General features: G+C 41.4%; 1 protein-coding gene, 1 long non-coding RNA gene and 1 other non-coding gene across 12 annotated transcripts; 2 read left to right on the top strand and 1 right to left on the bottom strand.

Moving 5' to 3' along the window:
• Nucleotides 1-18,770: 18,770 nt before the first annotated feature.
• Zeb1 (zinc finger E-box binding homeobox 1) lies at nucleotides 18,771-191,294 on the bottom strand. Of its 5 annotated transcripts, XM_076939634.1 has the most exons (9): nucleotides 191,183-191,275; nucleotides 139,217-139,353; nucleotides 73,431-73,628; nucleotides 38,970-39,131; nucleotides 35,442-35,644; nucleotides 33,481-33,586; nucleotides 26,295-28,105; nucleotides 23,140-23,320; nucleotides 18,771-21,263 (listed from the first exon to the last, which is right to left on the bottom strand). In XM_076939634.1, exons 5-9 carry the CDS (start codon nucleotides 35,469-35,471, stop codon nucleotides 20,635-20,637), a joined length of 2,757 nt encoding a protein of 918 aa, XP_076795749.1. In that variant the 5' UTR covers nucleotides 35,472-35,644; nucleotides 38,970-39,131; nucleotides 73,431-73,628; nucleotides 139,217-139,353; nucleotides 191,183-191,275; the 3' UTR covers nucleotides 18,771-20,634. The 5 variants fall into 5 exon arrangements, with proteins under 5 accessions (XP_076795749.1, XP_034365888.1, XP_076795747.1 ...); XM_034509997.2 differs by lacking the exon at nucleotides 139,217-139,353 and having other exon boundaries at nucleotides 191,183-191,294; XM_076939632.1 differs by lacking the exons at nucleotides 139,217-139,353; nucleotides 191,183-191,275 and adding an exon at nucleotides 190,461-190,602.
• On the top strand, nucleotides 79,929-80,035 carry LOC117714479 (U6 spliceosomal RNA). The gene has a single exon (XR_004607553.1). It is a non-coding gene; the product is annotated as a U6 spliceosomal RNA (small nuclear RNA).
• LOC117713933 (uncharacterized) lies at nucleotides 190,784-254,192 on the top strand. Of its 6 annotated transcripts, XR_013112330.1 has the most exons (9): nucleotides 190,784-191,002; nucleotides 196,259-196,466; nucleotides 197,063-197,298; nucleotides 199,481-204,353; nucleotides 205,940-206,066; nucleotides 219,031-219,265; nucleotides 219,989-220,531; nucleotides 220,966-221,067; nucleotides 222,112-224,750. It is a non-coding gene; the product is annotated as an uncharacterized LOC117713933 (long non-coding RNA). The 6 variants fall into 6 exon arrangements; XR_013112332.1 differs by lacking the exons at nucleotides 196,259-196,466; nucleotides 197,063-197,298; nucleotides 199,481-204,353 and adding exons at nucleotides 246,867-249,641; nucleotides 249,825-254,192 and having other exon boundaries at nucleotides 222,112-222,284; XR_013112331.1 differs by lacking the exon at nucleotides 199,481-204,353.
• Nucleotides 254,193-260,662: the final 6,470 nt, after the last annotated feature.

Here is a 260,662-nt window from a genome sequence, read left to right as displayed (position 1 = left end):
GCCAGACCAGTGGCTCTCTCTTCCTGCTCTTGCCTATCTGGCTGTAGAAGTCTTAACTACTTCTTCAGCACCATGCCTGCCTGTCTGCTGCCATGCTTCCCACCATGATGCTAACAGACTGAACCTCTGAAACTGTAAGCCAGCCCCTGTGAAATGCTTTCCGTTATAAGAGCTGGCATGGTCATGGTGTCTCTCTTCACAGCATTAGAGCACTGATTCAGACAGTGACCTGTCACTTGGCCACAGAGCAATTGGAAGAATGTGGTCAGAAACCCCACTGTGTATGGAACCATCTGTCCTGTGAGAGGGGGCAGCAAGCAGAGTGGCCACACTTTTCTTCATTTTTTTCCCTACCCTTTAGATTTTAAGCTGTAGAATGCTTATAACAAAATTCAAGTATAGCAAATGCAAAGTTACAGCAGGACAAACTCCATGCGTTGGGGGAACGAATGTTAATATTCAATGTGCATTCTTTTATATATTCCTTGAGTCATTAAAAATGTACAAACACTTCTGTCTCTCTGTCCACTTTGAGTTGTATCATTAGGGAATGAAACTGGGCTGCACACAATATTTTCTCTTTGTTAGCAGAATGCTATGAACTCCCTATATGGGATCCTGTGCCTCTTATTTTTCATTTTAATAACTGAATACTATTTTTTGACACAATGTTTTTCTATGTAGTCCAGGCCTTTCAGTCCCTCTGCCTCAGTCTCCCGTGTTCTGAAATTATAGGCAAGTGCTATCACACCCAGACTATTGATTCCACAATATCTCATAGTATAGATGTTATCTAATAGACACATTGTATTGTCTTCTGTTGTGCTCCAGCGGTGCAAATGAACACATCTGCATGGGTTCCTCTCTTTTTCTTTTCTTGTCACCTAAACACTGTTGCAATAAAACCTCAGTACATCATGAAGTGTTTCTATGGGGCACTAAATTAAGAAGTATGAACAATTTAGATTGCAGTGCATGGAACGTGGGAAAAGGCCTTCATCAGTTGCAAATGGCTGTGGATTTGACATACCTCTTTGCTCTTAGAAGGAATGGGAAAGGTGAGGCTGTGTGTCTGGGAGACCATGAAGTTTCCAGGAACACTTTGCCTGGATCAGTGGAAGGAAGCCTCTCTCTTGTCCTCTCTGCTCACAGAGACGGAAACTGTGAGGTCACCTCCCCAGGCTGCCTAGAAGCAGATGAAGTCACAGTGCTCCACACAGGCAGCTCTGCCCTGGGGAATGGAGACTAATGTTGGGGAGGAGCTTTGCATCTTGTGGAGGGACTGGAACTCTTTGCTCTTGTGTGGGAGGGCCGGGGTGGAGGCAGCTCTTGTCCTGGCCAGCCCGCCAGTAGATGAAACACAGCTGTAGTTTCTACCTCTCTCATGAATGCTAGCTCTGCAGAGTCCAGACAAAGAATTGAGGCTTAGGACCTTGTGATCCCATCCATGTTCACTGGTGAAGACTGGGGCAATGTCCAGGGACAGGGACTCCATTCTCTGTTCCCACTATTCACACATGACCAGCATCTCCAGGCTCTAGGGCTTGAAGTGTCCTTTTCTTCTTCCAGGTGGCAGCCTGGTGAAGCCTGCAGGGTGGCCACTGAGACTGGCTACCTGTGTGTATGTCAGTGAGGCACAGATATCCTGGGGACTAGGGCAGAGGCCAGAGCGGGTCCTCTCCCTTCTCCCTTCTCCCTTTCCTTGATTCTGCTCTGGTTGCCTGTGTATCTGCATCCTCGAGGCAGGGTGGGAACTGGTGTGTCCTAAGCATTTGGGTTTCCTCTGCTCTTCTCAGTCCTGGCCTTGCTTACAATGGAGGGGGGAGCTGAACTTCCTGCCAAGCAGGGCCCAGCACTCAACCTCTATAACTCTTTCTCAGTAGGAGAGGGAGTGTTTTACTTAAGGCTTCTATTGCTATGATAAAACACCACAACCAAAAGCAACTTGGGAAGGAAAGGTATTTCATCTTTACAGCTTATACAGTCGACCATCCAGGGGAGTCAGGGCAGGGACTCGGGCAGATCAGAAACCTGGAAGCAGGAGCTGATGCAGAGGCCATGGAGGCGTGCTTCTTGTCTTGCTCCTGCTCACACTACTTACTTATAGCACCCAAAGCCTAGGGATGTGCTGCTGTGAGCTGGGCCCTCCCACACAAATTGTCAATCAAGAAAATGCACCACGTAAATAAAATATCCAATTAAAAAAAAAAGGAAAAAAAAGAGAAAGTACCACCTAGGTTTATCTTAAATATGAATATGTTAAATGTTGACATGAACTTTAAACTAAAATGTATTTAGTATTATTTTCCTTTCATCATTTAAAAACTAAATTATTGTATCAGCTTAATTGTAAGTCAGCAAAAACTAGCATGTTTGCATCCAACATAGTATTTAGCACAATATGTTGTCAATAAAATATTTGTTAATATGAAAGAAATTATGTTTGATAACATATGATCTGAAATTTTCTGAGAATAAAGAAATCTGTCAGCATTTAAAAAAAGAAAGGAAGGAAGGAAGGAAGGAAGGAAGGAAGGAAGAGAGAGAGAGAGAGAGAAAGAAAGAAAGAAAGAAAGAAAGAAAGGAAGGAAGGAAGGAAGGAAAATGTACCGTAAGGTTAAGGGCCATAGGGAAACCTAGTGAGGGCATTTTCTCAACTGTTTCCTCTTCCAAAATGACTCGTTTGTATGAAGGTGACATAAGCACGGCCAGTGTGTGGTACAGCGCTGCAGAAAGCAGGACTTAATGCTTCAATGCCGGAGTGCTCAGCCTGGGGGAGGAGAGGATGGCATACAAAGTCAGATGACCCAGACAACTGTGACCCCTTCACAATTCATTTCCTGCCTCTGGATTTCTGAGATTCTTCTCCCCAGGCTTCCCCATGGGAAGATGCTACCACCCATTCCAGTCAGACTGTGTCTGTGACCTACATCAATATGTGGACCTCTGTCCAAGCCAGCAAAGAAAAACAAGAGAGTTTTTGTTTTGTTGTTGTTGTTTTTTAATGCAGAGACTCTTAATTCCAATCAACTGATTTTTGATACTTGCAGGTGTAACCTGTTTTTTCCCTCACTTGGGGAAAGTGCTAACCTCCCCCCCCCCCTCCCCTCAGGTATATCTAGACCAGTGGTTCTCAGCCTTCCTAACACTGGGACCCTTTAATACACTTCCTCATGCTGTGATGATCCCAGCCATAAAATTATTTCTTTGCCACTTCATAACTATAATTTTGCTACTGTTATGAATCATAATGTAAGTATTTGTTTTCTGATGGAAAGGGTCAGTCTACCCAAAAGGATCACAACCCAAAGTCTGGAAACCACTGATCTAATTTGCTTAGCAACTCAGGGAAAGATTGCATCTAAGAGTATTTCTGAATCTCAGAAAGGAGGGCAAGCCACCGAGCAGGCTAGCCCCAAATGTTCCAGGGCAGGCTCAGCCACACAGGCCTCTTCTCCTCAGACTTCAGGCTCTGAGGAGCAGAGACTATCTTACTTCCCGGAGAATCCCCAGCACCTCTGCAGAGAGAACTTGCTAGATAAACATTACTGTACAAGTGCAGAGAAACTATGGGCTCACAGGCCGGCCATGGCCAGGAATGACTGTGCTCACAAACACAGTACTTTCAGCTATAATTTATTAAAGTACTGGAAATAGAACTCTGGGCCCTCTACCAGTGAGCTACATGCCTGGTCGGTCACTTCCTGTGCAATTCCCGGTAGGAACCGACCGAAGCACTGTGCAGCCAGCATAGCACCAGGGTACTAGCTCAGGGCTCACCCTCTGCCTTCCTGGGGCCGAGCCTTGCCTAATCGGGGAAGCTGGGGTTGTACCAAGCATTGGCAACGATCGTGGCCTGCAAAGGCCTCCTGTGTGGTGAGGCAGCAGGCTGGGAGCCCTGAACCCTGGATGTTCTCTGGGGCTCTTTATTCTTTCATTCCTGCTCTGCTTTAGTGATTTATATCCACAGGCCCTAGTAACAGTTGCCAAGATAAACAAACGGTAGTGGAAGTGGGAGCTCACCTTTTCCGGTGTGGGGGGTGGTCTTCAGGGAGATATGTTAGCCCCAGCAGGTTGGCCACCTGGGTGGGTAGAGGGCCTCAGAGGGTCTGGATTGCTGTACACTAGGGATCTGAGCAGGCCATTTGTTATCTATAATTAAATTGAGCTAATTTCATTCTGTGACACAGAGCCAGAGTCTCAGAGAAAAAAAGATCTTATCCCATGTCTCATAAATGTCATCTTGGTGCCCCTACAGGGGATAAAAGGACATTTTGATCGGTTCCTGGTACCCTAAGTGGATTGGAACCTGATCCCACAGCCTTACAGCCAATCTGATGCCCAGGCCACTAGGAGTCAACCCACATGAAATGTTACATTTATATAATCAGCCCACAGACAGACAGGAAGGTGCTTTTTCTGGATAAATCTAAGAACTAAGGGAGGGAGGCCGACCAATCAGTGCAGTGTAGCCTCTGGGGCCCCAGGGCAGTCGCTGAGCTCAGCCCAGCTGTAGCCATTCGTCTTTCCAGGTTTGCCCCGTGGGGAAATGACAGAGATGCAGAGAAAAACCCCAGGCAGCCAAGTTCCCCTTTCACCGCTGTCCTAGAGCGGTTCTGAGAAAGCAGGCAGCCCTCGGGACTGGAAAAAAGACAGCAAACAGAAGAATGACCTCAGAGTTCTTAAGATAAAGATTTGAGACAAACCAAATGCTGGCCTCCGAGAGTTCAAAATCTGGACAAACTCAGCCATGTCTCTAGAAGGGTTATGAGGAAAAAGGCATATGACAACAAGCCCAAGAGGGCGGGTCTCCTTCAGGGCACTAAGAATTTTCTGGACCTTTCCACCCTCCAAGTCCTTGGCAGGGATCCTCAACCTACCTTCTTCCCTTGCCTCAGCCTTGACACCTCTGGAAACTCTCTCCACCTGAAACAACACGCTGTCCAACTGAGGAAACAGCCACCTGGGACAGGGTCTCCTGCTAGGCCCAGTAGTGTTTGCCTGAAGAGCAGCCTGGTCGGAGGGGCTGATGGTAGAGGCTCCATCCTTTCTCAGCAGCCTGGCCACAGCACCGACCTAACTGCCTTGATGTTTCGCTTTCTTACCCTCCAGCCATGACTCCATCTTCTTTTATTCAGGGCAGGGGATATGGAGTGGGGGAGACTCTGGAAGGTTTCACAGGGCCCCTGAGGTCCTTTGCAACAATGGCCAGTTACCACATGCTGGCTTCTGGGCCTACTGCCATAGATTCGGATCCTAGCAGGGTCAGAGCCCGGCTTTCCACTCCATCTTTGGGAGGTACCTGAACTTTATGCATGCGACCACATGATCACACAGACCCCTTTGTGACCCCACATGATCACGTAGACACATCACTCACTGGAAGACGATGCACCCCAGCTCTTTCCTCTCCAATGTTGTGTCAGCCCAGGCCCAACCCACTCACTCTCTGCCAGATTCCTCAGCCTTCATTCCACCAAAGCACCACTGGGCTTGCTCGGGGCCAGCAAGGAGAGGAGTTGGTTTATGTGTGTTGTGCTCTGTGGTCATCTTCATGCACTCCCTCATTTCCTCACACAGTTTCTCATCTACCCTACTGAGACCATGGCATTGGAAGTCAAGGTCTGGGATGCTCAGGCACACGCTGAAGGTCACATGACTCTTCCCTTTTGGGATCAGGCCCCTCCTCATCCTTTCCCTCCCTGAGCACCAACTTCTTACACTCTTTTTGGTCCCTTAATATTCAAGGACCAAACCCTACCTCAGCTAGTTTTGGTCTTGGCCAACCTTAGATGGTCTGAGGCAGGCACAGTATGCCTGGGAGCTCCGTCCTCAGTCAGACTGGAGGTGTGAGCAATGGCAGCAGGTTCTTCAGAGTCTAGTCTGGCTAAAGAAGAGGCCTTTGCTTAAAGGGATTCATTGCACAGTGAGCTCAACCTTAGATTCTCTAAAATCTTCCTGTGTACCCATGGCAAACTGGAGACTTACTGCAGCCCTGTGGTGACTCAGCAGTGACCTCATTTAAAGTGCTGGCAGCTTTTTATGCCAGTGTTTGGTGGCCCTGATGCCCAGGGAGTTAATCAAGCCTCACAAAGAGTCTGGAGATGAGGTTTGAATCCTGTGGGCTCCTTCACTGAAGGAAGGTTTTTAAAAACATGAGCCCAGGACCATGCTGCCACTCTGAAGGCGACTCTGCAGAACTTTCTTGGAGTGGTCTCTATTGTGGCTGCTCACAGCTCAAGATGAAAGGAAGGTGCTTCATCTACAAGTCAGATCCTGACAGTAGCTGCTCCTTATGGCTTGAGGTGCATTTTGTTCAATCCTAAGGGGCTGTCACTCATGCATCACGGTGGGCAGGGGAGGTCTGACCTATTAGTAAAGGCTTGCTCATCTGTGGGCATGGGTGAGACTGGGTTTATGCTTCTGTGTCCTGACCCTGATGAGAGCTAGCAATCTAAAGGCATGTGGTGTTTCCTGAGAGCGTTCAGAACGAGCATCTGAGTAGGGTCTGGTGGGAGAGAAGCAACTGGACAATGAGGGGTGGGACTAGGTTCCAGGAAGTAAAGACCTTTTAGCAAAGGAAAGGGCAGGTAGGACAGGATCTGCTGACTGCAGGCTGCAGAGCATGTGGTGGACAAACATGAAGTCAGCAGGAGTATTTGCCAGGATTTGAGGGTCTGTGCTGAAACTAAGGCCACCAGGAACTCCCGAGCCATTCCAGCCAGGCAGCGACACACCCAGGATCCATTGTCTGACACACAGGATCCCCAGTAGATCTTGCTGAGTGGCAGACTTTGAAAGAAAATGGCAAGTTTCCTCTATACTAGAGCTGGGGTTCCAGAACAGAGACACATCCCCAGGACAAGCTGATATATTGTTCTTTTTTTTTTTTTTAATATATATATATTTTATTTACATTTAAGATGCCATCCCCTTTCCACATTTCCCCTCCCTAGAACACCCCTGTCCCATGCCCCCCCTTTCCTTTTTGCTTTTATACGATTTTTTTTAAATGTTAATCAAAGGATTTATAAGTTTGGTAATGCTCAATCAGAAGCGTAACCCTGATATATTGTTCTTTTTGGTTAGATTCTCTGGTGTAGAGGACTGGCATCCTGCTAGGAGGCTATTTGGTAATGGATACTGTAAAACCGATTCAGAGCATGTTAGTGTCACACCACAACAACCCTGGGATCCATGGTCTTAGGTCTCATGTCATGGTCAAAGACTCCTTTGGGTCTAGAGTCTCATGCTGATTTTTGGAATCAGGAGAGAAACTGAAGCTAAGGCCAGATCCTAAGGGAGGTTCTGTCTTCACTTTCTGGAGGCTTCACAGTATGCACAGAAGAGTTTTTATGAGAGCAGAGCGAAGAATCTTAGGCCCCCATCCATCTTAGCTTCTATAGGCTATGCTCGGCTTTTAGTGTCTCTCCTCAGGGGCAGTGGTGTGTGTGTGTGTGTGTGTGTGTGTGTGTGTGTGTGTGTGTGATGACAGGATGACATCCAGGCCCTCCACAACTGCCTTGCTACTTGTCCAGTGTGTGTGTGATGACAGGATGACATCCAGGCCCTCCACTACTGCCTTGCTACTTGTCCAGTGTGTATTTATGTTGGCTAGGTTTTTCCAGCTTGGTACAACTAGAGACATGAGAAAAGGAGTAGTGCCGTCTCTGAGTGGGTGGTCCTGGGGTGTATAAGGTGGGCTGAGTAGGCCAGGAAGAGCAAGCTAGTAAACAGTGTTCCTCCATGGCCTCTGCTTCAGTTCCTGTCTTTATGTTCCTGCCCTGACTTCCCTTCATGATAGACAGTAAGCTAGAAGAACCCCAAGTTGTTTTTGGTTATCATTACAATAGAAGAAGGTAAGACTAGGAGAGAAGTAGGTACCCAGATCCTGGGGTATTTCTGTGACAGACCCCACCTTGTTGTTTTGAGAAGGATTGGAGGAGGTTGGAGTTTGGGGGTAGAAACACACTGAATGTCCAGAGCTTAATTTGATGTTGTGGAAAATTGGAAGATGATTCTACAGGGGCTGTTAGTTGAATTAAGAATCTGTGATTTCTAGTGAGCTACAGCTGAAGAATCAACTGTGATTGACAAGAAACCAAAACCACTGAAGTGAAACCTTTGCTTTACTGGGACAATTGATGATGGTTAACTGAAACTGAGAAATCAGCTGTGATTAACTAGAGACCAGCATCACTGAGGTGAAATCTTCTGGGAAGTGTTTCCTCAGGGTCAGCAGACAGTAGCTTTGGTCCAAAGGGGACCAAGGTTGCATCTTATGCTGGAAGCCAAATTGGTAATGTGTGAGCATCTCCTTTGTGGTGATAGTTTTGGCACCATAGAAGCTGCAGAATTTAAAGGAGTTACAGAGAGAAGTTGAAGTTTGATACCATGTGGAAGAGTTGGAGTTTCTGAAGAGCCCAAGAGAGGCCATCGTGTGTGCTGCAGATGGCATAGCCCAAGAAGTGAAGCTGCCCAAGGCCTCTGGAGTCCTTAAATAAGACTAAGTTCCAGACGTTGGGCACTGAGTTACTTACACTGTTCCGGTTTGGTTTGGTTTTGATCTGATTTTACCTGTGACCTTGTTCTTCCATTTTGAAATAAAAAAGTATTTAACTTATTTTGGATTTTACAGAAACCCACAGTTAAGAGACTTTAGTTATTTTAATGAGACTTTGAACTATTAAAGTGTTAGAATTTTTAAAAGACTGTGGGACTCTTAAAGTTATAATGTTTTATGTTGTGATCTTGGGGACAAACAAGAAAGGTTTATTATTTAATAGTGATGTGTTTATTTATTAAGACAAATTAGCTTTTGTCAACTTGTTACAAACAAGTCACCTGAGAAGAGGGAACCTCAATTGAGTAGTTTGCTTCATCACAGTGGCTGGTGGGCGTGTCTGGTGGGGGCGTGTCTGTGGGGCGTGTCTGTGGTGCATTATCTTGATTGATGATTGGTGAGAGCTCAGGCCACTGTGTGCAGTGCCATCTCTGGACAAGTGGTCTTAGGCTGTATAAAAAGCAAGCTGAGCAGACTCTGGGAAGCAAGGCAGTAAGCAGCATCCTTCCATGGCTATTTTATTCACTTCCTACCTTGAGTTCCTGTCCTGACTTCCCTTCACGATGGACTGCCAATTGCAACATTTAAGCCATTTTCTCTCTAAGATGTTGTCAGTCATGATATTTATCACAGAGATAGAAAGGAAACTAAGCCCCCATGAAGGAAGTAAGATGTCTCCAGGAAAATGTCTCAGTATCTTCAACCCAGGGCCATGGGGTGCTCTGAAAGTTGGGTATTTTTCTGTAGAAACCGAGCTTTTCCTAGTGGAAACTTGGCGCTTGGGTCAGTGTACAAAACTTCGACTGATCTTCTATGTGGCTGTATATAGTGTAGGTTCTCCTCCAGTGCTCAGCTCTGCTTCCCCGTGAGTGGGCCAGGCACTGGTAACTGTCAGGAGCAGAAAGCTTGGCCAACAACAGAAGTGGGGGGAGAAGGGAGGGAGGGAGGAAGAGTGGGAGGGAGGGAAGGAGGGAGGGAGGGAGAGAGAGAGAGAGAGAGAGAGAGAGAGAGAGAGAGAGAGGAAAGGTACAGAAGGAAGGAGTTAAAGGGAGCAGGAATGAGGGAAGACATATATTCACAGCAGTTTTTAGGGATCAAATTCACGAGGGCCAGAAATTCAAGACAAGAAATCATTCCACAGAGAGTGCAGGGCCATCAGGTCTCAAATCTGCTAGAGATTGTTAGTACACCAGGATTCTGTGCCCCTTTGAGCCTGGCTCTTCTCACCCTCTTTCTTTCAAGTTTGCTTCATTTAAGCTTTTTTTTCTTGTTGATGATTTTTCTTTTTCTGCAGCTGAACCATGTTTCCCTTTTCACCACTGAACTGGTGAACTTTGGTGGTTGGGTTGTTTCCAGCTTGGAATAGACATGTTGAAAACATTTGCACTGACTGGGTTTTGAGTTAAGAGGTTTTCACTTCACTTGGGCAGATGCTTAGGTGTGAAACTCTGAGATTCAGAGGCAAGCATATATTTAACTCTTTAAGGCGCCACCATTTTCTGAGGGCGTCTTGTGCAGTGTATGGAGGGCTGTAAGAGTTTGGCTGTGTCCTGCTCAGTCCCTGTCCCCTCCATTTTGGCAAGTACTCAGTGATGTTTGCCTGCCTCTGGCTTTAATTTGCCACTTTCTTCTCGACTGATGATGCTGAGTGAGTTTGTATTTCTGTTTCTTCTTTGATGAAATGTCATCATAAGTATATTGTTCATTCTTAAAATTGGGTGGGTTGTTTGTGAATTTTGAGAATATTAAGATATATTCTCTGCACAAGTTATTTATTAGATATATGGTTTACAAATATTTTCTTTTTGTGATTTTTTAAAAAAATTATGTCTTCATACAATTATGTGTGTGCTGTATATGTCTGCTCAGCTGTATGTATAGAAACCAGGAATACATGTCGAGCCTCTTCCTGTAAGCTCTCAGTCTTATTTTTTTGAGACAGTGTCTCTCACTGAATCTGGAGCTCAGTGACTGGTGGCCTGGCTGGCCAGTACGTCCCTGGGATCTGCCTGTGCCCACCCTTTGTGCTGTGGTCCCAAGTGCACATCACCACATTGAGCTTTTCTGTAGGTGCTAGACAGCCAAATTCATGTCTTCATGCTTGTACACCAAGAACGTCCTCCGCTGAGCCATCTCCTTAGCCTTTTCTTGGTGTCTTTTGAAGATCAAATTTTTACATTTTTAATGAACTCCAATTTATAGTGCTATTCGTTTGTGTGTGTGTGTCTGTGTGTGTGTGTTTTGTTTTGCATTATACCTAGGAAAGTTTGGTGTATTCCAAGGTCTCAAAATTTTTTTGTTTGTTTTTAATTTTTCTAGGAAGTTCATAGTTTTTAGTTTAAAGAAGGTCTTGGTGATCTTGAAGATGCAAAACTCATTCACAGTCCTTAAGAACCGGTGGATAAAAGGTTTCCAGTCCCTTGATCTCTTGATGATAAGGTAAGTCTACATTTGGCAAGCATCATGAGGCAATGCTGTGTCTGGGCTGCAAGCTCAAGCTGAGAGGAGGCCGGATGTCAGGCAACTTGTAGCCCATGGAGTAAATGGCTTGCTGAGATGCCATTAAAATACAAGATACAAAAATCAGTGTGATAGCACCCACCTGGAATCTCAATACTCAGGAGCCTGAGGCAGGAGGGTTACAAGTTCCAGGCCAGCCTGGGTTGCAAGGTGAGACCAAGAACCTCTGTAATATGCGCAGAGTGACTCATCAGCACTTTGTTGTTCAGCTCGGACCGGGAGGAATTCATTCTCGCAGGAAGTGTTTATTATTACTCCTGCAGGTCGCCTCTGGCTCCGGCTCCGGCTCCGGCTCCGGCTCCGGCTCCGGCTCCGGCTCCGGCTCCGGCTCCGGCTCCGGCTCCGGCTCCGGCTCCGGCTCCGGCTCCGGCTCCGGCTCCGGCTCCGGCTCCGGCTCCGGCTCCGGCTCCGGCTCCGGCTCTGGCTCCATTAATTTTGTGTATGATTTATACTGAATATGTGTGTGCTTTTGGACTCAAAGAGGCTTGGTATGTAAAAAATGAGTAATATCTATGTTTTCAGGTTTCTAGTGCCATTCTATTATACATCTTTGTAAAATATATATTACGTACATTTCTGGTTTTCTTTCTTCTTAACACTGTTATTCAGACTTCTTGTCACTTAGCAGTGATCTATTTTGTAGACTTTAATGCCACAGAGTTTGGTAGTATGCACTCCAAGTGACCAGTTTACTTTTGTGGTATCAAATGCTGGGTTTCTGATGTTCCTGACATTGCAAACGATGCTGTCAGCTGTGGAAGAGAGGAAGACACTGTGGGAATTTTCTGGGCTGAGGACCCAGGGGTAGGCTGCTGGGGCAGTAAGCAGGGTGGTCCTCACATCCCCATGTAAACTCACCTCCCTGTACCCTCATCTACCCTGTCACCTTTTCAAATGTGGGAGGCATCCGGGGCAGCTGAGGCAGAGTGGCTGTATGACTCTTGTTAGTTTCTCAACAGTACACTACCCATGCCCTCGGCTGCACCCTGACTTCCCCACAGCCTCCCCCTGCATCCTGTTACTTGGACTCTTTCCAGGGCCTCCTCACATGCAGATCAGTGAGCATCCCTTTTTCCTCAACACTGGGTTTACTCACTGACACTTACTCTCAGGCTTCCCTGCCACAGCTGTGCTTGCAAACTGGGGAGAGGGAAGGATCATCAAAGCCAGCAGCCCCCGAATGTCAGAACACAGAAGAAACAAGATGTGCCCATCCTAAGAGTCTACAAGAGTCACAGAGCAAAACAACCTGGGGCACTGGGAAACTTCCTGTAAGTCACCTGTTCCCTTGTCTTAGTCGAGCAATTCCTAACTGTATCTGGCCACTGATTTCCCCCCTGACTGCACCCAGTAACTGCAGGGAAAACTTGAAAGCACTCTCCCCTGCAGCACTCACATCCCTCTTCTCCATCCTTTTCATCCATTTGTTCACTCACTACATAATTGTTGGCCACCTACAAGATGTAACAAAGGGAAATACAATCCAACTCCAACACTTGAGCACTGAGAGATGTTTCAAGTCCATCTGTGAATCTCAACAGTAAGAGCATTCATTATACTTCCTCCCATTGCATTATCAGGGAGGGACCCATGTGGCACCAAGAAGGCTCAGGGGAGGGAAGGCACATTCATTCAAGGGATGTGTCTATGGGACATCCCAGGAGGAACAGGAACAAACACATGTGTACATACATGCACATACCTTAAGGCTATATAATTCTAGAGCCTCTCCTTTCCAATTGTCTAGCATGGTGCCATAGGTTCTGCGTCATACTGTCAGCTAGATTAAGGGTTTTAGTTAGTGAAAGATAACCACTAAGCACAAATTGTGCTAACTTAAAACAGCACAAGTGCCATCATTTGTTTTCACTGGGAATGTTCATTACCTATAATGATCCACACAGGATTTCTAAATGAGTTTGTACTGATGGCCCTGAACACTTTCTAGTTACTTCTTTTGAAGAGTGGAAAGCAGTAGCTTCATTAGGTCGAACTGGATTTCACACTATTATCCCTAAAATTGACTGAAGTCTTAGGGGAAGCATTTTATAAAATAACCCGGTTTCTAAAATCCTGTTTTAGTTCATAGCCATCCCAGACACAGAGAAAGCAGACTGTGTGTGCCAGGGCAGCCTGGAGCAACCCAAGAGCAGGCTTAGAAACTTAGAACTTAGAGCTGTTCACTCTAGAAGATGGTTCTAGAACTTGGCTCTGGGCTGGGATGGCTGCAGGAAGTGCAGGGCACGAGTTAGCTGTCCATGCTGGTCTGGAGTATGACAGTCCAGTGTCTTTAGGTCGTCTCTGGAGTGGAGATATGACTGAGTTGCCTACCCACTGGGCAGATCAGATCTGCAATCTGTGCCAAAGCCAAGGTCTGGGTTTCAGCAACAGGATAACATTTCCTGGATATCTAGATGAAAGAAAATGTAGCTTGTAGCCAGCCTAGAACACAGCTAAATAGAAAATATTGCTTTCTTTTCCCACCTTCTAAGGCTGAATGAAAAGGATTACTAATTTCATGACAGAAATTGTGTTCTGAGCAAAAGCAATTCCATCAACCCCTCACACAGCTAGGCTCTGTGATGCTGTGTTCAGATACAAAGTCTGCTTTGAGTTTGCTCCCAGTTAATGGGGGAAATGAGTTTTGTGAAGCTGACATCCCAAACACAATCTAGTCTCCAGTGCACTACTGTTATTCTGACAAACGGCACTCATTCCTACAGTTGAAATATTAAGCGCTGATCTTAAGTTACCTTAGCTTAAAAATATCTAAGGGCAGGCGGAGAGTGCCTATTTTAGTCAAAATCAAGCCTCATGAAAGTATTCTCATAAGGCTTTCAGCAATGATGTATTTCAAATGGATACTGAGTTATGCTGCAACTAAATGAGACAGTCATCATGGAAGCCAGTATTAAGTTGAAATGTTTTTTTTTTTTTCCCAAGGATTAATTTTAGTATAATTGATTTCTTTCCTTTCAAACAGATGGTTTGGGGTAGAATATCCACTGGTGCTTGCACACAGGAGCGGCTGCATCCTTTATGTGAGGTACAGTTTCCCTTGTGTCTGTGGTCCTTACCTGTTTGAGAGCCTTATTGAGTTACTGTTATTTGCTTATGCCAAGACTCGCCCAGTTCAAACTTAGAATAGTTCAGGGGCTTGGAAATGCACAGTCCCTGCATCCTGCTCTACCCACTCCAATTTCCATCATCTTCCTTCACATTGTGCTTTCTACTGAGTGGAGCCCACTGCCATGGGTGGACTTGCTCACTCCATCAGGGGCAACAGACATTTGGGCTAAGTCCAGACAGGCTATCCTGACTGCTATGGCATCCTAATACATACAATTCTCCAGGAAGACCTGTGTTCTCATTTATCTTGGCTAGGTCTCACAGAGTGGGGCTGGACTTCTTTAGATAGTAATTTTCCAAGGGGACAATGACATTTTAAATTCCTACCAGCCACATGCAAGTAGTGTGGCTGCCTTAGACCCTGGCTGACATTTGGTGTTACTAAGTCTCCAAAGGTTCAGGGATTTTGTTGGGTGTACAGTGTAGCATATTGTGGTTAGCCTAACCTTATTTACTTTAGTGTTTACAACATAGTGGTGTTGCGATTCTCCTCTCTACTTAGCGCACACGCTAACACACACACACACACACACACACACACACACACACACACACAGGTTATTGTGTGGATGTGTTTTGGCTTCTTATGAGTATACAGAATATACATGTATTTTCTGCAAGTATCTTATCCCAGTTTTATTTTTAGTTTTCTTAATGTCATTTAAGGGCAAACATTTTAAATTTTGGTAAATTCTCCCATCAATGCTTTTATTATTATTTTTATCTAGGATTATCTGCCTAATATACTCAGCTTTCTCACTAACATCTATCAATTTCTGCACATGCTGTGAGGAGCACATTTGTTTCTAAATTACTGTGTGTGTGTTTTAATAGTAGCTTGGTTGGCCTCAAACTCATGTTCCTCATTTCTCAGCCTCCTGGGTGCTGGGATTACAGGAGTAGACCGCAGAGCACACGGCCTAGCATCACAGTTGAATAATACCTTGTCACTGTATTGTCTTGGCACCTCTGACAAAAACCAGTTGACAGTGTGTATGGATGTTGACTACTGATTTTATATTCTTTCATCTATGGCTAGTCTCACACTCAGTAAACTGTTTTGACCACTGTGGCATTATAAAACTACACATTCCAACACCTCCAAGGTGGTTCCTTTCAAAATTTTCTTAAAGTCCTTCGTTATTTCACAAAACTTCAATGTAGTTGACATTTTGATTAGAACAGCACTTCATCAGTAGTTATGTCATTGTGTCGGTAGTCATGTCATTGTGTCAAGTCATGTCATTGTGTCAATAGTCATGTCATTGTGTCGGTAGTCATGTCATTGTGTCAACAGTTATGTCATTGTGTTGGTAGTCATGTCATTGTGTCAGTCTGTCATGTGATTGTGTCAATAGTCATGTCATTGTGTCAGTAGTCATGTGATTGTTTCAGTAGTCTCATGTCATTGTGTCAATAGTTACATTGGTAAAACTGTTTTCTTAACACTTTTTTGTTTGATTCATGAACATGGAATTTCATTTTCTTTGCATTTTTAATTTATTTCAGTAATATTTCAGAGCTTTCAGTGCACAGGTTTTGTCTGCATCTTCTTAAAGTATCACCAAATATTTTCATTTTTAATGGAACCGCGTCTATGTGTAAATCCCCACATCTAGAATTATTTAGTACAAAGTGACTGAATTCCCATAGCTTCTTGCCTTTCCTTTCCAAATTCCTTGTTTCCTCTGTAGACAACTAGGTTGTCTGTCCATAGGGGCAAACCCAGCCTGATGTTTAGCCAGTGTAAGAGTGGCATTCTGGTCTCGCTCCTCATCTGGAGGAAGATGTGGGCCTTTCACACTGGTGTTTTACTTGTAGAGGTCTTGCAAATGTCAATTATTACAGAGATCATTTCCTATTTTTAGACTGCTAGTAATTTCTGACTTGTAGAAGGTTTTATTGATTTATTGACTGTTTCTCTTGTACTTACTGAGATAATCACAGAATCTCTAAACATTCTCAATCATACTGTTAGTAGGAGTGACACTACTTGGTTTTTGGGGATGCTCCATGAATCTTGAAGTTCTAGGGAAAATCACACCTACCCACAATGTATTTTTCTTTTGATAAGGTATTCAAAGTAATGTTCTAATATTCAGTTGAAGGTCTTTTTTTTTTAAAATCTATTTTCTTGAGGAATTTAAGTATGTAGCTCTTGTATTGAAATGCCCTTGTTGATCTGAGCTTCACAGGCAATTGGAGAGGGAGATGATTTGTGTAGAATTGGTACAACCTTTCAAATATATGAAAAAAAAATTCACCAGTAGCATCACCTGCTGTGAATTCTCTTTTGTAGGAAGATTTTTAGCAATCAATTTTATTTCTTTGATAGCATTTAGGTTATTTCTGCATGAGCTTTGGTAATTAGGGCCTTCCAAGTGATGTGCCACTTTCCTGTCAGAAACATGGACATGCAGTTATTCCTTCTGTATCTTACTCTGTAGGGTCTGCAGACTGCCTCCACTTTTGTTTCTCTCAAGATTGGCAATTTATGTCTCTTCTATCTATCTTGGACTGTGTGGCTAGAAATCTACCTTTTCAGAGGTTAAGTTGATTTACATGGCCTTTTATGTCACTGTTTTCTCTTTTCCTTATTATTGGCTTTCTCCTGCTTCATGTTTAACTGGTACAGTTTGAGGTGGAGACTTGGGTGAGTCCTTTGTTTTCTCCTGTTGTCAGCATTTAACACCAAAGTTCTGACATAAGATGCCATCATTTGTGAATCATCTTTTCCATCAGGAACAACTTGATATAGCTTTGTAATAATTTAGGTGATTTAAAAAATGTATTTATTACTGATCCATGGTTTATATACATTTTTATGATTAGTATATGTGCATACATAAATATCATGCAAATGCTGGTCAGAGGATAGTATTAAGAGTTGATCTTCTCCTTCTACTGTGGGTTCTGGGGTTCTGGGGTGCATGGGATGGAACTCAGGTCAACAGGCATTCTAGGTAAGTACTTTTTACCACTGAAGTAGTTAGATGAAACTGGTTTCCATCTCAAATGTGAGAATTCCGTTATGCCCTATGTTTTTTTTCCCTGTGAGTGTTCCAAGAGTTATTGGGGGTAAATGTGTGTTCTGGGTAGATTTGTCTTCACTGAGCAGAGGTGCTTCTGTAGGTCTGAAGTTCTGTCAGAGACGGTCTTAATACATGGTTGCCCTAAATTAGCCTCCCAATGATCTCAGGTGGAATCAAGGATTAGATTCCTATGAGTTTAGCCCCTTTCTCAGTCCCTCCTGGAGGCTGTCTTTTAAGTTTGTACTGGAAACTGAGAACAATCCCATGTCTCTACCTTCCTCTGCCAGGATGCATGCTGTTCTCGGGGTATTTTCTATTCCTCTTGTCTAGGGCTGAGCCTGTTTCCATGTGGCCAGAAGAATCCACCTCAACATGAAATGTGATGCAGGCTGGGCAAAGGCATGAACAGCCTGTGTACAGAGCCCCACTCTACTTCCTGCTCATGTGGTCACAGTCATTTGGCTTTTCCAGGTAGTTTTAAGGCTCTGTGAAACATAATCTTGATAAAGGAAGCAAGGCAGATGCCTCTCAGGACACCAATGCTGCTCTTTTCTAGTGTGAGGGAGCAGGGAGAAGACCTGCTCCCTGATGGGGTTAGTTTCCTCATTAGCCCTCTAGGTGAGGCACTGTCTTCTTGGAGATTTACTTTCATGACTAGTGCACACCCCCTAAGAATGGTACGTTAGCATCTAGGAACCTTCACAGTACATTTTTTTTTTTTTTTTATGGGATAGTTGGTGTTAGAGACAGGAAATTAGGCAGCCTGCTGACAGTGGATTCAGGGTAAGGAAGGGCTGTGACATGGGAAGACGGGGATCACATAAGATCATAGAAATGTGGGGCCCTGGCATAGGACATGTGTCCTAACATCAAGTTACTCTGTCAGAACCAGGTCTATCAAGTTTATTTGAGGTAGTCCCACCCTCAGTTTCCAATGCCTGTACCACGTAGCATAAACTTGAACACCAGAAAGACACCTAGAAATAAGCTCTCCACACATCACAACAGAGCAGCTTCAAAGGCAGCCATTTATTACATCTCCTATGTTGAGTGCCTATGAGACCCAAACAAGACCACTGGCAAATTATGGGAATCATTTACTGTAAGCTCTGCAAATGTGAAGTTTCTGTGTTCATTCAATGAACGTTTGTTAGAGGCAGTTTGTAGGCAGTGGGCACATGAGGGTGACTGTGACATGAGGAGGGCCATCAGTGACAGTCCATGAGCTGAATGAGAAGGGTTCAAAGAGTACAGCGTGCAAGCAAAAAGCATCTAAGCTTGGGCATCCCTGAAGTTCCCTAAGGGTAAGGTCCCTGTGCTGTGGGTTTTGGAAGAAGGGACAACCTGTGCAGAGGGCTTCCCCAGGCCTATTTCCCCACAGGAAAAGGCATTCTTCATGCTAAGTGTCTCAAATACTTAGTGTCAACAAACTCAGCTCAAGATGAATGAAGCTCTAGGATGTAAGGCCCATTTCATAGACAATTTCCCAAAGGAAATTTGACAATGATTCCAAGAACGACAGCAGGTCAGGCTTGTTGATGCGTTTATTGTGAGCTGGGGAGTCTGGTAAAAAACTAGAAAATGACCATGGTGTAACAAGGAACTTAAAAGGAAGAGTCGGATTGGTAGCTTACATACATGGATACAGGAACAAATTGGCACAACATGTTAAACATTGTTCCCAACAGTGTTTACAGAAGGCAATTCTAATTTGGCTTGCTAAGGGAATGAGTTATGGCTGGGCTAACTCTTAACAGAAGACTGCAGAGCAGCATGCTATGAGTCACACACAGTGAGTTTCAAAGTGTAAGAGTTTCATATTAAAAACTGGGTAAAGGGAGAATGACTTGATTGTAGTTGTAAAACTAATACATTCCCATTTAAACTCTGTTCTACAGTCCGAGGCGAGTATAAATGTTAACAGAACACTGTTAAATCAAATCTCAATGCACGAGAACCAATTGCATCTCTACTTTAAATCTTATCAACTTTCCAAAATTTCATACTAAAATATATTATTGTATTAATACAAACTACAGTATTATACACTACACTGTGTAATAAATAAAGAAATATAAAAATAAGACACATAAATATAAAAGTTTTCTAAAACTAAAAGTACGTGTCAGTAAGAAGGGTATTAATACTGCCAGGCTTGAAGACGTACAGTACAAAAATGTTGCACAGATCTATAAACTAAAAGAAAGAAAATAATACTGGTAGGTAAAAATCAGCTGCTGTTGTTCGTCACCTGGGTCCGTAATAACTAACATTTGGAAACGGCTGTGAGCCAAAAACCAATGGCTTATCCATGTCTGACACGCAAGTACATGGACTAAGTAGTTTGGAGACTTTCCCTTTTATTTCTGTAGAGATTTCTGAAAGTCAATCAATGTAAAATGAATACTGAGGAACACAAGTGTGAAATGTCCCAGTGCTTCAGCTTCTCTGAGTCAGTGGTTTTGAGTTTTATTTGGGAATTTTGACACAACAAACAAATCAACAAATGCTAGTTATTGTAGGCCACACACTGAGTGAAGGCTGTTACAGCCTTGAAATACTGAGAATGGCACTTACAGCACACAGGTCTTGCTTAAGGCCAAAGGGACACAGCGCTTCCTATAGATCCTTCATGGTTGCTAATGTACGCAAACAATCACGAACACTGATTCTGCCGCCTTTGCCGTCCTCGACACATCAACACTGGTCGTCCCTGCAGTCAGGACTCAACGACAACCTTTGAACTCCATTTAAAATCACACGAGTAAGAAACTCCAGCTCTTCTCTCGCTGCTTCCTTAAGGCTAGCAATGCACATTAGATGGCAACATGGCATCTAACGTCACAGAGGTCCTACGTCCTGACTGACTGGGTAGCAGCAGGTAGCCAGCACGGTTTGAACTGCTTTCTACTGCTCTGTGAAGGAATTCTGTAGTGCAGAAGTTCTCACATTTTAAAAAAAACATAATAAAATACTGAAGCGGATTTAGCATATGTTTACCAATAAAAAATTATAAAATTTCTCCCATTGTACAGCTTAAGAATGAACCAACATAAGAGTGATAATACTGCTAGCCATGCCAGATGCCCATCCAGCTTCCTGTAACCTGCTAAGAAACCTTTGTTTTCTGAGTCATTAAAGTTCTCTAATCTGCTTCATGTTACAAACTTGTTCCTAACTTTGAAAACTGCATGAAAAATTACTAGGTTTGAGGTTCAGGCACACCCGGATTTTTTTTTTTTTTTTTTTTTTTTAGTATTTTGTTTTTTCAGTTCTGACATTACACAGTAGTGAGCAGGAACCATAGCACAGGAGCCATGTTTCCATGAAAAGCGTGGGTAATATAGAGCAAATTTCATTACCAAGTAGAATTTCCTTTTAGAAGAACTTCTAAGCTTCATTTGTCTTCTCTTCAGACAGTTGCTCGCTCTCGCTCTCACTCTCGCTGGCCTTCTGCTCTAAGCCACCTGCCTGCTGGGCAGCTCCATCCTCCACTGAACCATCAGTCTTAGCTGCTGCCTCATGCTCAGCTTCCTCTACCTCCTCTTCCTCTTCTTCCTCTTCTTCCTCTTCCTCCTCTTCCTCCTCCTCCCCCTGTGGGTTCTCACATTCCTTTTCTTCCTGCAATTCTTCCATCTCTTTATCCTCCTCTTCCTCCTCCTCCTTTTCACTGTCTTCATCCTCTTCCCTTGTCAAACTTTCTCTCTCGTCCGAGTCAGCCTGTGAGGGAGATGCCTGGGCACCAACATGCTCTGTCGTCAGGACTTCTGGCAGGACTTCCGGCAGGACTTCCGGCCCAGCGTCTTCCTGCTCCATGGTGTCTCTGTCTTCAGCTCCTCTCTTGCAGTAGGAGTAGCGGTGATTCATGTGCTGAGAGTAGGAGCCCGAGTGTGAGAAGCGCTTGCCACACTTGTCACATTGATAGGGCTTTTCCCCAGAGTGCAGGCGCATGTGCTCGATCAAATGATGCTTGTGTTTAAATGCCTTTCTACAGATTCCACACTCATGAGGCCTCTTACCTGCAAGGCAAGAGTGCAGCTATGAGATAGAATAAGGGCACAAGTAAACAGAGTGCGTGAAGGGACGTTCAGAATGTCAAAGGGGAGGGTTACAGTTCCATGCTCAAGAAACTGGTACTGAAATTGTACTTATGATAATATTATGGTTCATCTTTTCTATGTGAAAACTCAAGGCTACACATTGCTTTGCAGATGAGGCCAGTGCTAATTTTATAAGGCTGAAATGCTAAAAATCCATACATCAAGACCACACGGCAGGCTGTTTACAAGCGAGGCTCCCATGAGCCATGGTGATAATCTCAGAGAGAGGGGGTTTCCATAGCATTTTGATGTCTCACAGGTCTTTCTACTTAAGAGCAAATTCAAAAAAATGTAGAGTCTATGCACAAGTGCCCCACAGGGTGATCCTGGCCCTGGGGAGTGGGTGTGGCCTGAGCAACCCTGCAGACACACAGAATGACAGCTGATATACTCAGGACTGGCTAGTACCAACTAGAGTGCCGTGACATTTCTTTTTACAGCTAGGATGTCATTTTAATTGGGATATTACTAGTATTTAACTCTTTTTAAAGAATTAGGAGATGTTCTAACTTTTGACTACAAGGTGAGTGCCACGGGCCCAAGCTTTTGTTAGAGAGGTATAGCTCTCAACCCCAGCAGCTACCTGTGTCCCACTGCAGTGACAATGGACACTTCTCTGTATGCCTTCTTACCAGAGAATGAGTTGCCATGGTTCTCAAGAGGCTGAAGGTATGTAGGTGGATACTGCAGCTGCAGGTAAGTTGGTTGGTAAGGACCAGGGAAAAGATCCTGGGAATTAGTTACAATGAAACCAGCCTTTCATCTAGCCATCTTGTTGGAGACAAACTGGTTGGCTATGCAGTTCTTAGCAGCTAGGAGCCTGGTGCTAAACTATTGGAATTCTGGAGTTGTCTGAAAGCTATTCAGGCTTGAGGTCAGTCATGGAGGGAGTTGTCAGGCCACAGGGGTTGGCGTGTACTTCCTATCTGGACTTCCCAAGCCGCAGAGACACACAGACCTAGAATAGACCAGCATGGCTTTGGAGAGAGAGAATTGTGAGGGGCAGGTCAGCAAGCATCTTCTGTAAAAGCCCTCACTAGTGAAGCATCTTGGGACCGGCTGGCCTTTGTGCCTGCTGCAACCATTCAAATCTATCATTGGTATGAGTAGAAAAACAGCTTTCGGCAACAGGCAAGTGAGGGATGACTGGGCAGAATAAAACATCATCTAGGATGCCCAAAGTTTGATTTTTATCTTTAAAAAAAAACCCTTTTCAATCACAAAATATGTAAAAGTCTATTCTTGGCTCACAAGATCAGAGATACGTGGAGCCTTGCTTGGTCTGCAAGACGTTGTTTGTCAGTCCTAGATCAGCCTAAGGTGTGTGTATTTTAGGGAGAATTATAGAATCTTAGGGCTCAAGTGATCTTAAAATCAAATTCAGTTTCTTATGTAGAAGTTCTTTCTAAAAAAGCAAAGGTCTTTCTTTTTAAAACCTTTAGGTGACAGGAGGCAAGCCTTGCACCAAGACAGCTGGTGCTCACCAACAGCTGCTTCTGAAGCTGGGTCTTCTTCCTGTCACTTAGCCACTGCCCCACCTGTGTGCAGCAGAGCCTGAGATGCAGGGAATCAACGTGCATGTGCAGAACAAGCACTCTGTCAGCATAGAAACCAAGGCATTAAAGGTGAATGGAGGTCTAGGCAGCAGAAACAGCCAGACCAGTGCTCCCCAGTAGGAGTATGTGAGGAGTGGAGACCAAGGAGCAGAGCTGAGGACCTCAGATGCTACGGGCATGTTTCCTGTGCACTGGGCCACAGGCACCTTCAGAACCTCATGCCCGTGTCTCCCACGCACCTGTGTGCTCATATTTGTGTCTTAACAGTGAGCTGCTCTTTTGAAATATCTTGTCACACAGGTCACAAGCATACATTCCATTCTCTGTCTTCCGAGTTTTCTTTTTGGGTGGTGTGGAGTCAGAGTCATTCTGATCCTCCACAGTGGAGACTCCTTCTGAGCTAGTGTCTTGTCTTTCATCCTAAGTGGGGGGGGAAAAAAAAGATTAAATGTCAAAAAAAAAAAAAAAAAGTTCACAACAGATAGGGTTAGTGAGACGGCTCAGCAGACAAAGCCACTTGCCACACAGACAGATGACCAGAGTTGGATCCCTGGGGTCCACATGGTGGAAGGTGAGAACTGACTTCCACGAGTTGTGCTCTGACCTCCATGTGTGAGGACTACCATGTGACGCACCCACTGCCAATAAATAAATAAATGTAGGAAAATGAGAAGATGCACCAGATGCACAAGAGAGAAAGTTCATGTTAGATCTGAAGCCTACCACCAGAGTCCAGAGAGCACACACCACAGTGACTGCAGACAGCTCCCAGGGCACTAACACACCACAGTGACCGCAGACAGGCTCCCAGGGTACTAACACATCACAGTGACAGCAGACAGGCTCCCAGGGGACTAGCACACTACAGTGACTACAGACAGCTTCCATGGCACTAGCACACAGTACACACAGGCCCAGAGAGACACAAGTGAGGCTGGGAATAACATAGAAAAGTGTACAGTGAAAACATTCTCCAACTGTACCAGAAAGAGAGGCCACCAGAAGAAATCCAATCAGATGGGCAGCCGCCACATTTACTTTGTTCTGGCAAATTGTGATTTTATAGTGGTTTTGCAGAAAGGTTTAATCAAAGAGCTTGATAACTCATCACTCAATTCCAATTCATCATTTACTATATTTTTCATAAAAATCCCAAGTTTCACTAAGTAAAAATTAAGACACAGTTTAGATAATGTCTTTAAACTGTGTCCTCCATCCTAGAGGCCTTTGTGCCAGCTCCCTGGTCTGATGAAGGGGGGTTTACTTTGGTCTACACTTTCCCTGGTCTGAGGAGGAAAAGTGTGAGAGGGACTGAGAGTTTTAAACAGGAGTAGCTGTCTGTAAAAAAGAACACTTACAATTGTCATAGAATACACAAGACATGACACAGCACCTCAAGATGGTCTTAGGGAAGTCACTTTAGGGGAATGCACTTTTCTCAATGGAATAATCCTCTTTGGATTACTCAATGGAGGGCCTCTTGTAGACTTAGGTCAGCTCTGACCTTCACGGCTTTCCTAGAGTCTCCTAGAGTTCTGCCACTAAACCCTCTGTTTTTCTGAAAGCTAGATATGACTAGCAGAGCCTCTCATTTGTTTTTCACTAGAGCCAGTGCAGAAGTGACTCTACATCATAGCTCTTTGATATAGTCAAACAGTCACGCAACATGGTAAAAGCTCTATTTTCTTTAAATTCAAATGTATCAAGGGCTGGGAAGATGGCAGATAGTGGGGACTCACTGGTCAGCCAGTCTAGATAAAATGGAGGGCTCCAGGTTCAGGGAGAGACCCTGGTCCCAAAATATAAGTGATTAGGAAGACAGTCACTGTCAATCTCTGGGTGAACACACCTGTACATACACAAGTATACATTACACACATACACACGCACGCATGCACGAGTGTATACACACACACACACACACACACACACACACACACACACACACACACTCACTAGAGCCAAGTGCAGAAGTGACTCTACATCATAGCTCTTTAATATAGTCAAACAGTCACGCGACATGGTAAAAGCTCTATTTTCTTTAAATTCAAATGTATCAAGGGCTGGGAAGATGGCAGATAGTGGGGACTCACTGGTCAGCCAGTCTAGATAAAATGGAGGGCTCCAGGTTCAGGGAGAGACCCTGGTCCCAAAATATGAGTGATTAGGAAGACAGTCACTGTCAATCTCTGGGTGAACACACCTGTACATACACAAGTATACATTACACACATGCACACACACGCATGCACGAGTGTATACACACACACACACACACACACACACACACACACACACACACACACACTCACTAGAGCCAAGTGCAGAAGTGACTCTACATCATAGCTCTTTAATATAGTCAAACAGTCACGCGACATGGTAAAAGCTCTATTTTCTTTAAATTCAAATGTATCAAGGGCTGGGAAGATGGCAGATAGTGGGGACTCACTGGTCAGCCAGTCTAGATAAAATGGTAGGCTCCAGGTTCAGGGAGAGACCCTGGTCCCAAAATATGAGTGATTAGGAAGACAGTCACTGTCAATCTCTGGGTGAACACACCTGTACATACACAAGTATACATTACACACATGCACACACACGCATGCACGAGTGTACACACACACACACACACACACACACACACACACACCAGAAATCTAGTGTTCCGGGGAGACTCACGAGTGGCAGTCTTGAAGGGTCACAAGAGGCAGCAGGGTAAAGGTGAGCAGGACACAGAGTAACTGCGGCTGTGCCTGCAGTAAGATCAAACAGCCATCCTGGCATTTGATTCATTAAATAAAAAAAAAGCTGATGAAAAAGTGGTGACATCAAGCCTAGTGTTATGGGAAGATTCTGGACAGACAGCGAGAACCACAGCAACAGAGCAGAGTTCTACCAAGAACCAAACAAAGCCAGGCAGGTGCACTCCTGGGCCACAGCCACACCCCAGGAGTACCCACAACAAACACTCCATTTGAGTTCCAGAATACTCTGTCTAATCAAAGGTTAACCTCCTAACTCCTAACAAAGGAGTTGGCACACAAAGCACCAGCAAACCCTTTCTTAGCTTTATGGTGAATGGGAACATGATTGTTTACTAGTGATCATGAGCAAAGGAGAAGCTCACCCATCTGAGAATTTGACTAGGAAACCAGAAGTCTAATTATCGAGTATCACAACTTTTCTCTTAAGCTTCTAAGTTCTAGCAGGTCTCCAGCTGAGTACATGCACTGGTTTTCAGAGAATGGTTGATGCCTCTAACTCAGATTAGTAGCAAGGGAAGGTATCCTGCCACACAAGGGAAGCAAGCCGGTAAGTTTCTCTTACACAGGCAGCTAACAATCTGGTTGACTCTACAGAGATGGAAATGTCTTCACTAGGAAAAGTTACTAACCTGGCTTCCATTTGGCTGGATCACCTTCACTGGTGGCTCCTGCACGGCAGGGCTGACTGTAGCTGAGTATGTATATGCCACTTGAGGAATCAGAATAGTCTGCTTGTTGGCGGCAAGTGCCCGTAAGCACGGAACACTGTTCTGGTCGGCAATGGCCACGATTGTGGGTAACTGGGCAGTGACTGTAGGAATAGCAATGTTTATGGGGTTGGCACTTGGTGGGACTACATTTACAACTGGTTCTGAGTCTGTAACACAGCTGTCCTTTTGTGGCTCCTTTTTTGCACAAGACAAGTTCAAGGGCTCTTCCTGGACAGAATAAACACTGTTCTGGTAAACGCTACTGACCATCGACCTTTCCAGTAACTCTCCCTGTTGCTTTGGTAGTGAGAGATCAAGAGGTTCTACTTGGGGCTCCTCCTGGGCACCCTCTGCCACACAAGAGTAACCCTGCGGGTTCCTGGCTGAGGAAAGGTTTAGAGGGGAAGGGGATGATGTGCAGCTTCTGGAACCGTTCATGGCTGATCCTACTGGTAAAATCGGAGAGCCGGTCACCTTGAGAGCACTCTGTTCATGTGTGCTGTCTTCCTGGGGCTCATTTCCGTCCGCGGTTTGAGGCTGCTCGTCGGTTTTTGCAGGGATGTTTACTGACCCCGTTCCTGGAGAAGTTGGTTCAGGAGACTGCCCCGGAATCTGTCCAGCTTGCATCTTTTCAAACCACTTTTTAACTACATCCAGCGGTAGGTTCACAGAATCGGCAATCTTTGAGAGCTCTTCTGTGCTCGGCTGCGCGTTCAGAGCATAGTAGGCTTTTAAGAGTGACAGAAGGTTCTTTAAAGGTGGCTGACTGGGAGACAAGTCTCCATTTCCAGCTGATGAAGCAGAGGACTCTGGCTTCTCGGTGGCCAGGGCAGGGGGTGCAGGCTGAGCAGGGTGCTCTGGGTTATAGTGCTTTAGTTCTGGAAGTGCATTGAGGTCCCCTGGGCAATCCTCACACAGAAGGCAAGTGCTATCGTCCCCGGCCCCGGCCCCATCAAAGCTTTTGTCCTTCTCAGATTTGACAGTAAGATCTTCTGGTAATTTCTCACTTTTGCAGCTGTTTGTAGGGGCTGGGTTTTCTTTCTTTAAATTCTGGGGAACAACCTGAAGCTGGCTGGGCTGCTCAAGACTGTAGTTGATGATAATTTTGGTTGTTCCATCCTGGTCAACTAAAGGAAGACTGATGGCAGAGATGACAGAATGGCCACCCTGCTGGATGGACGAAGCACTCACTGCTTCTTGCTCTTTGGATGCAAGACTGGCTTGATTATTCTCCAAAACTTGTCGTATTACATTACCATCTACAGCCACTTTAAGTACATTCTGAATGTCACTTAAGTTGATACTTATGGGAGATACCAAACCAACTGTTGGCAGAACAACAGCTTGCACCACACCCTGAGGAGAACTGGTTGCCTGCAATTGGCCACCACCGCTAAAAACCCCATTTTGTAAAGGGGTTGAACAGTTGATTCCTGAAGCAACCACTATGGGTTTGAACTCATAATCCACAGGTTCAGTTTTGATTTGGTTTACAGAAAGCGGTTCTTGAAGGGGTTTATTCTCTATCTTCTGCCGTATCTGTGGCCGTGTGGGACTGCCTGGTGATGTTGAAAGAGATGGTGAGGAACACTGAGATGTCTTGAGTCCTGACCTGGGCCTACCATTCACAGGCACCAAGCTAATACACTTCTTACTGCTTATGTGCGAGCTATAGGAGCCGGAATGGGAAAAGCGCTTCTTGCAGTTTGGGCATTCATATGGCTTCTCTCCTAAACAACAACAAAACAGCACCACGGAGTCAGTACACTTTCACAGGCCTACAAGAGAAATAGCAATTTACAAAAAGCAAGACTCCTCTCTATGCCCATGACATTATTTTATTTACAGTTATCATTTCAAGTTCCAAAGCTACAAAGTGTTGGGAGCACATGGAGAACTGCGCTCTGGACGGCGTGTGAGCCCAACAGGGACCCTCCTCACCACACCACTGCATTCCGCTGTGTGCTTGTACTTCCAATAATGCTCAAATATCCAAAGAACTAGTCTACTCTTGAGTAACTCTTCCTTATCCCAAACTGTGTAATGTTAAATTTCCACTCAAGCATCTATAGAAATTAATTACTGTTAGAGGCAAGAAAAACAAATGTAATCTCCTCTTAGACTTACAAGCATGCATGCCTTTGATTGATAAAATTCCCATGTCTGTAATGGCTCCATTTGAAAAGTGCTTCTTCCCTTGTGGGGAGGAAACCTTAGTTGGAGGTGTCTGTAACCCCAACTTTCCCCAGTGACCAGGCTCTTGGAAGAACTTAACTTCTCACACTAGTGGGCATGGTAAAACTTCATGTTTATGTTCAGATTGCATTTGGTTACATCTAACATTTGTGTGAACTGGCAGGAAAATCAGGGTAAAGCCAGAGAAGCCCCTGCTGATAGGGGCCTCCCCAGAAAGGCTGATGACTCAGGAGGACACAAGGTGTTTGCTCTCCTTGGCCCTCAGTCTCTGGAATAAACTTCTGTAAGGCAATATTGTTGCACGAGCTTGATTTTAAAGTTTTGATTCTAACTCAGTCATGGTTACAGGCTATCAGCTCTAGTGAGGTAGGATGCTCTGGGTCTCACTAGCCATTATCTCTGACATCTGTGTGGGTCACACCTCTGAAGACTGGTGGCTCCTTAGGATGTGTGATGATTCTGATCTTTCCAGTGAGTATTACCGCAGAACGCTTTTCTTTCTTTCAAGAGCTAAATAAACAAAAGCACCACCAAGGCAGGCGGCTGCTGCTGCTGCTGCTGCTGCTGCCGCTGCTGCTGCTGCTTGTGGGGTCAAGACCCTGAGGCTGAGGGAAGGTGAGCCCTGTCTTTCTCAGCAGTGTGGTTATTTGAGGGACCAGATATTAGAATTTCTGGGGATCTAAGATGCCTCCCCTAGAGCTCCTCCAGTAGAGTGTATTTGCACACTTGATTATTAGTCAATGCTTAGACTGTTTAGCACAGGCAGGTGCTCCCGCAGGACTCCTGGGGAAGACAGCCAGGCTCTGTCCCACAGACGGCAGGCAGGCAGATTCTAGCTTCATCATGTACCTCTTCCTTAATCTCTCCAATCCGTGGTGCTCTGACATGTGAGTACAGACACTTTCTCACCGGTGTTTTGGAAGGTCATGAGAGTTATAACAAAACTTTTAGTAGGCTGCCTACAAACTGCAACATTTTCTTGAAAAGGCAATTCCACCAATGGACAGGCTGAGGGTTGAGCCAGGGGTGCTGTCGTTCATGCCCAAGCCTTTTCCTGCCCTCCCTTCTGATACCACACCCAGCAAGCCTAACTGTTTTTACAAGCAGGCCTCCAGAATGACCACACACTTCCCTGCAGACTGACAGTCAGCATCGTCCTGAGCTTTCTCAGGTCAGGGTTTCAGACTCTGTCCTGTTTATTTTCCTGCCTCTGCATGCACTCCATGTCATCAGGAGTTTGCAGACAGGCTGTCTGGAATAGAATTCAGTGCTCTCAGGCCATCAGATGTACACCAGACCAGTGTACACCAGTGTACAGCGGTCATAGGGTAACGGGTGTATGCCAGTGCAGCTCTGTTTAACAAGAGGTCTGTTCTACCTAGATCAGTTCATCACTGTTAATGACTAGAAGCTTTAATGAGTCACAGGAGAGTTTTCCTTCTAGACAGACAGGAAGGCAAGCATGTATACCGCAGTGGTCAAGGCCATGGCTTGGTGTTGGATGCTGCTATCACAGCTCAGGTATGTCATGAACTAGCCAAGTAGCTTTGGAGAAGATAATTAAGCATTGTGAGCCTATGTGTCTTTGTCAGAAAGGGTGTGTGTGTGTGTGTGTGTGTGTGTGTGTGTGTGTGTGTGTGTGTGACACAATCTACATTATGGGGTTGAGACCTACAGAAGTAATGTCAGCATATCATTTCTTATTACACAGAATCACCCTGATAACTTCATCACTGTGAGAAAGCACATAGATAGAATAGATTATTCTAAGCCAAATCTACTGTACTGGTTTCTAACTTCAAAGCATGCCCTTTTACTTTGGTTATGGTACCAGCTTAGCCTGGAGTTTTGTCTGAAAGTGGCACTACTAAGCCAGAGGTAAACTCAGGGTTTTCAAGGATTTAAGTGGGGGGTGGTCAGATCTTACTAGAGAACTTCCAGGCCACAGTGCTGAGTCTACAGAATGAGTATGGCAGCACCTTGTACCCTGGGCAGGCACGCTTGTGTCTTCCCTGAGTGGAGACATGAGAGTGTACAGAGCACAGCTTAGCTCCTAACACGGCCTAGCATCCCATCAGTGTGCATGAGCTGCCCGGGGCTCAGAGCTACAGCTTTGTGACGATGAGAACAGAGTGACGATCTAGGACACTTGGGACTCTGAACCTCAACAAAATGCAAAAGCTAAAGAAGGAAAACTAAGAAAAAGATCACTACAAATGTTCTCTGAAGCATGAAAAAGATCACTACAAATGTTCTCTGAAGCATGCACAGCTCAGTGGTTTCTGAGCACCACGAAGAGTGGGAGCTTCTCAAGCCACCTGAAGAAAGAAGGTCAGGTTTTTTTTTTTTTTTTCTTTTATACGTTTCAAGCAAATCTCATCTGAAATTTTGTAAACTGTAAAGAAAATGGGTCCAGTGAGATGACTCAGTGGGTAAAGGTTCTTCCAAGCTTGAAACACAGGTAGTGGAAGAAGAGCTCCAATCCCCGCAAGCTCTGCTCTGACCTTCACAGGTGTACAGTGCACACACATGCACATGCATATATATGTACAAATGTGTGTCACACACACAGAGAACATCTCTGACCTTCACAGGTGCACAGTGTGCACACATGCACGTGCATATGTATGTACAAATGTGTGTCACACACACAGAGAACATCTCTGACCTTCACAGGTGCACAGTGTGCACACATGCACGTGCATATGTATGTACAAATGTGTGTCACACACACAGAGAACATCTCTGACCTTCACAGGTGCACAGTGTGCACACATGCACGTGCATATGTATGTACAAATGTGTGTCACACACACAGAGAACATCTCTGACCTTCACAGGTGCACAGTGCACACATGCACGTGCATATGTATGCACAAATGTGTGTCATACACACACAGAGAACATCTCTGACCTTCACAGGTGCACAGTGCACACATGCACGTGCATATGTATGCACAAATGTGTGTCATACACACACAGAGAACATCTCTGACCTTCACAGGTGCACAGTGCACACATGCACGTGCATATGTATGCACAAATGTGTGTCATACACACAGTGAGAACATTTTTTTAAAATAAAGAAAAATGTCACAGCAATAGCTAGATGCAACGGTTTCTCAAATGCTTAGTCTCAACTTCTGTAACATCTCTTGGAGAAAGCAGGGCAGGAGTCTGGCGGGGTGAAGCCAGGCTTTGGCTGGCACGTGGAGAAGCCCTACCTGAAACTCTTCCATTGGCATAAAACAGATTTTCAAATAGCTGCACACTTGAGCTATATCCAAGTGGCCACCCAGGGGAAATACATTTTCTAGATCACACTCGGGTAAAATATCGGTAGCCTCTACTGAAGAATCTGATTAAAACATAGAAACCCTGCTAAGTTTTCTTATAGTGTTTCAAGTAATTCTTATGATGTAAGAAATCATATTTTGTTCTTTAAATTTTTTTAAAGTTATTTATTTTTATGTATACTGGTGTTTTCCTTATATGTATGCCTGTATGGGTGTTGGATATCCTGGAATGCGTTCCAGACAGTTGTAAACTACATATGGGTGCTGGGAATTGAACCTGGGTCCCCTGAAAGACCAGCCAGTGCTCCTAACCTCTGAGCCATCTGTCCAGCTCTCATAATTTGTTCTTTATGATGCTTTAAGGAGCGTTTTCCATGGAATAAGTTATCAGGAAGGGTAGTCCTAGTTTTACTCAGTATTTCTGAATTTATATTAGTTACTGGGTTAAATGTATTCATGCTTCATATTAGAGAAGTTGAAGAATAAGCTTGTGCCCCCTGAACTGGCCTCATCTGGTGTCTACAGATAAGTGTCCACACACTGTCTTCTCGTCATGAAAATTCACTTCCTGACTGAGATGGCTTCTGATCACCAGGCAGAATTTCTCCATTAAGTGTCAATGTTTTGTTTCAAGACAGTATTTGATCTTTGGAATAAGCTACACATTCCAATTTTGTACCATTAGGAGAGCTGAAAAATGCTGGGATAAACCTACAGCATATATCTTGATCCAAGTTTTTCTTATTTTTGTTGAACAGTATACTGTGTAGGCTGTAAGAGATAAGCTCTAATTTCCAGAAACATAAATAAATAAATAAATAAATGAAAATAGATCAAAGTTTTTTTTTTTTTTTTTTTTTTTTTTTTTTAAGAATCCTGGATCGAGCACTTTCAAGGAACAGCTTTGATGTATTTATCACTGAGGGTTGATTCAATGATTGATTCAGTAAAACTTCCAGAAATGCAGTTCCAAAAGACACCAAGTGGCCAGCACTCACAGAGCCACCGGGCAACACCAGTGCTTCCTAATGGGTGTGTGTGTGACACACCCATTAGGAAGTCAGAGGTCAACAACAGCCAGCACCAAGCTCTCAATCCCTTGGCCGATAGCTTTGTCACTAAAATTACTTAAATCATAAAGAATGTATCAGATTTTAATCAAAAGACTAGACTTTACAGTGTGATATGGGATTGCTAAGTTTTCATTATACATTTTTGTCATTAAATCTAGAAAGCAATGTAAAACTAGTGTGGAATAGGAAGGTGACAATTCTGGGAAATGCACTTTTTTTTTTTTTTTTTTTTGAATTCTCATTTATGCTACAACTCTGTTCTTTCCTTGTGCTACCTTGGCTGGCTGAGTTCACACCCTGAGTTTAAGTTCCTTCCCTTTCCTTTCTTTTCTCATGTAAAGCTATCTTTACTTACGTTCTATTCAGATAGAAAAATGGAGTTTTCTTTATTATATACTTTAGAGATTAGACACGAATAAAATATCATTTAAATGAAAAAGCATCAGGAACTTCTGACACACATGGAACCTGCGATGACAGATTTATCATCAGCAGAGATGTCCTGGTGGCCCAGGGCACAGAAGAAAAATGTGTACTTACCACTGTGAATCCGTAAGTGCTCTTTCAGGTGGTGTTTGTACTTGAAGGCTTTCCCACATTCAGTGCACTTGAATTTACGGTTACCCCCAGACTGTGTCACATGTCTCTGCAAGAAAAAATTGGCATTTTATGTCTGACATTCCAGGTGAACTGGATGTTTGTCTGTTACAGGTCTGCCACTGTAGCAGTCATAAATAGAGGACACTTAGCGAGAGCAGAAGCAGAGACACACATTTTATTAGATCTAGGACGGTCTTGTCTGCACCCTAGATTACAGAAGAAGAAGGCAAGCGCTCTAAAGCACTCTGTTAGTTACTAGGGCGAGGACCCACCGCAGTAAGATGGAGAGCTCTTGTACGTTTCTTGTTTCTAAACCATACTTCAGTTGTGTCAGTTGTGTGTGCTCCCTGCTGTTAGGACTTTGCGCTACTGCTTCTTGTGTCCTTACAACCAGGAAAGGGTCTGACATATAACAGAAGTGGAGATACGTGTCGAGCACATCCCTTTGTAAGACATGGAAATGCTCACCCCTTAGCACAGTATAATTTCTAAAGGCCTGGGAGACCACCATTCCATAATGGTTTCTGAGACCTCTCCTTACTCCACCCCCAAGACCTGTCATCCACCTTCCTTACTCCGCCCCACAGCTCCTTTCAGTTCACATCCATGAGGAAAATCATCACAAAAGTGGCCATCACGGTCACTGTGGATTTTAAGAGTTTGTTTTTATGGTATTGCCTCAGCTTTGACATCTGTCTGTTCTTTGACAGGAGTCCTCACTGAGGCAGGAGGGAGGCAGCAGGTGTAGGGTGGGCCTACTTTCAAAAGTCATGTGGGCCTCTCTGTCCCTTAGCCTGCACCAGCCTCTAAAGCAGACGGTGCTCGATGGCACTGTCCCCGGACAGCCTCCTCAGCAAGCTCACGTCCCTGGGAGCTCCTCTCAGGCTAGCGTCTCGCTTTGTTTCCGATTACTTCCCATTCTTGATGGTCTCTAGGACTAACCCATTAGCTTACTGCTGCTGAAAGCCCTGGGCTGCCCCTAGTCCACATTCCCTGTTACCTCTTATTATTGCATTTTGTGAGTGACATCAAAGTCCTGAGCAAACAGGTTGACTGTCTCTTCCTTTTCTGTTGATGTTTTCTAGGAGTTGTCCAGCACTTAGCAAAGGCACTAACTCTCTGTGGGATAAGTGGCCTGCATTAGGCACCTATACAAAGTCCTCACACATTCATCAGGTTATGCTCCTACCCCTGTGACATAAGAAGATGGACACTGCTGACACCCGGGTCTATGCCACAACATCCTTTGAAATGGTTACTTGATTGCTAAAGTCAGTGTCAAATGCATATTAGCTTGCTTGCTGGTAGCTGACAGTCACCAATCAGGACATTATAAAAAAGAAGAATTACTAAAGTTCCTTTAATTTTAATTTTAAATACAAAGCCACCAGTTTAGATGTTACTTACAGTTGAAATAGTCAGTTTATACTTTTACAGAAGGAGCACGGTGATACAGAATTAGAATAAGTCATCAAAGTTGAATCTTCAGGCTAAAAGTTCTCAAACTTAAAGCTTTTGAGGAGGCAGCTCCCCTTACTACTGTAGATAACCACAATAGGTTTTACTAAGTGAACTCTCTGAAAATTAAAAAATTAAAGCTTTTCCCCAATTTTGTTAGAGCTGAAGGGGAAGTGGTTTAACAGTCAATATTTATCTTCCTATACAGACCATGTTAATAGAATATACCCCAGAGCCCACAGACTCTGAGGGATACTTGTTATGGTTTATGCAAGACAATTAAGTTAGGATGGCAAGGCTCACAAGGAAGAGAGCCACCCTCTCATGTCTGTAAGACTGTAGACCCGGCAGCATCCCTGAGTACCCACGTGTCCACCCTCCCGAGGCTCCACCTCCATGTCTGCCCAGCCTGGGAAGGGCAGCCTCCTGCTTCTTTCACTTACTTGCTCTCTTCCTGACTTATGTGATGTCATATGACGTTCAAGCTGGGTTCTGTATGCAAAGGTGTAACTGCACAGGGAGCAGCTGAAGTTGTCCTCGTTCTTCTCATGGCGGTACTTAATGTGTTCTTTCAAAGAGGTAAAGCGCTTGTAGCCTCGATCACAATACGGGCAGGTGAGCAACTGGGAAAATGCATCTGGTGTTCCTGTGGAGAGCAGAGACACTGTGACTGAAAGCATCCAAGGAATATGGTTGCTCACCACTGAATCCCTGGGCCACATGCAAGGGCAGTGCTGCTCTCTTTACACCTGCCTCCAAAGATGAAGTGTGGATGTCACGTCCATGTATGCATGAGAAAATATGACAATAAATACAGGTTAAGTAGCTTAAACACAGTAAGTAAATGATTAATTCGGCATTCAATCATGGCTCTAATCCTCCCATCTCTGAACCATAATTCTTCCCTTCTTTTGTGTGGTTAGCTGGAGAACACAAGTAACTTAGGATCAAGTTACAGCAACAAGTGTACAGCCTGTATGGGGCCCACACAGCTGCACAACTGTGACAATTCCATAGCTTGCTTGGCACTCACTCTTCTCACTGGAAGTTGCTGCCACAAGTGAGTAGTTTCCAAGTGCCCCATAGTCAGGCGTGGCCACATGACTGAGTTCACACCACAAAGCGGGAGGTACATCCGGGAAGTGTAGGAACAGCATGACTGAGAATCCTAACAGGAGTATTTTGCCACTTTATACTACTTCGAGCAGTTTCCCACATTTTATTTATTTTTCAAATAAATTAGTTCATAAGTGATATTTTACTGTAAATATACTTCCTACTTTAAAGTCTTCTTAGAAAATTGGTGATGTACGGTACTTTGGTAACACTTTGGCTGCTTCATCATAGGCACATAGTGCTGTCCTGGAGTTCAAGTCCATACGAACTAACATCTCACTTAAAGACCAGCCTGCAGGTGAGGGATTGAAAACCTGAACTTTAAATGACTAGTCAGGCATGTTGAGATATTTGCAAATCTGTGAGTGAAATCAAACAGCCAGAGCTCCAAATTTCATTTTGGCATCATTAGCTACGACCTCGCAAGCACACTTGATACAGAGAGTTTGGTCATCCTCACACAGACTCTCTTTTTTGGAGCTAGCTATATGTTATGCTTTGCACAGGATGGCGGGACACCAGCAATCTGAACCTTTCCCTTGCCAGAATACCCATCACGCCTTATGGAGTTTATGCGGCTATAGTGCAAGAGGCCGGGTCTGATCTGGCTGTGCACAAGCATGGTCATATCGTGTGGCTCTATTAACCAAACTGCTCTGACCCCAGAGCCAGAGAGCCGTGTGTTCACTGCTTGCAGTGGCTTGTTTTCATGATTAATTCTTGCAGCCAAGAAGCAAACTGTTAATGAGCCGGGAAAATGACAGGCTGGTCATGATATCTGAACAGAAAGTTAGTTTCATAAATCAGTACATTGGATTCTCTTAAATATGAGGTATGAATTTATTCTTTTAGGTCATTCGCAAAAACCAATAAAAAGTAAATGTGAATTTGTTTTCAGAATCATAGAATGAGGAGTTGGGGTGGGTTATTCAAAGCCATGGATGTATGAAAAAGCCTTACTAATTTATAAAAATGTAAGTTAAAAGAGGACTCTAAGTGAAAGTAGCACGCCTGGGTGGTCAATGCTCCCTCAGAAGGCATGCACATTAAATGAGCCATTGTGCTTGGTGCCGATGCACTATTGGTCAGGAAGACCTCAGGAGCTCCCTAGAACACAGGCTACGGCATTATTCTTGGTTGCGGTAAGACCCTAATCCTGAAGAGTCTATACACTTTTGTTTGAAGACATAGAGAAATTAATCTCAAACTATCTGGGAAACTTCCTGCTGGCTACCTTTTACACTACTGGAAGGTACTATGTGGGTCATTAGGGAGGGAAAGGTGTCAATCAACTTACCCCAGGTAGAACCTACTGTTAGGCTATTGACCTGCAGGCTGCATTTTGATGTTAATTTCTGCTCTCCTAAGAGGGGCTGTGGACAAAGAGTGAGTCATGTACTCAGGTGACTTCTTGTGAAACCAATCCTCTATGAATAAAGCAGCCAATCACTGAGCAGGTAGGAGGGATTTCCAGGCTGGATGGGGGAAGAGAGGAAGAGGAGGAGAGAGGGGGCCTTTTTGGATGGGGGTGAGCACATGGACAAGATGTAGTGGTAGAGTCTCCCGGATATCATGGTGGAGCTGCAAGGATCTCCCACTGGAAGATTAGATTTAATAAGGTTTACAAGATTAGGTTTTAGTTGTTGTGTCCAGAGATTGAGCTACTATTGTTCCTAAACTCTGTGTGGTGTTTTTCTTCTCGTGGCGACACAACTGAGTTGGAGAGAGAAAGGTATGGCAGCAAAGCCTGGGTTTGCCTGATGTGTCCCACAAAGGCTGTGGGGGTTTGAAGAACAGAAATGGCGTGGTAGTGACCCACCAGTGGGAACTTAAGAGAGCTGGGTGGTGAGATTCTGGAGCTCTGGAGCTCCAGTCGGTGTTGAGCACTGGAGGGGGAATTTGGATGGCGGCTAAGCCGGGAGCGAGCCAAGTGCCTCTTTGCTAATACCTCCCATAACATGGCATAACTGCTTTGGGATAAGCAATAGCTTTTTGAGGCCTGTTGTGTCTAATTCATGTCTCATTCTGTTAACGTGGTCCAAGGCCTACGGCTGTGGAGGTCCTAGGTGCTAGGTGGGAACCTGTTCCCGCTGTCTTGCTAAATGGTCATACTGTTAAGCTGTCTTCTAAATATTTCTGTTTATTAGGACTCTACCAGCTGAGTTACAGCTCAGTACTCTATTTTCTTTCTTCATAACACCTTTTCTCAATTTCCTCCAAAAAGTTCAAAGCTGATTGTTTGAATATTAAGCTCCATCTATCAACTCACCTGAGAACCCTGAAAAATTAATGTCGTGTTTAAGAAAGTAAAACTCCACAAATCCTTGAAAATTTCAAGTACCTTCTCAGTAGGATGTGACAAGGACTTACTTAAAGGAACATCTGCATGTGATTTGCATTTGATCACTGTTCTTGAGGGGAGTTTGGCAGCCAATTTCTGTTTACGAGGTCTGAACATTTTTCCCTTTCACTGGGAATTCATCCTGGACTAAAGCAGATCCTGAGAAACAACTGTGCTCAAGTTTGTGTGATTTCAGCCAGCCTACCATCTTTTACTTGCTAAAATAATAACAAGGAACAAAGCAAAACAATCAAAGGCCAAACTCATCCTCACTTCTGCCAGCAGCTGCCATCTCAGTGGAAGGTGACCCAGGCCCTGAAGATGCACCTGGCTTGTCACTCTATCTGTGAGTAGCTAACAAATCCATGCTGTACTGATTCTCCTCATGAATGCCATGACAAGGATCTGCTTCTCGTAAGTGTTCCCTTTAGTAGAAATATGCTCCCATAATAGAGTAATAGGAACAGCAATCTTTTACCCTGAGAGCGAGGACCACGTGATAGGCTGTACTCACCGTTTTCGTCATGGCCGCTGGCATCTGGCGTGCCCTGCCGCTGGTCATCCTCGGGCGCTTCGGGGTAGATGACAGCGGTGTCCTGCTGCTGCAGGAACTCTTCCACATTGGGATCATGGTTTTGCTCATTTTCTGCATCTGAGTCGCAGTCATCATCTTTTACTGAGAGAAACACATTCTCTATAAAAAGCTATTTTACCACCGAATTGTTTATCAAGTTTTTCTAAGTAAGAATTCATTTATCTTGATAGAACATATAATCCTTCTTGAATCTGTAAAATGTCCTTTCCTAGTAACTGACTGAGACTGGACCCTGCTAACTCAGACGCTGTCATCTTCTTGATTGAAGGGTGATAAAGTGGCCTTTCTACCTCTTCTGCATAGTAGAACTGACCTTTGTAGGGTGGATCCTGGCCTAAGACGTGAGAACCAATGGTACAGTAGAGCCGTCACTAACGTTTTAGCTTTTTAATCCAGCTGATATGCAGTCACTTAACTTTTCTTGTACACTGGGAATAGTATCATTTAGTCCATGCCAGTCAGCAGCCATTGCTCAGTCTCTCCTGTCCTGAATTGTATTCTTCACTCCTGTTGGTCCCTATGAGATTGGAGTCTTAGTCTAGAGGTACACGGGGATTCTTTGCTGAGGGAAGCCTAACACTTGTGGGTCCAGTTCCTCAATGTCACCTGTGTGTGTTCTCAGTATCTGATGTGCTTTTATTTCACGGGATTCTTTGGGTCCACTCTCTTATACGAAAACGGAAAAAAGGGCACATGCCTTCTCTGTTCATTATTTTACGGAGGTACTCTCTAGGTGCCAAAGGAGAAAGTACAAAATTAACCAACGTGACATAAAAACAAAGCATGTCTCCCAGGCTTCCCTCTTTCTGTGAATTTCTGTGAGGCGTGAAACATGTGACTTGAAGTATGTGGGGTCTAACCTGAAGGCTGAAACCAACTATGTAACAGTACAGATGGAGGAAGTGGGAGACATTTTCTTGTGATGTCCTCATGAACCATACCCCTGACCACAAGCCAGGAGGTAGTGGCTAGAGGGGACAATGCACTGTCAAACATCATTAGGGCATCGCTAGCTGGGATTTCTGAAGAGCTAAGGGAGTTCATGGCAGTGGCACCGAGTCTTGTGCAGTACACATCTAGTACACTCATGAGGGGAATTTAGCTTTTATGGTTTTTTTTTGTTTGTTTGTTTGTTTTTTTGTTTTTTTGTTTTTTTATTTTTTTGGTTTTTTGAGACAGGGTTTCTCTGTGTAGTCCTGGCTGCCCTGGAACTCACTCTGTAGACCAGGCTGGCCTTGAACTCAGAAATCCGCCTGCCTCTACCTCCCAAGTGCTGGGATTAAAGGCGTGAGCCACCACCGCCCGGCTTTTAGCTTTTATGTTATCTTACAGATTATATATAGTTAGGTTTGCCAAGATAGTTACACCCATTTTTTCAAATAGTTGTGAAAATTTCAATTTATAGATCTTTATTTTATAAAGTGGTTATCCAAGTAACAAAACTACATATATAGCATGTGCGTGTGTGAACGTGCGTGCGCACACACACACACACACACACACACACACACACACACACACTCAACAGAATTACTCAGTCCATACCTTACACTTCAAGAGGGTCTGTATGGTCTAGTAGTAGTACACTGAGTCTATAGCCACTCACCTGGTGACAGAGGTCTTTATGACTTAGAAAAGGGATATCAATCGTTTACATAATTTTAATCTTGGCTCCTTGATCCATTAATCTACACAAAATATATTTATTATACACCTTTAACTTATAATTTATTTTTTATACATTTTCAATTAAAGACTTTTTCATAAATCCCTTAATATGTGTACAGACACAATTTGGGCTGAGGGACTTACTGGAGACTGCCTCTACAGACTGAATGTGTCATCCACGATTGGCTTTGCTAAGTTAGGCTACTAAGAAGAAATTTCCTAGAACTTGGGTGAAATAAAGTATTGATCAAAGTATAGTACATGCAGAAAGGCAAAAGTATTATTAAATGTACAGGCAAACTTCTGAAATGAATTATATTTCAATTTCACCAACCAAAAATGTCCTCTATGTCAATAGCAAGAAACGGGCTCAAAATGGGCCCCGCAGCCTGTTGGGGATAAGAACTAGTCAGGTCTTCTGGTGTCACAGAAAGTTAGTGAGCAGTTCTAATACAGGACACAGATTCAGTTGTTAGTTTGTGATAAAATATTAAAATAACTTGTTAGCAAATAAATGTATCTTATGATGGTGCACTCTCTAGAAGCTGCATAAAAAATTAACACAGTTCAAACAAACAAACAAATAAACAACCCACCAGAGTTATTTCACCTTATTTGAGAATAAGGTGATCTGGTACTCAACACATCTGGAAACACAGTATGGCAAATAACATCACAGGTGTGGTGGTGCATGACTGATTCCACCAGAAGGAGGCTGAGGCAGGAGGATTATCATGAGTTTTAGGCTACCTTAGGCACCCAAGTGAGACCCTCTTTCAAAAACCCCAAGAAACATAAACGGACAGGTGTGAAGAGGTGGGAGAGAGGGGAGGGGAGGGAGGAAGAGGGCAAGGACTGCAGGGACTCCTCAGGCCAAAGAGGGAGGGGCCATGCTAATCCCAGCTCAGCACTGAACCCAGCCTGCACCAGGGATCAAGGCACTCTAATGTTACCAGAAAGTAACATTAACTATTACATCAAGTAACTACGACTGTTTCATCTGTTTTATTCTCATTTATAGTAATATTTTTTCCCTTTGCGTTTCCCTTAGGTGAGATGGAACTCAGTACTGGTAGTCAAGGTACAGAATTATAGGACTCTGGGCACAGATTAAAGATACCAGACATTAAAAGGTTTATCTAGCCCTCAGAATGAAGCTTTCAGAATTTATTTAGAGGCATGTCTAATACATTTGTCTTGTGATCAACCCTTAACTAGTGATGAGTAAACAATAAGTCTACTTTTAGCTTTAATGTTTTTCTTGCAGTTGAAATTAAAGAGAAATTTCAACTTTACCTGTGTATGTATTTATATATGCACATAGCCCCAAATATAACCCATTGTTTTTATGAGGTGACTTGTGTGCGTGTTTTCAGGGCTGACCATTTGTCATAGAACAACCAGTGCATATTTCCTCATGCGCTGTTATGTTAGCACACAACTTCATTCAGTACACAGAAGTCAAGGATGCTACAAACTACTTAGGCTTTAATATAAAATCCAAAATCCGAAACGCTCATTAGTAAGTTTGGAATCTATAAAACCTGGATGGCATCTAAGTCAAGGCTGCTCTGAGGACTCAGTGTTGTGCCTGGCACATGGGGCATGTCGTTACTGTGTGTGAGGACGCAGTGTTGTGCCTGGCACATGGGGCATGTCATTACTGTGTGTGAGCTATTCTTGTTAAGGCAGCACTCACCAGATGAACATCCTAACTCTACAGTTGACATCCTTCTCAATAAAAACTTGACAATTAAGATGCAACAGCTTTCCCAAAGCCTTATGGGAAAGCATCCCTGCTAGCATAGGTGACTTGACATTAGGTGTCCGTATGACACTTGAGGCTGCTCACACCAAATTTTCCCTGTGTTCATGGATTTACCATGCTTGATTTCAGGCTGACATGAGCATTTGGTGTTTATCCATCTATTTCAAGTGTTTAAAGTGTACATGATAAAAAGGCCAATTTTGAAGCAAATTTCCCATGAGTCTGTATGTAAATGTTAGAGTGATGGACAAACTCCTCCGCATTCAGTGATAATTTCGTTTTCCCTTAGGTGAGTCAGAACTCAGCACTGGTTGTCAGGGTGCAGAATTACAGAACTATCAACACAAACTGAAGGGAACAGATATTAAACACAAAAACTAAAAAATTTAGTTCTGAGTATAAAGCTTTTTCCTCTGCAGAAACCTTTGCCTTCTATTTTTGAAGCTCTGTGAATGATTACCTATCTAAACATCAAGGAGATGCTTGGCTAATAGTTCTCTTAATATATAAACAGCTAAAGGAAGTCAGATGTAGAAGGGACCTGAGATCATTCTGAATGGATTACAGTGCACTCTGCACAGTGCCTCTGTCATGTAACTTTCTTTCTGTTCACTATGTAGCCCTGGCTGGCCTTGAATTGTCTTTGGAGATCTAGTGCTGGGATTAAAGTACCCCACCATGCCTGTCATCAGGCTACCTGTTCTACAGCGACACTCCGTTTAAGTCCCCAGAGCTCCACTGCCACCCTTCCCCTTAGACCCGCATTCACTGGAATGTATTACAAGTTTACTCACTCCTGACTCTACTCATGTTTCTGGGAGACCCTGTACACAAGATGGAAGGAGACCCTGTACACAAGATGGAAGAAGACCCTGTACACAAGATGGAAGAAGACCCTGTACACAAGACGGAAGGAACAGCAAGGCCCATTTTGGAGCCTCTAGGGCTGCAGTTTTTAATTCACGGATCACAACCTCTTTGGGGCAAATGACCCTTTCACAGCGGTTATCTGATACCATCAGAAAACATAGATATTTATATTATGATTCATAATAATATCAAATTACAGTTATGAAGTAGCAACAAAAATAATTTTATAGTTTGGGGTCACCACAGCATGAAGAACTGTATTAAAGGGTTGCAGTGTTAGGAAGGTTGAGAGCCACTGTAGAGGGACCTTCTTTTAGCCAGAGGGGCCTGGCATTTTGGCAGCTACTCTGGCTAACACTCTGCTTTCTACCCATGATTTTTTGAGGGGAGGAAATCTACATGTTAGTATTTCAAACTGAAAGAATTGTTTACAGTGAAGAACAAACTGTAAGACAAAGCATCGTGAGTGTCAGCTATGGATGTATGGTTTGATAGAGTATTAGAAGACAGAATGACCTAACTCTGGTGGAATAGTATTAATCAGTCACCAAAGTTATCATTAAAGGCAATATACAGCCTTTTTTCGTGTTCACTAGCATTAATGTTTTACTCAAAACAAAGGCTTTAAATATTTCATATTACATTATTATTTTAATAATACTAAATGTCAAGTTTAATTATCCTATATAATCTTTAGGATTGCATGACAAATATTTGACAAAAAGCATACCTGAATATATTATTCATGCAAGTTACACATGGTCAAGGTGAGGGACAAACAAAAGCAGCTATTGGCACAACTCACCCACCGGATACTGCATCACTAATTAATTACTTGGAATTCAAAGATTTACTTTCTGTGTGAGGGAAATGACAACTGCGGAGTGATCATGGAAGAACACAGGAAGAACTCCTGTGCCAGTCACTTCCAAGCCAAATATGCATTTCAAAGTCAACAAACCTTAACACACACACACACACACACACACACACACACACACACACACACACACGAGATAAAAATGAGAAACTTGAAATAACATATTAGGAATATCAACCTTGAGGCTGAGATTACATTTCATGTGTGTGTATGAAATTTTGTGGAAAGTACATATTAATATTTAGTTCATTGGTTTGGTTTGCATCCTAATGGTCCTGCCTAGCTTACAGGCCATGGGGAAATGTTTGATGCTAACACGTGTAAGAGATGATTGAAGGTTCCCACTCTTTTGCTTCTTAATTCTGGTCTGAATCCATTACATTGGGATGGCCCAAGTCTTAGGAATAAGTACTCTTGGCCCCCTAAGAACAAGTCTCCTTGCTTACTGAAACTGATTTTCATTTTCGTCCGCACTCAAGAGTTCGCAAGACTCTTGTTTTCTGTGACATGCTCACTCAACTCATCAACATTCACAATTGCCATCTATCTTGTAGACCACCCAAGACAATGCTTATTTTCTGTCTTCTGCTTTCTGTGGACATATAACTCAAAGCACAACAGCTGCTAACAAGTTGGTTCAAGGTGGTCACAAGTTCTGCACTTTTCTAACCAATTAAAAACATCACAAACGTTTCAAGTGTCACCTGAAGACTTTAGAGTATTCATACATTATACTCATCACATGTATAGAATGGAAAATCTGTATCATATAAACCTGTAATTTTATATTACATTTAAATAATACTACCATCCAGTTTTTCTGTGGTGTCTTGTATGCTGAAAGTCTTAACCATTTAAGGAGGGCAAGAAAAAAGATGAGGAAATACACTAAATTCAGGATGCACAAATGCAAAAGCTAATGTCACAAAAGACCTCCATCAAAGGCACGTAGTGAGCCTACCCATGCATCCCATACCACCTCCCTGAGCTTCTGGCCCCAGGACTCCTTGCCCTTCCTTCTCTGACCAAAGCAAAGAACATGGGAAGGCAGATGCACATTCACAAATATTTTCACTTAAAATATGAAAAGGAAACCAAATTCAGATTATAGTTATTTTTAATTTTTTCTTTTAAAAATGGACAGTGTGCTTTCTTTAAAAAAATAAAATTAGTCAGATTCCTCTGTCATGATATCTCAAACAAAAATCAGGCCAGTTTCAGATATAATTCTGAAAATATACTTGTTTTAGAATTACAGGTTTAGTACACTTTACCTAGACTGCTCTTGTCCCAGAGATCATTTAAATTTTAGAATTTTCAATACTGATGTAAATAAATGAGATAGCTTTGGGACAGAACCAAATCTAAATATGAAAAGTTTGTTCCATATACACCTATACACAGGACCCTAAGACAATTTATACAATATTCTTAGAGGACAGTTGTGCTGTGACCAGCTCTGAGACCGGCTGAGCTTCCTTAGTGGTAGTCTGTCATCACACAGTCCGTTTCAGATTTTGCATTTCTTCCATGGGGAATGCTCTACACTGGGAGGCTGGGAGGCTCAGGAGAATAGCTTTACTTATAGGTGGGCCCAGTAGTAGAAGGAATAGTAGAGATTCCTTCATTTCTTTTCCAGACCACAAATGTCTGGGCTCTAAGCACTGTGAGATGCTTTACAAACTCCTGTCTATTAATCTCAGCAGCCATTGTATAAGTTAAAAAGCAAAGCAAATGATCCTGGTCAAACTAATGCCTTGCTAGACACACAGGAACTTGGGAGCAGAGCTGAATGTAGGCTGGCTGTCACACTCTGCGAGAAGCAGGACAGAGCCACACCCTGTTCTCTCTCTCTCTCTCTCTCTCTCTCTCTCTCTCACACACACACACACACACACACACACACACACACACACACACGCACACACACACGCGCACACACAGACACGCACACGCACACACACACGCGTGCACACACACACACACACACACACACACGCATACAAAGAGCACTACAGCTTTTCCTTTTACTCTGTTCAATATCATATCGACTGACAAATTATAATAAATAGAGATTTGTTTTTCTCACATGCCACCTCTGTATTCAGAGTGAGCCAATTATAATATCTGATGTGGAATAGAGTCAATATGAAGATATTATAAATGTCTACATTGGGGCAGGAAGAAATTCTGCTTCCTATATTCAAGTTCATGTTAATTATAATAATTTAGGAATGTGCATTCAGATACAGAGTTAAACGGTGAACTACTTTTTAATTGGAACAGAGTATGTATCCTAATTATAATCAGAATATTCACTAAATTATATTAAACAGCAGTTATTTGTACCCCAATCAAATTCCCCTGAAGATGTCAGTCAAAAATCCGGATTTTGATTTCTCTTGAGGTTGACTGTTGAGAGAAGGTGCAGTGTCTGCACCCTTGGGTGCCCGTGAGAACACTCCCCTAAGCCTGGGGGTTGCATGGCAGGTGGGGCGCCTGTGAGAACATCCCTCTAAGCCTTGGGGCTGTATGCCAGGCAGGTCTCAGCAGTCCTTTCTTCTCCGAGTCTGTCCTCTCCTCTGCACACTGTAGCCTTGGTCTTGACCCCATAGCAATCCTCCTGCTTCAGCCTTGTGAGTGTTGGTATTATAGGTGTGGCTCACTATGCATGGCCAGCAGATTTTCTTTATTAACCTTTACACTAGTACTTAAAAATAATCATTATATAAAAAGCAATTACAATATATTCACTTTTCAAGTAAATATGGAAATGCTGTCTGAAGTAGATGATTATGAGAAAGAGTTCTTCATTTGTACTTGCTGCTGGCAAAATGACAATTAGGATTTATAGAATCAAAGTATAGGCATCATGTTTGTTAGTCTGTAAACCACCAAGTATCCTTCCCTCCTTCCTTCTTTTTCTTGGCTTTCTTCCTCTTTTAATGTACCTACTTCAAACATTAGGATAATATACCAACTCTGTAATTAAAAAAATGGTCATAGTTACTTTATTGTACTTCTGTTCTTTGTTTTTCTTCAACTGAAAAGCAAAACAGTTACTACTTGCTAATATGAACATTAATGTTAATGCTAATATTAGCTTTTGAATATTACTGACTTTTCTATTTTTAGTTATTACATTAATTAAAGTCTATTTGCAATTCAATTAGGTAATTTCTTCATTTATTCTCCTTCATTGCTACTTGGTGTGAAAACCTAGGCTCTTTCAATGATTATTTCAAATCCTTTAGGGCCTAGTTCCAGAGTTTTACTTCTTATTACTCATGGTTTTATTCCTGGCACTTCATTTAAAGTGTTTATTTTTACCAGACAAGAGTAACAGAGTCACCATGTTTGGGTGTGAATGCATATATGCACATGTGTGAGTGGAAGCCAGAGGTCTACATGGGTGTGTCTTCCTCCATCCCTCCCTTGTTTTGTTTTAAAGACAAACCTTTTTTTTTTTTTTTTTTTTTTTTTTTTTGAGACAGGGTCTTTCACAGAATCTGAGCTCCTTGTTTACCTATACTGACTCCCAGGGAGCTGCAGGGATCTTCTTGTCTCTGCCTTCTCAGTGGTGGGATTCCAGGTGCATACTTTTTTATTTTTTTTCAAACCTGGGTTCTGGGCATCCAAGCTCAGGACATCAGGCTTGGAGGCAGGCACTTTACTGACTCTGCCATCTCCCTGCCAGGAACAGGTGCCCTATGGTACTTCATATCCGCTTAGTTTGGTGTTCTCCCACAACTCTCTGTCTCCCTTCCAACTCCCTCCCGCACCATGTATTTCACCCTCTACTATATTTCATATGTGGGCTATTACCTCCTCCCTTCATGGCTTCTCCTAGTTCCTGGGTCTGTATGACAGAAAGCATGTGAAATCTGTCTTTCTGAATAGGGCGTGCGTATCTTAATATGGTGTTTAGTACCCATTTCCTGAAAACTCCATTTTCTTTATGGATGAATGTGTACATATACCATATTTTTATTTTCCATTTAATCTGTTGAAGGACATCTAGGCTGACTCCATTTCTTTGCTTATTGTGACAGTGCATGCTGGCTTACAGTGTGAGTTTACAGTGCATGCTGGTTTACAGTGTGAGTTTACAGTGCATGCTGGTTTACAGTGTGAGTTTACAGTGCATGCTGGTTTACAGTGTGAGTTTACAGTGCATGCTGGTTTACAGTGTGAGTTTACAGTGCATGCTGGCTTACAGTGTGAGTTTACAGTGCATGCTGGCTTACAGTGTGAGTTTACAGTGCATGCTGGCTTACAGTGTGAGTTTACAGTGCATGCTGGCTTACAGTGTGAGTTTACAGTGCATGCTGGTTTACAGTGTGAGTTTACAGTGCATGCTGGTTTACAGTGTGAGTTTACAGTGCATGCTGGCTTACAGTGTGAGTTTACAGTGCATGCTGGCTTACAGTGTGAGTTTACAGTGCATGCTGGCTTACAGTGTGAGTTTACAGTGCATGCTGGCTTACAGTGTGAGTTTACAGTGCATGCTGGCTTACAGTGTGAGTTTACGGTATATGCTGGCTTACAGTGTGAGCTGACAGTGCAGTGCTGGCTAACAGTGAGCATTAATTGTTGACTGCAGAAGAGATTCCCAGCAATATTCTCTTTCCTGTTTTCTGCAGGCTTAGCCCAAGGGCAGACTCACAGGGACAGCAATGGAAAATGTGGTCACCAGTCACCATCCTGGGAGACACATGAGAATTCTCCCTGGGATTCTCACTGGGATAACAAGAGGAATGAGACAATGAAATCTATTTGCATATGGATTTTTTTTAGAAGACAACAATGTTCTTACCTTATGACTGGTTAACCTAAATGTTTGTAAAGTAATGTGATGGGCTGGGGATTTGGCTCAGAGGTACAATCTCTGCTTAATAAACAAAAGGACAAGAAGAGGAAGAGGAGGAAAGGGAACTAGAGAGTATTCCTGAGGCCTTTTATCCAAATTCCAAAGTGAATAAATAATCAAGAGAAACTTCTTAGATTAAGATTTTTCAACTCACTCTGTAGACCAGGCTGGCTTCGAACTCAGAAATCCGCCTGCCTCTGCCTCCCAAGTGCTGGGATTAAAGGTGTGCACCACTACTGCCCAGCAATCAAGAAGTTTTTATTTCATGAATTTATTTATGTCATTCCTGAAATGATGGCAAAAATGAACCAGTTAGTGATGGCCAAGGACTAGTGATGCCGTGGAGAGGAGTGGGGGAGGGGTGGGTGGCTAAAGAGCCTGAGGAGCCTTGACATGGAAGTCAGAGCTCGGTGCCCTGACTGTGAATGCAAGTGTCAGTATTTTAGTTGTGATCTCAATTATAATTTTGCAGGATTGGGAGAAACCCATGTAAAGGGCACTCAGAGTCTCTCTGAATTTTTATAAATTTATAACTTTGTGAAATTTCTACAAATATGTGATTACATCAAAATTAAAGTTCATTACAATAGGTAAAAAATATTGGAAATTTAGAGCCAAAGAGGGAATACTTGCTATTTTAGCCATAAGATAATTCCTGGTAAGGAAAACAAAGATGGCAAACAGTTCATTTAAAAATCTAAAAGGTTTGCTTGTGAATAGATGGCAGAACTTGTCAAAGTCAGAAGTCACTATTTAGTACATGTGCTGAACTCTAAAAGTCACATTCTAAGGTTCATACGCATCTGTCTGTAATCATTTTAGATTGTTCATGGAAACTTTTACAGCCATCTCTGAGGGGCAGTGAAGGACCGGCATCAGCTTTTCCATGCCTAGTCCCAACAATACTGACCTGCTGAGGAAAACCCATGGAGAAAGCAAATGCCAGCAAATTCCTGAACTCAAACTTAAAAGCGTTGAAACTTTAATTGAGAATAATATACTGCTCCCTGTACTTTTCCAGGCTACTCTTCTTTCTGTACTTTGTATCTTCTAGCTTCTAAGAGTATGCCAATTTATATAATATGCCAATAATACGTACAGGTTGAAAACGCATAATTTAAAACTGCAAAAGTAAGTTTTGGCTGTTAGGGCATTTTGGGCTTTACGGTTTGGCTTAGATACGCCCACCTTCTTCCTTTTATACTAGTATGTCAAGACCTGAAGAAGTGACAGATATGAAACACTTGATATGGATACTCAAGCTGTGTAACCCACTGGAAAAGCCTCAGCAACTGTAGTTCATGATGTCCATGAGGACCTGCTAACAGGGACACAGAGGAAATACAAAGCAAGGTTCAACTGGGATGAAGAAGGCACAAACTAGTCCATGTTTCCTGTCACATGTTGCTGCTGACAGCTGGGAGACTGACAGAGCAGGCAGCTGTGGATGCTGGGAGGTTAAGCCCAGCAGGCATTCTGGAGATGACACCAAAGCATCACGGTCTGAGTCCTTTTGCACTGGCACCCCCAGCAACTGTGGTAGCCTATGGCTTGGCTGAGATGCTCCAGTTTAGTTTTATGGACCAAAAAGGGGCTGAAAGAAGAAAAAAAAATATCAATTTCTCTTTCAGGTTCTTTTGTTCGAGCCCTGCAGTGGTTTCTAGGTAGAGACAATGATGCTGGTGGTCAAGGCACCTGCAAACTGGCAGTAAGGGGAGCTGCTGCCGGACTGAACAGCAGGAGTCCTCTGCATTTTCCCCTAAGTACAGCTGCAGGACTGTAGCAGCCGAGGAGTAAGTAAAGTCCCAAACCTTTGATTTGATGACTGACAAGGGGAATTTCCAGGGAACCACAAATTCTGGTGCGTTGCTGACAATGGAAATGCTCAGGAAAGTGACCTGTTAAGGTTGTTAGCCAGCTCCTGGCTCTCTACCCAAACTGTTCATGTCTGAATCTGACCACAGAGCTGACGCACAAACAGTGCAGGTCACTCTCCACATTCCACACTGACACTGGGTGGTAGGCACAGGACAGATCCAAATAGGACTGTGACTCATTAGAAAACCAGAGCCTCAGAAAACAGCTCTTTGCTTACAGCCTACATACAACTGGGTATACTGCCTGCTAAATCCCAAGTCTAAAAATATAAAATAAAATTTAAAAAAGACCAGAAATCTCACCCTACTGCAAAAGCTCAGGAAGCTGAGGATTCAGTCCAGAATTATCTGGAGTATGACAAACCAGCAATATCTCAACCTTCAAGGGAAACTACAGTAGTGATGCAGAGGCTGGGATCTCACTTACACATTTTAAGGCACCGAGTATGAAAATGCTTTAAAAAAAATAAGGAATTCTTTTGTAGGAGATCGATGGAGACAGAGTTCAGTGGACAGAAGATTTGAACTAAGAACTGTTTGGAAAGGCTAAATGGAAGGCTTTAGAGTTAGCTGTCTTTAGTAAAGAAAATAGTGAATCAAAACAATTATCATAGCCATGGAAGAATTGCAGAAATTCATGCCACCATCGAGTGTTTGAAAGATGTGGTTCCCACCACATCTCCCTTTAACTCTCCTATCTGGTCAGTGCAGGCCACAGATGGATTGTGGAGAATGACAGGTGACTATTGAAAACTCAGTCAGGTAGTGACTCTGGTTGCAGCTGCTGTGCCAGATGTGGTGTCTTAAGAAAATTAACACATCTTCTGGCACACAGCTATTGATCTAGCCACTACCTTCTTAGTACGTGTCCATAAGGACCACCAGAAGCAATTTGCTCACTAGGCAAGGCCAGCAGTATAACTACAGTTTTACCTCAAGGATATATTAACTCTCTTGCCTATGTTTTCACTTAGGATCTTCGTTGTCTGTCTCCTCTCACAAGCATCACATTGGTGCACTGCTTTGATAACATAATGCTGACTGGACCAGGTGAGCAGGAGGTAGCAACCACTTTGGACTCATTGGTAACACATATGTGTATCAGAGGATAGGAAATAAATCCAACCAAAATTCAAGGAGTGTCTACCTCAGTGAAGTGCTTAGGAGTCCAGTGGTGTGGGCCTGCAGAGATACTCCTTCCGAAGTGAAGGATAAGTTATTTTGCCTGGCCCCTCCTACCACCAAGAAGGAAGGAAGCACAGTATTTTGTGGTCTATTTGGATCCTGTGGACAGATCTCTCCAAACAGGCAAAGGACACGAAGAACTTGTATCCCTGGTGACTGCTCATCAAAAGGTGACCGCAGCTGAGAAGAAGTACAGAATTGAGTAGATAGGATGGCCTGTTCCGTGGACAATCAGCCTCTGTCCCCAGCCGTCCCTGTCACTGCCCAATGGGCACATGAACGAAGTGGCCATGGTGGCAGAGACAGGGGTTACTGAGTCTTGGGCTCAACAACATGGACTTCCACTCACCAAGGCTGACCTGGCTACAGAGCTGCTGAATGCTAGATCTACCAACAGCAGAGACCAGCACTGAGCCCCAGTTATGGCACTATCGCCCAGGGTGGTGACAGAATGGCTATACTGAACCATGTCCTCTGTGGGAAAGACAATGCTTTGTCCTTGAGAAGATACTTATTCTGGGTTATGGGTTTGTCTTTCCTGCATGTAATGCTTCTGCCAAAACCATCATCTGTGGGCTTACAGAATGCCTTATCTGCTGTCATGGTATTCCACACAGTATTGCTTCTGACCAAGGAACTCATTTCACAGCCAGAGAAGTGTGACAGGGGATCATGGAATCCACTGTCTTACCATGTTCCCCACCATGTGAAGCAGCTGGCCTGATAGAAAGATGGAATGGTCTTTTGAAGACACAGTTACAGTGCCATTAGGTGGCAACAGCCTGAAGGGCTGGAATAGGGTTCTTGAGAAGGAGGTATGTGCTTTCAATCAGCATCTAATATATGGTACAGTTTGTCCCATAGCCAGAATTCGAGTGTCTTGGAATCAAGGGGTGAAAGAGGGAATAGCTCCATTCACTATAGCCCCTGGTGACCCACTAGGAAAGGTTTTTGTTCCTGTGACCCTAAGTTCTGCTGGCCTGGAAGTTTTGGTTCCAGAGTGGGATGTGGTCCTGCCAGAAGCCACACAAACATTCCCTTGAACTGGAAGCTCAGACTCCCCCCTGGTCATTTTGGGATTCTGATGCCCTTAAACCTATAGGCTAAAAAAGGAATAACAGTGTGAGGAGGGTTATTGATACAGATTAACAAAGGGAGGAAACTGGATTGTGTCTCCATAATGGAGGTAGAAAAGATTATGTCTGGAGTGCAGGAGATCCCTTAGGGTACCATACCATGTCCTGTGATTAAAGTCAATGGGAATCTGCAACAGCCTAATCCAAGCAGGATGACAAAGGCAAAGGCCCATCAGGAATGAAGGTATGGGTCATTCCAGGAAAGAGCCAAGACCTGCTGAGGTGCTTGCAGAGGGAGGAAGAAATGCAGAATGGGTAGTACAGGAAGGTAGTTATAAACACCTGCTAAGGCCATGTGACCAGTTGTAGAAATGAGGACAATAACTGCCATGAGTGTTTGTCATACTTTATTAAGAATGTGTTTGTACAGATATTCATGTTTTCTTTCCTCAATTTCTTTTTCATGTGATATAACAATTAAAAGAATATCAATGGCTATCATATTTAAGATTGAGATACTAAAAGAATGTCCCTTAAGGGACATTGCCACCTAGTCTAAGTTTATAAATGCATTTGTAATTGTATGAGGGACAGTTATATCATGGTAGGTGTAATTATGACCTGCTCAAATGTATAATGCATTTTTGAGTGTATGTGGGATAGTTATATCATGTTTAGGTTATTATTATTATTATCTGGTTATTGTTTTCATTTAGAAATTAATCATGTGATGGCTATTCTTGGTTGTCAACTTCACTATGTATGGAATTAAGGAATGAGGGATTTTTGCTTAATTAAAAAGATTCACTTCTAATTTGGATCTTTAAGGTAGGAAGACATGCTTTTAATCCAGATCTATTCTGGGCCACACCTTCTGCTGGAATCCTATAGAAGGACATGGAAGAAGGAATCTTTTGTTCTTTGCCTGCTTGCCCTCACCTTTCTCATAAATCCATTCCTTCACTGGCTTTAGAGCCTACTTTCTTCAGGACTCCAGCTTATGCTGAAGACCAATTGAAACATCCAGCCTTGTGGATTGAGCAACTACACGATTCTTGGACTTTCTATTTACAGCCAGCCATTGCTGGACTAGCTAGTCTGCAGCCTGCACCTGCAAGTAATTCCAATAGGTCTCCCTCTCACACACACATACATGTACATGCACACACACACACACACACACACACACCACACGTATAAATAAATATGCATATTTACATAGGTCATCTGCCATGTGGCTACACAGCCAGTATGAAAAAGCTAGCCTGAACTACATTAGGAATAGGGACTGGAAAGGTAGCTCAATCAGTGAGAATCTCTAGGACCCACCCATGTAAAACATTGGTCAGTGCTGTAATGCATGCCTGCAACCCCAGCACTAGAGGGAACAGGAGCAGGACAGGATCCCTGGAGCTTCCTGAGTAGCTAGTGAGCAAAGAGCCGAGCCCCAGATTCCAGGAGACTCTAAAAACAAAGGATGGAGCATGACAGAAGCAGCAGAGCCTCTCCATGTGCATGCACACCCTTGCATAAACATACATACATCATACCGTTGACACACACAAACATCAGGAAGAACAGCTGGAACATAAACATGGCAGTGCCAACAAGATTTCTGTATTCCTTTGGAGTGGTATAAACACTAAACAGAATTGAAGCAGGATGTAAAGAGTAAGGTTTGTCTAGTCTAAAAATCTCACCCTGGCTGGGTTAGCCAGAACACAAAAATGCAGCTATTCAAAATTATCAAGCTAATGCTAAAATTTATGTAAAGCAATTCAATCAAAACTAAAATAAAGTACAATATTAAATAGACTAAAATTATCAAAAAGAAGGTATAGAAGTAGAACAGAAAAGTGAAAAAACAGAAAATAATAAAATGGTAAAATCCTAAATCCAAACATCAAAAGTTGTGCTGATAGACACTCTAAATAAGGTATTACGATACATACCTTCTTAGACTACACGGAAAAACAACATATCAAACACCCAAGTCCCACTCCACCTGCTAGCTACAAAAACTATATCCTAAACCTAACAATAAGGGCAGATGAGGTTAGAAGGATGGAAACTGTATTACACAAGCATCAAACCAAAGAAAGCTGGAGTGACTTTGTTAACATCAGACACAGTAGTGTGTGGCGCTAAGGACATCACAGAACAACAGAGAAACACCACACGACAACACTCAATCTAGCGGGAAAATGTAACATGCGCAGGACACAAGGAGGGAAATCACATGGACAGAACAGAGACAGGCCCACAGCACCGGAAGGAACTCCTCTCACTAACAACTGATAACTGAGTAGATGAAAAATCAGCAAGAATAAAGAGGGGGCCACTGTGATGTAAAGCCAGCTCTGGCTGGAAACGAATAGAATCCCCACTCAGTAACACAGGCACACTCCTACTAGTGCATACCTGACTCGTTCATGAAGATACAAAATATTCAAGGTCATTAGGAGGGAGGGAAGAATAAGGTGCTTGCCATTCTAACATGAGAATCTGAGTTTAACCCTAGCAGCCACATAAAAAGCTGGTCATGATTACATGTGACTGTGACCCCAGTCCTCAGGAGGCAAAAGGGGGGGTCCCTGGAATTTTTGGTTTAGTCATACTAGCAAATTGACAGGCTCCAAGTTCAATGAGACAAAACATAAGGCAGAGAAACTAAGAAAGGCACCTGATGATGACTCCAGGTTGCTCATATATACAAACACATCTCTATGACCACAGTGAGTTAAACTAGACACCAGCATCAGAAAGTTGCCATGCAGATTTGTGGAAACAGAGATAAGTACACTTTAAAGACTCCATGGGTCAAAAGGAAACATTTTTAAATTTCAAAAATTTTGAGATGACCTTAAATTGGTACTTATAGGGACAATTATAACATTAAATGCTGTTATTTTAAGAAACAAACAAACAATACTAAGCTTCTGTCTTACATAAATAGAAAAAGAGAATTAGCCAGGATCAGGCAAAAGGAAACACCGAAGACTATAAATTAATAAAATTCAAAGTATAAAACTGTAGATCAATTCTTGATAAAGATCAACACAGTGGATTGACAAGCACCCAGTGAGTGTGAGTGTGTGTGAGTGTGAGTGTGTGTGAGTGTGAGTGTGTGTGTGAGTGTGAGTGTGTGTGTGTGTAACAGTGGTTCTGGGCCAAGAAAACCTCTAAAGTGCCCTAAAAAATGGAACTGAAAGCATACACTCCTAAAACACCCCAATGAAGTCAGTCACCTGAAAATTCCTATAATTATTTTAAAAATTAATTTTGTCTCCCATCTAGCAAGACCCTGACACTAGCCCTAGCACGGTAGAAGAGTTAAATTTTTAGAACATTCCTCCAACAAAACTCCATGGTAAGATTATCCTACTAGCAAACTTTATCATACATTTCAAGAAAATACATCAAATTTAACTTTCATTTTGCAGATAAAATTTTTGTAAGAAACATTTTATAACCCATTCTAGGATCCCACTATTATTCTGATACCAAAAGCCATGTAACTGGTCAAAACGAAAGCCACAAACCATTATCCTTACTAAACACAGACTCAAAAGATTCCACAGATTATTGCTTGTAAATTCAATAAGGTAGAAAATTACTAAATTGGGTTTTCCAGGGAATCAGGGTTGTTTCAATATTTGAACACTCATTAAAATACCACCTAACATCCCAATGTGCTAAAGACACCAAACCTCATAATTTTAACTAACAATGAAAAAAAATCACTACTTATGATGTAATCTCTCAGCAAAATAGAAATTTTAGCAATCAAGACAGCTTTGGAAACTAAAAAAAAAAAAAGCAGAGGAATGCCATTCCCAATTTGAGAGCATCTTTTAAACTACAGGAATCAGGTTTGTGCAGTGCTGACGAGACCAACAGAACTGAGCACAGTGCAGGAATAGTTCCACCCAAATAAAGATGATTAATTACTGACAAAACAAAGCCAGTTTAATACAGAAAGTCAGTCTTTCCAACAAAGTGTTGAAACAACCAGACATCTATATCAAACACAAAATGACCCATGACTTCACATCTTAAAAATCTTAACTAAATGAGCCCTTATATGACACCACAAACATGGTCTATAAAAAGAAAAACTTAGTGATTCAGCCTCAACAGTTAAAACATTTGTCCTGGGAAAGATCAGGCCAAGGGAATGAGAAGACAAGAGGAGGGCTGGAGAGTATTCTAAGGGCCAGGGTGCTGCTCGGGGCAGCATGGTGCTTGTGTCGCAGGTGCTGAGACCCTGGTCAATCCCCAGCATCAGAAAGGCATGTATTTACAACTGCTTATCTGTAATTTAGATGCATTTACAACTCAAATCTGTAATAAAACAACTCAGGACATACACAAAGAACAGCAGATGGTTCACTGAGGACAGACAGATATAAGGAAACACCAAGCATGTTCAACTTTGCAGCTATTAAGGAAATACAAGTCAAAGCACACTCATCATGAATACACACATTTAAGGACAGATAAAAATAAAACTACTGCAGGGCCAGGGCTATCAGTCAGTGACTGAGCCCGACTGAGCATGTGCAAGAGCACAGAAAACAGCAACAGCACAGACAACAGCAAAACCAAACAGCAGAGCACTGCAGAGAAACTGCTCCTTTATCTGTGAGATTGCACAGCCACTCTGCTCAACAGTCTGCCAGCATCTTACAATAGCAAGCAAAGCTAGTATATGCTGCAACAAGCCTACCTCTGGACATTTATTCTACAGAACCGGAAGTGTGTTCTTAGCCTCCTGAGTCCTGCACATTAGTGTTCAGAGGCTTTACACAGTTCTACAAAGTAGACCCAATTCATGTGTCCTTAACATGCAACAAGATGGATGCATCTGGCACATCATATATTGTAATATTATTCAAAAGAAGGGATAACACATGATGCTTAGTCAAAGATGCCCAATGCCAAATAGTTTCACATTAGACTGTTCCATTTTTATGACATCCCTCAAAGAGAGAAACTATAGTAGCTAGAGTCTGGACCATGACAGCCATCATGTGAGTGGGATATTTAACTAGAGATGAGCCACACTTCTGAATTTTACTGATGCAACTTTGTCCTGACTCTGTGTGTGCTAAAGTGCACAGGGCTGTACATCAACATTAAAAAAAAATTAGATTCATTTTTTAAATGATTCTTGGGTTAGTGTTTAGAAAAACAAGAAAAATTCAATTTTCTAATTATAGGTTCTTATTCTATAAATGGAAATGCCAAATTATAGTGTCTAATTTTAAAAAATCAGTTTCTTGACACCAATTGATAGTTATATTCTGCAGGAGATCTTATTTATAAAAAAAAGTGAAATCAAACTTGTGTTCACATGTGTGATCTTAGCACTCTGGGAGACTGAGGTAGGAGGATGGCTGCCATGTTTGAGGCCAGCCAGAGCTATATGGTCAGTTCAGGGAGACTGGGTTGTATAATGAGACTCTGTTTCAAAAACATTAACCAAACAACCAGTAAATGGAGTGGAACCCAGAAATCCTGTGGGTACTTTTAGAGTAAGAAATGAGGAGGCCATAGGTAAGAGTGGAAGCCAGCAGGAAGAAACACTGCCTACCTAAATGACTAGTACTACATATATAACGCACCAACACGTGCAGGTGATCAATTTCTACCTCTAGTTAAGGAAAGCCATCAGGAGGCTCAAATCTAATTGCTATGAAACTAGGGCATTGCCTACTAGAGTTGTCTAGGGTCTGAATGAGAGTACATATGAAATGCTCAGCCCAATGCCCAGCAGACAGCCGCTTCTCAGTAAGTTACGGCTGCTGTAATGGATCTTAAGAAGACACAGTAATTGTTTGGAGACTATTACCCTCACTACATGTAGAATTTGGAGATCATAGTCTGAAACATTGTGACCTCAAATTAATTCATTTAATTCTAATAGCAGGGTCAAGTGGACTGACAGTTACAGGAATGACTTAACTAACTCTTCCATTCTCATGCTCATTATTTGAGAGCTTACAGTGAACCTGAAATTCTTCTAGGTGCTAGAACCTGAAATTGCAAAGACTTTATCATTAACCTCAAGGAACAGCTTAAAGGAGAGAGTATTGTTAAATGAAAGAGACACACAGTTATTATTACAGGTGCTGTAGCAGGATGTCATTGGACTGCATGACATTACTTAATTACTTTTTTATTGCTATTTAAGTTGTCCCAAAGGGTTCACTTAACAGCCACTGGCATCTGCTATGGTAGCAACGGTGAGTAACTTCAGCAAAGCTCTGCTCATTCCCAGCCATCCATGTTTTCACACTGTTTCCTTACTGTGAGCTGAAAGACTTAGGATAAACTGCCTACCTACCTACAAGCAGCTTAACATTAAAAAAAAAAAAAAAACAACCCACAGATTAGTTAAATAAAATACCAGATGTCCCAAATCACATGAATGTCCTATGGCTGTGCAGAGGTTAACAGCGTAACCTCTAAATTCAGGACAGCTGGCTTCAGGTCCTGCTCATGCAAGAGTGAAGTGGAAGAGTCCGATTTTGTATCAGTTCCTTCATCTATAAGGCAGGGATCTCATGTCTCACTATATGAGAGTCAGACAGTTTAGACACTGGCACATAGAACGCAAGGCACACAATAACTACACTGCAGTTACTAACACCAGGCTGTGATGTGTAGACTGTATGTGTGTAATCTACACAACAATGCCTTCCCAACAATGTCTGCATTCTGATTCTCCAAGTGCACAGAACTCCTAAGTGACGGAAGAGATGTGTAGATGTGACTACGGTTATGGACCTTAAGATACGGACATTTTCCTGGATTATGTGCAAGGTTGGTTACTCGTTGTGAGCAGTGGAAGAGGGGACAAAAGAGTGGAAAGTGCAGTGGCAGCAGGAATGTGCTACGTGAGAGGAACTTGACTTGTTCTGCTGGCTCTAAAGATGGACAGAAGGGTTATGATTGTTAATTGTCCAGTTAACAGAATCCGAGCTCTCCTGGGAGATAAGCATCGGGGCATGCCCATGGGGGATTATCTTGATTGCTTTAATTGGAGTGGGAAAAGCTGTCCACTCTGGGCAGTACCAATCCTGGCTGGGATCCTGGACTGTATGTGCTCCTGACTATGGATGTGATGTGACTAGCTGCTCCAGGCTCCTGACACCTTGGCTCCCAGCTCTGATGGGATGGATGGATGCACCTTCAACTCTGAGCCAGAATAAACTCTTTCTCCACTAAGTAGCTTTTGTCAGAGTATTTTATCACAGCAACAGGAAAAGAATCTATGGCATAGGTCATAAACCAAGGAATGCAAGTACTCTCTGGAGGTCAGAGTAGGCCGGAGCCAGAAAGGAAATAAAGTCCCTTTACAACCAAAAGGAGGGCATTTCTGCCAACATCTCAGGAGAGAGAAAAAAGAAAGGTCCTCACCATGAACTTCCAGAGGATGTACATGTAGGTCTTATCCTACTGAGACTGTAATGGCTTAAGGTAACTGACTTGTTTAGTTTAACCCATCAAACGTGTGGTGATTTGTCCTGGCAGCATAGAAAATACACAATGATTAAACAGTTAGAGCCGGGAGACAGGGACGAGGAGGAGAACAACTCTGTGTTTGCTACCTACAGGGAAGGGTTCGCCTTGTTTCCGTTTTGCTGCTTTAGTTTTTCCAGACATGGAATTTGAAAACCAGTGACCAGTGGTTCTTGGAGGCCGCGGAAAACGCAGAGTGGTACTGGACGTGGTAACTGCTCTGAAGACGTTTCTTTATGGATGGGCAATGATGGATGATCCAACCACCTACCCAGTGCTAGCTCCCTTTATGAAAGGCATATTTAATGTGTATATTTCCTGTTGGATTTAGAAGAAAAAGAAGATAGAATGCTTTGGTACTACAGAGACTTGGCTTGACTCTTGGTCTTCCAATTAGTTAATGATAAGAGTTATCATGCAGACCTATTGTAAGAACAGAACGAATAATGTACAGAGCCAAGTGACTGATGACACAGCTACTCAGAACTAACTGGATGTCTACCTCACAGCCTTCCCAGTCCCTCAATGTTTCAGGTAAATAACATGTTTCTTAAAATCCAGCCAGACCTGACACAAAAGTAAGAAAAGCTTGATTTACATTGACCCCCAATTTCAAGTCTTCAGAGGCCACTCTAAATGTGGAAGCCGATCAGGAAGAGTCAAAGGCCGCAGGTCTGAGGACAACTGATCCCCAACAGGTTATATATACTATATAAGCTGAATTGCTAGTTATCAACATTCTTCTATCCTATTAACAGTTTATTTAAAAAGTTTAAAATGTAACTTTTGTCAGAGAAACAGAACCTAAGAAAAATCATTTTATGCTTTATTTTGAGCAGCATGTTTAAAGGGCTTTAGTTAGAAACCTTTTAAGGATTTTGTCTACTCTTTAATCAGCTTCCTGTCATCAGAGCATGCACTAACAAGTACTATAGAAAATATGACATTACCATACCACTGCCTAAACTACAGGCTTCTGGGACTTTTATAGGCTTTCCCATTACCTTTTGTTTCCTGGTTCAGAAACCACTTTAGTATCTTACGTTGCATTCAGATGTCCTGTTCACAATCTACTCCAATATCCTATAACTCAACCTTTTAGACCTTGACAAGCTAGTTCAAGACTTTGTGCTATGATTCTGACACTTCTGGAGAACACTGGACACTTATTTGTAGCTAGATCCGCTTGAACCTCTCTAATGTGTAGATTGATGTTTCACATTCTAAGAGTGGGCTCCTGGGAAGCAGTGCTGTGCCCTGGTTGTTCCCTGTATCCTGCAGATGGTGTGTCCCCTGCATCCTGTGAGTGGGATATCACTGCATCCCATGGGTGGCGTGTTCCCTGCATCCAACGAGTGGGGTGTCCCTGCATCCCACGGGTGGTGTGTCCCCTGCATCCCGCGGGTGGTGTGTCCCCTGCATCCCGCGGGTGGTGTGTCCCCTGCATCCCGTGGGTGGTGTGTCCCCTGTATCCTGTGGGTGGTGTGTCCCTGCATCCCACAGGTGGCATGTCCCTGAATCCCATGGGTGGCATGTCTTCCTCTCAACACTGCTGATCCTAAGAGCTTGGTTACCTGGCTGGCTAAGATGCCTGACAGCTTTCTTCAAACTGCTTGTGATGGGTTTCTTTATAATTAATTAGTAATGAAGAAATAGAAGTTCTTTTAGACATAAAAATACCTTTTTCTTACTAAAATTTTTCCCAGTTTACCCCATTTTGATTCCTGATTGAATTATAACCATGGTATCTGCCTATTCCTTTACTTAATATGTAATTAGAATTCTACCATAAAAAGCTGTGTGTTTCTCCCATTTTATTTAGTGTTTCTATCCACATGGATGCATTCATATTTCCAGTATTATTATTTTCCTGTAAATACTGCTCTAGCTCAGGTTTTGGAAGTTCCTTCATACTGATCCAAGTTCCTTTGATAAGCCTATTTATCATCTTCCAAATGATACCACTGCATTTTCAGCAGAGCTGCAAAAAAAAAAAAAAAAAAAAAAAAAAAAAAAAGAAGAGTGATGTCTACATATACCTCTGCTGAGTCTTATTTTATTCTCATGGTCAGTTCTAACATGTATTAACATGTATTCTGGAGCATAAGTTCATACTGATGATAATTATGATTCCAGCTGACCATAGGCTTCATGCCATCCTTTTCACTAAGAATTTGGACCACATTAAAGTTCATTATGGACAGGTATAATTAATTTTAAGGTTATATTATTTGTTTGAAGACTGGAAGTCATCAGAAAGCTCTTCCTCCATGAGATACAGTACCAGGGAGGGCAAACAGAGTCTTCATAAATGAGGACCATTCAGCTCCAGGCTCTCTCAGTGTTGGCTATATTTGTTCCACACAGTAGCTCTTACAACTGTGTCCAGTGAAGTCTTATTATTATGGATCATAAGAACAGGGTGTTAAACAGTTCTTCATGATAAAGAGGTTTTTGTAGCTTGGACCATGTAGTAAATGGAAATACCTACAGTTTTAAGAAACTTCTTATAGAAAACTCTTATGGTCACTATCGTGAGACATTTTAAAATATTAAGAACTGACCATGAGGATAAAACTGTTTTACATCATTAGGTTGGATTTTATATTGTTTTTACACTAAAAGCACAAGTATCTTGAAGTTAAGGTGTGTGCATTCAAAGAGGCCTGACTGACACTGCATCAGTCTTGGGCAGACACAAGGTACTGCAAGATGAATATGTATATATAGGGCTACTGCCATATCACACTTTCTTTCCCATGGTAAAATGTAAAGACAAGAGCATTTCATTGCCTTGACACTGTGTTTATTTTCAATAATGAGCATGTCACAGTTAATTATAATAAAATCTTTCCTACAATCAGTCCTTGAGCTTTCCTGCAATGGAGACTGTGTTCTGATAGAATAGTCTCTTAATGGCCGTGAGTTAGAATTTCAGTAGTATATTCCACTTCCTAGGGTATGCTGGGCCTCAGCCTCACATCCGTTCCTATCAGTCTGATGTGCAAGTCTCTTGCACAGGCGACTGTCACTGACCATTCCCATGCGGGTTTCTGTTTCATGTAACATTTTCATGTAGCTAACTGGCATAGAGAGCATGGCCTCCTGTCCGGGAGTGCTGAAGTGTCTTCCCTTCACTGGCCCTTGCATCAACAAGAAATTAGAAATCCAGAAAATTTCACTGAGCAACTGGCTTTCTCCAGTTCCTGTGGACACTTCTGCATCTTCTTTACTGATCTCTTTACAATGATCTCTTTACACCTCAGTGTGTTTACATCATGTCCTCTTGAAGTTAGGGTGACCTGAGACCTGCTGTAAGTGAAGAACACTCAGACAGTGCAACAGGCAGCTCTGATCAATGCTTGCTCGGCAGGTTGGATGCTACTGTGTAAAGCTAGCTCCTTTTGTGGTGACTCAAATTCTGTTGATGTTTCAGAAACAGGGTGATTAGATCAGCCGCGTCCAAACTGACAGACTAACATTTCAAATTTCAGTCATAAGAATAATTTTACAGACACCCTCCTTCCCCGTCAATTCAAGGATAGGACTCTTAATGCATCTGAAGCCTCACTGCCTAAAGTTTATTTAGTAATAACCAACTGAATGAATCACAAGATGTGACCAGCCTTGTATTTAGAATTAGGGAGGCTTTGTTAAGGATTATCCAGTGCTATGTTGAGAAGTCTGGGCTGCCCTGGGTCAGTGGGTGGTGCTCACATCTGCTCTGTACCTCTATCACACGGATGCCAGAACTCTTGTCAAGGCAGAGCAGGTCCTGTAATAAGCGGTGTCCACACTGCCATGGGTTAGGCTGCCATTGCCTGGCACTGACACTGATATTCCATGTAGCCACACTGTCTGTCACAGGGATTCTGAACTGTATTTTAATGTGTTTTTGGCTTTCAGTTGGGCAAGGCTATCTAAAGCATGGCGGAATCCACACAAATCTTTAATTTTTGAAATTAAGTGAGGTAATGTATATAAAGCCCAGCAACTTTATATACATTAGAAATACAATTTATTATGTAACTGGGGAATTACTTTGTTTCTAGAAATTTTAAATAATTTTTCAGTGCTTGAGAATATTATCTATAACATGGTGCACACTAACAGTGGGTCAATAATAGTTATCTAGGATGAATGTAAACTCTCTCTACATCCTGTGACTTAAGTATCAATTGACTGTAAGATTGTGTTGAATATGTATTTTTAGGTAGCTTATGTCTACAAATAAAAAATTATTGATAATCTTTCTCTAGGCTGCCTTTGCTAATTTCATGTATCCATATTTGCAGTATGTTTGCTTCAGTCTTAATGCATAACTGAGGAAAGTGCAGGAAGAGCATGTGCAACTGTACAGCTGTCCACACCTCTCCCTTCCGATCTCCTTCATCGTCTTTCTTATCTCGGTGTTAGTCAAGGTTCTCAGATGACGATTTATTAGAGTGGCTGACAGGCTATGGCCCAGCTAGTCCAACCAAGGCTGTCCACTAACAAAAAGTTCAAGAATCCAGTAGTTGTTCAGTTCCTGAGGCTGGATGTCTCAGCTGGTCTTCAGTATATGCCGAAGTCCTAAAGTACGCTCTAATGCTAGTGAAGGAATTGGCTCTCCATTGAGAGTGAGAACAGGCAGGCAGAGAGCAAACTCTTCTTTCTTCCATGTCTTCTAGATAGGCTGCCATCAGGGGTGGTAAAGATTAAAGGTAAATCTTCCCAAAAGATCTGGATTAAAAGTGTTTCTTCTTGCTTCAAATGATTTAATTAAGGAAAAAAGTCTCTCATAGGAGTATTCAGCTGTTTGGGTTTTTAGTTAATTCCAGATGCAGTCAAGTTGACAAGAAGAATAGCCACCACAATCTTCAGGCATCTTCATGTACTTTATGTAGAGGAGGTTCCTTTATCTGAAAATGCCCTTAGCTCCTAAGTTACTTTCTCTGGACCTAGAGCCCTAAGCTAACAGTTATCAGTATTTAAGAAGTGAGCAACACCCTGCTGGCCTCCAGAATGGCTTCTAAGAGGCAGCTGTCACTCAGTGTGGGCTCTCTCTACAGCCACAGTCCCAAGTATCTGTCTCTGACACTGTTCCTGTCTTGAGTTTTTAAGTTTGACTTTGATGTTTTGTGGTATAGGCTTCTCTGGGCTTATTCTATTCAGGGTACAGCTTTGTATCTTTTGCCAAATATTAGAACATACGAGCCATTTCTTTGAACATTTTCCCAGTCCTGCCCTCTTTTCTCCTCTTTTGCTGGAGAGCTGACGCCATTAAGATCAAATCCAAAGGCACACAGATGCTCTCTCTGCTCCTTCTCTCTGCTTTCCAGAAAGCTGGGCTATTTGTCCGACCTACAGTTGCATCTGTTTCCTGCTCTTCCTTCAGCTACTTTTTCTTGTGTTCCGATGGCCGTATTTTCAATTATAACCCTCCATTTAGTGTTTCTTTCTATCCTCCCTGCTTTGACTGGGTGGGGCTGTCGGGGTTTGGTTTCTAGCCATGTTCTCAACTGTTGATTGTTATTATGCTGGCTTTAAATTCTTGGTCACAAAGTCTAACACCAGCACCGCTAAGTTCTGGGTGTCTACTGCTTTTCTATTCAGATTCAAAGTTCCTCCTCAATGCTCACAAGTCATTTTTAAGGGAAACATGGATGCCTTCAGTTTTAAGGAGACAGAGAGCAGTTCTTATTTAAGTAAGCAGCAGAGCAGCAAAGGAAAATGCCTTCCAGAACCCTCGCTCAGCATCTGTTCCCTGCCGGGAAGACAGTGGCTTAGAAAGGGGCTTATCCTTACTGCAAAGCAGGGATGAAGTCAGGCTTTTCTGCCCTAGGCCGCACACCCTGGGCAGGAAGGCTTCATTCCTGTCTCCAAGAGGCTTCTACTAAAAGCTTGTTTGAGTGAATGCTCTTGTCATCTTGACTCTCCAGGAGGCTCCTCTGCCCTACTCAGCAGGATGGTGGAAAGCCTCATAGCCACTTGCTCTTGCCTCCCACAGTGTGGGCGGGGATTGAGAGGCCTGTCTTCACTGAGAATAGAAGACAGAGCTTCCTACTGAGGCAACTGTAGCTTTCTCTGTGGTATTTAGCTACAGTTGAACAATTACTGTCTACCATTTGCTGTATCCCGAAGCTGTTGCTTTCCTGAGTGTAGGCTGAGGACAGTTTGAGCCATTGCCTTATGTGCACACCTGCTGAGGTTTTGGATGCTGGCTTCCCTAGAACATAGTCTCATCTGGGAGAAAGAAACAGTGAACAGAGAACCCAGTGACTCTGCTGCCCTGTCATCATCTGGCTTCCTTTGTCTGTAACACATGTATGCACGCACGCACGCACACACAAATGTAAACACACATGCACACAGACACTAGTCCTTAGTAGGAGGAACAGGGAAAACATCTATTCCATTCTTCTAGATGCAGAGATCTCTATAGTTTTTTTTTTTTAATAAAGTTGATAAGGCATTTAATAATTATCTTACTTTACTAGGTCTGAGGTATTTTATGAATGGGCTAAAATATTTAATATTTTTAAGTGGCTGCATTCTATTCATGTTTTAAGGAAAGATAAACACTGCCCAGGAAGCTTGTAGATAGCTCATATTGTGTAAGTGTGTTACAAGAGTCACACAGAATATCACATAATTAAAGATGAATACAGCAATTTAAACAATGTCCAAACAATGTTATATAAAAATGACAAAGAGCTAAAGCTTTCAAAATGAAAAGCAAAGAAAGGCAATGTATTTTTCTTGAGGTCAATGAAAGTCAGAATTTCAAAGGAAACTGTCCTAAGGTATTGACTGTAGATGCTTTTTGAGCACATAGTGTGTACTGGGTATCAGTGGAGAGATACGGCTCTCAGTACATCGTAGTTCCTACCTTTCACAAGTTGTTTAGTGGAACAGATGATCAATAATCCAGTCCCAAAGCAGCTATGGACACTGGCAGGTGGTGCATGTCCACTGGTCGAGGGTGTTCAGGTTTAAGAGTAAGTGACAGAAAAGGAAAAGGAGGTGTTGCCGGCAGAGGGAGCAGGACATGGGAGGGTCAGGGGAAAAGAAGGAAGGTCAAGAGTGCTACAAGGTCCAGTTGGGAGGGGCTGCTGAGAGGTGCTGGCCTTTGCACTCAAATCCACAGACAACCAGGAACTGCAGGGTGAGTTCTGATCTCTTCTAGGAAGATACCCAAGTCTAGGGCAACAAGGCCCCACACAAAGCAAGGCTCTCCTGTTTTTCGGTTTCAGCCACATTCGTAGTTGTTAAGGCATTTTTACCACAGGGCTCCATCACTGTCATTTTAGTGTAGGTGTCTTTGATTTCTGAGTGGCTATGATCTTTTTGGAACAGTGAGAACTGATAAACAGGAAAATGTCATCCACTATATATGTCTACTTCTGACCTCATTCTGTAAATGTAAAAAACATTGCATTTCCACCCAGATAATTTTTCAGAGGATAATTAATAACAAATACAAGCAATTAAACAAAGAATAAAGATACCAAACCAAAAAAAAAAAAAAAAAAACAAACCAAAAAACAAACCAAAAACACCAAACCATCCCTCACCCCCTCCAAAATCCCCTAATTACCAGCAGCCAAGGCCATGTTAATAACAAATAGGAAATTAATAATAACCTGGTCTCATATCCATTTTTGATAACATTATTCCAGTATGGGTGGGAAAACTGGTTAACTCTGGTATAACTGGGTATTTAACATGATTTTCTATTACATTTATTTTTGAAGACACAGGTGAATCACGAAATAGTTGAATGAATGTATTAAAAGGTAGTGCCAGGGCCGGGCCGGGCCGGGAACTCAGTGTAGAAACTGGCCCTCCTGCATGGTGCTGCGGGTTCAGTTCCCATCACTGTCAAACGCAGCACTCCCAATGCCTAGCAACTGCCAACCTGACACAGCTTCACAAAAAGCAGTCTGTAGAAGAAAGCTAGAGCCAGGCCCCAGCTCTGTCCTTGGTCTCATTCAGCAAATATGCTGGAAGCCATGAGGGAGCTGGTCATGGCAAATGACAGGCTCAGGAAAGCACAGAGACAAAGGTGACAAGCTAAGGTGGTACAGAAGCAAACAGTGTGCAATTACGGGGACCTGGATTCAGACCTTCAGCTCCTACTACATATGAGCTGGATGCCGTGGCAGATCTGCATCTAATCCTTGCACTCGACGAGCAAGGAGAAGCGAGCAGACTGGAAGGTCCCTTGCTCCCCGGTCTGCCAGCCCAACCCACCAGCAAACTCTAGCTTTGGTGAGACCCTGTCCCAAATGATAGGGTGGGGAGAGTAAAGGAAGATACCAGATACCCATTTCTGTCTTCCACATGCATACTACACACTTGTGTGAGTATCTGCACATACATGTGCACAGATGCATGATCATATACATGAAAAACAAAAGAACAAAGTGATGTAACTTTGATTTCAACCGGATTGAGGGTTATAAAACCCAGCACTCATTTCCTTCAAATGTCAGTCACAGATGGGGACGGGCTCATCTCAAGCTTCTGTCTCTGACAGATGATCTCATCTTTCAAAACTTCCCATGAGTAAGTGCTCACCCTGAAAACCCACTGGGAACTCTGCATTCTTGCTCTCTCTATTCCCCCCTCCTGACTGAACTATGGCTCATGCTCCGTCTCTATGCTGCTGCCTTCTTTCCCACTTTCAGACAAGTGAAAGCACTATCCTATCTGTTTTCCCACACTTCCCTCTGCAAATAAAAACAAAAGTGCTCCTAATGGTTTTAAGATCTGTGCGTGTTATGGCATGTCATTACCACTCAGGCTTTACTGCCTTTAATCTCTTTCTGCATCTTAGCCTCTGGCTGTTCCTTTCACAAGAGGCCAAAGATTACAGTGATACCCCAAGGCTATCATGCATTGCTGATATGAAGTCACAGAAAGATACTTCACTATATGCTATTCCCCAAACTCCACATCCCTGGTTTATAAGAAAAATTAGACTTGAACTGAGGACTCTCTATAAGACACTTGATGAGTTCTACTCAACGCTGACAGTTATGGGAGGAAAGGGATGACTGAGATGCTTTTCTACAACAGAGAAGATGAAGGGACACACAAACTATATGCAAGGTGACACATAGAAGGAGCCTGGGAACATCAGTAAAACTCCGTCTAGAGGTAAGTGAAGCTCTTCTGTTTCATGAGTGTGATGGTCCTCTAGCACCCCTCTCCTGAAGTCTGTAATTTTCAATTAGTCATGCACACCTATTCTTCCTGATATATGGGAAATACTGTAAACCAATTTACTAGTGGTTTTGTTTTGCAATATTGGGCACCAGGCAAGTCCCCTAGCATTATGCCCAGCACTTACGATATTGTATTCAGATAACTTGGAAGATGACTTTACTCACCACTCATTAGAATATCTATTTGTCTATAGACTCATTAGGTGTACAACTGTATTGTTGTAAAGGACAGCTTCTCCCTCTCAGATCTCCACTTCTCCTGATCAACTTTCTAGTCTTCTGCAGTGGGAACACCTCCGCCAACGGCTGACTGAGTAATGACAACAGACATCTTTAAGTTGTTTCTGGTCACAGAGATGTGCTCTTGTCAGTAAGGAAGTGCTCACTCTTCCCACGCTGCTTACTTTTATGAAATCCAGTAAATTTTACTAAATGTATTTCTTTTTCTTGAGATAGTATTTCAATATATACACATACCATTTTTTCTCATTTTGAACATTTGTAGAATTATTCAATTTTTATGCACATTTGCACATTTTATTTTATAGCTAATATTTAGTCTGGGATTTTGGCATCTGTATTTGGACTGAGTATTTTATTTGGTTCTAGATATGGTAGTATGTGTAATAAAGTGAGTGACTGTCATTCTCATACTCCATGTCAAAAAACTTGCCTAAGACTAGAATGTTTATGACCCTGGATGTTTAGTAGAACTCATTGATGCTACGTCCATCAGTGACACTACAGGTTCCTTGCAGGAAGCACATACTAATGTATAGAAAACCTTACTGTTATTTGAGACTGTACACTTTAATGCACACACAGGCTCATGTCAGGATGTTTGTATCAAAATATAGAACAGTTTAACATTGTCCCATGTCCTCAATGCTAGTCAACTGTTATCATACTCTCTCCCAGGTCCTCATAGCAACAGTTTGTTATTAAAAGGTTTCCCTATTAGAAATGTGAAATTCAATCATTACAAACTGTAACTTTGGAAACAGACTTCCCTTCAGTCCAACGCTCTTGAGATCTGTCTACTATGCTGCCTGTGCCAACAGTTTGACCTTTATCACAGTGTAATGTTCTGGGTCACACAGCAGTTTCCTTACCTTCCACCTGGGAAGGACGGTGGGCTTCTGATATTTCATTTAGATGTCACCTTGACTTTCTGTGGAAGATGTGTTGATATGTTGCTGAGCACTGTGGGGTGGTTCCCTCGGCTGGCCGATTTTCTACCTAATGATACAGCCCTGTTGAGAGCTCCATGTTGGAGGCCTATGTGTTGCTGTTTCTTCCTTCAGGTCTATTCTTCCATTGAGATATTTGTTAATGTATTTCCAAAGTTTTAAAAATACTTTATTTATTTAGTGAGTGTGCATCTGCACATGTGCCACAGTTTGTGTGGAAATTAGAAGACAACTTCTGGAGTTGGTCTCTTATGTCCTCTGGCTTGATCTTAGGGTCAGGCCATCTTGCTGATCATGCCAGCATATTTTTGCAAATGTGTTCTATCATTAAGTGGTGACTCTGTCTGTGGTGACAGTGTCTCATTCACATTCTCTAGTTCTCAGCACCACTCTTTGAACCTGTGTCCTCAGAGCTCAGGGGAGTCTTTCGTAGATGAAATAAAAAGTCAGTATAGTTACCCTGATTATAGTTGAAGCACATGGAATCACAGATAAATGATGTGGTTCCCTTGACCACTTCTGTGGCTCCTTTGTTCCTGCTGTCTGTTGTTTGGTGTTTTCATCCTGACAGTATTTTCAGTTTTTTGTTTTATATATCATATAATTTTTTTCTTTGTGAGTAACATATTTCTTACAGTGTTTGGGGAAATTTTTATTTCTTTGTTTGTAAAGGATAGCTTTGCTGGGTATAGTATCTTCGTTGGTAGTGCTTCCCTTTCAGCACCTGCGGTATATTATCACATTTTATTCTTGCCTTTTAAAAAAGTTTCTGCTTAGAAATTTTACAAGTATTTTCCATTATGTGTAATGAATCATTTTTCTTTTGGAGCCTTCAGCATTCTTGTGTTTGGCTTCTGTTTTGACAGCTAGGTCTCTTGGCACTGTGCTCTGTTCACTGAGGGCCAAATGCAGAGGCTGTGTGTATTCTTCCCTGTCTTGAATTATACCTGGGCTGTATTTGGATAAGTCATCAGCTCTGAAAAACTCTTGGCTTTTCCTGCTTCAGATGTTACTGTTGCATATTCTCTAATTACCCAGAATTCACAAATATATCAGACTACAGTGTCTCCTAACCTGTTCCATATACATCTGTTTAAATTTCACTTTGTGTGTAATTTTCTCTACCTTATGTATTCTTTAGCTCTGTTTAACTTGCTGTTAAATTCATTTTGGGTATTTACCACTTAATTATTGTAATTTTGGAAATTATATTATTTTTTAACATACTTCATTTACTAAATTTGATTTTAGATAATTTTGCACATGTATATAATACACACACACACACACACACACACACACACACACACACACCCCAACTCTTTAACCTTCCTATTAATCTCCCCTCCTACTCATAAATCCCTCTTTCACATTTCTGTCTATTCATTCTATTCTGTGGCCACTGGTGGCTAACTGTATGGTCATAGGTTTGGAGCTAATAATTTATTTTATTGGTAGTTAATTTCCAAATTGTTTTTTCTTTAAATAAGACAGAACATTTTATAATCAGAATACTATGAGTTAGATTTTGCTTCTTTTCTTTGTTTGTTGTTGTTATTGTTGTTGTTCTTTCTGGTGTTCCTGACTGCTTACTAAATTACTGGGAGATTTCTGTAGCATTGGGATGAAGGGTGTACTTAATAGCTACAGATGCTTGTAATATACTTTAAATTCAAACATGGCTTAAGATACTTTAGGTTACATCATAGCAATGTGAACTGGGGCTTGAATGCATGCACAGGAGTGAGCATGAAAGCCACTTGAGAGTCCTTCACTTCCCGGATGCCTAGCCTACCCAACTTTAATTTGCTAACTTTGGTGGGCACACAGACAGTTCAGGTGCTTGTTGTCAGTTCATGGTTATACTAAATACACCCATATAATACATGTTTATTTCAGATGTTTGCATATGGGATTATTTTATTATATTATCATTTATTACTTTATAAATCTATCATTAATTTGCATATTCCAATATGAAATTAAAGGTGACACAAGCATATGACAATATGCTTCAACAATATGAGGCAAGCTCAGCCAGGTTTAGAAACTTCTATTAAACTCCATGTATTTTAGGTACTCTGCAAACTGTCAAAACGACATTATTCTGATTCAAAATTTACTTTAAAAATAAGTAAGACATCTAATATTGGCTAATATACAAGTAAGTTTACTGTTTATTTGAAACTTTTACCCAATTTGTCTTTCATTTAATACACAGTACAGAGAAGAAGACTTGATAAGGAGCTCCACTCACCGTCGTCTTGCCAGCAGCTCTTGGCCCCGCCCCCCCTGTCACTGCCTCCTGGTAACACTGTCTGGTCTGCTGGCAGCTCGTCGTCTGGTACACCTTCACAGTCAGCCGCATCTGTGATACTTTCTTCTTCCACAATATGGAGTTTGTCTTCATCATCGGAATCTGAATTTGCTTCTACCACAGTATTATAATTTGTAACTGCAATACAAAGGAATGGATAGTTAACATACAAATTAACTTAAAAACAGATGTAATATTTATAAGACCATGACTGGTAAGCAACTCACTTGGTAACACATCTAGATCCAGATGGTCACAGTGACAAATATCAGTGTCTACACTTATTGAAAACTCACATAATGTACAAATGCTTTGCAAATACTAATGCATTTAATTCTTACAATAAAAAAAAAAAAACAAGCGTATAACACAGAGCTCTCCAGCTATTGCTTATATTCCAATTATACATGTAAGAAAGCCGGAAGAGAGAAGGTAATGTCTCTGGCATGCAGCCAGACAGTCACGGAGCCAGGACTGGGAACCCAACGGTTTATCCATGTTCTGTGCTCTTAAATTATGTTACACATACTCTTCGTCTGTACTGAGCTCAGTGTGAACAATGGTGCCATGGACAATTCAGCTTCAAGTCTTTACAGGGGCTATCTTTCCTAATAACAATACGTCATCACCAAAGTTATTCCAAGAAAAGGACTGCTAAACTGCATATTAATCCCACAGTGACTTTGGAAAGTATCAACTAATTTGGTCAAATTTGTATGTTATAAAATAGCTAATGAATTTTAATGAACTTAATAACAGAATTATGAACAGTTGTTTTGGACAGTTTCCATACTTTGTAGAGCCTGTGAGATATAGCTGACAATGAGACATTTTAAACAATCTAGTACAAGTGAGGTTTTCCTTTGAAGTATACAAGAATCATGCTGGTGGTATGGTTGGTACCTAACAGGGTCAAGTCACTGAAAGACCTTGTTTCAACTATTTGCACAAAGATCAATATTTGCTACATTTGAGAGGAAGGGAAGAAAAGATGCTCAGTCCATAATTCTTCTGAATTACTGCTCATTATTGAAGAATTGACTCTCAGCAAGCCAGCGGTAGCGCAGCGGCTTAGGCATCGGCCTGCAGAGGTCGAGCCTGCGCCCTTTGCTTTCTAGTTCGAATCCCGCTTTCCCAATGTGACTCTGCCGGAGTCGCATGGGAAAAAAAAAAAAAAAAAAAAAAGAATTGACTCTCAGTCAGCTAGCCATTATTAAGAGAGAGTAACCACCCAAATGCTTAGATGACAGGCAGCCATAACTCTCTCCCCACATAAGCACATGTGCACACTTGTGGTTGTGTGCCCCACACACCATTACCCAACTATCCAGATGTACACACATCACTGATAACATGAAGATAAAACTGAAAGTGTAGGTAAGGGATTAAAAGTGAGAGAAAATTAGCAAAACCCTGAGAATTGCTTTGTAGGCTGTGGGAAGACCGGGTGTTCACAAAGTACTTAAGGTACCCTGCACTTATATCAGGGATTTTTCACATTGTGAGTACAAAGAGATAATTGTTATGTTAATATTTTAGCATAAATACATTCATCTACATCTTTTCCTAAGAGCAAATTTTTTCTCATTATAAAATGCATGTTCATCTTATTAAAACCAAAATAAGGAAAAGCACCCATTTCCCCTCAACATACATTATAAATGTTAAAAAAAAAAGCCAAGTATATTGCTTCAATGCACTAGGCAAACATGATACTGATTGTTATCACATTCTTTATCCTAGTCAACCATAATAAAGATCTTATATTGCTTGTGCCTGATATCTAGTATAAAAAATACACACAGCATCATATTCTACTGTTTGGCCACTTTATAGTGTGTGGTTGAGAATTTTCCATGTATATGTACCTAAAAACTCAATAATCCCCGGATGCTGGCCAGACAGCATTCCATTATGCAGGTACAGTTTTCCCCCTAGTTTTTGAGCAAATTTGTTTCCAGTGGCTAACATCAAAATGATGCTTCTTTGCTGATATGGTTTGGCTATGAGCCATCCCCCAAAGGCTTGTGTGCTGAAAGGCTGGCCATTGGTGGCATTCATGTGAAGCTCTGGATATGGCTGGAGGGGGTGGGTCATTCCTGATGTCTCCTTGTGCTCTTGGCTTCCTGTACACCAGGAAGGGTAGAACACTGCAGCAGCTCCTGCTGCTGGACTGTTTGCCTAGATCCACAAGGCCAACCTGCGACCGAGTGTTCTACTGAGTCAAGCGCTTTCCTCCTTACTTGTTTTTTTCAGGGATGTGGCCAAAGTGATAGGAAAGCACGAGGCACATGGGCCCTCTCTGTGACAGACTTATCACGGTTTATGGGGCAGCAGTAAACTGCTTGGCAGACAGTGTTTATATGTCCTTCTTCAAAGTGACTTCAATATATCAATAAGAAAAAGTTCTCTTTAGTACAGATGAAATATGGGAGAACTCTGTGGGAGGCCAAAGCATATAGCTAGGCCAGACTCTACACTACATCCAACTTTAGACAAGCAGGGTGAACAGCATGGGAAGGTGGAACCGTGATTCTCACAACTGGCCCTCACGATGGGCCCCTGTCCAACAGCAGGTGCAGCCACGTATGTGCATGTGCAGACGGGGGCTTTGCCAATGACAAACATGCTGTTAACGTTCAGTTTGACTTTCAAGGCTTCTCTATCAGTAACCTTCACCATGCTTGTTAAGAGGCATTTCATAGCTAGTTAACCAGTTCTCAATTCCAATAATCCTTGGCTACTCTGGAGAGCTGGGCTGACTGCAGAGTTCTCACTATGCTTGTGCACAAGGAGAACAAACACACTGACAACTCCATTTCCTCCTACTTGTTGAAGTACTAGCACGTTTTGGGGGATTCCAAATTGGCCATTGGGCCACCGTGGTGCTATTCTTACTTTTGATGCCGTTGATGAAGTAGCACCGTACTTTAGCATTGTCGTAATTAGTGCTGTTAGCTACGGGTGGTTTGGCCAACTTTTGTTTATATATTTGATGCATTATAAACAGAGTGCTTTACATTTAGAAGTTTTCTCTAAATTTGGCTTTAGGGCATTATATTTTAACATTCGTTTTCATAGCTTGCATTTTGCAGACTCCCTTTTGACCTATACTGCAGGGTGTTCCAGAGATCATCTATCACTTTTTATGGCTTTCCTGTTCCCCATTATGATCTGCCATTGTGATATGAAAGATAAGCTGAATAGGCAAAACATGAAAACAACATACATGTAAAATCACAGAGCATATTTTGATATATAGCATAAAACTGGAGAAACACCTAAATCTTTTGTCTCAGGCACGCAGGCAAGAGAAATCAAGTTTTCCCATTTTCTGGATCTGTCCTTTTGGAGCGTGGGGGCTTGTATAGACCATTTCCTTAAAGTACCCCTGAAGGACACAGACTACCACAGGCCTCATCAGAGTCCAGAGACCAAAGGGAGAGGCCAGCATTTCAGTCTTCTGCACATTGAATCTCAAAATCTTTGATTAAAGCAACAGACAGCTTGGTGAAAGGAGCATTTCTTTTATACCTCTGTGTGACATATAAGCTAAGGAGTCACTTACAGCCTCACTTCATGAACTGCGTTAAATGCAGGGTCTCAAAAGATCTGGTAGCAGTAAAGGGTTCTGAACCAGAGCAACCACCAATGTGCTTTACAGTAGAATGCAGAGTGAGTCCGAGGTGCTATGGGAGGTACGTGCACAGGCCGCAGCATGGCCCTCACCACAGCGTCGGTCCTGGCATATAACAGCAGGCACGCACTGCACCTGAAGAACCTCAGCTCAACTCTGGGACTGATGAGCATGCAGACCAGTGTGTTACTGTATCACACAGACCAGTGTGTTACTGTATCACACAGACCAGTGTGTTACTGTATCACACAGACCAGTGTGTTGCTGTATCACACAGACCAGTGTGTTGCTGTATCACACAGACCAGTGTGTTGCTGTATCACACAGACCAGTGTTGCTGTATCACACAGACCAGTGTGTTGCTGTATCACACAGACCAGTGTGTTGCTGTATCACACAGACCAGTGTGTTGCTGTATCACACAGACCAGTGTGTTACTGTATCACACAGACCAGTGTGTTACTGTATCACACAGACCAGTGTGTTACTGTATCACACAGACCAGTGTGTTAGCTGTATCACACAGACTAGTGTGTTACTGTATCACACAGACGAGTGTGTTGCTGTATCACACAGACCAGTGTGTTAGCTGTATCACACAGACCAGTGTGTTACTGTATCACACAGGCTAGTGTGTTAGCTGTATCACACAGACCAGTGTGTTACTGTATCACACAGACCAGTGTGTTAGCTGTATCACACAGACCAGTGTGTTACTGTATCACACAGGCTAGTGTGTTAGCTGTATCACACAGACCAGTGTGTTACTGTATCACACAGACCAGTGTGTTAGCTGTATCACACAGACCAGTGTGTTAGCTGTATCACACAGACCAGTGTGTTACTGTATCACACAGGCCAGTGTGTTAGCTGTATCACACAGACCAGTGTGTTAGCTGTATCACACAGACTAGTGTGTTGCTGTATCACACAGACTAGTGTGTTACTATATCACACAGACGAGTGTGTTAGCTGTATCACACGGACTAGTGTTTTAGCTGTATCACACAGACCAGTGTGTTACTGTATCACACAGACCAGTGTGTTACTGTATCACACAGACCAGTGTGTTACTGTATCACACAGACCAGTGTGTTAGCTGTATCACACAGACTAGTGTGTTACTGTATCACACAGACGAGTGTGTTGCTGTATCACACAGACCAGTGTGTTACTGTATCACACAGACCAGTGTGTTACTGTATCACACAGACCAGTGTGTTACTGTATCACACAGACCAGTGTGTTAGCTGTATCACACAGACCAGTGTGTTAGCTGTATCACACAGACCAGTGTGTTACTGTATCACACAGGCTAGTGTGTTAGCTGTATCACACAGACCAGTGTGTTAGCTGTATCACACAGACTAGTGTGTTACTGTATCACACAGACTAGTGTGTTACTATATCACACAGACTAGTGTGTTAGCTGTATCACACGGACTAGTGTTTTAGCTGTATCACACAGACCAGTGTGTTACTGTATCACACAGACCAGTGTGTTACTGTATCACACAGACCAGTGTGTTACTGTATCACACACACCAGTGTGTTACTGTATCACACAGACTAGTGTGTTACTGTATCACACAGACCAGTGTGTTAGCTGTATCACACAGACTAGTGTGTTACTGTATCACACAGACTAGTGTGTTAGCTGTATCACACTGTTTCCTGCTCATACAGAAACTAAATACTATTATTCCTTAGCATGTAAGTATCAATCTGCTATTGTCTTTATGTTGTGCTGTGATATTTGATTTTTAAAACTGCCATTTGAGTTGCTGATTTGAGTCCATGATACAAATGGTAAACGGTCTTTGGCTTGTGATAGGACAGAGCTCCCAATGGTTTCTGAAAGAGCTGCAAATGTACTTGTACGGTTTTGTGCCACAGGACCAAGTTCACAGCTCGGATTTCATGTGAAAAGAATGAAGAACATCCGGAACACCAAGCTCATTAATAAGTTAGTCTTTAGTAAGTTAGAGAACTGTATGTATGCCCAAGAATTATTTTTAAATACATCCTTTGTGATTTGTCTTCTGCAAGTCCTCAGTTTACATACCTAATGTGGTAGCTTGAACACAATGTTCCCCATAGGCTCAGGCATGGAACATTTGGTTCCCAGTTGGCGGCACTGTTTTGAAGGCTTATGCTGAGGTACAGCCTTGCTGGAGGAAGTATTTCCTTGTGTACTGGAGTGTAAAGTTCTGTGCAACTTCCTGTTTTCTGTCTCTGCTTGTAATAAGAGACGTGAGCCCTCAGCTTCCTGCTCCGGTCACCATGCCTACCTGCAGCCATGCCTCCCACCATTGTGGACTGACATCTCTCTGGAACTGGAACTGCAAATAATATCTTACTTCTTTAAGTTGCCTTTAGCGTTGTTTTACCACAGCAACAGAAAAGTAGGCAAATGACCTATTTTCTATGGTTATATACTAGGGTCATGTAAAAATATCCTGAGTAAAAAGGGTCATGAATGGAATCCTTTATGAAGTCTTTGTGTACAAGTATAGTTAAGTCAATATAAATAACCACATGTATGATCCAGTTACAGCAATGAGTGTGTCCATATCCTCAAGTGTTATCCCCTCTATCTGTTGAGAACCTTATAATGCATCTCTAAATTAATCTGAAATATTGTGGTAGACTAGGTCTGGCTTACTGGGCAATATAGTTACTTCCTCCCCTCTAAGCATATTTTGGATCCTAGATCACCATTATGAGAGGTATATTTTCAGTTCCAGGTGATCATCCTGGTTCTGAATTTAATTGTAACAATGGATATTAAGAAAGCAAGGGTGCTTGCTTCAGCAGCACATATACTAAAACTGGAATGATACAGAGAAGATTAGCATGGCCCCTGTGCAAGGATGACATGCAAATTCATGAAGCGTTCCATATTAAAAAAAATAAAAAAGAAAGCAAGGATAAAAGAAAAGACAATTTTTTCAAAGTTTTAAACTGGAGAGGTGATTCAGTGGTTAAAAGTACTGCCTGCTCTTCCAGAGGATCTGGGTTAGACTCCAGCACACACATGGTGACTTAAAACTGTCCAAAATAGGAACTGGTGATCCAAAGCCCTCTCCTAGACTCCCTGAGCACTGCACATGCATAGGGAACAGACATGCATATGCAGGCAAAACATCTACATACATAAAATAATAAAATAAAAATCTTTCAATATGACTTACAATATATAACATGGCTTTCAGTAAGAAATGAAAAAGTATGTAATTCTTTTTTATTATTACCACATGTGCTTAATGACCACTGGCTTACAGACTCTTGGTGGCACTAAAGAATCTTGTGTTTGCCGTGGCTAGCCCCTTACCCTCCTCTCTGAATCTTCAGTGCAACCACAAGAAGCAGGCACACTGCATTTATCTACAGTCTACCAATGTTTAGAGAACGTGGGAGATCTGCATAAGGTTACATGGTTCTGCAATGCAGAGCTAGACTCAAACATTTCAGTCTTTACTATGTGCAAAGCCTCCTGACTGAGGACTATTGCACAGTGATTATTGTTACATACATGTGTGTCTTCTTTGCCTTAAGGCTCCTCAGTTACACAGTGAAGAACTGGCCATGGAAACATTTTCAAATGTTTTCAAATGTTACAAAGAATTTAACCACAAGATTTCACAATAACAGTATACTACTAAGTAATATCATCATTGATAAAGCCAATAATCCTTTCATATATTTCCTAAATTATTTAATTTATTGAACATGGCATTGTATTAGCTAAACAAATTAAAATTCTCTATAAATCCCCTTTCCTTAAGTGAAATAGTAATATATGGTGATAATGAAAACACTCAATAGATTACACGCATACAGTTTAAGAATGAAGAAGGTAAATGCAGCCTTGGTCACTGTACAATCATCTCTGTGCTTCAGAAACAAAGCATCTCACCAGAATGGTTCCTGTGGATGGCAACAGCACTAAACCCACTAGGGAGGTAGGAGAGAAAAGATCGACTTCGTAGTTTTCGTCAGATGATATATGAAACAAGCTAATGGCACGTTTTAACATATGCTTTGGTATGCAAAGGCTTTCCTTTCTAGAGGTTCTTCATTATGTGAGGATATTAAATTGTGTTTAACTACATCATATCCATTTCTATCTAGCCCCTTAAAGTACTCATTCGCATAATGTTGCGAGTGGTTTTAAAACCATGCTACCATTTTTTCCTGGGAGCTGTGACCACACTACCAGCCCCTAGGCTCTCTCTTGGTCATTCTGGGATCAGCAGTGTGACCTGCCCACTCCCTGGACCTTTGAATCTGCGGATAAAGGACACACAGAACATTCTGGCTAGCACAATTGTTGGGCACAGAATCTCCTGCCTGAAATTGATGTCCTCATCAATTATTATCTCCATCTCCCCTCCTGCCCTAAGCTTATCAGCTATGGCTCCCTTCCTCCCCCCCAACCCCCCCAGCCTCCTTGGCTTCTGCTGCAGGCCCTCGCTGCCCCAGGCCTTATATGACTGTTGCTTTCTTCTTCCAAAGCAATGCAGAACATACCTCCTCTCTTTCCCTGTGTCTGTCTCTAACTCCTCAGAGTCACCTTCACCCAACAATTGGCTCCCAGCCTCCTGTACTGACAAAAATCTCATATTCAAACTCAAGTTGTTTAACATTGAGAGAGTTTATAGAATGGATGACATGGTTTTCAGATGACATTACAACTAGAATCTAAACATAATCCAAGGATAAAAATCATAATTCTTTCAGTTAGGAAATATGGTAAAGTACTTTGTCTAATTAACAAACTGATAGACTAGATGCCATTTATATCTCATACTGAGTAATTTACTTGGTTTTTATGGTTTTGTTCAATCTATATCTAGGAGAAGAGTTATTTATTTATTTATTTATTTGACGGAAAAGGGGAGGTTAGTGTGGGGGTGCTGATGGTCTAGTTTCCTAATTGTTTTTTGATTTTATCAATAAAGAAGTCCAGGAGCCAATCACTGGGTGAAAGGTACAGGTGGGACTTCCAGGTCCCCGGAGTAAAAGGCAAATGCAAGGAAAGAGAGGGTATTTTTCTGCCATGCTTTGGAAGGAGCAGCCCCGAAGCAATCAGGATCGGGGCAGCCAGAGCCTGCTGCTTCACTATGGGCGGGCTGCCGGAGATGTCTGAGAGGGCAAATTGGGACAAGCCATTATGCTTAGGGTGGAAAGAGAGACAGATAAAAAATTGTTAAGGGCATATATTTCCAGGTGGGAGGTATTTGCGCCCAGCAATTGTGCTAGCAGGTGAGTTCTAAAGTCATAAAGCTGAGTGTGTGTTTTTTATCCGAGGATTCCAAGGTCTTGGGTGGGGCTGGTAATGTGACCCCTCCAGGAGCAAAGGTGGGTAGGAAAGAGAAGCCAGGCCAGTGCTGGCATCTTGATGGTGCGCTAAGCTGGGAGGAACAAAAGGGAGCCAGGAGGGGCTGGCAGTGTGGTCACAGCTCCCAGGTTAAGGTGGTAGTTTGATTTAAAATTATATGCAACAGCATAGGAGAAAGACGAAATCTTACTTAGGGAGGTCTAGTGATCTTTACACATAAAGACCGCATCTAACTGTACTCACTGGGCTAATGTATGGTCATGAGATAAGATAGGAGGGAGAGTTCATCGATGCTTTTCTTGTAGTAGAATGATGCTGAGAACAATATAAAGTTAGGTGTGTATACTATGAAGAGAAAGGTATAGAAACTGAATGTGAACTTCTATTAGTAGGGATAAAAATAACATTTATATAGATGTGACACATATACATATAGACATACACATGGATGTGCATATGTGTGCACATGTGTGTATGTCTGACCTTATAAAGATGGTGCCTAGGATTCTGCCTTCTGTAAATAGGCACAGACTCATTTGTAGGTTCAATATGGGGGCCACACTTTTCTCAGTGAAGAAACTAGACAATATAAGTAAATGTTATTAGTAATTCCAGAAAAAGGGGTGGAGATGCTTCCACCAAATAGATAAATACACAGAAAGAAAAGGAGAGACCATCTGAAAACTGAGTTAGACAAAGTTCTGCATGGCAGTATTCTAGGAAGGAGAAGGACATACCTACTATACTTGCGTACATTGAAAATACGACTTGACCTGGCTTTTAACCTCAATGACAGACAACATTAATTTATTATCTACATGTATTTCACTCTATGAGGTAATACTATGCATACTTAATGCCAGATATAGGTAACATAATAGTGTACAAGGTCTAATTATTTAAGTTAAAAAATAAAATCAGGCATCAAACTAGTTGTAGATCACTCAAGTGTCAATCAATCATATCAAGTTTGATAACAGCAGTGCTTTGGAAACTCAGGGAGTGATATTTCATCACTCCGTAGATACTATCCTTAGTCAAAGGTACATACTCAATTGATCAGCAATCATAAAGTGGTTTTATATATTTGAAGTACCTTTTGAAACCTAACTCCAATGAAAGGCACTGATTGTGAACCCTCTTCTGCAGTGGCCTGGTGGTTTTCACTGTCTTCCTATGAAGCTATTAATAGAATGAAAACTGACAGGCAAGGCAAGTGGCTGCCATCACCTGTGGAATCCGAGCTTTTATTTTATCCTCGTCTCCCTTTACAGAACAAATGCTAGAAGTCACAGAATTTGTCTTCAGTGCTTTCAACCCTTATTTTGCTCTTTGCTTAACCTCCATAGACTAATCGTATCTTCATAATTTTTTTAAATAGATTCTTTATGGTTTTTAACTTACACAAACTTTAACTTATAGAACATTAGTGTGACAAACCCAAGAAAAGTATGAAACAATTAAAAATAAAACAGACTAATTAAAGCAAAACTATAGGTCATGTCCTGACAAATCTATACAAAATTCTGTCTTTAAGGATCAAATAATACAAATAATCACCAGCCTCCTTGACTGCAGAGAAAAACTAAAAAACACACATGTTAACTATTAAAATACAGTGGGCTGGAGATATAATTCAGTACAAGAGTGCTTACCTAGCATGTGTGTGGGTCCAGCAACCACAGACAGACAGACAGACAGACAGATGAATAAAAGTGAATAAAAAAGCAAACAAAATTAAAATAACTATAATTATAAAGGAACTTTATGAATCTTTTCATAAGTCTAAGCAAGTAAATTTGATAATGTAGATAAAAATTCTCTCTAGGAAAATATAGATAGCTATAGTTTGTTTTACAGATGAGATAGCACATGAAGACATATTAAAATAAAACTGGGACATTGCCAAAAAAGCTGACTAACTATCCCCAAATTTCCAGAACCTTCCTTAGGCTTTCTTCTGAGGCTGATAATTCTTGTGCTTGCTGACAGAGCACACAACAGCACCCCAACTCTGCTCTGAGGCAGTACAGCTGTGGACTCAGCTCTGAAGAGGGTTCTCAGGCATCTCCCCTCAAATGAGCTTCAGTTCACAAGTCACAGCTCAAGAAAAGTAAAACATGTCATTAATTTATTGAAAGACTAAGGCAGATACTGCTCAATACCAGGAGTCAGATGAGAGACTTTATTAGCATAGGAACAGAGAGTGACTTGTAAGGAGTGGAGGAGGCATTTGAAAGAATAACATCATTCCTTGCTGATCTGTGTAGGGAACCACACTAGGCCTAGAGAGGCAGCTGCTCAAGTGCTGAACACACAAGTCTTGAGTTTGGATCCTAGACCCTAAGCAAATCTGGGCATGACCATGATTGCCTATGATGCTTGAGCTAGGGAGGCAGACGAGGGCACGGGTGTGTGGCTGCTGCCAGCTCAGCTCTAGGTCCACTGAGAGACACTGTTTCACCGGAATAAGGAGAGTGGCAGGGATGGACACTGACATCCTCCTCTGGCTTCTCTCTGTAAGGCTCTTGCACCTTCACACATACCACACACATCATAGTCACACACACACACACACACACACACACACACACACTTCACACACCATACATACATCCCTGTCACACACACATATACATTTCACACACCATACACACATCACAGTCACACAAACACACTTCACACACCATACACACACCATACACACATCACAGTAGCACACACAGAAACACACACTTCACTCACCACATACATATCACAGTCGCACACACAGACACACACCATACACACAATGCAGTCACACACACAGACACACACATGTCCACACAAGATATAGGAATAAACTAAACTTGTGTCATGTTATTTATTTATGTATTAGGGATATTTGTAAGATAAAAATCCTTGTCATTATTAACAATGTCCTAAAACAGTTCATTTTTAAAAAGAATAAATGAAAAAATTATACTGTAATGAGCAAGTGAAATTTCTTATTTGCAGGTAGTATAATATTTCTGAAAAATTCAGAAAAATAGGACTAAATAAATATTAGCATTTAGAAAACATTTAGTAAACACTTGTGACTTAAACTGAAAAAATAATAACTTTTTAATATGCCAACAATAACCAGCTGAAAATAAAATGGAAGGGAAAATTCCACTAATATGAACTACACAAAGGAAGGACTTGAAGGAAAAGTGCAGGGACAGGAAAGGCTGTCATGAAGACCTTTTGCATTCTACTGAAGGTCAAAACAAAGGCATGAAAAAGTACGTCTGACTGGATAAAGATGATTTTTATCTTATAAACATGCCAACCCTATCTAAAATCATCTGTAACAGCACAATTTTAATGAAGACACTAAGCTGGCACACTGGCTGACACATGGAATTGATTCAGACTCAGGTGCTGCAGAGTGGCCGCTGCTCAGACTGCCTGGTTCACATCACAGCCCTGTCACGTGCTGTCCACAGCACCTTGCAAGTGTCTTACCCTTCTCATGTCAGTCTCCTCCTCTGTAAGAGGGGAATGTGTCTCTAGCATGGTTTATCACAGTGATGGAAATCATATATGCAAACTCTTAGTGGGGCACAATGCACACGGTCTGAAGAAACATTGTTAGTATTATCTGAGAAAATAAAAATATTCAGGAAAACTCAGAAAAACAACAGCCACAGGAGTCATGGGAGGATGCAGACTTGTCACTAGTGGCAAGCACACCTTCAGGTAACTTTCACAGGCACAGGCCATTTGGGGCAGTCTTGGGCTTCACTACCGTCCAAAAACAGACCCCAAACAAACACAGATTTGTAAGTCAATGCAGGAGACAAGTTTTCAGTTAAAATCACGTGGAAAAGGTAAACCCTGAAACTTGTAACTCAGTGTTTCCACCACAATGAAATCCACACAGATCGGAGGTTTTCCCTTTGTGAGCCAGAGATGAGAAGGCAGAGCCTTTCTAGCTTCAGAGTAAGAAAGGCTGCTTCATGCACACTACAGACCAACAATGTGAACACTAACTACAAGCACCAGACACAACTAATTTCTTTATGATACAGAAAAACCCTCAAAACACTCACAAGGAAAAGATTAGTCACTCAATAATAATATACAAAATGTACACCCGGCTATAGAGGGAGGTGCTGGTTTCCTAATTGGATCTTGATTGTGTTGATAAAGACAGTGGAAACCAATTGCTGGGTGAAGGGAAAGGTGGGACTTCTGGGTCCCAGGAGGAAAAGAGGGATACAGAGATAGAGGGGGTCTTTTCAGCAGGTTTTGGAATGGGAGTCACCGTACAACCATGTGAGATCTTGGGCAGCTGGAAATGGAGGCCTCCACCACCAGCAGTTGGCTGAAATCAGTTACCTGAGAAGAGCCCAGCAATTGTGCTATCTGGCTAGTTTTAAAATATTAAAACTGTTTGTGTTTTCCATCCATGGGCAGATAGCACAATTGTCTCATCCATGAGAATGGAAGTCCCTTTAGGAACTGACCCCACTCCCCCTGTCACTCAGACATCATATGTTCCACATGGGGCTCACTGCATGCTAGCAACACTGTCTTCTGTGTCCACACTTTCGTGCTGTGCCCTTCTACCTGAGAAGGTTACCCAATTTCACTGCTCAGTGGTATTTTCTAACCACTATTTAAATATATGGACCCCATCAAACCCTCAATATTACACACATTCTCTCCTGATGAAACCCTCAACTTATCACTGCATTTTATCCAAATGGATCCATCTTCAGTTGGAAATATCAAGGACCACAGAGTGAGCAGAAACTATGGCAAGACAACTTCCCACATCACAATGGTTAGTTGAGGAACCGACCGAAGCTTGGCCCCACTGAATTGGTGTATTTTCATTCCATTGTAAATATGAAAAATCCTCAATCAGAGGCTGGCTGTGTTTATCACTGACTTCCATTATCTACTGGATAAATGGATAGACAGAAGTTTAATATTGGACAAAAATGGTCCCAGAAAAAATAGTATGAGTAAGACTAAGGAAAATACTACAGAATTAATTTGGCAATGCTTATCAAAGCTGAAAATGTTTATCTATCAATAAAACAAATTCCTTAGCATTTAGCCTAAACGCACATATTTCTATCAGTAAACTCATTATAATGACAAAACCTGTGAACACTGATGGGAGATCTATTTGTTTTTATGGATACATGTAAACATCCTTTATAAAACTTTGGTTCCATTCTTGCAGGGGTCATAATGAACGAATTGACATTTGTCTGGAAGGACATAAATGAGGAAGTAAGCTACAGAAATAAGTCATTTTTTCTGCTTTATTCTTTTCATATATTTTGAATGTTTACCTTGCTTTGAAATAACAAAGATAAATTTTAAATGTTAAAATAACTTTCAGATTACTGTTACTAGTGGCAACTTCAGGAAACTTAACTGGAATTCAAGGAAATGCTTTCTTTAATATTTTTATGAATTTGAACTTTTTGATAATAAGTACAAGTTACAACTGAAAATACTAATAAAGCTCAGAAAGCCTAGACTGGCCGAGCTCCCTGAGTTTAAGGACAGAATGGTACACACACATGAGTTCCAGGATAGCAGGGCTATAGAGACTGTCTGAAAAACCAAACGAAGCCAAACTGAAATACCACTCCCCCAGCCTCCCAGTAATCACCACAGGGCGGCGAAAGCTGGAGAAATGGTGTAACAAGGAAGGACATTTGTCTTTAAGCCTGAAGACTTGAACTCAGTACCTGAATCTTAAGTGGTGGAAAGAACCATCTCCCACGGCTGTTTTCTAACCTTTACGCTCATTCTACAGGAAGCACACATGCTCATAAAGGCAATAAAATAAAAATAAGAACAATAAAAAAATTCAAAAGATAATGAAATGTAAAAGAGAAAGGTTAAAATGATACTTAAGAAGGCAGTAAATGTTGTAAATATACATGTGTGAACCTTGACAGCAAACTTGCTCTCATAGTTCCAGACGGTGCTGTGCAATCTGCCAAGGGAAACAGTCCTCCCCACTGTGATACCTAGGAATGACCTCACAGCACGATAGTCCTACCCATACAATATTGGCACACATATGGGGGCAATGACAGCTCTATAATTGGACTTAGGGCCAGCTCAACAGGAGGGAAATGCTGCTGGGTGCTGGAAACCTAACTAGCTTCCCAGGGCGAGTGAATTGTGACTCTTTGAGGAGGGTCTACTGTTACCACTTTATGGAAGTCTACCTATCCTTTTCCCCACAGGAAGAGTAGACCTTGCCTTATCTACAAAGCTGCTCTTTGTACCAGAGACCACTTTAGAGAACCACAACTGGTCAAAAAGCTGAGATCATGAGGTGTCCAGAACCGCCCCCAATACATCTACAGTACAACTCCTGAACCTACGGTTCAGGGAACATGTCAGAAGGAGGAACAAAAGACTGTAAAAGCCAGAGGACCAGGAAGTCTGCTGTGAGACTGTATCCCCTAGAAATGACAGGGAAACTACACCCAAGATAACAATGAGAACTGAACAATGACAACATCAATAGGCATACTAACACAGAAGGGGAAACTCACTGGGCCCCACCCTAGATACAACTACAGGCAGCTAATGATTGCTAGGAGTGGGGGAAACAGTCTTCCCCAGTGACCAGCCTCCAAATTAGCTATGCAATTTTAAGTGGTTATCCTTAAAGTGTATACAATACCGGTAACACTTCATGGATGCAGCAGGCTGCTTATATATTACACATGCACATGCTTATGTATTACATATGTACATGTGTATTACACATGCACATGTGTATTAAACATGTGCATATATGTGTGTATAAAATAATCAAAGGAAAAGTGGCCATGCATTTGAGACAGAGGAAGGGAAGACATAAACGGACTAGGAGGGAGGAGAACTAGGAGGGACTGGGGGACTGGGAAGGACAGAAATCATATAACTAAATCTTAATCAAATTTAAAAATTATTTTAATTCATATTATCCTTTATGAAAGGCAGTGATGTGTCACAAAGTACATATGACATTCACCTTTTCTGTTCATAGCCACGTAAGACATGAAATTATGGGAAACACAAGGAAGGCAACACTTGTTAAGAAGCAAGGGGCAGGGGCAGTTTCTGCCCCTTCCCATGGATACAGGAAGTGTCCACGCCTTGAAGAGGGAAGGTGCCTTCAGTCCCCAAGAGAAAACCTGTCGAGTGCAGTTACAGTGGCACCCAGCCACCATACCACAGTCAACCACAGATGTTTGTGTCTCAGGCTTTTTTCTCATTTTATAAAAACATAAACCAGAAAGTAAATATTTTGTAATTTCTGTCTTTAATTTTGAGACCTGTTGATTTTGAACTGATGATAAAAAATATGAGGACGGGAACAAAAATTCTATCCTAATCAATTTCCTTTGTTTCTCCCTGGTGAGAGGTAGACTAGAGGCACTAGTCTATAATGTAAGCCTGCTAGGTGGAAGGAGAACCAAAGGGGAGGGGACCTCTGCTTCCCCAACTGGCTTCTAGGGGTGACAGTAGTGCTCAGGGCTCTACCCTGACCTGAGGCTAGCTGCGCCTTGGCCTCGGAGTTCTCTCAAGGGCCAGTTTCAATAGCGAGCAACTCAGTCCTGCAGAGGAGACAAAGACCCCTCACTCTTCTACTGTGCAGACATAGAAGCCTGGGCTTATAATAATAAAGTCCGAACTGGAACTTAGTCCTTTAAATTTTTAGCATTTATTTATTTTTTGTTTGTTTATTCCTGAGTAGGATGGGGTGTGTGTGGAGGAGACATGCACAGAGAGGTCACTTTGGGGAATTTGTTCTCTCCTTCCACCATGTGGGTTCTGGTGATCCAACAAAGGTCACTGAGGAGCTTGACAGCACTATTGCCCTTGCTTGCTGAGCGCCCCCTGCTGGCCCAGGAGCTTCTTTCTCTTTTCTCTTTCTTTTTTTCTTTTCCTTCCCTTCCCTTCTTTTCCTTTCTCTCTCTCTCTCTCTCTCTCTCTCTCTCTCTCTCTCTCTCTCTCTCTCTCTCTGATACAGAGTCTCACTCTCTAGCTCTGGCTTTTCTGGAATTCACTATATAGAACAGGTTGATCTTAAATTCACACAGATCCAACTGCCTCTGCCTTCTAAATGCTGGGATTAAAGGCGTGTGCCATCATGGCTGGCCAGAAACTCGTTTCTTAATGAGGCACTGGAAACAATTTACAGCTAACTGGAGTTGAGTTTACTGAGATCTAGTACAGAACACAACATTACAAATGTGAACACATTCCTTAGTTATCTAGAGTGTCTCAAAGGTATCAGAAAGAAGTCATAATATCAAAGATTTCCACTTCTGCAACACACGATTTTAAAAAAAAGTTATGGACTGCATGTTATAGTAAGAAATATGTTAGTATAAAACTAAATGCTGAAGTACGGGTCACATGGGAAACAAGGGTGCTAGGACTTGAACCACGTCCAAATACTCTTTTATGCCTTGCTAATATGATATATAATAAAATTCTTAATATTTTATTTCTATTTTAATTTGAAACGATTATTGGGAAATTAAGAGGACATGAATGAAAGAAATTTCTTGACATTTTGTTTTACTTGAGTTACCTGAAAATCAACAGGCATTCTATTCTTACTAGAATAGAGTCTGTACATAACTGATTCCCGCAAAGCTGAGATATCCTATAAACTAATGTCTGTGAACCAGCACACATTCTCCTACACATTTTATCTTCTGGATAAATTGGCAGTGAAGACTGAAGTGGCCACTCCTGGGAACTGCATAGACAGTACCAAATACCATGTGCAGAGATGACAGAAAGCTCTATTTCATTTAGGTTGTAATTGAAGATATGTTTATCAGCTGGGCTTGATGGCATAAGCCTCTAACTCCTGCTACTCAGAAAGCTGAGGCAGGAGGATCAAGTCCAAAGCCCCCTGGGATACAGACTCCTGAGTAGCCTGAGCAACTTAGTGAGACACTGTCATCAAACACAAAGTTAAAAAGGCCAGAGACATGTCTTACTAGGCTTATTCTCCAGAGTTGGGGGTGGGGAGAGCATCCAAACACTCAAGTTCTTACTACTGTTAAAAGAAAACAGTTTAGTCAATCAATGCTCCTTGATTTTTGTCCCCTGCTCCAGCCCTGACATTACCCTAACCCAATTATTTGATAAGATTTCGTGCTTTACATGCACTGAGTAAGCACACCCCTAAAAGGGCACTTTTCTAGTTACAGAGACAGACACTTAGGCTCTCAAGATGGAGATGCTGGCAGAGGCCATGCAGCACTGCTGGGCAGACTCAGAAGCAGGCCACAATGCTTCAAGAAGTCAAGTCCCCTGACATAAAGAGAAAAATGGGGCCCCTGGAGAACTGTTAAATGCCCAACAAACATCTAATCTCATCTTTTTAAACTTCTTAGACTCCAATACATTTTAGTCTCATATATTCTTATCATTTCTCTTTCCTTCAGGATAGAAGTAGAGGACATGTATAATCACAGACTCATTCCAGATTATTCCCCTGATACAAAATCGTTAAGAGTTTTCTACTCCAAATTTCATATATTTCAAATCCCAGCTCTTGGCAACTTGATCTCTCAAGATTCATGCTTCCTCTTGACTTCCTGCTATTTACCAGCACACATCAGCCTGCACACACCAGTTTGGATCCCCAACATGCCCTATCCCATGACATACACTCTGGAGAATGAGCCTAGTAAGACATGTCTCTGGCCTGCTTTTCTTCTAGGCATCTTATTTCCCTTCTCTTGTCTAGTGCCAAATTACAACATAATTTTAGAATCCATATCCAATCCATCAACTAGCCTCTTGGTTACCTCACTGTCTCTAAAGCTACTGCTCCTATTTCAAACTTAGCCCCTCCTCTGGACCAGAACCACACCATGAATCAGGTGATTGCCTGAAAACATGTAACACATAGTCTCTTTGAAGACCTTTGCTTCTCTGTGCTGTTGTAGCCTTCCTGGCTCTGCATATGCTCTGCCTACTGCACAGTCATATGTTATTATTAGAGGATAGTAGTTCATTGTAAACGCTGAGCTTCTCTTCACCTTCTTAGCCTGTTCTTGTCTTTCCCTCAATCTCTTTTCAGGTCTCACCTCCATTCTTCACCCTCTCATGTCATCTTGCTTATGCCCTGCCAGGCAGGCATTACTACCCGCAATTATCATCTGTAGAGATTTGCTCATCTTCTTCTATTGTCATTTCTCTGTACGTTAGCTTCCTGTTTGTTACACCTTAACAATTGAAGTGTGACTATAGAACTCTGCCAGTGCCTTGGGTTACCTCATGGTCTTAGTTACTTTTCTATTGTTGTGCAGAGACACCATGACCAAACAACTTATAAAAGAAAGCATTTAATTGAGGGGTTGCCTACAGTTTCAGATGGTGAGTTCATGACAATCATGGTGGGAAGAATGGCAGCAGGCGGGCACGGTATTGGAACAGTAGCTGAGCACCTCCATCTTAAATGTGAGGCAGAGACAGGGGAAAACTGGTTCTGGGATGGCTCTTTTGAAACCTCAAATCCCATCCCCAATGACATACCTCCTCCAAAAAGACCACACCTCCTAATCCTTCCTAAACAGCCCACTCAGTCTGTGGGCACCATCTTCATTCATACCACCACATCCACCACGTTCTTCTCTAGACTTCCAGAGGCTGCTCATTACCCTCATTTTGAAGTCTTGCCCATCTTCAAGGTCAGCGATGGCCAGCTGAGGTTGTTATAGCACCTCTTTCTGTATCAGCATTTCTTTGGCTTCCAATTTCTGCCTTTATGGATCCTCACATTGGGCCTACTCAGAGAATCCTATTTTAAGGTTAGTTGCCAGATATGGTGCATGCCTTTAGTCCCAGCACTCAGGAGGCAGACCTCTGTGAGTTCAAGGCCAAAGTGAGTCCTAGGTAAATATTACCTGATATCTCATTTTCTGCCAATAAGGCTGTTCTAGTTAGACTTTTTTTCTTGTCAATTTGACAACAAATAGGCATTTGGGAACTTCAACTGAAACAGTTCCTCTGTCAGACTGGCCCATAGACAGGTCTGTGGGGTCATTTTCTGGACCAATGACTTATGTGGTAAGGTTGAGGGCAGTGCTACTCCCGGGCACATGATCCTGGCTTGTTTAAGGAAGCTAGCTGAGTAAGCCATGGGGAACAAGTCAGTAAGCAGTGCTTCTCTATGGTCTCTGCTTCTGTTTCTGCCCTGGGTTTGGCTTGAGTTCTTGCCCTGACTTCCCTTATGACTGACTACCACCTAAGAGTTCTAAAATGAAATCACCCTTTTCCTCCCAAGCTTGATTTTAGTCATGGTGTTTATCATAGCAACAGGAAATGAACTAAGACAACGCTTGTCAAGAAAAAACAAAACAAAAACCAAATGCTGGTGAGGATGTGGGGGTAGGAGGAGAGGGTAGCAATGCGCTGGCAGAGATCCAAATGAGTACAGCCACCTAGGAATCTACATGGAGGGACCTCAAGCAATTAAAAACGGAACGACCATATGATCCAATTATACGATTCCTGGCATATTCTCAAAGATCTACATCAGAGAACCAGAGATGCTTGCACAGCCATGTTTACTGCTGTGCTATTCACAGTAGCCACAGTAACTAGGAAGAGAAATCAGCCTAGATGCCCATCAACAGATGAATGGATAAAGAAGATGCTGTATATATACACAATGGGATTTTTATTCAGCCATAAAGAATAAACTGTGCCATTTGCAGGAAGACGAATGGAACCGGAGATAATACCAAGTGAATACTGCATGTTTGGGGCTGAGGAGGCCGCCCAGGCAACACAGAGCTGGTGGTATGAGCATAAGGATCTGTATTCAGATCCTCATGTAGGCCAAGCATCATGGTGCAGATTTATAGCTCTAGCACTGAGGGGGCACAGAGCAGAGACAGGCAGATCCCTGGAGTGCACTGGCCAGCCAGTCTTAGCCAGTTGGTAATCTCCAAGTCAAATAAAAACCCTGTTTCAAAAAATAAGGTGAGGAATAGAAGAGGAGGGCACCGCATCAGCCTCTGGCCTCCACATGCACATGAGCTTGCCCTCCCTCTCTCCTTCCCTCATCTCCCTCCCTCCCTCCCTCCCTTCCTCCTCTCTCTCCCTCTGTCTCTGTCTCTCTGTCTGTCTGTCTGTCTGTCTGTCTGTCTCTCTCTCTCTCTCTCTCACACACACACACTGCATGTTTTCTGTCATAAATTCAATTTAAAATTTACATATGTGACATGAAGGTACAGGACAGACTCTCTGGGGGAAAAGAGAGGGTAGTGGGGTAAACAAGAACAAAGTACATGATGCGTTTGTGTGCAGGTGCCATGTGTGCACCATAGTGAAGCTTATCATTCTTACACTAACTTAAAAAAAAAATAAAGAATGAGCCGATTGCTAAGGTAATCTGCTCTTAATTCTCTTTTGCCAGAGCTATATTTACAGGCTATATGGACCCAGGCATGCGTGTACTTAGGAGGCTGTAATGTTACCTGCTGTGCTCTCACTGAAGTAAGGTGCATGCGAATAAAGATGCAGTATTTACACCACTGTTCACACCATTAGGTCTACGTTTCTACTTTTATAGGTTCTGCCAAGCATGCACAACATGTACAGTATTTATGGAATTAGTGTATAAGCTAAAACACAAACATTTTGATGGGGCTCTTACAACCACAGGATTTGAACCCAGGCCCTCATGCATGTCAGACAGGCACGCGAATGCTGAGTGTGTGGCACAGTAGACTTTTCCTCATTCTTACCTAACTGCAACAGTGATCATTTTCCACATTTCCATAGTTTTTGTGAGTTCCTTTAGGTCTCTGGTGACATGGCACATTCTGATAAAACGTCAATAAAGGAAGAGTGCTGCTCGACTCACATTGAGTCAGTGACTTAAAAACAGGAGCCAATGGTTTGGCGGTGGTTTTACAGCTAGCTTCCTAGAGAGTAACCAAGGCAGGTTGTATCAGCAAAGGGTGACTACATTCTAAATTAATGAATTTGAAATCTGGAAACATTGCCTCATATTTCACAGTTAAGAAAACTGAAAGCCAAAGAAGGTAAATGTTTGTCCAATTGCGGGAAAAAAAAAAAGTTCAACCTGCCCCCCCACCCCCACCCCGCTCTAGTGGCTTTTACATAAAACTCAAATTCGGGGGCTTCAAAGAGAAGAAGTTGTTACAAAACCTCTGTAGACAGGTAGTATACAGACTTATTGGCATTATCATTGTTCTGTTCTGACATTGTTCTGTTATCATTGTTATGCATGCAACTGTTTCTCATTCCTTAACAATTAAAAATAACTTACGCAAAGCTCACTAAACACTTGCCAAATCTGTGGCTGGTTAACAAAATAACATGATTAAATACATTTTAACATGGCAATTTTCCTACTTTTATTTTTATAGGCAACACAATAAAAAAAGGAGACTTGTCATGATATGACATCAATCTCTACCAGGGAGCTTTTCCTAAAGGACCCTACATCAGTTCCGTTTGTCCTTATCAACTATACAGAAAGGCCAAACCCATTTCTACAATGATAATTCTGTGGTGGTCATTTTCTGCAATGGGACATTTGACCTCACACAGGTTATCTTCCTTTCAAGCTTTTACTTTTGTATTAACAGGGTGATTCTAAAACCATTGACATTTTGGCATGAATCAAGATCAAGGCAGGGGAGGGAACTCTGCCCTTGCAACCTAAAAAACCAAAACAAGACACAACAAAAACCCAAGCAAACAACTAAGCAAGCCCAAACCAAACCAACCACAGACTCGAGTAGCTTTACTTAACAACAGCTTCAATGAAAGAGCAAACTTATCCCATTAAAGCCTTGGCCTAATGGGTCTGGAGCCCTCTTGATTTCCTTTTAACATTCTGCAACAAAACAGCAGGGATGCAGGACACCCTGACACCAGAGTGTAAGACTGTCTTACACCCCAGGATTATACAAGTTTTCAGGGAGCTCCCATTTATTTTCTGTGAACAAACCATGGGAAGGTGGCTATGCAGATGCAGACACTTGCAGACATTTTCTCAGACTTCACCAAGAAAGGCCCCCACTCTGAGAAAACCACCACCAAATATGTTGCCAACTCTAAAACTTGAGATTTGGGATTAAATCTGAATTCTGGAAAACCAGTTAACTGCCATGAAAATTCTACAATTTTCAACACAAAAGATCTTTCTGAAGCAGATGGTGCCACTATTGGTATTTTTAAGTACAGCAAAGTAAAAACGTCAGCATTTATAAAGTTTGTACAACTTAGTGAACTGATCTATTCCAATTACTAATTGATACAAGAAGTTACAAATTTGTTAAAAAGTAAAAGGTCTACTCCAAGTTCAAGATGAATCTCACCATGTGTGAGGTCCACAAAATGTACTGGAGTACCACTCAACTCTCCAAACAACAACTAAGTTTTAAGAACCTGATACTTAATTCATTTTCACAGAACACACACAGGACCTGTGTAAAATGAATTTTCACAGAATACACACAATATCTGTGTGTACTTTTAATATACTTTAACCAAAGTATCAAACACAATTTCCTCCTTAATGGTAATTTCATTTTTCATAGTGTCAATTACTTAGAATTAATGTTGGTTTAATAATATTAAATGGAACATTTCAGAAGTAAATGATGCATAAACTATAAATTCCATGCTTCTCTGAGCAGTGGTCCATCCACCGGCATGGGAATCATTTCTTGTGTAGCAGATCCTCCGTGTGTATTCTTCCCACCCAATGGCCATTTAGTAACTGTTTTTATTAGCAGACTAACTAGCACTGTGTTTTTTCCCAATGCTTATGTTCAAGTAAGTCTTATTTTACTAACTGCCCCAAAGAACAAGAATGGTGATGCTGGCATTATCACACATGTGATGGAGAAGCAATAGTACATCACCATTATGTGAACTTCCTAAGGAGAAATGTTTGAATGTTTTGAGTGGTAAGAGCTACAGTTAACAATAAGCAAGAGCTAAGATCAGACCCTCTCTGAGCTCTCAGGCTGTGTGAGGAAAGATGAACTGGCTCACAGTTGTATTGCATCACCATTGGCAGGGGTTGAGAAGAGCAGTGCAGTCTCATGCAGCAGGAGAGACAGATGCCTGTGCTAGCAAACTTCCTCTTCCTCCTCTAGTCCACAGCTGTCCCCAGCTACTGAAAGTCTTTGATCCATTACTGATGTTCACTGACACACCAATGGGTGTGCTTTGCCAACCGATTGAGGTACTTTTCAATCAGGCCTACAAGTGCTTACTGTACAGCGCAGCCCCTGGCGGGAGAGGGGCAGATGTATACTCCTGCTCCTGAGGGAAAACTGCAAAACTGTATCAGATTGAGGAGAGAAGCAGATATAAGAACTCTGCCATTTCTATAAAAGCAGGTTAGAAAACTTTATACACATAAAACAATGTTATTATTTAATTTTTATGTTATTTTATTTCTCATAAAATGTTAACATTAATAATGAATATTAAGTATAAAATATTTTAACTTTATCTGTTTAAATTTTGAATACAGTTAAGATCAATTAATAACAACCTACATAATTAAAAGTACTCTGGGCCAATTATTTCCAAATGAAAAGGACTCTGAGGTAAGTAAGGTTTGAGAAATGCATTGTTTAATAAGGTAGTTGCTAGTCACATCGATCTATTTAAAATTAGCTCCAGTTCTAATATATAAAATACAGCTGCCCTTTCATTCCAGACAAGCTCCAAGTGTTTAAACACGAACTAGTAGCTATTGATAAAATAAAGATCATGCTTGCCACAGACAGTTTTAATGAACAAAGTTGGCCTACCCTCTATATAGTATAAATACAGCATTTGAGTACATTGGGTTGGGGTCTTACCACCATCATAATTCTTCAATACTTTATCATACTTTTGTTAACTCCCTTCAAAGGTTATATGCCTTTTGTAAGGCACAGATTTTAACACTGAAATCTGTATGTGATGATACAGATGTGATATTTATGTATATACTAAATAATGTAAAATTTTATATTTATAATATGAAGCAAAATACCCAACTAATACACCTGCAGAACTGAATATTCACTGACTTAATAAATATTTATTGGCAGTTTTACATATACCAGGTACTATGTGTTACATGTTGTGTTGGGAGCCGCAGTCAGTATGTGCCATTCAAAGATGGCGCGGACATCGTGTCATCTCCACTAGTAAACAGTAACTGCGCAGCTGCAAAGGCAGAAAGCCCGCCAAAGTCACTGGCCAATCCCGAGGCATAATATTGGGTGGTGAGCGAACAGCCAATCAGAAGTGAATACGTCACTCTAGGGTGTATTTAAGCTAGGCCTCTTCCTGTCCTTGGCCCTTCTGCATCCTTCTGCGTTTTCCACGTTTGCTGATACAGAGTAAAGCCTCGTTTTGCATTAACTACCCGAATTCTGCCTCTCGTGTTTCTCTCCCACCAGCAAGGGGGGACACGGGAGGTGCGCGGAACAACTGGTGCTGAAACCCGGGAATTTCAAGGCACCGCGGAAGGCCCCCGAGACTCGGGGAGGGTTAAAAGACTGAAGGTTTCGAGGTACACCTTTGGAAGATATGCCTGGGGTGGCGTTTGTGGCAAGCGGATTTAAACTCACCGCTGCCGCTCCACTAGCTAGCCTCTTGCTTGCATTGCATTTGTTTTTAACTTATGTGTGTTGTAAGAAAATGGGCCACTCTAGCATACCAGAACCAGGGTGTGGTAGCCGGCATCAAGCCATAGAGCTTGGAAAAGAGAAACAGACAAGGAAGTCTGGACAACAGAGGCAGGCCGAGGAGCCTGGTTATAGGAAAGAGTATTTAAGAGGAATAGGGGCCACTGCAGGGCCTATTAAAGTTAAGGAACATTCACCAGCTGGTGAAGAGAGACGGGAGTTCGGGGGGACCCCCCTGAACCCCATTAAGGAGCTTGCGCCCACAGATCTTAGCAGCTCCGAGGAAGAAAGCATAGAGCAGGCAGCGGCTGCCTATACAAAAAAACAACCGTGCTGAGATAAGACTAAGAAAGCTAGCAGCTCGCTCGGGCTCGAGGGTCCCCTGCCGTGCTTCTCGGCTCAGGCTGTGGGAGCAGAGACGCTGCGACGGGGCCTGGGTCAGACCAATTGCAGGGGCGTCTGCGCTCTGCTACGTGTGGCGGCTTGCAGCCCGGCAGAGCAAGAGAGCGTGGTGCGAAAGGCAGACAGAGGAGGGAGATAGTCTGCCCTGGGAAGCGTGGCGGGCACACGGGGAGTGCCCCGCGAGCTTAGAACAAGCAATGCCAGTGATAGAACAGATGATCTTTGAAAATGCCACAGCTGAATGTGGTTTGGGAGACACCCTTACCAACGCAGGACTAGCGGCAGCTAATTTACAGAGGGCTGCTGTCCTTCTCCAAGGTCAGGGACTAGATAGGCCCGAACCATGGCCAGGAAGGGGGGCTGTTTGTGTTTATTCCACAGGTGAAAACGATTCAATTTGGGTCCCTACGCGGCTGGTGCAGATTGTGAAGAATGAAGCTGGATTACAAGATTACGGTTCTGAGTCTCCTGACACTGAAGTTCCATTTGGCGATAAGTATACCACTGTGGGCCATAGTCAGATCTTGAACTGTTCTCTTGCCAGTACATTCAAATGCTGAAGTACTACCTTTTGTTTACAGCTATTTGAGTGTTACTTACAAAAGAGGCTTTAAAACATAGTTAAACTGCCAATATTCCATTGGCTACAGTTGGTAGCTCAACCGAGAGTTTGAAAATTTTTGATTTGCCTATGTTTATAGAGAAAAGATACAACATGTGTCTTTTAAGGTTTACAGTTTAAATTTAAGGTTCAAAGCTAAAACCAAAACTGCACAATTCGGCATAGCCAAGCCTCAGAGAGCAGGCAGAGGGAGGTTAAGTACATTTACATTTAAATTAAGACAATGCAGACTGCCTGTAGAAGCTCAGGTGTTAAGCTTCTTTTGTTCTAGGTCTTCAGACCAGGCCCTAGAAATGTGCTTAAGGGAATTCGTCTTTTGTCCTCATTGTTTCGTGTGAGAGGAGGGGTAAACCTAAGACCCAAAGACTTTACAACAGTCTGTGGGCTAAGAGTTATGATTATGCTACAGAGATTAAAATTATGCCTGCTTCCCTCTATGAGGATAGCTGTGCCTGCTGATAGAGTATGGTTCAGGTTGTTTTAATTCCTTTGTATTCAGAGTTGTTAAAAATGAGATGCTTTGGATTCCTTTAAGGTGTGTAACAATTATTAGAGAATAAGATTGGCTTTTATCCGATATATTCATTGAACAAAAAAGATTGGTTATTAAATTAATCCAAAATAAAGTTCAAATTTAAGATTTATACAGCCTAACTTGCCTACTCCAGCTGCCATTTCAATAAATGCTTATAGAATTTTATAGATATAAAAGATGTTTTTATATTATCCCTTTACATTTCTGATAAAGGTAAAAGGTTTACAATTAATAAATTTATTCATAATTTTTAAGAGCCCATGAAGTGATATTTGTTAAAAATAATTGCTTCAGAAAATGGTTGTTTTACATTTTATATATATAAATATTGTTGCTGCTTTAATACAAAAAATTAAGAGGTTAAATCTTTTGGTGTGTATTATTCATTGTGTGATACTTTATTAGTAGATTTCTCTAAAAAGGTTTTTTCTGCAAGCCATTGCTCCAATTTTTTGCTTTAAAAATTTTTAGAATACTTGTTACTCCAAAAAAAGACTCAAAGACAGTGTCTTTCAATATTTGAGACAGGTTGGGGCTAGAGAAATGGCTCAGCCGTTAAAGGCTAAACTTTTAAAATACAAAGGCTGAACTCCCAGCAACCACATGGTGGCTCACAACCATTTGTGGTGGGGATCTAACGTCATCTTCTGGCTTGTGAGTGTACATGCAAAAGAAAATGGTTTACTTTTAATCTTGATTTGCTCTTAGTGATTTTTTAAAAGTTGTTAAGAGATATTATTTGGCTAAAACCTCATCTTAAGCTTACCATAGGAGGATTTAAACCTCTGTTTGATGTTTTCAAAGGGTTGCAAGTCCTAAATTAAATCATATGTGTATTCTCTTGAGTTTATCCTGCTTCAACACAATTAAATTATGTGTTGTAGCCACTGTTTAGAATGTTAAAAAAAAGGGTGTATCTGCCTTTGTCTTATTGAATGCTGTATTTCATGAAGTGCAGAATGTTTCAGCTACACGATTTAATATCTCTAGCCATTTGAATAACATTAAAATTAATAAGATGTTTAAGAATGCATCTGCACAACCGGTGTCGGTGTGTGTGGACCCTCCATTTTTCTTTATGTTATCCAACTTTCAGAATAATTCTGATATCTTGGATTGTTAGAATGTTACATGCTTTTTAGCACAATGCTGGAATGGATCACTAGACCTAGCTATGGTTAATCAAGTTACAGCAGCTACTGTTGTTAATCAAATTCAGAAAAGACCTCTAAGGCTTTGACCATTTTACAGAAAGTGGATACATAATTGGCATCAGACATTTTGTTGGTCAATCAGAGAGTTGATTTGCTCCAAGCCCATGTGGAGCACCTCACGGATGTGGTTCAAATAAGCTGCGTGTCAGCAACCCCACATCTAGGTATTACACCTCTGAGATTTGTGAATGATACATTTATTTAAAGCCATAATCTTTCTGCTTATTTAAAAGAGAATTGGAATGGGAAGCTGGACCTGGTGCAGCAGCAATTGCAAATCCGGATTTCGAGCCTTGATGGAGTGCGATGGACCCCGTTACCCCTGGAAATCTTGCTTCTTGAATTTCTTCTGCCTTTTCTTTCTTTCTTAAAGAGTGGGGTAGGCCTGTTTGATGCAGCCCTATGTTGTGGATTAGTGTTCATGATGGTTGGTCTGTAAGCTCAAAGCCCAGCAAAAACGTGACAAGGTAGCTAAAGCCCAAGCACTCGCAGCCTTGGAGCAAGCATCTCTCCCTGAAATTTGGCTATCTAGGCTAAGAAAGTAGCTGATGACTGAGACCCTCAGTCGATGCACCCCAAGGGTTCAGCCCATTGCACTGGGTCGATGAGAGGTCTAAGTCCAGCCAGCCCTTGCCTAAATAGCTGTGGTACCTGAATAGTAGGTTGACAGCCCTTGCACTCCTGGGAGCTATACTCCATTGCACAGGGATGGGTGTCAATTCCTCTTTACATCCCCTTAGCCCTTACACCCAGAGGACTTGTTTCCATCGCACCTGGAAGGGTAAGGGAAAATCTTCGGGCTGTAAGCTCTTGATCACTTATTCCCCCAAGATGGAGTTTGCTTGATTGGGCTTGAGTTCGAATCTTGATTGGTGCTGCGCTTAATAGGCAAAAGGCTGTTTCATATTAATAATTTAAACAGGGAGAATGTTGTCTACATATAAATATAGTCCTGTCAAAATTTAGAGACACTTTTTCTCTTATTTTGTTTATTATAAATTACTTTATTGGGGCCAGAAAAGCAGCTCAGTGGTTAAGAGCACTTAATGATCTTGCAGAGGACCTAGATTTGGTTCCCAGCACCCACGTGGCAACTCACAACTGCCTGTAGTTCCAGGTATAGGGGAAGCCTAGATTCTCTTCTGGCTTCCTTGGGCATTGCATACATGCACACAAAACACTCATAACACATTTTTAAAGTCATTAACAACTTCTTATTTGTGTTACTTTACTTCATAGTTCTATAAATTAAGACTTAAAGGCAACTATCCATTTTTGTTGGTAATACTAAGTAGGCCCTACAGTTCATAATTATAGACTAACAATTATGACTTTAAAGTTTTCTAAAGAGCTCTGTACATGTGTCTGAAAGAAATGTTTTCATTAAATTATATCTATGCACAGTAATAAATTTGTTTGGATTATGTGCATTGCGTATGGTTTTACAACTTCAGTTTTTGTATGCTTCTGTATGGGTCTTGATTTACAGAATTCTGCCTTTCTGAGTTTGGGCTCTGGACAGGTTGATTTGGGAATACTTCCTACTAAATCAGTGAGGTCTGAACACTATAGAATAAGCTTTAGGGATAACAGGACGGCACAGAGGTCAAAGGGCTGGCCATAAAAGCCTGTCAGCCTGTATTTGCTCCTGAAGGTCACAACTGTAGGAGAACCCACCCCCCAAAGTGGTCCTCTGACTCCCTGCCATACACATTGAGGGACCCATGCACCTGCCCTACTCTGTCTGTCTGTCTGTCTGTCTCTGTTACATACATACACACACACACACACACACACCCTTGAAACCTGTGTACTTGTTTTGTCATATACATACAGCATATAAGAACAATACATAAATAAAAATAAAAAACAATTTTAAAAATTAAAATAAAAAATATATTTCTGGGATATTTTTCTTTACTTAACAAATAATTACAAAGCCACTAGAGCTGTCCTGGTCTGACTTCTGGCATGCCAAGACCAGGCAGAGATGACATTCATAAATGCTGCTCGTTTCCCAGTCAGTTAAGGCAGTGCACCCAAAGAAGCAAGCTGCAGTTGTAGGAAGAACAGGAGAAACATATGGGCTTCCGGCCAGGTGTGGTTTCTGGCCAGCATGTAAGACAAGGACCTGATCTCCAGCACAGAGCAAGCACAAAATCTGCCAACTTGGGCTTATATATCATCCCCTCCATATTTCCACATATCCTTCTAGAGAAAGAATTTTTCATCCTAAATGTGGATTTTGATCAAGAGAAGAATTCCCTGCATAAAAGCAGCACAATGGCTGAAAGGCAGTTAGCACTGCTACTATGGCTGGGTCTAAGCACTTTTCACTATGTGAAAGACCATGTGTCCTAAATCGGAGGACTTATCTTTTTCAGCTAAAGCATGTAAAATATTGTGGTTTGAATAATTTGCATGAACTGTAAACTTCATATTATGCTCATTTCTAAAGCTGTGTTTTTCGACTGTTTTGCTGTGTAAGCTCATTCTAAACGACTGGTCTGTAATAGGAAGGCTCACAGAGGAGCAGCGTGGAGTCAGAACTGTCTGAGTCTGAGCATCGTCATAGCCTCTGCTCGATGCCTACAAGAGTCATGGCCTCCCCCAAGGCCATGCCCGAAGACAGACTGAAGGGGCTGCTAAAGGAGAGGATGCCGAGGACTAGGACAAGCCACAGCAAAGATTGGCAAATCTGTTGGCTAAACCTGCTTCTTCAAAGACAGCATCTAACTGGGTCCTTGCAGAGAAGGGAAGGGAGAGAAGGCCTAAACGGCAAGGGGAAAAACTGATCTGACCTGGCAAGGATGGGGATCATCAGGTGGACCGGCACACATGCTGACTGGAATAACCATGCAGACGGACACAGAACACTGACTGGAATAACCATGCAGACGGACACAGAACACTGACTGGAATAACCATGCAGACAGACACAGAACACTGACTGGAATAACCATGCAGACAGACACAGAACACTGACTGGAATAACCATGCAGACGGACACAGAACACTGACTGGAATAACCATGCAGACAGACACAGAACACTGACTGGAATAACCATGCAGACGGACACAGAACACTGACTGGAATAACCATGCAGACGGACACAGAACACTGACTGGAATAACCATGCAGACGGACACAGAACACTGACTGAAATAACCATGCAGACAGACACAGACACTGACTGGAATAAGCAGGCCAACGGGCGGGCACGGAACATTAACAGGGATCATCATGCAATCTGGAACAGAACACTGACAGGAATAACTATGCAGGCAGGCACAGAACACTGAGGGTTCTAGGGACACCTGTAGTGTGAACACTTGTGATAACTATGACTTCTGGTGACTATACAGTTGAGCTATTATTTTTATCAAGTTTTATAAAAAAATATATATTTTTAACTTTTAAAAGCTGTTGTTGGCCTACAGGTTTGCCTACAACTATGATGCTATCTATGAACTACATCAACAACCAGCTTGCCCTGATAATCCTGACATGCAGGAGTGACGCATGTACCCTGGCAGTAACCAAGGCCCACTCAACAAGAGGGAAAACACATCTGGTTCTGGACTCCGTGCTTATGAAGTGTGGTTACTGGAGGAGACTCTATAACCAGTCGTGTACAGGACCAGTGCAACCCTGACAACAATGTAAGCATTTGTCCTTACACCATGGGAAAGTGGAGTTTCCCCATCAGGGAAACTTCTCTTTGCAACAGAGACCAGCATAGAAAATCATGACTAATCCATATGCAGAATTATGAAGTCCAGTCCCAGTGAATACACCTACAGAACATTCCCTCACCCAGGGCTCAGGAACCATTGCTGAAGATACATGGAAAGATTGCAAGGGCCAGAAGATCAGGAAGGTTGCTGCGAGAGTGAGTGTCCTAGCAATATCAGAAGCTACACAGTCTCCCCAACACGACTGCTCAAACAGGAGCTCAATGAGGATGGCACCAATGAACATGCCAGACTGGATGGGAAAACCATAAGGCCTCAACCTTACACAAAGAATATTACTGCCTTTTTGTTTATTTGCTTTGTTTTGCTTATTTGTCTTACTTTTTGAGGGGAGGAATATGTGCTACTAACAAATGTGTCCTAAGCTAGACTAACATGGGGAAAACGCCTTTCTTTTTCCTGATAAGTTCTTGAAAGATCTCTCTTATCACATGTTAGTTACATCGGCACAAAATACCTTGTGGTGTGTGAAGACTCTAAATTCATTGTTATATTCTCTTTCCCACCCACCACTGACATAGACTTAACTCCCTTAAAATCAGTAAGCTTTTGGGACCTGACCCCCAACTTTGGTTGCGCAGTGTGTTGGGGATGCAGACCTCGCAGTGGCAGGATCAGGAGAGCAGCACTCCTTCTCCAGAAAGCTGGCACCTTTACACTGGGGATTTCTGCCATTTTCATTTCCTGAAAGGGAGGGTCCTGCTTGTGAAAAGCCATTAACAGTACCTTTAATGGAGGTGTCCATTCTTATACTAAGCTTTCCCCGTTCCCCATTCACAGGATGACATGAAGACTCACCGGATTTACAGTGGCTTTCTGATTAGAATAGTCCATGCAAGGAGGGAGTCTCAATGTTCTTGAATGTTAATAACTGTGTCTGCCCATGTCCTGCCTAGAATATCATCATTCCTGAAAAAGTATCTTTAATAAAAGCTAGCTATAGATTGGCTTTAAAAAAACCAGAATATGCTAAAAATAAATTTTTACTGTCCATACAGATTATGTGTGTGCATTTATTTCCTAAGTAAAATTAAAAGTAAAAAATTGGTAATATACTTTATATTTATAGACAGAATACACACACACACACACATACAACACAACACACACACACAACACACACACACACACACACACACACACGCACGCACACACGCACAAACACACACACGTGGTGGTTTGAATATGCTTGGCCCAGGGAGTGATACGATTAGGAGGTGTGGCCTTGTTGGAGTAGATATGTCCATGTTGGAGGAAGTGTATTATTGGGGCATGGGCTTTAAGATCCTTGTCCTAGCTGCCTGAAAGCCAGTCTTCTCCTAGCTGTCTCTGGAAAAGAGGTGGAACTTTCAGTGACTTGCACCATGTCTGCCTGGACGTTGTCATGCTACTGCCTTAAAGATAATGGACTGAACCTCTGAACTTGTAAACCAGCCCCAATTAAAACACTGTCCTTGTAAGAGTTGCCTTGGTCATGGTGTCTGTTCACAGAATAAAATCCTTATATCTAAGACAGCACACATAGACACTCATACACATATCTTCATGTCTCAAGTATATATATACATTATACCTTGAATTCATCCTAATAATGTATATCTGGCTACTACAAATTTTTAAGTAGAGTAGAGAATGTTAGAATCTTAGGAGTAGCCTTTTTTTGATTGAAGAATTCTACCTATCAAAATTTCTAACAATCCATTAACCTTTAAAATAATTCAAGTCCTTCTCATTTCATACAGGGAGGAAGGGCTGGGGAGGGATATGGAAGGTGAGAGACTGACAGCAGGTCCAAGTCTGATGGTACTGTGAGCCCTGTACCAACTAATAATACCTGGTGCTTGTCAGTTAGACGAGTCCATCAAGACCATTCCCTGATCTCTTGATCCTTCAGTGTCTTATACTTGCTAATTGAGCTGAGTTTCTGAAACTGATAACTGATTACTATACAAATTATGGGTGTCAAGATTAGCTTCAGCTGTCAACTTGACACAACCCAGAGTCACTTGGGAAGAAGGAACTTCACTTGAAGAACTGCTTAGATCAGACTGGCCTGTGACATATCTGTGAGGTATTTTAGTAACCACTAACTGATGCAGACAGGCACAGCCCACGACGGGCAGTGCCACACTTAGGTGAGTAGGCCTGGGCTTCATGAGAAAGCTAGCCAAGAAAACCAGAAAAAGTAAACCAGCAAACAATTCCTCCATGGTTCGTCTCTGCTTCAGTTCCTGTCACCAGGTTTGTGTTGAATTCCTACTTTCCAATGCCATTTTTACATCTTTAACAATTCAGTTCAGTACATAATTTGAATTCCTTCAAAAGACCTATATATTTAGAAGCAGCCACATTTCAAAACCTATTGCCTTTGTTGCACAGGAAGACCACACTCTGTGTTCCACTATCACTGTCTCCCATCAGGTCATCAACAAGTGCCATCTAAGGTGTGACCTTGGATATGTGCAAAGGACCCGACTGACAACATAATCCTCCCATTCTGAGGAGAGACCTACTCCAAGGTGAGCAAGAGACTCCTGCCATAGGAGATGCTGTACAATCTGGCACTGGAATTTCCAGGCACACATCCAACTGCTTGCAAACAGGATGTATCGTGACCAGGCAGTCACAGGGTATCCTCAACTGGAAAATCAGAAAGCTCTCTTTACAATGTGAAGGCTGGCAAGTCAGACTAATTGTGTGGCCAGAATGTCTCAGCAGTCTAAGGATTCAAAGTAAAACTGCAGACATAAAACTCCCCTCAAGAAATATGTGTCAGAAGGCTTGATGGGGCCAGAAATCCGCAGATCCACAGGAAGTTCTGCAGCAAGTTCTGAGTCAACCCAAGTCATGAGGTGGGTTGGCAGGCACCAAGGTGGGAGCCATGCTTTTTCTAGGCCACAATTTGTTTTTTTCTTAAAAATGCAAATTGTAGTTATTTTAAGCAATAGTTTTAATACAGATTTGAACACAAGCATCAAGAGAGGCAAGGGGAGAAGGCCACAATAGATGTGGGTGTGGGCTTCTCAAGGGACGCTTCCACCAGAAGTCATCTCTACTCCGTATCTTTGTTTTTATGTGACAAGAGTCTCACTCAGAAGCCAAGGGCCTCAGATTTGCAGCAATCCTTTACTTCAACTTGAATGACAGGATTACAGGAACCAGCCCTGAAGCTCAGTTTAGACCACAGGCTTTGTTTCGACTTGTAATTCAGATTGGTAAGGACTACATTACTAAACCTGTAACAGCTTTACAACTTAGAGGGTGCGGAGCACTTTGGCTAGAACATCTTCAGAGCAACACAGCAAGCCTAGCTGCGGTGCTCTGGATGAATACGGCCCCAGAAGCTCACAAGCTTGAATGCTTAGTCCCCAGTTTGTGGAAATGTTTGGGAAGAACTAGGAGGTGTGGCCTCGTTGTATGAGGTGTGTCACTAGGAGTGAGCTTTTTGATTTCTAAAGCACATGCCAAGTGCAGCCTATCTCTGTCTCACTGTCTCTGTTTCTTTGCCGAAAACTTGAGAATCAGATGAGAGTTCTCAGCTGTAGCTGCTATTCCAGGGCCATTCTTACCTGTCTGTTGCTGTACTTCTGATGTTCATGGGCAAACCCTCTGAAAATGTAAGCAAGCCCTCAATTAAATGCCTTCTTTTATAAGTTGCCTTGGTCAAAATGCTTTGTCACAGCAATAGAAGAGTGACAACAATATCAGTGGACTTGCCATCACTTCCTCTGGTAAAGCATATGAAGCCTAGTAATGTTAAATACATTTCTCATATTTACACAGAGATTAAGAAAGGGTTAAATACAAGTTTCTTCGAAATTGTCTATCACTCACTAGACATCTGCACTTGAACTTCTCATGATATGGACAGGAGTCCAGGTCCCAAACAATGCTCTTAAATACTATGCTGCTTAATCTTAGAAGCAAGTTTGACTATATTTGGACTCTACTGAGAACTCAGCTACTGGGTACAGCTCTGAGGGGACTTTTTCAATCAGGTTACTTGAAATGGGAAAACTCATCTTAACTGGGTGACACTTTCCTGTAACAGCTGGATAGAAGGATGTCTGAGGGTCACTGCTTTGGTGTCTTGCTGGTGAATTCATCTACCTTGCTGTTGCTGCTACACCGTCTTGCTGATAGCAGAGCCTAGCTTCATTGGGCTTCCCACATGGCCTGAAGACCATGGCTCTATAGGAATGCCCAGGCCTTCAGAGTTGGCTGGGGACTAGGGAGGCATCCAGTCTCACGGCCTCAGTGGCTAGCAGGCCTTTTACTTTGCCAGTGTGAAAACAGCCATTGTTGAACCTACCCAGGCTACACCGTGAAGGCCAAGCTAATCAGTCCCCTTTGGTGTATATTACTTCTATCTGTTCTGCTCCTCTAGGGAACCCTAATAAAAACTCCACTAAAACAAGACCGCTACATGATAATAAAAAGGGAAAAGACAGCAACTAACACTTAGACTTAATACCAGATATTTAAAAATCTGTAAGTGAATGGAATTTGCATAATCCAAAATTTCTTGCAGACTGCTGCTAGTAGTGATGACAACAGAGGAAAGAGGGTCAAGGGACAACTAACTCAGTCACGGATGCTTGGCACGCTAACCGTTGAACATGCGCTTTATGTGAAATTTTTGTTTAATTAAGGAATTTCTCAGACCTGTCGTAAAATGTTCAACATAATTTTTATTACTATTTCTCTAAGCTTTTTCTTTCATAAAGCACAACTTTCTGTAGAGTACTTTTTCAGACACAACTTCCCGACTGGTAAGGGAAAATGGATTTCAGTTTGGTATGCCTTGCACATACCAAGTGTGAGTGAAGGCAGAGTCCTCTGAGCCCATGACACACAGCAGTGGGGGGCTCACAAATGATTAATTCAAGATTTCGACTTTCCCACATGCTTTTATTTTTAAGTAAAGTTATCTAATAACTAAGTAATTGCATGCATACTTCTTTTTATATTTAGAGTTTAGTAATTCTAAATTCTTTTTTTTTTTGTAATTCTAAATTCTTAGTATTTACTATTTAGAGTTTAGTAGAGTTATGTAAAATATTAAGCATGTCTGTTTTTTATATATATTACAAGAACCCACATCCCCCAGAAGGACTGAAACTGCTAAGTATTCATCTGCTAAAAGAGGATTTTTTCCCATCAAACAATAAAACTTGTCTATATTTATTTTATAGGAAAGCCTTAAATAAAATATAAATACTCAAGATGGGTACCACATTTTGACTTAACACATATATCACCAAGCATAAAATGTTGATCAGTTAATCTGAAAGTTAAATTCTAAAATGCAACTGAATCAATAAAATACCAAGATTTGGTACCACTTTAACAAGAAAAACTAACACATACTACATTATGCCCAAGTCTACGTATCAAGCAGGAATTCCTGCCTCAGTCCATGAGGGCAGCACACATGTTGTAAGGAAAATTTAGCCAGAGAGAGTAGACAGAAATCTAAAACAAGCTGAGCCCAGTTGCCCAAAGAAAACAAAGGGACACCTCATGCAAACAGCTGCAAACCCATAGCTGAAAGTTGGTCTTGCCCTAAGGTTCTTTATAAAAAATTACTGTTGTAAAATCTCTAAGAACATTTTAAGATTATGGTTATAATTGGTTATTTTATTTATTTACATTTTAAATGTTATTCCCCTTCCCAGTTTCCCCTCCACAAACCCCCTCCCCCTTCCTCCTTGCCCCCTGCTTCTGTGAGGGTTCTCCACCCACCACCCACTCACCACCCACTCTAACCTCACATCCTATGCTGGGGCATCAAGCCACCACAGGACCAAGGAGCTCCCCTCCCATTGATGCCAGATAAGGAAATCCTCTGCTACATCTGTGGCTGGAGCTACTACCACATTCACTATACTTGGTGGGAAGAAGCTGGAAAGTGTTCATATTAGAAAGCAAGGTTCCCGGTCTTTAAAAACTGCAGTCATCTCTTGGGTATATGCCCAGGAGTGGTATAGCGGGGTCTTAGGGTAGAAGGATTCCCAGTTTTCTGAGAAATTGCCAATTGATTTCCAAAGTGGTTGTACAAATTCGCACTCCCACCAGCAATGAAAGTGTTCCCCTTGCTCCATATCCTCACTAGCATGTGCTATCTCTTGAGCGTTTGATCTTAGCCATTCTGACAGGTATAAAGTGGATTCTCAAGAGTTGTTTTGATTTGCATTTCCCTGATGACTAAGAACTGAACATTTCAAGTGCTTCTTAGCCATTCGAGATTCCTCTATTGACAATTTTCTGTTTAGCTCTGTTCCTGATTTTTAAATTGGGTTATTTGGGTTGTTGGTGTCTAACTTCTTGAGTTCTCTGTATATTTCGGATATTAGTTCTCTGTTAGATGTAGGGTTGGTGAACATCTTTTCTGAATCTGTAGGTTGCTGATTTGCCATTTGCCTTACAGAACCTTTGCAGTTTCATGAGGTCCCATTTGTCAATTGTTGATCTTAGCTCCACCATCCCACAAGGACAGTTAACTCCACTGTGTTCACAGCAGCTTTATTTATAATAACCAGAAGCTGGAAACAACCCAGATGTCTCTCAACTGAAGAATGGATACAGAAATGTGGTACATCTACACAATGGAATACTATTCAGCTATTAAAAACAAGGACATCATGAATTTTTCAGGCAAATGGATGGAACTTGAGAATATCATTCTGAGTGTTCTGAGTGAGGTAACCTAGACCCCAAAGGACATGCTTGGTATATATTCACTTACATGTTGATATTAGCCATAAAACATAGGATACCCATGCAATATCCCACAAACCCAAATAATCTAAACCAGAAGGAAGGCACAAGTAAGGCTGCTTGAATCTCACTTAGAAGGGGGAATAAAGTAACCATAAGAGGCAGATGGAGGGAGGGAACTGGGAGGGAAGGGGTATGGAGAGGGGAATGGGGGATTTAGATCAGGTGTGGGGAGAGACAGGAGAGATGGACATGAAAATGAATGGAAATCTGCAACTGATGTGGGTGATGAGGTAGGGGACATCTCCAGGACAAGACAGAGACCTGGAATAAGGGAGGTGACCTTAGAATCAATGGGGTGGTGACCTTAGCTGTGACTCACAGCATTGGGGATATGGAACCTGAAGAGGCCACCTCCCATAGCCAGGAAGGAACCCCAGTGGAACAATAGAGACAAACAACCCACCCACAAAATTTTCAAGCCAAAATTTATCCTGTCTTCAAGAAATGTAGGCACAGGGGTTGAGAGGAGGGAACAGACTTCGGGAATGGCTTACCAATAACCAGCCCAACTTGAAACCCATCCCATGGGCAAGTGCCAATCCCTAACACTATTAATGATACTCTGTTATGCTTGCAGACAGGAGCATGCTGTCCTCTGAGAGGCTCTGCCCAGCAGCTGACTCAGACAGATACAGACAACACAGCCAAACAGTGGGTGGAGCCTGGGGACTCTTACAGAAGAATAGTAGGAAGGATTATGGGGATAGGAACTCCACAGGAAGACCAACAGAGTCAACTCACCTGGACCCCTGGGGCTCTAAGAGACTGAACCACCAACCAAAGAACATATAGGGACTGGACCTAGGATTCTCTGCACATATGTAGCAGATGTACAGTTTGTTTTTCATGTGGGTCCTGAAAAACTGGAACGGGGGTGGGTGGTGGGGTGGTATCCCAAAAGCTGTTGCCTGTGAGATATGCTCTTCTAGCTGGGCTGTCTTGTCTGGCCTCAGTGGGAGGGGAAGTGCCTAGCCTTGCATTTGAAGTGCCAGGGTGGTTGGGGGAATACCCACAGGGGACTCTACCCACTCAGAGGAGAAGGGGACAGGGAAGGTCTGTGGGAAGACGTGACCAGGAGCAGGGCAGTGAGCAGTATGTAAAGCAAATAAAAAATAAAATTAAATTTAAAAACAGTTGCAGGCATGGCCCAGTTTCTACCTAACCACTTACTTCCTTTACCTTCTCATAGAGCTTTTTGTTCAAAACTATTTTTAAAAAATAAAATACTAGTCACGTTTTAGATTCTGTTCATCTATAAAATAAAAGTAAAACCTTTTAGTCAATTGCAGTAATTCAGTATCTTCTAGCAAGGTAAGTTTCAAATGATAGCTGACCACGTAGAAAGCCACCGCATGGCAGAGGAGTGGCTCATAACTGTTCCGAAGTGTTAGGAGTTTTGAGTTACATGAAAACCTGTGCAGTTCACTGAATTTCATGGGGTTCTCAGTTTGGAAGCCTGTGAATGAGGCAGAAGACTGCTCTTCCAGTGACATGCCATTTCTGACATTGTTGTCAGTCACAGAAATCAGAGGCTCTTCTCAAAGGAGATGGAAACACAGACATTAACTCTGATTTAGTTCTGCTGAAGTTGAAATGAAAGTCACTCTCTTTGGTGGCTTCAATGTTTCACTCTAGGAGTCACTTCATCTATGGCCTTACTCTTGTACTTGACATTTCAAGATGAGGAGACTCCTGAAGATATTCAAGTTGCTGGCATGTGTGTGTGTGTGTGTTGGGGGGGGGGTGTTACTTCCCACTTGCCAATTTTCTCCCTTTAGAACTTCACCCAAATGTGAACAACTGTCATTCCTAGTCTTTATTGCTGCTGCAATCCACGCAAAGAGCGTGGCTTTCCCCAGACTGTGGAATGACCTGCAGGCCTCAAAACAAAAAGACTTTGTTTCAGACATGACAACTGTTCTGAACTGTTCTATTATGATTGACATGCTGGTGAGCAAGGAAGTGAAGAGCAGAGACGTCCAGGGCAGGGCAACCCAACTAGCAGAGAGAAAATGACACTCAGAAGTGTGTGTCCATCCTCCTGTCAGTCCGTCTGTCTGTCCATCAATCCACTGGATAAAGTAAACACGATTTAAAAGGGATAGGTGTGTATGTCTAAGGGACATCTGCAGTCAGACAAGTAGAAGGCGGTGGATTCGGCTGCACAGTGACTACTAGCCCGTTCCTGCATCCAAACCACCTGCTGAATGTCTGTCGTAGCTGGGTCTAATAGTTAAGAGAATGAACATTACTTCTGTCCCCATGGGTCTTACCAGCAGGGTGGAGAGACACATATATAAATTCTGACACACTGTGACAGGCACAGCTGAGAGCACACCTGCAACGAGTAGAGAGTAAAGCCAAAAGGAAGAGATGGGGACAGGCGCTGGGGACAGGCACTGGGGACAGGCACTGGGGACAGGCACTGGGGACAGGCACTGGGGACAGGCTGCGGACAGGCACTGGGGACAAGCGGTGGGGACAGGCGCTGGGGACAGGCGCTGGGGACAGGCACTGGGGACAGGCACTGGGGACAGGCTGCGGACAGGCACTGGGGACAGGCTGGGGACAGGCGCTGGGGACAGGCGCTGGGGACAGGTGCTGGGGACAGGCACTGGGGACAGGCTGCGGACAGGCACTGGGGACAGGCTGGGGACAGGCGCTGGGGACAGGCACTGGGGACAGGCACTGGAGACAGGCTGCGGACAGGCACTGGGGACAGGCTGGGGACAGGCACTGGGGACAGGCGCTGGGGACAGGCGCTGGGGACAGGCATTGGGGACAGGCGCTGGGGACAGGCACTGGGGACAGGCTGGGGACAGGCACTGGGGACAGGCTGGGGACAGGCGCTGGGGACAGGCACTGGGGACAGGCACTGGGGACAGGCTGGGGACAGGCACTGGGGACAGGCGCTGGGGACAGGCGCTGGGGACAGGCTGCGGACAGGCACTGGTTACAGGCTGGGGACAGGCACTGGGGACAGGCGCTGGGGACAGGCACTGGGGACAGGCTGCGGACAGGCACTGGGTACAGGCTGGGTACAGGCGCTGGGGACAGGCACTGGGGACAGGCACTGGGGACAGGCTGGGGACAGGCACTGGGGACAGGCGCTGGGGACAGGCACTGGGGACAGGCACTGCGGACAGGCGCTGGGGACAGGCGCTGGGGACAGGCGCTGGGGACAGGCGCTGGGGACAGGCGCTGGGGACAGGCACTGCGGACAGGCGCTGGGGACAGGCACTGCGGACAGGCACTGGGGACAGGCACTGGGGACAGGCGTCTGGAGATGAAAAGGCTTTAGGAAGGAGGAAACATCGAAACCTATTTCTGTAAGCAAGGTTTTAATGTACCCGATAAAGTGAGAGAAAATTACAGCACTTCCTCAGCAAAGCCATCAAGCTGCCTTAGGGCTACAGAAGAATGGTGTCTTGAGGTATCTGCAGGACACAGGATTCTGCTAGAAGACAGAAGGCTGGATTTGGGTGCTACTTTACATTGTTGGACAGTATCTGCAGCAACTGACCAATATGATTTGAAACCATCTGTGCATGAACACCACAGGGCTGCCCTAACTATGCACAAGCAGCCCCTCCCAGCAAAACCTGTGAGCACACCCATACTTTCTAAAGGCATTCTAGCTTAACCGATCAATATCCGTCATGCCAGTGAAACTGTGTGCTCCATTCCCCAAATGCTCTGCCACTAGCACCTGTTCCTGGATCTATCTGGTCTGTTTAAGATACCATCCAATCACAAGGCATGAGAGCTATTACTTGTAAGGATAATCTCCTGTGTGCTGTGTGGAATCACCTGGCAACACTAAGCTGATGCCCAATAAACCCAAGCAGGATTAGGTGGGACATCTGGCAGGAAGAGGAACTCTGAGCTAGAGTCAGGCATGGGGGTACTCACCGCCTGGACTTGGAGGAGAGGTAAACAGCCATATGGCAGACACAGAAAACACGTTAAATAAGTTACAAGCTAGGGGAACAAGCCTAGCTTATGGTGTAGGTATTGTTTTTTAGTAAATAAGCTTTTGAGATATTATTTTGGAACTGGGGTACAGGTGCAAGCTCAAGGTTCCAATCACTAGCACAAGTCTGAACCAAGAAGCCCAACCGGCAACACTTCCCACTTTGGAGTAGCGCTCCTAACTCGGCAGACAAACAAGCCACCACAGGAGCCCTGACCATATCTGCCTGTTCCACATCCCCACTACAAATCAAACAAAACACCAGCAGCAGAGAAGCAAAACGGTCTGATTCATCTTCTAAAACTTCTGGGCTTGTTTTTAAGCTTTTAAAAATTTTAAGTATTCTACTTTTAGGAAAACAAAGCTTTTAAATTATTGACTTAAAAATCCCCATGACAAATCTCAACGCCCTTAATCAGCATGAAGAAGTTAAAGAAGAGTCAGCGCCCCTATTCCCTGAGCTTGGGGACTAATGTGGTTAATAATGGTCTGTCTTTCTAGGGACAAGTAGTGGTTTTGTTGGAACAGGGGGGATTAGCTAGGACTTATTGCATAGCCATAACCTATTGGTAGAAATCTGTATAATTATTATCAAGATGAAGTTATAATTTCTTAAATGGTACAAAATTTACTTTGATCTCAAATTTAAGGTTTTCATTGGTACAAGCCTCTTATTAATATAAAAATGAGATGAATATTGATACGCTCATGGGCATTGTGCCTGTATAACACATTTAGGAATACAATGCCTAGACCCAACCCTTTTTTAACCTTTTAACTGATTTGGGACGCTTAACCTATGAGTTAAGGGACTATAGCAAATTCATATTTTTTAGTTTATTGTTAGGGTGTTTCCCATATTTTATTTAGAAATAGCTGAGAGGAGTGAACAGAAAACAGTCCAGGTTACCTTACATGGATAGTTGGTTTTCAAAACATCAGAAGTCCATAGAACTGACGCTACAAATATTTATATATTAATGTTCATATTGATTAGAGACCTGTCTGCTCCTGACAGCTTCCTGTCGTGGATTCTAAGAAGAAATTGAGCATCCTTGGAGTTACTCCAGTTGTGTGGTAACAGCCACTAGGCAAGAATTGCCTCTCTCCATCTACAGACAAATTACTGTCCAGAAAAGGACACACATGCAGAATAGTCGACTGATTATATCTGCCTAGACAGAGTAATCAGTCCTTAATAATCCTGCATCACCAAGGTCTGTCAGATGATTCTGGGCCAGAAGGCTGAAGATTTGATGCTCCAACGTTCGGTAGTATAGGGGCTTTTCAGGTGTTCAGAGGTCTCTATAAATTGGCTAAGTTTTAGAAGCTAAGCTTTGTGCTTCCCACAATTATAGTTAACTCAGTCATTCTGGATTTCTGACGGGGTTGAAAACTTACAGCTATTTACCATAAGAGAAAAGATTTGAGTGGATGGTCATCAGCTGACATTCATCCTAAAGCCAGGTTCAGAACTAAATGTTTTAGTTAGGATAAATGACAGAGGTGCTGGTTAGTCAACAAAAGGATGGATGGGGTATTAGGACTATCTTGTACCTCACTGGTACAAATTGGCATAATTATGCTCTAATTGTATTTTGAGAGAAAAGTTTCATTTTAACAGGAAGGGTGATGTGTAGGAGGAGTTAAGGTAGGAGGAGTACTGAGAGGAAGAAAAGGAGTAAGAAGAGGAGAAGGAGGAGAGGAGAAGCTAGGTGATGAAAGAGAGAAAGAGGGGGGAGACAGGGAGGCAGATATTCATGTATCTCCACCAGTCAAAGACAGTTGTTATATCTAGGTTGGTCAGTGGGTTACACCTCTGATTGAACAATTCCAAACTTATAACGCTTATGATTAACATTATTTTAAAAAAATGTATAAATGCAAAAAGGAAAAGGGGGCATGGGATAGGGGTTTTCTGGGGGGGGGGGGAATGGGGAAAGGGGATGGCATCTGAAGTGTAAATAAAATATCTAATAAAAAAAAAATCCCCATGACATGGCTTGCCCATTGTTAGGACACATCTCTGACTGTGCCCACATCTCTGCTCTCTGCCTCCGCCAACCAAATCTTAAGATAACTACCACTTCCTAATCACTGGGCTCTCTCCTCCCTGCCTCTCCCACCCTATCTTATAACAGACAAAGACAGAGACAGAGACACACACACATACCCTAAACTTTGTTCATGTTCTTGTTGCCACAGAAACTTCTCTGCTCAGGGCAACTCAGACTCACCCCATCTTAGCCATCCCTTCTTTTCAGAGAGGATTAAAAAAACCTATCTGTGCAGAAGATTTCAGAGTATGCGCTGGGGGAGGCACGCAAGCTTTTGTCTTGACAGTAGTATTTGCATAGCAAGCATTTGATTACTAAGTTCTACATGACCCAGGAGTCACCTGAAGGTGAAATTTTATAATTCATCTTTCATTCTCACACTGCTTCTACCAGAGAAAACTAACAGCTGCAGAAGAGATGGAAGCCCAAGCACTTCACATCCCTCCGCCTTAGAGATCTGAGCCTGTCCTGGGGCCGTCTGCTCATTTGTATACTTGCATGATGCCAGAAGTGGCTGGCAGCGTAGGCTCTCATTATGAGGTTGTGGTCCCAAATTCTAACAAAATGCTTGGCATAAAATAAATGTTCAATGTATTTTGGGCTACGTGAACCAAACATTTTAACGGAAACTGTTGTGTAAACAGAAGCATACTGGGTATTCAAACAGGAAAATGAACAAAGTACCTTACTTAAAATTTTGAAACATTTAAAATATTTTCAAAAACCCAAACATCAATACTGTCATAAAAATGTGGAGATTTTTATTTAAAAAAGCATCCCCACTTATCTCCATTTCCTAGCTACCTTCTACCTCATCAGGGATGCATTCAACAGGCTGGTACTTTATACTTGTCGCCTCACACTGTGTGAGGGAGCTCACGCTGCTGGACAGTGTTGGGACGTGGGGAGAGTGCTAGTGAGCTGCAGCACCCTGCTTCCTAGTGGTACATCGGGGATCCCAACGAGAGAACGACTGGATCAGAAGTGTAAGGCAACTGACACCACAAACCTCACAAACATGTCTGCAAAGAGCTGAAGAACAGAAGAGGTATATCCCTACGAGGAAAGGTGGTGTATACAAACAGCAGAGTTAAGAACAGGCAAGCTCTGGAGAAATAAATTCTAGGCTGTTTAGTTCTGACTTGGTAGCCAACTGGAAACTATTCCTTCCCTTAAGAATGAAAAATATAAACACATTGCTAAACTACATACGTGGCAAATGGTAGGCCCTCAGCCATGTGCTCCATAAACAGATCCCTGATTAGATGTATGCAGTGCAAGAGTGAGGCCAACACTAAGCTAAAAGATGTGCCAGGGTTGGGTAGCAGCTCACTAACCACAGGGTGGCAAACACTGTGACAGCAAGCATGTCTGCATGGAGGCTGACCCGCTCATCAGAATGATACTACAGATTGGGAGCTGTTCCAGCAGAGTCAGGAGAGCATCCCTTACAGTGCTTTATTCGCACCCATATGCCACTGAGTGCATTAACTGTAAACTGTGTGACTGAAGTCATTCTTACCATGGACCATGGCCATCTGGGACTGCAGCAACAAGATTCAAGTCCACCTCCAAGAGTCCCAAGTTATAAGCTTCTTTTATGTCTTTGATGAAACACTATTTTAAATTGGGTGGTCTGGAAGGTGGTAGTGGAACTGGGAGGAGTTGGGGGATGGAGGATGAATGTGATCAAAACACATTATATGAAAGTATTAAAGAATTAATAAACATCATCTTCAATTGCTTCCAAACCTTGTAGGAAAATAAGAGTAAATATTTAACATCTCTGTAACCCCATCTCAATACCTGAACATATAACAGATATGTCATATCTGTTATATGTTCTACTAGTTCTACTGAACAGATAACTCAAGTTATCATTTGAAAGTGAGAACAAATTTAATGCTTTATTGCACTCTGTATTACTACAATACTAAAACAAACAATAAATATGCTTAATACTTAATTATACCAACTTTGGCCTGTAAGTCTACAGCAGAAAGAGAAAAGAACACACTTATAAATATGTTTACTAAAGATAAGCTTAATTAAACATAATAAATATCAAATTATAATAATCAAAATACGAATATTCCATTGATATAGTATGTATAGGCTGGGAACCTAGCTCACTAGTTGAGCACTTGCCTGGAATGTATAAGCCCCTAGGTTCAGTCCCCAGCACCCTCTTCCCTACAAAGAAAGAAAAGCAAAAAAAAAAAAAAAAAAAAAAAAAAAAAAAAAAAAAAAACCAAAACTATACTTGTGACTAATGCTAACAGTAAACCTTACTTCGCATGTAAAATCTGGGGAAAATCACTTCTGGACAGGGCATGGACCAGAACCACAGAAATCATGTTAAACATGCTGCACACTCCTCTATCACAGGGAAGGGACACAGGGACAAAACACAGGCATTTCCATGTAGGATCTTTACAAAAATCCAGCTCCAGTCAACAGTGAGATGCTGTGCTGAAGCCCTCCACACTCTAGGTATCAACCCAGACCTCTTGACCAGTGGGTGACTGAGTGATACATCAGAGAAGCGGGATAGCTGGAAGTATCCATAAAGAGCTGTGGAGCTGACCCACCAGGCAGAAGCAGCAGTGTTTCTAGATTAATTTAGAAGAAAAAAGACACCAAGTAGCCACAATGTAGGTTTCACATTTAAATAAAATTTTTACTCCATCTGTTTAAGACACACTTCTCAAACCCTATTTGTAGAGATGATAAAAGCATGCTAAAGTGTTGAACAATTACTTCGGGGCCTATAGACCCTAGAACTTATTACAGAAATAAAATCTGAAGATTCATTTTCCTTTTAAAATTACAACTTTTAAAAAGTTTGAATAAGTTTTCACTTAAGATTAGAAAATAAAAAGGCTCTAAAAGAGGATTCCATTGCCCATTGATGCCTTTTTCCGAAACTTCCCACTATACCAGGGTCAGAGAAGTTTCTGTCCCATTAGTGCAGTAACAGTGCAGAGAGCAGCCATAGCCATCAGGCCTCTAAGGTCCCCATGCCCGATTCAGAGTGTATGTGGATGAGTGGATGAAGCCACCTCACATTACAGTCTCCCTCTTGAATGCCAAGTTACTCTTAAGAGGAAACTGTCACCACTGCAGCCCACAATTGGCAGGGCCACCTAACCCATGCTCTGTAGAGTGTCGGTGAAGACGGTGACTGTGAGGCACAGGTCATGCTGCTGAGGCTGGACCAGGTGGCGTTGATGGCCTTGGTTCTTGTTAGTTTGCTTGCGTGCAGGTAACTGCCATGTGCTAAGCTTTGCTTCTGCTCCTTCATCCATGTTTAAGCTTTACAAAGTATGAATAAAGCTTTCGTCAACCTTTGGGGTTTGTGTTCCGTACTTAGTATATCAAAAGTTTACTTGACAATGGTGCTATTTTCAACTAAGTAAATATTGGGTATTACTTTGCTGAGGGATCCTGAGTCACAAAAGAGACAGTTACTAATGGATAAAGGTTTCAGAGTGTCATGCAGAGAGTAGAGGACGAGGAGACAACCACCAGATATTCTGCAGTAAATTATCACAAGTAGGATATACTAGTAGAACAGTGCACTGCAAGCTCACTGGTGGATACAGACTAGACATTTTAGTTGAAAAGTATTTTATTACTGAAAGTCAGACCAAGCACAGCCAGTCCTACACAGGAGCCCATTCACTAACTCTTAAACTTACCTATGAGACAGGTGCACCACTTAAGACCTTCGTGGCATATCTACTATATTTCGTTGTGTCCTAATTTGTCTTTGAAATAACCAATTATTTAAAAAACACATTAGCTGTATAAATACAAACTAAAAGTTTGTCAAATACAATTCATTAAAGTATTTTGTATATTATTACTTGTGAAGATAAGCAACATGTGCCACACACAGTAACTGAGCATCAATTCTGCAGTGGGAATAGTAACCTTCAGTGACAAAGCCTTACTCAGAAAAAATCTGAGGCCAGAGAGTCTAAGTGGTTTGCAAGGATCCCGCTGCAGACTGAAAGTAGACCAGGTTCCCACAGGCAGCCTTACAGACTGTCACTTCTCTGAGAACTCGGCTGTCCACTGGACTCTGCACCGCTCATTCCCGTTTCCCTGTTGTCCTCATCTTTCCTTTTGACAACTGTGTGTAGTCCCTTTGCTCAGTAGCCTTTGCAGTACATTTTTAACACCATTACCAGTGTTGTCTGTCACCAAATCCTAAATCCAGTGCTTTCTTACCCCTCTGTTTGTGATCACACATTTCCTTCTTTTTCACTAAAACGTGCCAAAAGCAGCTTCTCCCATCAATTACATTTCTATCTCCTACAGAAAGTTTCCCTGGGCTAAGGGGGAAAAAAGATGTGATTTTGTTCAACTCGTCCAAAGAAAACAATGAAGGCCTTGCACTGAGAGGTGCACATGCATCGGCCCCTTAGCCTCTTCTGCGGTCCATGTTCCTTGTTCAGCTGATGTCGCTGTCTATGTGGATGATGTTTTAGGTGTCTGCCGACATGTTACATTTAACTTCATTCATACAATCAGTGCCTTATACAATGCCATGCAGAACCTAATGTAGTCTAATTTTTATATGATCTAAATATATACTTTTATAATTTTAAATAAAAATCAATGAAATAAAGCTGCTTCTCCAGTTTAGACTGCTTGACTCATGAGCATGTCCTTACAGTAGAGGAAGGGCTACACGGAAGTCCCCTAGGCAGGCCGGGCTTCCACTCTAGGTCACATGTCTGAGATAAGAACTTTCAGCTCTGTCCCCATGATGAGTTCCTGGTATGTCTCTGGAAATCTGTGCAAGCTGGGGACAGAATTTTCTAAGAGGCCTTTTGGACTGAAGCCATAGAGATCTAACACCGAGCCACCGAATCCTTCAAACCCCACCCCCACACAGAGTCTTAAACACAGGCATTTATTCTATTTTAAAACTCAGATTTCTCCAAAAAAAAAAAAAAAGTAATAATAAATATGACTACTCTCTTTCCCTACTTCTAAATCAACTCTTTATGGCATGTACAGATGGGGACACAGGACATTTTGGTTAAAGTAGCCACATGCTTTTACTACATCTGCTGAGAAACAATCTTCTCGATTCTCTCCTCCTCCCCAAAGGGACAAGGACATCAACCAATACAACCAATTCTGGCTGGCACCTACACAGCAGAGTTAGATTTTCAGAAAATAATCTGAATTGACTCACTGCAATGGATTCAGGTAACTCCGAATGTCACCCTGCATCACAGTTTATTAGAATAAAAGGAAACACACATTAAAGAACATAGCACAGGTGTGTGTCCATTTGTTCTATAGTTAACGAAGCTAGGAAGAAAGTGTTAGCAAGGAAGAGATCTAGAAAAGCGAGCCTAAATATGATACAGATACTTCCTTCCATTTTAAATATTGAAGCACTATAAAGCTATCAAAATATGAAACTAACAAGCTTCATTAAAAATCACAATGTTGAGATTCTGAGTTTCTACCCTTTATGTGCTAAAGTCTTTATAAAAATAAATTTTACTAGTACTATAATAAATTCATGAGACAATGACTACTTGAAGGGCATTGGTCAGAGGACATGATTATCAAATAATAAAAGCACTATACTGCACCTCCTTGGCATGTGAGACCCTGGGTCCAAATCCCCAGCACTACAGAAGAAAGCAAGCAAGCAAGCACCATCTTGGGATACACGAGCATTGAAAAGCACAGGGCTGGGCCTCCTATCGCGTTTGCTTCTCAAATTATATGTACAGATCTGACTTCATAAAGTCTCTATATGAATTATCAATGTTATTATTTTTAATATCACATAAAATTTTCCAATATTCTTCAGTTGCAGACTATCTATATACCCATATAATTGCACTGAAATTAGGCCAAATTTTCCTGCAAATTTTTAATGCCTTTGAGTCATCATTCCCAGCCTAGTAAAATTATAAGATAGAATGAAGAGTCAAAAGAAGAAATTTCTGCTTCCTATTCTAGAAGCAGTTTATATTGCAGGGTAGCCTGCACAGTTTGTAGGTCTCCAGGACCTAAAACACCAGACCTTTCATCTGAAAATTAAGAATCACCCAGAGCCCATCATAGACTGTGTTGTCTGTACAGATCATATATCCATGGAGCAGGCCTCCTTTGTCTTTTGTGACCTCGACTTCATTTGATTGCCTCCCCTGTCAAACACTCATGTCCTCTAAAGCACTTGTTCTCAACCTGTGGGTTGTAACCCTTTTGGGGGTTGGATGACCCTTTCGCAGGGGTCACTAAGAGACCACTGGAAAACACAGATATTTATATTACAATTCATAACAGTAGTAAAATTACAGTTATAAAGTAGCAATAAAAATAATTTTATGTTTGGGGTCAGTACAGCATGAGGAACTATATTAAAGGGTTGTTGAGTCAGAAGTTTGAGGTCATCTATCTGCCTCCCAATCTTAGCCACCATGTAGTTCACTGGCAGACAGCTCAATTACAACCACTGTTTCTAACTTCAGATCAAACAAATAAAAGGAGGAATGAAGTCTGAACAGTATAGAAGGCAGGGCCCACAGCTTAAAACAGTATTTCCCAATGATACCAGAGTATTCAGACTCTAACGTACACACACCTTAGGAATGGGGAAAGGTATGTGTGAGCATCCACTGCACTGCAGTACGGCCACCTACCATTGTTCTGTCAAGGTGAGGGGAAGGCAGGTAGCTGGTAGAAAGTTGCCTTGCTTGTAACCTGAGCATCGTAGGCAGCTTAGACACGTAAGAGCACAAGGCCAGGACACTGTTTACTTTTCTGTAACTATTTGCCACAAGTGTAGTGTATAGGCAAGGAAAATAAATAAAGCAGAGAACCAGAGGCCTGTATTATCAACAAATTAAGAAGCATTGACTTTCATTTGCTAAATTATGGAAGCCACCAAAGAGGGCCTAGCATGTGAAAGGAGATGTTATTCTCAGCTGCAATAATTTCTCCTTACTTTCTCTTTACTAAAGCTTTTCATACAGTACATTTTGATCATGTTTTCCCTCCCCAGATCTACCCAACTTTCTGTTCTCTCTTTTTCAAAAGAAAAAGCAAAAAAAAAAAAAAAAAAAAAAAAAAATCCATAAAACAAAAATCAAAACAAACAGGCTAGGACCAGTAAGACAAACAAAACACCTCCACAAATATATCTTTAAGTCTGTTTTGTGTTGGCCAATTACTCCTAAGCACCAGGTCTGCCTCAGAGTGTGGTTAACACACCAAGTAACATTTTATTGGAGAAAATCAATATTTCCATAGCCAGTGGGTATAACTGCAGATAGGTTCTTGGTTAGGGCTGAGATGCACTTATTAATTTTGAGCTGAGAATCACTGAACAATGCAACCATAAGAGTAAATGTCTGCTAGGTTATAGGAAAAGAGCACATGACACCACACTAAAAACAATCTTCCGGAGTGGGGAAGGTGGCCCATTTGGTAAAAGCTGGTCATGCAGACAACAGGACTTGAGCTTGATCCCTGGCAATCCCAACACTGGGAAAGCAGAGGCAGGCAGAACCCTTGAGGCTCACTGGCCAGCCAGTCTAGTCCAGTTAGCAAGCCTCACATTCCAGTAAGAGATCCTGCCTCAAAAATCCAGGTGGGCAGCATCCTGAAAATGTCACCAGGGTTACTGTGACCTCTACATCTGTACACACATGTGCCACTCACACTGATATCATTTTCAAGCCTAATTATAATCATAAAATTAATCTGCTCCTTATTTTATAAATCTGATTTAAAATTTTAGATATCCAAAAAATAATATACTTAATCTTTAATATATTATGAGTAATATATTAAACTAGTAAACTAGTAAACTAGTCTGTTTATAGCAAATACATAGTTTTATTTCTTAAAAATTATATGAATTTTCAGCACTTTCCTTTTCTTCTTATCTGCATCTATTTTAACAGATACCAGAAAATTTAATTTCTGCAAAGACATGCTAGTTTTATTATTTCATTACCATTATCAATCTGTTTAAATCAAAACCAAATTAGATATATTGGAAAGTATATGGTTGGCCTTAAATACATACATACATACATACATACATACATACATATCTCACCATACAAACAGAGCATGTTATATTTAGGAATATACATAGACATAAATGCATATAACCATAATTAATAAAAAGAGACCATGAATTTGAAGGAGAGAAGGAAGGAGTATTGGGAAAGCTTAGAGAGAGGAAAAGGAAGGGAGAAAAGTTGTAATTAAATTATAATCTCAAAAACAAAAAAGTCAAAATTTTACAGCAGTTCTTTGAAAGACTAAAATTAATTTAATAACAATTCATATATTTTATCTTCATTATATATGCTCACACTGGCTCCCACGGAGGCCAGAACCTGGAGCGGCAGATGCTTGTGAGCAGTGTCATGTGGGGGCCACGAGCTGAACACAGTCCTCGGGAGAGCAGGATGCGCTCTGAAATGCTCAACCACTCACTGCTCCACAGGAAGACATGACCAGCAAAGCCACGGGACTCTCTTCTCTTATGTCAGATGGGAGATGACCAACCCAGGGACTCAGACTTTAAAAACGAGCTTATATGGTCTTGTCTTTGAACAAAGTGCTATTTTTAGATGCATAAAATAGAAGAGAAAGATGCTAATTTCACAGAGTTTCTCTAAGCAAGGAGTAATGCTGGTGTTTATTAAAAGAAGCTTAGTGCTACTATCTCAGATAGTAACAGAGTCACAAAATTACTCAATGGGAGAATTCAAACACTTCTGATTTTTAATAATCTCTCCTCTCTCTTATGTCTTTCTGTCTGTCTCTGTTTGCCTTTCTCTCTCTCTGTATGTGTTGTGTTTATGTGTGTATTTATTAGTTAAGTGTAGTAGTTCTTGAAACATGCCCTGGAATAACAATTTCAACACCACCTTGTGGAGTTGATCATTTTTATGGCTATAGGCCCCATCTCAGAGCTTCAGAACCAAAAACAATAATGGCCGAACCAATGAGTCAACAGCCTTCCAGGTGATTCTGATACATACAACTTCTAAAACAAGAGGCATAGCATGTTTTCAAAATGTATCAAGTTTTTTGAATTTTGTATTAACAGTATCTATAGATGGATCAATTGCACAATTTAAAATCAATTTAAGAGATAGAAAAAAATCAATCATACAAATGCCCACATTTTCAGCAACATGATAACACACAGGAGGAATTATCATAGGATGTAGAGTCCTCATTGATATGTCAAGAAGCTAGAAAGCAGAAATGGAAAGATGGCCTTGGGTAATAACTATGTCTTATCAAGGCAGGAACTAGGGTAAGCACATTATACCCAGGGAGAGCATACGAGGGCAGAATGCTGGGTGTTGCCTGCTCACTAGGCAGTAGTCTACCACAGGCTGGCTGGCCAGCAGCACCCCAGCAGGAAGCAGGTCTGATGAAGACCATTTGCCATGAACGTGTGTGCCTTCATGTTTCTATTATTCAGCGTATTTCCTATGAACTTACAAAGACACTTCTGCTCTTGTCATGCACGTTCCTATCAGTATATTGTAGTCTCTACACTCTGACTTCATGTCAGTTCACCTCCATCCATCTTTCCTTCTTGGTTTTGAAACTGTATCTTCTTTGTTCCCTCACTACTTTTACTTCCTCAATGTTTTTGAACAGAGAGCTTTCTAGGTCCATTTGAAAATGAATAAATGAAACTAAAGATCCATTTCTACTTTAATTCCCCATATAAGTAAGTTTCTCATGAAGCCTTAGGGAGCCACTGCCAGTCAAACCTCCAGAGCAGCTTTCCTGGCTTCAGCAACGGAAGGTAAGAAATAGAAAAGAGTTGGGATACTGTTTTCATTATTGTAAACTGTAACCAGTAACTTTGGTTCTTTGTATTTTTTCATTCTTATAGGAATTGAACTTTCTATTTTTATTACAATGTTTTATTGCTAAATAACTTAGAGATTTAGTAACAGTTAATTTAAAAAAAACCTAAAAGAATAAACTAAGAAAAGCTGACCTAACTGGGAATCAAAGTTTGTCACACTTCAACTAACCAAGCACCTAATAACCAACAACCTACCAACCAATAACCAAGGGCGACACAGTGAACACACTCAGCTGTGAGAACCACATTGCCTTTGCCATTAAAAACAATCATCCTAATCCTTTGCAATCTTTTTCAACACAATGTCAAACAGTTCTTGACTCTGAGAGCCATAAAAATCAATCTAAGAGATGGATTTGGTGCATTAGACATAATTTATTGACTTTTGTTTTAAGCAGTTGTACAAAAGATTAAACACAATACAGATAAGTCCACTTTTTGAATTGAATTTTTAAATTAAAAACATATTATATATTGCAGGAAGAATGACCAAAAATAAAGATCAGTTCCTACTTGAAATGAAGTCTGGAAAATATGCCAATATCAATCAAAGATATAACCCAGCAGTGGTCTGGGTACTGTAATACCAACCTGCTTCCAAGACATGCCCACTGGTGCAAGAGTGACCTAACTACTCTAGCAGTGGCCCACCACTGACTGGATGTGGGCATGTTCCATGAAACAGAGTACTGGGTAAAGGCCATGGCTAGGGAGGACATAAAGCATATGGCAGAATCTACAACTGTTATTTTGCTAAAAGGATGTGTAGTTAAACTTCTAAAAACTTACACGCATGTCCATAAACCAGTGCTGCTCCCAATCTCACACAGTGAGTGATAGTTATGAGTGGAGACTCAGAACCCAAATGGCTGAAAATAAGAAACTGCTGAGTGTGTAGCATTAAATGGGGTGTCTATGTAATCAACCCTGAGGCATGAGGAACACTGTAGAAGAGGAAAAGGGTTGTGAAAGATAGAAGGTAGGATTGTCTAAGGCGCTCTTTTCTGGACCTAATGTGCCCACTGCAATCAACAACACATAGCAGATGTGACAACTTGTACATGACCTGCAGGCAGCAAGAACAGTCCACAGGCTAGAGGGGTATGAAGATAATGGGACAGATGGGGAGTGTGAGTAAGTGGAACTTAATATAAGAAAGACTAGCACAGAAAGAAAGGGGAAGTGGAAACCACAGCTTTATTTTTGTTGTTTTCCATGTGTGTGTGTGTGTGTATGAGAGATAGAGATAGAGATAGAGATAGAGATAGAGATAGAGATAGAGAGAGAGAGAGAGAGAGAGACAGAGAGACAGAGAGACAGAGATGCAGAGACAGAGATGCAGAGACAGAGAAACAGAGAGACAGACATATTTTCATGTTTGTGGCCACAGGTGAGGCTGACACTGAAAGTCTGTCCTTTACAACTCTTGCACTTCGCTTCATTGAGGCAATCAAATCAAGACATGCTGCCGTAACTATTCTTGCTATCAAGATTGCTCTGGAGAATCCTGCCTTCAACTTCCAAGGCTGTAGCTGCATGTCTGCTGTCACACTTACCTGACATTTATGTGGGTCCTGGAGACCTGAACTCAAATCCTCATACTTATACAACAAGCACTTTAACCACAGAGTCATCACCCCAGCCCCCAAACCAGATCTTTAAAAGAAACTTTTAATGACAGTTACTACAGTGGTTGGAACGACAATGGCTCCCCTAGTCTCATATACTTGAAAGCTTGGTCCACCCAGATGGTGGAATTGTTTAAGAAAGAATTAGGAGGTGTGGCCTTGGCCAGTTATCCTTGTCCTTGTGGATCAAGATGTAAGCTCTCAGCTACTGCTCCATGTCGGCTTACCTGTTGCCGTGAACCTCACCATGGTGATGGACTTTAACTCTCTGAAACCATAAACCCAAATTAAGCACTTTCTTTAATTAGTTACGCTGATCGTAGTGTTTTATTACAAAAATAAAAACAGTAACTAAGACAGCCATAGAATTAATAAGATAATCACTATCATGTATAGTTATATAACCTAATTAGATTAAACTGGACAAAATGATCTTTTCATTTATTTATTCACTTTACCTTGATCCCCCTCAGTCCCACCCTCACAAATCCCTCCCCCTATTATCTCCTCCACTTCTCCTCAGAAAAGGGGACACACCCAGTGGGTCTCCTCCCACCCTGGTACATTAGGTTTCAGCAGGACTAAGTGCATCTTCTTCCACTGAGGCCAGTCAAGGAAGGGGAAGGGTAGCCAAAGGCAGGCAACAGGCAACAACTGGAATGGACAGCCTCCATTCCATTTCTTAGGAGACCCACAGAAAAACCAAGGTGTACATCTACTACAAATGTGTAGGTGACCCAGATCCAGCCCCTGCATGCTCTTTGGGTACTGTATAGTAACTAGTGAGGAAGAAAAAAAGAATATTTGAGTTTCTTTAATTATAAATTTATTTATTCTTTATGTTCATGAGTGGTTTGCCTGCATGTATGTTTGTCCACTATGTACATATCTACTGCCAAGAGAAGCCAGAAGAGGGACTTTGATCCCCGGGAACTGGAGTTATAAGACAGTGTAAACCACCATGTGGAACTGGGAATCAAACCTAGGTCCCCTGGAAGGACATCAAGTGCTTTGAATCACTGACCCATCTCTTCAGCCCCAAGAAACATTCTTACTCTAGATGAGAGACAAATTTCCATTTGAAAGATCCAGAGTTCATGGCATACTATACTCCCAGGTACAGAATCTGAATTTGAATGCACAACAATTTCACCTTTCATTTCATTGTTTGGGAACAGAGAAATATCTACATAATTACCATATGTTGACAAAGTGAAATTATCCTCACAACCAGAAACTAAGGCTAACTAGCTGGGAGCAGAGGAGGGAGAGCACGCTTAGCAAGTAGGGCCCCAGCATCCAACACTAGACCAGAACAAACCAAACCAGATCAAAGACAGTAAACTCCCACTTTTTATTTTGCATCTGGAGGAGTTTTGAGTGGTCCAAAGGTCACAGCTGGGACAAACCTTCCTGAGCACGACCTTCTCACATAGCTTATGGTTAGAGTCTTGCTGCTTTCTCATCTTCTGTACTCACAGCTACAGAACGTGCCCTCGACGTCTTACCACCTATTCACACTGTACATATCCACAGACCCCAGGTAAACTCTTCTACTCCAGCCCTTAGTCTTTCTGACATTGTATCCCATCCTTTAATTTCCCCAGAATCTACTACAAATCAGTTAGCATGAATGGCTAGCTATATAATAACTTGTGTCACCACAAGGTTGTGGTGTGCTCCAAGTCTCTTACCACCATCTCAGACTACAGAACTATTACAAACACGATGCATATTTAATAATTAATTATTAAACAAATTTATTTATGGAAATATCATTTGACTGTTAAAGGTAAATCCAAATTAAAGATTAAACTTTGAAAGAAGAAAACTATAACTAAATAAAGTTGAACATTTAATTTTAAAAAGTGTACCTGCCCTCTTATAAGTGGCAGCCCAAAGCCAGACGAAATTCTATAAACTGCAAAGCATGACCATGATTATTTTGCTGTTGCTCTTCCTCAAAATTGTGATGAGGTAATAAACTGTCCTGACTTTAGTTAAATTTGTTGTCTAAGATAGCATTGAATCATTACTGATGGCTATAAACCGTTGAATCTACTCAGTAGTCCATTCTTCCTAAGGCACTTGTCATGTCTGTTGAAAATTTCTCAGATCCAATTTTGCTAGGCAGTACTGTGGAGCAGGCAGAGTTGTCCTGTGATCACAAAAGCCAGTCTTCCAGCTGTACTCTGTGGCCATGGTTTCTCCTTGGGTCCCCTGCTTGTGTCTGGGCTTAGGACAGAACTCTCCATCTGTCAGTCCATCCCTAACAAAACCTGATGAGCACTTATTTCAGTTCATTAGTGTTGAAGAGAAACTAGGTCAATCACTGCACGTAAAGAAGATCACGTCCAGGTGTGGTGACTGTGCTAACCAAAGGCAAGAATAGAATGATAGAAATGCAACTATTAAGTGTGAAGGGATTTTAATAACAGCCTTCATATAAAGTACACAGGAAATGCTATTCTTGCAATAAAGACAGTGCCACTCCAGGAAAGGTATACTGTATATGCATGCATAGATAGGAAAAGCATCATGTAAATATTGATCAGAAGCATCCAAGGATGCCAAGGGAGAAGACAGTTTCCCATAAACTGAAGGAACACCTGCTAATCAACGTATGTACAGTCATTCATTCACTAAGCGAATGAGCACTTACTTGTGGGAACAGAACTGAGCAATGTTTCATACATACCTGAAATATTGGAAGTCAAACCCATTACTGTCCTCTAGCACTTAAAATTCAAGCAACCCTCTGTCTCCCCAGTATCTGGACTTAATAGAACTTAATAGGACTTAATAGGACTTAATATCTCGTTAACTCTCTCACATGCTATAAAACTCTAACCCACAGCTATCTCCACAAGTGCACACTCTTCATCTTCATTGCCACCAGACTAGCTTGAGCCCTACTGTCTCCGTCTCAGCTGCACTGTGAAGCTCACTGGAGCATTACACAACCACAAGAATGACTCGTAACTTGCTCAACAACACAGATCTTACAGTTTTGTATTTGGCTTCCTTCACTTAAGTGAGTACATCCTGCATGTTGCTATTTATATAAAGTTCAGCACAGGCACACCAGGGATGTGTTGGAACCCAGGCATGGCGGTTCCTCCATGAATGTGGGGCAAGGCTGGCAGGAAGGAGAGAAAAATGAAGAGTTTGAGCCTCTGGTGATGCTTCCCAATACAATCAGTTGCGATGAACCGGGAAGCTCCAGACTCCAGTATGCTCACTGCTCCACATGCACAGCAAGCTCTAGGTACAAGTTTAGGGAAAATACAAATCTGGCAGCCACTATCTTCTTTCTGCTCTTGTATGGATGCCAAATGACAAACATCTAACAGACTGGGATGGCATTTCGCCAGATACCCTCCTCTCCTGTGTCTGAAAATCTTTCGTCTTGAGTATATCTTGTCCTCCCTTACCTTTTGGGGCCTTTACATCCATCATACCTGCAGCCCAGAATCCTATTTGGTTCCCATTTGTTTTACAAACTCCCATTGATGACAAGGATTCAGTTAAAGTTTCATTTCTACAGCTAAAAGTAACATGTTCTGCCCTGTCTCAGACCTCTGTCCCAAAAACCGTGCCTCTCTTCAGCATTCATCTTCCGCGGACTGAATTATGAGGGGCAGGAAATATTTTATTTATCATTCTGTTGTCATAGTTTTCCACGACTGATTAGATAACTTGATTTATTCCCTATCTAGGACATGAAAGGTAGCTATGGCAGAATTTCAGAGTCTAAAATATTTCAGTAAAACTGAAATTGTTAAGAGCATTTAATATATCAACATGAAGGACATACATAAAGGCTAAGTTGTTAGCTCACAGAAAGACATGCATGCAGGCAAATGAAGGCATGTTTAATGTCTCTCATGACTGTCTACAAGTCCTCGTGCAAACAGCAACCTGCAGAAATACTATCCTTAAAAACGTAAACACGTAAAAATGTAAATCACACAGATGCCGGATTGTGTAGGATGATATGAAAATCAAGGCTCTGACACTAACTTAATAACTTGGCCAAGTAACTGTTTTGAATGAGAAGATAATATTCAATATGCCTACCTATACCTTAAAAGAAATTACATATACATATTTTCAATGTTTCTAAGAAAGTTTTAAATGTTTATATTGTGAATATAACGAATAACTGCAAATTACTAAATTCTTTATCCCTCAGTTTGTCCATAAATAAATTGACCCTATGACACTGTATCAGTGGTGGTTTGGTTAAAGTCTTGATACAATCAGGTGCTTAGCAACAGGGAGTCTACACAGAAAGTGAGTAGGTTATCAAGTGTTTTACAGGCCCTCTGATGGTCACCTTAGCATCTTTAGATTAAACATGTCCTAAAACTGAAATTTTTTTTTGTAGCTTTAAATTGTAGTTTTAGAAATAATGTTGAAGCCTTTAAGCAAAAGAAAACCAGTCTTGTGAACAAAAGTGAAAACCCAAACATGAGTCATTAACACAGTCTTTACTGTTAAAAGTGTCAGCTAGAAAAGGCTGAACACCGTATTTATATATAGATGTAGGTGTTAATTAGACAAAATTATTCGTGCCTTAGAAATTTGGAGTTAGGGAAAATAAGAGTCTTACACAAACATAAGATATTTCCAGACAAAGAAATGTGTAACACTTCAGCTTGAAAATGACAATACTCTGCTACCCAAGCCCACCACTACCAACCAGCTCAATCCTTCTTAGAGGAAGGAAAATATACAATGGCGACCATGACTGAGACCTTGCAGGTGACTGTTTTAGGAAGGCGACCTTACAATTTTCTTTAAAATAACTACTTAAAAAAAAAAAAAAAAGCTTATCTGCAACTCTTGTTCTCTGAAGGATGCAGAACCATCAACAGTCCTGGATACAGTCTCCTAGGTGACTGGGTTTGGAATGCACCAAAGCTTATGCTCTGAGTGCAAGAACGGCAGCATACTGTGGCAGCTGGGCACACCTGCCTAAAATGGCCATGATGCAGGATGTCCCCTGCAATCTGTCCCTCTCCTGAAGACTGTAGAGCCAGTATAAAAACCCACTGCCTTCACAGAACTTCCATGCTGTCTTTGAAACCTAAGGGGAGTCAGATCGATACTACTAAGAAGGTTACTAAAAATTTAAAAATGCTACTAAAATATACTTAAACTGTTAAAATTTGATGTTGAGATTTTTGTTCTTCTGCAAAAGACGTGTAAAGAGAAACAAAGACACTGTTAAGGTGTCGGAACCCAGTGGTCACTACCAGCTTACATAAACAATGGCAAGTGCTTAGACAGATGCTGCTCAAAGTCTACCCAATGCTCAGCAATCAATGTTCTGTGCCCATGTCTGCCAACCTGAGTATCAGGAGCCAGCTACAGTGCTGGCCAGTGCCAGGAGAGAGTAGAGTGGCCAAGGTCTAGAAACCTACTGAGATTACTGTCTGGGTGAGAGATTCCTCAGAAGGCACAGAATCACAATGTGCCCTCAACAATTCATACTTTATAAACTCAAGTTACTAATCACTCAGTTTCATAAACCTTACACCTCAATGCAATGGTGTAGATTTTAGATGTTTTAGTGTAAACATGGCGCACCTGTCATGGGAAAGCCCTCTTTGTCTTAAACTTTCCCATGCTTTAGGAAGGCTCCCACTTTGGAGACTCTTTTAGGACAGTCGCTACCTTCTCAGTCCTACAAGTTTCCAGACAGCACAGTGATGTCTCACTGAAGTTAAACTGAGACAAAATCAAATAAAACATAACCAACTCAACTTAGATAAATTAAGCAGGGGTCATAATTATGCTAAGTAAGTATTTATCTGAAGTTCAAATTAAACAAGGCATCTATCCTATTTCTGCTTTCTGTTAAAACTGGGAACTCAAAACCAGGTAACTAATGAGGCTTCCCAATGGACAGGTTAAGAAAACAATGAAGGTTCCATTCATTCTTTGTCCAGATTCATCCAATCAAATACAGTAGCTACTAGCCATATGTAGCACTTAAAGTGTGGCCAGCCCCATAGGAAACACTCATAGTGTAAAATATATACCACACTTTGAATACTTAGTATGAAAAGCAACAGGTCTCATAAATTTCTATAGTGGTTATGTGCTAAAATATTATTTGGATAGGCTAGGTTAAATAAAAATCTAATGACAATTAATTTTGGTTGTTTTACTCATTTCAATTTGGCTACTAGCAGCATTAAAGCCATCAGAATTAAGTTACTTTTATGACTTTTAATTTTTACAAGACAGTGAGGGTCTCTATGCCTCTAAAGAGTCTCAGAGTTTCCTTATCCCGCTGGTAGACACAGAGGGGAGCCTCACCCCCAACTTCCTTACCACTGTAGGTCAGGAGAAGGATCTAAACAAGAAGATTAAGCTTCCAATAAGGAGTGTTTACATGGATGGGCTAGGGTTGCTTTAAACAACAGTAGCAAACATAGATCTGAATACTACTAAAGGGGAAACCAGAAAGCTGACTTTTAATAAATCGTTCTTAATTTAAAAGTAGCAGTATGCACTAGCATTGATATACATGCTCACAAGAGCACAAGATGCTTGCTGTGACTACGGTTCCTGCACATTAGGGCAGCCACAGGGTCAATAGTTCACTGTGTTCCCTATGGATGTGGGATACATTATTACTGACAATACAATTGCTGCTACAAAGCTTACTTTTGGCAGTGCAGCCAGAGAAGGCAAGAACAGTGGCTTCCATGTTGTATATAGATGCACATAACTGGTAAGAAATTAAACAATGACAAAACTAGTGAAAATTACTTTTAAAATAGATCATCAGTGTTTTTTTTTTTAAGTTTTAAATGATTTACTTATTTTTATTTTGTACGTGTGAGTGTTCTGCCTGCACGCTGGTACCTGGAGAGGCTATAAGAAGATATTAGATCTGCTGGGACTTGGGCTACAAATGGTTACGCGAAGTTCTGTGTGTGTGTGTGTGTGTGTGTGTGTGTGTGTGTGTGTGTGTGTACACCTGACCCCAGGCTCTCTGAGAATAGCTAGTGCTCTTTAACTGCTCAGCTAGCTCTAACCCCCAATGCTCACTGGTGTTTTTGGTTTTGTTTTGTTTTGTTTTAAGGTATGTGTGGGAACTTTTAAAATTAAATATAATTTTACAACAAAAATTCATAATAACCCTTTAATTTGAATAAGAAATATTCTGTATTACTAAACATCACCATACAATTTCAGGTTTATGTTTTATTTACAAATTCCTTCCCAGTTGGCTGAAGAGTTATATTTACCCACTCGCTTCTAGAAATGAAAAAAAATCAAGTAAACTGTATGTGTATATGTATGTATATTTACATTATAAATACCTAATGTCTCCATGTAATATAACCTGTGTTAGAGTTACTTACGATTTTTTAATTGTTAAATTACCTGCAATGAGACTAGCTCTGATTCTACTTTTTCTCATTCTAACAGTTATAGGGGTTATTTTTTCCTTCAACACAATTTATTAAGCAGATACAGGAAGGAGTGTGTTTTTGAAAGGAGGGTGATGTTAGTTAGTAGGTCTGCCAAATAAAGTCATCAGGATTCTCTCCAAAGTTGGATTTCCATATGGTCACCTCCAGTGCAGCTTGTCTCCAAGCCCAGCAAGAAATGGTGAGTGAGTGAAGTAAGCAGGTGGTGTTCCCTCACTCGGGTGAGTGAGTGAGGTGGACAGGTGGTGTTTCCTCACTCGGGTGAGTGAGTGAGGTGGACAAGTGGTGTTCCCTCACTAGGGTGAGTGAGTGAGGTGGACAGGTGGTGTTCCCTCACTCAGGTGAGTGAGTGAAGTGGGCAGGTGGTATTCCCTCACTCAGGTGAGTTAGTGAAGTAGACAGGTGGTGTTCTCTCACTCAGGTGAGTGAGTGAAGGGGGCAGGTGGTGTTCCTTCACTCAGGTGAGTGAGTGGACAGGTGGTATATTTCCCCCCACACACACTCAGCACTGTCATGCCATCACCAATGCACAGTACCAGCAACTGTTGGGATTTAGCTTCTTGTTGGAAGCCAAACCTAGCTCACCTAGCACTAACCTACTTCTACCACAGATGGCATTTTCAAAATCAGCACGCATCACCCTGTCTGCCTTAGAAAACAAATGAGACCTACAAGACATTTTTGCCCAGGATTGGTCATTTTAAGGTGTCAATAAATTGACCAAAGAACCTTGAGGTTTTCTGCTGTTATGTGTGGAAGGAAAGTTGGTACATGGATTTACCTCTCTGCTCTAAGTGTCTCCTGTTGGAGCTTATATGTTCACTGCATGTTTTTTAAAGAAGAAACTGTCAGGGTAAAAAGGATTTTTTAAAATGTTTTAAAAACATTAATAAAGTTGTTGTTACCATACTTTTTGAAATTTAAATAGACTGCAAATGATTTTAGACTTTCAGAAGGAAAGGCAAGACACAGCTTCAGACAGATCATGAAAAGTGGGGCTTCAAAGTTGGATATATCAATTAAAGATGTGTCATCAGACTGCCTAAATGCTGAGATGGTTTCAGAATGCCTCATTTCAGATCTCAAGACATTCAAGAATCTCCCCAAGGAATAAAACTCAGAAGTTATAAACTGGTTTAGGTGTAGCCTGAACAATGCACAGTACCAGGGAACTGTTAGGATTTAGCTTCTTGTTGGAAGCCAAACTTATCTCACCTACACTAACCTACTTCTACCACAGATGGCATTTTCTATTAGAATTTAGTAAAACTGGGTTCCTGTGTGTGTTGTCTGAATCACTCTCCACTTTGCTTTCTGAGACAAGGTATCCTCAAGCTGTCTATGTTGGCTGGCCAATAAAGTCCTGAGATCGGACTTCCCTCTGGTCATTTTCCTTGAGTAGACACAGGCTGCCACACCCAGTTTTGCACATGGGTTGGGGGGACGGAACCTCAGGTCCTCATGCTTGTGTTTCAGGCACTTTACTGATGAAGAAGCCATACCCCAGGCCCTAATTTAAAAAAATAATAAAACAAAACTTAAAAAATTAATAATCTCTAAGGCATATTCCACTTACAAACAGTGAAAACTCTCGATGGACAGGTGATGTCCTGCCCACAGGAGTGGGTGGTCCAGGTCTGATGCTCTCAGGCCCTCAATGGAGCACTCCAAAGCCAGGCTTGCATTAGGAGCTTGGCCTCACAGTGTGTGCTCACTGCCCAGTGCTTACCTTTAAAGAACAAGGTGGCTGACACAAACTGATCAAGCTCTCAGCCCACCTCCAAGAACACTGAAAAAGATCTGCAGAAGGTTCTTGGTGCGGGAGGGACCTCTACAGTCTTCTTGTGGTGGAAGTTTAAGATTATCCTGAAGGAGGAGAGAAGAGTAAGATATTACCCTAAGACCACACCATAGGGGTCAAGTTTATCTTCTATTACAAAATGAGGCTCTGAAGAAAGAATTAGATTGAATTGTGCCAATTCTAAAAGGTCACATTTTCTTTGCTTAAAAATTATCTTCTGTTCAAATAATACTACATGTTCAAGTATTGTGCTCTACATCAAACCTTGAGAACTTTAAGCTCTGCCTTATCTCTGGGGAATTAAAAAATTGGAAAAATTTCAGTAAAAATCTGTGTTGCAAATGATCCCACTCATACATTAAACCTTAATAAACATGACTGATAAAATCCATAATCAAGCCTGAATTAGCCTGTTGGAGTATGAGGGCCAGAAATGTCTTTGGACATTTAGTAAGCTCTAAAATTTTTCATGAATAGAAGGAATATTAAAAAACTAAATATTTACAAAGTCAAAATTTAAATAAAATGAAACAAAAGACTACATGTTTTAATTTTGAAGATATAACCTTTAAACAATATTAACAATATAAATCTTTATCATATATTAAATGTTGAAATGTTCCTAGATGATCATGAGAAATGATCAAAGTATGTTATTACAACAAATAGTTCTGACTAAGAATGGAATAACATACTATTTGACAAGCTATCAAATATTAGAGTATTAACAGATAGAATGCAATAGGCCTATTTCTTACTGTAGCATTTCTTTCCATCTTATGGAAAGTTGGACAAGTCCTGGATAAAATGGTTAACTATAGCTCTAATGCTGCCTGAACAAGCTATAAAATCAGAAGACACCACTTGATCAGTATGATTTCCATATAGTTTTAAGAGTGCATATATTATATTTTTTAAACATGTAAAACTCAATAATGAGGCCTCTTCATTTGTTTTCTATTATTTTGTAGAATATTGCTAAAAACAAATGGCCTTCCTCAAAGTGTTGGCCAACTATTGAGACTAATTAACTTGGTAGGATAAGAAGAGATACTGAAGCCACTTGATCATAGCTGCTGATAAGGACTATATATAATTTAGAAAATCAAGTCTGCAAGGGCACAGGGCTTAGAAAACAAGTTTTCACCATGCATAGGATTCTATCTAACTGCATATTCTGAACATGTGGTGCAGGTCTTCAAGATAAACTGGAAATTCTAACAGCACATTTTATTCAGGACAGAGGCTCCGAATTATTGTTCAGCAAGACTACAAGTGTGGAAAGTGTCAGGACGTTTAGGGCTGGTGGCCACTCAGAGTCACTGAGTAAACAACAGATCAGGCTGTAACAGGACAAAATGTCCTGACGATAAATAGTATCTAAATTATGGTGTAAATATAGTCTAAAAAGTATGCACGTATGCACAAAAAGCCAAAGTTCCTGTGATCTATACCTACCAGAGCAGAGATAGCAAACAGGAAATTACAGCTGGATTTGGTATTAAAATGGTGCCTCCTCTACTTTTCTCAGTAGTGGAAATTCTTTAAATGATTCAAATGAATAGAAATCATCAAATAATACCCTCTGTCTGTTTCTCTCTGTCTCTCTCTCTCTAACACACACACACACACACACACACACACACACACACTTTATGACATATATTACTGTGTATGTTTTTATTTCCTTTCCCTGAAAAGGCTACAGTGTCCTTTATGTTGAGACTATTTGCAACCCTATAACTGCCTTGAAGAGGTTCAAACAGCATGGTTTGTAATTACTATTTATAGCAATGTAAACCATTGTTATAAAGATTTACTGCAAAGGTGAAAACAAACTTTGGTACCTTTATTATTAGAACAAAAAAAATCCTAATTAATAGAGAAAGAAAAGCAATCTGCAAATTAGACTTTACATTTCCTTAATGAAAAGTGTTGAACATCCACAGCTATTACATAAATGCAAAGTAAAACCATCTTGAGATTCTATCTCATCCTAGTAAGAATGGTTACGATTAAAAAAACAAAACAAAACAAATAAATCCTGACAAGAATGTACCAGGTAAACAGTTAGGTGATCAGGAGCTCCTGTATGTTGTGAGTAGGAGGGACAAGCAGGGCAGGCACTATGGAAACCAGTGTGCAGGCTTCCTAAAGGTGTAAAGGTAGAACTATCATATGACCTAGCTATACCACTCTTGGTATATACACAAGGACTGTGTGTCCCACCATACAGATAGCTTGCATACATTTATTGCTGCACTATTCATCAAGGAAACAGAAGCAGCCTAGATGTCACTAACTGATGGGTAATGAAAATGTGATAAACACAAAAAAAAAAACTTTATTGTGCCATAAAGAAAAATGAAATCATGAATTTTCAGAAAAATGAAGCTAGAAAATATTATATTATGTGACATCACTCAGGTTCACAAAGGCAAATGCACATCTGTTCTCTCTTGCACCAGGATTCCAGCTTCTGATCTAATTTTCATATATGTGTATTTGCCATAGAGAGTATGTGCCAAGGCCAGAAAACTAGAAGGGAAAGGGAGAGAGGGAAGGGGAAAAGGAGGAGGAGGAGGAGGAGGAAGAGGAAGAAGAGGAGAGGAAAAAGAAGAAGAGGAGAAAGAGGAAGACAGGGGGAAGATGAGGAGGGGGAAGAAGGAAAGGGAGAGGGGAAGGGGAATGGGAAGGCTCCCTCACACCCTGACCCTTCCCTGAGGTTATTAGGAATGCCCAGGTCACAAGTCCTCATCCCTCCTGAGGAACACTGGCAGCTAATGCTTGGAAAAGGAGAGATATTCTGTTTAGCTATATAGCCCCTGAAGCTGATCAAGCTCCTACAAATAAATTATAACCACGACCTATAAGAAATGTGCTCTCTCTCTCTCTCTCTCTCTCTCTCTCTCTCTCTCTCTCTCTCTCTCTCTCACACACACACACACACACACACACGCGCGCGCGCACACACACACAAAGCATCTAAGTATAAGATAAACTATTTGAGAAAAGGGAGGGGATCAGCAAGTAATTGGAGTGAATATGATCAAAATACATTATATACATGTATGGAGGGTTATAATGAAGCTTATTATTATGTATAATTACTATTCTAACAAAAAACTTAGAAACAGAAACACTATAATCAATCTCAGCAAACAAGCCCAAAAGGTACAAGTTAAAAACAGGAGATTCATGTTGAGATATTTCAGAAGTTCTGAATTAATATATATAAAAACAATAATGTGTTTTCATTTCACAGCATGAGTAAGTTTTATTTTTTCAGGAAAAAAATTTTTACTATATGTTTTGGAAATTAAAAACAACTGGTAACTTCATAAATTTTTATTAATGTGGAGAATAGGGAATGCCAGTGTGTGTGCCCAAGACAGAAATACATATATTCTATAAATAACAAGAAAACTGACATATTAGAAAACTAGTAATTTCCATAGATTTATATTCTGTATTCATCCACGGCATGACAGAGACCAGATCTTAGAGCTCCTGATTCAAGCTTAAGATTCCTTAAATGTCTCTATTCTTTCTAAAAGAGCAAGGGCATAAACAGAGAGCAAATCCCCAATAAATGCTTGTTAGCTGCCTGCCTTAAGACTAACAGTGGGGCAGTCTCTAGATGACCCAGCATAGGGGAATGTTAGAGCGCTGAGGAGCATGCTCATAGAGACAGGGGGCGGGGAGTGGATGGGGGCGTTGTGGAGGGGAAACTGGGAAGGGGGATAACATTTGAAATGTAAATAAATAAAAGAACCAATTAAAAAAAACCTAGCAGTGGGGTAGGGAGACCTTACTTGCATTGCTAAAATTATCTTTCACTCAGCATCTTGCAATGAGAGAAATGTTTCTATATTGCAAATCAAGAGATACACTAGATTATAAAATATAAATTTAGGTTTATTTTTATGTATTAAAATTTTAGATACATTTATTCCATGTGTATGGGTGTTTTGCATGTACGTACGTATGTATGTGCATCACATGTGTGTCTGGTATCTTCAGAGGTCAGAAGAGGGTATCTGATCCTTAGGAAGTAGAATTACAGATTGTTGTGAGCCACCATGAAGTTGCTGAAAACTGAACCAGGGCCTTTGCAAGAGCAACAAGTACTTTTAATTGCTGAGCCATCTCTCCAAGCCCATTTTATTTTATTATTTAAATACAAATATTTGTACTTAAAACAGATTTAATTTATAAGTTCTCTTTTTTGCATATGTAAACTTCAAAGCTACAGAATCACAGTTCAAAGAAAGTGTCATCTTAAACTTCACCCTAAAATTGTTTTTCCAGCAATTGCATTACTTAGAAAAAATCATTTAGGTCTGACTATATCTGTATATAAGACATCCACTTAAAGGGTATGGCATTTATAGAAAGTCTTACAACTTAAACATTCTCAATGTTAACATAGGACTGTGCTAATACAATACTTTGTTTTCTAACAAGTTAATAATCATCATTATGTTCTTTTAGGGTTACAAATCCATAGTATAAGTTAGACCTATTGATGAAAAGATGCTGTATTGGGAGTTTCCCAAGGTAAAGAATATTTAACACAATCTTTTCATTTGCAAGCTGACTACACTTTGGTTTATCTTTCATGAGGTATGTAACAAGCGTTTGACATTCCTTCTTAGATGAGACGGATCACTCTCATTTGGCTGGGATAGTCAAGACTCTTGGGCTAAATGCTAAGGTGACCTCTTCCTAGAGATGCAATTCTAGAGGCCTTTTAGAGTGTCTGTTGGACTGCAATTGAATAGGAACACAGACAAGGTGAGAGCTCCTCTGGCCTCTTACTTCACAGCAATAATGATAACAGGTCTTGGCAATTAATATGATTTATATATTGGAGGTAAATTCTTTGGAGTGACTGAAAACATATACATCACATAAAGCCCTCTATTCTATAATTATTTCAGGTGGCTCAAGTTTGTGAGTCTGGTGGAGCATGACTGTGGTGCTGGGCATTGAGTCAATAGCCTTGTGTATTTTATGGAAGCAGTCTATCTTAAGCTGCATGACCAGCCCAAGAAGAACATCTGATAGAGGACTGTTACCATTATTATTATTATTATTATTATTATTATTATTATTATTATTATTATTATTATTATATGAACACTAACATATGAAGCCATCCATGCAAAGCACTTTCTACATATTAAATACTGGTCCAAGAATGTAATATGCATAAAATAACCTAATTTTCTGCATGATGTATACCCCTGTTCCATGTTAGAGAGTAGGAAACAGCACAGAGAACTGCTGTAAAGCTCTGAACTCTCTAAGTGTAGGCATTAATAACAATCTAGTTAGTCCTACCTAGAGACTAGCTTCTTAACTACAGTGTGGAAGTGCTTATGTAAAACTGCCCAGCATAATCTTATTAAATGTCATGTCTAATGCATAATATCCATGACGGGTGCTATGAGATTGCAGTGATGGCACATGTGGCAGGCGGTCTGTGCAAGTTCTGCCATATTCACTGTTTCAGTAACTTGAAAACCTTCCATACAAGTTTCTTGTATTAAATGAGATATACACTGTTTTGTTTTCTAGGAAACATTTTCAAAGACTTCCTGTCATTGTTTTTATGCCAAACTGAAACCTATTTCAGGAGATAAGTAATGTTTTGGTTCATCTATTAGTAAATTATTAGCAGTCTAGAGGATCAACCTGAAGTACCTTTAAGAAAGGACTTTTGTTATTGCAATGCCACAAGACACTGCATTGTGACTATGTTCAATGTCTGTGTTCTGTGCTAAACTACAACCCAAGGATCACAGTCTTAGCACAAGCTCCCAGTGTCCAGTGCACTATCTAACACGCAGCAGGTTCCACTACATAGTCATTTGATGTGTAAATGGGATTTACCTTCTCTCTTTTAGGTTTTCTCAGTAAAGACCCACCATAAGTGGCAGTTTAATACATTTGATAACATTGACCTCACATAAAATGTAACATGTTGATAGTTATTGTTAGGATATTAACTTTAAAGCTAGGACACAGCTTTGAAATGAACCCACATAGTTCAAAGCAAGAATTAAAAATTCCAGTTCCATACCATTTTTAGTTGCAACTTGTTTCTTCTGACAGTAGTAGCTTCAAAGATTCTGGCAGAAGATATTATAGCATATACTGCATATACTGCATTGGCTGCACTAGAGACACACTAAAAAACTCCTAGTAGCCTTTGTTTGCTTCTGGAGCCATTGATAAGCATTTCAAAACAAAAGATGCTATGCATCACCTCACCGCCATCTGTTACGTGTGCACCAGTGCTTTAAAATATGCTCCCTTACTAGTGTGTTCACCAGAACACAGCAAGGCTTCACTGTGCTGTCTTCAGCTAGGCACACACTACTCAGTCATGCTCACCTCCCAGCACCATTTCTTCTACTTTGTGTTTCAAGTTTCATCACATCGCAAAACTGTCTAACTGACATCTTGGACCATTCCAAGCTAACTCATAGAACCCAAAGAAGTGGTCAAAGAACCCACGCCATGAACATCTCAAGATATACTACATAGCAAAGAACACGTCCATTTCCCAGGACACCTCTCTGGAGCCCTGTGAAGACATCCTTCTCCCTAACTAACAAGTTGGACTGTCTCTGCACTGACACCTTCAAGTCAGAGTATGTAAGAGACAGCTTGGTGACATCTAAGTACATACAGATATAATCACATAACTTTGAGAGAAAAAAGGGTACTTAACTTGAATTTTATTACTTGCAAAACACCTTTTTATTTCACGCTTAAATATTTCAGTGATAAATTAGGGAAAGATCATTAGTTCTAAAAACATGAACATTTCAGATTTTAGTTTTATGTGTGAAATGGCCAGTTCATAATGATGTCACAGGGTTTCATAAGGGTCAGAGAAAGGAAACTGAGATTGCAAACATAAAGCAGAGCCTAGGGCACACATACTAACCTGAATTCGAGGCTCCACATGAACATGCAGTAGCAATTCAGTGCAAGCATAAGTGCAATTAACACATGGTAAAATTAATACCTAAGCAACCTGATTTTTCAAAATATTCATGATCTAACATATAGAAATAACTAACTTTATTATTTTTTAAATGTTTACTAGTGTCTCAACTGAGATCATATCATGAAATGCCAATCTCAGATGTCCAAATGACCTAACGTTTTATTTTTCAAAATTTAATGTTGCAGAAACCTTAAAATAAATGTGTAAGAACATAACTTTTACATTCTTTTAACAGGAATAAAATTGATGGAAAAAAATCATACATTAAAATGTCTGCATATAATTTTCAATTAATTGAAGAACGTGTAGTCCTCCATACATAATCTCTGAAATAACAAAGAATCCAGTAGGATTTCTCCCACAGACAAAATTATCTCCTAAGAATTTAGCTTTCACAAGTCTGTAGCAAATGCTTAAGACCTTTAAGAAACTGTAACAGAAGTATAAAAATGTACTTCTCCATGGTCAGAACTGAGTCATTCCAAGGGTTTATTTTAGAAACAGTCAATTAACAGGATTATAATATAAAGGTTCAGAAACAAGTTATTGCTTTACTTTAAAAAAAATCTGGTTTATTTGCATATTAAGTTGATTGTTTCTCTGCTCACAGCAACTTAAGTTAATTGCTTCTCTGCTCACAGCAATATATGCTTTCCCATGGGCTTATCTGCAACTGCAATTCTGCCTTCGGACTGAGGGAGAAGCTGTGATCTACAGTACTTGGCACTGTCAATACCTGACTGATTGCATGAGAGATGCTGAGTCAGGTGCTTGTCACACAGGGCAAGGTTAAATTGATATAATTTTCACATCTCTGGTTAAGTAAGAAAAATTACTAAACTAATTTAGATTACTAAACTAATGAGTCTAAAAATTAATAAAAACGATTTTAGTCTCAAAATTCTGTTTGATAGCAAAATGGTTAACTGAATTCTGGTGCAGCATGAACATGCTGGTCTTTATTCTGTAGTGAACATAAATACTGTGTCCACAGAAACAGTGATGTAGGCTTTGATAAATGCTGGCTTTAGGTCATAACTGCTGCTCTCCCCAAAGTTAAACCAAAATAATCATGAACCTAACAGGACAGAGGTTCCATATGAAGAAATGTGTAGACACCAAATAAATTGTTTAAAAAAAAATCAGTTTAAATTCATTTGCAGTGTATTAAAACGAAGCAACGTGGGGTTCTTGTTTCAGTGTAAACATAAAAAGACAAGACAGATCTACTTGATTTTTATCACCAAAGTTTGGTTTTATGAATAGATAATCTGGCTCATTTTGGCTATAGAAACAATTTTGTAAAATTAATATTTGAAACAAACACATAGCAAATTTCAATGTACAGAAGTAGTTTTGGCAGTATCTCGTTACGTAGCCTAGGCTGGCCTCCTACTCTCAACCCTCCTGCCTCTGTCTCTGGGAGCTGGGAATACAGGTGCACTACTATCCTGACTTTTACAGCATTTTGAAGATAAACAGATTTTATTTGTTCCTTATTTATATTATTTTGCTATCAAGATAAAAAATAGACTATTTCAAATTTTATAATATATACTCTGAGAGAAACCTAGAAATTAGATAGGCAAATTCAGTTTGGTATAACTATCCTTAAAACTTACCTTTATTCAAGCAATATTTACAATATACTATTTTAAAGATAATAAGCTACAGTAGAACTACAAAAAAACCTAAACTTGTTGAACTTTGCATGAACCATATAAATTAATTTTTGCACATTTTTATTAGTTTTCCTCAACATTGCATATATATATAAAATCTCTTGTAAGACTGTTTTCCTCATTCACCTTATAAAGTGTAACAAACATATAACACTCACATATTTGGTTTTATGTCCTAGAATAAAAATGACACTTTATTTTAAATATCTATGCTTTATATAAATAAATGCACATACAAGTGAAGTGTGGCTCTTACCCTGACTTCCTTTGGATAGCTAGTCACTCCAGTAATCTCGGTGGCCCCTCTCTACTCGGGTAGCCAGAAGCCAGGTCACAGAGTGGCACTTGGGCGCTCATTTCTTCGGATGGGAGGAAATTTCGGCCAATTGCCAGTTGAGTATTTAAACTGAAAACTAAATCACCCAAACTTTATTAAGTTGTCCCCATGTCCACCAGGTGATAAAGAGCAATGACACTAAAAATAACTGAAAAAAAAAAAAAAGGAGCATGCTCTACCTCCTTTTAAGTGTCATATTATGTTCGAGAAGAAGTGCTGTGACCCCAGACTAAAACTTCCAATGCCTTTGCAGAACAGGGTTAACTAAGTTTAGACCCTAAGGGTCTCTATGACCATCTCAAACATATAATAAAGATGGCATTTATTTGATGATGCAATTAAGCAACAAAGTTAATGCCACCAAATACTGCCTTTACCTAAGAGCCCATTACAGTGTCTGGAAACAGGTTGACTATAACATTCATATTTATAAAATACTAAGCCATCAACTATTTGCAGTACTATGTACCATACAAGAAACTCAAGGTTACATTGCAGACACAGGCCTGGACAGAAAATATCATCTTAGTATTGGGAAAAATGGTTATTCATTTTTTACAAGGATAATTATGGAAAAGCTTTAGTTTCTTTCCCACACCAATTCCTCCCACCCACATTTAACTGATGGTGTTTTTTTGGAGAGTCTATCAATCATGTATGGTAGCTGATCATATTGGTCTTTATTATAACTCAGTTGTGTAATCTCTTTTGATGCTTCTAATATTAAAAATGACTACTGACTAAAAATTTTCAGTATTAACACAGTAGGTCTAAAATTAATCATACACACACATATATGCATATATATACATATATATATATATATATATACATATATACACACACACACAGCTTAAAGATCTCAAATCTCAGAGTCTATGAACAATCATATAGTTCATATTCATTCATCTACCCACCATCCATTCAACCTCCCATCCATCTATCCATCCATTCATCATCCATTCATCCATCCATCCATCCATCCACCCACACACTCAACCTCCCATCTATCCATCCATTCATCCACCCACCCACCCATCCAACCATTCACCCACCCATCCATCCTTCCAAACCCATCAAATGTTCCTGTATCATAACCTGAAATTGCTACAAAGGCACTATGTAAGAGAAACTATAAGCTGAATCAGCTTATGAGTGAACCAAAAAGAAATAGACTTCATACAGAAGTCCTTAACAAAGTTACTACTAGTTAAGGGTAGAGTTAATCATATTGTCATTCAGAGTTTACTATCCTAAGGACAGGACATTCCATTCAATTTGCTATGTCTGATGGTTCCAAACCCTTAATAGGTATAACATTTACCAAGTATTCAGAAACTAACAGAGTTCCGTCTTAGGTGCTATGGAGCTACAAAGGAAAGGTTCTTTTCTTAAAGAGTTTATAATGTAAAACTTAACGGGGTGTGTGTGTGTGGGGGGGTGTTAAGTGTGTTATACCAAAAGACTGGATATTTACCACAGAAGCAAGCATACTGAAGCACATAGTGTGTGAAATATGTTACAGGAATAACTGGATTTCCACCATATAAGCAAGCATGGTACAGCATGTTAATTGTTTGAACAGGTTGATGACATATGGAACCAATCCAAGAAGCTCAATTTACACCAAACTATCTCTAAAGTGAAAAATACTTTTTCTTATTTGATTTAGTCTATAAAACAAACAGTGAGTGAATATAGACTATGGCTGTAGAAGTGTTCATGTCCTCAGTCTGGAAGGTCAAAGAGAAATTCCTTAGTTAAAAGAAATGACAGATCATAGAATTAAGCCCATACTCTCAGAGTCTTGCTTTCATTAGGAGAAAAGCAACTATAAGCATGTCCACTCACTCTAATGACCACAAGCATTGTAGCTATAAATTCAATTTGAATGCAAGACACAAAGCTGATAAGTCTCAGAGATAAACATCACTTAAACATCCAGAATGACTACTGCTAGCACACTCCAACACAAGGGTGCTTCAGATTTCAGCGGGGGAGTCCCTTAAGACTAACTTATACAAGCATGTGCTTGCACATAGTTGAACATTTCTAATATATGTGTAAGAGTTTTAAAGTTTAACACCACATCTTCATTTTATAAATAAAGAAACAGACCCAGAAACCTGCCATTGTTTGCCCAAAGTTGTAGTTATCAATGAAATTAAGACTCCCAAGAGTAATGATGCTACATTTCCTGCAGTTAAGAAGAAGACACTCTGGAAGGAATATGAGAAATTTCAACACTTTAACATCCTTGCCTACTATTGAATTTTCAGATAGCCTATAAGCCTTAGAAAATGTAAATAATATATTCCATTAAATAAGAGAGAAAAAGACTCATGAAATGGAATTCCCTAAAATTTCCATGGCTTCACATCCATTTCTCTCTCATTCGTGGTACCCTATTCTCTCTCCCTACCCGCTCTGTGGTTATCTAAATTTTAGACATGTACAACACTGCATAAATGAAGGTCTCCCTGTTTCAGGTGACAGAATGCAGCTCTCCTCTCTCAATATAATGCATACATATTTGTATTTTATATATGCACCTGAACAGCAAAAAAGATCTGAAGATTTTACTGTTCAGAGGTAAGAAGACACTCTTGAGACACTGTTTTGACCCCAGCTTCTAAACTGAGTGGTGACTCCAAACGGGGCAGCTAACAAAGTGAGATCTGCGAAGAGCTGTCAACAATCAAAGGTTTCTAAACATACAGCAGTCACGAGCGACTTAGGAATCAAACAGTAACAAGGGCAGGTGCTTCTGGCAGCCTTTGCCCTTACTGCACCTTGCAATGGCACTGCAGCTCTGAACACACATGTGCACTTTGCACTGCACATGCCATGCATGCAAGGCCCTCCATACTGCCTGAATGTCTCAGTGCAGACTGCAGACTACAGGGTGGACAGCAGTGCTGTTGCTGCTCACAGCTGTTTGTATGTAGCATAACGGTTTAATTACAGAAAACAAAGACTTTTAAGTATTTTTCTACCATTTCTCAACATGTAGCAAGTTCATGCATCTTTGGACTATACTGTGTTAAGAGGGTTTACTTTTTAATTGTATCATGTTGCTGATGAGTTTCCAGCTTGGGATTAGAACAGAATTTCCAATAGTTTTTTAAGTTCTCTTCGGCTTCCTTTATCTTCTGCATTAGGAATTGTTGTGGATGGCATGGTCAGCATTGATAATTATAAAATCAAAGCAATCAACTTGGAAAAACAGGGAATATGTTTTTTTCTGTATTGTCAAATGTTCAACCAATGTTTAATTTTTAGAAAAAATTAAGTACATTCATCTCCTTAGTGTACATATTTGCTTTCATCTTTAATAAAAGAAAAATTACATATACATCAAACAATGTACTCATGATTATCAATGCTTGATCTGTGTGTCTATTTTATATGCCTATAAGCCAGGGCTCACATAAAAACGTCTTCAGTGAGAAGGAGCCTTGAGTGTGCAGAGTTTAAGAAGCCCGAGTTTAGAGTTGGTTCTAACAGGAGCTCAATGTCTCCCTCACCGGATATAGAATGCTTTGACTCAGACATTTCTAGTCAGGTGCAGCATGCTTTTCATTTTGTACGTCTTAAAAGAGCACTCTGGGTGATATCTAAAATCCCAACACACCTGTGAACAGAGAGTAACGCTGTACCCATCAGTGTGTCACACATACCACTGTGAACAGAGTGTAACACTGCACACCACTGTAGACAGAGTGTAACACTGCATACCACTGTGGACAGAGTGACACTGCATACCACTGTGGACAGAGTGACACTGCATACCACTGTGAACAGAATGTAACACTGCACACCACTGTGAACAAAATGTAACACTGCACACCACTGTGAACAGAATGTAACACTGCACACCACTGTGAACAGAATGTAACACTGCACACCACTGTGGACAGAGAGTAACGCTGCACACCACTGTGGACAGAGAGTAACGCTGCACACCACTGTGGACAGAATGTAACACTGCACACCATTGTGGACAGAGTGTAACACTGCACACCACTGTGGAAAGAATGTAACACTGCACACCACTGTGAACAGAATGTAACACTGCACACCACTGTGGACAAAGTGACACTGCACACCACTGTGGACAGAGTAACACTGCACACCACTATGGACAGAATGTAACACTGCACACCACTGTGGACAGAATGTAACACTGCACACCACTGTGAACAGAATGTAACACTGCACACTGTGAACAGAGTGCAACACTGCACACCACTGTGGACAGAGTGTAACACTGCACACCACTGTGGACAGAATGTAACACTGCACACCACTGTGAACAGAATGTAACACTGCATACTGTGAACAGAGTGCAACACTGCACACCACTGTGGACAGAATGTAACACTGCACACCACTGTGGACAGAATGTAACACTGCACACCACTGTGAACAGAGAGTAAAGCTGCACACCACTGTGAACAGAGTGTAACACTGCACACCACTGTGGACAGAGAGTAACGCTGCACACCACTGTGAACAGAGAGTAACTCTGCACACCACTGTGAACAGAGAGTAACGCTGCACACCACTGTGAACAGAGTGCAACACTGCATACCACTGTGAGCAGAGAGTAACGCTGCACACCACTGTGGACAGAGTGTAACACTGCACAGCACTGTGGACAGAATGTAACACTGCATACCACTGTGAACAGAGTGACACTGCACACCACTGTGAACAGAGTGACATTGCACACCACTGTGGACAGAGTAACGCTACATACCACTGTGGACAGAGTGTAACACTGCACACCACTGTGAACAGAATGTAACACTGCACACCACTGTGAACAGAGTGACATTGCACACCACTGTGGACAAAGTAACGCTGCATACCACTGTGAACAGAGTAACACTGCACCCATCAGTGCTGTCACACACACCACTGTGAACAGAGTAACACTGTACCCATCAGTGCTGTTACATACACACACCACATACCCCCTTTCAACTTCTATTCTGTTAGAGGCTAGAAACCCAAAGGGCATACAACATTGGCTACCTATTATTTTAAAGGGTAAAAGATCATCCTATGGCACCAAAAATATACATGCATAAGGCATTTTACTTATATTCTATTTGGTCACAAAGTGACAATCTCAGTATTTTATTTACATGAGTTTCTATAAATGTATATCCTACATATGTATAGCTCAATAGAATTAGTTCAATGTTTGAAAGAACTAGATTACAAAAATCAGAGATACCTACGTAACACACTGTTCATACCAGTACCATCTTATCATCTTAAGAAGCAGCAAAATAGCTTCCCTTTTTTAAATCATTTTTTTTTTTTGAGAAAGGTTCTTAGTCTAGACCAGGTTGGCTTGGAACATACTATATATACACCCAGCCTGGCCTAAAAGTTATAGCAATCCTCTTGCCTCAGCCTTCTGAGTGTTGGTATTACAGGAATGAGCCACCACACCTGTCAAAACTAGTTTTAAAAGTTCAATGATGAATTAACCTCCTTCTCCAAAGCACATTCAACTAATCCAGAAGAATACAGCTATTTCCCCCATGTGTACACAGCATAGGAGCAGATGCAAACAGAAATGAGGGGATCCCAGGTCAATGAAGAATTAAACTAAGACCCATATTTTATCCTTTCTTGGTCCCAGGTCAATGAAGAATTAAACTAAGACCCATATTTTATCCTTTCTTGGGTAGAGAATAGAAATAATCTTTAGGCAAAACCTTCACAAACAGACAAGTATCTGTATCTGAGCTCTTACTGCACATGGTTAGCTTAACTCAGTGTTGAAGGGAGAAAACAGATAAAATAATTTAAACTGTTTACACTATTTTTTTCTGGCAACTTCCTATTTTGTACTGGTACATTCAAGAGAAAAGAAATGGTGGACTGTCAAATGTGACTTTAGTAGTGGTCACAGAGAATTCAGAGTTTGGAAAGAACTAAGATATGGTATTTATGACAGTCCTCAGACTTACCAGTGCTCATTTGCTGGACAAAGCAGAGAGCTCACACCTGCCTTTTTAACATACATCTAACGTCCTAAATGTTACTGAGGAAAAAAGGTTAATACACAGAATGCCTAGAGAATAATGGCAAACTAGTTTAAAGTTATAAATGCCTACCTTTACATATATAAAGGCAATCTAATTGAAATTACCAAACAATGGGAAAAACAGAGCCCCAATTGGCCATCTCTTGTCACTAAATGACGCTTCTAGTATTGGGACTGGGTTACATCTACTTGGGTTGTTGGCCAAAAATGTCCCATGGGAATCTTCAAACAACCTAGGCTAAGACTATATAGGTTTCTCTCCACAAACTGACAGCAAAGCCTCATTACTGAAGACAACACCCATACAACTTGGTGCCTACACACACACACACACACACACACACACACACACACACACACACACAAAGAGGAGAGAGAGAGAGAGAGAGAGAGAGAGAGAGAGAACTACAAACAGCTAGGAATAAGATGACAAATGACTCCTAATGACCTGCTATACTAATAAATCAGTGCCTTGCTCAGCCATCATCAGAGAAGCTCCCTCCTGTAACAGATGGCAAACAAATACAGAGACCCACAGGCAGAACTTATGCAGAGTGTGAGAGACTTTGGAATACTTAGTTCTAAATGGGAGGTCTCCATCAAATCCCTTCCTTCAGGGGTCAGTCAAAAAGGAAGGCAGAAATACTATGAGAGCCAGAGGAGATGGAGGACACCAAAAAACAAACTCCTTCAAACCAACGTGATCGAAACACAAGTGAACTCACAGCAAACACAGGGCCTGCACCAGGTCCTTTTAATATATCTTATGGCTTCCAGTTTAGTGTTTTTAAAGGAGACCTGAGTGTGCAGTGAGATAAGTTGTGTCATCTCTTAGGTTCTTCTGTTTGTTTTGTCTAATTCCAGTGTGTTAGTTTTGTTTTATCTTATTATGAATCTGGAGGGGAGGGGATGTGGAGAGAAACTAGGAAGAGGAGAGGCAATGGAAACCAGGATATGTTATGAAAGGAAAAAACTATTTTCAATTTAAAAAACAAACACAGAGATCTCAAACAAATAACTTAATGATGTACCTTAGGGCCTTAGTGGAAGAAGCAGCAGGCAGACTCCAAATGAGTTCAAAGCTTGAATTATGTACAACCAATGTATTTTGGCAACTAAATAATGCAAAATATACAAAACAGTCAAGAAAAAGCATTGCTGTATTTAACAACAGCACATCTACCAAGTGCTTATAGTCAAATTTCAATTAAAAAGCAAGATCATTTCTTTCTGCAGGAGCAAGAATACTTGTTCAGTTAGACAGAGCCCACCTGTACTTACTATGTATTAATCTTTTAAACATAAGGGGAAGTCTTAAATTAAAACTCACATCTATAATTAGAGTGCATCTCACTCCTGGAAATCCCTGTAAAGTTGGCTAACGCGAGGAGGGTCTTCTCAGTCAAGTGGTTAGGTATCACTGAGGAGTAGCCCCTGAGATACAGAGACGGTGTTTTGCTTTTCTACTGAAATGCTACAATACTAGTCATATATTTAGCATGCTTATTACATAAATTTTACATTAGAGATAGATGGGTTAAATAAAAGCTATTAGAAATTCTGAAAGTACTAAATTTTTAATTTTAAGAACATTACTCATAACACAAAAAATACCAGCAAACTACACCACTTACAAAATTTTACAAAAGTCTGAATGAACTCTGAGATTCTATAGTACTTGATGAAGTTCTCATCGGCCTCTGCTCTTCTTTCTCCCTCATAAACAAGCACCAGGTAGTAAGAACACTCATTTTATTTGAAGATAAAGTTCTAACATCTAGTATGAGAAGTAACTTCACATTTGAAATTTATGTAGGGCGTTGGTGCTTTGAGTTTTTTTAATACCAAATTGTGCACAGGTCCTGTCTTTAATGACATGTTACAGCAGCAGGGCAGGGTACCGGTGTACAGCAAGCTTAGGGGCTCAGTGCATAGTGCTGAAGAAAAAAGTTGCACACTGAAACTGTCTTTTAAACAAGTGTTTTAAAACAAGCTTCTTCATGATAATTTGCATGGCAGTAGGTAATTTAACAGGTGTGACTTTCTATACAGCAATGATTCTAACCATCTCAGACCAAAGCACAATCATTCACTTGCTTTGTTACTCTTATTTAAGGCAGTGGGTGGGGTGGGAAGGCATAGGAGCAGACCAATTCTGAGCAAAGAATCAACAGGGTACAGTGCAACTACAAGTAAATAGGCTCAGTTGAAAGGGAACCAAATAATGGGGCATTCAGAGACTGGTCAAGGAACTAAGCTGGCAAGGAAATGCATAAACTGTCTGGCTCCATCTGTTTATAAAGTCTGTGTGACCCAGAGATGAAAATATTGATATTCATAAATCTGAAAACTGAAAGTATATAGTTAGTGAAAGATAATTCAGTCAAAATAACACAACATAATTAAAAACTTCATAAGAGATTCTTAAGACCTTAAAATAATGCATTTTTCTTTGTAAATGAACTTTGCTTTTTTATGACTGAGTCATGAGAAAGACCACACACTGTGAGTATTCCATTTTATCAGACACCCATCCATCTGTTCATGCACTGTGGTGCTAAGGCTAGAGGGGGGTCTGCCGACTGTTAAAGAGGTGCTCATCTGCGAGGAGAGTCCATGTCCTCAGGGAAGTAGAGTGGCCCCACATACCAGAATCTACATAGAACAGCCAAGTGTGGTAAGGCCCGTGTGTGGTACGCTGAGGATCAGTTATGTATACCTGAGCCAAGTAACATCACACATGACAGAAGCAGACCTGAGGGGTGGGGCAACTGTCATGATGGGACTGTGCCGTGTACAGGACTCCCTTGGCGGGAGTCCAAAGAGAAAATTATGCAATCCAAAGTAACATTGTGTAAAAGATCCTTCCCCTCCTCCATCCAAGCATTTACTACTGTTTTCTTAAATGTGTGCCATTTTCTTGTCTTGAGTTCGAATCTCATTGTAGTTTTACATTTTCCCATTGCCTGCTTCCTCATTCCCTGTGTACTCTAGACACCGCCTGTGACACACACAGCTGGCAGACTTCTCCCTCCTCCTCCACTTACTTTTAATGTTATGCAACCCCACTATCTACTTTTGATATTGCTACCTAAGCTGCTGGAGCCTTGAAAGACTCCAGTAAGGCCCTGTCTGTGCCTGTACCTTAAATGTTTTTCCTGGTTTTAGAGTTCTAAGTCTTACATCCATTTTTACACTGATATTTTAGAGAGGGTGAGAAATGGGGTTCACGTGAGCCAACTGATACCCTCTTTACTTAGACCTAAACTGAAACACTTGAAAATGAGTTGGCTGTTGAAGAACTAACATTGGCAAATTGCTTTATTGCTTTATTTAATTTATTAATTATAAAATCTATTTTTAATTCATTTATGGCTTTAAAAATACTGTTATTTTTGTAGGTTTTCACATCTTTCTACAACGATTGTGTACTTTAAGTCATTAGGAAGAGAATATCTAAAATATGACATTATTCCCAACAATGTAACAATATAACCTTTTTCATCAACTATCACCCACATTGTCCCTCTATGGCATCAGGACCTTCATGGGCCAACTAAGTACTCAAGACTACTAGAGAGGATGTTGTTATGACACCAGCTGAATCTTGTTCCTGGCTTTTTTTTTTTTTTAAATTCCTTTTATTTTTGAAAATTTGAAATCTTGACATCATCTCCAAATGTAGCCTCTCCTTGATCTTTGCCAAATTCATGACCTCTTTTTTGTTAACAGTTGTTAAATATGTATGCATGTATCTCTGTATTCCTAAATAAGTACAACCTGCTCAGTCTGTATAATGCTTGCCATCTATCTATCTATCTATCTATCTATCTATCTATCTATCTATCTATCTATCTATCTATCTTTCCCCCCAGGGATATTTGGCTTTAGATAACCAATTGGCTTGCTCTTCCCTGGGGAGACTATTTCTCCCACTCAGGAAAAAGAAACCCTCTTAGACCTCCTTACTGTGGCTTTATCCCCTCCCTCCTTATTTATCTATCCCTCTCTCCTCCCATTTCCTAATTTTGCCACCCCCTGGTCAGATCACCGGTAACTTGCTGTTTCCCTCTCTACTGCCCCCCACTCAAGCAATGGTCTCTCTCTAACTTTTCTGGTTTCTTCAGATGTTCTAGGTTTGTGGTCACATCTGAACATGTGAAGGTGGGGACCTCACATAGGAGAGAACATGTGACGTTTGCCTTTCTGGGTCTGGACTACCTCACCTTTTCTTAGTACAATCCATTCACCTCAGATTTTCTCTTTTTTTAACAGCTGAGTAATATTCCATAGGGTCTATGTACTGCATCTTCATTACTCATCTGTTGAAAGAATGTAGGTTGTTTGTATTTCTTAGCTACTGTGAATGGAGCAGCAGCGAGCATGGCTGGGTCCGTGGAAGCAGGATGCTGTTCTTTAGCAGATATTAAGGAGTGGGATTGCTGGGTCATATGGTAGATGCATGTTTGGCTTGCTGATGATTTTCCACACTGATTATCAGTGGCTGGACCAGTTTGTAATCCCACTAACAGCAAGTAAGGAACATCTGCCACAGCCCTGCTAGAGATGTTACTGGATGTGTTTGTTATCTTTGCCATTTTGACTAGGAGAAGATGGAATCTTAAAGCTGTTTGATTTGTGTTTTCCTAATTGCCAGGGATGAGGAGCACTGTTGAGATAGTTCTCGGCCATTTTCATTTCTTTTTCTGAGAACTCTCAGTACAGAACTCAGAGCCATTATTTTTTAAACTTTGTTTTCTAAATTCTTTGTATATTCTGGATATTAATCTTCTGTCAGTTATATATCTGGCAAAGACTCTCTACCATTCTGAGGTCTTCATCTTCCCTTGATTTTGTCTTTAACTGTGCTTTTTAGTTTTATAAAGTCTCACTTTTCAAAAGATGACCCCAATTCTTGAGCAAATGGAGTCCTCTTCAGAAGGTTTTTTCTCCTCTGTATCATACAGACACTGTCTAAGTGTTTTCCAGTAGTCTCAATGTCTCTGGTCTCACAACTGAGTTACTTCCATTTGGAACTTCTGTGCAGGGTGACAGACCCAATTGGCTCTGCTGTCTTTCTTTTGCATGTGGACACCCACCATGTCTATTTTTCTGCCTGTACCATACTGTTTTAATTCACTATGGCTATGTAATATACCTTGAGACTTGGGGGTGGTAATTCTTCCTGCATTGCTTTGGTTCTTTTTGTCTATCTGCAACCTTTTGTGATTCCATATGAATTTTAGGGTAGTTTTTCTATTTCTGTGACAAATGAGATAGAGATTTTGATTGAGATTAGATTGGATTTGTAAATGGGCTTTTGGCAAAATCATTGTGTTCACAATATTAATTCTACCAATTCATGAACATGGGACTCCTCTCCATTTTCTAATACCTTAATCTCCTCCTTAAAGGTCTAATCTTCACTGTAGCAGTCCTTCACCTCCTTTGTAGGGTGTTTTTCCAATTCCTTTCTTTTCTCTGAGGCTGCTGTGAATTGGAGTGTGTCCATGATCTCCTCTGAGCTTGCTGTTGCTGTATAGAAAAGCTATTGGTTTGTTCAAGTTGATTCTGTATCCTGCTAGATAGAAAGTGTGCAACAGTTCTACAAGTTTTCTGGTAGAGTTTCTGGGATCTCTTATGTAGAATACATCATCTGCAAACAGAGATAGACAAACGCTTCTTTCCCTGTCTCTATCCCATTCCCCCTCCCAGCTTGTCATTCACTTAGGTTGATACTGCCTCCACTCCTCTGGGTCTCTGTCCTCCCTTCTGGCTGGCTCACTGGCTGGCTCCCTGCAAACTGCTTGCTCTTTCCTGAGTTGCCAGCTTTGCATCTGTAGTCTCAGATGACTGGCCTTGCACGGCGATGCTTACAAGCATGTGAAGACTTTTGGTAATAGTGAACAGCTTCTTGAACTTAGAATAAAAACATTACACAAGGTATATTTATACCAGAAAACACTATTTCTGCCTTTCTTTTTTCTGTCTTTCAATATTTATAATTTTCTTATCTTTAAATTTGTCTCTTGAAGACTTTAATAAAGCAGAAGGAAGAGGCCAATTGTAAGCAAAGATATAACATGCTAAGGTCAATCATCAACAGAGTCTATTTTAAAGATATTTGATTACAATTAACAACTAAGCCATATAAAATCTTTAGTTCAGAATCCTTCCCAGAAGGCTGGCAGTGATGGAGATGAATGATGCCACATGACATCATGTATGGTGGGATACAAGGTCAGATAGAACCCTTTCTTTCCACTCAGGCGAGCACAAACTCCGCTCCAGCCTCAGTATTTTCCTAAAGGGCCAAACACCACAGTGTAGGCCTGTATTGGATCTGAGTTGCTGGATTTGATAAAACAGATCACAAGAAATATCACTGCTTCAGAAACTGCTTCAGAAGAGCTCTTGGAACTATCTTTGCAAAACATTTTCCTCCTCAGTCTCTTAGTTTAGCAAGGAGTCAATTTCTAGGATCAATGATCCAAAAGCAAACTCTCACCGAAATGGAAAGGTGTCTCTTCATGGAATACTATTTGAAACAAAACTATTCCAATTAATCTTTTAAGTGTCAAGCTGGCAAGAAGAAGAAAATCCCAAATACCCAGCCTTCTCTCTTCTACTACACACACACACACACACACACACACACACACACACACACACATACACACACACACACGCCTTTCTTTTTCTCATATATATTAATAGCTAGCAAGTTTTACAGTTCCAAAATTCTTCCTTATGCCTATTTGCATTCTTTTAATTATCTGTTTTATAATCATAATGTTTTAGTTTTGCCTTTTGTAAACATTGTTTAAAACCATCTTAGTCCTCAATATTATTTTCTAGAGCAAATCAGGACATGCATTTTTTTTTTAATTTACTTTTCTTAAGGAGAACCAGTTTCCTGTGACTCTGATCTGGTGAATGAGACTCTGTATTGTCAGTATTACATAGATTGGTGAGACTGGCGACCACAGAGACTCGGACACACAATAGCTGACTCATAAAGAAAACTTTAGTTCCGCAGTTTTTAATCACAGGAAGAGTTTTGTTGTCTTTCCTAAATATGACCATTGGGGTGTAGGTCTGATAAAGTACTTGCTGCTTAGCATGCACAAATCCTTGTCTTTCATTTCCATCATTATGGGAATGGGGAGGAAAAAAAAACCCTGACCACTGGAAAATTCCTACCTTTCATTACTCAGCATCTTAAATCCAAATGGCTAGTGATCTGGAGAACAGATCATAAAAACATCTGATGTATGGGGGAGGGGGTGCTTAAAAAGTCGCAAGATTATTCCTGAAAATGGAAAGTAGCATATCATGTATAACGTAAAACTATGGCAAGTAGGAAGAGCCAAACAATTATTTAAAGTACTTTTACCAAAGAGCAGCTTATTATGGTATTGTGTAAGGTATTGTGCAGCCTATGTGGTATTGTGTGTAATTAGCTATAGCATTACTTGAAGACCTACAAGTAATATAATTGCTATAATTTTTCAGACTGAAACTATCAGAATATGTTGTCAAATAAAGTATATATAAAGGATGAGTATAAAGAATAAAGACGAGATAATTATTACGTATTACCAAAATATCTGTAACTATGTCTCAGGGGATACATCTGAGACCCCACAGGAAGCCCAGAGCACCATGCAAGTCCCATTATCTGCATTCATTCACTTCTGTTCAGAGTTCTTGTGATAAAGAACACATTTCCCTTAATTCAGGCTGGTCACAGAACCTGTTTTAACCAACAAAATGGGCAGAATGTCCTCTGGGAAACTTCACAATCTAGACTTTGAAAAGTACAGCTTCTCAGATGTGGACTCGCAGGTCACCTTGGTGAAGACCTCTGTTGCTCTCAACTTCTCAGGCCCCGGGATCTGTGAGGAGCAGGTGGAGGATAGACACTGCAGACCAGGCTTTCTGCCAGGTGGCCCCTGACACATGAGCTGACAGACAGCACCTAAGAGAGCCCATGCTGAGCCATGGCCTTTGAGCCTTATCCAAAGTTGTCAGTGCTATGATTTGTTCTGTGAAAGAGTAGAAGCCATCCATCCTCTGGAACACAGAATACCACGTCACAGGGTGGGTCACTGGGACAGGGAAACCTTTGGAGTGTGGCTTTAATTTGTGCTGCATACAGGAGCTCAGCGATTCTAGGTCTTCCCTTGGCATGTGGGGTGAGTTTGCTGTAATTATTCATGAAATCCTTTAGTAAAATTCTTAGAAATTTACAGTGGCAAGTGAATGAACAAATGAACAAACAGGGTACAGCGTTAGTCTCTGAAAAACTCCCTGAAACCCTTACCATGCTGTAAGGAAGTCCAAGCACAATCTCTGGCAGCTGGGAAGAGATGTACTTGTGCCTGCCTTTCCCACATCCATGCTAGAACATAAAGAGATGAAGACTCATGGAGCCAGCCCGCAGAGTTATAATAGTAAATTAATACTGTTTGGAGCCAATAAACTTCAAGATTGCTTTCTATGCAGCAATAATAACAGAAAGAAACACTCCTTAAAAACGTATTTCAAAAATGTCACCACCAGAATTTGAAGTCCAGTAAAATCCCAGAACATTTGGCCTTAGTGACTACTGAAATAGAACTGGAAAACCACAGGAAAGCCTAATTTTTAAGAGCTTCTGATGGGCCCATTTAGTTTAAGTTAAAAAACAAAACATGATTCAGTATTTAAAATCACAATGTGTTACAAAATTACTACTCCTTCTAAAGTTAATACTGAAGAAGTTACTAAGTCCTGAGAAAGTATGGGCAGCAGTTATTGGAGAAAAGGGCAAATGGACAACAGACCGATTTTCCTCCTGAAAACACAGCACTTAGCTTTGTATCCTATGGACCCTGCAACCTGTAACCCATGTTATATGAAGAAATAAATGTGATAGAGCAAGAAGCACCAAACTCTACCAAACAAAGCCATTTTATACCCCTTAAAGCCTAAGGAGAAACACATTGATGAAGCACTGTGTCCTGGAGAACCAGCAGAAATCCTGCTCTCAAATATTTTCCCTTGTGAGGAGTCTAGATTACAATCCATTGCCTTTAAATGTCTGTTAATAAACCCTGATGTCTTATTATACCATGAAATGTGCTTAATTCACATAAATTTCACTTTTTACAGCTGCTCTGGCTATCACACTCTTCCAACCAAATCTAAGGGTGAGGTTTACTGATGAAGGGCAAACACCACCTCCAGCAGTGTCGAAATTAGCAAACACTCATGTGCAAGGCAAGGACCCTGTGCCAGCAAGCCGCTGGGAATCACCATCTACAGAGCACAATTCTTACTCTGTGTGTAATAATAAAAGTAGGAAGAGCTAGGACTCACATAAACATCACAAATCTTCAAGTTTCTCACAGATTAAACGATTTTAAAAATTAGTGAGAATGTAAAATCTCATCTTGTACCAGATATTTTATTTAATGTAGTAAAAGTTTCTGAAAAAAGTAGGAGAAATTCAGTGATTAACTCAACTTTAAAACAATTTTTAAAATAGGTACTGAAAGACATTTTAAAAGTAAAACTGTATTTAGCTAGCAGTGTCGAGCACCTTCTATCATGAGGCTTTGTGGTCCTCCAGACTTCAGCTAGCGTGTTTCTCTCAGTTGCTACTATAGAATACACATTGAAGACATTCTTCATTCTCTGACATGACCCCCAGGCTTGGCTAAGCTGAGGTTGAAACAGTGCCCGAGCCCTTCCATGTTCACATAGAGCTGCTCTTGGCTGTAAAGGGGCCTTTGAAAGACAGAGAGTGAACATAATGAGGAGAAAGGAACTGGCGGAGAGAAAGAGCTGCTTTTGTGCTCTATGAATTATTTATTCCGTCAAGCCATGAACTCACTATGTCTAACTAACACTCTATCAGGGCACTTTCAATAGTGAACCCCAAGAATGAAAAGTTGCAAGATTATCACCCCTTAGCCAATGTTTTCCCTGCTTAGGAATTAATCACATAGTAGATTACGTTGTATCTAAAATTTATATCTCTAATTATAAATTTTGTAAAGCAGACCAAGGTGCCAATTTTTAACTGACCCAAAATCAGCAAGTAGCTTTCATGACCAGCTTTTAGGTATTAACAAGCCACTCCTCTGTCATTCTTAATTTAAGAAGCCGAGTGTAGACATGTTTATTTACGAGCCCTCTTATTTGTGCCTGACAGGTAACGAAGTATCTTAAACTGCTGGAGACAAATCTTCTCTGCTGCAGGGTGCTGTTGAGATTTCTCTCATGGAAGACTCCAGAAGAAAGTCCTGGCTCTTGATCAGCAGAGACAAGCTACAGTCAGATTTCTCCCACAACCATTAATAACGCTTGCTTCTCTAAATTATTAATAGAGATTAAGCCTCCTCTGAATAAGAGCAGGAATAACGCTCTTGCTTCCTGAAAGAAAAACGGGTCTAGTCTGAACTCCAATGGATGGACAGCCCAGCCACATCTTCCCGCAAACAAATTACAAATGTAAACAAGTGTGAACAAAGAGGCATCAAATACACCAATGTATTTACAACAAAGATGCTAACAGTATATGGCTGAGAAAGAATTGTCCTAATAAGCAGTGAAACTGAATGCATATCTCAAGTAGAAAGTGGGAAATAGGTCTCTAAGCTCACACCATGTTGTGCAAACAAACAAACAAACAAAAAAAAAAAAAACAAAGAAACAACCACAACTCAAACTAGATTAAAACCTTGAACATTAGACTGCAAATTATAGACACACAAGAAGAAAATGGAGAGGTGTGGCCTGTCATTGGCCTTGGCAATAACTGTTTAAGCCATGAGTCCAAACCGTAAATGAGAGAATGGGATTATGAACTTAAAATATCTTCACAGCAAGACTGAAGAGACAATCTACCAGATGGTAGAAAAAAATCTGAAAATCATATATCTGATAAGACATTAGTACATTAGCATCTAAAATATAGATAAAATAAACTCTACATCAGAGCTGAAAATTCATTTCTTAGAATATAACAGGAGTGGAGGGCTGGGACATATTGGTTCAGTTAGAGCAAAAGTTTAGTTCACAAGTAAAGAGCTATAACTTCTCTGCCTTTTGACAAAGATTGAATGTAGTAAGAAGTAAAAGTCACCATGGTGAATAGTTTCTGACAGTGTAACATATATTTGAATATAGCTAGGAAGACTAAGTTTCCCCAATATAAGAACTAAGAGGTAGCACATCTGCAAGCTTAATGAAGCCATTTCATAATCATAATAAGATCATGTTGCATAGCATAAATATATATTTAATTTTCAACCTGAAAATAATCAAAACATTATTCTGTGAACAGTGAATTTGTATTTGTTCAGTTATGTAACTTGAAACCTACAGAGAAAACAACTTCTTCTGGAGTTCTACACCTCTGACATCCTATCTATACTCGGTCTGTGTGGAAGTATGTAAAAATCCGGACGCTCAGAAGCATCTATAGAACTTTACTTGACCTCAACTTTGCTAAGATATAAAACCACAAGATTAGAGCAGGAATCCACCTACTGGAAAGAAAGAATCAACTCCTGCAGTCTGTCCTCTGGTCTCCACACATACACAGTGACATGTGTGCTCCCCTCCCCACAGAATAAACATGTTAAAAATTCTGAAAGGGACCAGCAAGCCAGCTCAGTCACATCCAACCAAGCCTCGTGGCCTGAGACTGAGCACTGAAACCCACGTGGGGGGAGGAGAACAAACCTGCATAGTTGTCCTCTGCCCTTTACCTGTGTGTCACCTCACATAGATACATGCACTTGATCAATAAATGCTTAAAAACCAAGTCTTTTCAAAACCATACATTTTGTGCAACCTCCCTAGCACCCTCTCTAACATCTGCCAGGCTCTAGCTACACTGAATTCTCCTTACTTCTATTTCGCCCCAGAAAAACCAGGTGGTAAGACACCAGCACTGGCCATTCTTAAACCGTGTTCTATGCAATGAGAGCTGGGGCTGTGGAGCAGTGAGAACCAATCTATGTGTCACCATGAGGGTGGTATGGGCCACATACAAGATACACTACCCAGTACACAGCACGACAATGGTTAAAACCATGTAAGAGATACACTACCCAGTATACAGCACGACAATGGTTAAAACCATGTTTCTGGCAACATTTGCTACATGTCCCCACTGATCCTGTGATAGTGTCCTGGATTCTTACTGGAGGGTATGCATAATGTTTTTTAAAGCATATTAGAACTATGTATTGTGAGGCACATGTCCAACAACTCTTATCCTGGAACTCTTATCATGAGGATAAAGATACAAACATTCAGACAAATGTTCAGTACATATATCCATAAAAAGGCAAAGCTCCATGGTAGAGCACCTGACTGCAAATATTCATGTCAGGTATTTATGATGAAAAATAATATGTCTAATGGTAAGGAGAGATGCTACCTCCCACCAAACAATTATAACGGAGCAATATGAAGTTTTTATGGAGTTTTAGTTTAAAAGGCATTTTTTCAATGTCAAGTGATAGCTGTGCATAAAATTTAAGGATCTATCCTAACCAAACAGATTCTGTTACATTGAGATTCATACAGATATGGGTAGAATCTTTTATTTTAAAGAGTTGTTAAGTATTTATAAGAAGAAAATGATCTTCATTCTGTAAGATATATATTTGCCTATAGCTAGGGAAACGGCTCAGTTAGTAATGCACTTGTCATAACCCAAGCTGGAATTTCTACAGGATCCACATAAAAAGCCAAGGCTATTGACTCTCCCCATCCCCATCAATACAAAAGGAGAAGGGTCCAGGAACAAAAAACTTCAACGTTATTTGGTAAAGTCTCAAGGAACCATATGTTTACATAAAGGTATGCACAACAAGGGCTATATGTGGTACACACACACACACACACACACCCCTAAACCACTTAGGTTGACACTGTTCACCATGAGAACCACAGACTAAGAAAAATCCATGCCAGGCACAAGCAGTCTTCTTTTACATAGTGGGTCAGGGTAGTCCAGGAGATTCTGACAACACAGACACTGATGTAGCCCTTATTTGCCGACCAAGGGTCGAGGGTAGGTTCCTACAACACAAAACTTGAATGATTCAAACTGGATCTGACCTGAAAGCCTCTTTGCTGTGTCTAGCCTCCATGATACCAGAAAATACTATGCAAGCTGCCAAGGAAGAGTAGCAATGAAACAGTCTTACACAGCTGCAATACTTTTGAACCGCAATGGCCAACAAGGCCAGATATTCATAAGGAATACCTAACCCTAATGCGGCATTCACATATGGGTGGTAACCGACAGCAGTCTAATTGGACTTGAGGCCCACTCAACAGGAGGAAATCGTGTCTTGTTCTGGAAACCTAACTACTTCATGGTCCCTAGGAAACAAGTTACTACCACCAGTTTGCTAGAATAGGAGAATTCCTTGCTACATTCTAAATGCTATCCTCACACCCACAGGTAATTATGGCTATGGCCCCTCATCAAAGAAGCCTCTTTTTGACCAGCACATGGGGACCATCACAAAGACTACAACTGGACACAATGCAGAGACCAGCGGGTCTTCAGGAGCCCAGTCCCAACAGGTACATCAACACCACAGCTCTGTATCCGTGACTAGGGAGCACCGTGGAGAGGGGCAGAAAGCAGATGTGAGCCAAAAGACTCCTGTGTGTCCTTTGTCGTCTCTCCTACAGATCGGGCAGAAACAACCAGCAGGATGGCAACAGAAATGAGCACCACCACATGGAAGGAGGAAGCTCTCACAGGGTCTAACCTCTAAGGCAACCAATAGCAGTTAGCCTTCTCGTGAGCTGGACCCCTTTATTAGTTGTCCAATTCAGAATGATCAGCCCTGAAACAAACACAAACAATAAAAATGCACACAGAAGTTTGTATCTGTGTACGTGCATACATATATATGTACACACACACTCACATAACAATAATAATAAAAGAAAAAGGGCTATCAACTTGAGAGCCGACAGGGACACAGGATGGGCTGGAGGGAGAAAGCCAGGAGTGGCTGAAGGGAGGAAAGAAAGAGGGGAAAGCTGAAATATTTCTATTTCAATTAAAATATATTTTAATAAAGAAGACAAATAAAACTAAAACTATTGGCCAGGGCGCTCCTGCTATGTGTGCTTGTAACCCCAGGCCAGGGGAAGCAAAGGCAGGCAGATCCCTAAGATTCACCCGTCACCCAAGCTAATCTAATCAGTGAATCCAGATCCAAATGGAGACTGACTAAAAATCTAGAAGGGCTCCCAAGGAATACACACGGTTGAGTCCTGGCCTCCACATGCACGAGAAAACCTTGTTCTCAGTGCTGGTGGTGGTGGTGGTGGGGTATATTAGCATTATTCCATTTAGTTATGTCTCCAGACGCACTGTGACTAAAAATAGTATTAGATCATTTTCTTCCTGACACCTTGTAAGATCAAAAAATAATAAATATAGTAAGTTCCCTACACTTGAGACAGACTTCAAGTCTGTACTATTACAGATGAACAGAAATCTCTACAAGATGTTCTCGAAAAGTGCAAACGGTGGTGAACGCCTTTAACCTCAGCACTTAGGAAGAAATGGCATGTGGATTTCTGAGTTCATCATCCTGCTTTATACAGAGTTTTTGAGTTCATCATCCTGGTCTATACAGAGATTGTGAGGCCAATCAAAAATGTACTGAGAGCCTGAGGAGAAAGAAGTGGTGCGCTACAGATTCTGAGAAGTGCTCTTACTTAAAGCATGGTGTTTCACTTATCCAAGGCTTTCTCTGCTGATGTCTCAGAGAACTTACTCTAAAACCTGCAAGGTTCACCTTAACGCCAAGCAAAAGGCTGAGCTGACAGAAGTATATTCCGAGAATGATACTTAGTAAACATGCATGATCATTCTTTTAAGGGTGAAATCATATTTATGTGTGTAACCTAGCAAGATGTATTAATTTTCACTTTGCACATTAGAGAGAGAACATGTTAAAAGGTAGTGAAGAAAGACTATTCTACATGCTGTTCTTCAGCCTTGGCATCCCATTGTACTCTTCAGTACCTGCTCGCTTTTCACTTTTTCAATACATAACGATAACATTAAGATGCAAATTTTACTTCAAAAAGAAAAAATAAATTAGATACACAAGTCTCACTATGTATTTATTATTTGCCAAAAGAAACACTAGAGACTGATGGCATGGCTCCACAGTGGTAGGGCTCACCACCAAAGCCTGCCAAGCCGAGTTGGAGCCCCAAGCCCTCATGAAGGTGGAAGGAGAGAACCAATTCCACAGAGCTGTTGCTGTTCTCCACGTGTGCATGGCAAGCACACCCCCACAAGATAAATCATACATGCTAATAATAATAAAGTTCAAAAGTTAAAGAAACACTGTTCTCTCCAAGGCTATTCGGTATCATGCAGACCGCTGAGGTGTCTGCTAAGGTACCTTGAAAAGGCATTAGGCTTCCCGCAGGCTCTTGTATGCTCACGGTTTCCACACATTGGCTTTCAGACTTACCCTGCCACTCTGCAACTAGAGTACAAAAACCAACTACCTATTTATTAGAAAGCACCTGGAATACCCACATCCGTGAGCAATGTCTTCTGACTACCTCTGCAGACAGCTCTGAGCCTTCCACATGGACAGTGTCCTTCTTCACAGTGGGGTGGTGAGTACAGTGCAGGAGCTTCAGGGGCAACAACTGGTAGCTCTCTGTCACATGGTCCCCAACAGTGATTGTCCCTCTGCTAACCAACCAAATGAAAGAAGGAAATGGTAGTTGCTGCTTCTCAGCCAAACCACATAGGGCTCTGAACCTCAGTTCCCTTTACAATGTGAATCACCCTACATGAATTTTAAAGTCCTTTCCCACTTAACAGTCCTTATTTCATTTGTCTTTTTTCTTAAATCTTTCTCAATGTGTTCTCTTCTTTGTGCACAGAGCTGCAAATAAGGAGCTTTCTGGCTTTTCCTGCATTGTCAAACTCTGGGAATGTAGAATATCTGACTCCTTCTTAGCAAAGTATCTGCACAAGTGTGTGAGCTGCCTCTGCTGGTTGACTTCTTGAAACACCTTCCTTCCTGAAACACCTAACGCTTCAGTGGGGAGGTTCCCCGATCCTGCTTAGAGAAGAGGGGCCTCATGGGTAGCCTGGCTTGTTTTGGTTTGGTCTTAACACTGTTAGTAAGATGTCAAGGCTTCTGGAAAATAGTTGTGCCTAGCAGACAAGTCAAGCACCAATATATAGAGAAGGAAATCAATTCTAGGGCACCCAAATATCTTGTCACAAAAGCAATTCTGAAAGGTAAAATTAATGTTTCCATCTTAAATAGCTTTACAAGGATTTATTGAATTGTATAATACAACCTCCACCTGTTTGCATCTCTCAAAATGTTTATACTTTGCTCTTCAACTAAATCCAGTTTTTAACATACACAGGGATGTCAGACAGCCCTGAAAGTTAACTACTACATGACAATGCTGAGTGCAGACTCCTGTATGAACGGCTGAGAACATCTACATAACCACACATGCATCCAAGGCCAACCTCTGCTCCAACCCTCACTGCTACCCTCTAATACCACACCAGCAACCCTTACCTCAACCAAACCAGCCCTTCCCACGGCACCAAGGCCTCACCTCACACCTCCAACCTCTCACCTCAGTGCTCCACTCTCACTTCACACCAGTCCAACCCCTCCAACTACTCACCCCTGCCCCTCCAATCCCTGCACCTCCAACCCCTCACCCCTCCAACCCTTGCATCTTCAACCCCTTACTCCTCCAACCCCTGCACCTCCAACCCCTGCACCTCCAACCCCTTAACCCTCACAGGGCTACAATCTCTCACCTATAAATACCAAGTATTACTTACTCAAATATGTTAAGTACATGATACTTGAGAGTGGAAACTATTAAAATTACCAAATGTACACAGAAACATATAAAAATCTCTATATGTAATATATGCTCATATAAGAATATATGTATATCATACGTACATATGAGCAAAGGAAATTATGCAGCTTACTTACACCAGTAAGATCTAACCTGGTTTCCTGGCAAAGGCAGTGAGATCAGTCCACACAGAGCACCAAGGCCATCACACACACTGCAGTTAATGGCTCTACCCCACAGCAGGAGGGGCTTGGTCAAATCCCAACTTGGATCAAAATCAGACACAGACCAGCAACTTATCTAGTGTGCTTTGCAGGTTTGGGGGAACCTGCCAGACCTCCTAGTGGTACTGCGTGGACTGTGGACTGGTGGACAAGGCAGCAAATCCACTAACACCAGTTAGATTCTCCAATGGAAGAACTGCCCCTCCCCCCCTCCAACAACCTCTATGGAACAGAAAAGGATGAAAAAGGGGATTACTGCAGACTGACCCTAGGTTTTATGTTCCACCCCAAGGAATATTCAGTGAGAACATCAATCCTTCATGTGATTGACAACCACTTAGGTTTGCAACCAACACAGTGAGATGGAGTTAGACTTGGGGCAGTCACGGCTCTTGAGCCAAAGTCACCCAGCAAAAAGTAATCTGGATGCTGCCATGATTAGATGATGAAAGCACCTGTTGAGGACTCTTCCCAAACTTATCACATAGACATTTATTTGGACAATGACTTTCAAAACATTATTTATAGGGCGATGAAAAGCTGTGGGAAAGGACAACACAGAACTATACAGTCATCAAATAAAAACTCCATAAACCCAAAGCTGTTCTTTAAATCAACATGATAGATTATTAAAACCTTAGGTTTAACACATTTTTATATTTCTATGAAGGAAAATATTCCAAGTATACATTGCAATGCAACCAAAATATGTGGAAAGAAATCAAAGCTTTAAGTAAAAAAATGAAATAAAACAAAAACTCCCATCTGAATAACTCTTTGGATATAGAAATTTAATTATTAAGTCTTTGAAACTTTTTAAAAATTGTAAACTTTTAAAAGTGCTAAGTATAGTTTAGTGTAACATGAATTTTACTTCTTCCTTATATCACTACCTAAAGTATAAAGTATAAAGAAACTCTCAAGAGCTTCAAATACAAAGTATCCACAAAGAAACTTAAGGGAGCAGAGGCGTGGTCAGCGAGGGTTCCAGGAACAAACCACAGCCGGTGGGCAGGGATAACGGGTAGAAGAACAGAAATGCCGTCCATGCTTGAGACATGCAGCTATCAGGGAAAGGGGTGTGATGTTCTGCCAGAAACCAATGTCTGCTCTAGAACTGTAGCACAAAATGAGATGATTTTTAGTTTCTCTGTGAGACATAACTTGTAAATTTTATACTTTATGTACAGTTGCCTTATCAGATAACATTTAGAACTCATGTATTTAGAGATTCTGGTTAGTTTTTAAACTTTCACAGCAATTTAATTTATAAATGAGAATAAGTAATATCAAACTCAGTTTATTTCAGTCTATTTAATTTAATTTATTATTTAATTTATTTCAGTTTATTTAACTCAGCAAGCCAAATGTAACATCAACCTATATTCAAAAAAAGAACTCTCAGAAAGAAAATGAGACATGTATGTTCATGCCCCAGTGTTCCTTATCTACACACCTGCATTTAAGTACATTCTTGAGGCCTGGATCCTGATGCTCCTCCAATCACATTTTGACGCCATCCTTAGACCTTTCTAGCATCTACAGAAGTGCCCACGCAGCACCTGTAACGCTGCTGCACCCGCAGTGATGCCCACGCAGCACCTGTAATGCTGCTGCACCCGCAGTGATGCCCACGCAGCACCTGTAACGCTGCTGCACCCACAGTGATGCCCACGCAGCACCTGTAACGCTGCTGCACCCGCAGTGATGCCCACACAGCACCTGTAACGCTGCTGCACCTGCAGTGATGCCCACGCAGCACCTGTAATGCTGCTGCACCCACAGTGATGCCCACGCAGCACCCACAGTGATGCCCACGCAGCACCTGTAACGCTGCTGCACCCGCAGTGATGCCCACGCAGCACCTGTAACGCTGCTGCACCCACAGTGATGCCCACGCAGCACCCACAGTGATGCCCACACAGCACCTGTAACGATGTTCTTCTTTTCCCCAACATCTGGCTCTGTTATCACTCTAATTTCACTTCAAAAAAGCATGAAGTCCAATATCTTATTTCCCCTTCTGTCTTCATTTCCATGTGATACAACAGGAGTTCTAGTCCTAGAGTTCCCTGGTCTTGCCACCCCAGAGCTTGGGCTACTCTCCTTTCTAAGCTGAATAAGTCTAAGTCTGTAACGGCTCCTACACATCTTCACAATGAGAGCAGCTACATGTACCCTGCATAGCTGCTCACTGACTGAACGGAATATGAGCCCATCCTGTACCGGGCACAGGGACTACAACAGAAGACAAAACATACTTTCCTGTTCTCACAGAACACCCATTCTGAACTTATCTATGATGGCTGTGTGAATGAAATTAGTCAGTGTGTGTGCACACCAATGCCCAGCACACAGCATGCAGCATCTGTCTGATCTTACCTAAAGCACTCAATGGACAGTGTCAGTGTGATGAAGCCTCGGGCTCAGGCTAGAGTACACGCTCATCCTCCTCAAGGAAGGTAAGACACATCACACTCAAAGTGCATGGCTTCCCCCACCGCAGCTGGACCGCAGGGTTGGAAGTGACCACACTAGCCATTCTCAGCAGTTTTGTCCGTCCTTTCTTCTGCCTCTTGTTGGAGAGTCTCTGTATTATTTACCTGGCCCTATTCCTATTCCACCCCTCTGGATCCTATTAATTAACCCTCCTTTTCTTCTTAAGATACACATGCCCCCTGTGTGGTCTCACAGTGGTTCAGCCCTCTCTTACTCTGCTGAGTTCTGACACTTGAGTTCCTATCCTGGAACCCACTGTCATCCTGAAAAGTGGCTTCATTCAGTCAACCACTAGGCTAGGCCTCTGTCTCAGGAAACTCACTATCACCTCAAACACAACTTCCTCATCTTCTACACCGCTGCTCATTTGTGTCTTTTCTCTGGCTAGTGTCTGCACCATCCATCCATCTCCTCCTCAAACGGAAATGCTGGAGGCAGCAAGACCTAGTGAACAGGGATAGCCATGTTACAATGAAGAATACTAAGTTAATATGCTGAGAGGTTTTCTAATAATGCTGAATGGTAAACGGTTACTGATAAGCAGATCCCAAAATGAAATTGTAAATTTTGAAAAGGTGACTCCCCCAAACACAAAAGGAATAATGAAAGCCACCATACATGCTTTAAATGACAAAAGGCAAACAAGGTAAGGTAATGTCTTTCTTAAACTTCATAAAATGTACTTAAGAAAAAGAAAAGACATGAAGGTAGAAATTTACTGTTTAAGAAGAATATAAAAGAATTAAAAATTCTTGTACTGCCTAAAATAAATGAAAGCATCTTGGGGTTCATCTTGGACGGTTTTGCTTTGCTCGGTCTTGTTGGCACTCACGGGTCAGCTTCCACAGGTTTTAGTCAATCTGCTACGTTAGCTGCACTATCAACTCCGGTTATTTTATTCTCCAGTTTATTGCTATATACCCCATCTTTATTATTTCTATTTTAATTTGGAGATGTGTATGTACACGCCTGTGTGGGCAGGTGTACCCATGAGTTCATCATATACATATGAAAGCCAGACGCTGACAGGTGGTACTGCCCTCTATTGCAGTGGTTCTCCACCTGTGGGTCATGACCCCTCTGGGGGTTAAACAACCCTTTTATAGGGTCACATATCAAATATCCTGAATAACAGATATTTACAGTATGATTCATAACAGCAGCAAAGTTACAGTTATAAAGTAGCAACAAAATAAATTTTTGGCTGGAGGTCACCACAACATGATGAACCATAGTAAGGATCTTGGCATTAGGAAGGTTGAGAACCACTGCCATATTGTTTTCCAACTTATTTTCTGAGGCATGGTCTCTCACTGAATCTTGAGCTTGCCACTACACTAGACTAACTGGGCAGTTAGGCCCCAGGATTCTCCTGTTTCTGTCACCTAGCCTTGGGTTATAGGTCTGTACTACCATGTTTGGATTTTACATAGGTGGTGAGATTTGAACTGCAATCCTGGTGTTTATATAGCAAGCCCTTTACTCACTGAGCCCTCTGTTTTACGTCAATGAGAAGAATACCACATTACTCCTTTTAGTTCTCAGAAGTGTATGGCTATTTATTCTTCAGCCTCTAAAGCTGCAAAGCAACTGTTAAAAATGTACAGATCACAAAAGTGTTGGTTTAGCTATTCATGAGTCTGGATAGTGCTTTCCTGCTGACAGACATTTCTAACTTCTCTTATGTTTCTTTGAGTCACAAGCTATTCAAAAGCAAACATTAATTTTCAAACACATAGGAAACTATCACTTACATCTAAATTAATGGCGCTATGAACACAGGCTAAATTTGTATGAAACTGGTTGTATTTGACAACGATTAAATATTCTTTGTGTTCCAAAAGAATGTTGTTGTTGTTGTGGGATGCAGTGCTCTAGACCCGTCCATTCCAGCAAGCTTGCAATTCCTCTTACTGAAATGGTTTTTTCTGGGTGATTTTTCTCTGCTCTTCTAACACCTAAGAAATTATTTCAAACTGCCCACAATAGGAATGGATTTGCCAACTTCTTTTGTGATTCTTTTCTTTTGCTTACTAGATTTTAAAGGTATATTAGATACATGTCAATTTAAAATTGTATTGTCCTTGTATAGCTTACTGATGCTGGAAATCAATATTATCCCAGTCAATATAGTCACAGCTTTTCGTCTGACTCAGTGACTATAACTTTATACATGTTTCTTTAAAAATGTTGCTTATAACGAGCATCTAATGGGACTTTTCTACTTTATTCTATACAACCAGCTTGTACTGACTGTCAGTGTATGTGCACATGTATGTTCTGTCAGTGAATGTGCACGTGGACGTTCTGTCAGTGAATTTGCAATTATCACTGCTAACTGCATGCTATTCGTCATGCTTCCCTTCTTCCTCTGCTTACAGTTTTCATAATGAATGTTTATTCTCATCCCCATTTCCCTCCTTCTCAAGTTACACCATCTTTAGGCCTACAGCTAATCAATAATTTTATCTTGATCCCAGGTTTTATCCAGCATATGTCTACATCCACCTGCAGTTACCATCTGTAACTACTTCCCTGTCCTGATCACCACAGTGAAAGCACCGAGGACTTCACTGTACGACACACGCCATTTCCAGGCTCCACAGAGGTCAGCAGAAAAGAACAAGATGACGGCGAGTGTGGTGCTGCACCCTGGGAAGGCCAGCACCTTGCTGCCCTCCACCACGAGCTTACTGTACTGTAAAGAGCAGCCTTTCTGCCCCTTGCTCTCTAAACCATTTTTGAAGTTGGCACTATAAAACTCCATCTGCCTGTATTAAGAAAGTAAGAAAGAGAAAGATGATGTGTCCTGCTAAAGAAGCCAGGCTGTTTGAGGAAAGGAAGCTGGGTTATCAGGCGCTTCAGAAGCACTCAGTTTCGGTTTCACAGCTGCCCCAGGACACACACGCCAAGTTACATACAAGTCAGAGCAAAGGAGGAAGGAATACTGCAAATAGTGAGGCTGAGCAATCTTTAAACTTAAATCCATCACCCAATACATAGTAACATACAGAAGACAAATGCCCTTTAATTGACATACACTGGATCATGTGGAATATTTAGAGAAACACATACAAACATAAATAAGACACTAAGCTTTATGTACAAAGCCTTAAACTCAGAGGTCAAGACATGATAAACATATATTTTCCTAATAGACAGCCCTTTAAAAGGCACTGGCTTTAATGTTTCTTGTAGCATACAGTGCACCTTCAAAGGGAATTTGCTTTTTAACCTCCTTAGTTTTCTTGGACAAAGCCCAAAGCCATTTAGCACAGCTGGCCTTAAATTCATGATCCTCCTGCCTTGCCTGAGAGTGCTGGCATAAAAGGCAAGTGCCACCACACCCAGCCTGAATTCTTTTTATTTAATAAAAGAGTAACATACAAGTCTGAGTTGAAGTAAATTTTTTGGACCAGGAAGGGTTTTTTTTTAAATGCCTAAATAATTTAATCCAAATAATCAGACAGCTAGTTCACTTATGACTTTCATTTGTCACAGGCAATCAGACACTGGACTGTGACAACATAAAACAACAAGAACAGGGCCAACATCATGGTTCATGCCTATGTCCCAGTGCCTCTGAGGATGAGGCAGGAAGATTACTGGTTTGAACCAAGACTAGTCTAGACTGTAGCAAAAGCCTACCTTAAAATAGATAAAGAAATTAACTAGAAAAGAAAGATGGGAAATGCCTAATTGTAGTTAAATATGTGAGGATCAGTATCAAAACACAGTGATAGGTTCTTAGAGTGGGAGTTTATTTAGAAACTTTAATAAATTGCAGAAATAAAGTTTTTAGCTTGCTTTCAGTTGCTGTGCTAAAACTACTCTGAGTCAAGGCAATCTGAAGAGAAGGATTTATTTGACTTCTAATTCATCATGGAGGGAAGCCAAAAAAGGAATTTGGAGGCAGAGGCTGAAGCAGAGGCCATGGAGGAGCACTGCTGACTGGCTTGGTCTTCATGGCTTGCTCGGCCTGGAATGGTACCACCAGGACCTGAGCCCTGCCACACCAATTATTAATTAAGGGAATTCTACAGATATGCTCACAGGCCAACAGGTTCCATTTTCCTAGATGACTAGTTTGTATCAAGTTGAAAAACAAACAAACAAAAGAACCAATCAAAACCCAGGAATGAGTTAGTAATCAAGAGTGCAGAGTTCTGTGTCTTTGGAAATCTCATTCAAGAGATTTGTAAATCACACCATTTGTTTGAACTGTCATTTGATTTGGAAAGAAAAAAAAAAATCAAAGCATACAATTCCCCATAGAACAGAGTGCAATTTCACTACCAATTGGTGTATAAGTTTGTGCTACCAACACTGATGTACGTAAGCTCCTAACAAAAAATAATCTTGTCAGTGGCACTGAAGGTGACAGGAGGATGGTAGGGACAGGACCACTTCATGGTGATGTGAAACTGTTAGCATGATTAGACTAGATAACCAACCTGGGAAAGGAGGAGTCAGCTTCTATTTCCACAATGTTTCCTATTTTCAATAATGCAAACAAGTTAACATTTAATACATGTTTAACATTTAAGGAAGCTTAAATGATGAATGGCACAAACATCACAGTACGAGTTCTGGCTTCATGACCACTGGCAGCTCTGTATCACTCCCAAGGCAAAAACCAAAGTCGGTTGCCAACATAAACTCCTTTTCCTCATTTGATTCCTAACTCTCCACCTTCTCATCCTACAAGGCTGAAGTACAAATGTCTTTCAAGCCCTGTGTAGAGACATGTCTCATGCAGCTAGCTGCACACATCATTCCTCTGCATGGAATATCATTCTAAGTCCTTCACCAGGACTGCCACACATCCTTAAAGACTCATCTCTAAGCACTGTCCTCTCTGCATGTGGGATGGGACAAGTTACTAAACTAGATTCTTGAGTTTAATTCCTATGCTTTTTCTCCTACATTATAAGCACCTTTGATTTCTGTCTTCCTGCATGGTATGCAGTAATCTACCATATTAACCCCACAGAAATCAAATGTAGGCTTAAATGAATTACTGTTCAAATTTCATAGGCCAAATAGCTTCAAATCTACAATTATAACCCAAGACTTCTACCTCACACTCAGGGCTTTCCTTCTATAATTGTACCCATGGATACAAGATCAAAAGATAATATATATTCATATCTAGAATGTCCAAGATAGTCACAATTAAAGGAAATATAAAAATATGAGACACTTAAAAACAAAGCCAAGCCAGGTGGCATACACCTTTGATGCCAGTATTCAGGAGGCAGAGGCAGACATATCTCTGAGTTCAAGGCCAGCCTGGTCTACAGAGTGAGTCCTAGGACAAGCAAGGCTACATACAGAAACCCTGTCTCAAAGCAAATAAAATCCATAAAAACAAAAACAAAGCAAAACACTCCAAACCAATATACATACACACTAGCAAGAGTTTTCAAAGAAATCTAACAAAAAAGGAATGGAAAAGTTAGAAATAATGAGATGTGTGTACACCTGTAAACAAATGCTGGTCGACTTGTCGAGGAGTAAGATATATAACCAAGAACCAGGATGATCACACACTCTTGGCAAGGAAAATACGTCCCTCGAAGAATTCAAGATGAGGGGCAGGTTTAAATCCTTGTGTAACGTTAGACAGTGTAAATGGAGCAGCTCACCAAAGCATGAGGGAGAAGCAGCAGGTAACACTTACTTGCTGTCTGCCCACTGGCTCCCCTTGGCAGCCTTCTCTGAGACTGAAGCTTAACAAAGACTTGAAATCATGGGGGTACACTTCTGTAATCTCTGAGTTGGAGAGGCAAAGACAAAAGGAATGCTGGAGCCAGCCAGCTAAATCAGGGAGCTCCGTGTTCAGTGAGAGACTCTGCTTCAAAAACACAGTGACAATCAACTGAGGAAGACGCCAGAAGTGGCCTCTTCACTCCACAGGCACACATGCACAGACTCGTGCACACACATTCACCAGACACAAAGAAAATAGAAAAGGGTTAGTTTGTTTTTGTTTTTGTTTTTTTTTTTTTTTAATATTTTTGCCTCTTGAAAATTACTAAAGACAGTTTCAGGAATTTATAGGTCAAAGTCAAAACAGAATATGGACAAAGATTACTAGAAAATGATCATAGACCAATGTTAATACTTTAAACTTCTGAAATATTTAGAAAATGTTTCACTTTGATCGAGGAATATGGCTCAAAAGAATAAAATCATAAACTAATAACAAAAAATTTTAAACTTAAAGGCTACTATTAAAAGTTAAAGACTACGCCGGGTGGCGGTGGCGCACGCCTTTAATCCCAGCACTTGGGAGGCAGAGGCAGGCGGATTTCTGAGTTCGAGGCTAGCCTGGTCTACAGAGTGAGTTCCAGGATGCCAAGACTACACAGAGAAACCCTGTCTCGAGAAAAAAAAAAAAAAAAAAAAAAAAAAAAAAAAAAGTTAAAGACTACTCCAGAAAAGGTTAAAGTCCTTTAAATACTTATATCCAACAAAGAACCTGAGTTCAGAAAATGCAAAGTCCTCTTTCAATTCAAGCATTAAGACAAAACCCAACTAAAAGAAAATAGACCCATGATGTGAAAAGCATTCAATGAAAGAAAATACCACATGACCAACACATAACTTAATTTTTTTACATCCCTTAGTCACCAGAGAGATGCAAACCAAGCCAGCACAGCACTGCCACACCCATGAGAGCAGTGAAACTAAGACTACATGTAAACTTCTGGAAAGACATGGCGAAGCAGAACTCATGCATGACGGTGCAAGGCACAAAGGTAACAAGCACTTTCCAGTTGTGCAGCTTCTTATCAAGTTAGCCATATGCCAGTGAGTGACCCAGCAATTCTTTTGAGTGTACAAGAGCAATGTCAGTATATGGTCCCATAAAATCTGTGTGCGTTTGCAGAGTTAATTGCAGGAAACCCCACAAATAATCAGGGTTAACAGGTCAACTTTAGGTTCACATTATATTCATATAATAGAATACTACTCAGCAATCCAAAAGGATGAAGTGCGGAGGATATGAATTCCAAGAACACCGTGCAAAACAAAACGAGGACTATAAAGTAAGGATTTTCCTGGTTGCAATTTTAGCAACAAGAAGTCCAAGCTCTAGTGAGCATAACCAGACAGACCACTGATTTTATGGGGGCCAGAAGTGGGAAGTACTGGCTGCCAATTGGCCCCAGGGAACTTGTGGGGATGATAGAGCTACTTCCATGTTCGTGGCACTGGCAGTTACATAGGCATACAGGAATACCAGAACTTGCCAAAATGTCCAAGAATATATCTTACCTCAATAAGCTTATTCAACAGGCTCACATATGGTTTTAACTTCTGTCTTGGTATTGTTTCTGATCTAAGCCGTAGGAATACAGTAAAATATCTGCAGTTTCAAAATATGCAAAGCCAAAGGAATGTATAAAAACCAGTGGGCTGCAGGCATCTTAAACTTCTCACACATGGAATCGATAGTTTGGCTTCTTGGGCTTTGGTTTTGTATTTATGCAGCAGAGTCACAGTGACAGTGATGTGTTATTTCTGAATTCCATGTCAACATTTACACACAAGTGTTTCAGTATCTCCCCATATAATGCACCTCAAGAACTGGGTCCAAAATGATCCCCCCTGAGCTAAAAGACACACCTTAAGGAGCGTCATATAATGTTTCAGGGAACTGGAGAGATGTCTCCAGGATAAGCATGCTTGCTTAACAAGCTTAAGGTTCTCAGTTTGGATCCTGACATCCACATTTCAAGGTCATGGCACGTGCCTGTGACCTAGTGCTGCCAGGGAGGCAAAGGGCAGATACAGGGTGATCTCAGGGCTGCTGGCCGTCAGGTCAGTGAGAGACTCTGACTCAAATGAATAATGCAGAGTCACAGAGAAAGACACCTGACAATCTACTCCTCTGACATTCACACATTCATGTATGTGCACAGGCATGCACATGCACACATGCACCCACATACTGATGCTCGTATTAAGTGCACGTGCACACACGTGCATGTGAAAGGAGGAGGGAGTGAGGAAGCTTTTGTGTAAGTTTTCATACAACAACTTCATGTGGAAGCTTTACACACATAATGCACTCGCCCATTGCTCCTGCCAAAACTGAACAACATTGAAGGCCAAAGCTACAGAAGCAGTGGGCAGTGAGAGTATTTTCTAGTAATGTCCTTTGGGGTAGTAGTTACATTAGCTGAAAATGGATAAGAAATAAATAACAGATATTAGATGTATTTAAAACAAATGCATAAAATTTAAAGTAGCATTTATCAGGTCCTTAAACACAATAAATATACTGCTTCATTTACCCACTCTAGTACTGAGATTACCAAAGGTAAGTCACTTGGTCAAGTTAGGTCAAGTTAAGACAAGTAGTAAAAATACAGGATCAGCCCCAGCCCTTTCTACTGCTTATCCTTAAAAAAGAAACACTATATCCAGCCAAGCGTGATGGATCATGCATGTAGTCTCAGCACTTGGGAGGAAGATTAGCACAATGTCAGAACTAGTCTTGTGTTCCTGTAAGAGAAAACAAATAAACAACAAACAAACAAGTGAAACAAATAACACAAAAAAAGGTCCCATTGCATTCAGGGGTGACCTCCATACACATAAGAGGCCAAAGGATAAAAAATAAAATAAGTAACGGGAAATTTTCTATGAACATATTTTTAATCTATATATTAGAAAAGATTCCCTACTACCTACAAAGTCAAAATTTTGAAAGATTTAAGATTGAAGTTAAGGATTTTTGTACCATCATCAAAATCAACAGATGGCTGACATAATTGGAATTATGATACCTAATAAGCAAAAAAAAAAATCTAGGCTCTCAACAAGAAATATAAAACAGGCAAAAGTAAACCTAAATTGCTAGTCAAAGACATGCAGAAATAATCAGTCTCTTAGAAAAATAAAACCAGCCTGACCCCCTATTTAACAGCTGTCAAAATAGCAAAGTGAGGCCTGGAGAGATGGCTCACAGGCTAAGAGCCCTGGCTACTCTTCAAAAGGACTCGGGTTCAGTTTCCAGCATCCACATGGAGCTTTTAACTGTCTATTATTTCAGTCCTAGGGAACCTGATGCCCTCTTCTGGCCTCCACAGGCAGGAGACACATACGTGGTGACCAGATATACAGGTAGGCAAAACACTCTTACACCTAAAATAAGACAATTTTAATTTAAAATGCAAAATGCAGAATATTATAAAATACCATACTCTGGAAAATCTCTGAAATAAAAACTAGTTATACATTGCTGGTGAGTGTCAAGATTGGTTTTGCCGTTTTCTGAACAGCGTGGCAGAAGTTAGTCACTCTGTGCAGAGAAACTTTTCCTCTGGCCTTCCTGACACACAGGAGGACACATGACAAAATCACAGGGACCCAAGCGCTGCAGTCGGACTGGGGATCAACACTGGAGGCACTCATGACTAGTTGGTGCCCTCTACGGAAATGAAGTGACTGCAGTTAGACTCGTCTGTCAGACGCGTAGGACCAGCACAAGGAAGGACAGGAAGATAAGGTGACTGGAGTAAAGAACACCACCATGCAAATGAGAGAATTCCTCTAAATACCTCGAAGCTGAGGAAACACCTAATTCAACAGCTAACTGTGCTTGCTAGGTGCATGCATATGCAGTAGAAGTCCTTTCACGCCAAGATGACTGAGCATTCTATAAATACACGAGAAATATTGGCATCCACTTGCTTGTTACAAATTCACAGATGAATATACTTAATAGTCTAGTAAATGGAGCACAAACCAGGTCTTAGTCTGAGCTAAGAAGAAATACAAACGTGGCAAAGTTAGTTATGCATCTTTCAGCTTTGAGCATGTGTGTGCCCCTGCTCCACCCCCTTCATTCCCTCTCTCTCCCTTCCTAATCTTGCCTCCCCTTTTCCTTCCTCTCTCTTGAGGTCTCACTCTGTATCCCAAACTGATAGTGTCAAATTCACTATCCTCCTGTCTCAGCCTCCCGAATCATAGGATTACAGATACAAACCACCACATCTATTCCAGTCTCTCCTTGAACAATGTCTTTGATCCTCTTCCCACATCCTTCCATCTCTAAGTATACACTACTACCTTACTACTACCTTAATTGTCTTAAATGTCACTCAGATGGAATGAGTTTCCTTTTTTCCACTTTCCTTGTTCATTCACATAAAACAAAACAACAAAACAAAGCAAAAAAAAAAAAAACAAAACAAAACAAAAAACAAACTAAAAAAAACCCTCTGTGGATACCAAGAGATTCAATTTAGAAAAGTGAGCCAGTACCAGTTCAGTACTAGCCAAGTACTTGGCATTGGGGGAACGTCTTGAACATATACCAATGGTAAGAAGGTAAAATAATACAGTCCTGTGCCACATAAAGATGTGCTCATGACCAGTTTCCCTCCAGTGATGGTGCCATAAGACTGTACTTTCAATTACTATACAACAGAGTGCTGGCTGTGAGGGTCCCAGAGTAAAACCTCATAGGACACATTTCTAAGAGTGCACTGACTCGGGGTTAAGGAAGAAAGGAGAAAACACCAAAGAGATGGTGATTCTCACAGTCCAGTCTAGCATTCCCCAGAGAGCAAGGTTAACTTAAGCCTGGGGTCCAACACTTACCGACTCTGGCACTACACGGCAAGCACACGTTCAAGTCTCTCCGTAGTTTCTATCCAAGCATCTCAAATATCAGTTCATCTGCATCAGTTTTCTGAAAAAATTGGTTCTGGGTACGACAATCCTTCATATTAAAACTCAGAACTTTGGGATGGGGTGTAGCAGTAGTCAACGGCTACTGTACAACCTCCCATGTTCAATCCCAGAAAAAATTTTAAAGTGTAAAATTTCATTAGTGTGATTAAATATTAAGCCAGTTTTGCTTTACTCTAAATACCATCTACTTAACAACAATAACAGACCTCCACATACTGCATTCAAATAATTCAAGGGTTGATCAATAGAGAAATCAAATTTTTGTTAGTGACCATGAACAGTACAGGAAATATCTGAAGGGGGTACCCATTTTATTAAAAGAAAGCTATAATTAGAGTATTTATATTACCTTAAATGTGGGCTAGAAAGGTGGTTAATTCAGTAATGTCCTTGTCTATGACAAGCTGAGTTTGGAACCTCAATCCACATAAAAGTGTGCCCATAATCACAATACCAGAGAAGAGGAGACAGGAGGGTCCCTAAGGCTCCCAGGGCACCCAGACTAATTAACTGGTAAGCCCTGGATTCAGTGAGGGACTTGTCTCAAAAAGGAGGTAGAGGAAACTGGAAAGATGGTTTAGAGGTTAAAAGCACTGACTGATCGAGCAGCTATAATCCTAGCTGCTCTGAAAGCTGAAACAGGGAGATCACAAGTTCAAAGCCATTCAGGACAACTTAATGAGCCACTGTCTTTAATTTAAAAAGTTTAAAAAGGATAGCAATGTAACTCAGTAGTAGATACTTCCAGAATATTATGAGACCCAGGTTCAATCACTAATACTGTAGTAAATACATAAACAATAAATTATATGCATTCATGCATACATACCTACATACATATATATACATAACAGTAACCCTCTTACCCTCTTTCAGATTAAGAATAGCATAATTCACTTCTATTAAGTTTAAAACCTGGCTAGACATGCTCAGTCCACATGAGGAATCGTCATGTAGTAAAACTGATGTCCTAACTGCTGCCTGTTGGGGCTGTAGATGTGGCTCAGAGGTTACAAGTGCTCACTGCTCTTCCAGAGGACCCAGGTTCAGTCCAGCACCCACAGCTACAGGATCACTACAGCCTGTAACTCAGCTCCAGAAGACCCAATCCCTCTGGCCTCAGTGGACACCTGCATACACTTGTACAAATCTATACAGACATACTGCCTTTAAAAATGTAATACTCTAAACACTGTCCCATACAAAGTAAAAATTATCCCTCTGGTAGTGTCTACACAAAGATCAGATTTACATGTTATAAAGCTTCACAGCTCTTCCTCAGAACTGCTGTAGTAACAGACGTATTTGCTATGTGTTAACTGGGCCACTCCTCAGTGGACAACAGTGCAGTTCAAATGCAAAATCTTAACTACAGTGCATTCAAACTTTTATATATAACACACATAATTTATGTTTATATCATGATTACCTAGTAGTATGTACAGTATCTAACTTTTCAAATGATAGTTTTGAAATTAATTTTATCATGTACTTCAACGAGGGCACTTTTCTTGTTTAAACTTTTAAAACTTTCTTTCTACGAAGCACTTTTATTTTAGCTTGCATCTCTACAAGTGAACAACAGATTATCAGTCATGCTGCAGAGCCTATGAAACCATTTCAAGCCTAAGTGCCATCTCTGTGTGCTGACACCCACTAGCCCCTTGCTGCACCACTGCACACCAATGCAGCGTCTGCACACGTTCTCTTTTCTCATTGCAATTCAATATAGGTACTTAGGAGCAGCTAGCAGTATAATCCCCACATGATACTGCATCTGTGTCTACATCTAACTCTAATCACATGCTTAGGCATTCTTATAAAGGAGAAAAAGGGCAAAAAAAAAAAAAACACACTAAGAAATATTTTAGAAATATTCCCAATATAGATTTTTTTTAATATCTCAAAGCCACTAAAATTATAAAAGAGATATATGTAATTTCAAAAATATTGAAGGCTAGACAAAAAAACCCAAAACAATAACAATTACTTCTCATACTTTTTTTTCCAGAGTCATCTAACCAAGTGTTTGTAGTCTATAAGGTACTTCACGATAGAATTTCATACCTTGTGAACTCTGATAAGTTCCTTAATTCATGAGAAAAAGAAATGAGTTATGCTCATTCATGGTGATCTCGGGAGGTAGGATAGCAACAAATTAAAGAGACATGATATGAGAACCTGTCCTTACAGACAATCCATGAACTTCACACAGACTCACAGGACAAGTCAGGTAAGCCCGATTTATTCCAGACAGATGGTACCAATTGCTGACGGCAGCCATCAGTGCATTTCTACAGCTACATAACAACAAACAGGGAAAGGATGCTTCTAACTCTTGACTGAATGCAAGGCTTAAGGTCTGTATTTATCTTAACATAACTGTATGAACACAAACAAGAACATAAATAAATACTTAAAAGTTTCATGCAGTTATTCATAAGCCAAAGACATCATCTCGGTGTGCACAGTTTACTTAAGGTAGTAATTAATAAATAACTTAAAAATCATTAAAGCCTCAAAAACTTGTATTTCTTAATTTTTAAGTGACAGACTTCAAGTTAATGTGCTGTGGGATTCTTCACTAGAGATGTGTGTGAGATGAGAAGGGGCTACCACTCGTAAAAGGCTCACAGGACCAAGGATAAAGGCAAAGCCTACAAGCACACAACAGGAGCCCAGCATCTGCTTTAGTTTCCCAGCCCATTCCTAGTCTTAAGTTTATGTAAGCTATGGAGAAATTACTACCCAGTATCAATTACTTCATTGAAACCTCTCTTTACCATACCTATACATGGACATCTTTAACATTTGAAAATGTGTTTTTCAAAACCCCTAGTATTAACAACAACAACAACAACAACTGGTAACTGGTTAAATAAAACATCAGTGAATATGCAAAATAAATATACATAGTTATTGCATTTTCTTGCTCAAGTCTAAAACCAAACTTTTTATAATATAACTGCTTTAATGTGCTACCAAAGAGTACCAATCTCAAGATTTTAAAGCTTAAATGTGTAAGTACATTCATATGAACACATTCCTACCTTTCCAGTATCAGTAAACTAAAAAGCACTTAGGCTTGTTTTAAAGACCCAAAACAACACAGAAGGATCCGCATCAGCACAGGAGACCCACAAGCTTCTGATGCTGCACCAATAGTCGTTTTTGTTAGCATCCTCTACTGGTGGTTTCCAAAGACAGCAAGAAGAGATGGTGCTAATGATAGAAAGGTATGTGCCTGCTATTCCATCTAAGGTGAATTAGTCAGCATGCAGTCATCAGGAGCTCGAGCTCATTTGTCAAGAATAAAAACGGGAAAGGAAAAGAATAGAACTTTGGGAAAGAGACAATATTTTAAAATACAATAAAGCATTACATTCTAAACAGTAAACATCGATTTCATGGATTCTACTGCCATTCCTTTAGACAACTAGCATTACCACAGCAGCCCCACACAAGGCTCCATGATGTAGGCAAGCCTGCTCAGTTGCTTCACCCTTGTTAAATTACAGTTTTTGATGCTGTCATTAGTGTCCTAGCCTGTAGACATATTCTACAAGGGAAATAAAAATGTTTTACTGCTGGCTTAGCTATAAAATACATATTTCAAAATGAATACAAATATTATTTATACATAAATAATATAAATTATCTCTATTACTACCTCCCATTGTATACACCGCTATTTATCCATTTAAATAGATTTTAAGAGTTAACATTTTCCCAGACAATCCTCTGTTGAAACATCTGCAACTTAAATATGATTGCGTTGCTGAGAAATATCGACCAGCACCTATCCCCAGGTTTCACAACACAATGCATAGAACTTCATTCTTAATTTGCAAAAATAGCAGGTGAAATCAAACAGCATGGCTGCAACGGTCAGCGATGGATGAAAGCATTTGAGAACAAAAAGAAATACAAAGAGAGAGCCAAAAGTGACTGAAATGGGAGATACCTGTGGTAGCACCGCGCTCTCTCACACACCTTTTGTTTTCTCCGAGAAATGCATACTGCAGTCAAGACATTTCAGGAACAAGAGCCCCAAATCTGTTTTTTCTAATATTAAACACAAAGGAAAAACACTGACAGCGAGCCTGGTAAATAAATCCCTCCCCTGAAAAGGAAGGCTGCAAAAAGGAGGCTGACATACATGCCGGAAAAACTATACACCATCTTATTTCTACCTGCACAAGTTGCCATTTGCTGCAGCGATCAAGAATCTCTTTTTCCTGTTGATTTCAAGCACCTTTCGGAAGAGCCTTCCCCCCTTAAGTCATCTGTTGATATGCCTTATGGGTGTGATATTTTAATATCACAGGATTGCTAGGAGAAAAATCCATTCTTTCCTGTTCAGGTAAACATGTTTACAGCAGCTGCACAGACGCTGGGTGGTTCAGACTCACATGTCACACACATGTCGTCAGCAACAAGAAAAGCCCCTTTCTCTGCCGATTAACATTTTAAATAATGTAAGGGCAGCGACCAGCCCTTTTCTAACCAACTTACCTTTCATAAAGCCACATCAGCAATAGCGGCAACAGCTCAATGTAGAACAGACACTATTTGACGCTAGAAGCAGGAAATTACAATTGCGGTAGCCTGTGCTCAGGTCCTTGCCACAACCAGTCACCTCTCCACAATGACGCTACCCAACACACCTTTCCCTTCGAATGAACGAGCAGGCTTCTCCAAAACGAAACGTTTATCTGAACAACTGAAAATCATTCATGGCATCGGGGATTTTAATGTGGGCTCAGATATATTCAAAATGTGTTTACAACCGAGAAGAAACCTCTTTGGAACAGCCTAAAATCTTCGTATCTGCTTCTAGACAGGAAATCCCACACAAAATCTAAAATTGCCAGGAAAGGTTACAAAACCTGGCGTTTGGCATCCCGGAGGGGAGGGAGCAACGCAGACCGGGCGGGGGTGGGGCGTGGGGGGGGGGTGCGCCAGGGTTGCCACTTAAACAGGATTTCCTAGTTCTCTGGACAACACATCGATGCCATTAGGGGCGCATTTATTCTCCCCAATCTTAAAAACTCATCGTTCAACACCCCGCGGGAGCCCCACGGAGCCACTGGGTGTGAAAGGCACGAGGAATTCCTTATATAGCCGCGGCCGCAGCAGCACAGGGCTGTGGCCGCCCATCACCACACACAGGTACCCGGGCGGGGGCATCCCCCGGCCGCCGCCGCAGGGACTGTCCAGACAATGACCAGGAGCAGAGGCTGTCGGCGCCGCGAGCCGAGAGCACACAGTCGGCTAAGAGAGGCACCATCCAGCAACTCCCGTATCCCCACGCTGGGAGAGCCCACGGGGCACCCACCGACACAAGTCGGGGTGTCGCATTCTCTCCTAATGCCTGTGGCTTTTTTTTCCCTTGAAAAACAAAACTAAACAAAAAAAAACCCCAACAACAACAACAAAAAACTCTTCAGCCAGGCCGAGGAGTGTTTCCCTGGCACATCCGCGGAAATCAATACCCAGCGCAGCTGCACCGCGAGCCGCAGCCCCGTGCGCCCGTCGAGCCGCCCGCCCCCTCCCCCACCCGCCCCACTCGCGACCCCGAGCGCCAGCCTAGCTCTATTATCTGTCCTCTGCTCCCGCGTCGGGCCCAGGTAACAACTTCCCCAAACCGAAAGAGCCTAAGCGAGGCGCATGCACACAGCCCGGTGCCCGCCGGGACTCGGGCTGCCCGGGTGTCCCGACCTGTCTGTGCTGTTTCCCGGCCCGCAGGCGGCGAGTCCACGCACACACACGCCCCGTGGCAGCAGCTAGGAGCCACCAGAGCGTGCCCGGCCCCCGACGGGCACCGCAGGCGCGGGGTTCCAGCCCCCTGAGCGCCCGACTCACAGCGGCCCCGCGCGTCCCCATCCCCGCCCGCCCGCGAGCGCGCGGGGCGCAACTTTCCCGCGGGCGCCCGACCCGGCGCGCAGCGCCCGCTCCCGCGCACACGCGCGCACGGCCGACACGCAGCCGACACGCAACCGGCCCGCGGCCGCCCGTCCTCTCCCGCCTGTGCCCGCCCCGCAGCCCGCGCCTGCCCGCCGCAAGTTTGTTCCCCGCCGCCGCGGCCTGCGCGGAGGGAGGATCGCGCGCGGGGAGGCGCCGAGGGGCAGCAAGAGTGGAGAAAGTGCGGAAAGAAGCAACAGCCGCTCCACCCGCGGGCGGAAAAGTGGCCGGGCGCGGCGGCGGGATGCGGCGCGGCTAACGGTCCCCGGCGGCCGCGGAGCCGCTAGGCGCAGAGGCAGGTAAGACATAACGGTTCAGGACGGCGGCCGCGGCGGCGGCGGCAGAGGCAGCGGGGCGCACTACTTTACTTTCCCACTCCACTCGGCCCGGCCCCGCCGCCGCCCCCGGCCCGCTCGGTCCCGCGCCCCTCGCCCGGCCGCCTGCTGCCCGCCGCCGCGCCGGGCCCCTCCGCCACTCACCGTTATTGCGCCGCGGGTTCGCCTGCTTTCTGCGCTTACACCTGGGGCCATCCGCCATGATCCTCTCGCTTGTGTCTAAATGCTCGAGTCACCTCCTCCCCCTCCTCCCTCCCTCCCTCCCTCCCCTTCCCCCCCCCCACCCGCCGCCTCCACCCCTCCCCCTCCCCACCGCACCTGGTTTACGACACTCGAGGCTTTACGACATCACCTTCCTAACACCTAGCGGCGCTCGCTCTACGGCCGGAACCTTGTTGCTAGGGCCGGGATGGTTTGCGGCAGCCTTGGACGCCGCAGAGTTTGAATCGTGGAGGCGAGGGAAAAGTTTTGCTCAGGTGTGGTGGAGTAGCGGAGAACAGTGCTGGGACTCTGGGGACAGGAACGGGAGGCGACAGCGTGGCTTCTTAGGCCAGGTGGAGCTGGCGGCATGGACCACACCCGCTCAGCCCCCACGCGGATGAGTGCGCACTCCGCGGCCCCGCGCGCTCCAGCTGTCGGTGCGGCGACCCGCGCGTGCGCGCCGGGGACGTGGACAGCCGGGACGCGTCGCGCGCGAGCTACCTGGCCCGTTCTGCTTCCTCCCTCCCCTCCCACGGACGCGCGGGTTTCCCCAGCCTACCCGGACGGGAAGTGACTGCAGTTGGGTTGAACTTCAGCTGGACGGAGAGGGAGGCGAGAAATTCCGCTCTCAGGAAAGCAGCATGAGTAATCCCCCGCACGGTGCCAGGCTCACTTCCTCATCCGCGCCCTGCTCACCTGCTGTCACTTTGCCTACCCCGCCCTGCAAGATCCCAGGGTGCTTGTGCCCAGGGTTGTAGTGACTGGCCATTGAAGCATAAACAGCCCTGGGGAGCATGCTTGGAAACCTGTAATCTGAAAAGTCGGGAGACTGAGGCAGGAGGATGGCTGAGAGTTTGGGGCCAGCCTGGGCTACAGAGTAGACCCGTCTCAAAATAACTACAGTTTTATACACATCTGAGCTGTTGTCACAGTGGGAGGGCCTCAAGGCTAAAAGCAAGGGTGACTAATGTGGACTGAGACTGGTTTTTATCTTAAGTTCTCTGACTTTGTTCAAGACCCAAAATACCTTGATGCCCACTGGGACTTAAATTGACCTTTCTCCCCCTGTTTCCCACGCCTTTTCAAAAGAGGAATTGTGTTGGACCACTCTATGAGATAAATGAGCTAAGCCTTTATTTCAGATACGTAGTCATTGCATTAACTGTATTTATGGATAAAGATAACAACCCAGAAACATGCCTTAGAATGTAAGAAGTACTGCATGAAATCAGCACAGTTCAGATAAATGACAGCTGCTGGTAGGTTTCTGCCTACAGATTCTGCCATACCCAAGGCAGGGTTTTTTATTGTCTGACTAGACATGGTGACACACACCAACAGTCTTTAAATGTGGGAGTTGGAGGCAGGAAGGTCACAAGTATTAAGCTAATTTGGTTTGCATAGTGAGACGCTGTCCATAAAAACAACTCCAACCCCCAAATGTTAAAAGATTTATTAAACTGAAGTAAGTATACAGCCATGGTCCAGTAATTAAAAGCACTGGCTATAGATGAAACCCTCCCCACATTTGCTGTGTCTGAGTAATGGGACTGTACATGTAGTTTGCACATCAGATCTGTACTCATTGCAAAATTAGACTTTTTCTTGGTCCCTGTTCATATAGGCAATGCTTCTTCAGTACTGCGTTAACTGAAACATGTCAGAATGGTATCTTTGGATCATGGTGTGTGGTTTAGGCCTTGGGATTGGGATCCTATGCCTTGGCATCTTGAGTAGCTGGCATTACATGAATGAGCCATGGCCAGGCCTCCGTGGCTTTCTGAATCACATCATAAACTTTTGTCTTTTACTGGAAATTCTCTAGTTTCCAGCCAAAAGGAAAAGAAAAATTTTCTTTCTACATCAATTTTACCTTCCCTTAAACTTGGGAGGTGTCACACTTCAAGTTCTTTTTCTGGCTTGTGAATGCTTCTGTGTTCTTTTCAGCCTAACAGTCACAAACACACAAACAACCCAGAAGATACTTTGTTCCTTCTGTGGTTACAGTTTTGGTTGGGGTGGGTTACATTATTAACTATGGGGACAATAAACCTTTCCTTGGGCTTGTCTGTATCCTCAGCACCTACCAGAGTGCCTAACACTTTGTAGATGTTTAATATTTCTGAAATAAGTTTGGTCTAAGTTTTCTGAACCTGTTCTTATTAATAAAGTGAAGGTTGTATACTTTACTTTTTATCAGTTTTAGGAACTGTTAAGGTAAGTGAAACACAGTCACTACCATTCATGTTTTTTCTAATTCTTAAGCTCTTCTTTTTCATTTTCCTTTTCTCTAAAAAATGACTTCTGCTCAGTTTGATTTTTAAAATACATCCAAGAAATACTGGTGAGCCAAATCACACAAAGTTCCACGTCCACAAAAACCTCCGATAACTTAAAAATTAAATATTTGGCTTCTGTTCAATTTCTATAATGTTATTGAAGATATGTGAAATCTTTGCTAGAGAGAGCAGACAAAAGTAAGTCTCAGAATAAAGCACACTGCTTTAAACTTGATTCTGTATGACAGCTTTATCCTAACCAAAGAATGGGGAAAAAAGTCTTTGGAACCAACTTATAAAGGAAATACCTATTAAAATGTAGATTAAAGGCAGCCCTTGGGAGGTGGAGCAAGGAAGATCAGAAGATCAAGATCATCCTAGACTGTATCCTGAGTTCCAGGACCGCCCGAGACAGGAGTCCTTGTCTCAAATAACAAGAGTTTGTATAGAGGGTTTTAAGGAGACTGGTGAGTTTAACATGCATCATGTCTTGTTTGTGGTAACTGGTGCATCACAGAACATGTCTTCAGCCTCTGTAGTGGAGTGTTAACACTGCTTTGAGCACTAGGATTGTATATGTTGAGCAAGATCTACTGTAAAAAGTGGATTGCTGTATTTCCAAAATTTAGTGGGAAGATTTAAATGTATCCATTCAATTCTGAATTTTCCTATAAAGTTTTCATACCCTTTGCACATACTTACTTTTCACGTAAGATTGCCGTACAAGTTAGGATACACTATGATAAATGACTATTTTGAAGTTACTGGGTGTTTTATATCAAGGCCACAACGCTGTCCAAGTACATTTGAGACATGTGACTATGATTCTCTAGGTGATGTCATGGAAGACTCCTGTGCCAGTGCCACCTCTCCATCCGGTACCTGTTTTCACATTGGATCTCCCATACATGTTTCTTGGGGTTTCTATTGCTATGATAAAACACTATGACCAAAGGCAGCTTGGAGGATATTCTAGTTACTGTTCTGTTGCTGTGAAAAGCACCACGACCAAGGCAGCTTCTATAAAAGAAAGCTTTTAACTAAGGGCTTACTTATAGTTTCAGAGGGTAAATACATGATCATCATTGGAGAAAGCAAGCAATCATGGTACTTAGAGCAGTAGCTGAGAGTTTTACATGCTGATTCACAGGCAGAGGGAGACACTGGATGGGCTTGGGCTTTTTAAACCTTAAAGCACACTTTCAGTGGCACACCTCTTCCCACAGGCCACACCTCCTAGTCCTTCCCAAATAGTTCTACTCAAAGGTGACTGACTAGTCAAATATAAGAGCCTATGGGAGCCATTCTTATTCCAACACCACCAAGAGGAAAGGATTTATTCAAGCTTACTAGTCTCAGATCAGACTATTACTGAAGGAAGCCAGAGCAGGAACTGTTGCAGAGGCCATGGCAGAGTGCTACTTACTGGCTTGCGCCTCGTGGCTTACTTAGCCTGCTTTCTTACAGCATATAGGACCGCCATCCTAGAGATGGCACTGCCCACAGTGGGCTCACATGTCAGTCATCAATCAGTAAAATTCACTACAAGTCACTCATGGGGGGCATTTTCTCAGTTGAGGTTCCCTCTTCTCAAATGACTCTAGCTTGTGTCCAGTTGCCAAAAAATAAAAATAACAAACAAACAAACAAACAAAAAACCTGACCAGGACACATTTAAAGAATGCAGGGCCCTTCAAGCTGCGTCTATGTAATGGCTCAGCTGAGACTAGATCTGTTGTTCATAGTAGAGAAGGGAAGCTGGTGGTCATCTCACAGCTGCCGTGCAGCCAGACCTCCAGAAGATGCTTAACTAGCAGTCCTCAGGAAGCACTGTGCCAGCGTCACTAATAACGCCTCCTTGGAGATGACAAAGAAACATGTTTTCCTCATGCCTCCAGGTAACTTTTGTTATGTACTGCATCACAGAGTTTCTCTTTAAGGAAAAGGCTCCCACTCTTAATAGTAAGTCAACAAGCTGTTAACAGGTAGGGCTGTTAACATAGGTGGCATTTTCCAAACAAATAATCTTATTTAGGGAGATAGTTGCAGAATATCAGTCATCATCTCCAAAATCTATACAATAATTAATGTGGATTAATTTCAAGAACTGCTCTTTTAGAAGTTATCCTTTATTGACACCATGTGTGAACATGAGTGACGTGCTCAGGTGATTGACACCAGAGAGCCCAGCATGAACAAATGGTTTTGAGTGCGGTACTTACCACAGTATCAGGGGTCTGGCATTTGGTTTGCGTTGCTGTCTTTGCCCCTTTGTTTCTGAGTATGTCTTTGTTTGGCATCTTGACTTCTCTTAGCAGCTGACTGATTTCGTTACAGAGTACATCTGTTCTTTGGCTTATACCCCTGGCTTTCTGTAACTCATGGTTTCAGTCACAGGCACTGCCAGCAATTATCCCTTGGAACATATCTAGTTCAAAGTTAAAATTTAAAAAAAAAAATGAGTAGCCTGTTTTAAATCTTTCACCATTGTGTTAAGGTCACATGAAAAAGTTAGCAGTAGAAACCCATGTTGAGTTACATCCACAGCTCTAAGTCTGGTCCGACCTCACTCATCCCTTCCCTTCATGCTTTTGGTCCTTGGCTGCTTTTCTTTATCTTACATAACTAGGCCGCACACTGGGCCACACCCCCACTATTTTACTTTTTAATCATTCTCTTTCTCTTTCTTTGTTCCAGGTCTGACATAGTTCTGTTTGGATCCTTTCCCTTTATCTTTTAGGTCAAGGTTTTAAAAAATTGTTCCAACTCTAGAGTCCTGCTTGTTTGTGTGATGATTCCTATTCTGACTGGTGAAGCCCAGTCTCGGCCTGACAATCCCTGAGGAGCTGCCCTCCGGGGACCACATCATCAGGGTCCTTCCCCCCCACCCCCAGTTCTGTTTACTTTTGGACAGTTGGGGAAGCCCTGGCGAAAGATCAAAGGAAAGAGTGAGTCCAGAATATTCCCTCCCTGTGGCTACAGCTCCATCTTCCACTAGGGCCATGGCTCCTGCCAGATACCTGTGTCTTGTAGCCAAGTTCTAGAAACTGCTTCTCTCCCTTGTGCCTTCAGACCTAGAGACATAATGGTTAGATTCTCTATCATTCCTTCCCTTAAGAGCTGTGTCCACCTTTGTAAGAAATCTCCTCATTAAACTCCCTTCAGTTACCTTGTAACAGCACCACCTGCCAGGACCCTGAGGATTATTAAGTTGGAATAAGAAATGTTGTCTGACCTTGTCAACCAGGAGTACCAGTCCCATCGCTTCTAAATTGAAATTTGAATGGAGATAAATATGTTATCTTATGAATGTTCATGCAAAATGCCAGACACTAATTATGCAATAAGAATAGAATGAAGACTCTGTCCGTATTTAAAATCTAGATGAAATAACTTCAAAATAGTATTTTAAATCAGAGTTTATATGCACTTAAAACACTGTTCCCAGGGTACTTCGTAGTCTTTGTAAGACAGAACTGTCAGTCCTTACCACGAGGCTATTCATAGTAATGGCTCTACTTCTTCCCTCCCTGCATGTGCCCAGGTGCCACGGTGCCACTAGCTCTGTCCACTGTGATAGAACGTGAAGCAATGTGTGCAGCTCTGAGGCAGCCTTCACAAGCTATGACTAGCCATTCCTGGGCTTCTCCCTGTTGGTTGAAATCAGGCCTACTGTGCCAGCCTCCAAAGGGAAGGCAGGATAAACCTGAAGGGGCAGAGGTCCTAGCAGTGAAATCCTGTAACCAGCCTGTCTTTCCTCTATAAAGAGAGAAACCATGGGTAAGCCACCATTCTCTTAAGTTGTGTTGGTATTCCGCCAGCCGTACTCCTGTCTAGTGTGGGTGTATGTATTAGCATTTTCTTGCCACTGTGAAAACATTGCCCATCAGTGTATTAAAACCACATTTAATAGCTTATCATCCTGGAAGACAGAAGTCTAAAATGGGTATCACAAGGATAAAAGATTCTCTGTCGAGGTTTTTGCAAGGTTGGGAACCATCAGAATACTTTAGAGGACATCTCTTTGTCTTTCCAGCTGTGATGGCCACACATATTCCTTAGTTCTTGGCTTCTTTCTTTATCTCCAGACTCATCGACACCTGCAGAGCCTTTCTCTGATCACCTGCTCTCTGGTCCTTCATTCTACTCCCAATGGCAGGTGCCTTGGTGATGAGCTTAGCCTGCCTAGATAATTCAGGCTGCCTTTCTGCTTTAAGATGAGCTGATAAGCAAGTTCAATTCTGCCTGTATCCTTATGTCCCCTTTGCTACGTGACTAACATTAGGACCAGTTTAACTTTGATAGGGATCGTAATATGCATTTAAAGTTTTGTGATTGAGAAACAAGTTTTTATTAACTCATTTAACTTTTAGTTTTTATCTTTAATTTCTATGCAGTGTTCCAGTATTATGTTAATTAGTCATTACTCTTTATGGAACATTTAGCTGTATTGCCACACAGAAATATTTAATTATTAAGTATTAATTACTTTTCTTCAACTTATGTTCCTGAGAGCATTTTATGTGATAGACACAGCACAGCTCTATAAATATCTAGCACGGCCCCTGACTTAAAGAAACTTACAGATTGTGGGAGAAACAGACATGTCCAAAGCCATCATATAAATAGCAGGGAGGTGTGGTTATGTGTAGGAGATACTGACTAAGGTAGAAGATGTCGGTAGTGGACAGGGTGGAGCTTGTCAGAAGCCAAGTGGAGCAGAAGTAAGGTATGCAAACCCCAGGACGAATGCTCAGCCTTCTAGAGTAAAACCTGCAGATGGGGGGGGGGGGTTGACTATAAGACCTTCCTGGTTCTAGATAAGACTGCCTCGGTTGACAAGTATGAGACAGGTTATGTGAATGATGCTATGAGAATTTGGGGCATTTTATTGAAAGTAACTGTAGGACATTGCCTTGGATCTTAAGAGGACTGCATCGTACAAGATGTAAATTAGTATTCTGGGCGGGGAAAATAAAAATGAGCAGGATGAACAAGAGAGGACACTGGCGTTTTTCTTTAGCATTTAAGAAGGAATTCAAATAGGAACAACCACGTGGATGCACATACACCATGAGGACCCCAGCCAATCACAGGTGAGGTATGCAGTCCCAGATGGTATGGACAAGTGTGTAGCTGCCATTAAAAATTAAGCATTATTCATATTTCCTCTGTTGTCAGTGTTACTAAATTGCACCAGGCTGCATAATGTTATGGTGTTAGCAGGTCTTTACTGGTGCCTCACTAGTGTGACAGGCCCTCAAAGTATATATGGAACAGGAACAAATGTTCTGAAGGAGCCCTAACGGTACCCACCAATTTGTGCTGTTTTCTGCCTGTGATTTTTGTTCTAATACAGGATCCACTCCTACCTCCTTTGAGATCTGCTGTCTTCTAGGTTCCCTTTCTTGTTCCAAGAAGACAGATTTCCTTGCTTTGCCTAGATTAAAAGTATCTGTGCCTATCAAGTGTGTCAGAATTCCTCTGACCAGCAAGCAGTCTCCCCCACAGAGGTCATCATTCTTCCACATACCTATAGATGCCTCATTTCACTACAGGTTTTTAAATTTTTTATTTCAAATTATGTGGGTGCAGGGCATATGTGTTTACAGGATTACAGGTGCTTGTAGAGAGCAGAAGGTGTCAGAACCCCTGGAACTTGAGTTATAGGTGCTAGTGAGCTGCTCAAAGTGGGTGCTGGGAGCAAAATTCAGGCCCTCCGCATGGTACTACATACGCTTAACCACTAAGCAATTTCTCCAGCCACAAACCCTGTACTTTTCCTCCATGTGGTACTGGAGATTGAACCTGGAGCCTCATACATGGCAGGCAAGCAATGTCTCCAGCACCGTTACCACATGCTTTGCTGTTCTTGCTGCTGTTTTCTTTTGCTTCTGTTGTTTTTTGCTCCAATCTCTTCTCTTGCTCTGTGCTTTTCTTCTTTGTCTTTGTGACTCGGCAGCTAGCACCTGCGCTATGGGAGAGAGTTATTGTCACTGGTGACTCATCGTGCAGCGAGCACAAGGAAGAGCAAAGGGATGGTATGTGTAAGTGTTTACTGGTGTCTAGCACTTGGTACGCAGTAAATGAAAAGCAGCAATAAAAAAGTCATGTTCACAAAGATTAAATCTCTTCATTGTTAGGAAAACAGTAAGAAAAACAGTTAAGTAAGTAAAACAGTTAGTAAAATTCTGTAAGAACAGAATCCACTGGAATTCCTACAAAGTGTTTTCTTCAGGCTAAAAGCAAATTCTCATCCCTGAAAAGAATATCACCTCAGTCACAGGTGGAGTGACTGCATGGAGAGCCCAAGGGGCAGCAGAGCTAACACAGCTGGGGCATTAGCTGGGATGCTGTCTGGAGATGTTAGTGACTTTCAGAAGGTGTGCTGTTTGAGGAACAGTCTCCAGACGGTAAACGTCCCACTCTAGGACAGTAGATCTCAAATTTCCTGAGGTGAGGCCAGCCATAAACTTACTTTGTTGCTACTTTTCTAACTAATTTTTGCTGCTGTTTTGAACTGTAATGTAAATACCTGATGTGAAATCCCTGTGGGAGCCGTGACCCACAAGCTGAGAACCACTGCTTTAGGACAGACAGCACAATCCGCTGTGCAGTGAGCCAGGTAGCATGTGGTACTCACCGTCCATCCAAGAGTTACAGGTTATAAGAGTAACTCTGAGCTTTTGCTTCTTGGTTTGAATTTCGCAGACACCACTTTAAACAGGCAGACACAAAATGGTAAGAATTTATAAAGATAGAGGTTTTTTCTTATTTTGCTTTTGTAGGGCTGGAGCTACAGGAACTGTCCAGGTGCACTGGCCTTGCCTCTCCATCTCCCTGTTCCTCTGTCTCATTCTGTTTGTTACTGTGCATGGATGTGGTGGCCCAGAAAGAGGTAGAGGCGTGGCCACAACATGACCTGGCGATGCTTAGAGGAGAAGCAGCTTTCTTGGACCCAACTGTGCATAAAGATTGTATTAGATCTTTCCTACAAGTGCAGTTTGTATAATTATAACATTAATTAGAGCATACATATAAAGCATATATAGCTTTACTTTGACACTTCTCCCATTTCCCTACCAAGTTTTTCTTTATGTCTACATGACCTTATATTCTTTTTTTTTTTTTACTGGATTGTAACATTCCTCAATTAATAAATGGATTATAATATACTAAACCAGTCATCTATTGTTGAGAGCTTAAATTACTTGTAATATCTTATATAAAGAATAAAAACTATTTTGTTTTAATTTTTATATCATTTTGTGGGAAATATCCTCAAACCTGTAATGAATTAATAAATGGAAATGACACGGTTGTCTCCTACACACACACACACACACCTACACACCTTTTGGCAGTGTCTATTAGGTAGCTCTGGCTGTCCTAGAACTTGATATATAGAGCAGGCTGGCCTGAAACTCTTAGAGATCTGCCTCGTCCACCAGAATGCTGGGGTTAAAGGCATATACCACCATGCCTGCCTTAAAGGGGAGGGTCAGCTATGGGTTCTGGGAACCAAACTCTTATTTTAATTGTAAGCCTACCCTTTAACAGGTGAGCCATCTCTCCAGAGTGTTGTATCTTCTAAAGGTAAGGCTAGCTTACTTTTGAGAAGGAGTGTGTTTCTATGTGATGTATATGAGAGATTGTTTCACCTTGCCTAAAATTGTTTTTCTAAGTTGGAAGTTTATTTACAGTGACTGGAAGCATTTGCATTTCTTGTCATTTTATAAAAGATAAGGTTGTAGGTCAGTTTCTATTGCTGTGATGAAACACCATAACCTGGAGAGGTGGTGTTTATTTCAGCTCATAACTCTCAGGTCACAGTCCACCGCTGAGGAAAGTCAGGGCACAACCGGAAGACAGGAACTGAAGCAGAGGCTATGGAAGAGTGCTGCGTGTAGGCTTGTTTCTTATGCCGTGGTCAGCCTGCTTTCCTATAGAACCCAGGAACCACTGACCCAGAGGAGACACCACCCACAATAGCCTGGACTCCCTCATATCAACAGCAGTCAAAAAAAAAAAAAAATGCCCTACAGGGTTGCCTACAGGCCGGTCCTTATTTCAAGATGACCCTACCTTGTGTCAACATAACATGCAAACTAGCCAGCACAGATAGGAACTATTTTAATGTAATAAGAAAAGTTATAAACAATGCACTCTGCATTACATTAATTCATACATACAGGGGTTTTCTTTTTTAGTTGTTTTTTATTCTTGTAAAGCTGGAAACCAAAATTGGGCTCTTTTCTGTGTCAGGCAAGTACTCTGCCTATGAGATGCCCCCATCTACTCTGACATAGTTTGGAATTAACACATTTTTTATTAAAGTTTTTTACAGAGAACTGGCTTTGGCTTCTGACTAGTGCTTTGTTATTTTTATTAATTTTTTGTTGACAATTGTATACATGTACATAACGCTTTCTGGTAGCTGTCATCCCCTTTTCTCTCTTCTAACCCCACCAACTCCCCTCTTTCTTCTTACTGAACCCCTTTCTACACACATACCTTTTTTGGGTGGTGACGCTGAATTTAGCCCCTGCATGACCTCTGTATGACCATGGGTGTGGAACTGTTCACTTGAGCCTGATGGACTGGCAGTGGATACACAACTAAAAACTGACCGTCCCTCCCACAGCACTCAGGGGACATGGCCCCAGGAGCCCCTTTCCATTCTTGACTGTTGGCAGGGCCAGTCTTAGGTGTGCACAGTGAAGAGAGGGTCTGGAACTGCTTGAGTTCATGATTGCAGGATCTGTGTCATGCCCAGAAGGTGACATTTCCAGCCCTTCTCCCTGTCACTTTGACATGCTTTACATTCTTTTTACCCTCTCTTCCTCGATGTCCCCAAGCCTTAGAGGAGTGTGGTATAAATGTCCTGTTTAGGGCTAAGCATTCAGCTTTCACTTAATATCAGCACCTTGAACAGTCATGAGTGCACACACTGCTGTTCACTGCAAGAAGCTTCTCTGGTCAAGGCTGAAAGTGGCATTTGTCTATGGGTATAAACATGGATATTTAGAAGCAGTTTCTTATGCCCATTTAGCAGAATAATAGTAGTAAGTTACCCTTAGGGCCTGTGGCCACTCTAGCCATAGAGTTGTGACCAGATTTGCAGGACAATGCAGTCTCTCTGTGCTATAGTCCTCAAACCCAATCAGCAATCTGTTATTCCCACAACAGTCATGCTGCTATTCCAACATGCCTGTCATGCTGGCATTGTGCCCTGAAGCCTTCACAGTTGCACAGCCTGTCAGTGGCCTTCCTTCTCCAAGCAGCCTGCAGTGCCCCTTTCCAGCACTATGTGTGCTCACCGGTAGGTCCCAGTTCGATTTCTGTAATATGAGCATTTGTCTCATAAATGATCTGCCTAGACTTTGGCCAGATTATTTGTCCTTACTAGTTTATTGTCACATTGACACAAGTCAGAATTATTGGGGAAGAGGGACTCTCAATTGAGAAAATGCTTCCATAATATTTGGCTATAGAGAGGTCTGTAGTGCATTTTCTTAATTAGTAATTGATGTGGGAGGGCCCACTCCTGGGCAAGAAACAGTCCTGGGATGTATAAGAAAGCAGGCTGAGCAAGCCAGTAAGCAGTACCTCTCCCAGGTCTCTGCATCTCTGTCCCTGCCCTCAGTTCCTGCCCTGGCTTCCCTCAGGGATAGACTTAGGAGCTGTAAGGAGAACAAACCCATTCCCCACTGTGTAACTATTAGTCATAGTGTTTTGTCATAACAGCAATGAAAACCCCACTGTTAAATGCAGTTGAACTTAACCATATTTTTTCTTCTAGGATACCTTATATGGCATTCTTGTAAACCATAAAAATGCCCACGAAAAGCCTTACTTTAGTTTTACATTTGATGTTCCACATAGTTACTTTGTGGGTTTGGATGATTGTTTCATCTTCAGGAACCATATTTTATTCATAGATAAAGTCATTCCTGGGTAATTATATGTTTATTGCAATCTAAAATGTATATTATTTAAATGTAAAAATTTGTATATTTTGTCACTTCCTTTGTATTGAGTTAGGTTTTATTAAATATCTTTTTTCTTTAGTAGCTTAGTTTACCAATAAATACCTATGTTGGTTTTTTTTCCTTAAAATGACATATAATATGGAAGTTTTCTGGCAGGTATTTCCATTAGCAAACTGGAAACATTTTTAGTAAAAGCCAAAAAGTAATGTTTGAACATATAAAACATGAAATGTTTAACATAAACTTTATAAATGCTTAATAGAAGAAATTACTCAGTGTCACTAAAAATGATTAAAAACATTGACTATATGAGAAAAGTAGTCTTTGAGCTAATGAAGAGAACTTATTACAGGTATTCCCTTTTTATTTTTCTATGGAAAACATACTAAAAATTTTTAAGTACATAGCTTCGAATCATTTTAGTTTTTCGTTTGGTTGGGGTTTTTTGTTTGTTTGTTTGTTTTGTACTGCCTAGTTTATTACAATTTCGTGTTCCACTGAACTTGCTTTCTCCAGATTTTGGGTTTGTTATCAGTCTAAATCAACATGTTATCAACATGTTCTGGTTCCACATGCTCCTTCCATTGCCAGGGAACTGCCTGGAGACCGTGCAGCTGACCGCCACTAACTAGAGAAGTGTCCCTGGATTGATTTCACTTGCTTTCTCACCCCTTGTCAGACCTTGGAACACACAGATCAGTGGTGCGGTAGCAAGCGATACCCCGATGTCAGAAGGAAACGGGACTAGAAGACTCCGGCCTCTTGATTTCTAGGCCACTTGATAGCAGCCACAGTTCATTACCCAGGAAAATTGCTTGAACTCTGGGAAAATGGGTGCTGGAGGTGAGGGAAAATTAGTTCATCACCAACACAGTTCAGCTGGCAACTCAGTCATCTGGATCTAACTAGAGAATGATTGCAACCATGTTCTCCATGAGGCTGAAAGCTGCTTCCTGCAGGAAGTCAGGGTTCCGTCTGTCTGGTCTAGGCTGTAGGAGGTGGAGGGAAGCAGAGAAAGACCCTGTCTCCCTCTGACCCTCCCACTGCTCTTCATTTCCATGGCACCAGATCCCGTCTCTAATTCTGTTGCATTTGGGAGACTCACAGTCACTCCCAGCATGAGATGCCAAAGCACAAACAACCTCTAAATATTGAGATAGAAATGGGAATGGAAATGATTTATTGAGTAATTGGCTTTGTATTTATTTCCATACATGTTCTCATGCTATACCGAACTTTAGACCTGGGCTGTAGCTTAGTGGTGAGGCACTTACTTAGCATGATAAGGACCTGGTTAATCTCACAGCATCACCACAGTTTTTGAATGAGCACGCTTACTTCGCTTTTGTTTCAGACACATAGCACATACCCTTGCTATAATGACTTGCTTGCTTCCCTGACCCTTGAACTCTCCTCATCTCCCCTGTATTCTGTTTTTTCATCACCCACCCAAGTTTTCAACATTGTCTATTATTTTATAGTGGCTCTCAGCGTGCATTATAAATACTATATGAATAATCTCTCCTGTAATAATCACGACTATATCTGCCTATGATTTTTAAACAGATATACCATAGCCTCCTCACTATGGTGGGTATAGAAAGAGAGGTCCAACTGGAGGGCAATGTAGAGGGTATTCTCAGTGTCTGCAAACGCATAATAACCCAACATCACATACAAGGGAGTACCGAAGCATCAGATGAGTTGCCCATCACTCATGGCTTTGCATTCCACATCAGCAGCAAGAACAGTGCACACATACATACACTACATCCCAGAGTTCTGTGAGCCAAGGAAAGATTGGTTTGACTTTTATGGACAAAATAAGCATCTTTAACATGACTAGATCAAGCAAAATCAACAAAAATGGCAGCTCACCATTGATAGTGTACTATCCAAAACAACTCAATTCTCCATTAAGAGTATAGTAGCTTGGAATAGAAAGAGATCTTTGTTATTTATAAATGTTAGTACTCATGACAGAATATCTTTGGAATTAGGGAGACACAGAATATAACAAATAGTGTTTCAGACTAGGTGCTTCTAACAAGAGAACTGAAAGTGGGAGAGAAGCCAATATTACTGGCAACAAAGTCTGAAAACATAATCAAAAGATTCTCCTGAACCATGAGAAATGCTGCTATCCAGGGATGGGCTTCAGGACTGGAATCCAGACACCTCCAGAGGCTGGGGCAGGAGGATAATGGATTAAGACTATTCCGGGTATATAGTAAAAAGTCCTTATATATGAGGCCAGGGAGTCATCCTTTTCTATTTAAACAAACAAACAACCCAATACACGTAATTACTTAGTAGAACTCTCAGGAAGCTACTGCCTCAAGGTGCACGTTCAGTTGAGTACAGAGTTAAAAATGGCAGAAGTAGGGATTAAGGACAGAAGCTTTTTTTTTTTTTTTTTTTTTTTTTAGATTTTGCAGATGAAGGCATCCTGGAAAGGACTTTAACCACCAGAGCAAACACCCTCAAATGTATCACAGAGTCATCACTAGTCAGAAGAGCACAGAGCAGGCAGAAATCTCAGATGCCAACCCAAAGGTAAGTTAGGATTTTAAAAAAAAATTACATTGTAAAAGCACTGACTCTAAAAATCAAGAGTGGTTTCTGTGAGAGTAAAAATAGTGTTTACATACACACATATGCACACAGAATGCAATGATCAAGAGTGTTAAAAAATAACACAATATCTGAGAAAATGGTAATTATGATAAACATGTAAGAATTGGGTAACTATGGATTGTGGAGGCACTTACTGGAAAAAAAAGTTTAAAAACAGATGCAATTAATGCATCTTTCCCCCCAGAAAGGTACATAAGTAAAGTACCTTTAAAAGCTAATCAAAGCTGGGGAGATGGATCTGGGTTAAGAGCACTGACTGCTCTTCCAGAGGACCTGGGCTTAAGTTCCAGCATCTACATGATGGCTCATAACTGACCACAGCTTCTCTTCCCTCCTCTGCCTTCCAGAGCACCAGGCATGCATGTGATACACAGACATACACTCAGGCAAAGCACCCATGCACATAAAATAATACAATAATTTAAACAATGGAAGCTAGTGAAGTCCTGGGGAAATCAGACATTCTATCTGCAGGAGTGTGAAATTAGATCTTCATCCTAAATAAAAATAAATCAAAATGGAAAAAAGACCCATCTACCTGACCCAGGAATATAAAACCATCAGAAGGACAAATAGAAGAAGCACTCCGGACACAGGTCAGGAAATGGGTGTTTTCGTGTGACCTTCCCCCAAACACAGGAAACAAAAACCAAGATAAATAAATAAATGGGACCACGCCAAAGCAAGAGACCTCCACTCAGCAGAGAGAGTGGTCCGCAGTGTGAAGAGACAGCAGGAGGACTGGAGGGTGTATTTGAAGGGTGCGTTCTACTCCAAATCCACATGGAGCAACTCGGTAGCACTTGGCATGGAGCCTCATTACCATAGAAGATGCTCTGAATAGATGGATCTCCAAAGCAGTTATAGATGGCCAACAAGTATGTGTAAGTGTTCAACACCACCAACCACCAGGGAAACACAAATGGAAGCTACCCTGGGTGTTGCCTTGCTCATTCATTTCTGATAATAGGATGGCTATTATCAGAAGATGAAGGATACCAAGTAGTGAAGCTGTGCAGGAGAGGAAGCCCTGGGACACACTGGTGGCCATTCTGGAAAGCAGCACAGAGGCTGCTGAAAAAATGAAACGTAGAACTACCACTGCTCTGGGTATGTATTTCAAGGAAGCGGTTAGTGTGTTGTCGTTGTGTATTTATTTCAGTGTTATTCATAGTAGCCAAGGTGTCCAAGCAGTCTAAGTGTCCATAGGCTGATGAATGGATAAAGGAAGTTCACTACATAAACCCATTGGATTACTATTCAGCCTCCGAGAAAGAGACTCCTGCTATTTACAACAGTATGGACCTGGAGCACATTATGTTAAGTGAAGTCAACCAAGCACAGAAAAAGAAACACCATGTGTCCTCACTAAAATGTGGACTCCAAAAACACCACACTGGAAGAGAAGACTCCGCAAACAGTTCCTGGTGGTTTCCAGGAACTGGAGTGTAGACTTGGGGAGAGGTTGGCCAAAAAGATAGCATTAAGTTAGGAAGAGCAAGGAAAGGAGCTGGCTTGCATGCCATGGTGACTAGAGTTGATAGTGACAAATGGTATGTATACTTATATCTCTGGAGGGTCATTAGCATACAAGGTGGCACATTAATTGGCTTGATTAGCCAGCTCACAATGTGTGCCTAAATCAAGACAGCATGCTGCATGCTGTCATTCCAATTTAAACAAAGTATAGAAATCACTAACCAAAAAGGACACAACAGAAGACATTATAGTGGATTCCACCACTTACAGGACTCCATACACAGGAACCATTCTTATTTTCATGGAAGGAGAGGGCGGAGGCCATTGTAGAAAATCTACATTGTTCCCAGGAAACAGAATAAAGCTGCACACCTAAGTAGGATAAGATTCAAGCCATATAGTAAGCCAATGATGTTAAAAGACTATTCAGCTGAATGGATCTGAGGGAGAAATTTGATCGTTATAAAGAGGAACACTGCAAAGAAAGCATTCATTTATTTCACTGGCAAATGCTTCTTACTCTGCTCCCTTGAGCCTGGTCAAGGGACTTGACAGATAAAAGTCCCTGCCCAGCAGAAGGTACCCATGGAATGCAGAGACAGATGACTGACCAGCAGTAGCTAGGTAAATAAATAATGCTAGAAGATTAGATGCCACAGAAAAGACACGAAGTGATGGGGCCTTGGGACTCCTCAGACAAAAGCCACAGAATGTGAAAGCCCCAGGGCCTCGGAACCTTTCTCAGGAAGGTGCTCAAGGAGCCAGGTGTGGAAGCTGCCCAGTGAAAGGACTGGTACTTCAGCCTTCAGTGGTTCCTGCTAGGATCAAAGCAAGGCATTACAGAAGAAAGGAAAGGGTAGGATAAACATAAATTAGTCTGTGTTTGGAAAAATGCAAGTTTTCATGAATTCTGTAATAAACAAACCCTGTGATGTTGTCCACTGATTGAATCTTTAACACCTGTTCTCTTTTGCTCACTTCAACTCTGCTTTCCTCATTGGCAAATTCACTGCTGTTTTAAAAATGAAATAATTGAACATATGTGCAACTTTAGTTCTGAAACGTTTACATTTTCCCCCATCAGATTAAATGAAAATATAATTGTCTATGTTTGTATGCTTAAGGAAATGGGGGTAATTTATTTAACTACCATGGATGAATATGTATGTGCGTCAATTTTGGCAGAGAAAGAACTCGAGGGAGAAAGCTAGAGACCTGCAGTTCCACCGGGCTCTTGCTTGGCCGGTAATTGCATCCAGCTATGTTGGTGCTGGATTAGCCCACCTGGGGTCATTGTTAATAACACTTGTTCAGAACTGTATAGGAACTTCTGCCTCCTTAAAGGGCTTTAGAATTAGGAAGCTAACCTATTGTTATAAAACCACAATAGCAACAGTTTAAAGGGCATTGTGTTCTTTGCTAATTAAGATCTCACTTGATCTCCGTAACAGTATGATGACTAGAAGATCCCTTGGAAACTGAAGGTCTTACCCTGCAGGAGGTTACTTAACCAAGCTGTCCAACCTAGGGTGGTCGGGTGGGGGGTGAGGGGATGGGGGGCAGCGTGCTGTTGGGTTGAGGCCAGTACAACCTTGGCCTTAACAGACATCTAAACTATGTCCCCCAAAGTGATTTGGGTTCCGTATGGGAAGTGGAGAAGTGTGTAACAGGGCTGACCAAATAGATGCAGACACCATTTGTCTAGGTGAGAACTTGTCGTTTAATGGCTGAGTGTACTTTGCCTCGTTCCTTTCTCCCCGTCTCTGAAGTTAAAAGCGGCCCAGGTGGAACACGGCAAGTCATATTTCATATTTCACTCTCATGCAACTCCTTGTCAACCTCTCTTAGTTGTTGACCTCCTTAAACCATACGCCAGAGAGCCAGGGCTCTGCCTCAGACACCCATTCTCTGTCTCCCCTTTGTTACTCTAATTCTCATGTTCATACCAGAGACTTTATAGCTGCCTGCCAATGAATTATCCAAGTTCTTAAGACGGTCTTCAGCACCTATGATTTCCCCGCCTAAGATGCTATACTCTTCCGTTTCCTGTCCTCTCTCTCCTAGCTGCACCAGCCTTGCATTGTTCCTTGGGATGCCGGACACATTCCTACTTTGGCACAGAGACCAACTTCTAAATTCAAATTGGAACGCTCTCATAAAAACGTGCTGCCGCGATCAATACTAATTTTTAAATGCTCTTATTAAAGGAATTTATAATGTAATACTTCATTTTCCTGGACTATTTTCTAAACTGTAATGGAAACAATTATGAGATGAAAAAGAAAATGACATAATTGAGCTCCCAGATGCACAGAATACTTAATGATAAGTGATTCAGCCACGAGTGTGCTAACAAATAGTTACTCGGGACATGTTCAGTATGAATGTCTACCTCAGCACCATAGGTGGTGTTAGCAAATCAAAATAAAACATACATGGACTGTATATCCATGGTGTGTGTGTACGTGTGTGATAAACACACACACTAAAGAAAAGCCAAAGGTGGCCCACGTGATTTGCATGAAGGACAACTGTACCTGTGTCCTTTGTACCTGTGTCTTAGAGGAGATATAACACTGATGGTTGCTAAATGAATCTTGGCATACAGCCTTATTTAGTTTCATATATCAGTGAATTTAAACATCACAAAGTAAAGGAGATAAGGGGAACTGGGAAATGGCTCAGTTAGTAAGAGCACTGGCTCTGAAAGCATGAGGAGCCGAGTTCAAATCAGAGAGTCAGGTATGGCGGATTGTGCCTTAACCCTAGCACTGAGAGCAGAGTGGAGGCCTGCAAATCTCAGGAGCGTGCTTGTCAGCCAACCTAGCTCAGTCAGTGAACTGGCAGCTCTGTTCGAGACCCTGTCTCAGGGCACTGAAGCAGACAGGGATGGGGATACCTGATGTCCTGCTCTGGACTCTCTGTGGGCACACTGGGCATGTGCACCCACATACTCACACACAAGCACTGCACACGCTCATCTTTTAAAGATTATATCAATAGGCACAGAACCCACATTTGATAAAAATTCTGTTTTCATTCATGATTTTTAAAAGGGAACCTCTCAGGTAATTAGGAATAGAAAGAAGCAATGTGACAAAAAGTACCCAGGAAACAACTCTGTCAAACATGCAAGGTTCATGAAAAGATAAAATCCTTTCTAAGATCCAAATAATATCCCAACCAGAGAGACAAGAGAAGACTTAAACTGTACAAGAATCAGTAGGAAAGAACGAACTCATCATCCATAGGTGAGATGCCTGGGACAGAGAAAATTCAAGATGCTTTTTAGATAGACTTTTAGGATGAATAATAATTACCCAAAGTGATGCCTACACAACATATGTAACAATGTTTTCTACATTAACAGTAAACATTGCTTAGAAAAATATATTGAATAGTTTTCCAAAACATCACATGTCTAGGACAAAAGCTTAGTAAAAGGTGTGAATAAACCATAAATGATTGTCAAAAACACAGCAGAATTTAATAAGTATATACACATTGGAAAAAATACGACTAAGATGTAAGTCCTCCCCTAAATTCGTTGATTATAATGTAGTAAACTTATCAAAACTAAATAAACATTTTAGCAACTTTTTATGAGGAAAAAAAGATGAATTTCAAATTTATATATAAATGCAAATGTTCAAGAGTAAGGATATTGAAGAAAAGGAGCTATGCAGGAACTAATTCATCAACTATGATTTGCTATAAAATAAAGCAATTAAGAATTTTAATAAGGGGATGGGGGTAGTGGAGACTAGAGAGATGATTCAGCCGTTACGAGCTCTGCCACACAAGCATGAAGACCAGAGTTCAGATTCCAGTGCCCACATAACAAACTGGACAAGTCTGTCAGGTGCCTGGAACCCCAGCACTGAGTGAAAAGTGGAGGCAGGAGGATTGCTGGGGCTTGTTGGTCACCAGCATAGTTTAAGACAAGCATGCTTGCTCCAGGCTCAGCAAAATGACCCTGCCTCAAAGAAACAAGGCAAAGAATGTCAGGGAAGAGCCCCTATGTCCCTTTAGCTCTCTGCCATGTATGAGTACCCATACATGTTTATACAAATATACCACACCAACACACACACACACACACACACACACACACACACACACACACACGGGATCAATGGACCACAAAAGGGAGTTCAAAAACTAACATTTATGGACCCTTGATTCTGACAAGTGGCATCTTTTCAGTATATGTTACTGCAAAGTAGCTTGAGGAGGAAGGGGCTTGTTTCCTCTTACAGCCCACTATCCATCCCTCAATGCAAGAAGCCAGGCCAGGGACTCCGCAGACACTGAAGCAGAGACTGTGGAGGAGAGCAGCCTCCTGCTTTCCCCTGGCTTGCTCAGCTACACTTCTTACATAGCCACACCACCTCCCTAAGAATGGTGTGGCCCACAATAGGCTACATCTTCCTACATCAGCTAGCTTATTAGAGAATGTCCCACAAACATAGCCAACCTGGTAGAGCCAATTCCTAGTTAAGTTTTCCTCTTCTGAGGTATGTCTTGATTTGTGTCAAGCTGATAGAAATTAACCAGCATACAACTCTTACTTAACAAGTACCATTTGTGAATTGATTTCCTCCTGTTACAATACACTACACTTGCTGGAAATGACAGCACTGTAGTAACAAAAAGAAATTGAGATGACTCATGGGTTAAGAATCTGGCTGCTCTTTCTGGAGACCCAGGTTTGGTTTCCCAGCACCCATCTGGTGACTCACAAACATCTGTAGCTCCAGTTCAAACAGCACCCTCTTCTGACCTCTATAGACATTGGGGATACAAGTGGTGCACAGACATGCATGCAGCTGAAAACACCCATACAGGTAAAATAAAAATTTTAAAATAAATAAAACCACACTGTTGGCCTTAGTAGTCACTGGACATCTACTGTATATTTTGAATTAGATTCCATGGAAACAAAACTTCAGAATAGTTCTTTTGTCAAATAAGTGTATTTTAAAAATCTTTTAGCAATGTATTGGGGGAGGTGGAAAATAAAAAAGAATAAAAACAAATTTTATTTGAAAAAAGAAGATAAACAACTTTTGTAAGCTAATAATTTCAAAAATTCTGTATGAATGTACCATCTATGTTCTAGGCATTAGATTATGGCTCCCTTTTCCAATCCACCTAACACAGGTATTTTTAAATTAAATGTGACCACACTTAGCAAATTACTATGTAATTTACTTTTACATCTAAGATAGGCGCTTTAAATAAACCTATTCATTAGAAAACAAAAAGATTCTATGCCATTTATCCTTATAAAGTAATTGCTAAGATATTTAAACAATTAACAGATGGATAGGATCCCTGAAGCCTCAAAGCTCTGCATCTGTATTTTTTTAAAAAAAAATAAATAGAATTTAGCACATTAAAAGTTATTTCTGCACTCATAAACTCTCCACATATATGCCAATGCAGGTATCTTATTGGTTTGGGGCAGGTTTATTTTTTGCATAATTTGAGACCATTTTCTTCTGCAACAGCTTTTCTCAATATGGTTGCAGCATGCATACATAGTCATGTGTAAATGTCTATATTACTCTTAAGTTCTACTTTGTATAATATGCCAGCATAGTAAAAATTCATTATTTAGACTTTCCTTTACTAAAAGATATTTATGTTGTTTCTAGTTTTTCCTCATGTATTTAAGAAAGTACTTATATTGAAAATAACTTAAATCATACTTTACTTCTGTGACCAGTTATCAAAAACTAACTGTCTTGACACACTAAAGCTGGAACTCCAGTGGGAGAACTTCATTCTTCTTGTCCTCCATCCCAGTCTCTCCAACCCAATCTGAGTTCTGCTGTAGCCTGTCTTTAGGAGACTCTCCTCTCAATCTACCTCAACCCCCTAGGGACTCTTGTCTCTTGATGCAGACCTAAGATTCCTCTAGTTCTTCTCTACCATCCCTCTCAGACTTCTCCTCTAGCCCATCTCTGTTCCTTCCTGAGTCCTTGAACACCTGTAGTACTGTTCTCTACCAGGAACCCTGCACCCACCACACTTGGCTATGACTCAAGGAGTCCACAGATTCCACACTTGGATAAGACCCAGATATGGTAACAGCAATCAACCAACCAACCAAACAAACAAAACAGTGGAACACCTACCCTGCAAAAACAAGATATCCACACCAATGATATACTCTCTAGATAGCTATTCTCAGCATAAAAGCACAAACATGAATAACCAAGACAATATACCTCCTCCAGAAGCCAGAAACCTTGTTGTATTAGGCTCTGAGGAAAGCAGTTTAGTTAGAAGTTTAAGACAAGAATCTCAAAATAGCAAGTATGAATATGTTCAAAGACTTTAAAGAAAATATGAATAAACGCCTTAATGAAGACAATAAAATAACAAACTGTTGAGTAAAATCACAAACTGTTGAATGAAATAATGAAAACAACTTAAGACACAAAAGTAGAATTCAACCAAGGAATAAAATCACTAAAGAAAACCCAAACTGAAATAAAACTGGGAATGTAAAACTAAGAATGTCAAACAAAAAACTCAGAAGTAAGCCTCATGTACAGATTAAAAAATACTAAAAGATATGCTATTACAGCTAAAATCACACATTGACCCTAACACAGTATATGGATGATTTCAGTACCCAACTTTTGCCAATAGGTCACTGAGACAGAAATCCCCAACAGAGAAATGCTGTAGTTAAATCATAAATTAATAGACCTAATAGACATCTACAGAATATTTCACCCAATGACTGTGAAACATACTTTCAGCAATGCTTGAAATTCTTCTCCAAACTATCCACATATTAATACATAAAACACAACAGATATAAAATAATAAAATAACACCCTACATCACAGTAGAAACATCAAAAAGTATATAAACTCATAGGAGCTGAATAACTCACTGCTGAAGGAAAATGAGTCAAGAGAGAATTCAAGCAGGAAACCCCAAAACTAGACTTAAATGAAAATGAAAATACAACATACCCAAATCTATGAGACTCAGAGGCATTTCTAAAGACATGTTCATAGCACTACAAACTTATGTAAAAATGGAAAAACCCCATATTGATAACTTAATTGCACACTTGAAAGCTCTAGAAAAGCAAGAAGAAATAATATGCAAAAATAATAGATAGGAATAAATAATCAAATTCAGGGCTGAAATCAATGTAATAAAAAAATCTATAGGAATCAATGAAACAGAGTTGGTTTTTTGAGAAAATCAGCAAGATTGACGAATCATTAGCCAAATTAACCAAAAGATAGAGTATATCCAAATGAATAAAATTAGAGATGAAAAGGGAGACAACATGTCCGACATTGAGGAAATTCAGAGAATTATAAGGACAAATATGTGTTTCACCAAACTGGAAACTCTAAAAGAAATGGACTAATTTCTTGCTATATATGACTCACCAAACTTAAATCAAGATGAAATAAACCATTTAAAAAGGCCCAAAACATGTAAGGAAATAGAAGCAGTAGTTTAAAATTTCCCAACCAAGAAGGAAGAGGAAGTGGAGGAAGAGGGGGAGGAAGAGGTGAAGAAGAAGAGGAGGAAAAGGGAGAAGACAACAACAACCAGGGCCAGCTGGATTCATTGCGGAACTCTACCAGACACTCAAAAGAATGAATGTCAGTATTCCTCAAATTATATGACAAAATAGAAACTGAAAGAACATTTTCAAATTATTTTTACAAAGACACTATTACTCTGATATAAACATACCCAACAAAAAGAAAATTATAGCTCTATAGCTTTGAACATAGATGCAAAATATTCTCAATAAAGTACTTGCAAGCCAAGTTTAAGAAGACATAAAATGGATTATTCACCATGATTAAGTTTGATCCTTCCCAGAGAGACAGGGATGGTTAAGTATATGTAAATAAAAATGTAGGCTACCACAAAAACAGACTAAAGACAAAAAAATGTTCATATCATTAGATTCTGGAAAGGTTTTGACAAGAACCAACACCTCTTCATGTTAAACTAAAGTGTAGGGATACAAGAGATAAATCTCAGTGTGATTAAGGTGATTTGCAGCAAACCCATAGGCAACATCAACCTAAAGAGAAAGAAACTCAAAGCATTTCCACTAAAATTAGGAACAAGACTGTCTGCTCTTTCCATGGCTATTCAGTATGTACTTGAAGACGTCTTAGCTAGAGCAATAGACAACTGAAGGAAACCAAAGGGAATTCAACTAGGAAATAGAGATTTCAAAGTCCACTTATTTAAAGGTGACATGATTTTATAAAAGACCCTAAAGACCACACCAGGAAGCGTTTACAGCTGATCATTTCAGCAGAGTAGCTTGATAATAGCTTAAACCACAAAGATCAGTAGCCTCAGCATGACAAGCATTCTGAGAAAGAAAATAGACAAACAGTACCTTAAACATGAGCCTCAAAAATTCTTGGTATAACTCTAACCAACAAGTGAAAGATTTGTATAATAAAAATATAAAACACTGCAAAAAGAAATTGAAGAAGACATTGGAAAATGAAAAGATCTCCCATGCTCCTGGATCAGTAGAATTAATATTGTGAGAATAGCCATCCTACCAAAAGCAATCTTACAGATTGAACACAATCCCAATCAAAATTCCAACACAGTTCTTCATAGAAATTGAGACAACAACCATCAACTTTATATAGAAACAAACAAACAAAAAACCAAGAGAGCTAAAGCAATTCTAAATAATAAAAGAACTGCTAGAGGCGTCATCACCAGCATAAATTGTGCTACAGAGCTATAAAATAAAAAACAATACTGGCATAAAACCAGACATAACCCCAGACATCTACACACACTTGATTCTTTTATAAAGAAACCAAAAATATATACTGTAAAAGAGACACCATCTTCAACAAATGGTGCTGGTGAAACTGGATGGCTAGCTGTAGAAAAGTGAAAACAGTTCCACCCTGCACAAAACTCAACTCCAAATAGATCAAAGACCTCAGCCTGAGAATCCAGTAGAAGAGAAAGTAAGAAATGGGGTTAAATTCATTGACATAGGAAATGACTTTCTGAACAGGACGTCAGAAACACAGGCACTAAGACTAGCAGTTAATAAATGAGATGGTCTGAAGCTGAATGTTGCTGGATGGCAAAAGAAACCACCATTCAAGCAAAGCAACAGCCTACAGAATGGGGAAACATCTTTGTCAATAATATACCTGGTAGAGGATTAGTGTCTAGAATATATAAAGAACTAAATATACCCTGATCATCATAGAAACAAATAGCAAAACAATGAGGTACAGAACTAAGTAGACTTTTCAATAGATGAAATATGAATAGCTGAGAAACCAAGGAAAGTTTAACTTTCTTAGCCACTGGGGAGATGCAAGTTCAAACTACGTTGAGATTCCATTTTATACTAGTCAGAATGGCCAAGATCAATAAATCAAATGACAGCACTCTCTGGTGAGGACACAGTGAAAGGGTACTGTCCATTGTTGGTGAGAGTGCAAACTGAGGTGGCCCCTATCAATGTCAGTACAAAGGTCTCTCCCACACTGCTGAAAACTGATCAAACACAAGATCCAGCTGTATGACAGCATCCAGCTGTACCAGTCTTGGGCATGTATGCAAAGGACTCTGTTTGACTGCACTGATACTGGACTTCCTCATCTGTGTTCTTTATTGCTCTATTTCACAGTCGCCCCACATTGGAAATAGTCTAGATGTCAATTAACTGATGAGTGGATAATGAAAGTGTGGTATATTAGACAATGGCATATTATCAACTATTGAACAAAATGAAATTAGAAAAAAACTCAGGTAAATACATGGAGCTATGAATAACCATCTCAAACCCAAAAGAACGATTTGGATCTAGGAGCCCCAGATATAAGAAAATATGTGACAGTTATCTTTCTGGGTCTAAGTTTTCTCAATCAATATATAGTTCCATCTATTTGCCTGTAAATTTTGTGATTTCATTTTTTTTAACATCTAAATAGTGTTCCATAGTATATGTTTGTCACATTTTCATTAGCTGACCATCACCCAGAGGCACCATATACTTCAGACACAGGGGCCAGAAGTCTCATGCTGTATCTGACCTGAAATCCTCTTCTCTGAAAACTAGCTTTCATGGTACTAGAAATTCCCATGAAAGCTTCTAAAGGAGGGAATAAGCCAACAATTTCACCCAGCAACCACCCATATGAACCACAAGAATGGCCCAGGATGGCACAGTAACTCTGAGGGTGTAGTTGTGGTACACATATCTTGGTAGTAACCAACAGCTCTCTGGACTTAAGAACAACTCCACACACACAAAAAATCATGCCTGGTACTGGAAAGCTAGCTAACTATAAAGGAATAGTGACGTCATGGATTTTGGAGGAGAATCTACTTTACTAAACCAACAGAATCCCTAACCATATTCTAAGTATTGTCTAGTCCTTATCCCTACAGATAAGTATAGTTCTCACAAAAATAACACCAAGGAAACTTCTCTGCAACAGAGACCATTACTGAAAACCACAACCAATGGAAATTCAGAGTTGTGGAGCACAGTCCCAACAGTCTACAACACAACTCCCAAGACTCAGGGATCATTGCAGAAGAGGAGGTGGAAAGTTGGTTAGAGACAGAGAGAGGATTGGGGATGTTGCTGGGAGATTCTATCTTCTGGAAATGTCAGAAGTCTCATCAACTTGACTGCCTAAATATGAATTGAAGAGAGATGACAGTAGACATCAGCGATTAGGGTAATGCTCAGGGCCCTCATCCCTACACGAACTACAGGTAACCAAGGAATGTTAGAGTGTGAGTGATAGTCTTCACCAGGGAAGAGCACACCAGATGGGTATCCAGCACCAAACCGTGAGCCCTGAAAACATGCAAGCAACATACAAACTGAAAAAGTTGTATTTATTATATATTGTAGATACATATGTGTATCCATATCCTCAAGTAGATAGTTACATGTACCATGTGTGTCTGTGTAACAACAATTGGTGAAAAATAAGGCCATGAATGTGAGAGAGCAGAAGGTACATATGGAAGGGTTTGTAGGGGGAAAAGGGTAAGGGGGGATTTAATTATGATCTCAATAAACAACAACAACAAAACAACCTATAGTCAGTATTGTAATTCAATATAATCACTGATACATAACACTGAAATCAAGTACACGTTATGTAGATTTTTTGCCATTAGAAGCTCCCATCCTAAGCATTAATGAACATCGTTGAGCAAGTGTCCTTGTGGAATGTTACAAGATTAACATTCTAAGATTACAGATCATACTTTGAAAATCCATAGTCCTCAAGTCATGCTGTTCTAAGAACTGGGTTTTTCTTATAATGGAAAAATGTTGATTATTTTAAGTCTATACCTACTTCTTATAGTGGTTTTCCATTTAAAATAGGACATGAAGACACTAGACACTCTCAGGGATGGAGCAATGGGCAATGTGTGTGCTTACATCTCTAAGGAGAGCTGAGTTTAGAAAACAAAGCAATCCAGAATCACTCTACAGCCATTGGATGAGGACTCTCTGGCTTCTAGCTACTCCCTTCCATCCTTTTGACACATCAGAATAAACTCCACTGCATAATACAAGCTTACCAATAGCAAGAAGAAAGGAGCTAATGGAAGTCCAGGTAAATGAATGACTTTTAGCCTGCTTAGTGACAAATAACATATGAGTCCTCTTCATGAGCATGGCACACTCATGAATGTACCATGACAAAAATCTCAGCACTGAGAAGGGAAAGGATGCTTAGATGGACTGTCACTGGGTATATCAAACACAGTGTATGGCAGGCCCTATGCCCAGGGTAGCTAACCAACATAAATAAAATGTTTTGTTTTGAGGTGTCTATTTAGTCTTGGTATTTTTTTGTCTTGATTTAAATTTTTATTGTTTGGGTTGGTTTTTAAGAGTGTGTGTGGGGAGAGACAGAGAGGGAGAGACGGGGTGGGGGGGGAGAGTACACATATGAACATAGGATGTTGACTTTTTAGGGAGGTGAAGTACATCTGAAAGGTGTTGAGAGAGGAAAAAACATGATCAAAATATATTGTATAAAAATTTTTAAGAAAAGAAATCATATTGATAAGAGCTGAGAACCTCTGGCTGCCATGATACATGTATGACCAGCATATGTGGTACTTCTTACCATAGCCTTCCAGAGTGAAGGGAGCATGCTTCAACTTCCTTCGTCAGGGTACTAATCACCCTCAGGGCTTACTCATTCTTCCCAAAACCCCATCCTTAGTACTATGTGGCCTAATGTTCAACATGACCCTTGGAGGGACAGTCACTGTGTGGCAGGTTGTGTCTGTACTGGCCTTTCTTACAAATATAAACCTTGTCTTTTCAGTGAAGGTGAACACTCCTCCATTGCTGTTGGGAGTGAAAACTTCTTTTAATTTTTCATTTTGGAAATCAATTTGGCAGTTTTCAGAAGATTGGTAATAGTTCTAGCTCAAGACCCAAAGATACCATTCCTGGATATATACCCAAAAGATGCCCCAAGATTCCACAAGGACACTTGCTCAATGATGTTCATTCAAGCTTTATTTGTAATAGCCAAAACCTGGAAACAACCTAAATGTCTCTCAACTAAAGAGTGGATAAAGAAAATGTGGTCCATTTACACATTGGAATACTACTCAGTCATTAAAAACAAAGACATCCTAAGTTTTTCAGGCAAATGGATGGAACTTGAGAATATCATCCTGAGTGAGATAACCCAGATCCAAAAGGACATAAATGGTATATACTCACTTATAAGTAGACTTTAGCCATAAACTACAGGATAACCAGCTATAATCAACAGACCCAAAGAAGCCAAATAATGAGGAAGGCCCAAGGGAAGATGGCTGAATCTTCCACAGAAGGGGAAACAAAGTAGATATTGGAGGTAGGTGAGTGGGAACTAGGAGGAAGAGGGGAGGGAGAGGGGAACAGAGCTAGGAGCGGGGAGGAGGTCATATGTAGGGAGAGAAGGGAGACCAGCTGGAAAGGACAATCTCTAGGATGTGCCAGAGACTTGGGATGGGGAGAGGCCCAATAGGGTCTATGGGGGCAACTCTAACTGAGATTCCTAGTAGTAGGGGATATAGATTCTGAAGTGGCCATTTCCTATAGCCAGGCAGAACTCCCAGTGGAAGGATAGGACAGTAATCCACCCACAAAGCCTTTGACCCAAAATGTGTCCTGCCTACAAGATGTGCAGGGACAAAGATAGAGCAGAGACTGAGGGAATGGCCAACCAATGACTGCCTCAAATTGAGACCCACCCATGGGCAAGAACCAATCCCTGATACTATTAATGATACTCCATTATACTTCCAGACAGGAACATAGTATAATTGTTTTCTGAGAGGCTCCACTCAACAGCCAATGGAAAGAGATGCAGAGACTGGCACCAAATCATTAGATGGAGCTGAATCTTAGGTAAGAGTTGGGAGAAGGATTGAGGGACCCAAAGAGGACAGGGACTCCATAGGAAGACCAACAGAGTCAACTAACCTGGATCTTGGGGGGCTCCCAGAGACTGAATCACTAACCAAAGAGTGAGCACAGACTGGACCTAGGCCCCTGCACATAAATACAGCAGATGAACAGCTTCATGTGGATCCCCCAATAAATGAAGCAGGGGTTGTCCCTGAGCCTGCTGCCTGTCTGCCCATGGATCCCACACCCTGAAATGGACAGCCTCATCTGGCCTCAGTGGGAGAAGATGCACCTCATCCCAAAGCAACTTGATGGTGGGGGGTTGACATTCAGAGGGGGGATTCCCCTTCTCAAAAGGGAAGGTAGAATGGGGGGAAGACTTGTGTGGGGGGTACTGGGAGGAGAGGAAGGGCTGGTATTGGGTTGTGAAGTAAATAAATAAATGATTTTTTAAAAGTAGCACAATGAAGAATTGGTGCTGTCAGAATTAGTTATTCTTAATGTTGGTTGTGTGTTCAAAGGCTTGTAACAGTTTCACTTCTTGGTACTGAGGGAGGGTTTCAGTTGAGTCAGACCCAGGAATGCACCTCCCCACCTCCGCAGCTTCTCTCAGGTAGCCAGAGTTGAAAACCACATCATGGAGGGACGGTTCTCCACATTTGCTGTACATCTTAGGATCACCAGGAAGACTTGGAAAAATTCTGACTTCTAGGTCTTTTAACCTCCGAATTATTTTACTCAATGGGACTGGAGTGAAAGTCAGAAATTCGTGGGGGGGGGTATTTTTAATTTTTAGCCCTCTGTTCTACTCATTCTTGATAACTTCTGTGTCCTCTTCAAAGTTCAGGAAGCTTTTACCTCAGATTTACCCCACAGCTCCAGAGTGATGTACAGAACACTGCAGCTTGCCCTCCTAAGAGAACTAACCAGGAAGTGGGTGTTTAACTTGTCTGATGTGAAACTGATCCAAGCCATCATGAGTAAAACTCAGGGTTGTCCCTTGGAATAATCTAAATCAAGTGATTCTCTCTTTTTCCTTCCCAGAAGAAGCAGGAAGCAGCTGGAGTTGTTGATTGACGTGACCGAAATGAGAACCTATGTACACTTGTCAGATTCACATCGTAGAGTGAACACAGTCAGAGCCACTGGATCAAGCCCACCTGGAGCTTACACACTTGTTAAAAACTTGCATATATTCTTCTAAATATTATTCCCCAGTAAGTTTCCATCAATTATATTTTTGTTTCATTTTGTTTTTGATCCAAGTAGTTATTTTTTGTGTCTATATGTGCTTTTTTAATATTTATTTGTTCTTCAATATTTTTTATTCACCTTACATCTGGATCACAGCCTCCCACCCTCCTTGCCTCCCAGTCCTGCCTTTACAAATCCCTCACCCCCATACCCCTTCTCCAGAAGAGGAAAGCCCTCCTTGGGTATTACCCCAATCTGGGAGATCCAGTCCCAGCAGAAGTAGGCACATCCTTTCCCACTGAGGTCCATCCAGGCAGTCCAGAAAGGGGAAGGGGATCCAATGGCAGGCAACAGAGTTAGAGACAGCCCCTAACTCCAATTGTTAAGGGACCCACATGAAGGTTCTTAGTAAGATATGCAAATGTATTTACATTTTCATTGATCTATGACACTATGATCTTGAGAATAAGAGTAAACAGTGGGAAAGTGCATCTTTATCCCGTTTCAAGCCTTGGGGAGAGTTTTTCTCAGGTCATCTTCAGGATGCTGCTAGCTGTAGGGTTAGAAGTTTATCTTGTAAATACTCATTTATCAGATTAGATTAGTGAAATCATGGATTCCTAGCAATACATAATGGAGTTTTATTTTTATTGGATTATATCAACCTTAAAACGATGGTACTGTCTCCTTTTCTTTAGTGAAGTAAACTAGATGCCATCTCCACTTGTCCATAGTAAACCATTTGGTAACACTGTCAATTTCTTTTACATAACTGAATGTGATCTGCAGTTCCATGATTTAGGAATTGTAAATTATTTTCAAGAGAAAAACTGTTCTGTAATTTCCTTGTTGAATGTTGTTTATCAAAATAGTGGTTCTTCTTTATGTGCTGCAAAATTTATTAATAAAAAAAAGTCTTGTAATTTTTGGATCTTGTCAGATTAACCATCTGGGCTTAGGGCTCCCTGAGAAAGTTTTCACAAGCAGATTTTATTCCCTAAATATGTGTAATTATGTAAATAAAAGTTTAGTTATAGAGTTTATATTACAAGTGGCATCTATATATTATGATGTTGTGTTTATCCTTTGTTGACACTGCTAGGTTCTAGTTTTAGAGGAATCTGCTCATGTTACAGCTTTCTCCATTCATAGGATCCACTTGATGTCCATGTGTTTGTTACTCCTGTGTTTAAGGTAGTGTTCTCTCTTTGTATCTCTGAGACCTGTGTGATGCCCACTGGTTTTCCTTCCTGTTCAAGTTTGCGTGTGCTCTGGTTTTTCTTGTTCTGCTTAATTGAAATCTTTTGTGCATTTTAAAAATTATCATCATTTGACTCCCCCCACCCCCAGTGATTGACTCCTTTATTCATTAGGGGATTGGTCACAAGAAGTCACCTGAGGACTTGACTCACTCCTCATCTGCAGCCCCTCCCAGGAGAGCAGAATTAACATCAAAATACAAACAGCACCAGGCTCATCCACAACACTTCCCTTTTCTGTCCACCTAAAGGACTCCATTGTCTCAGATATAAATTGAGCACAACTATTACCATTTTGTAATTTTTAAAGTACAAGAGAGACCTAACACCCAGTCCATCATAGTTGTCAATAAAATAGAGCACTGTCATCTATCCTAACTTAATAGACTTATAATTCTAAACCTGACTTATGTCCTGGCTTTAGATTATATGTCATCTGAAAACCATCCTGTCAAATCTGTTTTCTCAATGCAAATAGCGTGGGTTGGCTATGAGACTATAAGTAGTCTTTCAACCTTGTCAGAAATCCAAGAATGACCAACATTATCTGAAGATATAGGAAGCCTGAGACAGATTGTAGAGGCAGCTGCCTACCTATATAGGCCCAACTAAGTTAGGAATTTGGAGTATCAATCTTCAGCCTTCTAGACCAGGATAATCTGAAAAACAGGAATTATTAAAAACTAGCCTATTATGTCTCAGCAGAACTCAGCTCTCCTAACCTGTGAATTGTGTCCTTTCAAGAACAATACAGGTCTGCAGGAGAGATTGGCAATCTCTGCCCAGTGGTAATTTAGCCACAATGTACAACCTCAGCTGGAGGTATGGATGCTCAGCTGCTTCTTTGAATCCATGAATGGGGAGCTGTTAGGAGCAGAATATGTCTCAACAACAAATGAATAAATAATATTAAATGTCACATCTGTGGATTTCTGATGTTTTTGAAAACCAACTATCAATGTAAAGTAATCAGGACTGTTGTCTGTTAACTACTCTCAGCTATTTCTAATTAAATATCTTGAAAACACCCTAACAATAAACTTAGAGTCATGAATTTGTTATCTGGCCCTTAACTCACAGGCCTAATCATCTCAGATCATGTATAATGACAGTTTTAGAAGGACTGGGACTAAGCCTTGTACTTTTAAAACTTTTGTATCAATAGAAGAAATTTATACCAATGGAAACTTTGATTTTCCATCAAAATAAATTCTGTACCAAAATAAGAAATTATGACTTCAACTTAGTAACAATTATAAAGATTTCTACCAAATGAGATTATGGCTATACAGCCAATTCTAGTTCTTTCCTCCCTGTTCCAATTATGACCATTTCTACATTCCCTAGAAAGACAACCTTAGAATAACCACTTCCAGCCCCAAAGCCCAGGGAACTGGGGAGACGACTCTTCATAACTTCTTCAAGCTGAATATGGACGTTGAGATGTTTTCAAAGCGGGGAGGAGGGAAAATGGGGAAGGCCACACCAATAATTGTATTAGTCTCTAATGTTTGTGTCCTGATTGAATCTGGCTGAAAGTTCAAGACATCAGGAGTTCAAGCAGGTCAGTTCAGCATGTCTAACAATGAGACTCACCAAGGCTGTATATTCTGTAATATACAAATCTCAAAACAAAATTTTAGTATCATCAAGATAACTTTTTTGTTTGATTTTCTGGAATCTAGTTCTCTGGGCGTCTCTCTCTATCAAATCTGATCCATATTACTCTGGAAGGTGTATAGACACCAATCACCTTTTCTAAAAAGGCAAAGACAAAACCTTTCTCCCAAATCAGCATATCCCTGAGCCAGTAACCAGATAAACCTTTATATTGACCTCTTCCAGAGGAATAATATAACCACAAAACTCAGAATCACACCCATTTTGAAAGTTAAAACAATCCAAAACAAATGAAGTAAACTAAAATACTGTATGTGCCTATTCTTAGGCCTTTTCTATTTTGCTAAGCATGATAGTAACCCAAGATTCCCGCGGAGCCCATGTTATACATAACTTGAGTATCCTGTGAGGCATATTAGAGCAAAATATCTTTATACCATCTTTAAAACAATTGATTCACACTTTTATCTATACCAGCTTATAAGCAGGCAGCTAGTCAAAGCAGGATTTAAACCCAGAATTTCTGTGGAACCTAGGAAGGATTTATATAAAGATTGTGTCCAACTCATGTGGGGAATTTTGCTTGTGGTTCAGAATTAGGATAGGGAAAAGTGTAGTCACTGACTTCAAGTAGAAAGAACAGTGATAATTACCTGCTATGACAGGTATTAATTAATAATGTCTGTGGCTCCAGGCAGAGAGCCGAACAGAAAGATGGTATAACAAGATGGCTGCTCTAGGCAGAGAGCCGAGCAGAAAGATGGCATGTTGCTCTAATACGTTTTATAGGTTACTCAAATTCTGTCTAATGTGGGCTCTACAGGAATTCTGAGTTTAAATCATTTCACTTTTCTTAGGAGTGATGGGCTTTTCTTATTCTAGACGTTTTAGGATTTAGATGAAAACATTGCCCATTGCATTTTTCTTTTCTCATAAATAGCATCCAGACATGATTTCCTGCTAAGTAACTATGTTCCTACTGTGAACTATGAAATTTTTTCTTTGTTATAATTCAGCTCGGAGTATTGTTGTATTTCCGTTATACTTTTTCTTTGTGTTGTTTGAGTACTTTTCTTGCTATAATGTGTTGTAATTTCTTCTTGTAGTAAGAGATGCACTTACTGACTCGTGTCCCCTTTGCCGAGGCGTGTTTTATGAACCCACACACAACTGAATTTGGCCGGTGTGCCAAGCATGCTGCTTTTTGATGATTCTTGACTGAGTTTATTAGTTTATTAGTTATTAAGTCTCTGGAGTCCTACTAAAGTGACCTGATAATTCCACCAGTTACTAAATGTGTGTGTTAAAATCCCTACTTGATTATAGTCTGATCAATATCCTTTTTTAGTGGTATTAATTTCTGACTTATGTGTTCAAACCTCTTATTTTCTTGCAGATTGATATCTCCATCACTATGAAACTTCTCTCTTTATTACTTATGTATCTTGTTTTAACATCTATTCATCTATTATGGTAATTAAAGAGTCATTTTTCTTTCTTGTACTTTCAAATCCAGTCTTCAAATTTAAGTGTATCTCATATAAGTAAACCATTGTAGATATTTCTGACTTTGCATTGTGTTTTCAGTAATCCCAGTCCTTCATTTGGAATATTTGATTCATTTACATTTTCTTGAAATCACTTCTATGTCTTCCCGTTTGGCTCTCCTGTGTTCTCCTTGTCCACATGTACCAGGTTTTCATTACTTGGTTTCCTTGTTAATTTGTTTTCCATTCTTTAACTTTTCTCTAATGACTCTTGTGGAGATGGCAGCTCACATTCTGGACACAGTAATCTGAAGGAGGTGATTTTTTTTGGTGTTTTCTGGATAATGCCAGGACCCAATAGCTTTTACATTCAGTTTTTCCTCTTTGGCTTCTTATTTTTGTGTTTTCATTCTTCACACAGTTTCTATTCTGAGGGACCAAGCATCACCACCACCTTCTGAGTCCTCAGTACTTGCCCTTCGAGGTGTCAGTGCTTTCTTCTCAGTCTTTGCCTCTGAGGAATGCTTATGTCTACCTGGAGTTGTTGGCCTAGTGGCAGAAATTGATCTCAGGGTCAGTTTTCATAAATTGTGCTCATATCACATTTTAAAATACAAGATTCCACTATTTTTCCCAGCCCAGCCTAGAACTCATAATTTTCCTTGGGAGAGACCTGAGACCTTTAGTATAGAGTTGAGATTATAAGTATATACCACCATGGCTAGCTATGTCACGTTACTGTGGTTTTAAAATACTTTTCAATTTGAAAGAGCTTTAGTACATAAAAATTAATGTAAAAAGTAGTAGATTTAATTATGGCATTTTCAAAAAGAATTTGTTTTTGTTATCTCTCCTTTTCTACCTTGCCCCCATTCTCTCACCCCTTTGTGCCCTTCCGTGCCCAGCAGCCTCGTTGTCACATTCACGTCACGCGTATCCCACCTCCTTCCTCAGTACCTCTTTTCCCTGTTTCATAGCCTCCTTCCTCATTCTGTGGCCTATTACCATCCTCACAGCGTACACAGATTACACCAAATGTAGGATCTGCAGGTGAAAGAGAACATGCAGTATTTATCTTTCTGAACCTGTCATATCCCACTTAATATAATATTTCTGCTTCCATTCATTTTCCTACAAATTTTATAATTTGGGTTTTTCTTATGGATGACTGGGATGCCATTGTGCATTCTGCTACATTTTCATTATTCATCCATCTGTCAATGGATATATAAGCTAATTACATTTTCTTGCTATTGCCAATAGAGCAGCAATGAAGATGGATATGTAAGTACCGCTGTGACAGGATAGAGAGTTTTTTAGGTGGATGCTAAGAGGACATATGTTAGTTCTAATTTTAGCCCTTGAGAAGTATGCCCACTGGTTTCCATAGTGGCTGCACGATTTTACACCACCACTCCCAAAGTACAAGTGGCCCTCTTAGCAGACTTTGTTGTCTTTTGCTCTCTGGATTATGGGCATTCTGACTGGTAGGAGTTGGCATCTTACCAATCCATTAGTTGCCAGGTTTTGTTTTTTCTTGTTTAATTTTTGCAGTTGGTTGTGTATTATGCTTGTTTAAGTCTAGTTGCCTCTTTCTCCTCTCCTATAGGCTGTCTGTTTGCTCTGTTGCTGGTTCCCCTGGCTGTGAAGATTTGTAATTGATGTAATTTCATCTGTCAATTTTCAAGGTTATTCCCGTACCATTGGATTCCTGTGCAGGAAGCTCTTGTCTATGTTTATATCTTGAAATATTTTTCCTGTTCTTTTTTTTTTTCTAGAAGTTCAACACTTCATATCTTAAGGTCTTTGATCCACTTTGAATGGCCTTTGTGGTGGCTAAGAGATACGGATCTAATTCCATCCTTCTGCAGATGAATATCCAGTTTGTGAACTCCATTTGTTGAATTGGTTGCCCTTTCCCACTTTATTTTACACCTTTATCAAACTTCATGTGGCTACAGATGTGTGGGTTTGTTCCTGGGCCCTCTGTTTGCTCCCGTTGACTACACGTCTGCCTTTGCCGCTGTGACTCTGAAGTGTCGTTTGAGGTCAGCTCTTGGGACACTGCCAGCAGTGTTCCTTCTACTTGTGTTTTTGTGTTGCTTCTACATTCTTATATTTTCCCAATCCTGTGAATAATGCCATTGCAATTTTTGACAGGGGTTGCTTTGAATTTATAAATTATTTTCAGTAAAATAGTAATTTGATTATATGAATTCTGCTGGCCCAGAAACATGGAAGGTCTTTCCATCATCCAGTGTCTTCCCGTTTCCCTTTTCAGTGTAAAAATGTTTCCATGTATGTCTTTCACTTGGTTAGGTTTATTCCTGGGCCCTTCCTTCTTTCCTTCCTTCCTTCCTTCTTTCCTTCCTTCCTTCCTTCAAAGCATTGTCAATAAAATGCTTGTCCTAATTTCTTTCTCAGAAATGTGTTGTTGGTGTATATGAAAGATATTTTGTATCTTGAAACTTTAATAAAAGTGTTTATCAGAAGGCTTTCTAATAGAGTCTGTAGTCTTTTAAGTATACACTCACATCATCTATAAGTAGGGAGAATTTGATTTCTTTTATATTTTTTATCTCTTTTATATCTTTCTTGTCTTATTTCTCTAAGACTTCAATAACTGTATTGAAGTATTCTAAGACTCCAATAGCTTTAAAAGAGTAAAGAAAATCAGACAGCCATGTCTTATTCCAGACTTTGATTAAAAATGAAATGCCCAGGGTACTTTTTTTTAAATCATTGAGTGTAATGTTAGCAATGGGTTTGTTTTGTATAGCTCTATTATTTTGAGATGTACTCTGTCTATTTCAAGCTTCATCAGGACTTTTATCATGAGAGTACCTTGAATTTTGTGAAATACATTTTCAGTATCTATTGAAATGGTCACATGTTTCACTTCATTTTTTAGGATTTTATTGGAGACACTTGTAGACCCACAGTTATTCTCTTTAGCACTTAAATATGCAGTGCTATTTTTTGTTTTCTATTATTTCTGTTGAGAACTTATTAACCAACCTATCGATCCTTTTGAAGGTAATTTTTCCCTCTGATTAAATATAGTTTAAGTTTGTGTTCTAGGAATAGTTATCTTTACTTTTGAATTTTTCTTCTTGAGGTTTGAAGAACTTAATGATCTATGTCTTAAAGACCTTTCATTATTTGGAATAGCCTCTTTAAAATTGTTATACTATTTATTCATGTATGAACACAAGTGTGTTCGTATGTATGTATATGTGTTGGAGGACATATGTATGTGCAGTGATGTACCTGTGGTTGGCAGAGGACAACGTACAGAAGTTGCTATTCATCTTCCAATATGGAGTCCCAGGAATCAAAGTCAAGTTGTGAGGGTTGGTGGCGGGACCTTTACTTGCCCTGGACCATCTTGTAACCCTGGAGTCATGCACTTTTATCTCTTCAGATGCTACTGAGGCTTCATTCCCTGAATCCCTTCTGGAGACTCCAGGCACACATCTCTTGGCTGTTTCCACTATGGGCATGTCAACATCTATTCTTCCGTGTACTCTGCTCATCAACATCAGGATATTGGTTTATTCTACTTTTAAGCTTGTGCGTTTAATCTCATAAAGACCTGTTGTTAAATCAGTACGCTGAGTTACTATCTTGACATTTAAAATATTTTAATATATTTTCATTACATTCTTCTATTTCATTGACCAGATTAATTACAGTTACTTCACAGTCCTTAATTTCATAATCATGGAGTGTTTTTTTTTTAAAAATATGATCCTTAGAACATAAGCATTTATGTATTTATTCGTTTATTTCCTTATTATGTTCTTGACACACATTTGTAGTATAACACACATTTGTAGTATAAGCTGGCCTTAGCTGCTCTTGCCCAGGCCTCCTGATACACTTAAAACATATAGTGTGCCACTAAGTGTAGCTTCTGGGTAATATTTTTTATTGAAGTCTAGATATAATACATTAAAAAAAAACATAGAGACTCCTGACCATATTTTTTCTCTAGCAAAATTTACGCTTTCTTCTCTGGGTAGACAATAAAGACTGGGCACATATACCATGTAGCTTAGGGCGTGGCTTAGCTCCCACTGGGTGAGGCTGAACCTCTCCACAGCAGTGTTTGCATGATGTGGCTGAAGAGTCCTTAATTCTCTCATTTTCCAATCAGTCGGAAACTCACAGCTTTCTTTTCTTCATTTTCCACCTTCTACAACCTCAGAGCTTAGGTGATCCCGGGTGAAATCTCCCATGTGGGTCTCTGAGACTTTAGCAACCTTTTCTAGTCAAGAATTGCCCCCCTTAAACCTCTAGTGTTTCTATGTCAGTACTTCAAGACCCCAAGTTCTGTTGTTTCTCTCCCTCACTGGCCTTCCCTCCAGGCAAGTCAGAGAGTCTAGAACCAGAGCTGGCAGAGTTCAGCATAGACTGCAGCTGGAGCCCCTCCGCTGTTCCCAGCACGGGCAGCTCACCCTCAGAGATGCCTGCACCTCAGCCTCCCTTCGAGGTTGCTCCAGTAGGTTACTGCCATGTGTAATCGGATGTTTTGTGTGTTTCCTCATCCTCCTTTGAGCCTGCCCATTGGCTGCACTAGTGTATCCATAGCAACTCTATCATACTCTAGAGTGGACCTTCATTTTTCTCATTGCCCTTTCCATTGAAGACAGTGTGCTCGTAACCCCTGAACTCCCATCACTAAGGAAGCAAAGGCAGGGGAATTGCTGCAAGGAAATTTCAGATGACACAGAGAGCTGTATAACAAGACACTGTCTTTTTAAAAGCCCAACTTTCTATACATTGTTGAATAAAGTCACTTAACAATATTAAACTAAATTCTTATGGCAGACATTAGTTTTGGAAAAAATCTAGCAATTCTCATTTAAAGGAAAGAGAATTTTTAATGTTTGTAATTTAAATATGGTCTTTAAATTTTTAAAGAAATTACCAGTAATATAACAAAACCTCAATTTTCCAGGAAGTGGATCTTACTTAACACACAGAAAACATGTCATCTTTTCTTCTACATCCTAGGCTTATTGTTAGCTCTGTGGTAGGGAAACACCTTTCTGGATGCAGAAATGGGGAATGTGGAGACAGAAAGTTGTCTGCTGGCTCTGGTCCTATTTCTGGGTCTGTGTAGAGAAGTAGTTGAGATCCTGCTGTCCTTATTAAGTGAGAAGATCCCAGACAAAGAGCACAGTGGCAGTTAGGTAAGCCTCTGGAGTATGGATGCCAAGTTCGAATCATGAGTAAGTCATAAACCCCAGTACATGTAAACAGCCAGAAAAACAGAAGGTCGGAGCCAACTCACCAAGTAGGTTATTTCCCTACGAATTATGGAATCCTGTGTCTCCTGTCATCCCTTATTTAAAGCATCCCCACCATGCCTGTTTCTAGTTTTTGATTGTGTATTCTTGCAATGTACAGGAGTGGACCAAGGGATGCATATGTGTGAAAGTACATATTCTGTTATTACCAGGTTGCATACCACTCCACCTACCCCCCTCTCACATGCATTAATATGTAAAATAAAGCTTCAGTACAGCCTCGGATCACTCCTGCTAGCACGAAAGAAGGAACTAGAGATTGCTGACTCATCAAGTCATCCTGGCCAGGGAATTCCAGTGCCATTTCAGGCTCTGCCACCAGCATGAGCTCCCTAGCCCCTCCCAATTTCACAACCTCATTTAACATTTGGAGCTTCACACATATACCACACACACACACACACATACGCACACACACACAATCACATACCACACAAATACCAGGTTATCTACTCTAAAACCATCTAGCCATACATACACACCATAGACACACACACCATATACACTCCACATATAACATATACACATATACATAAACACACGATACATAATACACATTCACGGTATAGTATATACACAACATACACACACACACACACACACACACACACACATATATATATATATATATATATATATATATGTATATATATATATATAAAATCAGGTAAAATGGCTCAGAGGGTAAAGGCACTTGCTGCCAAACATGATAACCTGAGCTGTTTCCCTGAGACCCACATGAGAGAACTGACTTCTACAAGTTGTCATGTGATCTCCTTGTATATGCAATGTGTATGGGTACACACACACACATACGTATACATACTCTCATACACACATACACTCATATAGACATACACACTCATAGACACACTCATGGGGGTTTTTTTGGTATTTATTTATTTATTTATTTATTTATTTATTTATTTATTTGGAATCTTTGTGACTTACTTGTTTCGCCCCGCTCCTCTGTTGGTACTTGGGTGTCAGCCCACTCTATTCTTGACCCTTATAATCCTAAATTCTTATACACAGATTCAACCAGCCACAGATCAAAGTGCTTAAGGAAGAGTCCTGCCTCTATTGAACATGCAGTTTTAACTGTCATGGTTCCCTAAATAATACAGCATGGTGTCTTTTTGCAGCATCTTTGCAGAACATTTACGTGGCATTATTAGATATTTCAAATTTTTGAGGATCTCACTGTGTGGCTCAGTTTGGTCTCATCTTCAAAAATCATCCCAGATGTGAGGCTCAGAGGTACAGCACACCCTGTGCTGGAGAAGAGTAATGGACATGGGATGGGCACAGGCTGCATGCAGACGTGCAGTTTCTGTCCATCCACAGCCTGAGGTATCTGCAAAGCAGCTGCAGGCATCCTGGGGTGCACGCTGAGGAACATAGGTCACTGGTGCTCTGCGAACGTGCTATTTCTCTGTACCTCCACAGTCTGCTTACATCATGCATCTTCCTGGAAGAGATCTACTGTCTGCCCCTTGGCTCTTCCGATCTGTTTATGGTGATCTACTTATTGTTAGTAATCTCTTTCTCCTATGCCTCACTTTCTGCTAAACACTTCTAGTCCCAGCCAGATGTGACCTTTCTTCCTTTATAGTGCTGGAACACCGGGCTTGCATCTCTCCTGGGACTGTTAGTATAATCTGTGTTGAAGAAAAGTTGCCTGTGTGCTTCTGTTATCCCTCTTATTAACACAGACAGCTTTTTGAGGAAAAGAACTATGGAACTTTTAAATCCTTAGCTGGGCTAACCAAAGTCTTGCAAATACTAGTCAGCTAATAAATATTCATTAGGCTGAGTGATGATGATGATGATGATGACGACGACGATGACGATGGCGAGGTGTGACTTCTGTTTTCTCATTGGGATACAACAACGAGGCATTCTGTCTCTTCACCTTCCTTTAAACATTGCAAACTGCAAAACAAGGAGTTAATATTTAGAATAAATGAGGAACTCAAAACAATAGTCAAAAATAAATTTCAAATTTTTAAATGGCTAAGAAGCAACTTTCCTTTGAGAACCCCACTCCTATGCTCTTGGGGATGGCTCCCTGCTCCCACTATGCTTAAAATCCATATTAAAATCTCTTATTAAACTCCAACTGTGCTTCAGTAATAAAAATAACCTGGACAAAAGACTTCAGTAGACATTTCTCAGAAGACCACCATGTGATTCATAGGCAGAAGAAAAAAAATGGAGTCCCACTAACCATCATAGAAACGTGTGCTGATACCACCACCTTACTCTAAGGATGGCTGTTCTCAGAAGACCGCTGGTGCTGATACAGATTTGGGGAAAAGTGAACTTTCACAAACAATGTTCACAGGAACGTGGGTTTGTTAGTGAGTCCAAAAGGAAACTTGAGCTGCTATATGCCCCAGAAGTCACACTGCAGTCACACATACATACATTACATACATACATAATACATACATACCTGTGTCCATGGAGAAGAGACCTCTGCATCCCCATGGTTTTTTGCAGTGCTATTTACAGTAGCAAAGGAATTGAAAGAGTGTTAGTGCCCTTCACACAATAAATAAAGAAAATGTGGAATATGTGTATTCCACATAAGCCAAGGAATACTATTCAGCCATATAAAATGAAATCTGAACATTTGTGCTGATGTGAACTACAGATCAGTATGTTAAGTGAAATAAGCCAGGCACTGAAAAAAACCAACATTGCATGGTCTCACTGGCATGGGAAATTCTAAACCAGCTAAGGAGTGTGGAGCATCAGCGAATGTGGAAAGCCAGAAGAGTAGGTTCCGAGGCACAGACAGGAGGATACTCTGGCATGCAGTTGCACTATACTGTGATTATAACTAAAAGTAGTAAATTATAACTTTAAAAATGCCCAAAGAAAGGATTTTTAATAGTCTTGCCACAGAGAAATATAACTCTTTGGGAGTGTGTGTGTATTGACTTTGACTTGAGTATTCCACAGTGGGCAAATGTATTGAAGCATAAGCATGTATGTATAATTTTTGTTAATTAAGGAAAAATCTTGCCATATTAGTAGACATTTTTTTCTTTTAACCTTAGGAAGCCTGACATATTTTGAGTATCCTGACATACTTTGGTTTTGCCTATTTTCAAGAGGAGGGCACAAACGTAGTGGAGACCACCTTACGTTTCTCTTCATCACATGCACCTCTCTCTGCCATCATCTTCTGCAGACCATTGGAAATCCAGATTCTCAGGCCCCACTTCAGACCTGATGCCCCGGAAATTCTGCAGCCCTAGTGAAGTGTGCGTTATAAGCCTTCCAGACACAGGGGCTTAAGGAGCATGGCTACTCTCATTGGTCTTTTAATTAAAGTTATATCATAAATAAGCTCTCTGCTTTGTGTCTTGATTAAACACACACACACACACACAGAGACAGAGAGAGAGACAGAGAGACAGAGACAGAGACATATAGAGATCCTGCTAGGTGCCAGTACCTTCAAGTTGGTGAGGAACGTGGAAGGAACATAGATATCCAAGTTTGCCCTGTCTGGGCTCCCATACTGACTGTGATTTCCTAGTGTCCCTTGCAGGTGAGATATGTCAAGAATCCTGTGTATAATTAGCCAACTAGATTGGGGACTTCAATGGCTGTCTGGACTCCGCATTTATTGACCTTGTACTCTTGTTGCCAAGTGACAATCAGTGGAGAGTTTTCATAGGATAGATATAATAATTATATGATAATATACTTTCTATGACTACTCAAAGTTGATTAATCTTGAATTTCACACTGAAATAATTTGTTTTTTAGTTACAGAAATAGAGATCCAGTCACATCAAAATAGAACTGTGTTACAATTAGAAATTGCATTTAAAAGAATACTGTATTTGTAGGCAGTGCACGGCAAGGGAAGTTGGATATAAACACCATGAATTTATCCCAGGATTAAATATGTAGTTGAGATTCTGAGTAATTGGACTTTTCTGTCCTTTCATGAAATTATAACTACAAAATCCACCAATCTCCAACCAGAATTTCCTAAGAAGTAATTTAGCAAATGTCTGTATACATGTCCTATATTGTTCCATATATGTGAGCATATTATACATTCATGTGTGTATCAAGTTCACATATGTGTGACACATATGCAGATACACATACGTGTGGAAGTCATAGGTGGACATCAGATGTCTTTCTGTATCTCTACTGAGATGAAGTCCCTTCTTAAACCTAGGGCTTGCCAATTCTGGCTAGCTTGTCTACTTGCCCAGGGTGCCCACAGTCTGTGCCTCTTGAGTGACACTATAGGCAATGGTCATGCTTGCTTGCTCTGTGGATCTTAATCCCAGTCATGATCACACAGCTAGGGCCATTTCCCTGGCCCAGATTTCCCATATAGACTTTAACATTGTTTTTTTTTTTTTTTCCCTCTCAGTATCTTGCAAGCAAGGCAAGGTTAATAATGACAAGATTTTCTGTAAGCTTTGGCCTACAATGGTCATGAGAACCTAGATTGCAGTGCTCAATGGTATTGTTTAGTAAATGTGCTTTTCAATCATCTTATTACCATGGAAGGGAAATAAACTGGACTAAACTTCCTGTCCATCCGCTATGACTAACAAGGACCATCAGTTATCTCAATAAGAACTAATTCCCAGCAAGAGCAGGGTTATATCTTACTCATATAACCATGTAGATCTCACTAAACGTAGAGACTTTGAGCATCTCAATGTGTAAAGTATGGTCTGGTGTAGATATATGTTATAGGTGATACAGGTACCTGGAGGAAGTGAAATTTTATGTTCCTGTTTATTTTCAATCATATTCAGTTTTAAAAAATTAATTAAATTATAATTAGCTTTTGCAGTAATTGGCCTCCAGCAGTTGGCAGAGATGAGTTTATGGGCCAGCTGGAAGAAAGCAGCAATAAGACAAAAGGTGACTGAGGAGAGCAAGGGTTCTGGGGAAGACTCGCTTCGCTTTTCTTCTGCAGCAGACTTGAGGGAAAGGAGCCCTCAAGGCCTGCACTGTGTTAGTTCTAGAATCATTGTGACCATACATGGTTACCATCTTAAATGAGTTTCTATTGCTGTGATAAACACCATGGCCAAAAGCAAGTTGAGGTGGATTAATTTTAACGTAGTTGATCACAAATGAAAGTTGGGGCAGTGCTCAAACAGGGCAGGAACCTGGGGTCCAGAGCTTTGGCCATGGAGGAGTCCTGCTTCCTGGTTTTCTCTCCCTGGCTTGCTCGGCCTGCTTTCTTGGACCACCAGCCTAGGTGTAGCACCACCAACAGTGAGCTGGGCCCTCCTATAGAAATCATCAATCAAATAAATACACACAGGCTTTCCCACAGGCCAATCTGGTGGGGCCAATTTTTTTTTTTTTTTTTTTTTTTTTTTTTTTTTTTTTGCAGTTCCAGTCCCCTCTTTCCAAATGACTCTAGCTTGTGTCAAGTTGATATAAAATTAACTACCCTAATTATGATTAAAAATATATTTAACAGTTCCCCCAAAATGTAACATATGCTGGTGCTTGGAGTTTATTTGGTTTCCACAATCTGATGGTAATCCCCTATTGCTGAAAATATCTTATACTTAGGTCACAGACCATGGATAAATGGAGCTGGTATTCACTGAAAGCTTTACTCACTAACCAGGATGCAGAATGCTGGAAGGTGCGGTGCAAACTGTTGAAAGGGAAGAGTAGTCAATCGATGACAACCTCCCAGAAAGATCACCTACTGGTGCAATGGTGACCCAATGTTATGGGAACAAGCAACCACTTCTAAACATTGGATTTAAGGATTTAAATGGAACTCATGCCTGACACCATTACTATGACTGCAAACCTGAGATTAGATCGGTCATGGCCCTACATGAAAGCCTATTACTTATTCTGCTAGAGGAACATAGCATTAAAATGGCTCTTAACTGCATATTGTTATCCCCATGGATACCATTTTACCCAGGAGATTAAAATATTTGGAAATGCAGGCAGCACTATCAGTTATTAAAATACACACAAGGGGAGGGAGTGGTTTTGTTTGCCTGTATTAAGTGAGCACAATTAAATTATACTCAAATGAGCCAATATGGCGTTTTCAGACATGGAGATAACAAACCATTTCTGTTCCCTTATCCCCTCCTCTCCCTTCCATAACCCTGGGAGTCCACCTTTTTCATGTCTACACAGACAGACAGATGGACACACACACAGAGATACACACATAAACACACACAGAGTTGTACACAGACACACACACAACAGATAAACACACAGAGAACACAGGCACACACACACACAGACAAACACAGACCCACACATGCACACACTCTGAATTACAAATATGAGAGAACGCATGCAGTATTTGTGAGTCTGGCTTATTTCACTTAACATTGTGACCTCCACTTCTACCATTTTCCTTTAGGTGATATCTTTGCAGTCTCCTTTGTGGCTGAATGAGACTCTATTGCACTTCCTTTACCTGTTTCCTCCTCTGGATGCCTAGGCTGATTCCACAGTTGGCTACCAGAACAGTGCAGCAATCTATATATTGAGCTGACTTTGATTCTCAGTCATATACCCAGACGTGGTGCAGCTGGATCATATTGTAGGATAGAAAGGGATATTAATTTAGACTCAGGATCTGTTTCCAGTGAGGCAGAGGGATCCCTGCTTCCAAGTTCATTTATTGCTCTTCACCTTTCTGTCTCTCCAAACAAGACAACTGTTTGTCATGTAAACTCTCAGGAACCATCTCTCCCCACCGCCCTACCCCACCCCACACGTCATAACCAGTTGCTCTCCTTTAGATGTCCATATTTTCATCTCCAAAGAAAGAATAAATCTGTTTAGCAGGCAGCTTCAAATCAGCAGTCTGGCTGGTTATCTACTGTCCACCTTCCGGTTCCGGTTCCTGCTTCCTCTGCTTGGTGCACGTGGAAGGCTGCAGGGTCTCGGGGTCATCTGTCTTCCTGTTTCCAGCTGAAGAGACAAACTTCACAACCTGTCTTTCAGTGTGACTGGCCCACAGGCAGCAAGTTCTCTTCTTGTGTTAACTTTGGCTCTTTTTTTCACACTGCCTTCTTTCCTTTTTCCAGTTTATAGTAGTTTGGGGCATTAGAAATAATTTCCTAATGCGTGTGTGTCTGGTCGGTGTTCTGGATTGCTTGTTTGTTTTTTGCTAAGAGTAAAGCAGTCTTTACCATTAGAATGAATCTAAAAGCAATTCCTTACATTTCAACTCAGGCTATGCTGCCTATTTAAAATGAGCCTTTTAGAAATAACTTATTTTCATTATTACTGTGCAGAGTAACAAATGACCTGTTAGTACATTTTGAAATCTAAAAACCTCAATTCTTATTTTTGGGAGCCAATACTCACCTCCCTGAAACTCTTAATCTGGAGACTGACTTCCCAGAGACAGCAAAAATCCAGCTGTTAGAGATATCTCTGTCCTCTCAAGTAATGTTTCCTGTCCTGCATGCTTGAGAGAAGCCACTTATAGCATGGGGAATATAGCTTGTTCCTTAGTCTCTACACCCGTTTCCTGAAGCATGGTCAGCTCTCAGGCTGAACTCCCTTCCTTGTTTACACCTTTGGAGGGCTTCTCCATCTCACACTGCTGAGTCAGACAGGATACTGGTATTGTCACTCCACCTTTGTACAACTATTTTTTTTTATATAGAATTAATATCTCCTTCTTTATATTTTTATTTGCTTGGTTTCTATGTATCAACCTCTGGCTAAGTTCTCTTGTGTTGTAACATGTCAAACAACTAAATACATTTCCAGAGGTTAAACACAGCCAGTAAATGAACTCTAGAGAATTCTCTCCTACAACTTTCAATCCTTTTGCTCAAGGGGGACATTGCTATCTAAGGATGCCGCACAGATGCTGTTCTAGAACCTCCTTTCTCTAACACCTGGGATGTCTGTTGTCTCCCACATCTTGTTTCCTGTATCTCAGGCCTTCCTTTTCTTCAACAGCTTCCTCTTTCTTGAAGAGGCCATTCTCCAGGAGGGAAAGAGCAGCCATAAAAGATATTTTTTTTTTTGAGCTTTTGAATTTTTAAATGCTTGTCAGGATTGATTGACAGCATGCCTGGGTTGAGTATTTTAGGTTTGAAACAATTTCTCCTGAGCATTTTGAAGGCATTTCTCAGCTGCCCTCTGGCTTAGGGCATGGTCTGTGGGACAGCTGATGTTTCCTGATGTCTCTGTGGGCAGTTTTCCATAGCTTGTTTGTTCCTCTCAGGAAGATTTCAGGCTGTGGTGTTCCTACAATTCACTGATGTGACATGGGTTTTAAGCCGTTGATTCTGCTACAACCTCCTTCAGACTGGATATTCTTACCCTTATTTTGGGGGCATTTTTTTTTTTTTTAAAAAAAGCCATTTCTTTATTCATCCCCCAGTCCTCCTTCTCTCTCCTCTCTAGAACTTACAGATAATTCCAGTTTCTAATCACACATTTATCGGGCTGTTTAGGCCAGAAGACCCATTTAAAATAAGTATGCTTGCTTATTATGGAGGGAGAAGCCAGAAATGATCTATCTCATACCTCTTGTTCTTATAACGCATTTAAATGAATACATTTCCACTGGCCTTGCACACATGTATGGTTAGCGGTACCACTTTAAGTTATATCAATATCAAGGATACCATGGTCATTAGCAACAATGGTTCCCACCGTGTCTATTTCTGTGCAGCAGGCTTTTCCTTGGACCACAACAAAATCTACCTCCTAGAGCTGTGAATATGAAATAGGTCACGACACATAAAGTTCGGAGAGCAGAGAGGATGCTCTGGGAATGGTAGTGTGTGCCTCCAGTACTGTCAACCACCCACACACATGGGGTTTATATCCTCCTCAGTTTTGAGAAAAGGACAGTGAAGCCCCAAGAGGCTAGGTCCTTGTACAGATGACAGTTCACAAAGTGGAACCAGCTTTTCTGGCTCTGAAGAACATGTTCTCCATTCTGTGATAACATCTGTGGAGATGTTCTTGTCTTCCTTTCTGTGTGACAAGTCAGGGATGGCTCCACAACCACTGGACTGTGGGCTTGAAGATATCCCAAAGCACATGGACAACTCTATGCTCCAAACCAGTGAAATACTTCCTGTCTGGAGGCAAGGACTGGAGTGAAGAGTTTCAATATCAAGACACAACTGGCTCAGTCTGAAATCAAGACTGTGGTGATTTTCAGGTACTGACACACAGGAAGCTTTGCTAATTGACACTTGTGGTTTGTGCAAAAACAACAAAAACGTGCTTCCCCTGCCAGACAACATAAACAAACTGTCTTTGTATTCTTGTGTATGTGTGTGTGTGTGTGTGCTGTTTCTACATGGGAGCACATGTGCCCCCATGTGTGTGCATGTGGAGAGCAGAGGTTAACATCCAGTATCTTCCCTTGAACCTAGAACCTGGCAATTAGATTAGTTACGCCAACTGGCCTGCTTTGAGGTCCCCTGTCTCTGCAGGCATCTGCATGGGTTAGGGGGCTCCAGATGTCAGCTCTCTCATTTGCACCGCAACCCCCCCCCCCCCCCCAGCCATCTCCCCAGCTCCCGTGTTCTGTGGCACTTTCCTAGAAGGAAAGCTCTCTGCTCTTGGTTGTTAAAGCCTCCACTCTTCGCCCACCGTTCACTGCACTGTTGCTCAGACAGAAGCAGCTTAAGGAAGGGAGAGGCCATTTGGGCTCATAATTTGAGGGCACAGTTCATCATGGCAGGGACATCCTGGTGACTGACACTTGAGGTAGCTGGCCAGTTTCAATGCGTAGTGGGGATGCACAGATGGGGGTGCACAGAAAGATGAGGGCTGAACTCAGCTCTGCTCCTCCACTTCTACTCCGTCTGGGACCCAGCACATAAAATGGCACTACCTACATTTAAGGCTGCTCTTCCCATTACAATGAACCCAGTCTAGAGACTCCCTCACAGGAGACAGACTAGCTGACTCCAGATCCTATCGAATTCACAAATCAATATTAACCACCATAGTTGCAAGAAGTCAAGCCCTTTGAAGATCTCCTGAAGTGTCCTCATATGGTGGCCAGAAGCTGTTTGAACACTGGCAGATCCTCAGGGGCTGTCCTGACAGAGTCGGCTCCTCTTTCTGCAGAGGGTGTGGCTTGCTCAGCAAAACTGGGGACCCGTTGACAGTCGAGGGCCCATTTCACTATTCACAGCTTGAACTAAAAATGTTACCATAAGTTAGCTTGAGTAGAGACCAATCTCCACCTTTCTCACCATTTACAAATCTCTATAAATAGCTGATGAAACACCGGAGCAGGTGCCCAAATGGTTCTTATGGCAATGTGATATGTGCCAATATGTGCCAGAGAAAGGAAATACTCTGATTTGAGACCGAGGAAATGCAAGGGAAAAAAAATGTGCAACAAAATGTCAAATGTTGTCATAGGTCTCCCTCCCCTACAGTACCCCATTGTCGTGGAAAGGCAGGTCCCTGAGAACTTCCTGTATTTGATGTCACTGGGAACTGAGCTGAAGAACAGCCATGTGGAAGGAGAGCTCGCCACTCCCATCATGCATTCGGACGTATTGTCCCTAAGACTCACATTAAAGAAAAAGGACTGACCAGATCAGCCAGATTAAATGACTGAATCAACACCAAAGGGAAGGGCTAGATGTGGCCACCACATAAGGAGGCTGAGGCAGGAGGATTATTACACGTTCAAGGACAACCTGGTTTACATAATGAATTCTAGGATTATATAGGAAGATCATATCTCAAAAAAAAAAAAAGAAAGAAAAGAAAGAAAGGAATAAAAAACAAGCAAATTAAATCCAACAATAACAAAGCCAAGGGGAAAGAGAGAAGGTGCTTTCTCAGACTCCCTTCCCATGAACCTGCAATGACCTTATCAGTGAGGAAGCAAGTCATTTAAGTCATACAGAAAACTGCATAACCTATGGGCATGAGCTCAAATTATATTCAGTCTTGGGTTGAATTTAAAGTCTGTGCTATTTGGGTATGGTAGCACAAGCCCTTCCTGGGCTACATAGTAAGAACCCCCCATCTCAGAAAATAGAGCCTATGAAATCCTCACTTGATCACTATGCACACATGGGCATACATATACTCGTGCATACATGCAGCTGCTGCAAACTGAATGACCTGGACAGAGGCAACATAATGTCACCTATAAGAGGAGTGAATTCAGGCTGCAGTATTCAAATCCTGCCACTGTAGGTGTGTGTCAACGTATGAGTGACCACACTTGACATCTGTGACTCTGATAATACCAGAACCTACTCCATAAAGCCACTGTAAGGCATAAGTCTTCGATGGAATATAATGTATTCAGTATCCAACTATTATTTCTGGAATTCTCCCATGAGGGTGGTATTATAGATTGTCTTAGTGAGAGTTTTATAGCTGTAAACAGACACCATGACCAAGGCAAGTCTTATAAAGGATAACATTTAATTGTGGCTGGCTTACAGGTCCAGAGGTTCAGTCTATTCTCATCAAGGTGGGAACAGGGCAGCATCTGGGCAGGCACGGTGCAGGAGGAGCTAAGAGTTCTACACCTTCATCTGAAGGCTGCTAGTGAAAGACTGGCTTCCAGGCAGCTGGGGTCTTAAAGCTCACACCCATAGAGACACACCTACTCCAAGAAGGCCACACCTCCAAATAGTGCTCCCTGAGTCAAGCATATACAAACTGTAACATAGATGACTCAGGGAGAGCAGTCTGGGGCACTGGTATAAAAGCCTCAACTTCCAGCTGATTCTTTTTAAATAAGACTTTTTACAATGCATGCTTAGCAATGGGAGAAGATATACATTTCAAAGAATGTGGGAACTGGTACATGTGGGCGAAGTGTTGATAGAGAACTGCGCACACGGCTCAGTGAGACAGCATGGCTGCCGTGGGAACCGTGCGGCACAGAACGACTCCTGAAGTTCTAAAGCTTGTGACAGTGACTGCAGTGCCACCGTGGCCTCCTGTGTGCAATTATTATTGTTGTCAACTTACTATAAACCAGGGTCACCTGATGTGGGAGAGCACAGCCACCTGGGCATGTGGTCCTGGGAGCTATAAGAAAGCAGGCCGAGCAAACCAGATGGAGCAAGTTAGTAAGCAGTTTCCCTTCATTGCTTCTGCTTCAGTGTCTGCTTCCAGGTTCCTCACTTACTCCATTTCAGGAAAGACTCTAAGCTGTCAGGTGAAGTCAACCCTTTCCTCTTGAAGTTGCTTATACTCATGGTGTTTATCACAGTTATAGAAACTAAACTAAGGGGGGTTCCTGAGGGGAAACCAGGAAAGAGAATAACATTTGAAATGTAAATACATAAAATATCCAATAAAGAAAAGAACTAAACTAAGACACATTCTAACTGGAAAAACCAAGTGCATTTATTTTGATAAGCGCTTGTTACAGTGCACCTAGGTAAATAAGTCTTAAGCCAGTTAGTGGGTTATAATCCCCATGCATCACCTCTTAAAATCAAGTAACTCGTTTGTTTATTATTTTTATATATACACCTCCATCCCAGGTGGACGGCTGAAAGGCCTGGCCTGAGCCAGGGGACGTAGAGAATGTCACTAGTTTTACTCTCATCCCCTACTGGCCCTGTGGCTTTGGGATGAACACAGAAGTAAGACAGGCCTGAGGATTGGGGCCATGCTCTGAACATCGTGTCTTACTCATGGCTACAGGCTCAGGCCTTGAGACTTGGATTCCCAGCTCAGCCGCTTGCTCTCTGCAATATCCCCACGAAGCCCCTGGGCTTCCGAACGAACGCTAGGGCCTTAAAATCCATGTCTCCTCTCGTTTTTCACGTCCCACACACTTCTGCCGTAGCATTCCTTTGCTCCTTGGACCTGGAATTAATCTAAAAATCCAAGAAAGCATCTGGTTCTGCAAAGATATACAGACGCCAACAGTTGCCCATCACGGCTCCTAATCTCGTTTGGCAGTTCCAGGTGGTGTGGACTTCTCCAGGGACCATCTGTCCCTCCCAGCAGCTCCAGAGCCACAATGCCTTGGAAGACCCGGCAGACAGATGTCTCCACCTTGACCCTTCTTTCTGCCGAGACTTCAGCATCCCCGTCCCTCCCATTCCTACTCCGTGTCTTCTTCCTCTCCCCACGCAAGGGCCAAGTAGAGTGAACACAAGAAGGCGACCCTCAGGCAGGCAAGCCCTCTTCGCAGGATTTATTGTCTTACACAAGAATTTTCCAAGTCCCCGTGACCCAAAGTCAGGAAAACTGGCAGAGTCTCTCACAGGAAAATGAAATATTAAGAAAAAATGCAATCCCAAAGACAGGCAGCAGATGAAAAGAACTTTCCATTTTCAATTCTAAATGTCAAACAGCCGTTCTAGTTTTTATTGTAGAGCAAATAACCATTATTTGTTGAAATTCTGCGGCAAATAACAGTATGTTAGGGCTTTTTAGGCAAAATTATTGAGAAATGTATTTAACTCACTGAGAATTCACAGCAGGATGACTATTTTAAGCACAATGAAATACCATTTTAATAATTTCATATAATTTTGTCGTGATGGATAGCTACTTTAAATTTACATGGCAGCTATGTAAATGGCCGTAAGTGATTTTTCATTATTCTAAATGGTGAGTCATTTGAGATATTGATGTAAGCACAGTGCAGGAACAACATTTACAGTTTATTAAGCTAAAAGGATGCTAATCAGTTATTATATTTAAAGTGGTGCCCATGAAGAAAAGAAACTGATAAGATACATGTTTTGTAAGAGCTGGAAAATCAGTAGAGACGGGTGTTCTGGTCGATCATCTGACCTCAACAAACGGCCATGCCCTGGGGGCTGAGCAGAGCAGTGCTGATGTGTCCAGTGAGGTGCCCAGTAGGTAGACCATCAGTCGGGTAGCTCCTCTGGGGTCACAAGACCACACTGCTTTGTTGTAGCAAACAACCCCTACCCCCACCCCTACCCCCACCCCTTATGTCAGTCATCTTTCTGTTACAGTAACAAAATATCAGAAACAGTTTCATTTGGGCTCACAGTCTTAAGGTCTCTCCTCTGTGGTTGGTTAAAGCCATTGATTTGGTTCTGTGACACATTCACAACAGAGCAAAACTACTCACCTAATGATCGAACAGAGAGAGGAAAGGCTACACAGTCCCTTCTAGGACTTATCCTCCTGGTGACCTAGAGACTCACCAGAAAGTTCTTCTTCTCAAAGACCCCAGCACCTCCCAAAGGAGCCACACTGGACACCAAGCCTGCCGCATATGGGCCTTTAGAGAGCCATTCAAGATGCAAGATATAGCCACACTAGAATTCAGATTACATGTTAATATTTGTACCGAATACTATTGTTTCTTTGGGTTGTCACAACAGAATAGCTTTTCTTCAAAGCCTCACCATCAGAATGACATCAGAGCGGAAGGGGCTCAGCCATGGACATCCCATTTGTGAGGTCCTGTTGATGGTTTCTATTGCAAACTGTTCTATCCTGGATCATTATGCTAATCACAGTGATTAAATGATGAGCTAACTAAAGTAATCTTATTTTTTTTTATATATAACTAGTGTTTCTAAAGAATATGGGATAGACTTACAAAGTTTATCTGTTTTTTTTTTTTAAATAATGCTTTTTGGCACCAAAGAATGAAGTTTATTTCACTGAGGATTAATTTATACTTTCCAGTGTGATCCCTACTAGCTTACATATAAAATTTAAACACCAGTAAGTGTACTTTGGTTTTCACAGCTAAATTTTAGTTGAGTTAGAAGTTGACATTTCATAGAGAGGAGAAAGCATACATTTGGTTGTCAAGTTGTTCTCAATGGTCAATCCATATTCTTTAGTCATAATCCTTATGGTTCTATAACACTTAGAAAACTCAAATAAGGCATTATTTAGCATGCTAAGAGTCATCTTCCCAAGTCATCCCATTTTCTGCACTTTTTACCTTACAGAGCATACTTCGTTTGGTGCTGCACACCTGTAGTTCTAACTTCAGCTGAAACAGGAAGATCAGGCCCAGGAATTCAAGGCCAACCTGGGTAACACGCTAACACCACGTCTCTTAAACAAAAATAAAAGTAAGTTGAAAACAAATTTTCCCAGCACCAGTGTCACAACATACCTGAAATTCATTTATTCAGTTTTATTCCCGGTGAGTGGTCACTCAAATTTTGGTCCACCTAAAGCAGCAGTGGAGTGGTACAGGCACGCTCTGTCCAGGCTTCGTAGAAAATAGATTTGTCAGGTTACTTTGTGGCTGTAGCGAAGCAAAAAAAAAAAAATATAGCAGCTCGAATAGGACAGATGTTTATGTTTTCCCTGTAGTAAATCTGCAGCTGAGCATGTCTGAACTGGTGGGGCACTGGGGACACTCTGCTGCCCCAAGCACGTGGCTCAAGACTGTGTCCATAATCGTGTTTCCAATACAGCAGGAAGAAGAAAGGCAAGGCAAAGTCTTGTCACTAGGGAGGTGACCCCGAAACCCTTTATATCATTTCTGCTCCCTTTTCCCTGGAATGAACTGGATCTCAGAGCCACACTAGCAAAGTCAGTGCCCTGATAGAACTTAGGAGATTCCAATACTGGAAAGAAGAGAATCCAGGAATCAAAGAAATCAAAACAACAATCTGCAACAACATGATGAATCACAAAAGCATTGTTAGGCTGAGGAAGTCAGCGGAGTGAGTCCTCAGGGCAGAGGAAGACTACGCACGGGGCTTCTTAGACTTTCTCATGCCCTGCTCATTTCACCAGAAGAATTTTAGTGACCCCAGGTATGTGGGAATGTAAAACAGGCACTCAGATAAACATTTACTGATAATCATAAAGAAATTTACCTTCAAACAATTCTTTGGGCAGGATTGGGATTAGAGGAGATGGCGGGGAGATGGCTGGGTGGACAAAGTGCTTGTTACACAAACACAAGGCCCTGCATTCAGATCCCCACAATCCGTGCAAATGTCTGGGACTTCAGTGTGCCTCTGTAACCATAGCCCTGGAGAGGGCAGCAACCAGAGACTCCTGGGGGCTTCTTGACAGCCAAAGCAGTTAGCTCCGGGTTCAATGAGAGACCTTGTTACAAAAATAAGATAGCGATAAAGGAGGATTCCCAATGTCAACCTCCGGGTTCCACATGCTCAAGTACAGACAAATGCACCCCAACATACACATGTGCACATATATGCATGAGTTCCTTTCAACCATTACCCTGCCCCACCTTGTAAAAACCCACTTCTTGGTATACATATACTTTTATCATTCATTAACAAGAAAAGCAAACGTGCAGACTAAGAGGATGGATGAAGTTGTCTATTTTTGCTTAAAGCATTAATTCCAGGCTGAATATTTAACCCTGCCCTGTGTAGAGAATCCTCAACACTTTTCAGAGGTGCGCCAGTCCTTTCGTTTTCCAGTCAGCAATATTGAGAGTACCGCTTCCCACCAATACTGAAAAATGGCAGAAGTAGTTAAACATCATTTCCAGAATTGTCAGAAAGCCTATCCTAGTTCCGGACCAAAATTCTTTTAATGAGTTTAAAATGTGTGTTTTTATTTATTGTTTGGAAACCTCATACACATATACAATATGTTTTAATCAAATAATTTCCCCTAAAATATTTAGTGATTTTTTAAAAATGAAGCTCGCATAAGCAACTTAAACAGCAGATATCCCCTTGAAGTCAACATTCTCGCACAATACAACCCAAAGATGTACTGGTTTGAGACTTACAGGGATGATGGTAGGAAAACATTAAATCTTTGTTTTTCATAATCAAACCATTATTTTCTCTAAGAGTCGAGACCTCCATGTACAGCAAAACACTGCATTTAAAAACATAGCAGATGCAGATCTGAGCTAAGACACTTGCTGGTGTCATGTGATATGGTGACATGAGGCAGGGGGCGTGTGCTGTGGGTCAAAACCAAGGCTGAAGTGCAGCTGCTTGGCACGACACAGACAAGGGCTGCCAGCATCCGCCTCTGTACTTGTTGGGTTTGAATTAATTTTTGGTTTCTGTGCACTCAGAAACCTTTCACTGCTGCCAAACTTTCTGTGACTTTTCTAAGATGCTGTGGTGTCATAGCTTGGGGTCAGTGTCCAATGTGATTCATCAGTTATCAAGATGCCAAAGGCACTCGAGCTCTACTGGCTAACACCAGTGTGCACCAGCACCAGCGTTTGTTGGGCTGCTTGGTTCTCCTTTTTCCTGTCATGATTTGTTACTGATTTGCTTGAGGAGGGCCATAGAATTTCAAGGAAGTTTAAAACAACAACCCAAACAAACCATGAACATTTCAAATCTTGAACCTACAAGCCAACATTGCTTTGTTTTATTTGGGTTGTGTTTCATGACTAAATAATAGCAACATCAAAATAATAAAGACATATTAGTCCTTAGCAAAGCCATCAGCCTCAGTGTTCAGGAGTTTGATCCGGAAGTAACATAATAAACGATTTGTCTCATCCCATCTCAACCCTCTTTCTGAGTGTTGTGGAGGGGCTATCCCTCAGCAGCTCAAAGAATCCAGGTTCTTTCCTCTGGCGGATAGCTGCCTCCTGGGCCCATGGGGTCCTTTGCAGGAGGCCAGCCAAGAGAGACAGGAAGTGGCTCTTGGAATCCCAGGGCCAGGCTGGGAAGAGTGCATGTGATGCAGTGGCCACCCCCTCGAGAGTTGCAGTGATCCTCCCCGAGCCCCGCAGAAAGTGTTCAGACCACAAACAGTGAGTAAGTACCAAACCCTGTTGTTTCTTATGAGCATATGTCTGATAAAATTTACTCTATAAATATGGCATAGTAAGAGATTAATAACAATTGTTGCTAATAAAATAAGACAACTATGATTTATAGAAATAAAAGTTACAAGACGTGTTCTCTGCCTTGACTCAAGACAACTGTTAATATTTTCAGACCTTGGTTGACTACGGACAATTCAAATTCTGGAGTGCAAAGGGAAAGATAAAGGAAGATGATGTCCTCACATTCCAGTGGACGAAGTGAGTCACATGGCCCCACCCAGAAGCACAGCTGTCTGTGCGCTGTCCTTAAGAGCCCAGAGCCGAAGGGAAATAGTGAATGTGGAGCCTTGTGCTTGGCACAGTACAAATATTTAAAAACACAGAAAAGTTGTTTTCTATTTGAGTCTGGAAGCAGCTGTTAGGAATTGGATTCATCTTCTCATCTCTTTAGGGACTTGGGCTGCCTCATTTTGGAACTGGGGCTTACACCCAAGGCATGGTGCATCCTTCCCTTGCCCAGGACTTCTTCTGTCCAGAATCACATTGTGTAGCCCAGACTGACCTCAAACTTGAGAGGCCTTAGTTTCTCGAGTTCTGAGATTAAAGGCCTGTGCTACCATCCTCAGAACATTTTAACACTGTGTGTGTATGCGTGTGTGTGCATGTGTGTACCCATGTGCATGTGTGTATTAAATGCTTCATTTTGTATACTTCATTTTCACCCATATTCCTGTGTATTTTCTTTGTTAAAAAGTTCAACTCCCAGAGGCAGATGGATTTCTGAGTTCGAGGCCAGCCTGGTCTACAGAGTGAGTTCCAGGACAGCCAGGGCTACACAGAGAAACCCTGTCTCGAAAAAAACCAAAAAAACCAAAAAACCAAAAAAACCAAAAAAACAAACAAACAAAAAAAAACCAACAAAAAAAATTCAACTCCCAACTCTTCAATACACTAGTTGTATAAATTTAGAAAACTTTTTTGTTTTTCATGTTTATTTTCAACCCCTAAGATGATGACGAAAAAGACAGCCACCAAACAGGCTCTCGTGGTGATCACAGCTCAGACACTTCAGAGTCTAGCACACGAGTTTTACTTGTCCTCTCAGGAAAGAGCACACTGAGTCATTGAAGTTTCAGTTTAATACTTAGGCTAGTTCATTAAAGCTTAAAAAAATATTTTAATTAATTGTTTCGTAAATGTATTGTAATTATATTCACCCCAGCTGCTCCCTGAGCCACCCCTGCTCATAAGTGTATCTTGATTGTATTCATCTCAAATTCTCCCAGACCCATTCCCACCTCTCTAAACCCCAACTTCATGTTCTCTCTGTCTCTCTGTCTCTGTCTCTGTCTCTGTCTCTGTCTCTGTCTCTGTCTCTCTCTCTCTCTCTCTCTCTCTCTCTCTCTCAAATTTTATTTTAAAAATAACCCCTGGACTCCAATTTGTGCTGCCCACATGCTCTGGGGTGGGGGTGGAGCACGTTAGACTCACCAGGAGCCAGAATCTTAGAAACGGACTGTCCCAGGAGCTATGTCATCTGTCTTCACTCTACAGCAGGGGCTCATGAGCGCCTCCATGCTCCAAGCTAGGATACTGACTGACTTGATCTTGGCAGGTCTTGTACAGGCAATCATGGCTGCTGTGAGTTCACGAGGGTCCTGCCATGTCCAGAAGACTGTTTTACTTCAGTCTGCCCCAACCTTTGGCTCTTACAGCCTTGGCACCCTCTCTTTAGCAGTGAAGTCTTGGTGTTACGGATGTGCCTTTTAGTAGCTGAGTACCTGACAGACACTATCTGTACTTCAGTTGTGACTTTCTGCATTAACCACTAGATAGGAATCTATAAATGGAGAGAAACAGATTTTCAGGGCAATTTGATACTATGTCCATGTAGCAAATTAATGGACTAGGTTCACCCTTGGGGCCCATGAATTCCCCAACTATGTGGGTTCTTGGCCAGATTTACAGTATCAGGTATGTGTTTCCTCTTGTGTAATGGGCCTTAAATCTACCAAGAAAGCAGTTGATTATCCCTGTAATACCTGCGCCACTATAGCACCCATTGGCAAATCTTGTCACACTGGTCATTATTTCAGTTCACAAGGTTAAGATTGACTTCTCCCTTCAACAGACTGCATAACACCTTTCAGGCTATGAGAGCTAGACATCATAGGGGAATATCTCAGGGCCAGTATCAACTTGATTCTTTCAAGTCCTGTGACCAGTGTGTCTTACCATCAAGTTCTAGAGGGTAATCAAAAGCATTAAAGTGTAATGTTTGGGGGTCACAAGGACACTCCTGACCAAAACCTGGAGTAGAGAAATGCCACATCTGGCAGTGAGCTCTTTATTTGACAACCCATGAGTTAATTATATGATGCTTATAAAATAGTGGGGTTCTGTAACAATTTTGTTGTTGATGTTAATAGATTTTCTTTTTAGAACAGTTTTGGTACAGAGATTTTTCATGCTCCACCCCACACGCATACATTTGCACAGCATTACCTTTTCAACATCTGTACCAGAGGGAGCGTTTGCTTCCCCTGGTGAACCTACACTGGCCTAATGTTCAGTCTTCTAACATAAGAATTCAATCCTCTTTTGTAATGGCTTATCTTAGATGTGAGCCACACACGCAAATTTATTTTAGTTTGGCTTCTCTAGAAAGTTGGGGTCATGACAATTGGGCTTTCTCTTCTCGGGGTCACCATAAGAGTCAGCAAGCATGAAGCAGAGAGACAAGAGGAAAAGGTGGTATTCATCTGTTGCTGGTCATTGTACTGGGGCGATCTATCCCAGAAGATGTTCTTTGAGGATTTGTGTACATACCTTCTTAAGCTAGCTGAACCCGAGGCAGACGTGAGATGTCACTGATGGACTCTCCTCTTGCATTGGTTAAAGTATTGCTAGCTGGGCTCTGGTGCTGCACACATGGCAGCTGAACATGGCTCAGCACTCAGTGTCTCCTGTGCTGTGTCAGGCCAACGCCAAGTGACCGGGAGAGGTCAGGTGAGGCTGAGCACATTTGACAAGAGGCAAAATTGGACCATTATAATATCCGGGTTTTTCCCCCATTGTGGAGTATGTTGATAACTCATAGGGAGAGTTAGTTATATTTATTTCTGAGCACATGTGACTTAAAATCTGTATATTTCTTTCATTCCAATAAAATTAACAATTGTGCATGTGAAGGGGAATGGGTCTCACTCAGCAATAAAGAAATATTGTTCCTTCCGGTCTGGGCCAGAGCACTGAGCAGATCTTGGGTGGCAGCTCTGCCCCCAACATCCAAGAACCCAGAGGAAGCAGGGATCCCAGGCACTCGAACTCAGGCAGTATCCTAGGTAAGCAGACAGCAGGGCCCGCCCTAAACAGGGAGTAACTGGGAACCAAAAGGACCCAGGAAGTCACTCCCGGCCAGGAACACTGGTTCCTTCCTGTCTGGGCCAGAGCACTGAGCAGACCTTGGGTGGCAGCTCTGCCCCCAACATCCAAGAACCCAGAGGAAGCAGGGATCCCAGGCACTCGAACTCAGGCAGTATCCTAGATAAGCAGACAGCAGGGCCCGCCCTAAACAGGGAGTAACTGGGAACCAATAGGACCCAGGAAGTTACTCCTGGCCAGGAACACTGGTTCCTTCCGATCTGGGCCAGAGCACTAAGCAGATCTTGTGTGGCAGCTCTGTCCCCAACCTCCAAGAACCCAGAGGAAGCAGGGATCCCAGGCGCTCTAACTTGGACAGTGTCTTAGAAACTAGTTCTCAGATCTGAGGCCTAGATCAGACCTCTGCCAGGTCTGCTGTTGTGTGGACCCCGGATTCCACCTGAGACATACTGGAAGGTCCACTCAATCCAGATCCACAGAGGAACAAATGAACTCAGAGCTTCAGACAACATATCCTGAGATATTCTAGAGGAGACACTGCACCCAGAACAGCAGACACCTAGCTGGACTACTACCTTGGAGGCACCATATCCTGAGGCATCCTAGAGGTACCACTGTAATCAGTGCAGCTGGAAAAGATCACAGAGACATCTGGACCCCTAGGAGATCAGACACAAGCTAGATAACTAGAAAGACAGGCTTCAGTCAGAGACAGCAAGTACAGGCAGCACTAGAGTTAACCAGATGGCAAAAGGCAAGAGCAAGAATGTAAGCAACAGAAACCAGAGTTACATGGCATCATCAGAACCCAGCTCCCCCATCAGAGCAAACCCTGAACACCCCATCACACCAGAAAAGCAGGAATCAGAATTAAAATCACTTCTCATGATGATGATAGAGGGCTTTAAGAAAGACATAAATAACACTCTCAAAGAACTTAAGGAGAGCACTGGTAGACAGATAGAAACCCTTAAAGAGGAAACACAAAAATCCCTTAAGGAATTTCAAGAAAATGTAACCAAACGGGAAAAGGAATTAAACAGAACCATGCAGGATCTAAAAACGGAAGTAGAAACAATAAAGAAATCACAAAGGGACAATACCCTGGAGATAGAAAACCTAAAAAAAAGATCAGGAGTCATAGACACAAGTATCACCAACAGAATACAAGAGATGGAAGAGAGAATCTCATGTGCAGAAGATACCATGGAAAACATTGACACAACTGTCAAAGAAAATGCAAAATACAAAAAGCTACTAACCCAAAATATACAAGAAATCCAAGACACAATGAGAAGGCCAAACCTAAGGATAATAGGTATAGATGAGGGGGAAGACACCCAACTTAAAGGACCAGTAAATATCCTCAACAAAATTATAGAGGAAAACTTCCCTAACCTAAAGAAAGAGATGTCCATAAATATACAAGAAGCCTACAGAACTCCAAATAGTTTAGACCAGAAAAGAAATACTTCCCGCCATATAATAGTCAAAACATCAAATGTACAAAACAAAGAAAAAATACTAAAAGCAGTAAGGGAAAAAGGCAAAGTAACATATAAAGGCAGACCTATAAGAATTACACCAGACTTCTCACCAGAGACCATAAAAGCCAGAAGATCCTGGACCAATATCATACAGACCCTAAGAGAACACAAATGCCAGCCCAGACTACTATACCCAGCAAAACTGTCAATCATTATTGATGGAAAAACCAAAATATTCCATGACAAATCCAAATTTACACAGTATCTCAACACAAATCCAGCACTTCAAAGAATAATTGGTGGAAAACTCCAACACAAGGAGGGAAACTATAACCTAGAAAAAGCAAGAAAGTAATCTTCCAAAACCCCCAAAAGAAGATAGTTACACAAACATATCTCCACGGATGTTAGTCCAAAAGCTTGGATTAGCGAAGACTCAACCCACAGACCACATGAAGCTCATGAAGAAGGACGACCAAGAGGGGATGCCTCAGTTCTACTTAGAACGAGAAATAAAAATGCTCAAGGGAGCAAATAGGGAAACAAAACATGGAACAGAAACTGAAGGAGGGGCCATCAGGAGACCTTTCCACCTGGGTATTCACCCCATGTACAGCCACCTAATCTAAACACTGTTGTGGATGGCTGGAAGTGCATAATGTGAGGAACATGATATAGCTGTCTCCTTAGAGGTCAGCCAAAGACTAAAACACTCAGAGGACAATGTTCACAATTAACCACTGATATGATCAGGGGTTTCCCAATGGAGAACTTAGTGAGAGGACTGAAGGAGCAGAAAGGGTTAGTGACCCCAGGTGGAAAGCAACAATACCAAACAACCAGAGCCCCCCCCCCCCCCAGGGTCTAAACCACCAGCCTGGGAACACATAGGGAGGGACCCAAGACTCCAGAGGTATATGTAGGGGAGGATGGCCCCGTCGGACATAGGTGGGAGAGGAGTTTCTTGGTCCCATAAAAAAAATGAATGAAAAATGAATGAACACACAGTGGGGGGGGGATGTGAGGGCGGGGAGGAGATAGTGAGGGGGTAGGTGTGGTCACTGCCTCATAGAAGCATGAGGAGGGGGATGGGATAGGTTTCTGGGTGGTGGGAGGAAGTAGGCTAAGGGGATAAAATCTGAAATGTAAATACTACAACCAATTTTAAGAAGGGGGGGGGAAAGGCTTCAGAACCAACATCTTTAAAAAAAAATATCAGGCCCCTGGGGGTGGGAAATTTTTTTTTTCTTGATACTAAAACCTGTTCTGAGAATTGTATATTGCAGAATACACAGCCTTGGTGTATCTACTCATCAAGCATACTGAGCAGACCTGCCCAAACCTCTGATGTCCTGGAATTCCATCTGGATTCAGTGAAGACACAGCATCAGAGGCTTATCAACTTACTCTTCCCCCCACCCCTCTTCTAAAATCTCAACGCCCTTAATCAGCTTGAAGAAGTTAAAGAAGAGTCAGCGCCCCTATTCCCTGAGCTTGGGGACTAATGTGGTTAATAATGGTCTGTCTTTCTAGGGACAAGTAGTGGTTTTGTTGGAACAGGGGGGATTAGCTAGGACTTACTGCATAGCCATAACCTACTGGTAGAAATCTGTATAATTATTATCAAGATGAAGTTATAAATTCTTAAATGGTACAAAATTTACTTTGATCTCAAATTTAAGGTTTTCATTGGTACAAGCTCCTTATTAATATAAAAGTGAGATGAATATTGATACGCTCATGGGCATTGTGCCTGTATAACACCTTTAGGAATACAGGGCCTAGACCCAGCCCTTTTTTAACTTTTTTAACTGATTTGGGACGGTTAACCTATGAGTTAAGGGACTATAGCAAATTCATATTTTTGAGTTTATTGTTAGGGTGCTTTCCATATTTAACTTAGAAATAGCTGAGAGGAGTTAACAGAAAACAGTCTAGGTTACCTTACATGGATAGTTGGTTTTCAAAACATCAGAAGTCCATAGAACTGATGCTACAAATATTTATATATTAATGTTCATATTGATTAGAGACCTGTCTGCTCCTGACAGCTTCCTGTCGTGGATTCTAAGAAGAAATTGAGCATCCTTGGAGTTACTCCAGTTGTGTGGTAACAGCCACTAGGCAAGAATTGCCTCTCTCCATCTACAGACAAATTACTGTCCAGAAAAGGACACACATGCAGAATAGTCGACTGATTATATCTGCCTAGACAGAGTAATCAGTCCTTAATAATCCTGCATCACCAAGGTCTGTCAGATGATTCTGGACCAGAAGGCTGAAGATTTGATGCTCCAACGTTTGGTAGTATAGGGGCTTTTCAGGTGTTCAGAGGTCTCTATAAATTGGCTAAGTTTTAGAAGCTATGATTTGTGCTTCCCACAATTATAGTTAACTCAGTCATTCTGGATTTCTGACAGGGTTGAAAACTTATAGCTATTTACCGTAAGAGAAAAGATTTGAGTGGATGGTCGGCAGCTGACATTCATCCTAAAGCCAGGTTCAGAACTAAATGTTTTAGTTAGGATAGATGACAGAGGTGCTGGTTAGTCAACAAAATGATGGACTGGGTATTAAGACTATCTTGTACCTCACTGGTACAAATTGGTATAATTATGCTCTAATTGTATTTTGAGAGAAAAGTTTTATTTTAACAGGAAGGGTGATGTGTAGGAGGAGCTAAGGTAGGAGGAGTACTGAGAGGAAGAAAAGGAGTAAGAAGAGGAGGAGAAGAAGGATAGGAGAAGCTAGGTGATGAAAGAGAGAAAGAGGGGGGAGACAGGGAGGCAGATATTCATGTATCTCCACCAGTCAAAGATAGTTGTTATATCTAGGTCGGTCAGTGGGTTACACCTCTGATTGAACAATTCCAAACTTATAACGCTTATGATTAACATTATTTAAAAAAAATGTATAAATGCAAAAAGGAAAAGGGGGCATGGGATAGGGGTTTTCTAAGGGGGGGGGAATGGGGAAAGGGGATGGCATCTGAAGTGTAAATAAAATATCTAATAAAAAAGAAAAAAGGATAAAAAAATAAAATAAAATAAAATTTCTGCTAAGCAAAAAAAAAAAAAAAAAAAAAAAAAAAGAAATATTGTCTCCTGATGTTAGCATTGCCCTTCTTAGGTGAGATAACTTAGGGAAAAGGAAGACAAGTTGATGTCATCTGAGCAGTCCAAGCTACTTGCATGGTTCTTTAGGAACCATGACAAGGGATCCAGGGAATTAGAGGGCCAAATAGCCACAATGACCTGTCTTCTCTCGGTTTGCTGCCAGGCAAGCTGTACTCTTAGATGCTTAAATACTTAATACATTATCTCTGAGGTCCTCCCTTAGCTTCAACGCATTGTTATTTGAAAGTGTGATCTTCCAAACTACACATCCTTATCTTGGCCTCCTCACTTCCTAAAACTCAAACTCTCCTGGGCCAGAAGCAGCATCCTGGGTACCACTGAAGCATCTCCAGTGAGACAGAGAGGAACTTGACCCACCCTTTGAAGTGCTGTGAGTATGAATATCAGTTGCCTCTGATCATTTCACTTTCAAGAAAATTACTGTGAGTCTCTCTCACTTCCCATCTCACCCAAAGGCTTTCTAATGGTGCCAGGTGGAAATTTCCCAGCTGGACTTCAACACAGTAACCTAATATGTGCAACCAAAGATACCAGGTATTTGTCGTGGTGATTATTCTGGGCTGTTCTGAATTTCTGGCTGGTTGCTGTGTAACCATGAATTGCCAAGGAGGTATCTTGCTACTTTACTCCATGTCTAGATGCACTTGTGTTATTGTATATGATATCAGATTTTTCCAAGAAATCCCATTGCAATGGGCTGTTCATTTATGTGCACCAACGTTATTTACTGTGCTTAGTCTGTCTGGTAGTATTTAGTGACCTTCACCAGTTCAGCATTCTTGGCAAGGATTTTCGGCTTGGCCACAGGGGAAACTTGCATTTCTCTGGATCCTTCCAAGAGAAGGGAATGCAGCCACAGCAGCTGGGGATATGAAAATAACTAGGAACAAAATAGATAGCAAACTCAGACAAGCCTGAGAAAGAGTTCTCACAGAAGACATTCCCTTCTGACACCAAATGTTTTGTAGAATTTGATGATAAGCTGGCCCCATGCAGCTATTTTTAATCCAAAGAAAAGCAGAGGTGGATAGACACGTGATTTCATGTTTTAAACACAGATGAACCGAATTCTGCCTTCATTCCACTTGCATATCAACATGTGTGATTCCCATCGTGCTCTGAAACATATGGACATCCAAAGGCTAGGACACTCTTCTAATAAATAACTCTCCCTTTGTAACACAGCAATACACTTCATGGGATTTCACATTAAAGAAAGGAAGAGCGAGAGAATGTCAGGGAGCAGATCTCTCGAGTCCAGAATGTACTTCTTTCATACTTAAAAAACATTTGACGGACTGTACGGCCAAAGCTCTTTGAGACACGCAATGTCTGTGAATAAGCCTTCCCAAAACATGACAGATTACATCTGGCATGGCTGTTCTTTGTTCAGTGTTCCCAGCCAACACAACCACGATTCCTCAGTAATACGTTCTATTACCCATAAGGCTCCCAAGAAGTCCCACCCACAGCATCCATGTCTCTATACTGTCATAACAGGATGCCCTGTGAGTATCATTCAGAACAAAACAAATTATCCACATTGGAGCAGGTAGCAGTTGCCACCCCTCCCCCTGGATTAGCAGCATGCATGCGCCCCTACAATACAGTCTGGGTCCTTCAGAGAAGATGTGACTTCCAAAGGGTGGAAAGCCTCAACACAGTGTAAGGAAGCTTTCAGAATCTTCTTTGGTTTTTTTTTTTGTTTTGTTTTTACTTTTTCTCCTAAGGTATTTCAACGTGTAAAATCTCAACTCTGAAGCTGAAGATACACACGGAGAAATACTTAAACATTTGTGCAGTTCGTGATTCAGAGACTTATTTATAAGACTGTTGATTTTGGGACACCGGCTCTTGCATTAAGCTGCCGAAGTGAGTCATGTCTGTGGGAGGTAATTACTACCAGAGAGCACAACTAACTTGTAAGCTTCTCTTTAAAATGTCCACTCACAATCTGCAATTATGGCAAATAACGGGCTACCAGGGCTTTTGCAATGTTTCCTGGCTGTATATATTTATTACCAGTGCATTAAGCAATACCCAAACACACTTTTGTCACAGAGGGGTTCTTGTAGGAGAAATGAGTATCCCTATTAGCATCAGTATAGATTACTGAGGACGTGGGATTGAAAATATATCACCCCAAGGTATCCCTTCCATTATAGAGAACAAAGCCCTAAGAATAGCTGGCCCCAAAGAATAATAATGGATTTCGTTTGCTGGAAAATAGCTATGTACATATGGATCGGAGGGAACTGAACATCAGCTCTAATTCACGGAAACCAAGGTAGGCACTTGCTTCTTCATATCTCAATGTTTCTCATAGTCTGAGTTGGCACCCCTCCATTCCTTCCCCCCCTCCCCAGGTCCCCCCCCCACCAGTTCTCCTCATAGTAACTGATGAATCCCACGCTCTGTAACTAGCAGCTTCTTATGGACCGTAGTGCTGGAATCTTTGAAAACATTCTTCTGTTCAGATGTCCATTACTTTTTCTGTACCAGTTAGCTTCTGAAACCCCCTAGATGTATGGCTAGCTGGAGGTGCATGGAGGAGGAAGCAGGGGGTTTGGGTGGGGGGACTTAGTGCTTAGAGCCAGCACAAATAAGGGTCTGTATGGCAGGAGTCGAGAAAGCACCAGAAAGAAAAAACTGGAACTGCAAGCCCAAATTCTAAATATTTGACAGTTTCAAGCTGCCTTTGACTTAATCTTGTTTATTTCTGCCGGGACATCAAGGCCTCTCTCTCTTTTCTGAGGTTCTGCTTGCTGAGCCAACATACCCTCTTATGTAAGGCTCAGCCTGTGTAAAGCTATCTCATTAGGCTGCTGTGGTCCCGCTGGCACCAGGAACCTGTCAATGCCCCTTTTCTAACTCAGCAAGTATCTTACAAGTTGTCTGTGAGAAGTCCATGTACAGCATGCTAGACCATCTCTGGCTCCCAGTCCTTGGTTTTGAGAACCTGTGAGGGTTAATCTTGATAATCACCTTTAGTAGGCAGAGAG

Source organism: Arvicanthis niloticus, chromosome 8 (assembly GCF_011762505.2).
Source record: "Arvicanthis niloticus isolate mArvNil1 chromosome 8, mArvNil1.pat.X, whole genome shotgun sequence".
In the NCBI taxonomy this organism is placed as follows: Eukaryota; Metazoa; Chordata; class Mammalia; order Rodentia; family Muridae; genus Arvicanthis; species Arvicanthis niloticus.
The sequence above is the reverse complement of the archived record's forward strand: the minus strand, read 5'-3'. Positions and strand labels throughout refer to the sequence as shown.

Coding starts and splice junctions, on each gene's coding strand:
- Zeb1 (XM_034509997.2), bottom strand. CDS start 191,240: ATGGCGGATGGCCCCAGGTGTAAGCGCAGAAAGCAGGCGAACCCGCGG. Junction 33,587..35,441: donor ATAAGTCAGGAAGAGAGCAA/GTAAGTGAAAGA, acceptor TTTTTCTTGCAG/AGACATGTGACACAGTCTGG. Junction 23,321..26,294: donor TCCAGCCAAATGGAAGCCAG/GTTAGTAACTTT, acceptor CCCCCCACTTAG/GATGAAAGACAAGACACTAG.